The sequence below is a fragment of the Labrus bergylta genome, chromosome 24 (assembly GCF_963930695.1).
Source record: "Labrus bergylta chromosome 24, fLabBer1.1, whole genome shotgun sequence".
In the NCBI taxonomy this organism is placed as follows: Eukaryota; Metazoa; Chordata; class Actinopteri; order Labriformes; family Labridae; genus Labrus; species Labrus bergylta.
Window position 1 is genome coordinate 6,590,929 of NC_089218.1, and position 269,944 is coordinate 6,860,872.

The 269,944-nt window shown below is 41.8% G+C and overlaps 5 protein-coding genes across 10 annotated transcripts; 3 read left to right on the forward strand and 2 right to left on the reverse strand.

The window, feature by feature from the left end:
* Positions 1-56,491: 56,491 nt before the first annotated feature.
* Positions 56,492-62,038, forward strand: spry2 (sprouty RTK signaling antagonist 2). Its single transcript, XM_029277397.2, has 2 exons — positions 56,492-56,913; positions 60,072-62,038. The coding sequence occupies exon 2, from the start codon at positions 60,123-60,125 to the stop codon at positions 61,167-61,169; it is 1,047 nt and encodes a 348-aa protein (XP_029133230.2). The 5' UTR covers positions 56,492-56,913; positions 60,072-60,122; the 3' UTR covers positions 61,170-62,038.
* Positions 62,039-82,098: 20,060 nt separating this feature from the next.
* Positions 82,099-90,016, reverse strand: ndfip2 (Nedd4 family interacting protein 2). The gene is made up of 8 exons (XM_065951900.1): positions 89,810-90,016; positions 87,827-88,061; positions 87,518-87,648; positions 87,080-87,167; positions 86,009-86,133; positions 85,327-85,393; positions 85,083-85,198; positions 82,099-84,996 (listed from the first exon to the last, which is right to left on the reverse strand). Exons 1-7 carry the CDS (start codon positions 89,834-89,836, stop codon positions 85,095-85,097), a joined length of 777 nt encoding a protein of 258 aa, XP_065807972.1. The 5' UTR covers positions 89,837-90,016; the 3' UTR covers positions 82,099-84,996; positions 85,083-85,094.
* Positions 90,017-103,536: 13,520 nt separating this feature from the next.
* On the reverse strand, positions 103,537-175,411 carry LOC109984122 (gamma-aminobutyric acid receptor subunit beta-3). Of its 5 annotated transcripts, XM_065951830.1 has the most exons (11): positions 173,680-175,406; positions 149,525-149,572; positions 147,273-147,364; positions 147,091-147,158; positions 132,367-132,587; positions 128,824-128,906; positions 127,464-127,601; positions 120,579-120,731; positions 113,492-113,736; positions 110,633-110,701; positions 103,537-108,292 (listed from the first exon to the last, which is right to left on the reverse strand). In XM_065951830.1, exons 1-11 carry the CDS (start codon positions 173,829-173,831, stop codon positions 107,921-107,923), a joined length of 1,641 nt encoding a protein of 546 aa, XP_065807902.1. In that variant the 5' UTR covers positions 173,832-175,406; the 3' UTR covers positions 103,537-107,920. The 5 variants fall into 5 exon arrangements, with proteins under 5 accessions (XP_065807902.1, XP_065807903.1, XP_020489799.1 ...); XM_065951831.1 differs by lacking the exon at positions 110,633-110,701 and having other exon boundaries at positions 173,680-175,408; XM_020634143.2 differs by lacking the exons at positions 149,525-149,572; positions 173,680-175,406 and adding an exon at positions 147,471-147,981.
* On the forward strand, positions 151,675-183,933 carry LOC109984112 (gamma-aminobutyric acid receptor subunit alpha-5). Of its 2 annotated transcripts, none has more exons than XM_065951833.1 (10): positions 151,675-152,136; positions 152,645-152,711; positions 153,360-153,466; positions 155,115-155,182; positions 156,654-156,874; positions 161,508-161,590; positions 169,320-169,463; positions 175,446-175,598; positions 179,948-180,159; positions 181,300-183,933. In XM_065951833.1, exons 1-10 carry the CDS (start codon positions 152,121-152,123, stop codon positions 181,603-181,605), a joined length of 1,377 nt encoding a protein of 458 aa, XP_065807905.1. In that variant the 5' UTR covers positions 151,675-152,120; the 3' UTR covers positions 181,606-183,933. The 2 variants fall into 2 exon arrangements, with proteins under 2 accessions (XP_065807905.1, XP_020489785.1); XM_020634129.2 differs by having other exon boundaries at positions 151,679-152,136; positions 153,357-153,466.
* Positions 183,934-186,022: 2,089 nt separating this feature from the next.
* Positions 186,023-243,321, forward strand: LOC109984138 (gamma-aminobutyric acid receptor subunit gamma-3). Its single transcript, XM_020634163.3, has 10 exons — positions 186,023-186,475; positions 186,951-187,105; positions 210,504-210,571; positions 225,488-225,579; positions 225,880-226,011; positions 227,630-227,712; positions 229,887-230,024; positions 232,406-232,558; positions 236,872-237,068; positions 240,080-243,321. The coding sequence occupies exons 1-10, from the start codon at positions 186,408-186,410 to the stop codon at positions 240,359-240,361; spliced, it is 1,368 nt and encodes a 455-aa protein (XP_020489819.1). The 5' UTR covers positions 186,023-186,407; the 3' UTR covers positions 240,362-243,321.
* Positions 243,322-269,944: the final 26,623 nt, after the last annotated feature.

The following is a 269,944-nucleotide window of genomic DNA, read 5'->3' on the forward strand; positions in this document are numbered from 1 at the left end:
GGAAAAAGATCCAAGGAATACTTAAAACACATCTATGGTTCTGCTACTATTTGTACCGTTTTACACGTTTGTCTGCCTATCTATCCCCCCCAGCCTTTACCTCTCACTGTCAGCACTCAAGGTGAGTTCAGCCCTTCACAGCCCAGTGGGCTGGCAACATTTCCTACCCATTAGGATGGCTTGATATGCACACACACACTCACACACTCACACATACACAGGCAGACACTCACAAAAGCAGAGAAGAAAAGGGAATGCAGGCTAGGCCAGCTAAGGTTTTCCGGTACATGAGTCTCATCCCGCCACACGTCACCCTCAATTGTGGTTAACACTGCCGTGATCAGAGGCGCTCCGACACTCCTCTGTTGCTTTCGGCACCCAAAGGCGAAGGAGGGGTCGGGAGGAAGAGAGATCAGGAGTGCAAGAGAGAACGGTGCGCTGGATAGCAGAGGAAGAAAAAAAAAACAAGAATGAAGAAGGTGGAGGAAAAAGGGACAGAGGGGGGGAATGTGGGGTCAGGTGTGCGAGCAACAGATGAGGAGAGTAGGAGGAGGAGGAGGAGGAAGGAAATTAGGAGTGGAAGAAATAGCGTAGGCGCCCGGAGGAGGTGAGGAGTGACTGAGGTGACAAGAAGGCAGTGGGTAAACGACGGAGGAGGCGGTAAAGTGTTTGTGGTGTGTGTGTGTGTGTGTGGGGGGGGGGGATGAGCTGGGAATAGGGAGGGATAGGAGGTTGATTGAGGTGTAAAGAGAGAGAGCGAGAGAGAGAGAGAGAGTGAGAACTGGTGCCCCAACCGCTGTTATTACTGCTCTGCTCTCCTGTCGTTAGACGGTATCACTACTGCGCCAATTATCCTCACAACAGTGTGTGTGTATGTGTGTGTGTGCATAGGAGTGGGAAAATGAGGGATGAGAGAAGAGGAAAAAGAAAAGACACACACACCCACACACACATCCTTCTGGGATGCTGTTTTGTGCTCAATTCAATCAAGCTGCTAATTGTTTGACATGTCCGTTTTCTTTCTCTGTTTATTTGGATGCTTGTGTGTGTGTGAGTGTGTGTGTGTGTGTGTGTGTGTGTGTGTGTGTGTGTGTGTGTGTTTGTGTGTGTGTGTGTGTGTTTGTGTGTATGTGTGCTTCTCTAAAGCTGCATGCCTTGTGCGGGAATGGGTAATGCGATCCCTGTGTGTAAAGTACTTTGCTTTGAATGTGTCTTTTTCCTAACTCAATCTGAATGTGTGTTTGTGTGGGGGTGCCAGACCAAGTCAACTAGCCTCCCTCAGACTGATCTGATTACTCTCTCTGCATGCAGCAACTCTCTGCTCCTTCCCGTCTTACCCCTGCGATAACCGTGTGTGTGTGTTGTAGTGTTTGTGTGTGCGTATTGCAAGGATGTCCCCATAAGTGCATGAGTGCGTTTAGGTAATGGTAGACTAAGCCGAGCAGTTTTGTTGCCCCAGTGTGCCCCAGTGATTCACTTTTTCCTCCTCCAGGTTTCCACCTGGTCACTGGAGCGGTGCACTGATACGACCTGACACCTGTCTGCTTGGATGGCCAGCAACAGGCCTCACACACACACACACACACACACACATAAACCTACACATGCACCCATGCATAAACACACATTCGTGCCAGAGCCCTCATTTGTACACATTCAAATTAAGGTGCATTCACGCTTTTGCACAATCTTGAGGACAAAGGTAGATCAGTGTGCACACACACACACACACACAGGGACATATCCTGCAAAGGTAAGGGCACACATTCGCCTCCCCCTCCGTCTCATTTTCTCATCCAGAAACCTCAACAACACACAAAATCAGGACATTGTGCTTTACAAAGCCTCGAAAGCTGACACAAGTCTCCTGTGCTCCGAGAAAGGATCGCCATGATGTGTAAATATGTCAGAGTTTATCAAGTCCTGTTCTCAAAAAAAACAAAAAAACAAAGGCACACTGATTCACAGAAAGCCAACTGCACTCTGTATGTAGATATACCTCTGCTCCGGCGAAATGAGCAATCAACTCGTTGAATTTTTATGGCGTTTCAAACCACTTTAGGGTTGTGCGAGTCATAAATATTCAGAATTACCGAATCAGATTTAAGGAAATATATTTCAACTTCCTTCTGCCATGTCGTAAACTGACTATTCAGCATTTAGCTCCTCTTCAGTCAAAAGAAGAAGTCTGCCGATATGTAAATTACATTTTAAATCACTCCAAGTGCCCATAGCCATGCAAGTGGCCAGTTTCCAACATTAAAGGGAAAGGTGCGTTTTTTTGTTTTTTTTTGGAAGAGAGTTCGAATGAGGTACTTGTCAATAGTAAGTGGATCCCCCACTAGAGAGAGTGTTAGCATGGAAGCTACAGGCTTTACATAGCTGTAGACTGTACACTAATTTAAAAAAAAAACTGAGTTGATGAAGCACCATATCCAAATTGGCTAAATTTCTTGGTTTAAAAAAATGGCTGTCTGCAGCGGTGTATAGCTTAGCTTCTGTGCCGGTGTTCTGTTGAGATGTGCTACCTTGGTGAAAAATGCTACCATAGCGCAAAGCAGTGGCTATCTGTATCCCCTATATAATAATGCTAACCATGACAAAAATGACTCCTCAATCCATCATACTTTGTCAGAGTGTGGGGGTCAAGTTTTGGTACTCTATTATTGAACATTTCAGGCGAAGCGCATGTCAATGGAAAGTCATCCCCCGCCAAAATAATGCTCCCAGTACACAACACTTCTTGCTGAATTTGAACTGTAAGACAACAGAAGGCATGTGTTGATGCTTTAGAGGAAGGATATCTCGATACAGGAGTAGTCCCTATCAAATAAGCCGCATGGTAGCACATCTCGATGGGTAGCTTTATTCTACATAACACCGCCACTCCCCTCGATTTCTCAGTCAAGGGGCTGTGCTAATTGGCAGGTGTGGTGGTTACGCCCCATCTGTAATGGTTATGCTAATATATACCAATGGCAATGCTAACATGCTTATTCAACTTCTTAGCTTAGCAAGCTAACATTTGCTAGTTCAAGCTCAGCAACAAAGTCATTTTGAGTGGGCCTGCTAACTACAAGAAGGGGACTAGCTTATGAATCTTAAGCTAATGTTTCATAGCTAATTTTTTGTGGGCGGCACACACAATCATAGCCCGCTAATTAATTCATAGCATGTTGTTAATTTGTTGTCACCACAGGTGGTGTTAACCAATACCTCTATTCATCTACAACACCCTATTTGTTATTCAATGTAAGGACATGACATCTTGTTTTTTCCTCTTTCAGGTTCAGGAATCATGCCAGGCAACCCAACTTCCTGCCTTACCTTCAATTTTTCTCGAAGTTTTTTAATGTCGCAACAGGAAACGCATTAGCGCTGACGAAGTAAGACAGTGGCTTCCTCACCAACGCACTTGCTGTCACTGTGAGGGGATCAAAGCGGAAAAAGATGGGAAGAGACATACATCCTTGAGAAGTTGGCAGACTTTGCCTGGGTCAAAGTGGAGGACTTGTTTTTAAGCTTGTTCCTCCCTCCGTCCTTCCAACAGAATCTATATCCTGCATGAAATGTCGGCCTCAAGCAATCGTTGTAATAAAGGTCGATACAATTTTAGGGAGGGAAGAGAAGATCTATTTTTTTACTAGGCTTGGTAAATGGTCTTGTATAGCGCTTTTCTAGTCTTCTGACTACTCAAAATACTGTCACACCACATTCAAACACTGATGGCTGAGGTTTCTATGTCAAGTGACCATCAGAAGTAACTAATCCCATTCATACACATTCATACACCACAGAAGAAGCAGCGGGAGCAACTTGGGGTTGAGTGTCTTGACCAAGGACACATCGGACATGTGGCTGCAGGAGCTGGGGATCAAACCCCCGACTTTCCAGTTGAGAGACAACTCTACCAACTGAGACACAGCTGCTCGTGCTTCGGTACAGTACAGACCAACTGGGCCTCATGGTAGTGCGCCCTTACTTCACTCTTCCAAGGATACGAACCAGCCAATCAAATTGTGCATTAACCAGCAACAGGGAACCATCAGTATCACCACCTGCATTGCTAGAACGTCATTACATTAATAAAGAAAATATGACTACCAACTGAGTTCATTGATTCTGGGCTCAGTATTTTTGCCAAAAGAGGTTTCAACATGTTACTAAGGAAGCAGGGAAATTAACTGCAGATCATCTGATCTATCATTGGACAAAGGGGTCAAGGGGTCTACCTCCTGTACAGTAAGGAAAATTCTGTCCAAAAGGTGTCCATTCCAAACACTCAGAACCACAGATACCAGTCTCATGTTGGAGCCCAATCATAGGCATGGGTTACTTAAGAGGGGCCTCTGCAAGTCTACCCATTTTTGTTGAAATCAATACAATAGTTGGAACATCTTGATCTGCTTCTTCCACTTTGGGAAAAGTTGAATTCTAAACTTTATCTAGGCACTATGACTGTCCAACTGTCTGACAGATTTGACATTGCTATTCTCAGAGCTGTGCAATTTGCAAAGCTTAAAAAAGCAATTGTCATCAAAACGTCTCTGGCAACCTTATTAGCTCGCGACTTTAACTAAGGGCTAATACAGTGAGGAGAATGGGCGAGATGCAAGCATGTGAGCAATAAAAGCAAACGCGGCGTGCATAACTGTGCTCATCTTTTTTCTTTTTTTTTTTTTTACTACCACTCTCCTCTCAAGCTGGCATTATTATCATCGCCGAGGACAATAGCAGCAAGTGCAGTCACAACTGGGTAATAGGTCATCGCTGTGATACTTTAAATAGCACTGTCAAAGCGAATATGTCAGCGTCGGACGATTCAGAATGTGGGACGTGTCACTGTGACTGTGTTCTCGGCTTTTATCATTTTCACAGACTCTGTCAGATAAATTGTGCTGTTTTTTTTGTTTTTTTTTAAAAAGCTGCATGAAATGGTAGAAAGTAGTCTTGTATAAATGAGATGGCTGAAATGACATTCCACAGAGTTAAAGCGCTACTTCAAAGCGTGTGGGTGTTTTGTGACTTGTAAACTTGTGAAGTTGAAGGCCAGCATGACGCGTGAAGACAACAGACCATATACGTGTGTGTGTGTGTGTGTGTGTGTGTGTGACACGCTGTTAACAATCCAAAATGTAAAACCAACATCATGCATTATTTAAGATTCAACCGCTCCATGAAGGAGTTTAAGTAGGCGAGGCATCAAAAATTCACAAGATAAAAGACGCCAGTGAATGCATCATTAAACAAGCGCAAGGGTTAAATCAATTCCTCTGCGATGGTTTGCACCGTCAGTTTTTATGAATTACTTTACATTTGTAGACTTTAACATCAGTGCATAAATTCTGTGCACAACATAAGTTAAGTCATGCATAATAAATGAATGAATAACGCTGTTAACTATGGCTTATATAGCACTTTATTATCCTATCTCCTAAGATGTAAAAGCCCATTTGTTTGAGGTAAAAAGAGTTTATTTGTGGCTGTGCATTTGTTGTGTTCAGTATGTTATAGCTCTCTTTAACAAGCAGTATGTAAATTCCACCACCAGGGGGCTGTCATGCAACATTGAGGCTGACGGGGAATCACGGGAGTGCTTCTCTCCGCTACTCCACGGCCACCCCACGATGAAAACGAAGTCCGAGGTTGACCGTAGTCGAGACGATCGGGTGAAACCGACCCGAGGAAGAGGATATCTTTACAAACGATGTATTCAAGTAACATTTTTAATCACAGCTGCAACAGTACGGCAGCTTTCAGTAGCAGCTCCCACTTCCTTACACAGCGGTCGCTGATGTAACACCGGTGTTCCCACGGCAACAATAACCATGAATACGATTTATTTGTAAGTGCCTTTGCTGTGAGCAAAGTGAAAAACATGAAACCAATGGCACCCAATGGTGCTAAATTGAGCAACATGACGTCGAACTTTCAGGGTTACAGAGGAGTCGCAAAGTGCAATACCATTCCTATTTCACCATTTCCAGCCCTTGCAGCCTCATGCACTCAATAAGTCCTTCACGGCTCAGGACTGTGGCAGCTCTCTCTCTTCCTCTTTCTCTCTCTAGTAGCTCAAGGTGAAGCTGCGCTCAGCGGGCTGGCTTGATGTAAACCCAAGCTGTCAATCAAAGTTGAACGAGGGATGCTTATGTGAGCATGATGGTGTCGACAGTGACCAATCGTAAACATGATGGGGCAGAGCCCGCCTTGGTTTCCGCCTCCAAATTGTCAACTCTCTGGTCCGCCCGAGCACAACTTCACCTCGAGCGAGCAGGGCCTAACCTCGAGCGACAAGACAGAGAGAGAGAAAGAGAGAGAGAGCAGCTGCAGCCCTGCGCTCATAAAGCAGTCAGTGACATCCTTTGCCCTCACCTTTATTCCATCTTTGCATCTGCCTGTGCAGCTCTCTGTCATTGAATTTGTGCGCAGACAGTTTTAGTATGTGCTATCTGATGGGGCAAAATATTGTGGAACCAGTCTCACCTCTGACCTCTGACCCCCTCACCTCTAGCTGGAGATACAGGACATCCTAGTAAACTCTCTATCTCAGCCCTGCTCAGAACAGGCTGTTTCTGTGTCTGTGCCTTTAAATGCAAATGAGCTGTGTCTGACCACGCCCCCTCTCTCTCGAAGGGCTTGATTGGCTTGGGTTTTCTTGCACCATGCTTAATTGTGAACAGGGAAAAGGCAGACGCAGAGAGTGGAACAAACGCCTTGCTGATCGAGTGTCACCCACCTGGGGGAGGGATTACTGCCCTTTGTGATGTCACAAAGGGAAAATCTCCAAACGGAATGTTTTGAGCACACATTTTCTGAAAAGTGGAGCAGGCAAAAGACGGAGAAGATGGAATTTTCTTATAATTGGGGGGTTTCTGAACAGACTATGGACACATATTAGTGTTAAAAAAACATGGTAAAGTGTATTTTGGATAATAGGCCAGAGGCCTGTGGTCACCGACTCCCTTTGGGTCAAACACCATCTCCTCTGTATTGGCACTCAGGACAAGATGGTTGTCCTCACATCAATTCACAAACCTTTGAATCACACAAAGAATCTCCATCAGTTAGCAATATCAATGGCAATGGTTCACCGGTTGGGGGAATTTTCTAAGCCTATCGACAAATCTTATGAGTCATAGGCAATTAATTGAGTGGGTTCTTCAGTGGTCACGTCCTCCCACAAGTCGGGCCTCCGTGTACTAGCACAGCGTTTTCTTTATTTGGGACGGAGTAACACTGTAACAGCAGCGTCCATCCCCATGAATTCCATCTCCCTCACTCCCTTCGTTGCCAAGTGATTCATTTTATGATTCAGGGATCTGGCAGTGCTTTCAGTGGTTTGTGGCAGTTTGAGCACGCAGACATCAAACAGTGTGAATGGACGTGCTAATTTGCGATCTGGACGCAGTTTGTCTGCCTTCTCATGCAGGCATAAGCAAAGCAGCCCTGTCAGTGTGATAGCCCACGAACCACCCTGCCACCAGCACCGATGACAATGAATTCATGGAGGCAGCCCCACAGACAAATTCAAATGATAATGTGGTTAATGAGCATGTACGGATATACCCGGAATGAGCGCTTCACTGGGCTGGATCCAGGCTATTGCAACAGAGCAGCAGAGATTGAACAAATTCTCCCTCCTAAATTGTTTAGGTCTGTGCCCTTTACCTCCTGAATTAAGTTTTACCTCCCATTCACGGTATATTTGCTTTATCATGCCTGCAGTGCCACATCAGGGGACAAAAAAAATAATGCTTCATTATTATCACCAGCTCCTGGGGATGTAACAGCTGTAGACATATTACTTTTAACAACACAGGCTCCATGGCAACAGTGCACTAATGATGCACTGTTGCTCTATCCCCTGATTCACATTGTTTGGGTTGTCATTGTGGGCTCCTTTCAGCCTGGGAGAGTGTGAGGAATGATGAGGCACTCATCAGTCACTAAGGAGACACGGTCGCAAAGTTCCCACTCTGCGTCATTTTTTTTTTATATTTTACAAAAAGCCGTGAGAATGCAGCGCACATGCCACTTTACGATTCCGAGTCTACATTTAAGAATGCATAGCGAGCTCCAAAGACGGCCCCCAGGCCCTTGAGCTGCACTCTGAAGCAACCATCCACTGCAGCAGTGTCAGATGTGTCGCAGTCGACCTGTCCACTTATTGTGATCTGCAATGTTTTCACACGCAGTCACAGACATTGGACGGTATCCTCCTGCCCACAGGTGTTGTCGCACAAATCAGAATTCAGAGAAAAAATGCAAGGGAATGATGTCAGCAGGGAGGCATATCTGCAGTAAATTGGGATTCACTGTCATCTTTGCTTTTCTTCAACATTATTAAGGAAACAAAAAAGCCTCGGTACACTGCGGCAATGAAATGGTAACGTCTTCCAAATTGGTCTTAGATTCGCAACAACATGGAGATTCACTGTTTGCTTGTACAGTACAGAAATCCAGAATAGACAGGCTTCTTCGTGGGGCATTGATATTATCTTTTAAGTGGTGCCCTCTTGGGACCTGAAATTATGAAAGGAGCAAAGGGCCATAATTGGAAGTGGTGGGAACCAATGTTTGAAATGTCCAAACATTTTTAGATCCTGATCCTTTTGACCAGGATTGTTTCTTTGAGAGTTAACCAAGCAGAAAACCCCAATCCAATGTACATCAATAACTACCCTTCCCACCACTTTTCCCAGTACACCTAAGTTTTCATTACGGCATTAAAGACTTGCCTCCAGTACTACCAGCACTATCATATAAAGTAACAACCTACATCATGGGCTGGGGGGGCTTGTTGTATTTTTAAATGACTAAATCTTAAGATGTTTGTTTACAAATATTGCCAATGGCGCCAACATCTGGCTAGCCAAGACTCCTGGCTAGGCCCCGCCTACAGGACAACAATTTCCCAATGGTGGTTTCTGCAACATGCTGTTGAATACTTTGTCTGACACTTAAAGTCAATTCACTCCTTTTTTTCTGGAATACTTCTCCAGTTTTTAAAACTAATACAAATCATAAAAACTGCAATTGTATCTACCATGTGGCTGGTTGCCAGTTGCGGTTGACTGATCCCAGTTATTAAGCGCTTCACTGAAACGTACAGCAACGGATGGCAGTGGCGGCTGCCAGGTCTAATCACAGGCATGAAGGAGGAGCTTTGCAAATGTAATGCCAACAGCAAAAAAAATATATTGGAAATGTTTGCTCTCACTTAAGTAACAAATGCCAAAAAAAATGCTTGAATACCATTCTTGTTCCTCCATTCTAAACCTAACAGTGAATCTGTTGCCATGTACTTTTTTGAAAACAGTGTTTTGGAATTTTAAAAACACATTCCTATTCCTAATGGTCGCCAGCTTTTCAGGCATTTGAGATGAATTTGTTGTACAATATACTTTGGTATTATTATTTATAAATACATCTGGCAGATTTTCAATCTCAAGACACATTTCTAAAAGCAGGTGAAAGACCTTACTGGTATTACCTTACTGGTATGTTATCTACAAAGACCCAGTGTTAATCCGTGACCAAATCACCCGCGTCCTTCACAACCTCCACTGGCCCCCCATCCCCCAGCGTATCCACTTCAAACTCCTCATAAAAGCCTAGAAAGCCCTCCATAGCCTGGCTCCCCTCATCTGTCTAAGCTCCCTCACCGGAACACTCCCACTGAGACTCTCAGGTCAGTCGACACAAACCTCTTGTGCCCTTTTTCGTCTGATTGGCCAGCTCTCTGGAAGCCTTTCAAGGAGGCCGAACGCTGCGGGGCTGCCGGTGGAGGGGGCACTACTGCGACTGGAGCTGTCGCATGATTTGTGGGACAAGCTGTTTAGCGCCCTCTGCAGACTTATCCTGGGATTACTCCAACATACGTTCCCCATCATGATCTTATTTTTCATTTTAAAAATCGATATACAAATGAATGTTATGCAATTTTGACACTTAAATATGCTTTTTGGCAGCACATGCATGCCTTGTGCTGACCCCGCAACCAACCTTAAAAAGCAATCAGGTGCTCTTAATAAACGTACCTCGACTCCTAACACACATCAATCAGTCAGTCTCACTGAATCCATTCCTGACCCCAATCCGAGTGGCAGATCTGCAGAGGATTGCAGTTTCTCCCCTTCTCCATTCCACTTGCCCCCATGGTGCCACACGGGATCAATCCATCCCCCGCCGAGGCATCTGGGAGGAAGTGAAGTTGTGTTTGACCCTGTAGGTTTGCTGCCAGGAGATGACTGTAAGCCGAGCAGACAGGTTCAGCCTGCCTCCACTCTCCACACGGCCAACCTGGACTTGTCTGGACAGCCGGGGGAATAGAGATGAGCGGCAGCATGACAACTGTACGCGAGTGTGTGGAGGTATGTACTGTATGTGAGTGTACTCCCCGGTGTGAGTGTGCACTTGTAATTGCATGTGTTTTGTAGTGGAGTGGCTGCTGTGTGTGTGTCTTAGTGGGTTTATGTATTTGAGTGATGCAATGGTGATTGTTGGTTTTGGAAAAGGGATAACTCGTTTTTGGGGTTTTTAAATTTAAAGATTCTTTCTATGATGTGGCATTTGTCTTCTTTCTCACAAAAAATTGATATTCTCTTCTATTTTATATTATCTATATTATATTATCTATATTATCCAGAAGCAAGTCTGTCTGCGACAACCCTACATACATAAACATTGCGCATCTTTGTTCCCCTCCATCTTGATGGAACATCGTCCTCCTCGTAACAGTGGAGAGACATGCTGCCACTCATCTGAAAGGGAAATTAAATAAGGCTCAACATGGGGAAAGTGGAAAGTGCCATGAAGAACAAAGAGCATTGATTTCTTTGTTTCTGTACACAGACTCTCCACCCCCCACCCCCCATCTCTGTGGGAGGAAGACGAGTGGGTGGAAGAGGATTGTCTCCATGGGTTTATTATTGAAAAGCAGTAATTGGCAAGCTATGAGTATCTCCCATGTGTCTCTGGTGAGCTCCTCTATAACCCATATAGTGAACAGGGGATCTAATAAGGGCAATTTACTTAATTTGGTGCAAATAAAGTATAACTAGTGAAGACAATTAGGTTGAATATGGCTTTGTGGTTAAAGGAAGAATGTTTGACGTTTTGATCCAGTAGACCAAATCAAACTTGTTATTCGGTGACACCTCCGCCATGTTGAAGCCTCCGCTCTCCTCCAGCGACACACCTCCCCCTCGCCCAGTTTTTAAATGTAACGCACCATAATGAAGCACCATTTAGTGCAAGCGGCGGACAAGGTTGCCCTTGGTTCGACATGCAATCGCCTGTGGCCTGCATTGTTGTGCTAGCAGGTAAGCCAGCGTTAGCGCACTTCGGTTAGCTTGCAGCTTCACACTGCAGTTAAAAATCCAAAAAGCGCAAATGTGACTTCCAAAAACATCCTGTGACATCCTAGTTTTCGACTGAAACAGCTTGTATACGCAAGGGGAGGAATCCGTCGTCCCCGCCATGTTGTAAACACAGCTCTGGCAACAACACAGCCAGCGGTCATGACTCAGAGACACAGCATGTACTTGCACATACTTCCTGTAAGTTTTGTCAAAACACTCAATATGACCTTAAAGGTCGAGTTAGTAGAAATGTGTGTCGCAGCGACACAACATTCAAACTTGGCCACGCCCTCTGGGCTCATTCCCAACAGAGACGTACACCCCCTGCTGGACTCCGCATGTATGTTCACTGTTTGTACCTACACTGCAAGACAATCTACCTGAGAATATTTGTGGAAAAGTGGGAAAGCCAATAATCACCCTCCCGCTGTCATTGGCTGGGGGGGGAAACACAAAAGCTCCTCGCCCAGACACTACCAGAGTCAAACAAATGTCTAAGTCTATATCATCATTGCTCTTTTTAATTTCCCAAATATCCACTTCTTCTTCTTCTCACTCTGCAGCAATGATTAGCTGTTAAGGTTTATAGCTACGCGGCCCATAAAACCAGCTGCACCTGAGCCGTGACCCCGACTCTGCCAGTGGGCCTGTATGTAGTGAAGTTTATAGGCGAGAGGCTGTAAAGTGTTGCCATCCAATATGAGGTACCAACCACTTTAAAAAAATACTGACATCAACTTCTTACAAAATAATTGCTGACATGAAAGCTAAGCTCAAAGATGTACTGCTGTTGAGAGCACTCAGAATATGTGTGTGTGTGTGTGCATGCGTGTGTGTGTGTGCTTGTCAAGCGAGGGAAGGGTGGGGGGGGATTACAAGCTCTCATTGTGGCAAACATCACAGTGCAAATTAGCATTAATAACACTATTGGATTCCAAATAAAAGGTGCAAACAGCAAAGTACATGCACACCTGGCTTCACAAATTTCAGACAACAGATGGGTACACTACAGGCCAGCTATTGTGAAAAGGGGGAAAGAAATGCTAATGAGTGTTCACTGTAGGGCAAATCACAGAAAAACAGGGGGGAATAGGCTCATATTTTTTGGCTAGCATGATGTCCAAGGTGTCGGCAATGCCCAGAAATGGGAGAGCAGTAAGCGGGACAAAACATTGTTTGAGCCTTGGTGTTGGCCAGCTGCTGGCTAAACCGCCCGCTCTCTCTCTCTCTCTCTCTCTCTCTCTCTCTCTCTCTCTCTCTCTCTCTCTTTCTCGACAGCCATCACTGAAACTGCTGGCTAACATGCAAACATTGAACATTTCCACTTTGTAGCCCGATTCCTTTTTGGAGGGCCAATTTCACGACCAAATGCCATAACATGAACTTAATCCCACACTTGCCTTCTGTTGAAAATGTTCACAGCCAGTTTACTGGGGGAAAAACGTGCAGGGGAACCTTGAGACCTGTTTGGAAAATGTCATCCAGCGTTTGAAACTTGGAAAAAGAATGGTGAGGTTTGGTATATAGATCCAAGTGAGGAATGAATTTGCCTTTTTAGTGCCTAAATTAGAGCACATGGGCACCCCATTTGCAGAGTTACAGATGGTTTGAAAGTTCTGTTTTCACCTTTAAATGTACTCTTCATGCCTACAGATAGAGAAGGTCTCATCTACAGTCAACTGTTGTTTTCTACTTAAGCCCAGAATGGATAAAAAAACATATGCTTTCTAATAACTTGTTAGGTTAGCGTAAGCAACGATATGTAACTTTTCCACTTGAAAAATGTAGTTTTAAAGTCAGTCATTCTCCCAATTTCCACATACTAGCTAGCGCCGCAGTCCGTCTCCGGAGGATGCCAGCAGAGCATGCTGCAAGCTAGTGTCAAGCTGGACAGAATAGATAGACTAGGACAGGAATCAGACGCACAAAGTGTCCGGTCGAATTTCAAAATAAAACTGACTCAGCTTTGTCTTTTCCATCACTTTATCAACATTTTGTTAAAACATGCACCAAGGGGCGCTGGTTGGGCAGTGGGTAGTGCGCACGCCCCATGTATGGAGGCAGTCGCCCCGGGTTCAAATCCCACCTGTGACACATGTCATTCCCCACTCTCTCTATCCCTGATTTCCAATTCTATCCAGCGTCCTATCTCTCCATTAAAGGCAAAAAAAAAAAGAAAAAAATCAATGTCAGAAAAGACAAAGCAACACGTTTGCTCGTTTTTTCCATTTATTCCTGCATAATCTTGTAGTGCACTCTGATGCGCTCACGCTCCAGAAACGGACCCAGTGGGGCAGGGGGGCGCGGTCCAATGGAGCAAAACCGTGGCGCTGACGGAGTATCTTGAAATTGGCAGTAAATCCCCCGCTTCTTCTTCCTCCCTGAAAGTGAAAACTGAACTCAGGTGTGCAGCATTCAGAGGGCGGAGGGAGAATCAAGAAGATCGACGACAAGGACCCGCACGTAACAGCCATCCAATGGTGATTTTTTTTTTGGGCAACCATACTGTAATATCAAAGTATTGACGTCAAATCCCTTTTATGCTTATTCTTTAAAAACTAATTGAGAGCCGGGGCTTAAATGCACGAACCGTTAATTTTTGCAGATCTGTCATTTTGGATAGGTGCCATTACAAGAAATTGTCACCCGAGCAGTTTCTAAGGAACTCATTGGAAAAAAAAAAAAATGGCACCTTATAAGATTATGGTTTATCGCTGTGATGCATTGTTGCGATAATGATGGAACATTTGCAAAAGAGCATGCCCCGACCATAAAATGCATCCAGCGGAAATAACTCCAGAGATGACAGCACAAGACGATGCTGTGCTGCATTCGGAATGAGTGAGCACTACAAGTTATGACATCAGCGAAGCCGGTTTCAGGTTGGATTGGCAATGTTATGGCAGGGCGCTAATGCCGCTGGATCAGAGTCGCTCAATGTGAGGACGGTTGTACTTTCTGTGTTAATTAGGCACCTCTGTGCTACTCTCTCTCAGACAGAAGCTACGTCTGAAAACAAACCCTCTTGTCATCCTAAAAAAAAAAAAAAAAAAAAAAAAAAAAAAAAAAACATCACTGCTTTCCTCACTCTTTTCTTCTCTGCATTTGCCTCTGTTGCTTTATTACAGTGATTCCCAAAAAGGGATACATGTACCTCTGGGTATTTCTGCTGTTGTTATTGGGAACTGCCATATGCTCGGTGTTACATTGGGCGTTTGATTCCACAGCTTCTGGGTCGAGGGAACTTCCCCCACTTTGGCAGCAATCAAAAGAACTCATCGCACGGATGGGATGACAGATTCAGGCTTATCCTGACCTGATAACACTTTCAGGTAATGCTTGTTTTACACAGATGCCAGCTGAACCATTCAAAAGAGAGACTTCTGGAACTTTAAACAAAAAGCACCTCCTCATTATCCCTGCATAATAAATGATTTGTTGATGGCCAATGAGGACTTATTAGCAACCGCAAAGCTGCTGAAGCTGTCTTGATGTCTTCTATGAACTCCCCCGGGGAACTCTCCAGACGCAAAGGCCCTGCCAAGGCTCCTGGCTAACTTCAGCCAGACTATCCATCACAAAGTTTGAGACTTTCCATTTGGACTTGAGCTTGTGTAGCACTTTTTTTTCAGGTCTTCTGACTACTCAATGCGCTTTCACAAGGCATGTCACATCTACCCATTCACACATTCAATACATTGTATTTTCAACTTGTGTTAATATACTATGCTGCCTTTTTTTTTTTTTTACCTTTCCAAGTCTTAGCCTCTTGCTAATTGAATCTTGGATCTAGTTTTGTTAGGCTATGTTTCTTCCTCTTCATTAATATAGACAAGCTTAATGTGGAAGTAGTTTTGGCTCGTTTACCAAAATCCTTGGCCAATGGGGTCAAGGATCAATGAGCTGTTCATTTTCTTTGTTTTTATGTGCCTTGTTTACTTGTCGTTTCTGCTCTGACTGGGTTTCTTTGACCAAACATAGAAGAAAAACACAATGACGAGCAGATCCAGTGAAACAGGATGAAAGGAACGGTAATTATATCATTTTGGAAACGTTAACTGACAGAACGGATGGAGTCAAAGGATTAAAAGAATACCAGGAATGCGTATTTGTTCTGAGGTAGAGTTAAAGGAGCAATATGTACTTCTGACACCTAGCGTTAAAAACAGGTACTGTAGTCTGCATTCAAAACTACGTTTCCTGCCTGTAGAGCTTATTAGATAAATGCAGAGGTCAGGTAGAATCAGTTATTTCTGAACTAGTTCTTTTGCCTGCTTTCAATCTGGCTGCAACAGCTGGTTTGCCCGGCAAACTGAGGGGTGTCCAAAACGGCCGTGTGGGGGTTGCCTTAAAACCGCCTACCTTCTCTGGTCAAAACAAAAACAGAGCATTCAGGACCAGAAACTAAACTTAGAAGGAGGACATACTGGCTCTTCAACATATCAGGTCTGATGATGTAGTAAGGTCATTCTGTGATTTAATTCAAGAGTGGACCTTTTAAGAGAACCAACCCTATTTATTTTTCATACTAGGAAACTAACAAACAAACAGTCTGCTGATGCATTTCATCGTTTGTCATGAATTGAAATGAAGTTAGCATTTGAGTGGACGCCTCTCAACTGGAAGGTCAGGGTTAGGGGTTCGATCCCCAGCTCCTGCAGCCACTTGTCCGATGTGTCCTTGGGCAGGATACTTAACCACAAGTTGCTCCAACTGCTTCGTCTGCGGCACATGAAAGAGGAGATATAAAGCCATTTTCAGACAATGGGTGAGCCCACTTGTGACACCTACATGCCAATCGTTGCTAGGCTAAAAACTTGCTTTGGCACCCAAATACATTTTCACAAGCGGGAAGAATGAGTCTGACTGCCTTAATAATTGTGCATTTGTGTTCTACATTTGGAATATCTAAGCTGCAAATGAGAATAGTTAGTCATAGGACCCACTCTTGCCTCACTCTAATAGCATGAATGTGCCATTAAAAAGGGTTCAGCAGGTTTTCATGCGCTGCTTCCTTCAGTGTATAAAAACACATTGTCGTCCTTTCTTTGGAATCAGTTTAACTGCTTTCATTTTTGTGTCTCTTTTCTTCCCCCCTGTAGTGCTTTCTCTCTGTCAGCAAAAAAAAAAAGTGATGCGGGGTACCATATTGCAGAGCAATAACATTCTTATAGCACTTTGGTCGGACCCGCAGTTATTAGAAAACCCTCTCTTATAGATAGAGACGAGTGCACTCACGACGGACACGCTGCAGTGTCCGCGCAGACACGAATGCAACACACAGAGGTCTTCAATTCATACTTGCTGATGCTGTGCGTAACTCGCATGCATTGATTGCGTCTGTGCTTGTGACTGTGAGTGAGATCATGCAAGGGGGGGGGAAATAAGATGAAGATAGAAATCGATGTGGGTAAAGATTCAGCTCTGTTTGCAAGTAGACCTTGTCAAGACCTCTGAATGGTGTCTTTTGAATTATAGATGTGTGAGTGACAGATTAATGTCACTCGCTCGTCGTGTGTGGCAGACACATGCACACACTGTTATGCATTATTATGAATCAGAACTTCCTCGCTATAATCGCTTATATAATTGCCGTGATACGCTGATGCTGCTCGACTTTCACCGAGACACATACACAAAACAGCAAGAAGACGTTAATGTCAACGGCAGGTTTCAGTGACTCCGCGGGACCACGTGAGGCATTCATTGTTGTGTCGGTAGAATAATGATTGACTGGCTGGAGCCTGATCTGCGTCAGACGGAGTAAGAGACTCTGAACTGTGCTGCAGGCAATTACTTTGTTTCAGAGCAAAGGAGCAGAGGAGGAGAGAGAAAGGGATGCACATAGACGAGGGGGGGGATACCAGGCTGGGAAGGGGGAAGGGCTGCTGTGGGTTAATAGTGGCACCTGGTGGCCAACTTCAGAACTGCACCCTGACAGAATCATACCCAGTGAGGAAAAACAGACTGGTGGTGGTGGTAGATTTGCTGGCGGCTAAATTGTAATCCCACATGTTCTGCATGCACCTATGTGTATATCTGTCGGTACTGTTTAGGACGTTCCATTGATTGTATTGATTTCACCCCTCTGACTCATAGCCTCACTGGTGTTGCATCAAGCATTTGATGCATCCGGGTCTTTTTTTTACAATTACACTGAAGCCTGTGCGCCATGCTTAAATAAGACCAAAATCTTTTAAGAGCTTGGGAAAAAAAACAAGCTTCTTGAGTGTCATAAAATATTCATCATGAGGAGGAATTGTTTATCTATGTTAAGCTAGCCTGCTAATGTTAGCTTGCCGGTAAGTGTGCATTCAGAAATCTGATTTTTTTGATGAGGAGGGAGCATGTAACATGTAGCATGTTTTATTGTATGGACGTTGGAGTGCTGTGTGTGCGGTCGAGGGAGCTTATCAGAGATAACTGTTGAGATAAAAACTCTAACTTTCTCTGACTGCCGGTGAAATGTCTAACATGAGACATATGATAAAATCAGATATACGACTGGTAGACTCGGTTGTCTCAACTGGAAGGACAGGGTTTAGATTTCCAGATCCTGCAGCCACATGTGTCCTTGGGAAAGATACTTAACCCCCAAGTTGCTCCCACTGCTTCGGTGGTAGTGTATGAATATGTATGAATGGGATTAGTTACTTCTGGTGGTGGTCACAGCCATTGAGTAATCAGAAGACTAGAAAAGTGCCTACCAAGCCTACCATTTACCATTACATTGCTGGCTTGATCAAAGCAAATCTGTCAAAATAACACCTGTAATGCAATTCAGACAAAGGTGTAGTCGTCTTGCCATTAAAAGAGCTTTTACACTCCACATTCACCCACTTCCTGCCAACAAAAACACAGATTTTAACTTCAAAAACATCATATGTCCATTGATTTAGATTTGTGCTGCGTTCAAACTGTTTCTGAAAGGCAGGAAATGGGCAGATTACTGGCTCTGGCTTTGTAAGATTACCCCCCTTGGATTTCATATAGGAGTGACAGAGGCACTTGTTCAGACACGATGTGTCAAATGGTAAATGGACTATACTCGTATAGTGCTCCTCTAGTCTAACAACCACTCAAAGCGCTTTGTAATACATGACATAGTTTCAAACATGCATACACTGATGGCAGTCCCATTTTTCCCTTTCTGTAACTTGAATCACAATCTTACACATTCAAACACTGATAACTGCTGCTATGGACCCTTATCATGCCAGAAGCCCAGTAGGCCTTGTCCCAGCAGCAGAAGCCAGGCTCTCAAGTAGACGGAGCTCCACCAACCTTCAGCGAGGCAATCTGGCACTACTACCACCCGACGTCCCTGACGCCCAGTCACTAGAATCAGACCATGTCGTCCCTCAACCACCACCTGACGCCCAGTCACTAGAATCAGACCATGTCGTCCCTCAACCACCACCTGACGCCCAGTCACTACCATTGGGCCGTGTCGTCACTCAACCACCGCCAGACTCCCAGTCACTACCATCAGACCATGTCGTCCCTCAACCACCGCCTGACGCCCAGTCTCGACCATTGGACTGTGTCGTCCCTTGACCACTGCCCGATGCCCGGCCTCAACCGTCGGACTGTGTCGTCCCAACCACTGCCTGACGCCTAGTCACTACCATTGCCTCCTAAACCACCACCGTCCTCATTCATGCACGGCCTACTCCAACCCCACCTCAGCAGCAAGGAAGTGTGGTGAAGCATCTTGCGATAACAGTTGTTATGAATTAGCGCTATACAAATCATGATTGATTGATAACTGCGCCCTTTAATACCATTTTGGGTTTAATGTCTTGCCCCGTACGACCTGTTGGAGGCTGCGATCTAAATCTGAGGAAAGCACATTTTCCTGTAGTCTACAGCCAGCAAAGAACAACCCAATTTGCAGGTTTTTAAGGCAGCTTAAAACTGCACAACAATTAACTACAGTCGCACATTTCTACTGTGCTAGGTGTCAAACATTCTATTTCCAACAGAAAAATGTGGGGGAAAAAAATCTGTAATTAAGCTCAATCTTCAAAGAGCAGCCGCAAAAAAAGACAGAGAACGAGTTTCATGAGTCATAGATGGTGCAATTCACTGAAACATTGCCACCTTGATATTAGATCACTTCGATCATAGTTCAATGCCTCAATGTGTAACTGTCTCTGTATTTTTTTTGACAATATTGCACACTGTTATTAGCTGGGAAGTGTTCATAAAATGAGGAGGATTTATTGCGGAATGGGATGAGAGGGGAGGATACAGGATGGAGCGATGGACAGGATATGGAGATGATTGTCTGGGCCGGGGCAGATTGGCAGAATAAAAGACTGGCTTTTTTTTTGTTTTTTTGTCGGAGGAAGCAGGTGGTGAGTAGCAGCTAGCGGGCGAACTCGAAGGCTGGCAGGAGACGATCTGTAGTTAAACTGAGATGGGTAGAGCAATGATCTTGATGGAGGGCAGGTGTGAGTGATCATTAGTAATCAGAGAGCCGGGGAACGAGGAGTGCCCAAAAACCTGGCTGTGCTCGCAAACAAAAACAGACTCGGATAAACAGGAGAGCGCACCAGATGGGTTTATATCATACAAAGTGTGTGATAATGTGTATTTTAGATAATAACATGGAGAAAATACTGAAATTGAAACTCATGGTGGGGAACTTTCAGTTTGGGCACCATTATGTACAAATGGACAAAGCCTCAGTGACATCACCCATTGGTTTCTGTAGCAGACTTTTGAAGCCCATCGATGGTGTTTGCCATATTGAAAATGCTGTCTCAACAAACTTTCAATCAACCTATAGTAGCAGGCAAAGAGCTGCAGCTGAGTCAGGCCTCAAGCCACCTAGTCCTAGGCCCTAGCCCACCCGTCAATCAGACCAACAACGCTTATCATGAACACCTGTTGTCCTTCATACAATCAAAACAGATGAAGACATGAGCAATTCAGACCAACACCCTTTTTTGTACCAGGCTGTAAACATGTTAAATTCTGCTGTCAAAAATACTGACATTTTGTGGATCGGCCTCAAGTGGACACTCGAGGAACTGCAGTTTTATGCACTTCGGCTTTTAATTATGAAACCAAAACTGTTCAAGCATGTTCAATTCTGCAATAAAGTTGGGCATTTTGGGATAAGAACTAATGGGGATTGACGTGCTTTTGTAGCAAGCCTCAAGTGGCTACTGCAGTTCATCGCACACTGCATATTTCAATGCTGGAATTCGCTACCTGGGAAAAGTTAGAGACATGGCCATGGCAAACAGTAACTTCCCTTTTTTCCTCCTTATATATAAATCCCTCTATTTCAGCCTTGCTCAGAACAGGCTGTTTATGTGTCTGTAGCTTTAAATGCAAATTAGCTCTGACCACGCCCCTCTCTGGAAGGGGATGTGGCTTGGCTTTTCTTGCACCCTGCCCAGTTGTTAAAGGTGAGAAGGAAGACCTAGCTGTGGGAGTGTCACCCACCTGGGGGAGGGGTTACTGCCCTTTGTGATGTCACAAAGGGAAAATCTCCAAACGGCCTGTTTGAGCACACATTTGCTGAAAAGTGGAGCAGGGAAAAGACGGAGAGGATGGACTTTTCTCATTAATTGGGCTCATGTTAGTGTTAGAGAACCATGGTAAACTGTATTTTGGCACAGTATGTGACCTTTAAATTTGCTGTGTTACATATATTATCCCGATACAGCAGAGGAAATAAAGAGAGCCCATGTTTTTAAGATTTTAAGACAGAATGCCAAATAGATTTTGTGTTGTGCTTTAATGATCCTGCCAGCTCCTGAAGGATCTGACAGTGTGTTATAGTGTTGCAGACCTTCCAAACACTTGAAAGGCTTTCAGTCATTAATGAACCGCTCGAGTTCAGACTCACAGCATCAGATATAGCATTCCCTTTTCTTTCCTCCGAGGGGAAACACACTGATAGAAATGTATGCTCTTTTGTAAGATAGATCCTCAGCTGCACACATTCACACCTAAATCCTGCACAATGGAGGCGCAGTTTTTTGTGCTCCCGGCCATTCAGCTGCTCCCATCGAGGTATCAAGGGTCAATTGCCATGTCAAAGGGCGCCCACGCAGAATTTGTTGACAGACGAGTGCATTACTCATTCACTTTCTGGTCTGGATTTGCCAAAAAAATAAGTCTGCCTGAAATTTGCAGTTTACCACCCACAAACCTTCTTATTCCAGCTTATACCCTTCAAAAATCAAAGTAGTCAACATGTCTTGGCTTCCGCACTGGACACGACTCTCTCAAGACATATATTCAGATAATGCATTCAATTACTATATCACCTTGGTGTGGTTGCCAGGCAACATTACTGCAATAACTCCTGCTTCTTTTTTTTGTGTGCATTCATCTCAGAGAAAGGAAAGATTAGGACCATCACAGTGATAAGGACATAAAACACCAGCTCCTTTTACATGTATGTAGCCACCATGATGACAGCAGACACACTTTGACTAAAGATTTTGGAATTTAAGTGTCCTTTTCTATCCACCACTCCTCCTCGTTAATTTTCGTCTGCGGTGTCCTTGGCTTCCCCGTTGAGCACTTTGTAGTGTTCTGCAAAATGTTCCTCATGAATAAATTCAACATCGTCTTTCTTACACACACACACAGTTTCTGTTTATGTGATAGAGTGTACACACAGGCTGTTTAATGCTAAATGTTGTTGTCAGAGGCATTCTGAGACAGATGGAAAGGAGGAGAGTGTTTCCTGCGATTGATCCACGCAAGCAAACAACATTTAACTTAAATTAAAAAAATCACCCTTAACCACTATGAGGGGAGAAAGAAACACAAATTAAATGATATAATCAGAGGTGATGAACCCTCACGTGTATTTAAATCTTTCATTTCAGGAAAAGGACCTCAAGGGCCTCAACAAAAAGTGCTTAAAAGGAAGTGAGGAGAAATATTAAAGGAGCGATATGTAACTCTGACACCTAGTGTTTAAAACGGGTATTGCAGTCCAAATTCAAAACAAATTAAAGAGAGCTGTCTCAACCCACCCCCTCCCCCGTAGAGTCAATGTGCACCCAGGTTGCCATGTCGCAGAAGCTTCAGTGTTTAGCTGTAGCTCTGCATTGGTCTTGAAACCTCTCTCCATTCTTTCAAAAGCATCTCCAATAATTATCATAGTTTTACCATGTTTCTGCCCGTGGAGCTTATTAGAAAACTGAAGAGGTTTTTCAGGTTGGGTAGTTCGATTGCCTGCTTCCATGGCTGTGACACCTGTTGGGTTGCCGTTTGCCTGGCAAACCGAGGGGCATCCAAAACGGGCATGTCGGGGTGCCTTAAAACCCGCTACTCATCTGGTCAAAAGAAATACACTACCTTCAAGCAATAAAAAATTAAACTAAAATATTAAGCAGTGAAAATGTGCTAGAATTGCCTAAAATCTCATATCTGCCAGGCCCTATATTTCATCAGAAAATTCACTTCTTTACTTTGTTTTGGTAATAAAGTGACGCTTGAGACAATGCATATTTTACAGTTATACAAAAATGAACGTCTTATCGAAAATGTTTTCCACTGTTTTTGAGGTCAGGGAGCTCCACAGAGCTCAAACAGGAGCAGCCACATCATGAGGCGTGACTGCGAGCCGGGCAGCTCATAAACCCCAATTACACATGTCTGTCTGTCTGTCTGTCTGGATGGATGTATGGAACGGATTTCATGGACTACATGTGTGTATGCCAGCTTCCTTGTTAATGAAATGTGTAGGTGACTTTATATATATGTGCTTGAGTGATCACAGAGAAAAAAGGAAATTGCTATTATTAAACTTTATGTGTCACTGCTGGCAAACACACACATAGGTCAAAAGGTTATGTGTGTGTCTCGCTCTAAGTGGCAGCGTCGTGTGATGTATGTGCCGCTCCTTCTTTCAGGCCCCGTCACATTTCTTCCCCGCTTGAATTGGTAAACGAGTCAATTGTTGTTTTCCGAGAAACGTGGTTATTTGTCTCTCCTTTTCGATTCAGGACAACTTTATTTGCTGAGAAGAAATAAATGGGCCGAGGTCTGTCTGGGAGACAGTGATGCAGCAACTTTTAAGATTACAGTGACAGTCTGTTCTGTCACACAGTGTAGCAGGATGCCATGCATGGTGTAAAGATCACTTCTGTTGGACAGCTTGGAAGTACTTTGTGTTTCTTTTAGCGGTCTTGATCTCAGACTGTTTGGAATGGTTTCCTGTCTACCTAGCAGTTTCTAAGAGTTGTTTGTCTCCTTTTGGACTGCTTGTGTCCTCGTTATCTTCTGATGCACCTCAAATGAGTCTTCTTTGTTTTTCACACTCAAGAGTAGAAAAAATTTGGATCTCTATGTTTACGTCTGCCATTTTCCATCCAAAGATGTCTAGAACAACTTGTAGAGTCAAATTGGTTTTGATTATCTTCAAAATATCATTGGATTTTCTTCAATAAAATCCAATTCCTCCTTATATCCAACTGAGGGTTTCTACATTTGAGAAGAAGTTTTAGACAACTTAAGAGAAATATTTTAAAATAACTTTTTGTACTGAATACTTTATGACTTTGGTTTCACTGGGTCTTCACCAGTAATGTACTTTTCTTGTGCAGAAAAAGCCACTGCTTCCACGCTCTGAGCATTCTTGTGGTGTTGGAATAATTGCATTAATGGGTTTCCATCTGGTGGACTCCTTAATGTTGGAAAAACAACTTGGAATGTCGGAGAAATTAATGGTACCATACTTGCAGGATTGTCAAAACTTGACATAATTTCAAGCTAAGCCATGGCGGTTTCGAAGGAAGTGTTTGCTTTGCCAAAACTTTTTACCCATTGGTTTCTGAAGGGTAGTTTTGTTGCCCATGGTGGTCGCCATATTTGAAATGCTGTCTCAAGCTATATCTGGGCCTTTCTCAGCCAATCTCTACACACTTTATCTCCGTTAGCATTGAGCAACAGATTAGCTTAGCTTAGAGGCTGAAATCAAAAGGAAACAGCTAAAATTCAGGCCATCTTTTCACTTACTTTCTGTCTCTGCTAGGCTAAGCTAAGTGGAAAGGCCATTGGGGCTACCAATCTCTAGACATTTTTCATAGGAGTCTAGCTGTTGTTCCGCATACCAAAATGCTCATGCAACATCCTTGAACTTAATGATCACTCAAGTGTTTTGCCTATAAAATTGCATGTAAAATGATTATCCACGAAGCCAGATACATTATACAGCACAAACCTCATTGATAGATGAGCATACACTTCAATTAGGAAAAGGTTATGGCCAAGGCAAAGATTCTCTAACAGAATAATTATTAGAGAAGGGGACAAATGTCAGAGCCCTCATTAAATCCCTTTGATGCCTGTGTGTCCAGTGAATAAATCTAAATGGCCTCCATTCTAATTAAGGAGGGCACTAATGTCATAATCTACGGCAGCACTTAACTACTTCATCGCCATAAAATCAATCTGAGGTCAACAATTGAAAAGTGCCTTTCTACAGACACAGTACATTGGTAAGAAGCAGACAATATATATGGAGGAAGGAAGCTGGAAATGTCTGGTGTCTATAAATAAAACATGTACGACACTGGAGCGCTAGTGGTGCAGTGGTTAGTGTGCGCGCCCCATGTAAGGAGGCTTTCCAAGCGGGCGGACCAGGTTCGAATAGATACAGTGGACCTGGTGTCTGGGGCTTTCAAACTCAGATATAAGATATGAACTGGTTCATCACACTTAAATTGCATCTTATTTAATTTGAGGTTGTAGTCACCATATTCATTGAAATAGTCAGTAAATAGAAAACTAATCAAAATTTAGCATGGGAAAGATTGACTGGGCTCATGGTTGTGAGGTCGCCCAAAGAGGTTGCCCACCATCTTACTCTAGGATTTAATGAGCGTAAAGGACACCTTTACACAGCACCACAGGAAGTCATGGTAACAAGTGTCACAAGCTCTATAGTGCACACATTTTGCCAGATAACCTAGCTTACAGATCTATGTGTTTTTGTGGGAAAACTTCTGAATTTCCTGTCTATTCTCTCTCAGTTTGTGTGTGTGTGTGTCTCCTCTACACCTACGCAGCGGTATCCCGAAGTGAACCATGAATAAAAGGAACCTTCTTCAGCTTGCTTGCAAAAATAGAAGCTAAAGATATACTGCTGTGTCTTTATACCTTCTCAGCAGCGAAGATGACTGACAAACCGACTATGCTTAGTGCTGTTTTTAGAGCTGGATTTTCATTGAGCCTTCTGGGCTGCTACTACCTTAGTGCCTCTCTGCCTCCAACAGTTGGGAAAATTTGAGTTGTGTTTCGAGTTTTGTTACAGCCCAATGAGTTATGAATGAAGAATGAGGTTTGAGATTTGAAATTCATGATTTTTTTAGCAGTGTTCCTCACACAAGATGTGCTTCTTTTCTCAGTTGACAATGTTTCGCCGGAGAGGTTACTGCGGTTTTCCGGCGTTATGTAACCTTGTATTTGGACTTAATGCTTGACATTGGTGCATATTCTGCCTGTCTGCCTGTAGCCTGAGTGTCTGCAGTGGAGCCTTATCTAAAAATCATAGCTAACACAACAGTGTTTTTCCCCCATGACAGCTTGAGAAGTCTTTCATATTTTAGCAACACTACCAGTGTATTGCAATGGCCTGTCACTGAATCCACCACTTTAGTCATGAGGGAAATATTTATCTAATATTTATTCATTTCCTTTTGGATGATTCCCTTTCTATAAAAAGGTATTCATTGTCCCAATAAGATAAAGTCTGCAGGCTTTGCTGATCCCCCGACTTGTCCTTGACAGCTTTGAGGTTGCCATTGTTTGGTTTCAAGTCAATGTGTCTCAGCAATATTTGAATAGTTTGCATTGAAATTTGGTACAGCCATTTATTTTGCCTAGAAGATGTGTCTTGAAAACTTTAGTGAACCCCTGACTTTAGTGAACCAACATTGAAAGTTGGGTCCATCATCTGGAAACCATGATTTTACCAATTCACATGGTGGATACTGAGCTACTTAAGCCAATAAACCTTTGCTTGGTCTTGGTGCCATATTAAGGGCATGTGTCCATTTCTGGTAGCACGCGCTTTCTAAACCAATGCAGTTTAGCCTTTTCAGTGCACAGAATCCCAAGCACTAAAACACAATCATGAAAATAAAGAGGGGGTAAATGGGAAATGTACATTGAGCTTTTCTAGTCTTCTGACTAATTAAAGCTTTTACACCTAGCCATTCACACACTACCAACAAAGCAGCAGGGGAGTAACTTGGGGCTTGGGAACGAATCCCCAACCTGCCGGTTAAGAAACACCCGACTGTACCCCAAAGTCAGATCACAGGAGATCTCCAGAATAAAGCAGGAATTGCGAAATCATGCAATCGTAAATAACTATCAGTTTCCACAGGATCTAGTACAATCAGGGCCACGCACTCTCTCGTCATTGCATGCATGTTCATTGCACGCACAGTGGTTTTCACTCCAGCCAAGCCAGCAGCCAACTCAACTCCACACCAAATATGTGCACAGTCTATTTTTCGACGAAGCCCACTGCACACATATGAAAGGCTGAACAAAGCAGATCAACCTGGACAGGAAATCAGACAAGGGAACACATGGAGTATATCCAGTCACTTTCAAAACAAAACACAATTTACAGACCATCGATCGTATATCCCATCACTTCATCAACAGTAAGCCAACATCAAAACAGGCGCCAGATGAACAACAAATCATCCTCGGACACCGACTTGTACGTTCAACCACGTCACAATATTGGATTCAGTATCTTCAACTACTTCCATTAACTGTCAGCCACAGTAGATGATAGACACAAGATAGAAGAACAAGTTGTCAACATGTTACAGGGGTCAGATTAGGGTTACACACATTTTGTCCACCAATAAATTGACAGTTTTGGTGCAAACCACAGATTTTGAGGAGTTTCCCCAGGCAACAACAATAAGGACTTTTGTACTTGTGTAACAATTTCATAAGATACAATAGATTTCACTTCCCAGTCATCAGGTCCCTCGGCAGCCACCTGTTCATGACATGAGTTGAGGGAAGTCTAACATTAGTTCAAATGCATTATTTCCATGTCACTTTAAACTTGTGACTAGAGCAAATAATTAGAATCTTGGCTCATTGTGGGGAAAGAAATGTACTCCACCACCAGGTTTGTGTTCTGCTCACAGGGTTACAGCTACTTATAAGTTGGATTTGTAGAAGCTCAAGTATATTGAATTTGCAGCCAACAATAGAGATCGTGAAAAGCTGCTGTTGAATGGGCGATCAATATAGGTAGGCCTTCCATAGCCAGCCAATAGAACAAGAAATACAGAGAGGAAAGGGAGAAAACAGTGAGTGGGGAAAGAGAGTCGTGCTCATTGTGCCATTCCATGTGTGAGACCAGGCTTCTAATTTCACAATGTTTTGCTTGGTGGATTAAATATTCCATTATAGAAACTCTTTTTTTTTAAGCGGCCCAATCGAATTGCTGAAGGAGAAAGAGAGGAAATGAGGAGATAGCAAGGACGCCAGGCAGGCCGGGGAAGGCAAGAAAATGTTTCAAAAAAGATGGAGAAAAAAAAAATTAATTCATTCAATTCATATCACTCCATCCTATCAGGACTTATATTTGGGCTTCAAAAGGAAAAGTGGGGAGGGTGTGAGAGGAAGCACACAAAGGACAAGGATAAAGATGAGATCAGACAGAGGTGAGGAAGGGTTGAAGGAGGAGCGGCTGAATGAGTGGAAGCTTATCGGCATAATGCACACCTGGTCCTACGTCCTCTACCTCTTCTCATGTCTTCGAGATGAAAGCTCCTAAAGGCCAACAGCTGCCCAAAGTTCAGCGACCTCACCTTACCCACACTCCTCTGGTGTATCATCCAATCCCCCCCCCCCCCCCCCCCCCCCCCGTGGCACGATGCTCTTCAGATTCAAAGCTGTTCTTCTCTCAAGGCCACTCAGGCAGAAAATCCCATGCCAGTATAGCAGGTGTTGTAACTTTATTGAAGCAATGGTTAAATGGTTAAATGAAATCAAACCCCAACCCCAATGATTTAATCTGAATGTAAGAGGGCTGACCACTGATTGGTCCCCAGCCTCATTGGTGTACATTTTAAATTTGCAGCCTGGGTTGATGATTGCAAGTCCAAGTACTGGGTTCTTAAAAAATAGAGAAATGTGCTTTGATGACATTTTAGATCCAACAATGCAGTGCATTGTGGGGAAAAAAGTCTGTCAGCTTAATTAAATGCAATGCTTAGCTTCTTCTTGGCCCATCCAATAAAGGCAGATGGCTGTCCATCAACGAGTCTGGTTCAGTCTGATGTTTATGCCTATTTGAAGAATGCTTTCATTATACAGTTTTGCCAAAGGCATGCCCATGGTGGATGAATACTGCATCGCTTTAATATTTTAAGGATTGGGTCTGGACCTGCACTGAGAGTAAGGTGTTGCGATTTGAGGTTTTTTTTCTGATTAAGGGCTATATCATCTACAAATGATGGATTTAAGAACTATCACATTGCAAGTATTGAGGACTGTCACATGATGCATCAAATAATCTGAATTTCCTTTGTGCTTAAACCCATTGTCATGAGTCGTACCTGTTATGTCACTTGTAATCATCCATGGTTGTTTTCTTACTGTTTGGCTCTGCCCAATCGAATGAAATCATTAGCTTTCTTTCATTTTAAATCGACTTTTAATCTTTTAAAACCCAAGGACCTTCATTGGGTTTTTCCAAAATAACAAATCAGACATCTCCAGAAGCGAACATAGAGGCCCTGGAGGTTACTGTGCTGACCTTGAATTAAGCACCAACCTCTGGCGTTGACAAATGATGCTAATGTGGAAGCGCAAAATCCTGCAGTTTGTCCAGGGTCCACTTGAGGTTTGGTCAAAGAGCCCTGAAAGTCACATACACACTACAGCTAAAAAAAAAAAATTCTCATTTGTTTCGGCCATGTCATAAAACAAATCAGCAATGTCTCCCAAGGCCTACTGTGTCTTGGGTGCTTTAGATTTTTGTCAGTTTGGACCCAGGAGATTTAAGTTTCAGCCACTTCCCGTTTCATGGTTGAAAATCGATGTTGGTGAGCCGCCATGGCAACGCCTTGGGTTTTGGACACGACTTTGATGTCTTTTTGTCATTAAGGTGTCATTTCCTTGAACACCAAAATGAAAGAAGATCTTATTAACGTAGAACGAGTAAATTCAAATGTATTTATCTGAATGCCATTCATACACTGCCGCCTTAGCAGAGGGAGCAACATGAGGTAAAGTGTCTTGCCCAAGAGAGAGAGAGAGAGAGAGAGTGGGGAAAAGGAGCCACTAGGTTGGATTCTAACTTGGTCCACCAACTTGGACGACTATAGCCACTAGTCCTTCAAACTCTATTCCACCATTTTTTCTTAATTGAGTATAAGGCTAAATGATCCGCATTACCCAACCAAGGATAATCCAACTGACATCACATGACGTAGCGTCAGAGCTTAATGGGTTCTCCCTTTGCTCTTATTAAACTTTTACACCAAGTATTATGAAAATCAAGCCCCTCCATTGTCTCTAATCCTGTCGACAAACAAAACAAACCCTTCTTTGTGGAGGTATTAAGCAGCTTAAGAAGGTACTTCCAAAGCTGCTACACTAAAAAAAAAATGTCTTCTGATCATCAGTGTTGACAGTTCTGCTTGTTATCTCAGCAGGATGATTTTGAAGATGCTGTTGAAGAATATTGTGTTGCCGCTCAGACTTTTCAGAGAGCTGCCACGTTCCAGTTCGGAATCCCAAACACGGTTTGTTTACAGGAACGGTGCCGCGTCTGAAGACAGAACACATGCCTCCCATGCCCCCGAGCTCAGAGTTTTCTGCAGCTTCCATTGATCAAAGAGCAAAAAATAATGTGGCTGTGGGAACGAACAGACGGAGACATGAGTGTGACCTTGAGTTAACAATCAGAGCATTTCTCTTTTTAAAGCGTGGATGGTGGAGTTCATATTTTTACTGATGCATGATAATGGATTAAATACGAGTGGAGTCACAACAAGCGAGGGCGTTTGCAGCTGCATACATAATAATAATACAATATAATGCTAAGATTCATTGCCTATACCTTGCATAAGGCTATGATGACAGTTGATAGAGAGCTGTATATTGTTACAGTGCAGAGCATCTTGTTTTGTTTGCATGCTGCTTTTTCTTTGTCTGAATCCAACCTGATGACAGGCATTCAAAATACATTAGTACATAGAATATTTTAGCTACTGCCTGGCTTTGGTAGATAAAATTAGTTCCAGGCCCTGAATGAGGAAATACATTTCAGACCTTTTTTGTAAACTTTTTCATGTCCACTGCAGTTTTCCGCAGTTTTGCACCAATAACTACAAATTAATCTAGCGGGAATATCGTCATTGCATATGTGCATGTTTAATTAGCCACTGTAGCATCTTGCAGGATAGTGACACTTTTTTGATAAACTCCACAAAACAGACTGAGTCTTAGAGCGTTTTCACATTGGGCACCATTGCTTCCCGTGCCTGGTTGCTTTCCCCCACTCCCCTATCCCCTTGCTGATCTGCGCTCACATTAGTAACATCGTTCCATACCAAGGTACACTTATATAATGTACACAGTCCGGTACAGAAGGTTGCAGTAAGCACATAATTGGTTTGCAAATCCGCCAAAAATACAGAAAGAAGAAGAAGCAACCATAACAACCACCTTGTCCATCCTGTGACCAATGACCCTCTTCCTACTTCCACATCTATCTTGCAGCTCAGATGATAAAAAAAGGCAAGTACTGCACGGAAACTACATTTTTTTTAGTTGAGACATTTGGAATTATGTCAAATAGCGGTCCACTTCCGTGTTTGAGCATGGATGTGTTCACATCTCCCGTGGACCGTACTCGAGTACACATGAAACGGGCCCGACACTACCTCTTCAAGGGGACTCTGGCATAGTACTCGAGTACGGTACTAGTAGCAGAATTCAATTGGTCGGCCCTCCAACCAGGGTTCAGCAGGGCAATGAGAGTGCTGTCAGATCGGGTCGTCTTGGGGAGTTTACTGTCGTCGCAAAATTTGCACATTATGGGTCGCTGCTTAAGTTCAAATTTTGTCAGCCCTCTGGAGACCCCGACTGGTCGGAGGCCCCAAGCAGTGCCTCTGCGAGTATGGTAGGTTTGTGTACACTCATCAAATGAACCAGATATTGGGCAATAGGAATACCATGTTTAACTGTTTCTGCAATATAAATATACATTCTCAAAGTCTGTTGGCGAGGTGGGCTCCATTTCATCGTTCCAATCGAGACAAAGTTGTGTCTCGGTGGACCGACAGCTGTTTGGTTGCAACAACTTACTGTGCATGTGTGTCAAGACAGCTCGCTTGATGCCAGCAAGAGACTTGCCAACGGCTGAATGGATGACCCTCATTCTGCCCTTAAAAAAGTAATTATAGGAATTTGATGTACCTTGGTGACTAATTTCTCCACCTTAAAGGCCTAAGGGGGGGGGGGGGTGCTGGCACAATCATGCGACTATACAATGAACAGGAGAAGAAAAAAAAACAGTGAATACTTTGGGGATGGCGAGATGAGATGAGGAAAGGACGGGGGAGAGGAAACGAGCATACTGAGAATTAATATTTGATATCCTCGGCCTGCATTTGTCTCTCTCACTCCATTTTTCTCAGGCTTAATAATCATCAGGGACACGTGAGCGAGACAGAAAGAGAAAGGGAAGGAGGGTGGAGGGGGAGCGACTGCACATACCCATCCTATGGTGCACTCATTTCTATTTTTAGATCAGGCTCTCTAATGGCCTTTTTAACAAGCTGAACTGTTGGAATCACGCACCAGATTTTAAAGACTTCCTACTTCTTGAAATGGGGAAAATGTTACCTGATTTCACTAAGTGCATGTTATCACAATATTTTCCAATTGAGCCTATCATAAGAATAAAAGCTCATCAGCATATTGTTTAAGATTTCAGCATGGAAAGATAGGCCTGCAGGCAGGGGCGATTTTAGGAACAGGCTTTTAGTGGTGCTATGCTCCTAAAGAATTGTGACATGTGGAGTATATCCTCCTGTTAAACCACTCACTTCATCAATACAAAATAGTTGGAAATTAAGCAGACCGATTAATCAGCTCTGCCGATAATATCGGACGATATTAGCTTATCCAGTTACTATTGGTGTCGGCTAATTTTATTGTAGATAAAATATATCAGTATATCTATATGTATCTATCTCTGCAGATCGAGATAGATCTAAAAAAAAAAAACATGTCGGCCTATATATCCATTTCAAAAAATGTTCTCCCAAATCTCCATATCAGTATCGGCTCAAAAAAATCCACATCGGTCAAACGCTACTATGTGAGAAGATAAAAGATTGAATATGGTGTTTGGGATTGTAGTATTGGTAACTGGCAAATATGAGGACATGACCACTGAAGAACCCACTAAATAATAATTATTGTAAGCATCTTTTCAAATTCATAGCTAAAATATGAAATTAAGCTATATGGAAATTTTCTGCCAAACTTAAAAAATCTGGTGCTCCTCATGCCCCTGGTATTATTTTAGGGGTGCTGAGATGAATGTTAGAGGTGCCCCCTAAGGTCTAAGACTGCCTATGCATAGAGGCCATCTGACTCAGGGTGAATATATACACATCGGGGCTGTAAATTGTGGCAAATCTGTTACTTTGTATTTTGTCTTACCCGGGACTGATGAATGGAAAGAAGTTGGCAGCGCCCATGACTGGACCTGATGTAATGTTGAGGTGAGTGGGAGTCTGTTATGTTAGCACTAATGTGTTCCAGAACTCAACCACAGCTTCATCCTACAAAAGGCAAAAACAAAAACTGCCTCCTAGAACTGCGGATTAATATTTGACCCAAATGCTAAAGAGTGCTACCTTACTGTGTACTGATTCATCCAGACAGAGAGGTTTTTTCATATTTTATGTATGGATAACCTGTGGTGTCTGGAGAAGTGGGTGTACGATACAATTTTTTCCAGCAAAGGATAAACGGTCTGTGTTATAAACAGTGACATGTAAGACTACTCTTGCCTATTTAGTCCACTCTTAAAATGGGACTTCAGTATTTGCACATTCATCGTCACTTAACTTCTGCTGCTTGACTTCAGGGAGGAAGGATCATAATGCAGATGCACACAGAAAAGGAGCAGATTTTGCAATCAATACTGGCCGAAAGACAACTACAAAATAATGCTTTTTGAGGGAACTAGGCTGCTCATTATTCCTTAGCAGTGTTTGGAGTAATTGCCTCAGTTGCTCATGCTTTACTACCAATGCTGCACCAATCCAGTTTACCTCCCTTCCTGAACAAGACCCCAAGATACTTGAGCTCCTTCAGTTGGGGGCAAATACTCGTTCCCCAATCCGGAGGGACCAATCCACTTTTCCCCATGGTCTTGAAGTTGGAAGTTGCTTACTCTCATCCCAACTGTGCTGCCCTCTTTGGGCACACAATGTCATCACAACACAAGCTGTATTTATTCAGTTGTGATTTTTGAGTTTGACCCTTTCAGGCTGCCGTTGTTTAATCTGTGAGAAGCAGTGATGCAGCAAAGTAGAGGACTGAATTATCAAAGATAGCAGTTTAAGCTAATTTTCTAAGAGCGCGTTGCTAACTCTGTAAGCGTGTAAATGGGAAATTCCATTATGGGTTAGCATCAAGCTAACAGACTTTCTGTTATCATTTTATATATGGCTACAGCTATTTAGCTGGGTGTAGAGAGCGTTCTTTAGGCACATGGTACACTGCTAAGCTATTCAAAAACACTAAGTACTTTGGATGTAACAAATTGGGTTTTCTTTTGTATGTTTAGTTTGTCCGACGGGGCAAAACCGTGGCGCTGACGGAAAGCAGCTCACACAGACAATGTGGAAATCGGCTGTCAAAGAGGGCTGAATACCGACTTCACACCGGAAGATGAACAAACAAATGGATCAGAGAGTTACATAGTTCATTTGCCAAATTGAAATCTCCAAAATGCACACAAGGCACAAATTTAGTCGTTTCATTCCGACCCTGAATAGCTGAATCAGGAAGCATGAACTCCATCGCTGCAAGTTTAGAGTTGTCTGCTCGGTTCAGGGGGCACAGTAGCCTCCTGGACAGCAATTTAAAATCTGAATGCACCTCTTCAAATGTTCCAATCTTTGACATTTAGCAACTGTAGCTCACTTGGGGACCCTTAACTAGTCACCAGAGGAGGCTTTAGAGGGGCTATTGAAGTCCATGATTCAGATGTAACATCTTTTTTGCCCTTGACTGTCCTCTTAATTTGAGCATCAGCATTCATCCCGGGCTTATTTGGGAGATGTGGTTAATCGGAAATGGCGTAGAGTAAACAACATCACAAAAGGGACCGAAGAGGAAAAGGAGAGAGAGAGTGTAGGCTGGCCAAATAAAATGGAGAGGCTGGCTTTCGGTTCTTCTATCTGCCAGATGGTTTAAAAGGTTCAAAAGCAAGACACATCATCCACAAAATAAAGAGTTCCCCGCAAACACATTTTCTCCCAGCTATCTTTTATAGAAATGTTTGAGTAGGTGGAAGTACAAAATGATTGTGAAAGGCAAACATTTGCACATTGATTGGCTGGACTTGACAATCCTTTTTGGGAATCCGTAGAAAAACGTTGATTACAACACAAACAAAGCTCTACAAATGATGATGTGTACATATTTTTTGGGAGTGCAGTGTTTGCAACAGATTAACGCCGTCCTTTTGGGGATTTAAATGTCTAATTAAATAGATGCCTGGCAGTTGTCAATCATCTGAGGAACGCTAATCTTAAACTAGCTTTAAAGAGGGGTCATGACTCTACCTCCCCTTAAGTCTAATGCAGGATTTTTAAAAAATGCAGTCGGCATGCAAACGTGGGGGAAAGAGTTGCTGCGTTTGATGTATATTAATTCTGCAGGACAGAAAAAAAAGCACAATTCAGTCAAGTTTTTTTTGTTTTGCTTTAGAGACGAGACGGTAAACCAAAATTTTGGGTAGGAAAATGTATTAAAGGAGATCTATTACACTCACTTTCACTATTAATTATGTCAGTCTGGGACACCTATTGAGTTCCTGGCATTGCTGGTCTGGCTTGAACTGTTGGCTACACTGCCCCCATGACTCCTGGTGGTATCGCAACATTTGGTCTGTATCCATAAGATTCCAGAAAACGTGAAGAAATACTGATGGAATAAACTCCAAAAGGCCCCGTCCATATCTCTATGCGTGTTGGATGTAGCCCATAAATGACCCCTTCAGTCTACTTCACTTATTGCCGAGATGACCTTCAGCTAGTCGTTATCCATTAAGCAAACAGCCTCACAATTGCCTCTTGCCCATTTCAAATTAAATATCGCTAAATGGTTATTGGCGCACAGATGTGGTGTCCATCATATCTCCCTTTTTTTCCATTGAGCCACAACCCCCCCACCTCCCTCCCCCCTCCTCCCTCCCCCTCCTCTTCAAACCAGCTGGAGAGGGACAGATTGGATTCTCCCATCATCTCATGTTCGATCAAAGGGCTTAAAGTATACATCCTGAATCCACTTTAGACTGTAAAAGCATTAACAAAGGATCTGCTGTTGTATCTTTCTTTCCAAACTTCATCTCCCTCACCCACTCTTTCATCCCAGATGCTGTCAGTTCCGAGCTTTGCATGGCTTCTCAAAGGCTTCATCCAAACTAATATGGTTTGCTTTTAAAGGGATTTTTTTTAAATGACAGTTTTTACCTCAAGCTAAAAAATTCCAAACAAAAAAACCATACATTTATTTCAGGCCCAATAAGGGCCCGGGGCAGTCAGTCCCACTTTTCCTCCCACTAATACACCCATGGTTAGCAGACTTGAACTGCGCTCTGCTTTCTTTAAAGTCATAAAGACGTAGGACCTGTTGCAGGTGATTCCTATACATCTGACATTGTCGTTTTTGCTGGCATGTTTCATCAACATCCAATTGCTGCACGTGATATTTTAAAGAGTAGGCCTATCACTCTTTCTGACAAAAGATTCAGAAACTTTGGATCCAGAAAAATCTAAACTTTGGGGCAATCCTGTTTGCTTTGCCACCAATCCTTTGGAATATCTTTAAAATAACGTTTAATTTCACTTGCTGGCTGGCTATGTTTTCTCATCTTCATTGCTTGTTAGCGATCTCATTTTTCTTTTCTAAGGTGAGAGGGCAGGCTCTTGGGGGCAGAACGAACAACTGTCGCAGTGTCACCCACCTGGGGAGGAGTTACTGCCCTTTGTGATGTCACAAAGGTGAAAGTCAACCCTATCACCCATATATGGTTGTTTGTGGCTGTGAAAAACAAAAAGGTGGAATTGTAGACTTTAAAGAACGGTAGTCAGTCAACCAATGGATGACATAAAGGGGGCTATGTCCACTGTCCAAGTCTTTACTTACATCTAATTTTGGTTATTTTCCTGAAATCATGCTAATGGAATTGATGTGCATGTAAGTTAAGCTAACAGACTTTTAGCCTATGCTTGCATGACTACAATAGGCAGTCATGTGTCATCTCTTCATAAAGGAAAGAGCACTCTTGTCGATGGATGACAGTTTAAATTCGAAAGTAATGTTTTTTGGTACACTGACATTTAGAGAAAATTGCATAAAAGTTACATTTTTTTGGCAAGTAAAAGGTTTGAAAAACATGTCACCCTGTGAAGTCCCAGCTCTGTTTCTAAAGAATGTTTAGATCAAGTCTGAAGTCGCATCAGTCACAGTTTCTGTCTTTGGTTGAGGTCATAAAAAGGGCAATCAAGTCAATTTCTGAGAAAAAGACTGATGCTTGGGTTGTTTCCCCTTCTGGGAAGAGGAATTCAGCCAAGGAGCTGCATTCTAACTACGTTAGTACAACAAAAGAAGAAAAAAAAGAAGGCAAGATGATTGTGAAACAAATACAGCTGATTTGAGCGCAGAGAAGAATAAAAAGATGGACAACAGGACAAAGGATGAAGTGATGAATGAGGGTGAAAGAGAGTCGATTGAGAGAGAAGCAAATCAACGCAGGGCAAAGGGGGAAGAAACAGAAATGGAGGGAGACAAATAAATGGCAAGAGAACTAATGCAGCATAAAAAGCCAATTTCCTAAACCTCTGAAACCCCCTCCTGGCTGGAACAATTACTGTGGACGGGGAGACAGTTATGATTAAACAAGAGAGCGTCTTGACAGGGGAGATAAACTTTCGAGAGGCTGGTTTGACAGAGAGTCACATTCACTGCAGAATGTGATAGCTAATTCGCTGCTGCTGATCGGTGCCTGCAGTGAAAGCAGCGACTCGGTATCTGACAGTTCAGAGTCAGATGCGATGAAACACAACCCAGACACACACACACACTCACAAAACCCTTTTACTCACAACTGCCGGTTGTGATTGCACAAAAATCAAAAGCTGAACTTGAAATAACTTTTTGCCCTTATCATGGATCAAACTGATCGTCGGTTTCTCGTCGAAATAAATGACGCTAATTGTATTTATTTGAGTGCTGTGAAGTGCAGCGTGGGGTGCTTAAACAAAACTAAATTTCAAGGATAGGACAAGACTTTGAATGGAATCAAACTGGATGGTTTAAGAGTGCCGACGCCTTGCTGAAGATCTGCATCATAATTATCAAATTAGAAAACAAGATATTGATATGACAGAGCTTCTAAAGCTATTAAGTGGAATGAATGTGTTAAAAGTGAATAAGTGCTCTGGGGACTAAAAAGGAAAATGGTCAACCGCAAACTGCTCCTTCAAAACGACAACAGGGGGCCACTTAGTCGTCTGCTGAAAGCAAAGGACTGTCATGAATTAAATCATGTTTGGCTGGATTGCTTTGCTCTTTGAAAAACTGGCAAATTGGTTTCGCTTCTCAAAGGGAATCATAAGCAGATAATTGCTATAAAACCATACAGGGCTCTTAAATGGAAATCGGTTCTATAGTATAAGCCTAGTAGCTAATTGCATATTATACAATGACAAATCTCGGAACCCATATGCTACCATCTGACGACTACATATGCCTCTAGGAACCATCGGCTACCAAGTGACAACCTCCCATATTGAAAAATGAAGTCAATTCCATAAGGTTTAGGACCAATTGTCCACATGGGGCAAGCCTCAAAGCCAAGAAATCCCTATTATGCTGCATGTTAAAATGCCGATTTCTAGATGTTGAATGAACCTGTTATTGAAGAGGTAATGTCCACCCTGAGAATTACACCCAATGGGGACTCTTTCGGTCTGCATTCCCACCACCATGGTGCTGGGAGAGTACCTACTCTGAAGCAGGAGCTAAAAGGGGTTCCTCTAGGCAGGGTTCTAGGAACCAAAATAGTTTATAGTTCCCGGGGTGTTGAATCAAAAAAAGGGGGGGAGGGAGGGAGTGAGTTCCACAATGCCTAGAAGTATGAAAAGTTAAAGAAACATAAGAATCACTTCGACTCCACCACTTGGCTAATTGACTGTTAGTTTGGGGCGGATGTGGCTCAGTTGGTAGAGTCGAGGGTTCGATCCCCAGCTCTGGCAGCAACATGTCCGATGTGTCATTGGGCAAGAAACTTAACACCGAATTGCTCCTGCTGCTTCGTCGACAGCGCAGAATGTGTATGAAAGGTATTAGTTACTTCTGATGGTCTCACTACATAGCAAACACTACCATCAGTGTGTGAATGGGTAGGTGTGACATGCCGGGTAAAAGCGCTTTAAGTAGTAGTAGAAGAGTAGAAAAGCACTATATAAGCTCAAGTCCATTTACCATTTAGTCGGGGTGGAGTCATCGTTTCCAATATGGCAACCGCCACCGTTGACAAAAAACACATCTTCAGCAACCAATGGCTGCCATCACAGAGAAACGCTATCTAGTACAGTATGTAAATTCACAGGATTGGATGCCAATATTACGCCATCGAGGAATCAAGTAAAAAATGAAAGCGCAAACTTTGTCGGGTCAGTACTCAAGAGTAGTCTAAATCTAATTTTCAGTTTCATCAAACTCTCCCAACAAACAAACTCCGTCTTCCTCTGGAGTGACATTAAACCTGCCGGTCTCCAAAGCTAAATTGTAAATGGACTTGAGCTTGTATAGGTCTTTTTTTTAATCACATGCACACACATTTATACATGTGTGCATGGGATTAGAAAAGTGTCTTGCCCAAAGACACAACCCCCGACCTTCCAATTGAGAGACGGTCGACTCTACCAGCCACAGTCGCCTTGTACTATCATTGTCAGACACACTTAAGGTAATCAATGGTCCATTTCTTTAAGGAAACTGTCTCATTACTTTGGTGAAACCAGTTGCTATGATACAGCTCAATTCATCCTGCTTTCTATCACAAGTTTTTCTTGTACGTCGCGCTTTATAGATAGGCTTCTGCCTTGTTCTAAATATGCACCCTGGCTGTACTCGGATATAAAAATTACAAGGTGGAGTTTGGAAAGATGTTTTTTTTCAGAAGAAAGCAGATGCTGAAATGTTGCTCCTTTAAACGGCAGACTATTTGGAGCGGAGGGAGGCAGCAACTGTTTCTGGAGCAGGAATCGCAACCTTTGGCTCAGAGCTCATTACCGCTTAAATGCCGATTTCTAGATGTTGAATGAACCTGTTATTGAAGAGGTAATGTCCACCCTGAGAATTACACCCAATGGGGACTTTTTCGGTCTGCATTCCCACCACCATGGTGCTGGGAGAGTACCTACTCTGAAGCAGGAGCTAAAAGGGGTTCCTCTAGGCAGGGTTCTAGGAACCAAAATAGTTTATAGTTCCCGGGGTGTTGAATCAAAAAAAAGGGGGGGGGGGGAGGGAGAGAGGTCAACAATGCCTAGAAGTATGAAAAGTTAAAGAAACATAAGAATCACTTCGACTCCACCACTTGGCTAATTGACTGTTAGTTTGGGGCGGATGTGGCTCAGTTGGTAGAGTCGAGGGTTCGATCCCCAGCTCTGGCAGCAACATGTCCGATGTGTCATTGGGCAAGAAACTTAACACCGAATTGCTCCTGCTGCTTCGTCGACAGCGCAGAATGTGTATGAAAGGTATTAGTTACTTCTGATGGTCTCACTACATAGCAAACACTACCATCAGTGTGTGAATGGGTAGGTGTGACATGCCGGCTAAAAGCGCTTTAAGTAGTAGTAGAAGAGTAGAAAAGCGCTATATAAGCTCAAGTCCATTTACCATTTAGTCGGGGTGGAGTCATCGTTTCCAATATGGCAACCGCCACCGTTGACAAAAAACACATCTTCAGCAACCAATGGCTGCCATCACAGAGAAATGCTATCTAGTACAGTATGTAAATTCACAGGATTGGATGCCAATATTACGCCATCGAGGAATCAAGTAAAAAATGAAAGCGCAAACTTTGTCGGGTCAGTACTCAAGAGTAGTCTAAATCTAATTTTCAGTTTCACCAAACTCTCCCAACAAACAAACTCCGTCTTCCTCTGGAGTGACATTAAACCTGCCGGTCTCCAAAGCTAAATTGTAAATGGACTTGAGCTTGTATAGGTCTTTTTTTAATCACATGCACACACATTTATACATGTGTGCATGGGATTAGAAAAGTGTCTTGCCCAAAGACACAACCCCCGACCTTCCGATTGAGAGACGGTCTACTCTACCAACTGAGCCACAGTCGCCTTGTACTATCATTGTCAGACACACTTAAGGTAATCAATGGTCCATTTCTTTAAGGAAACTGTCTCATTACTTTGGTGAAACCAGTTGCTATGATACAGCTCAATTCATCCTGCTTTCTATCACAAGTTTTTCTTGTACGTCGCGCTTTATAGATAGGCTTCTGCCTTGTTCTAAATATGCACCCTGGCTGTACTCGGATATAAAAATTACAAGGTGGAGTTTGGAAAGATGTTTTTTTTTCAGAAGAAAGCAGATGCTGAAATGTTGCTCCTTTAAACGGCAGACTATTTGGAGCGGAGGGAGGCAGCAACTGTTTCTGGAGCAGGAATCGCAACCTTTGGCTCAGAGCTCATTACCGCTTAAATCAAAAAGATTCCTGTGAAAAGAGCTCGCTTCCGTCACTGAAATCTCTGCCCGGCTCTCTCCCTTTTTTTTTAGAACACAGCTTTTCCTTCCACCGCCATCATTTGCCCCCCAACTCCACCACCACCACTACCTTCCTCCCCCTTCCTTCCCTCGTCTGAACAGACTTCACACGGTCGGAGGAAACTGGGTCAATAACAAACGGAGGCTGAGATGAGTGAGAGGAGAAAAGAGAGGAGCAGGTCTGTTGCTGCTCTAGTTTTGTGATGTGAATAATAAGACAGTACAAGGAGAGTAATCATTCATATGTCATTTGTTTCAATTGTTGCTCCCTCTCTCTAGCTGAGTGTGGGTGGACACCAGAAGGGCTTCTGTAAAAAAGAAAATATGTTCTTTAGCTTCAGTATGGTAGAGAGATGTAGAGTCATGGCCTGGCTCCCTCTGCTGTCAGTTAAGGCAATTTAACTTTCTATAATCACAGTGATTGAAGCTAGCATAGCATAGCATAAACATAATAACCCTCTTAGCATAAGGCTAAAGAAGTTAATGGTTCAGTCCCGTCCTAAAGTTTGAGATTATGAAACAAAAAGGAAATAAGGAGGGAGCGTTGATAGCCTGGCGGATGTCGCACGCCCAATGTACAGAGGCTATAGTCCTCGCCGCAGCAGCCGTGGGTTCGAGTCTGACCTCTGCCCTTTCCTGCATGTCATCCCCTACTCTCTCCTCCTGACGTTTCCCTGCCTCTCTTTCGCGGTCACATCCAATAAAAGGCAAAACTCTTTACTGAGTTGCATTCCTTTAACACCTGCAGCTGCGATAATACAGAAATAATTTGAAATGAGTCACTTTCTTGTTGTACATTTCATCAGAAGTTTTGCGTGCATTTCGTGACAAAAAAAAAGGTAGGATTATGTTGTCCTGGTATATTAAAAAAAAAAAAAACACCCACGCACTTAATTGAAGCTCGCAAGCCAAATTGCTGCCTCACAAATGTGTAATTTGTGAGCATCTGAAGAGGGTGTGTGGGCGTCTTCCATGTTTACTGTTGTCTTTCGCCTGCACTCCAAATGCTCAACCTATCGGCTGCAGGTGCAGATGAACATTTTGCTTTCAGTCTGCTTCCGTGCCGTACTTGGTTCATCTAAAATCAAAGCTTGATCAGGACTCGGGGCAGTATTGGGCCATCCATTGCTTTCCTTACTCCACAACAATATCTCAAAATGTAAAAAGATCCCCTTTAACAATCAAAGGACCAAATGCAATGGCATTTAGGTCGAAATTCTCTTTACAGGGCCTTTTCATTCCTCTTAATGAAGGAATATTAAGATGAGTTATCCATGGCCAATAGGATACCCTTATGGGACTTGGAAAATGGTTTCTGGAATTGATCTTGTATAGTGCTTTTCTAGTTTTCTGACGACTCAAAGCACTTGTACACTGCTGATCACAGCTACCCATTCACACCCATGAACACACTGATGGCAAAGGATGCTATTCAAAGTGACCATCAGAAGTAACTAATCCCATTCAGACACATTTATATGCCGCCGACGAAGCAGCTGGAGCAATTTAGGGTTAAGTGTCTTGCCCAAGGACACATCAAACATGTTACTGCACGAGCTGGGGATCGAACCCCTAACCTTCCGGTTGAGAGACAACAGACTCTACCAACTGAGCCCTACTGACTTCCAATCGGGCTCTACAGCTGACATTAAAACATCCCTGCTGCAAAGAAATACCCATTGGTGACGTCCGAAATTCTGGATAGAATTTGTGTCTATACCAACAATCACTGCCTTCTTTCCTGGATCCCTGAAAACTGCATCGTCCTTGTGCCGCCTCAACAGTACCAATGGGAATATAATAATAATAATAAAGTTTATTTATATACTTTAATATAATATTAAAGCTAGCGTGTAAATATGGAGAGTCACTCGAGTAAATTCAGCTCATGGTGGTCATTCTTTATTTACTTGTTATTCATCCTAGCTTGCTTATTGGCCGTGACCCAGCAGCAAACCCTGGGGTTGATAAAGGATGCCAATGGGGATGTACTAAAAACTGCAGTTCCTCAAGTGGCCCCTAGGGGGCGATGTCTGAAATGTCTGCAATGCCCATGAGGCCCAAATGCCTTTTTAATAGTCTAGTGACTCTGCACTAGATGGAGAAGGCCGAGAAGATTTGCCAAGTTTTTCATGGGCGCAACCAACATACGCTGCTCTGCTGCTTATCCCACAAATGCATGTTTCCTACAAATGTTGCACCATTTAAAAGGAAATAAAAAGGCTTTCTAACGGTATAAGATTCATTGCCAAGACGCATTGTTACAACAACAAAATCATAAATAATCTACCAAACTTTCCTTACTTGAAGGTAAAAATAATATAAACTAACAACTTTCCATAGAACACATTCAAATTCAAAGAGACTGGTGACTCTAAATGGAAGATTTTTTCTCTTATCTTCTTTCATGAAGAACTTGCAACAAAGGCTGATCGTGGACAAAAGCTTTGAGTTCATCCACAGATAAGTCCTCCATGACCTCTGACCCCCATTAGCCTCTCACACTTGGGCCACACGGATGGCAGGTGTTCATCGAGGGGACACTGGGCTCTTAATGATGTCAGCTCCCAGCTGTTTGAACGGCCCCACTCGCACATTATCTGCCGGAATGAGTCACACAATGTTGTTTATGAATTTTTTTTTTTTTTAACTGCAAATGGATTTCAGGTCACTTCCTCCACCTCTGGCTGTCTGCAGAAATTACTCTAAACGCACAATGTATCACGTCGTACATTGGATGTCACCTCAGTAGGATGAGCTGTCACAACAAGGGAAAGATTCTCTCTGGGGGTCCTGTGCAACTCTTTTTCTTAAAACGAGGTATTGCTTTTGATTACTCCTAATGTTATTTGACACGTACCTGATTTCTGAGGCTTGTGTCATCATGTTGTTTTGTGATTGCTCAGAACAGAGTTTGTTTTGCATCTACGTTTCACTCAAGAAGAATCTCAAGAAGTTTGCTCTTTTTTTGATGCTCCTTTTTCTCATAAAGCAATCCAGTTCCTATAAAATCTTTCACTGACTGTAACACTGTCAGTTCACGGGCTTTAATGTATCAGTCATCGCAAATCTGGACACCTGCCAGTTTCCAATTTGCTCAGAAAGTACAGAATACAACAAAAAATGTTGTCATCCTTCATACTTCAATTCATCAAAAGTAGCTTACATCAGCCACACTGAAGTATGCAAACATTAAACACTTACTGCTGGAACCAGTTAGTGTCCATTGATAATGTTACATTGATAAGAACAGAAAAAAAAATATCCAATAATCTGCTAGCAAATCACAGAAAAGATCAAAATCCTAACTTGTAATAGGCTTCTGGAAGATCCACAAAAACAGACTGCTTCTTATAAACCTGTGCGATTCATATTCAGGATTTTACAGTATCATCTGCATAACTGCATAATTTATGGGTGTCTTGCCCAATGACACATTGGACTTGCCGCAGGAGCTGGGGATCGAACCCCCAACCTTCTAGTTCAGGGACAACTGACTAATTGAGCCACAGCTGCTCATGTGCACCATCTCTATTTTTAAATAGAAAAAAGTTTTTTGTGACATTTTACTTAAAAAGTTGAGTGTCACAGAGAACTTCCCAGCAATTGGCAGGAAGGCCCGCCTCCTCTCTAGATTGACAGCCATGCAATACAACCTAACAGGGACGGTGTTGCTGTAACAATGACATACCTTTTCACCTGCCCCCACATTTCGTATTCTCACCACCAGTACCGAACAACCACACTTAAAAAGGTCACATATTATGCAAAATACACTTCACCATATGTTTCTAGCACTAATATGTGTCCCTAGTTTGTCTTCAAATGTTGAGCATAAAGTTCATCCTCTCCGTCTTCTGCCTGCTCCACTTTTCAAAAAATATGTGCTCAAACAGGTAGTGAGGAGATTTTCCCTTCATGACATCACAAAGGCCCGCTTTAGCCTAATTTCTAATTCATCAATAAGTAGAAATTTCAGGCGACCCCATTTGAATTCAATGCGACCCCACATGTGGTTGCGACCAGGGGCGTTCCCAGAGGAGTGGCCAGGGGTTGGCATGGGCCCCCCTTTAAAATCTTATTGGCCACCCCATCGTGCCACCCCAAAATCCTTAACTATGATTGGCTATTTGCCTTGCCAGAGGTGGTACTTGTGTTAAAATCCACTTTTCCGGCTGTTTCTAACAGGCAGTTCATAGTTTTGAGGGTTCCGATGTTTGTTTGCAATTTTAAAAATACTCTAAATTGGGACTTTGGACATACTTGTGTTTTTGAGTCCTAGAAGAATTGAGCTTAGAAGATTTTATTAGTGATTTTATTTAGATGTTATTAGTGCAGAAAGAAGGGGTAAATAAATTCTCCTTGTTCATGTGTATGCACACAGTACCCCAGTTTGGCCACCCCAGTTGAACCACCCCAGTGCGAAATATGTGGACACGCCCCTGCTTGCGACCTCAAGGTTGGGAAGCCTGACTTGACCCATGTTGGTACCCTGAAAGCAAAAACACTACACATACTCATTGCATTTGAAAAAGAGGCAAAATAGCAAAGACCATTCATAAGAACAAGCTTAGCATCTAATGATAAGTGCAATTTTGGCCCAACTTTACCAGTCAATTATTCCCTTGGCAAATAAATTTCTCCTCTCTCTGTGTGCTGCAAAACTTCAGGTCCATTTTGGTTCACCATTTTCATAAATCATTTTCAGTTGCAACAGTGGCAAAAAAAACTGCCTGGTGTTCAAAGGGTTAAAGCCCCAACATTGGTACATTGCTCTTTCATAAGAATAACTGTGCCTCTGAGAATTCAGCTGTGCTCTTATCCAGCAGGACAGACTATTACAATATTAATCCACAAACCGGTGGGACTTGTCTAAGGGGGTCTTGGCAGACTCGTGGCTCTGCAGCCAAAGTGCGGCCATTAAACACTATCCAAGCCCGCTGATCACAAGTCTGCTCACGTTGCGTCCCCCCGGCAGATTGCCTTGCCCGCTCCTAATGCAGCGCCGCCATTGGCTCATGGCACATCGGGTATGGCTGAGGCATCATCGGCTTCCTGAAAACATTAAGAATCCTTTTCTCGGCTCAGACGGCCCCAGCTATAGACCCCTTTGTGCGGGGGAAAGAAAGAGAATGGGGGAAGGATTTAAAACGAGGGGAGGGGGGATGGCGGGAGACTGACGCATAGACGGGAGGAAGAACCAAACGGGAGCTTACATAATGCTCCCTGATAGACACATAGTCTGAGCTGGAGAGCTATTTTTGTGGGGGATTCATATGCAGCAAGCGTCTTAGGCCTCATTCACAACCAGGAAGTGAAAATCACATCTCCGCCCTCGTGACCCTGAACTAATAGTTTTTCGAGACGCGGCATAGATAGAATCGAGGGTGCATTAGGCTAAAAATCAACTTGTGTTTTCCTGTACACACACACCGCCTCGGAATAATCTCTTTTCCTGCCGTGACCTAAAAATCCTGTTTTATTTCTGCTCAGCTTTGGCAACAACTTAATCTTTTTTTTTTTCTCCACTCAGACGTATTGGGACTCTATTCAACAAAGTCGCGGCGCTTGAGAACTGATGGCTTGTCATTTAAAGTGTTGAATCGTGACCGTGTGAAAAAAAAAAAAAAAACGCCCCAAAGACAGCTGATGCACTCCATTCTAAAGTTGTTGTTTTTTTTTTTATGGGTTGAAACTTTTTGCACTTCAATCTATGGCGTTGTGATATTTGTTCAATTTGATGAATCTAAATGAGCTGGAAGAGTTTCTCCGGGGTTGCTTGGCTGAGTTTGAACGATGTACCTTGCTCACTATTACCCCCTTCCTGCCAAAAAAATCCGGACATTTTGGCTCTGGGAAATTCAACATACTTTCCTCCACCTCATCCATCAACATCTTGGTTGAAACCCACTTAACCCAATTTACCACTTTCTTGTTACCAGAACAAGCAGAGGATAACAAATACCGCCTGTTTTTTTATTTCGCTATAAGTTCATTAACTCCATACCGAGCAATATGGGAGTCTGTTTTTCTAATTTTATGCCAACACTCATAATCAAAATGCTTATTATCTCAGGAACTGAGGCCATTTATCAGCCTAAACCAAACACTCTGAAACGTCTCCATCCTTATTACGTAAATTCATTTCCTATTTCTAGGCAGCCATTCGCACACAACAGCCTTTTTATTTCCTATTTCATTATAAGATGTTGGAACCAATGGTGAAAATGTTGCTCTAGATTTTTCTCAATCACAGCAGATAGATATTATCATATTATTATTTGTATGACTTGGCAGCATGAGGAGGAGGGGGGGTTTGGCCAACATGTTGTTTTGTCTTTCTGAGGATGATTTGTTGTCTGTTTTGACCAAGCTTGAAAAATGAAGCCAATGCGGAAGTGCAGAAATCAGTGCAGTTCCTCGAATGACCACTAGAGGCTGGCTCCAGGAACACCTGAAGTCACATACACACCACAGGTAAAAGAGTCGTTTTCAGAGCAATTTTTCTTTTTTAAACGGCTCCGTTTTGATTTTGAAAACGATATATGTTATGCATAGTTAGGCGCGTAGCTGACATGATTGACAGGTGGGCGCGATGTAACGGTTCATCAAGAGGCTTAAAACCCGCCTTAACTCCAGCTCTCAGCCTGTCGTTAGGTTGACTAAAAGTTAGGCTTAGACAGGATTTCCAACATGGCGGCGGTGGATGATGAGCCTCTTGAACCCCACCCGACGTAACAGATGGCTGACGTCACTCAGACTTCTTCCATTCATTCCAAATTTAGTTTGGACACAATGTTAAAAAAAAGCGATGGAAAAAAACGATTTGTAAACCTTCTCTGACTTCCTGTCTGGCTCGATCTTTTGTACGCACCACACACAGAACTGACTTTCATTTTGACCCATATTATGAAGTTAGTTCTATTTCATGTGACCAAAAGAACCCTCCAAAGAGTAAATATGGACGTCATTGAATAATTCCTCAGATGTTGAAAAACAAAGACAAATCAGGTCCTTTTGATTTCGGGTACATTCTGAGATGTGCTTGGTCCAGCACTCAGGGTCCCGGGAGGCCTGTGATACGTTCATCTAAAGTCGAGTAAACAGAGATTTACTGAAAGAGAGAATCTGAAGCCTACATACATACACACACACAAGCAGACAGTAAGACCTGGCAAATATTCTGCTCCCCCTTCAGCTTAAAGTTCTGCAAACGGGCACCTGGAGGAGGATTATTCGGATTCTCCATCCGTCCGTTCATTCCTTCTAAACATTTCCACACCACCTGGCGTTGATCCAAATGACTCGGCGGCGGAGATGAGGTCTTCGCGGCTTCGCCCGAGGGAAAATATCTATTATCCACCCCCCCTCCCCTCTCCTTCCCCTCCCTCACTTCCTTGTTTTTCTTGCCCGGCGGAGGAATAAGCGCCCGACGATCCAGGGGCTTTCACCTCTACTCTGATAAAGGTTATCTTGGCAATTTAGTGCCGGCGATATCGCATTATGGGGAGAGTTATGAGGCGGAAATCAAATTTTGCTCCCAGTGACTCCGAGGAGAGAGAAGATGAAAGGTGTATAGGACTGCGAGGTAATGATATGTGTGTGTGTGTGTGTGTGTGTGTGTGTTTGCATGTCTGGTGTTCTATACAATCAAAGGAAAGTTAAAGCTGCAATTTCTCAATATAGTGGAAAATGCTTTTGAGTTGAAATTGACTCATCCAACTGCAGGGTCATACTGTATAACACATGAGTGTCCTCAATGGGAAGTTTCAGCCAAACTGCCTGATGGACATTCTGAATTCTGCAAATAAGTCTGCCGGCTGGATTCAGCATGTTTCCCTATGCAGCAATTGAGGCATCCAATGAGCTACTTATTCTATTGTATTCGTCTGTTTGTTTTTTCTTTAAAGAGGACATATTATCCCCCTTCTCCTTTTCAAACAGTCCCCCTGTGGTCTAAATGAAACATCTGGGCTGTGCTTTGGTCAAAATATAACATGAATCAAGCACCAGAGGAGGTTTGTGACCCTGTATAAACCAGCTCTCTCAGAACGCTCCGTTTTGGTGTGTGTGTCTCTTTAAATTCTTAAATGAGCCCGCCCCTGAGTTTTCCCAGTTGACATCACTCCTCTGTCGCAAGACTAAAAATGGCCGACCAGGCAGAATATTTGTGATTAACAAATCATCTATGGCAGTGTACTCCCTTTGGTTATTTATTGCAACATTTTGTCATTAAAGTTTTTTTGTTTTGTATGTTCATATTTGACTTGACAGAACCCTGTGGACATAGAGCCAAGGTGGACAGGGGACGGGGCCTACATTTGTCCAGGGAGTTACAGATGCATCTCCTTTTGTCTGAGGCAGGGTCACTCAGCGTCAGTAAAGCACCTTTACAGGCCTGACGCTGAGTGTCCTGAGTGCACCTGTCACAACCTCAGATGGTGAGACGTCAGCCAGTTTGAAAAGGGGCTTCTGAAAGACCGTGCACTTATGGATCTACACAGAAACATTCTTTTATCCATCCTTTTTTTCCATTTGGAGGAAGGGTATGAGAAGAAAAAAGTGCATTATGGTCCACTTTCCTTTTACTGCTGTAGATATAGATAGACATCACAAAGTACAAGCCGACAACTTGGTGTGTGTGCGTGTGGAGTAACACCTCCCCCACTTGTGTAGGAACAGGAAATTAGAGAAACACATTACTATCAGGGCAAAATGAAAGAGAACCTACAGAGCACACCATCACATCACACCTCCTGTGTTTGTCAGATGCATTATCACATTGTTACATTCACAGTTTACCCAACTCCCTGGAGAGCAAAGAAAATATGCTGTAACAAGGCTCATTCTGCCAAAAAGGGTTGCCATGACAATGAGCTTTCACTTCTTCCCCTCCCTTTTTAGTTTCAGTTTATTCAACCCTCATCCTTCATGTATTACTATTTTTGCCTAAGGATGTGCTATATATTATGTGGAACAGTTTCCAGTTTTTAAAAACAGAATTATAGAAAAAAAAGCTCAACCTGTCACACCTTTAAGGTTGTCCCTGGAAGCATTGGTTTCCCACAGTAAATTGGTTATGTGATTGTGATGGTGTTCCTCCTACTGTCGGGTGGTGGAGGGGGGTGGCGGGGATAAAAATACATTTCCAGCAAAGCTGAGGAACATTTTTTAAAACCGTGGTGAACTCACACAGCCTGAGGAGCTGCGAGGACACCGTGTAACAGGAAGACAGGAGACCAAATGGAACAGCATTCAGGTCACATGGTAACTGAAGGGAATCATATTTAATGGACTTGGGGAACAAATGCATCACGTCTAAAATGTAACTGAAGCGGGGTACACACTGCAGGATAATTGGGCTGATTGGGGCATGACCCTTGTTTTTTGATGAATTTTCTGTTAAAAGTAAACCCAAAAGTTATCGCAAATTCTTCCTGCCCGACTGAGCAGTTCTGATTTGATATGAACTATACTAAATGACCATTTAGTGTTGTTTTTTTTACTAAACAGACAGGTTCTCACCCCCCAGACGAAAAGCTTGGAAAGCCTCGCTCAGTACCCACATCACGACCCATAGCACCAACAGCAACTTATTCTGTGACTCCCTTTTCTCCTTTCCAATTCTGCTCACCGACTGAGCGTGCCATAAGCATCCACTGAGATGCTGCAGCATTGCCCTTTTGTGCTGGGACTATTTTCTGTTTCGTAATGAAAGGCAGAAGCGGCGGAGAAATCAACACAAGTTGGAATGGAGTCAGTTGAAGCCATGAACTCTTGAGGGTCATGCTTTCAAATTTGCACGCAAAGTGAAATATAGACTCAACGATAATGGATTTAAAGAATAATGTGCTGCACTGCAGAATTAGTTGGTTTCATAACTGGATTGTATCTGTTTATTGATTATTTGTTCATTTAAATGGCGGACATTCAAAGATGTCAAAAAGCTATTTTCAATTCAAAACGATTCTGGATTCAAAGTCTATTTTTGAATTCGTACAAACTTGAGGATCTACTCCCGTCATCTGTGAGACTTTCTCACTGAATGTCTGGCTGCTCATTTGGCATTCTACCGAGTTGAAGAGCTAGCCTTAGCATTTAGCAAGGAGTGACAGATTAGCCAAAAAACAATTTATGGAAGTTATGAATCTCAGAAGATAAGAATCTCAATTTTTACATAAATCTACATTTTCCCACATTTAGGTATGAGTACATTTAGTGTTAGCTAACTAACCAACTAGCCTGCTAGCGAAACTAACCATGAGCATTCTACGCAGAGGGGTGGGAAATTTACAGCATTGAGCAGCCTGGAGTGACAGATTAGCCCAATAAATTATGAATCTCAGAAGATAAGAATCTCAATTTATACATAAATCCATGTTTACCCCAACTCTAGTTATGAGTACATTTGGTGTTAGCTGACTAACTAGCTAGCCAGCTAGTGAAACTATCCATTCGCATTCTACACAGAGGGGGTGGGAAACATTGCCATGGTAACAGCTAGCTCCAAGATACTCATAGCACACTTTGGACTTCTTCTTGCCTCTGCATTAGAATCATGTCTCGGAAAATGAAGCTAAAGTTCTGAAGCTATCAGCCTTCTCAGCATGTGTGCCAGTGTTTGAGGATAGCCAATGTTCTTCTGAGACTTTGTCCGTTTACAAAGCTATTTCAGTTTGCTGCGTCTGCTTTGCAATCTAGACACAGTTCATCCCCTGCAGCAGGAGAGGTTTTAGGTTCTATTTCAATTTTCTCTTCTTTTTTTTAATGTCCAGTGTCTTTCTGTCCTGGCTCAACGGGAGATTCTCTGTTCAGGTATTCTGGGAGAAGAAGAAAAGAGAGGTCATTTCTTGTGGTGCAGGACAAAAACAAAAGAAAAACGTTGGGAATTGCCGTCAGTCAGGCATTATCAAATTTGCCGTTTTTCAAACCCTGCTGGTTCCACAGTAAATGGACAATTGTCATGCTTGATTCAGCAGCCCTTAAAAAGATAGCGGAGTGTCCAAGGCCGGGTCTCTGAGCTAAATTCAATTAAGTGGTTCTTTGTTGTCAAGGTGGATGAACACATTTTCTGGGCTCATGATGACAACCATCCCAGGCGACACACTTTTCTTTTCAGGAAGCTATACATTTGGAGGTCATACTGAGTCAAGCATGTGTTAATATTCATTTTACCTGTGCAGCAGTATTGTAATCAGACTTTCCAGCTTTAAAACTAAAGAAGACAAAAAGTGTCTACATTTCGATCTTCAAGAAGCTCTTGTAATTTCGGTTGGAGCCGGAGTACAGCAAATAAAGAGCCTTCAGTGTTAGACATCCACTCTTGATTGCACCAAGTCCCTGAAGGGGAACACAGCTCTGATTGAAAGTTCATGTCGGGCCCGAAATAGGAAGGGAAAATGGGCGGCGTCTGTCCACTTAAGAAGTGTACGTTTCCAGGCGGAGAAACGAAAGCTCAGGTGTTTACATAATCAGAAAAAGTGTTAGGGTGAGAGTGAAATCAGAGGGAAATTAGTCATCAGGCTAAATTTGCACTCCTTCACTTATGGCTGCCTGTATAGCTCATCAGCTAAAGTGCGTCTGCTCAGGATCATTCACAAATGTTCTACCATTGCATCATCAGTGGTCGCTCGGTAAAGCAAACTTGTGTTTACAGGAATCAGCTAGCTAAAGCATTGTTGATACTTTGGGTTGAACATGTGGTATCAAAAAGTATCAAAGTATTGGAAATTTGGACGACCTTTTGGCCGTAGGGTCATTGACGTCACCCATTGGTTTCTGGCCAGGCAAGACCAACAATTCAGGCAGCCATATTGGAAATCTTATCTCCACCAAAACGTTCAATCAATTTTAAAAACAGACAAAGACGAGGAGCTTTCAACAAGAATGCTAAAGCATTTTTTTGATACTTTGGGTTAAACATGCCGTATCAAAGGGTATCAAAGTATTGGAAATTTGGATGTAGTGTCATTGACGTCACCTATTGGTTTCTGGCAAGGCATGACCAACAATTCAGGCAGCCATATTGGAAAAATTATCTCCACCAAAACTTTCAATCAATTTTAAAAACAGACAAAGACGAGGAGCTCAGATGGGCCTTAGGCCTCCTTGCAAACACCCAACATCCACGTGTCGCTCCACTCAACCAAGCCACTTTTTATGTCATGTAACACTAAAGACAAGACTATGGAAATGCTCGCACACAGGGAAAAGAGAAACAAGTGGATAAGAAATGACAAAATAAAACAGGAAACACTAAAGCCTAAACTTGTAAATGCACTCAAAGGAAAAAGAGAAACACACTGGGCTTCTAACACACTCACTGTGACTGTTCTTTCCCCCCTACTTCTCTACATTTACCACCCAAAAACCAACTTGTTTCATGTTTAAGCATCAACCATCGGCATCTAGCAAGGCTGAAAAAAGGGGGTGAATTATTTAAAGACCAAGGAGATGTTTATATGTAACGATTCATCCTCAAGGTCGGTTGTATTGATTGCTCCCGGTCTTGTGCTTCTCACTGATTCTATGGGAAATTTGGTTCCTGACATAGAGGAGAGAGATGTCCAAATGCTTTTTGATAAAGGTCTCTAACTGAACACAGGATAATTGGTCTTTTGAATACTGAAAATAAAAGTTGTCTGTTGAATAAATAGGTACATTTTATCTGAAAGAGAGACTTAACTTTCCAAAAAGACCATCCTGACTTTTTTTTTTGCCTAATTACACATTTTTGGTGAATGGGCTGCTGTTTCATAGTTGCCTCAAAATATCAACTACATTACTGTCACATCCACCAGTCCGATCACGCATACATTACATGGTTGAATTTTAGGCTGCCATATAAGATGTAGACCCAACCATAAGGATCTAATTTAATCTAGCTCCTGCACACATTCATATGAAATACAAGCAATTTGGCGTTCAGTGTTTTGACCTAAATACCAGTGGACGGCCATATTTGGTCTATTCCACAGCTTTTTCACAAGTCATATGAAGTGGTGGAGTTACACTCAGGCCATCTGTATATACTAGAACTCATTCCATGTGGATGTCATAAACATTTAGAAAGACTCATCTCTGCAGCCTGTAGTACCAAATATTGTCCATATGGTGGTGCTGCTACACCATTATTCAACAGTTAAAAGTTAAGACTATAAACACTAGTGGTCTGCTCACAACAGTAGCTGTATCAGGTCCTATGAGCTGTTTTTTTTTTAACATTGTCAATAGATTCTATAGATCTAGAAAAAACATCTAGTGTCACACTCAAGGCCGTCCATAAGGGGGAAAGGGGGCCCATTAGGGTTAGTTAAAAAACCTGGTCCATGCAAGAATTTAAGCAATCAAAACCAATTAATTCAACCTAAATACTCACCAATGTGTATTTACATAAGAAAGAAACACATTGTATTCACTGTTGCATGTTTCAAAATGGTTTGAACCATTTCTTGTGATGTTTAAGTTGCTGGGGAGAGACCACTGACCTAAGCTTTCTGGTAAGCTTGGGCCGGGTATCGCCATGCACCTGCACAAAAAGCAAGGATGCCAGGAAGAAAGGAGGTTAAGGCTTGTTGCTATTGTTGAGATGCTTCCAGTGGTTGGTCAAAAGTTTGTTTCTCAAGATACAGATAAAGTTTTTTAAATATCTCTAAATCTTTGTCTTTTAGAGGTCAATCCAATTTGGAATATGTCACTTTTTCAGAAATTAAGAAAGGTTAGTATGTGGTTTTTTTCTAAAATTTAAGGAAACAACGTAATTAGTTTAAACGTGGAGCTTTTAGTGAGAAACTTAAGCTACGTTTCCAGTATTTTATTTTTTCAGTAATTCAGTATTTGTGGACAATCAGCTGTGATCACAGCAAACTGTTTTTTCAGAGGAGGCAAATCTTAGCCAGGGGGCTACAGCACTGACACTATTGATCCAACATGGAATGATATTGTTAAATGACAGCCGTTCACTTGACCTTTAAGGGGTCCAGCCATTTCTGTGGACGGGCCTGATCACACTCAGAGTAAAAAAAAAAAAGCAAGTCAGTCGCCATACACGGAAAGAAAACACTCCGAGATCCCTTAAGAAGACAACTTTCTGTCTTCCATTCCAGTTACGTTGAGGTCATATTTATGCTGTACAACAATTTTGAAATAAGCTACAATTGGAATCTTTGATAAAAAAATAAAAAAAAGCAATTCAACGAGGATGGAAACACCCTGTCACACTACAAATTATGCATTCAACTTAAGTTCAAAGTTAAACTATTCAGTATGTGTAATAACACCATTTTGTATAGTTTTTATCTCTTTGTATTATTGTTATTAATATGGACGAAATACTGAATCAGTACGACCAAACCACTCATGGTTGATTTCTGAATTATTTGGCACTACATTATTTTATTTTAAGTGTCATAAAACACATGTAAGCCGATGAGTAACCTCATATTGTGTATGTTAAGATCGGCAATGTAACCATAGCTGTCAGATTTGGGGAAATAGAAGAATAAAATCACTTTAAATGTGTATGTTTAAATAAAGTAGGCTACAAGTACCTTATAACTTTGTTATACTGCTTATGGAAAGTTTTTATCACAAGGCTTACACACATTTTAATTACTGACCTACAGAAGGCCATGTTTCATTCATTCATTCATAGATTAGCCTATTTTATGTTGAAGGTCTACTATTTGTGGAAGTTGTAGTTCATGTGAAAAGACCCCAAACTAGCCCCGATCTGCGCATTTCATTTCAGGGCAGGGTTTTTTTTTTTTCCTGGCTCACAAACAGCCCAAGGTAGCGATGAGGCGTTCACGTACGTCCACAGCAGGTTGACCAAGCAGCGTTTTTTGGCCCCTGTGGTCAAACTGATCCCGACCGGTGTGAATGGCCCGCTCTCAAAGCAGCCAATGGCTGAACACCGGATGCGAGATATCCGCTGCAACAACAAGCGCTCTGTTCCCCCCACCACCCCCCACCACCCCTTCAGCTTGACGCCATTTACAGCCCAAAGCCCGACCTCCCCTCCGGAAAGAGCAAAACACACACTCTCACACACACACACACACACACACACACACACACAAGCACACACACAAGAAAAAGTAGACTTGCAAGCCTCCCGAGCTTTAAGGAACAAACACACGGGACTGAAACAACTTCTAAACTCGGAGTTTAGCCGCTTGCGTCTCTACCTCCTCCTCCTTCTCCTTTCTTCTTCTTCTTCATCTTCTTCCATTCAGAAAAAAAAAAAAAAAGACTTTAGAGAAGAAGTCTGCGTCTGAGTGAAGTTTTAATGCCTCGTGCAAAACATGGGATTTACTCGCTAGAGGTGCTCTGAAGAAAAATGCGTCCGTGTTGGAAACTTCCTCAATGGGATGTATCGACGACTCGCCGGACTAAGCTGCTGATAAAGGGACTAAACTATCTCTCTATTTGGATTTATTTCACCTAAGCGGGAGCCAAGAGCGTCGAAAGCACGGTGTGTACATGTGCAGCTTTTCTGCAAACACTTTGCTGTGTTGGAGAAAAGTTCCACGCATTTCTGCGTTATTGACGTGCTTGTTTACACTGTTTTTTTTTGTTTGTTTTTGTTTTTTTTACACGTTTGCATCCAAATAGTTTTCAGCATAGCCCGACTCTTCCTTTGACTCAAGCTCGTAATTTTAGATTAAATGTTGTAATTAATTAATTAAGTTAATTGAAATGTTGTGAACGAGGGTGCTGTCTGACTCTCCCTGACACATTTTCACATTATTATTATTATTATTATTATTATTATTAACCCTAACTTAAAAGAGAAAATGCTTTTAATTTAATCTAAAATAAGGTAATTATGCTCAGGTGCAGTGTCATAACATTGCTTATATATTTGGTGAGGAAATGTGAAATGGTGCGTTTACGTGCACTGTTCACGTAGCTTACTCTTTTTTTTTTTATTACACATGTTTTGCCCTGTACTCATATTTGCAGTAGAATTCTGCCGCAAAGTGGGAAAAACTGACGTATCAGAAACCGGATGCGTCGTTGAATTCATTTACCTGAGCACGCGGACTTTTAATTAGACTTTTTTTTTTTTTTTTTTTTTTACCTTTCCCCCCTAACTCTAGCCTGTGATTTGTATCTGACGCCACCCGTTTGCTGCTGTGTACTTCTTTAACCCCCACTTCACCCCCACCCACTGTGGCCGACATGGCCTGCATGAAGGCCCCGTAAGTAAATGTGGAGGGGGGGGGCCTTAAAACCCCCCCACCCCCACCCCCCAAAACCACTAACATCTTTAATTTGAGCGTGCCTGCAAGCCCTTCATTTGGAGGAAGAGAGAGAGGAAAAAAAAAAAAAGCTCATAAATCCCAAAGAAACCCCCCACCCTTGAACACATCACTCACACTTAACATAGACTCTTTCATGCCCCCAACTTTTTTTTTTTTTTAATCTTGTCACTCATCTGCTTTTGAAGAGTGTCACAATGTAAAATGTGTTAGAATGGGGGGAAAGTTTGCTGCAGGCCACTTTTAATTCAACAAACAAAGCCCCTACTGTATTGTCATTGAAAGGGGGAAAGGGGGGGGCTCACAACCCCAGCAGAGGCATTTGAAAGCTAATTACCTCAAGGAAGAAGAATTAAGGGCACTGCTGTCAGTTTCTTTTCTTTGCTGTGATATGTTGGTGAAAACACGGCTGTGCATTTGAATATGTTAGCATATTGCTCTGTCATCCTGCGTTAGCCTCCATGAGATGAATCAGACTGATAATAACCGATCTGGAGATGTGAGTGCATGAAGATAAGCGGCCTCTTTTCCTTTTTTTTTGTTTTGTTAAAACTTCCATTTCACCAGTTGTTTGATATATTTTCGAATCAAACATATTTTACAAAATGCAATTCTGTAGTCGACTTTTACAGGCAATCTCACGCAAACTTTCAATGTCAGTTTCAAATGTCTTCCCTCGAGCTGTTAACAAACACAAACGGAAAGATAAATCAAAGATAATCGTGTGAATTATTCGGAATTTTACTCCTTAAACGTCTTGATTTTTTATTCTAAGTTGACTTCTTTGAATGTTTCATTAAAGTCCGACACACTGGCCTCATACGGAAGGCCAATTTTCATATTTGAGAAGCCGTAACGAGGAAATTACAAGACGCTGTTGTTTAAAAATGAAATAAGTATTCAGATAATTATCATTTAAAATTGCCGCACTAGCTGTAAAATCAATCATTGCGGCTGAAACTGGATTATTCCCTTAAATTAAGCTCGCCGTCAGTTATTCTTTTTGATTGTTTTAAGGTACTTTTGAAATTTTAAAGCTACAACGTGGAGTTTTTAGCTGGTTTTAAAAATGGACTGAAGTTAGTTCTGGTGTCTTTATACGACCTACAAAAACATAACAAAGCATCGGCCAAAAGATTTGTCATTTCTGTATTGTACTTTTTAAAGCCGGAAACTGCCGGCGGGGGTAGGGGTCGCTTTTTCCACGGCGAAGATTCTTCACGAGTGACATATTTGACAGTTAAAAGAAAGCAGGACAATATCGGCAGAGCGCTTTGTCCACAGGGGTTGCCAAAATCGACAGTAACTAAAAGTTAACGACAGGAGCTTTAAGTTGAGCCTTACAGATGCATATTAAGCAGCTGGTATACGCTGACATCGGGCCTATCAAAAGGATGCATCGCACCCGCATTTTAAGTTTCTGCACCCTCCATTGAAAAGACGGAAACAAATACTGTTAGTTATTTTTGTTACAATAGGTAAAACAGTAGCTCAGATCGTGTTTGTTACACCCATGATCTGATGGTCATGTGACCTGTCGGACATGAGGGACCCATGACACTTATGCCATTTTTCATTGCCGGTCGTTGTAGCTGCGCCCCCTTTAATCTCACATGCACCCTGAGTCATTTTGTTCCAGAACCGGGCCTGTGTATAGGTTTTCTTAGATACGACCATATGAAGCCTAGGAACCATTTTTCTATTCTCACTCGTTGGTCTCAAATTAGAGACATGACAAAAAGGAGAAAAAAAAGAGATACAATCAAAAGGTCCCAGGCCTGAGGTCGCGGTTGACAGTTGAGCGTCTTCAGCTCGCATTTCTGTCGATCAACTAATTGATACGTTTTTTTTTTTTTAGATTGGATTTCATGGCGGATATGCTGAGCAACTTGAAACACAGTTCTTTTAGTCACTATTGTGGGACAAAGGAAGTTTTTACTATCTTTTTAGCAGGGAAGCATACATCGAGGACAGCTTTTAGTTATATAATTAAAGCCTGGATTTGGATACAGCGGCAAACCTTTGTAATATGTTCAAGTAGCTGTTGGTGCAAAGGCAGAATTTAAAGTGAAAACCAGGCTCCAAAAGCTGACTTTAAAAAAAAGGCCCTAAAGGAACCCACCCCGGCTCCATGTGTTGCATCATTTGTTACATTTGTGCCGACCGTGCATGCCGCCTGTTAAAGTTGTTTTGATTCTCATTCTGATGAGCTCTACGAGTAAACACAACCCTACTCCCTGAGATGTGTCTGTCAGGCTTGCCTTGTTTCCATAGTGGTGCTTGTGCAGATATCGGTTATGATTTGCATGGCGATCATTTGCATGGCTCGTAACAGACGGGATATAAACTGTCGTTTTTCTCTTCGCAGGACTTCAGATGTGTCCCATGCCGGCCAGAGCAGCAGCCCTTCAGTCCCGAGATGGATTCCAGAAGTCAGAGCGACAGCGACGGGGGAGGAGGACACCGTGGCGGGTCGCCGTCATCAACCGGCTCGCTGAACAGGCACCGCGGCGAAGGAAGACCGCAACCCCAGCCTCCACAAACCCAAGATAGTCCGCCAGATTCCGGGCTGACCAACGGGCATCCGCCCCATACTCCGGCAGTGCTGTCTCTGGACGAGATCAGGATAACTGGGAGTAGTAATGAGTATACAGAAGGGCCAACAGTCGCCCAAAGGTCTCCAGCCTCTCTGCAGCGGCAGCAGAAGAACGATGTGGTTACTTCACCAGGTTCAAGGACCAGCGGGCTGCAGGAGACCCAGGAAGAGAGGCATAATAATCTCCTCAACCTGCATTCATTGACTCAGCATGGAAACACTTCCATCCTGCCTAGGGAAGGCGTGCTGCGATCGGCCAGTGATGACTCGCAGAGTAGCATCAGGACCAGTCAGGGGAGCGTTTCTTCAGGCCAGAGGCTCCTCAGCAGCCCGGCAGGCAGCAGCCAGATAATCAGAACGCAGCCGTCGCGCACAGAGCTGAATTCAGAAGAGCTGAAACCCTTGACCAATGAGTCCAGGGTCGTGGTTGCCGTGCCAGGCAGCAGAAGCTCTAAACATCAAGGTGTACACTCCACCAGGTGTAAAGACTGTGGTCGGTGCCTCTGCGCAGAGTGCAGGCGGGTGCTTCCTTACTGCTGGATGTGCGGCCGTCGGTGCATGTGCTCGTTGCAGAACATGGTGGAATACGGGACGTGCGTGTGCTGCGTCAAGGGCCTTTTCTACCACTGCTCCAGCGACGACGAGGACACGTGCGCCGAGAAGCCCTTCTCGTGCACGCAGCAGCACTGCTGCGCACGCTGGACAGCGGCGTCGTTCCTCGCCCTGCTCCTCCCGTGTCTCCTGTGCTACCTCCCGGCTAAAGGGTGCCTCGCTGTGTGCCAGAGCTGCTACGCCCGAGCGTCTAGACCAGGCTGTCGTTGCGAGAACCCAAACCGCATTCACTGTGAGGATTCTGGCAAGCCGGCATAGATGAGGTGGTGTTAAAAAAGAAAAAAAAAAAAGAAGGATGGAGAGACTCCATGATGACTGAAATTATGATATTTGGCCTTGTAGCTCTGAAGTCTTGTCTAGTGAGCAAATGATACTGTTGTGTTTTGAGTTTTCCGACCCGGTCAAACATGTTCTTGGACTTTCCGTTGAGGTTCATACACTCAGCCTAGCATCAAAAGAAGCGCTCCCACATGTTAAAAGAAGTATGAAGAAACATTCAACTACTGTTTTGTCCTTGAAAGAATTTCAGATATTCTATCGTTGCTATGAGAGTCCAAATGGATAGCCTTTTGTTTTAACATTTAATACAACTGATATGCTAAGAGCAGACTCCTGTTACTAACTGTATGTGCGGTAGTAAGGGGTATGTACGATAGAAACCAGTTAAAGAGATGTTTTATTTTTGTACATATAAGAATACTTCAACTGTGAAACGTTTCCGCCACACCAGAGGCGCCTGGATGACTCCACATTTCAATGAATCAGTCGTACACCCCCTGAAATGTACATCAATCATTTTAATGTCATTGACAAAGGTAAAGTCTTATCCCTTCTACTTGTAAATTGTACAGTGACCCTATATGAAAAGTTTATTTTCTAATTCTGACATTGCTTAGTGTAAAGTTAAAAAAAATATATATATTTATTTGAAGGTTTATTATTTTATAATGAAAATATTTATTTTGAGAAGGCATTGTTCATGTGTCACCTCTAATGTGGGCTTCTCTGTTGTGGCCGCAGATATTGAGGTGCCCCGTAATGAGTGTCAAAGCTGGATAGTTCACTATGAATTAGAAGACAAATATATTAACGTTTGAAATTAAACAACCTTGAAGTTTGACAGATTATTTTCCTGTTGTGGTTTTCCTTTTTGCACTGTCTTGTGTAATGGTTTCATCACTGTTTGCAAGGAAAGTCTCCTGCTGTTAGAGATGCGTGAACTAGAGCTCGACCGATTTACCGGCCAGCGGATAATATCGGCTGATATCAGCATATCCGGTGAATATTGGTTTCGGCTTATTTTATCATGTATATGTGCCGGTATTTGAGGGATCAACACAATGACTTTGTCAATTTTAATCTATATGTATGGATTTCATAGATCTAAAGAGGATATCAGCATTTTTCTCCCAAATATCGGTATCGGCCCCAAAAATATTATGTCGGTCGGACCCTAGTGTGAACGTCCAACTCAGAAGATTTCTGGGGTAGTCTGCCTGAAAATCCCTTGGAGTGCACATGTGAAATCAGCTTTTGTCTGGGATTACTATTTGGTCTTCTTCATGTGGTTTCAAACAGACATACAGCCACAACATAAAGCCACAAATGTACAGAAAGAGATTAACTAAGCCTACTATTACACTCTGGAATGACTTCAAGTTCATTCATACACATTCCTCAGGATCCTGCAGATACTTGGCCCCTTTTTTTTTTTTTTGCTCTTCTTTTTTTTCTTAAATCAAAGGTCTGTTCAGGAATTCTTTGGTTTTGAATGTCCCTGCAGGCAAAACTTCGCCTGAAACATAAGCCCCTGACACTTGTTGACAGCATACGGACGTGTTTGCGGCACGGTATGCATTCAGAGCCATGATTGACGCGCCGGGGCCCAACCTGCGCTTACTTGTTTGTTATTCAACCCAAGTCTTCACTGACAAGGGGGGGGGGGGTGGTTGCTTTCCTAAATTATCAACTTTCACCTATTTTAGAGCATCGGGTACAGGGAAACATAACGGGCGGAATCCCATTAGAGAGCAAAAAGGGAGAGTTGATCTTGTGTTTAGTTTTATTTTTCCAGTCGCAGGCCTTCCTCTACCCCCCTCCATTGTGTCAGCTGTGAATAAAGAGGGAAAGGGTGGATGCGGAGGAGGAGGAAGGGGGGGTGGGTTGTTAGGAAGAGGGAGCGCAAAGGGTTAAAAGCATCACTTTAAATGACAAAGACCTAACAGTTTACCCCCGTATTCAGCCCGGCATGCATTCATCCTGTTTTCAATAGTCAGGGGGTCATTTTGGCTCCCCAACGCTCCTCTCAGCTACCTGCTCCTACTTGGTATTCCCATAGGGAGATGGTAGGCTTTTTTGGGGGGGTTGGAAGGGCAATCAGTTGGATGTGTTGAATTAAAAATAGCCCATACAAATAAGGCAAAATAAGGTTTATCTTCCATTGTGTGATTGGAAAAGAAGTGTCTCAGGGATTACAACCTTACAGTACGCGGTTTTCCATTTTATACTCACAGGTTTGTTCACTTTTTTAAATTGGAAGTCTGTGAGAAAAATGCTCAGCAGAAAAAAAAAAAGCCCTGCAAACTGAGTCGTGTTTGGAAGCAGTTTCTCAACAACAAAAAAAAAGCCCCTTCCTGAGTTCTCACTTGTGTATTTCTTTTCTTTTTCCTTTTTTTTTTTTTAAACTAAAGGGGTTTCCTGGCCAAATGCTGAGCAGCTATATTAGGTAATTTATAAACTGTTGCAAGTATGAAGAATAACAATAAGGCCTCTAAAGCTGTTTCTTAAATGCAGCTCTTTCTCCTAGCAAAAGTACAAACCACAATAGAGCTCAAGAGCGTGGTTCCGGAAGTAAAAATCACTTCCTCCATAGACGATTTGACTATTAGCCATGATGTCATAACCATCACAGGTAGACTTACCAATGAGCTAACTGTGTGTAAAACGATGGTATATGCTCCTGTAGGAGACACAATTTTGTATATCACCCTCGTTGTAAGAAAAACATGAAGAACTACACTTCCCACGATCTTAAGAGTGTCACAGCATCGTCTCGGATTGGTGGAGCTTGCTGTTACCATGGCAATGTTTCTAGCTAGTTAGTTAGCTAACACGACATGTAACGTTATGCAGCAGTGAATGTTATTTGTATTTCAACAACACAAACTACAAGATAGTACAACACTTCTATTAACGGTATAAACACTAGAAAAACCACAAAAGTTGAATTTAAGAAGAAGTGATATCATGTGCAATGGATTGTGGGAATGGTAGTTCATTAACTGGGGATTAAAATCATGCACACAGTCTTGTACCTTTGCCTTTTTCAATGCTATTTTGGCGCCGAATCAAATGTATTACAGTCATGAGTAGTGCGGTAGCTGGTTGTCATGGTTACAGGCTTCAATCTCGATGTAAGGATACAAATCGTATGGGGAAATTTACTTCCGGAACCAGAGTTTGCCGAAAAAGTGGGCGGTCACTGTTCAGCCGTATTAACAAATGCAATTTTTAAAGGACCTCTTAAAAGGGACATGGGCTGGAAAAAATGTAGAATTACATTTCTGTTGTGCACCACAAACCCTGCCGTGCTCAAGAGAAACTTTCTTGTGCTCTCCAGAGTGCCAGAAACTGTGTCGTGCTCACAGGATAGTATCTGTTGCGCACAAGAAGGCTTCTGGTGCACACCTGAAGCTTAAATTTTAACATCTCTGCCCATGCTCCCCTCAGGGGCCTCCATGAATTTGCATTGTCCGACTTAAAGCAGTTTAATGTTCCATGCAGCCCACCTAGTGAAACACTGCAAACTCGGACGTATTCAACCAATAATGATTTAAAAAAAAAAAAGATTGCACAAAAATGATAACGACGAGACACAGAGAGAGAGAGGTTATGTATTTTCTCAGCATTCCCAGTGATTTGGCAGCAGTGAGTAAAAGGGGCAGAACAAGGAGGAGGAGGGGATGTGGAGAAAAAAAAAAAAAAGGGCCCCAGAACGGCTCCCTTTGTTGGTTTTAGCCGCTGTGGCCCCTGCGGCTCATGGCGGCTGTGGGGCAGAGCGGCCTATTCACCCTGCTCACCAAGGCAGAACGCAGCACAGGAAGACAGGAAGGAAGCGAGGCTATTCTTCATGGACGCATTGTCTGCGTGTCTGACGGCCAGGCTTAAGCAATCAAACAGCTCTGTGTGTGAGTGCGAGAGCGAGAGAGAGAGAGAGAGGAAGTGCAGGGCAGTGAGGGAAATATGGGCATCCCATAAAAACATGCTTTCAATTTGATATTTTAAGCAACTGTTAAAAATATAAATCTACTTAATATATAAAGGACAGACTTTCTATCTTTGCAAAAAAAAAATCAGAGAATCATTTGGATTTATTTTTCCTGTTTTCCCCTAATGAAAAAAAAAACCTTAATCTTTATTGAGTTTTAAAGGTGTTGCTTCACTAACTAAGACCACACCAAGAAAGATATTGAGTGAGAATAGTTTATTGGAATGTGCATGGCAGAGATCGAAAATGATGAGTGAGGTTGGATGATGGGAAGATTGAGGGTGGATGGATGAAGAAGGTGAAGTTTAGGGTGGAGGAAAGGAGGGCTGAAGGTCAGGGTGGAGGGATGAATGGATCAACGTAAGGGTCGGGGAGTGAATGGAAGAAGGATGAAGGACTTGTGTCAGCTGATGTAGGTACAACGTGAGGAAGACCAGAGGGAGCCGACTCTTTGTTGCTGTCTGTATGCACCCCCGTGGTTCCTGTATTTAGAAGAGAAGTGACCAAACACAGAGGGGAGTATGGGGGGGAAGGAATGTGTAATGAGCTTCAGAGGAATAGGTGGCTGTGGCTTAGTGGTAGAGTCAGTCGTCTCGATCCCCAGCTCCTGCAATTATATGTCCGATGTGTCCTCGGGCAATACACTTAACCCCAAGTTAACATGTTGAGGTGAGTCATTTCTAGTCTTCTATTAAAAATCGCTTTTACACAAAGCAAGTCACAGCTACCCATCTTCACCCATCCACACACTGATGGCAGAGGCTGGTATGTCAAGAATGAGTATTACTAATCCCATTCAGACCGACGACCAACTGAGTCAAGGCCGACTCTACCAACTGAGTCACGACCAACTCTACCAACTGAGTCACAGTCGCCCCAATGTTTGAGAGGAATTCTTAAATTGTAGGAATTTGTTTGCAAAGGGCACGACTGACCTCTCATAAGTGTTTATTGACACATGTGTTTGTATTTGGCGATGGGTGTGGGAGCGAGACAGGGAAAAAGTTTGGGAACAAGTGGTCCTAGTGAGTTTTAAGCCCAGCTCGACTTAACGGTGCATGTAATCGCGCTGAATGCCTTTTCTAGCAGGCCTGCCCAGGATGCAAGACAACCAGGGATGTAGATAAAACTAACACAGAAATCTATCCAAAAACAGTCTTTAAGTTTTTTCCATAAATATAACGAGGCTTCCATTTGTGTTGGAATGCTAAAACACTTTTTTTTTTAGGTTGTCCACTTTAATGTCAAACAGAGATTCAGAATCTGCTGAGTGGAAAATCTTGCTTCTGTAATTCGCAGCAGAAACTTTTTTTTTTTTTTTTTTTTTTTTTTTCACACTTCCGTTTGTCGAGAGAACGCTCATCAAATCTTCCCATCGTGGTGGATAATCTGTCTTAAAGAGGCTGGCCTTTTACACCGCGGTGAAAGACTAGACAATGTTGAAGACGACATAGACGTGCACATATTTGAAGTTACGCAACATTGAAACCACAATTTTTTTTTTTTTTTTTTTAAGAATTTTGCGATAGAGATATCATGCCTGGAATCGCTTGTTTCTGAAAAGTCCGTTCACCACATCAGCAGGGGTGTCAAAAGAGGCTACAAAAAAAAAGAAGCACACACCGTTCTTTGATCTACTGGTGAAAACGTTTTCTCAGAAGCTGAATTTTTTTTCTTCTTGTTTTTCCGATGTGGGCGGCTGAGATGAACACTCGCAGAGCTCAAACCACCCACGTGACTGGTGGTTTAACTTTCCACTTGAGTTTGTCCTCCACTACTGTCACTTATGTAGTCAGCCGAAAAACATAAAGAACGTGTAAATGCAAGAATAACGCAGCGATTTGACATATTTAAATGATACGTTGAACTGCATTTGTAGAGCTCTATAAGGTGAATTACAGGGCACACCTGAAGTTCAAAAATCTTATGCACCCCCCCCCCCCCGGTTTTAGCTCATTGACAGCTGAACTACTGTTATGCCTTGAAGGAAGAAGATTACAGCAGCCAGGAAGGTAGCAAATAAAGGGAACGAAAGAGACACTAGAGAGTGTCACAAAAGTTTAGTGGGTGTGAAGACGGTTAGCCGGTTAGCATAAGAAGCTATATGTGCATGTGGGCTAATGGTAATATATGCGTGTGTGTTCTTGCACACGTGTGTGTTTCTGTCGGCACAATCAAGTCTTTCGCCCCCCGAAAATCAAGCCTGACTGGAGGCCTAAGTCTAATAGCGGCACTTAACTTCAATCCACCACAGGAAGTTGGCTCATCTGCGCACACACACACACACACACACACACACACACACGGTCCGTTGCTGACAGCCAGTGGATATTTGTTGGCGACACCGTGGCTGCAAGGCTCTTTACAGCTTAGCGGCCAATTGTTGTTCACCCAGATATACACACACACACACACACACACACACACACACACACACACACACACACACACACACACACACACACACACACACACACACACACACACACACACACACACACACACACACACACACACACACACACACACACACACACACACACACACACACACACACACACACACACACACACACACACACACACACACACACACACACACACACACACACACACACACACACACACACACACACACACTTAGAGCTCAGAGCTTCAGTTGTTATCCTGAAAGGCAATCCTGATCCCTGCACTACACAGTGGGACAGACACACATAAAAAGAGGAATTAGTGCGGTCTGACAGCTCACTATACCACATCCCATTTACTGTGTGCTATGTGTGTGATGGTGGCAATTATGTGTGTGTGTGTGTGTGTGTTTTGGTGAGGGGTTGTGTGTGTAATCATTTACAGACTTAGGAAAGTAGAGAAAGACTTACAGCTCTGTCGGGGGGGAAAGCAGAAATGTTGTTTATTTAGCTTCAGTAAAATAGTGAAGACCTTGCCTGATAAAAAGGGGGATTGACTTGGTGATGCTCTGTGAGGTATTTACTGAAAATACATTTTCAAAACATCGGTAGTGCTGCCTTAGCTAGTGTTGTAGTACTTGAAATTGGTCTTAAGACCGGTCTCAAGTCCACTTTTTGAAGGTTTCATCTCAGAATCAAAAGCATTTATACTCTGCCCCCATCTCAGCCTGGCCGGCCGACTCCACTTTTAAATCAAGACCACCACTGAAAGGCGTTTTGTCAACTCAACATGCACATCCCTATTCTAAACCTCAGGGTTGGGGGTTATAGGATGTATCCCAGAACATTTGTGAGATGATTGTCAGGGTTCTCCTCCATGTATCACTCAAATCTATTTCCATATTTGAGCTTTTTTTAGGGGCACATTTGCAAGCCAACTTCTCCTTTTTCATTCCCCCATTCAACATAGTCACATCATACAACTCTGTACCTGAATGGTGTCATTGAAACCTGGTTTGAATTATTCAAATGACAACACAAGGACAAATGGCAAGGACATTTGCAAGTCAAATTGACATGGACACAACTCGTGCCGTGGATGGAAAAATGATACAGCAGGCATCAATTCAACACATACACGCACACAAGTCAACTCAGCCGTCAAAAACAGGAAGATGTAAAACCTGATGAGGGAATGTCCTCTTTCCTAACTGCAAACTCACCATTGTGCCAGAGTGTGCCCCTGCCAAAACAGACATACTAAGCCATGATCAACTTGCAGCTCCATAAAAAAACAAATTCATGATGCTTATGCGAAGTCTTGGCGGTTAACGGTAAGACGACTCAGGATACATTTGGACACGATTGGCCACTACCTCTCCCAGTATGGGTCACAGTATTTACTCTGTATAACCAGTCAACTTGGTGTAGGGCAGTGTTACCGCAAGTTTTCCCAATTAGTTTTTTTGTTGGTGTCACATAAGTTATAACAATATGAAGATGAACGCTTGTTTGAGGGCACCCTTGTGAATTCTTGCCTATGGGGAACCTACAGACAGCCCTGTTTCCACCAAGCTGTCCGATTCAGTATGGTACACATTTATTGGCCGTCAAATGTTGGGAATGGTAACAAAATAAGGGATCCATACAGTCATACTTTTTTGGTACCCTTCTGTTGGGGTGCCAAGGATACCGATCCGACATTAAAGGGTCCCTTAGTCAATGTGTCCCGTTCTTCTTGAACATTTAGCTTAATTAATAGCGGGCTACAATGTGTTGGGCTGCTATGATGTCACACTATGACATAGCTAACGCTGCTATCTCCGAACTGTACCAAACTGTACTGACCCAAACCGGACCCCTTGGTGGAAACGGGAGTAGAAAACGCCACTGCCCTTTCATACCTCTTGTGTTGTCCCAGCCAGATTCCCCTTTTATATAAAATGATTTTAGATACAGTAATTCTAAAGAATCCTTCAATGAAAAGAGATTGGCCTAGGTCTAGGGACTTTGATGGAGACATTTCTGAGAACGACTGAAGGAGAGTCTCCCAAGTCAGTGGGACTTTGGTTTGGCAAGTCCCCAAGCAACATTTTTAACCATCTTCCTTTTTTTGATTTCAACATAATAGAGCCCAGAAGTTCAGTTCAGGATATACCATTAAGTTTGGGAACAGGTTTTCTTATCTGTTATTTTTGTACTCATTAAAACGGAGTGTTCTTCAGAATGGTTTAATTCTGCATACTATCAGGAGCCGGCCTGTTAAATCTAAGATTTTCTACACTTAGATAATGTGTTGCTATGCGAAATCAGGTGAACCAGAAGCAATGACTTGCCTTAAAAAGTATGTTGTGGCTTTGTACTCTTGCTTTTCAAACCTCTGAATGAGGTATTATCTTGAGTTGTGAACCACAAACTGCTTGCTTGTAAAATTTGTAAAAGAAATTGGGGGAGGCATTACATGGTGACTTCCTCTTTCTTGTTGTGGACTAGTGAGCACTTGTGATTACTGCTTTCCCAATATTTGCATTGATACAAAGTTGTTTTAAAAGTATGTTACATTTCGGCTGTTTTAAGGTAAAGGTATGTTATCGTGTGCTTCTTAAGTGTAAGTTTTTGCTGCTCTCTCTGCTGAAGGAAATTGATCTCTTAAGTCTGCCAGGCGGCCATGACACCACTGCTCTTGTTACCATTCTCAGGTGCAGCTCGCCGACAAGCTGATGATGACAGCCAATCTGGGCCAGAGTATGTGTTATGCACATGTGAGTCCATGATGTGCACATGAGAGCGCGCTAATGTGTTAGTTTCCCCTGACCGAAGACAGAAATTTGTCAATGGCTGCAGAGATTGTTGGCATACCTGAGATTCCTCCAGATTCCAAACATCCAGTGACAAGGGAGGAGGGAGAGGGAAAGCATGTGAGAGAGGCTTTCAGCCAAAGGTAGCTGCTCTGAAACGGGCAGGTGCAATATTTCACAAGATAAAGACTCCTCTGTTTAGAGAAACATGCTGCTTTACATCGAGGATATGCATCGAGTATTTTAGAGGCAGCAGAAAGGTGAAACTATGGGCCGCATATCCAGTAGCTCCATCCCTGTCGTATTTAATATTTTTGTGGTTAATTTGTAACAAATGTTTCATGTCATGTACGTCTTTGTAACCTGCTACTGGATGCTTTGAATTTCCCTCGGGATCAATAAAGTATCTATCTATCTATCTATCTATCTATCTATCTATTCTGGGATTTTGTGTTTTTCATCCACATGAGCCAAAAAGACACTTTCTGCCTTTTCTCGGCCAAGAAGGCACCAACTTCAACATTTATTTCACATTTCTACTACATATATGACCCAATGTCAATACAGATTCATGTTTCAACGGGTGAAGTATCCCTTTAAATATGACTTAACAGAGTAGTTCCTGAAGTAAAAATCAACCATAATGTCATAACCATCCTAGGTACTGTAGACTTACCATAAATAACTACACTACCCCACGATCATAGAATGTCACAGCGACGTCTCTGATTGGTGGAGTTCGCTCCACATGGAACATGGACCACCCAGTGACTTGAGGCTTGGATGCCATTTCTTTTACAATGTTCAGGAAAAGTTTTTTTTTTTGAAAAATGGAAAAAACAAGCCTATCTTTAATGTTCTGATTTGAGTTCGACTAAATGTGTGAAAACCAGGTCAAATGTTTAAAATTCCCCAATGAATAAATACAGTTTTGATTAAGTGATCTATGTTTTAATAAGTCCCATTCATGCCATATTACAGAACTCACCATATGTTCCATTTCTTATGTGTTTGTAGACCACTGGACAGAGATTGCCTCATTGCAAAGGACCCCAAAGCTAGAGAAAACAAGCCGCACACTTAACATGTCATTTCTCTGCGAGGCATCTTAAGAAAGTAGCGCTGCAGCTGGCCAAAAGCCAAAACCAACAGAATTCCTCGGGGCCTGGAATGCCTGCTTGATTAATATAGAAAACAGAGTCTCACTTCAGCTCGTTTCGGTTTAGAAGTGTGGCACTTTTCCTGCTCGTTAAATTTCCTTTCAAACGAGCGAGGCATGTTGGTCGTGACATGGAGACGGACTTGACCAACTACAGCCGCAGCACAGTTTTCATATTGGAGTGATATGATTAGCAGGAAGAGCCAGAGCTGATAAAACAAACGAGAAGTGGTTTTGGTTTAAACCATGATTCTGAGATAAAAGACGCAAAATGATTGGAAAATCAGCCAACAAGAGAATTTGTCAACTTCTCAATCTTAACTGGCTTTGTCTCATATAATGGCGGAAAAGTCAAAATCAATGCTTAAGTCTCCAAAGTCTCATGAACACAGCCATTTACATTGATCCCCCCCTATAAACCATCACTGGACAAATAACAAACATGGGAAATTCTTGTCCTTTAGGAATTTTGTAAGTTCTGCAGGTGATGGTATAGGCACGTATGCATGTGTGGAACGCTGTGTTTGTGTGTGTGTGCTTGCCCAAAGGAGGAAGTTCCTGTGGTGAGACGGTCTTAAGCTGAACACACATACACATACCACTGGAAAAGCTCTGGAAAACAACTTCCTGTGGTCACCTGCGCTCAACGACCCTGAAGAAAGAGACCCTTACAAACCGAAAAATCCCTGTCTCACCCTCAAACACACACATACTACCCAGGCTGTCGACATGGTTGTAGCCAGGCCTTGGCTGTGACACACCAGGTAATGAGGATGAATGAGGCCCTCACACAACCTTCTTCAAACAAGCATTTATTTTTTCACACATTTTTTCGCTTAAACTATAAAAATATCTCTCGAGTTTGTTGCGATACCTCTACATCATCTACCAATCACAATGGCGGTACAACAGTAACTGCATTAAGTTACTTAATTTGGCCGACCACAGATTGGAATGGGATACATTTCCCTCTTGGGCGCAGGGTATGGCCAATGAAATCATCATGCCTACTTGAGTTTTGCTTATTTTAACACTGTCGGTGGACTATTAGGTGTCCACGCCTGTGGGCAGGTTGAGTGGCTGCATTTAGGACAAAGTGGTTTTGTGTAATGTTGTTTATTACATTTGGGACATTTTATACATTTCTGAAAACAATTTAATGAAAGGTTGTATGTAGAATTTTAAAAGGATTTTGACACAAAAATATCTTAATAAAAGAAAGGGTTAGGGTTTGGGTTAAACCTAGGGTTGGAGATTAAATAAACCTATGTTATATTTATTTTTTAGTTGAATACTTACATTACCTTAAACAGTTATCAGAGCCTAAGCAGCCGCCATGACAGAGCGGCCATGACAAACACGACATGTTTATTAGAGCCCGACTGATAAATCGGCCTGCCGATAATATCGGGCCGGTATTATCATATCAAAGTGCGATATTACAAGATTTATTCACCAGTCAAATAGCATTGCACTTGATCATCGTTGTATAACCCTAGCAGTTCCCTCTCTGGATGTCACCAGCAGAGGGCGCTATTTGGATTACAACAAGCATTATCACTGTCCGGAGTGAAACAGTGATGCACGTACATTTACTTTCCACAAGTGTTTGATAACCGCATTGGAGGGATCGACACGATAAATATCTTGATCAATCTATCTATACAGATTGAAGGTAGATCTAAGAAATATCGGCTAATATATCGGTATCTGATTTTTTCTCTCCTTAAAGTCAATCTCGTATCGGACCCAAAAATCGCATATCGGTCAGGCCCTAATGTTTATCGTTTCCACAGAAACACCGGATCTTACATTAAAAACCGCTGCATAAGTATGCGGGAACTGCAACTGAAAGCTGCCATAGTGTTGCTGTGATAAAAAATGTCATGTTGTCGGTTGAACGGCAGCCAAGAAATTGAGGTCTGTGAGGCCACGCCCTCTAGTGGAGTTGAGTGGAAGTTGTGTAGGAGTGTATTAGTAGTGACATGTAGTTATCTATTTTCATCAGTGGCATTTCTAGAGTCTGTTGGGGCCCTGGGCAAAGATCAATAGGGGGCCCCTCCACCCGGCGTGCACCACTGTTGTGTCCGCGAGCGTCCCGACGCTTTCTCTTTCTTTTTTCTCTCTTATAGACGGATAATTCCTCGTCATCTTTCTTTGTAAATTTTTACTGACTATCTTTGGTTTTTCACAGCAATCATGCATGCGACGCTTAGCAGGGCAACATGAGTGATTGCTGTCAGATGGGGCCCCTTTAGGGAGCTTTCCTACTGTAGGAAGGGCCGCTGCTTTGGTTTAAGTTTGTCTGAACCTCAAGGGGGCCTCCCCCTACTGGTCTGGGGCCCCAAGCAGTTGCCTGCCCTGCCTGTTCACAAGCAGTGCCTCTGATTTCCATTCATAAAGGAATCACAAATGAGCCTCATGAGCTCGACAAAATAAATTCTGACTCTTTTGAATACTTTAAGGAATACCAAGACATCCTTTGTGATGTGGCCTTAAGAGTGGTTAGGTTTCTCTTTCTGTATATTTGAAGCATTTCTGTATATCCTCTCCACAGAAGAGGAAGTTTCTTATCAAGATTCTGGTCAAGCTATGAGTAATGTTACTGCGTCTTTAACCAAAACCCTGATATCCGGGGGTGTGCTTGTGTGTTTGTTTGTGTGTTTCTTGGAAAGGAAATCGGACTAAAGCTCCTTCATGTTTGGACTCAAACAGACACGCACTGTCAGAGACACCATCCCCGCACACACACACATAATAAACACACACTCCCAGCACACGCAGACTGCAGCTCTTTGAGGCCGAGCAGCGAGAGCGGCAAATGATCCCCGAAAAAGTTTGCTGTTGCTATCGACAAAGCAGCCTCTGTTCCTCATTTTGCGCCCCCCCCCACCCCCACCCCCACCACCACTGCCGCCCACCTCACCCTCCCGCCTCCTCCTCCTCCTCCTCCCACACATTTCATGCCTCCGCCCTCCTCTAACCCTCCGTTGCTTCTCTGTTCCTTCTCTTTTTCTGTGTCTATGCCCCCTCAGCCATGCTCCATCCGCTCTCGTCTTTTTAATTCAGCTCACTTCTCTTCTCTTCTCTCCTCGCAATTTTGGATGTAGGGCAGGAAGAAGGAAACAGCGCCAAGTTCTATTTGACAGGGGAGAGCAGGGGCTAAGGCTGCAGCACTTTTAGTGTATGTGTGTGATGCTGTGTGGTAACTAGAGTGAGGTGTAAAGGGAGAGCGAGGGCAGAGAGAGGGGACGGGATGGGACTTGTTTCCACATAGACACCTTTTAAAAGACTGACCATGCAGCAGATCTTCTATATCAATTGTTGGGTTTCTGAGGGATGCTGGCAACAGTCTGATTTTACTTTGTAAACATCTAATTCTGGAATATACAGGCCAACCCCCCCGCCCCCCTCCCCAATCCCACTCTGGCCTGCACTCACATTGCTCACGGCCCAACCCGGTCTGAGAACGGTCATCACATCAAAACACTGGATAGCCGCGGGTTTTTCCAAAGACCACTGAGTTTTCGGGGGTTTTATCCAGCTGACTCTGAATATTCTGCATCTGCCCAAATTTCAAGAAGACCCTCGATATTGGCGTTCGACCATTGGGAACCCTTTGCCCACTATTGTTTAAAATAATTGTCATTTGTCAAGGTTGCATCAACGAGGCTATACGTCATACCAGCTTAAGCACTCGCTCTGTAGACCAACAAACTGGACTTGAAGGGTCAAATGTGTTTGGGCAGTGGTGGAGCTAATGAGCAATATTTTAACCTTCAGCTGCTGATGGTGACCAACACCAGTCCAGATAAAAGTCTTGACTTAACAGCATGAAATAGCCAGAAACACAGAAACAAGGGAATGCTAACATTGCAACCTTATTTGTGTGATGTGGGAAAAGGCTATTGCGTGCGAGCATGAATGCTATTTCATCATACTAAAGTGATGTAGAGTCAATGTAGTGTTTACTGCTCCAAAGTGGTGAAAGGTAAATAGACAGGAGCAACTTGCCCAATGAAACATCGGACATGTTGCTGCAGGAGCTGGGGATTGAACCCCCAACCTTCTGGTTGAGAGATGACAGACTCCACCAAATGAGCCACAGCCCCCCCAAGTGGCCAAAAAAACTGAAGGTGGATAGTTATCCGTGTTAAAACTGTGTTTCATACTGGCCTGTTTTCCTTATTATTGGTCTAATTTTGATATAGATACAGGGGTGATGGCCAGGGTTGGATGCATTAATTGCTGGGTCCAAGGGGGGGAAACGAGGGGATGAGCAGAGGGGGGAGATTGTAGGTCAGAATGTAAAGTTGGAATTAATTAGGGCCCATCGCGGGGGCAAATGAATGGTTCATTGTTATCATGGACAGACACTGGAGGAGGAACAATCTGCACTTTGTGCTCTGGGTTCACCTCTCTGTACCCCCCCTTCGTTTTTCATTGGTTGAACACAACAATGTTAATGTTTCGGGGATGCGACTAAAAGAGGATAATATTTTGAATTTTGAATTTGTTAAACCCAACACAACATGGTAGAAACAGTCATTTTGTGAATACGTTCGACGTATATAAGCTACAATCGCAATGCAGGTACTTTTGCAACATATTCATACAATGTGCCAATTTATAGATACAGCCCAACTTTTATGATTGATAACATTACATGTACAGGCTGTCTGGTAATGTATATGAGTAGTAATGAAACTAAGGGCTCTGTTTGAACTCAGCAGAGGGGAGAATGGGACAGGCAGGTGGCTCTTATCTCTGGCAGTCTGCCGCGTGGAGACACTCAGTGCATTGTATTCACCCTCACTCTCTCTCTCTCTCTGTCTCTCTCTCTCTCTCTCTCACCCTCACACACACACACATACACACTCGAGCGAAGGCTGCCTGGCTCCGTCCCAACCATCTGCTGTGGAAGGACAGGAGCCTTCCACTCAGCAGCGGTGATGTATGGTGTCTGGCTGCTACTTGCCACCTCACCCTGCAGTCACAAGTTCAACACTTCATCATATAGAGCCACGAGTGGGTCAAACTCCAGCGCTAATTGCTTTGAATGCATCGAGTGTTTGAGTGCATGACTCGGCCAGCTCACTAAGAACTACAAGAGCAAAGCTTTCATGTTGGACTGGATTGAACTTGAAAGAAAATCCATATTACAAAATGCCAGTACATGAGTTAGTCTGGAATGGCTATGTAAGTCTTTGACGTCGGGTTTGGATGGAAATTCCAGTCCATTGGTTCCTAATCCTTAAAAATTGGGGAGTCCCTCATGGAGCCCCTCATGGAGCCCTGGATTTATTCAAGAACACTTGCATACTTGGGGGAGCTACTTTTAACAGCTCAGTTGGAAGGTTGGCTGCTCTAATCTCAGCTCCTGCAGTCACATGTTCAAGTTTTTCTTTGGTAAGACACATAACCCCATATTGCTACCGCTGCTACATCACCAGCAGAATGGGAATGGAATAGTACTGATTGGGCTGTTAGGCACTTTATGCAGCAGCCACATGCAATCAGTGTCCGAATTGGTAAATATGACTCGTAGTGTAAAAATCATTTACCAAGATGGCGGAGTCTGACGCTATGATGACACATGTACACTTTCCCACAGTGTGGTACCATTGATTTTGCTCACTGAAGTAAAGGGTAATTGAACGGCTGTTGGACCAATACCTATTATATTTATAGATTCATGATCCACAGAGGATGAATCTTAATGACTTTTATCATCCCTTTCCATTCATTTCTCTAGCAGTATTCTTTTTTTCCCCAGATTACCAAAACGCTCCAATAATCATGAACATGGTTCACAGTTTAGCTGCTTAACGCTGACTCTTTATTCTAACGTGATTGAGCTATCAAGTCAAACAACCCAAACCAATTGGAAAGACAAACCATTCTCCCAACTGGGGTTCCATCAGCTCCAGATTTATTCTGTCTTGGCCTTAAGAGATTCGTCCTATTGACTGCAGTCCTGCATTCGATCGCAACTGTCCGCAAGCAAATTTACCCACTAAGTGTTATTTATGTCGTCCAGCTAACGGAGATCCATGCATCAGAGAGACTGTAGGACAACCTTTCCTCCCCATCGACATCTTGATAAGTGGAAAATTGCGCCTGGAAATGGAGCTGGAGAAGGTTTACGGAATCTCTCCCCCCCTGCATAATTGCAGCCTCGGAGTTGGCCATAATTAATCTTTGAGAAAACTTGTCAAATTATTAATAGGGCCCTTAAGTGATGGCCCTGAAAGGAGGCCACTGTTCAGAGATGGAGGAAGAGGGAGCGAGGCTGTTGGAAGGGGTTGTTTACTGTGAAAATACCGAGAAGTTGCTCTCCAGGAGTTGAGCGACTCCACGTGTCAAGACTCTCCACACATGAAGGAGTTAAAGGGAATGTAGGTCCCTCCGGAAACCAGAGAGCTTAGACTCCAAACTTCAAATGTCATCGGGTAGAAAGTGAGCTGCTCTTTAGACACTAAATGGAAGACTGACTTGTCAATGATCCAAGCAGTTTAAGACTTTTTGGGGAAGGGTAAAAAGTTAATGTACAGAAATACTTGTGAGTTATTGACATCTCTATTTTCCAGTTAATGGGCTATACCTTTTACTCTCCCTGCCTCTCACCCAACCCCCAGATCCTGCTGAACACAACAATCATTGTTCACCAACTGGCCGCCTCACACCATCCCATTCACACTTTTGAATGTTAAAAAGTTTTTATTGATCTGCATACAAGAAAGGATGGACTACAAATGGATATATTTCAGGTTCTAGTTGGGAATATGTGACATGTAGCCACAAATCTGTTGTTTAGATTGTGTTTTAGAGCAACTGTAACGACCAAATTTCCCTCCAGGATTATTTCTGGTTCTCGTTCTGATTTCTAGTAATTTGCCAACAAAAATGGACTCAACTCAACTCAACTTTATTTATATAGCACCTTTCATACATAAAAAAATGCAGCCCAAAAGAACAGAATTAAAACACAAAGAATGTCAAATACAAATAATTGAGGTTTTAGTACTGACATGAAATAAAACGAAATACAATAACTCCTAATTAAAAGCCACATTTAAAAAGGCAGGTCTTCAGTTTGCTTTTAAAAACACCCATAGAGCTTTCTGTTCTGAGGTCCAGAAAAAAGTGGCCCCGCTTTTTCCATTCTATATTGTTGAGCCTCATCCGCTCAAAGAGAGTTCTAAAATGCTAAAATAATTTCCATTTCTTAGTTTAGCATTTTTGGATGGTTAGATTTTGCAGTTAAACACGATTTACAGTACAGCTGTGGTCAATGGGGACTCTACAGGAGTGTCAGTATTTAAAGATGCTGACCCTGTCTATGTCAGAGTTATTTTAGACGGTGGTTCTTAGGAACAAGCGATAAATGGTTTTGACGCTTTTAAAAGGAGGTGTTCGGACATCCAACTATGTCATGAAGTTGGACCATCAAACTATCAATTTGAAAAGACAAAATCCCAATCTTTCGGTCCCTCTGCACCTTTGTGAAGAGTGATCTCAAACCAATTCCCACACATATCAAGGCAAAATACTAATTTAACCGGCACTCAGGAGAGAACAATGAAATAAGGCCTTCAATTCACGATTCAGCTCGTCTCTATTTGAGGGCACTTTTTACCTTTCATACATCAGACAATCATTGATTCATTCCCCATCAAAGCAATTCAATTGAAATAAATGAGTGCACCAAACACGTTACAATGACAGCCGATTTAGTGATGATACAGCATGTGTGTGCTGAATGTCTCTGAAGAATTAAGTGCTTACTGAGGTCGGGGAAATCAAATGTTTAGGTATGATTAGGTATAGTCACAAGGTTACAAGCGTACAGGTTCACTGAAAAATGAAATGAAAACCTACCCCACCATTCAGCCAACAGCCAGGCTTGAGGACTGCCTTTTCCTGGGGAATCTCCTTGTAGCAATGCCCAGTTGTCCCTGAGGTTTGCTCCTTCAGCTCACCCGACCTGTTCAGGCAAACACGTATTCAACTTCACCAGCCTGCTCAACTTGTGCTCAAGCAGCAATTCAATCGAACTCTTTCATTTCAAAGTGATATTTTTGGGATGTCTCACCAAGTGTTCAAAGTCGTAAAAACAAATCCACAGCAGCAGCAGCAGCACATCAGCTCATCAAGGGCTTGAAGTCTCTGGTGATTGAGTGCAGAGGACAGCTTGTTAGCATGAGCTTCACTTAGCATGAATGCTATTTGAAAAGGAAGATTAGACTCACCACGTAGAGGGGAAAGGTCCAGCTTTGTCTCCAGGATCCACATTAGGACGTTTTCACTTCCAGAAGTTCAGAATGAGCGTCTTACTGACAGATGCTTTCATCCAATGAGACGATGTCATCAGTGTTGCACGGGACTATGTACAGAGGTAGCGTTCCTTAATCATTCCAACAACAAAAAAAAGTATCATCACTCATGATTTGTCATCATGTGTTTGGTCTCTCACATTTTCAAAATCGTTTGAAAAATGGCCACAGTGGGGTGGCACAAGCACTCTGACATCTCTCCATTAGTGCATCCTGTTTGAGCATGTCTATGCATTTCAGCATTCAGTATTAGGTGTGTAGCATGTTCAACAACAGAGTGTAAAATTGAATTTAGAGCCAGTTGTTGTCAGTAATAGGGAAAAAAAAAGAAAAAAAGAAAAGAAAGTGGCTGAGGGGAAACAACAACATCATGTGTCTGCTCTGACACCATCAAATACCCGGTGTATAATTTACACAGGAAGCGAGGAGCGACACCTGAGCTCTTCTTGTCAAGCGGCAGGACAGATGGTAACTTCAAAGATTTCACAGTCTGTCGCACTTTACCTGTGAGGGTAGCACTAACGTCAGGAACTCGCTAAATAGGACCGATTATATGATGCACTACGTGTCTTTACTTTAATGACGCCACCACAAGATGGCGTTGTTGTTATTTCTGAGATGAAGAGGGCAAAAGGGAGTTCCATTAAACTGGATCCTTTGGTCGTCTTTTTTCCTCCATGAAGATTCATGGCACTGCTGGAGCATGAAGATAACAGACCTCGTGCTTATTTTCAATGGGCCGCACTTACCCTGCAACATTTCAGCTGGAGTAAAAGCCTCCCTTAAAACCATTGCTGAGGAGTCTGTGTTCAACTGGTGCCACCTTGTGGTCAAAAGAAGGAATGGCATCAGTCCCACAATGTGAGGAGCAGAATCCAACTACCTATGGAAAATAATACCCAAGCTACATGTGGCTGCAGGAGGTTTGGGATTAAACCCCCAAATTTTCCAGTTGAGAGACGACCGACTCTACCACTGAGCCACAGCCGCCCATGAATTATGGGACGCAGTGGGTCATCATTTCTGGATTTTGGGTGAATTTCCCAACATAGAAATGGAATTCCCAAACATTTACTCGAGTAAAACTGATTTAAAAAAAACAAAAAAACAGAAATACTGTGAAACATATTGAAGTCATGCATATAAAACACGAGTATGTTTATTTACATTTACCACTTTATGACCAACTGATTTTTTTTTCCTCCCTCTGCCCAGCACTGTCTTCTGAAATAAAAACAAACTTTTGGATGTTTGCATTGGCAGTTGAAGTTAGAGAGAGGCACTGTCTGAAGTTCATACTCATAAGAGCTATGACCCGATTAAGGAAAGTGGGGTGAACAGTGGGATTTCTCTGCATGCATTTGGCTCCATCTAGTGGACTGTACAAACAACAGCATTTAGTAATCCTCCTCACAAATGCCGTAAGTGTATTTACAGACGGTAAATAACAGATGTGCCTGTTCAAAGGCAGTTTTTCCTTTCCACTGCTTCTTTACTAAATGTTGAAGTTCTATGCATGGACAATGTTGGGTCTTTGTAAATACTATAAAAAAAGAGTAAGGTCCAGAGTCTTCTTGAACTCGAACAAAATAATGCCACTTGAAGTTTTATGCTATGTGAGAAAAAAAAAATGAAACCACGTTAAAAACATCATTGGCAGGCTTCTTTTTTTTTTTTTTTTTTTTTTTATTGTTATTTTTTTGCAAGACAATCTGTCCATTTTAATTCCAGTTACAATAAATGCATAACAACTGTTTCAGAGGATGTTACAAGGATTATCATGAACAAAACAAATTAATACTTTGGCTGCCGACTCTTTAAATGTATTTACAAACACATAAATGTACTTGATTTATCTTAGTTAGCGCCCGACCGATATGGGATTTTTGGAGCCGATACTGCTGTCGATATTTAGGGAGATAAAAAAAAATCTGATACCGATAAATGTGCCGACAAAATCAGTTGAGCATGTATGGGCATCACCGCTTGACACTCTGGAGAGTAATAATGCATCCATATAGCGCCCCCTGCTGGTAAAAGAGAATTGCTAATGTAATTCTATGATGCTCAAATTAAATGTTATTTGACTGGTGAATAAATCTAGTAATATCAGCGTATATCTGCAATAAAATTAGCCGATACCGATAGTCACTTGATATGCTGATATTATCGGCTGGACGATAAATCGGTCGGGCTCTAATCCAAGAATTATCCCACTCATTCGGGTGGACAAATCATGCAGCAGAGCTTTAATTTGTTGAAAAGATCATGATATTGCTGGAAGAGGCTTAAGAGGGATATGACCCAAGTCAGAAAAAGAAAAGCATACAAAAAAAAATAAAAAAATCAGTTGGGGAATACTCTAGCTGTCACAGTTTAGGCTCAAAGCGATGACAATGACACACGACAACAATATCATCCATTTGTAAAGCAAAAAAGTGCAAAAAGGCAAATTATCCATTTGGGAAGATTTAAGAATTCCAGTTCAAAAACTCGGGACGGCTAAGATAACACTTTTCTCTAACCCATCGCACCAAGTTAAGCAGATTCACAAATCAGACTGTACATAAATTCTTCAAAGTGCAAATATTATAAATTGGCATGAGCTGTTATATACACGTTTCATTTTATCTGATGACAACAACAAAATGAAAAAAAAAAAAAAAAAAAAAAATGCATGTCTTTCTTTGTCCAGTTAAGCCCTGAGTATACTTGCTTTTAACTAAGCGTATGCATGACGTATCCTGCGGTGGTTGTGAACGGCTGCGAGATGCAATATGCATATATAACCACTAGGGGCAGAGTATAGTTGTATTGTGAGACACCAGAGAGCCGCGACAAAAACGGTGGAAAGCGGCGAGTCAGCAACAACCCTGCACTATGATGTGTCAGTGCCGCAAACATCACCTCTACTTCTGTGTTTTACACCGTCTGATCAGTGTGGTGCTCCCTCTAGAGGAATCCTCCAGTAACACAGCGTTGCACACAGGAAAGTATGTGAACATTTACATTCACGAGGCAGCGGGTGGTCGACGCATTTGCACGGTTCAAAAGTAAGTATATTTAAGCCATTCTCAGGGCTGCACGAGCTACTCAACACTCTGTTCATGCTGGACAGTGTGTCCTCGCTTCATGGCTGTTTTAGACCATCGTCCTCAAAATAAGAAACATCTCCTCTCCACACAGAAGAAGCTTTGTTGCGGGAACCAGAAGCTTCTGGCTCCAAGAAAAAAAAAAGAAAGAAAAGAGGAAATTTTGAATCTAATCTAAATCAGAAAATCCCAGAGAGAGATACATGAGTTGGGTTCATCTAAATCATGCACAACCAGTCACATTTTAGTTGCTTTTATTGCATTTTTCTCTGATTTCCTGTTCATTCAAATGATTTTTGTTGGCAAGTGAACACAGTAAAGATTTCTGTGATCTCTCTCTGCAGCTTGTTTTCGACTTTTCTCCAAAACTGATACCGTTTTCAATTTCACCTTTAGCACGGGACTTTGCATCCGCAGCATTTACAAAATAAATTGCATACGACGATTCTATTCCGAAAGAGTATCACTTACAGTAAGCACGGCTCGTTACAGCTACTGCACTGTTATGTCAAACGCTTCCAATTCCAGAGCACTGAAGCAGGAAGTGCAGAAGAAGCCGACCTCCCGAACCGTCCTGAGCTCTGGGCCACTTATCTCTGAATAGACTGACGGATATCTTGGACTTCAAAAAAATAAAAAAACTCTGATTATCCAAGGAGCATCCACTGATAACTGCTCACCCTGGGAAGTGTTACAGTAACTGTTTAGCCAGTTGATTTGTCGACTATATGTGGGAGACGGGAAAAACCAGACAGCAGCGTGACATGTTTAAAAGGTGAAAACGGAGATGTGTTGTGATACGACAAAGCCTTAAAAAAAGGTGAGACAACCTACCTAGGAAAGCGGAGTAAAGAAAAGGCGAGGGATGAGCGGGTTAGATGAAATGACTACTGACTTGTTTTTAAAGCATTTTTTTAATTTGATCCTTATTGCAGCGATATGTTAAATCACGCCCCTTTAGTAAAGTCTCATGATAGGTAAAGACATCATCTGCATAGGTTGGAACATCAAAATTCTTATAAGCGAGAAAAGCTTTATCGAGCACATTTTCAAGGATTTTTTTTTTTTTTCAGTGACCTACTGTGACTGACTTTTATCGACTTTGTTTTCCTCTCTCTCTTTTTAGGGCAAGCAGAGCTTTTCTGATGTCTATCCAAAACACTTGTTCAAAGGCTCAGACAAACTGGGGGAAGTTCATCTGAAGTCCAGTGTTGTCGCGGCTCATTTGACCTTAAAAAACAAAAAGTTTGGATTTAAGAGATGACACTGTAAATGTTGTGTTTGGTTTACAAACACGACATGTGTCAGGGTCTGTGATATGTAAACCCACATATAGGTACCCTTTAGGCAAAATCCACCAGCTTGCTGTTTGGCGAGGAATTCTCGGGCGAAATCGCTGAGATGTAGGTCACACGCACGGTCGACCTTGTCAGGGTTGGCTGGTCGTTAAGGTAAGACTAGATGGAAAGGCAACCACTTCCTACATTTACTTTTTCTTTATATTTGACCTGCAGTCATGAGATGGTTCCACAGGGAACGCAGTTTTATAGCAAATGAGCTACACTTTGTTATATTAAAATACATTTTTTTTCTGGTTCAAAGATTTCCATTGTGCTTTCGTTTAAAGTGTCTTTGTCTCTTAGAAGTAAGGGGTTGGCCTCTTTTAACTAAGGTAATGTTTTTCTCAGGGACTGTTGAGAGACTTTTTTTTTTTCTTTCTTCTCCGGGGATCTTGGAGCAGGCAGTGAAGAGAGTTCGGCGTGAAAGAAAATGAAAAATAAAAAAGCCAGGGCTGAAAATCGAATCATCAAAGACTGGGGTTTTGGGGGCTCAGCTCAGAGGAAGCGGAGGGGTTTCAGAGCGAGTCTTTTTTTAATGAGACTGGTGAACATTTTGTCCCTACTTCTCGCCTTCATTCCTTCCCCGTCTTCCTCTCTTCGCTGCGAGGCTCCTCGGTCAGGTCATTCGAGGGGTAGGGGAAGGAACTTCACATTGGAAAGGAATGGTGATGATGATAAGGAAACCTGTGGAGGAACAAAAAATACAATCAAAGAGAGCAAGAAGCAACAGATGGTTCTTCTTACTTTGATGTGGAGGGGGTTTATCTTTACCTTTTTTTTTTGTTTAGTAGAGGAAAAAGAGGCGTGTTCTGTGAGAGGTGGCCATGTTCTCTGACATGTTGCGGACTTTAAGGTAGTTCACAAATCCCCTGAAGAACAGCAGCAGACCTGGAGAGAGAGATAGAGAGATAGAGAGAGAGAGAGAGAGAGAGAGAGAGAGAGAGAGAGGTTCATTTCAAAAAGCGGAAATCTCAAACAAAAAAAAAAACGGTGCTGGACAATCAGGTCGTACTCACCGAGCAACAGGAAGATCCACCAGAGCCAGTATTGACCGTTAAAGTAGCCGGTAAAGTAATCGGAGAACTGAGAACAGAGAAACAGAATCATTACTTTTGGTTTTGGAAACACCTCATAAGGTTTTAAGTAGGGCTCGACCGATACTTTTTTGGGGCCGATATGTGATTGTTGGGGCCGATATCGGTATTGGGGAGCAAAAAAACAGATATCGATATCAGCCGATATCTTTCTTAGAGCTATGTTCAATCTGTAGAGATAGATATAGCTTTTCATTTACTTTGTTGATATTTCAAATGCAGTTATCAAACACTTGCCGAAAAGATACGCAGTATAACTTAGACAGGATGGTCACTGCTTGACACTCTGGGTAGTGATAAAGCTTGTTGTAATCCAAATAGCACACCCTGCTGGTGACAGCCAGGAAGATAACCGCTAGTGTGGTGCAACAACACTCAAATGAAATTCTATTTGACTGGTGAATAAATCTAAATGCGGAAAAATTGGACGATACCGATAGTCACTTGATGTGCTAATATCGGCCGATAGTATCGGCTGGCTGATAAATCGGTCGAGCTGTAGTTTTCAGAAATGAAAAAACAAAATACATATCCTATATTGGCCCATGTATACAAAGAGCTCCCCCTTAATACAGCAACAACAATCTGAAATGGAAAAACACACCCTGACTATGAGAATCCACTTGATGAGAGAAAGGCCAAAGCCGCAGATGGCCCCGTAGCGTCCTGCGATGGTATTGGTCAGACAGAAGGACAAGCAGAACCCGATCCAGTTGAACAGGAAAGCCACTAGAGGGAAAAACAAACAGCATGTCACAAAAAAAATGTTTAAAAAAGGAAAGAATGTGGCCATGATGCTTTTATGGATGTTTTGTGATAAGAACATCTTCGATTGTGAAGGCAAACACCAGATTCATGAACCGTAAAGTTTGGTGTATCAGACGCACTTTATTTTTAAGGTTTCATTTTCGGCTTTTTCAGGCCGTTATTCAGAGACAGGACAGAGTCAGAAATTCAAGAGAGAAAGGGCGAGGAACGACATGTGGGAAAGAGCCCAAGGTCGGGGCCAGAACCTGGGACGCCTGCCACCAACCACTACATCAAGACGCACTTTTAGTACCTCCCCCCCGGTGGTTGGACATGAGCTCACACTGACAAACCTCCGTCTACACACCCGATGAGTCGCTAGCAACAACAGCTAAACCAGCTACACAGGGGCCAGTGTTTGTCCGATCTCCGTTCAACAAACAAAAAGTTTGTTTTCCTCTCCTCTTGAGGACACACCTGACAAAGCTGGACTTTTTCTCTTTTCCAAATCTGCATCACGCCGTGGTTTTTCCCCCCCCCCCAAGGCGTATACCGCTGAAGCGATCCAGAGCGAAGCCGCTTTATTTGGCTTACATTCTAGCGTTGAAACTTGAGACTCAACAGATGAACGGGAGCTACTCCGGGGATGTCATGAACAAATTTTTTTTTTTTTTTTTAAAGACACACAGAAAAGGAACTCTTGCCTGGAAGTCGTTTTACGCTAACCGCTTGCTTCACCTGAAATTCCCTCCCGCTCCTGGAGGCATATCTCGTCTCTGAGACGATGATTGCCACCTATGGTGACATGTCAGGAAACAAATATTGACACTGTTGTGTTTGGGAGGCAAATAAGTGGTTCCATCCTCTCATACCGGCTGGCGTGACATTTTTATTTAATGCATCGGAAGAGAAAAAAAAAAAAACTTACTGAAAAAGGCCAACATGAAGATTCCATCGTTCCCAACTCGCAGCTGATCGGCATCACTGAAATCATCTCGGGGAGGGAATTCATCATCCTAACGTGTACACACAAACAAACAAACAACCAAACAGTGAGATGAAGCGAACTGTAAATATGTACATTCAACAAAGGCAAACCTACAAGGCTTAGGCGGTATTACAACTTTCCCTGCAGGCTGAGAGCTCAACTACCGTACTGTAGCTAGTAGGATTTCTTTTTTAAAATTTATTTATATATATATATATATATATATATATATTTTTTTTTTTATTTTTATTATTATTTATATATTTATTTATTTAATACAAGACGGTATTATGAAAAAACGAATACCACCCAAGTCTAATACCTACTACAAAGAGTCAGTGTGTGTGTGTGTGTGTGTGTGTGTGTGTGTGTCCTCACCCGAGGCATCACGTCCACAGTGGAGGTAGCCAAGGCGGCTGCTTTGGCCTTCTCCGCTTCGTCATACGTGGGCAGCGAGGTCGCGACGCTGTAGGGCGGAGGCACTGGGAAGTCGGCTTGGAAGCCACTCTCTGTGAGGACGATGTAGAAGAGAGGACGACGGGTCAGAAAAGGAAAAAGAAAAAAAGAATGTGCTCACCCCATCATGGCCACAAAAAAAAAAAAAAAACTCCACAAAACCACGACTGCTGCTATTTTAAGAAACGTGCAGAAACATTTTCTGGGGCTGCACGTTTTTTTTTTTCATACCAGGCGAGGCAGCGGTTGCTCCTAGGTCGATGAAGGCGTAAGGAGGCGGAGGTGCATCAGTGTCCCCTTGAGTCGTTGATCCGCACGGCTCTTCTGCTGACGGGGCAGGAGCCGGACCGGCCTGGGCCTGGCTCTGGGCCTGGCTCTGGCTCGACGTCCCAGCCTGGGCCGCCGCGGAGGTGCACGGCTGCTGATCGCTGGTCGACGCCTCTGAGGAGTCCTCCTCATTGTGCAGCTGGGGGGAGGGGGGGGAAGAGGAAGAGATGTAGAACGGGGCAAAAGATCAGGCGAAGTAGTGCGGCCGCTCGAGGCAGGAGACTACACAGTATGTCAACACAGGAAGGCCTTTTGAAAAGTCATCTGCAACATATTTAAAGCAGGTCATTAGTGTCCCAATTCTCACTACAGCTGAAAGAGTCTGTGACAAACTTGAGTGCATTCATTTTTAAGTGCCAGAAGCGTTCTGAAATTACAGAGGGCGATGGGAACATGGTGGTTATGGAACGGCTGGCAGGGAAGTCAGAGTGGGCAAAGAGAGGAGAAGGGGAGGGGGAACGGACTCTTCCTCACTTTCTCTGGGGAAGTTAACCCAAAGCAAGGCCTCAATCCACCTTGTAATTCTGAGCTCTACATAATCAGGGGCCCCGAAACCGATAATCAGAGAAAGCTGCCGCAGACTCGAGCGGCAAATGTTACACCGCTAATGCAAAGATTACCTAAAGTAGTCTCAATGCGGTTAAGCAAGTTGAACTTGTTCGGAGCCTTGAGACACGTCCCTGATGTGTCAACAGTTGGAATAAATGTGCTTTAGCTTTGACAAGTATGTATTTATGGTACAACCCACAACAGAAAGGGGGGTGGGGGGAAATCACCCTTCCTCGCACCATTTTATGTCACACTGATAAAAGTCCCAGAATGAGAGATATCAGGTCATAATCAAGGGCTTATTCGTGCGTCACCACGGCGATAATATCCTGAGCAAAACCCTGGAATTCAAAAGCGCTTTTCCAAGACTCCACCAGCAGCGGCACCGGCGGTCGAGTTGAACGAGTGGCTGACGTCTGGCTGGGAATCAAGGACACAATTTGCTGCTGCTGCCCCCCCCCCCGACACACACACACACAAACACACACACACAAACACACACAAACACACACACAGGCCCGATTACATAAGATTGTAACACAGTAACCACAAGCCTCCTCGTGAGTCTGAACATCTCAGAAACTCAAGAAAGAAATGAAAAGGGGAGGTCCTGTACTCGAAGAACCCTGAGCGGTATCCAGATGAGAGAAGAGAACATCTGATGGCATAATGTGGAGAGGAAGTGACGACAGATGACTCTTATCTGATTGTCTCGACCTCTTGAACCTACATTTCTTTTTTTTTCTTTTTTTTTCACAGTCTAAATATTTCACTCTTGGGCCAAGGTTAAAAAGTTAAAGCACAACATTAGCTTACTTTTAAACAAACACTCTCAACTATTACAGTTCCTTTAGGTGTCTGGTGACACTTGGGTCACCATCTTTTGTGGCTTAAAAAAAAAAAAAAAAATCGCAAACATTCCCCAAATTGACCGCTGACCTCAAACACCTCACCGCCATTGAAAGCTGAACTAAATTAGAAGCCATGACTTCAGAAGTGTCACAGCAACGCAACGTGAAAATTACACTGTCAGCTTGTTTGAAACGTCAACTTCCAAGACTCACAACATTTATCTCGGCTGGCTGGTTGCTAATGTTAGCCGAGTCGATGCGGAAGTGCTTGGGTGCGTGAGGCTAGCTGTCAAAACAACACAATTTAAGACACTTGAAATAGACAAATATGTTATTTGACAGAACAGCAGAGATGTCTCAGTGGTTAAATTGTGTCTACGTCATGTAATTCACTAGTACACAGTTTTTAGTGGGGTTTTAACTCGTGTAAGGCCTTGTTTTGTCTGTGACAGGCCGAGCTATTGACGGTGTTATGATTCACACTCACCACTTGGTATCGGCTCGCTGGGTCCATCCCGAGGAGATTCAGCTGGCAACGACGCCAGCCGAGGAGACAAAGATGGGAAGTGTTTGGATCGAGGTGTTCTCCCAAAGCGTGGCTCTTCTTTTTCTAACTGGGTAACAAGCAGGACCGACGGGGGAGAGATGGCTGCGAAACCTCCGCGGCGCTCCGTCAAGTAACTAACGGAGACCAACAAAAGTAAAGTCACGCCCACATGTGGGGGCACTTCCGGTCCAGTTTTTCAAAATAAACCTGACGGGATACTTGTATAATTAATTAAATCATTAAATGTGTCATCAATTATTCTATATTGGAAATAAATCAACAAATGTATAAATAAATATATAACTGTTTGATTAATTAAATGCATGTGTGTAGTGGAACAAACAGATGTGTTTTTACATTGATTTTAATCATTATTTAAACATGTATTTCATAACTTATTTATTTATTTATATATATTATCAATTTTAAATAATTAATGACACATTGAAATAATTATTTAATTATTTAATAACACATGTATCTAATTAATTAAATAATTATATATGTGTGTATATATTTGTTGATTTATTTCCAATATTAAATAATTGATGACACATTGAAATAATTATTTAATTATTTAATAACACATGCATCTAATTAATTAAATAATTATATATGTATGTATATATTTGTTGATTTATTTCCAATATTAAATAATTGATGACACATTTAATGATTTAATTAATTATAAATTTATATATTTCATTTTGCCACTTTTAGTCCTCCATAACAAACGGCTTTTTTTTTATAATTTACCCTCTTCCCTCCAGGGGTTCACTAAAAATACACAATATTTGCTCGTGTATTAAAATACAAAACTACAATAATATTACCAGTTCAGCAAACTCATGTCTAATGTTTTTGTAGCTTTGTTACTGCTGTGTGTCTTCCACACTATTCGCCCCCAAAATAAAGGGGCCAGAGTCTCGGGGCAGTCTTTTAGATGTCCCTAGAGATGGTTAGAGCATAAAACTTTGTTGCACAGCCGAGCACACGCAATAAACCAGGCCTTTGGTAACTTGGTAATTTAAAGTAATTTCCATGTGAAGACTCTATCACTTCGTGGACTTAGAAAAACTTAATAAATAGACACACAAGTGTGAGCATCTTTGTATGAAACGAGCAGCAGACACCTACTGTATATTGTTGCTGTCGTGGTTTAACTTTAAAGTCCCCTTGAAATGAAAAAAAAAAAAAAAACATTTCCGGTTTTTAATCTAGCTTTCCTGTAGATGTTTTATTTTTTTCGACACTCTCTTGAATTCCGACTCTCCTCTGACTTCTGGCGAACTTGATACAGGCGCTGATGGTCACGCATTTCCAACCCCGCTCCGCGAAGCGTGATGACGCAATTCCATTGAAAGTGGTGTGAATAAATCTGGCCACTAGATGGAGCCAAACCCCGCTTACGTCACCGAACAAGCTCAACGTGGCATTTATGGGTTTTTTTGAATAATTATTTATTGGACACCTCTCTGCACACGTTTTGATCTTCGGAGTTATTGTAATAATAATAATGAGAAAATAAGACTGCTTACTGTGACACACATTGTTTGACTGCTTCATGCATTCAACTCATCTTGAAATATATTTTGATGACTAATTACTGTCAACATTTTCTCATGACTCCTTATGACCTTTTTCTAACTTGAGTTAAGGGTGCAGTTTGGCCGTATAGCAGATGCACTTCTTCCAGTTTAGCTGTGTTTTCATTTTAGTCTGTCTTTCACCCTCAGGACCTCAGGATCCTTGGCGGTCTGCCTTCCGGTTACCAAGCGATTTGTCCTTCTGTTTGTGTAACACCATAAAAAACAAGCAGGTCCTGCTGAAATCTCACCAACAGCCTCTTCTGCGGAGAATAACCCCCGGATGGATTTTCATGGTTTTTCTTCCTGGTTGTTTCTGTGCTGGATGATTTGCCCCATGCAATATTTTGCCCGACATTACCACCTCCATGTTAAGAAGAGAAACACCGCTGAGGCATCTCACAGTCATGTAGAAGTTGAGTCTACTTGTGTTTGCTTGTGGGTGCCAAAGAGAGTCGATTTCATACAATTTCAGCAACTAGGCCAATCCCAAAACCATTTTGTTTAAAGTAAATAACTGGGGGGGGAAAAAAGCCAAAATCCCCGTTGGACTCGCTTTAATCCCCATGTTTCTATAATATTTTTTTAATATATATTTCCCATCTAAATCAAACTTTCTGGAAATTGTTTGTGGCCTTACCTCATTCTGAAGTTCACCCCATCACATATTTTGCCTCTGTGCTAATCCTGGATCAGCCCTGCAGTGGATCAGTGCATGAAAGGCTCTTGGTACCTTTGTGAGTGCAAGAATTAGAGTTTCGAGGATAAAGCACAAAGGGGTTCAAAAGACCAGTACTGATGGAATTTTATGGGATAGTTGGGATTTTCAGGAACCCTACAGTTTAAAATGACTGTTTATATAGACAAATGGAAATGTATGTTTAACTGGGTACAGGAAATTCTGATGGAAAACATTGCGGTGATGCATTGCCAGGGGTGTGTCCAGACTTTTCTTGAACTTGGGGGGGCCCGCCTGGTGCACTGACTTATGCAGAGGTGGCCTGACGTTTGTGGACACGCAAATTCATGAAAGTGTTTTTTTTATTTTTTATTTTTTTATTAGTGATAAGGTGAACAAAATGAAACAAGAATATATAGACATGACAACCAAAGCGAGAACAAATGAAGAAAAGACAAAAATAAAACAGACAAAATAGCAAAACATAAGCAAAGAGTAAGTAACACAACTTGGCAACATATAAATCTCCTCATCTTGATTCGTTAGGAACTCAAAACAAAGACGTATGTGTAAAGTGGCAATTTTAATGTCTTAGAAAAATGCATGCAAACTCTTAAATACAGTGTAACCTGCAAAAATACATTTATTGGCAACTGAGTCCATTTCAAGTTCCACAGTATGCACATGTTTTCTCTTGGAAATTTTCATGGAAAGTTTATTTTCAACTGATAGTTTTAACCATTAGTTGATTGAAAACAGCCTGAATAGTTGATTTGTACTCAAGTCCCAGATCTGATAGCCAATTGTAGATTTAGATTTTTGGGGTAGCACCTGGGGTGGCCAAAGGGGGGGGCCCGTGCCACCGCTCGCCACCCTCCTAGACACGCCTCTGGCTTTAACCCCTCTGACCTGCTAATACTTCTTAGACAATGTTAACACCTCTTTATCTGCCCGATCATCATCCCTTTGATACACCGAAAGCTGCAAAGCCATCCTGAAATGAAATGAGGGAGAAAAAAGAAATGAACACACAGCGAGGTATCGATAAAAGGCTAATCTTGAATTAAATATTAATCCAGTTCACTAAGACGGGAATTACCGTAGTAGGCCTCCAAGTGTCAGTTAAGCAGCTCATTCACAGAGAGAGAGAGTAAGAGAGAAAAGCGGAGAGTGTTGGGGGGGTAAGAATGTGGAAAAGAAAGGTAGGTGCAACCTTGTGCATCAGCACATCATGAATTGTTTTGCCCTTTGTGAGGCAGCGGGACATTAAGGATTCCTGTAGGGGTAATATATGAGTTCACGGCTGCGGCTTTTTAAGCATCAGCCGTGCATGAGAGCGAAGATGACTTGATGTAATTTGCCCAGCTGTGTTAGATTTCCCACTTTTCCAGCACTTAAGAACATCCATCACTGACACACACACACACACACACACCCACCTGCGAACAGGCATGAGCACACCCACCCACTCGCCCACCCACACGCTCACAGTCAACCGCCCACACAAAAAAAAAACAGAATCCGGATGTTGTTACTTGGCAACATCATTTCAAGGTAAATAGGTGTTATGTAAAATGAGTCAGTGGGTGTCTCTGTCAGATGCTGCAGCTTTGCAAAGCGGCAGACTCATTCTTATGCTAGCTTTGTTATGTGACTGGAGGTGAGTGTTTTGTTAGCTTCTGATTGAATTTGTGTGTTACAGGGGGAAACACCTGTTAGGTTTGAATAAGACACAAGCAGAGATTTAATAGCCTAGCTGCGGCGTGTCTTAGATTTCTATTCTTTATGTGAGGAAAATTGCATTTGAGGAAGGTCACGCAGATGACTCAAATGCTGCAATCTTACAAATAGGATCATAATTCAGTCTCTACGGCATTAAGTTGTAAATGAAGTGATGTATTTCCTGTAAGGGATTGTGTGGAAATGGTGCAGGGTGAGGAGGGGTCAGAAAAGGAGGAGAGTTACGACTTTTTTATACTGAATGTTCTGCATTCGGATCTTTACTAAGAGGAATTACAATATTTTTTGATGGATACCGATATTGATACCAGGGATTTTAAAAATCCGATGGTGAAAGCCAAAAATTTAACTGCTACTGTAATACAATGAAACTCAAATGACTAGATCTAGTAATATCGGCGCATATCTCAAAAAAGTAGCCGATACCGGTAGTCACTTGATATGCTGATATCGACCGATATTATCGGCAGGCCGATGAATCGATCGGGCTCTAGTAAAAAACTATTACACAAAGTTGAAGAAACTTCCATATGTATATTTGGAGACACAAATATTGTGGATAGAGCTTAACTACAACTCCCGAGGTGCATTGCAGCAAGACACGCTCAATCTTGTTGCTTAAAATGAACTGAAATACGCAGTTTACAGCCATTTATGACAATGATTACCATGTAGAAAAACAGATACTATGATTTGTAACCTCTTAATCCAGTGGCTTTTTCTACATGGCAACAACTGCAGAGGCTCATGGGTATTGTAGTGCGAATAAGGCCTTGCCAAAATTAGTTGATAACTCTTTAAATTAAAGCCACTATTTTCACCATTAATTAGTTACTTATTAGCATGCTAATAATTAGCATATCGGCTGCCTATTAGTCATTATTAGGCACTTATTCTACATGACCATATTCTATAGCTGATAACCTTCAATATCCTCCGAATAAACCTTTATTGATTGTAAGTTCAGAGTTTTTCTTCATGAATCATGATCTTGATATGTTTTTGCTTAATTCTACCTTACAAGGATCATATTTATGTTCAGCCACTTCCTAACTTCCTCCATCCATCCATCCATCCATTATCTTCCACTTATCTGGAGGCATCAGCCCAAGACATCCCTCTCCCGAGCAACGTTTTCCAGCTCCACCTGGGGAATCCCAAGGTGTTCCGGCTAGAAGGGATATACAGTATCATCCCACCAGGGAGCTCTGGGTGTAAGCCCCCTGGGTCTCCTTCTGAAGCACAGAAAACCTCCAGAGGGACGCAAGCAGGAGGAAATTCTAATCGGACGCCCGAACGACCTCAGCTGGCTCCTTTTGATGCAGAGGAAGAGCGCCTCTACTCCGAGCTACCTTGGGATGACCGAGCTCCTCAACCTACCTATCTCTAAAGCTGAGCCCAGCCACCCTCCGTAGGGAACTTGAATCGGCCGCTTGTATGTGCAATCTCAATCTCACAGCTCATGACCAATGGTGAGGGTTGGGAACACAGATTGATTATTAAATCAAGAGCTTTACCTTCTGGCTCAGCTTCCGCTTTCCCATGATGGTCAGGAACAGCGCTTTTAAAAACATGGTTTCTTACTTTCTGGCTTGATTTGTGCACAACGTCCATCTTCCATGGAGCAATAAATATTCCACTAAAGAAGAGGAAAATGTCACAACACAGGATGAGGTTTGTTAAGTGCTACATTGTCGCTGGGAAGCGTGAAGAAAAAAATGTGGCAGATGAATACATTTAGCAGCTGCACCTTTCACGCTGACTGGCCTTAACTGTTGCAATATCTATTTACCGAAACCAGTTTCCATTTGTCATCTCCATAATGGGAATTTCTCTGCAGGGGAAGCCAATTTAATTTCACACACATGTTGAAGTGCGTGCTTGCCTTTCAATTGATATCTTGTTTTTATCCCTCCTTGTTGTGTGCACACATTTTTTTTAAAGATGTTTTGGGGGCCTTTTTTTGCCTGCGACAAGGGCTATAGCCTCCATACATGTCAGAATGGGTGTCAGCCCTGGCGGCCAGGGTTCAAATCCGACCTGTGACTCCTTTCCTGCATATCCTCCCCCGACTCTCTCTGTCCCTGATCGCCCCTATCCACTGTCCTATTTTTGCAGAAAACCTAGATTCAGTTATCATCCTGCCTACCATCCGTCTCCATATAAGGATAGAGCGATTGAAGCGTACACAGAAGCAATAACTCTGTTCCTGAAATTGGCCCCTGTGCAGAACAAAGTACAAACATGGAGTAATTCAACGTGTAATTATCGGCCCCGCTGTATAAAACCGTCTCTTAAATAACCATCAGCACAAGCTACAAGCGGCTTCTAATTAGCCAGGAACGTGGAAACGGAAAGCATTAATCACAAGTACACGCCTCTCTGTGTTTGCAGATGAGTGTGTGGGCGTGTGAATCTGTGATATCCCCCCCTCCCTCCCTCCCTCCTCTTTCCATGAGGGAGCATACAGTACAGTCATGCATACACTGTATGTACTGAAAGTGTCCAGCAGAGGGCACACACCACAAGGTTATACTCTGACATGGTTGATGAATTTCTTTTTCTTTCTATCATGATGTGTTTTCATGTCTGCAAGTTCTTCATATAGTACATAGTTCATACCAGTCAGTTTCATCACAACAGCTCCACATTGTTTACATTGTAAAGGAAAGAGTCTGAATGTTGATTTCTACATTTATCTGTAGTAGTATTTTAGGACTTTTGGTGCACATCGTCAAATTTGCAGGGTGGCAGGTGTGACAGAAAATGGAAAGCTTAAGCGGGGTACACAGTACAAGATAATCAGGCCAATTTTGGGCAACCAAAGTCAGCAAAAGCCCAATTATCTGATGGTTCCAAAGATGATCTTGCCAGATTCTCCCGTGGTGAAGTGAGGTGTGTTGAGAGTGATTTTAACCTCCCCCGATCTGCTCAGAAAATGATCGGGGGCCGCCCCGGTTTGAAGTCTTAAATGTTGTTCCATATTTACGATCAGTGTGGGGAGAACACCGAGGACGGCCGGCCATGCGTGGACTCTTCGAATTATCATGTGGAACGGAACAATAGCCAATCAGGAAGCAGGAAGCTGACTGAAGCAGTAAGCACATCAAACATAATAACGGCGACGAGATAAATGCAGGACCAACTAGTTGATTAGTAGGCTGTTAGTCCGAGATTAGTTAGTCCGAGAAACAAAATCTTAATTAACAAAAACAACAACAACAGGAAGTGGTTGTGGTGGTTGGCCGTGCACAGGTGGCCTTTCGTCACCACTAGTTCTTGGTGTGTCAAGGCCGTAACACTTTACAGGTAAAGCTGCCAGCGAGCCCCCCGAAAACAAAGAGCCTTTTTTTGTCTCTGCTCTCCCACTTCTCCCTGGCAGCCACGACTCACTTTGTTCTAACCATAATTAGCACAGGGAATAGAAGCGCTCCTGTCGCGGGGACGGGAGGGCAAATGGGATGACAGGCTGATTACATCGGAACAAAGGAAATGGGACTGGTGCGCTTAAAAAACTACAAGTGATTTCATCTGGTGTAACAAGTGATCACGTCTTTGAAGACGCACTAATGAAGACGTAACTCGGGGAAACATGCAGCAATTTTCTTTTTTTTGGGGGGGGGGGTCGGGAAGAGTTGCAATGAGATAGGGATGAGAGTGCAGAGGGAATATTGAAATGATTCTATCAAAGTTGGTTATACGATTAAATAACTGTTTTATAACGTGGTCTTTTTGGCTGTGAGAAGTTCACATGTTGACTGAGTGCTATGATGAAACTTGAGACACTGCTCTTTAATCAAGGATCAGAGAACTTCACAAAGACTTCAGCATGTTGAATAAATGAAGCTAGCTTAATTAAAAAGATCCAAGTTGTTTTTTCAAGACCCAAAACTATAGGGGTTTCCACCAAAAGTAAAAACAACCACATTTCATTTATTCATTCATTTTTGACCTCCTTAGAAACGACAGCACCTTTTGGCAGCGTAAAAGTGAAACACACATTGGAAACTGAGATTGTGGTCCAACAATTATACGGGAAACATGTACGCTTTCTTGAAATTACCATGAAAAGAAAGTGGCTGTAACAGGTCAGCCCAACAGAAAAACATTTAAACAGGAAATTGGTGAGTATTTTTTTTTTCTTGGTGGGCAGACAAGTCCAAAAAGAAAGTCTGTAAAGGTCCTGACACACCAAACAGACGGCAAAGAACTAGTAGTGATGATGTCCGCCTGTGGCGTCGCCTCACCTCTTGGCCAAAAAGTTGCACTTGAACACACCGCAAAGACTCCAGCCGACGGCGAACCACCACGTTCGTTCTGCGCATGCATGGGATGAAATAACTCTCCATGCCAGCAGGCGGCGGTAGTCCGTTGTTATGATACGAGAAGACCGTTTTCACACCGCTGTTGGTCACCACTCGTATTATTGGTAGCCTACTAATGGAGAATAATGTCTGATAAAAAGTAGAAAATGGCGCTTGAGTTGTCAGACTTTGGTCTATTAGTGGAATAAGAAAAGAAGAGGCAGAAGCGACAAATAAGGAGAAACCGCACTAAATGGGTGAAAGCATGGATACTACAGCGGCATGCTCAAGGGGCTTTCCTGAACCTGTGAGGAGAGCTGGAGAGAAATGAAACATCCAAACAGCCAATCAGAGAGATTCCTCTCGTCGGCCTTGATAGACTCGGACACACCGCCAACATCTCCTTGGTTTGTCAGGACCTTAAGGGGTGAGGCGATCGCCTAGTGGGACACATCAGACTTGTGGGTGCAGGAACTGGGGATGGAACCCCGACCTTCTGGCGGAGAGACGACTGACTCTACCAACTGTGCCACAGTCACTTAAACAAATAAGACACCATGTGTATTCTTTTTTTTGCCAGGTATTTGCATGCTTTTGTTCTTTGGAAAATTCCATCATCTGTTCCAACCTGGTTTTATAACCTGCTTGCGCTCAATCGTTCCAGCTTGGATATAAAGACAACGTCTTTCTGCCACAGCTGAATCGTGTTCATTAACTAAGCTTGAGCATCAAATCAATCCACAGAACGCCCTCTTCTCCCCTGACAAGACAAAACAGTGGTCAGTATTCTCTCTGATCCATCTCCAAAGTGATTGTTTTCCCTGATAATTATCGCGGTAAGCAGATGTGACTTAAGATATGAGCGAGTTGTTTCTAGGTCAAACATAATAGGACATGTTGTTCTCTGTAGTATCGAACACTCTGGGAATAGTCCTTTAAATGTTTAATGATTCAGGGATATGCAGTTCCCTCTTCAAGAAAACTTTTATCGTCGAGGGACCCAAAGGCAGGAAAGAATGAGCCATCAAAATATTGTCTTGTTCAGTGCGTCTCTGCCTGGCAGCTGATGCCAGGAAGTATGCCCTCCCAAATAGAAGACAGGTTCTAATGAGAAACAACAGAACATGTGCGCGCAACTGACGGATTAATGAGCGACAGAATGTTGAGATGAGGGAAAGAGTTCAAGCGAGACAGAGGGTGAGAAACTGTAAAAGGAAGAAGTAGGCTAATTCACTGCTGCGACTGTTGTGTGTCGTTGATTTCATAAAACAGAAAGGCATCATCAAAAAGTACATTGAAGAGTCAGTGTATTCCCCCAAGTCTCCGAGACAGCCTTTTGATGCTGAAACAGACTTTCTTTCCCGGCTCCGTCCTTCCCCTTTCTCCCTCCTACTCTCTCCCACGCTCCCCTCCATTGCTCGCCAGGCTGCCTGTGAATTAAGAGAAAGTATGTCAGTTGGCAGGCAGGCAGGGAGGGAAGGAAGAAAAAGAAAAGAAAGAAGACATCAGAAGGAATTCATTCAGTGAGTTTTTCGCAACGAGAAACACGGGCTGAATCCTCACCGCCTCATGGGGGTTATTTGGGTCGGCCATTATGGGGTTGGAGATTCCACCTGGGTCTTTGCACTCGACCCTTCAACATGGGTCGACAAAAACCTGAAGTATGTGTCGTGCTGGTTCTCATTCCCATCAGATGGACTTTGCCTCAGTCATCATGGGATGCCTTGTTTTTTACATGCAACACTCAACACATCTAATGTATGTAGGGATCCTGTCTGTGGAAGCTGCTGTTGCTATGCAACGGTTAAGGGCTTGTTTGGACCACTATGAGGCAAGGCTATGATAAAGTTGAAATTCTTCATCTTGGCACATCTGATGCACTTGTCTCAAAGTGCTCAAACAGCAATGTAAGAGATGAATACGCATGTTTAATTCCAATGAAACAAGAATATTGTTAGCATGTTAATGTTCCCAGTATGAGCGCTGCCTGTATTTGCTCTCTGCCTTGGTTTCCATAGAAATACAGAACAGGATTTAAAATTCTTCTCTAATAAAAGAATCCTTTGTGGTCAGGCATCGTTGTATCTTCTACACTGTTCTCGTAGATTGCAAACAAGCGTACAGTACCTAGAGTTTCAAAAAGAAGGCAGAGCCTTTAATTATCAGCCTCCTTACCCAGTAGAACCAGCGTACTCGTTGGGTAAGCCAATAGCAGATGACCTCTATACTTTGAAGAGTAGGTTCACAATCTGCTGTTTGAGGATCGCCTTGGGCCAACCCCCGAGTTATGCTGCTATAGGCTTTGAATGCCGAGGTACTTCATATGTCGCACTGACGTCAACTCCCTTCCTCGTTCTTTTCGTCTGTACACTTTCAAGTCCCATGACTCTGGACGTGGGCTCATAGTTCACACATCACAGAATCTGTCTCAGTTCTTAGATCATGTACCTTAATCAGTATTTACATTAATAAATAAATACCTGCCCAACAACCAAAATCCATCCACCACAGGTGCAGTTGGTATTAACTGTTAATTAGCCTTAGCATGCTAACACAATAGATTACATTTTGGCAGCTGTTGCTTCAGAGGTTGAGAGGTCATCTAATATTTACAAGATTGGCGGATTGATCCCAAGTGTCTTTTGGCAAGACATTGATTCCCAATTTCTCTCGAAGCTGCGCCTGCGGTGTGATGAGGTGAAAAGGAATTAAGATTAAGACACTTTGAAGGGTTTGGAGACTGGACGGGTGCAATAAAACCGCAGACCATTTACCAGTTTAGTTAACATTATACCTATACCCTACACCTAACCTAACCCTAACCCTAACCCATGTGTATGAATGGGATTAGTTACTTCCGATGGTCACTTTCTATAGCAACCTCTACCCTCATTGTGTGAATGTGTAGGTGTGACATGCGTTCTAGAAGACTAGAAAAGAGCTATACAATCTTAAGAGCAGCTGTGCTTTGGGTCAAACCTAATGCAACCTCTTCCAACACCCATCGACCTCCAGCCAACGGATCCAAATGCTTTACAATTACAATCAATGATATCAAGTCTAGAAGCTACACCTTTATTTCTCTACTTAACATCTGACGACTAAAATCGAACTCTGACTTAAGGATCCAGACTGAGCAAATACTATCAAATGAGTGAGAGAGCATAAACGCTGCCTGTGAAAAATGCACTGTTTCTTTAACCCTGATAACCTTTGGTTGACTTTTGCTTTACAGCCCTCTGGAGGGCTTTTTATTTGCGACTTGGCATCTTAATTCCCCCGAGGTTATCTGTCAATATCTCTGTCATTCCCTGCAACGACCACATCACTCCCTAGAAACAACAAACAGGATTGTAGCTCTGGTTTCATTTGCGGTCCCCCCAGCCCTTCTTCATTTAGAAAAATCCACCCTTGAAGAGTAGGAATGTGCTATTCCCCCCACGTAAAGGTGATGCAGAGATGCTGGCACTGGATGTGCAAGAAACTGACAAGCAGAAGAAGACTTCAAGAAGTCTGTTTTTTGCTTTCTTTTGATTGAACTGTGTGTACTGTGAGTAGGAAGTTAGGCAGGTAGGCACGCCTGGATAAACAAACATGTTGACTTGATGTGCTATTTTAAACTTCCTCCAAAGATGCTGTACCCACTTTTCCACCATTAATATCCAAGATTGTCTTCATCTTGCCTGAAAAAAATCTTCTTCTATATTTTGCCTTACGTTCCCTTTTCCCCTTTCATAATTGGCCAGGCCTTACTATCTGGAGTGAGGCGGTCCTGGAGACAGAATGTCTTCTTAACAACATCAGCATCACTCCCATGCAGCCCTTAAAACTGCTGAACAACGACATTCTTTAATGATTACTTTAATGATAAACTATACCTTGGGGTGAGAACCTCTACACACATCACAGGAGGCTCTAAAGGTAAGAGATTAAAAATACATCATGTGCACCCCAAGGGACTTGTATATTGCGGAGAGGCAGGGGGAATTGGAAAAAAGCAACGCTCAGTATTTCTTAAGTCATTATGCATAAATAGTGAGCGATAAAGCCAATCTTGATCTTCTCTACCTGAGAATGAAGGGGAGGCAATCTCAATCCTTGAGGATTCCTATGATGCAGATTCCTCACAGAGGGAGGGGCAGAGACCTGTCATTATAGGACATCATCCATTCTTATTGCAAACATGACAACTCAGATTGAAGATTTAAAGCATCTAGCAATTTGAAATGTGCATAACTGACTACTCACTACAACGGTGATGTCAACAGCGCCTTTCTGAAAAATAATTTCAACTTGAGCGCTCGGAGCAGCAAAAAAGAACAAAAAAGGCAGAGCGTTAGGGAAAAAAAAGACGCTGGGCCCTGCCCTTTTTCTCCAAGTGGCCGTCTGCTGCTGAGAACGCTCACTCCTCATTAAAACCGTTGAAAAACAGATGCTAGCGCTAAGAAAAAAACGCTAGGCCTTAGAGATATAGTCGCAAGGCAGCCTGAGTATTACTTGTGGCTAATTCATGTACCTGTTCAATTGCTTGTGTATCAAAACAAGTATTGGTATCAGATTATATTTCTCCCCAATATCTGTTAGTATCGGCCCCAAAAATCTCACATCAGTCAGGCACTACTCTTAACATTTTGAGTTGGGGAAAAAATCGAATACGATAAAGGCAGGGTTGGTAATTTTCAAAAACTAGCATGATTTTGAAAGTAGCATTCCCTCAGTGCTCCATCTGCACCCAACCCCTCCCCTCTGTGCTCCCTCTAAAGCCACGCCCCTCGCTTTGAGGGTGGGCTAGTTCACTCAAGGGGTAGAGAACAAGCAGGGAGACAGGGAGGCGATTTGATTGATTCATCAGATTGGTACCTCGTGGCAGACACTGGTCAAAGTTTTTACCGCCTTACAACTACTAAAAACTAAATACTAAAAAAATTTCTCTGTTCCTTTTTCCATGTTTCAACACCCAGTAATCACCTCCACCTCCACAGAGTCTTTTTTTTCCTCCAATCTTTATTCAACCAGGGGAACTACTGTACTCTTGTTCAACAACACGCTGGCACACATTCATGAAATTCACTTCATACAAGAAAGACATACTGGGTGTTTCCAAGTATCGTTAAAAAGTCCTTAAAGTGTCATTGAGTATAGCTGCACTGGAACAGGTCGTGATGGAACGCCTTAGGAAGAGATATCCCCAACACTTCTTGAAATATGTACATGCAACCTCTAGCATTTCAAGGTCCCCACACTTCATTATCATGTCTTTTTGTGATTTAAAAATGTCAGTTATATTAGCTCACTGTACAGTAAATGTAAAGATTATCTTCGGAGTGTCACGTAAGCTCGCAATACCAAATACACAGGTACAATGTATATAATTTATTCGATGGTTTAACATGATAATCTATTGAAAAAAAGGAAGAGAAACATACAGAGATATACAGTATAAATCTAAGCCTAAATACATTTTGTGGCAGCACAGAACATTTCACATTCCATTATGGGACCAAGGCCATACAACACCCGAAGTCTTTGATGACTTTTTTTTTGTGTGACTTTTTTTTTTTTTATCTTTTAAATGTAGGCTCACATGGCATCATGTCGTCTCTAAAAACGAGCAGTTGGCAGCTCTCGTAAGCGAGTTTGCAAAACTTTTTTTTTTTTTGGAAATCTTCCAAGTTATGAATTAAGAGTCGCATGCATGATAAGCAAGAATCTAGAGTTTGTTACAGTCAAGTGTCTCTTTCACTTTTTTTAACTACACTAATAAGATTGGTAATTTCAAAAAAAAAAGATCATACAATGACCAAACTGAAATAAAACTTGCTTTCAATCTCACCAAATGAGCGAGAAGTTGTTGTTTAAATCAAAACCAGTAAGCCATGATGTTATTTTGACTTACACTGTAAAACTGACACCTGTTCTGTCTTACTTTATCTTATGTACACAAGACTAAAGCAGCAAGAAACATCTTAGCGCATACGGGTTCCATGACTTAAACAATTCTCGATCTTGAATGCATGATATCGCAAAACATACAGTCGCTTTGTGCACCGAGACCAAAGTCAAGACATCCTCTCTTAAGGCTCAAAAATACTTGCTTTTAAACCACGCATAGACAACCTGCTATGTAAATGTTCACATACTTGAGGATTCTTCTAGAGCAGGGCTGGGCAACTGGTGACCCCCATCAACACTCAACGTGGCCCTCAGGTCAATTTTTTTTACATATCAATTAATTGGAAACCATGACAAAATCTGCCATGAAATCATGAAAACCAGAAAAATGTCCATAATAATAGTTGATCACTGTTATACATCGAGTTCAAGTTGAGACATAATTGACTCATCATTTTTGTATCCTCCAAATTGGCCCCCTGGCAGTGAGAATTAAATGAAGGTGGCCCTTGCTGTGACCAAGGTTGCCTAGTAGAGACGATCCGTCGCTAGCTGTTTTGGCACACATGTTTGTTGCGATGCAACGGCAATGACACATCATAGTGCGGGGTAGTTGCGGACTTGATCTGGTAACTTTTCTTCTTTCTTAAAAACTTTACGCCATTGTTCCAGAAGCTCTACAACAATGGCAAACGTACTGCCCTGCTAGCCTGGAAGCTAACGTATCTAGATAGCTTGCTAAAAGTAGCTGGCGTTAAAGTGTGTCTCTAGAACAGCTTGAACCGCTGTTGCGGGGGGAAAAAAAGTTAGAAAGGTTAATCCTCGTTGCACTTCCGCTGCAGTTCAATTTTGCTCGACAGTTGACTCCCGTTTAGCACTTAAAAGTTAGCCGCGTCCACAATGGAGAAACGCTCTCTAGTGACTCGGATGTCGTCATCACCATACAACTCGACACTGCCCCTAGTGGTTATATGCATACTGCATCGCACAGACAGGTAGCGATAGTTTCAGCAGGATATGCAAGGCTGTTTGTGTACGCATAGTTAAAAGCAAGTATACTCATGGCTTTAGTGTGTTCAAACAGAACGCCATGGTGCCTGTTAGCGGAGGTGGAGTTGCACAAGTCAACACAAAAATGAAAAGATGAACAAAAGTTATGGGCATCCGTTTGCTTTGTGAATATGCTTCATAAATGAACAATTGTAACAAAGACGGGGGGGGGGGATATGGGTTTTCATGTCAATTAGAAGCTGGCATGATGGCAAAACAAAAAGAAAAACACACTCAGTGCCCATTCCTAGCTAACATACCATACAATTGTTGGGTGGGGTTGTTCGGGACAGACAGCGATAACTGTATGGAAGGTGAATTTGTGCAACAGACTTCTGCTTACATTCCCTTCCTGAACACACCTTCAGCAGGATATTTTGGATGATTTTGCGTTCTTTTTTTTTTTTTTCTGTCTTGGACAACATGTCATATGTGCAGTGCGCCTCTCCCGTCTACACAGTAGAAAAAAAAAAACAGGACAAGAAACCAGCAAGAGACTTGGGGTTCACTTGAATGTGGAATTAACTTGAGCCCTGATTAATCAGGGTCGAGGTCAAATCCTGTTTCAATAAATAAAAATTGCATTTGTGCGTCGACAATCCGAGTAATATACATTCAGTTCTTAGTCATACATCGATCAATAAAACCACACAACGTGTTAATTCAATGTTAAATTGATCCCATTTCTGGCAAGTGAGTGACTCTTTTACCCCAACCAAGTTCATTCTCATTCACAACAGAGCTCAATATAATCAAGTAGGTTAGTTTTTTTTTTTACATGCACAAAAGGTGGATGTACCTCGAGTGTTTACGTCCGACCAGAAATGCTTAAAATGTACATCCATCGCCCGTGAATTGTAACTGGTTAGATTGCTCCGCGACCTTCGGTGAAATGGCACACAGTTTATCACGAGTGGAACAGGAGGGCTATTTTTATCCACAAAACTATTACGCGTTGACATTTGTCCATAGTCGGGGCAAGCAGCACGGAAAATTAATGGCCTACCCACGCCTTCCCACGCTTTATCCATTTCCCCATCTCTTTTTCTCTCTCTCTCTCACACACACACACACACACACACACAGACACACACACACACACACGCACACACTCTTAAAACATTCTCCCCTACCCCTTCTGTCTGCGTAAGAATGGACGGTTTACATTCTGATGGAGAAATGATGACCATGGCTCATTATCCTCTCCCTGAAGAATGGATCTGATACATTCAGTGCTTGTGTGTGCTTATTGGTTAATTCGACGGGCCGCTTTCATCCTGGTCCGTCTGCGGAATCGAATGAAATCCACGTCCATCGCTTGGCTTTTCCAGTACAGTATCGTTTACATTGCAGAGTGAAAATACATATATTAGAACTTTAAAAATGGTCATATGTTTGAGAAGACATGAGCCTTACAAACGCTCAAAAAATGTAAACTGATGCTTAAACTTGACCTGTTGGTTATATTGTTAAATTTTTTTCTCTCGTCTCTTTTTTTTTTGCACTAAAAAGTCTGACAGTTAAAAGCCAGTTAACAATCACAAAATGTTCAATCATTGATCATTTTCATTTTGGGTTGTACACACAGAATATATATATACATTTGGGTTTTTTTTGTATATACACACCTATGTACTTATGTACAAAAGAAAATGGTTTCCAATCCGTCATCTTTTATCACAACAAGGGAGTAAGTGTTGTGCAAAAAAAAAATCTACCAGACAAGGTAAGGGAATCAGATAAATACCCAAAGACACACAGTACAAAAATATCGCAATATTTCATAAATTGAGTTAACTGTGACGCCCAAAAGGCCCTTGGCAGTTGTTTTAAAATGAAAGTCAAACTGTTTTTTGTTTTTTTTGGAAGTTTGATATTTTTGAGTGCAATTCTATCATGCAACCACTAGGAGCGCTGTTGCAAGAAAGGTAGAGGTGAAAAATGGCAGTTTGCTTTATATTTGTGCTTTTTGTTTTCCGTATCAAATTACCAAAAAATAGGGTATTACAGTGTCACCTTTCCTCATCAGGAAAAAGATGCCGAATAGCAAGAAATTCACAACCTGAGTCGCAATCATCCTGAACTGTGAGGAGATAATCCTCACTTTAAAATTATTGTGTTTGGGTGAACCAGACCAATGCATGATATAGTTGATAGCTAGTTTACTGGGACAAAGCTATAACTAAATACAGTCTGTAAAGTTCTGAAATAACCAAAGGCAAAATAAGGAGTCGTTATTTTTTCACTACAGGTGATCATGACATGCATTAAGAGTGCATAGGGTACCAGTCAAACATACATGAAGTTGTTCAATTGACTTTAAGGAAATGCCGTCACTATCTATGTAGTATAAAGTTTACTTGATGCGTTTGTTTTGATTAGAAAATTCTTGCGTTTGTATTTGTTTTTTTTCTGCAAATACTCTATTATTCACTGAATTGCTGGCTTTGTATCTCTCTATGTACACATTACTCAAAAAGGGCAAATGTGGGGAAATGACTGTCACATATCCCAATTACAGTACATATTTTAGAAAAAAAAAACAAGATACTAAGGGTTCAAAGACTGCAAATATAAAAACAATTGTGCAGAGAACTTGGTCCGAAACCTCGATAGTCTTTTTTTTTTCAGTCATGTTTTTTTTTTTTTTTTTTTTGTCTCGTAGTGTTCCAGTCTGTAACTTGACAGATTCCATCACGTACAAAAGCAACAGAAAAACAGGAAGAAGAAAAGAAACAAAGTGATAAAAACCAGACAAACAAACAACAAACATCTCAAGAAAAAAAAAAAAAAACTCCAATCACACATAGTAGAGCCAGTAGATGAGGTTAAAGAGCGAGAAAACGGAAGGAAAAATGATCCGTGACCAACGGTCGATGGCGTTCACATCCGTCAGGTCTGGGATTTTAATTTTAAGCTGCGAGGATCGCCTCCGCAGGCGGCTGCGTTTCATCTGGGCAGAGCGGTCCAGGGAGTGGCGGCTGGCAGAGCGCAGCGCGGTCCCACCGCTCTGCTTCCGGTACTGGATATTGGTCGGCGCCGTGCTATCCAGCTGCACCATGGACTGAGAGTTCCTAATGTCTGCCACACTGGTGGTGATCTCACCTCCCGCCACTTCATTGTGGATCTCCAGGGTGGTTAAAAGGATATTCCCGTGTCCGTGTGGCTCCGCCTGATTGAGAAAACAGATGAGAAAACCATATAATAAAACGATATTTACAATAATTGGAACGACTCCTAAATACTCGAAAAACCATGAAATGTGGATGTCACGATGGAACAAATGCATCAAAGGCTTCAACGATGTTTTTGAAAATTCAAAGAAAGTGACTCAAAGTGTCTTGAGAGGACAACAAAAAGTTCAAAGAGCTGCATCAAAGAGATACAACACACAAGCAAAAGGCATTCAGAATAATAACAGAGATATAAAACGTTAACAAAGAGACATAAAATGACAACAAAGAGATGCAAAACATCAACAAAGAGAAACAGAGAGATGCAAAAAGAGATGCAAAGGCAGACAAAATGATAACAAAGATATAAAATGTAAACAAATAAACATAAAATGACGACAAAGAGATGCAAAGCATTAACAAAGAGATGCACAACATAAACAAAGAGATGCAAAACATCAGCAAAGAGATGCAAAACATCAGCAAAGCCACACAAAAGGATAACAAAGATATAAACCATAAACAAAGAGACATAAAATGGCTTCAAAGCAATGTTGAGCATAAACAAAGAGACACAAAACAACCACAGATGTAAAGACCAAACCATGGTTTCCAACCATAAATATAGATCAAATTCATGAACAGAGAGACAAACGAAAGCCTAGTATGTGCAGAGAGATGAGAACCTTCTGAAAAAAAAAAGCAAAACAACTTCATGTTCAATGAGACGCACAACTTGGACATGTCAGGGCCCTTAAGGCGCACTCACACCAGGCAATCCGTACCGCGCCTAAGTCCAGCTCATTCGACGAGTGTGAGTGTGCACGGTACACTTCCTCGGCCTTGGCACGCTTTAGGGATGGTACAGTTCTTGCAAGGGCACAAGCACACGGGTACAGAACGTCGACAGGCTTCATTATCGAGAAACCCTGGGGTGTTCTGTCTGTATCTGACTAACATGACTCAAAATAAGCCACAAAGTCAGTAACCTAGCTGTCATGTTCTCCGATGTTTGGATGCAGACTCGACCATCCCTTTTTATTTTTTTATTTCTGAATCTGCCTGTCATGTAAATGAAGCACGCTTTATAATCTCGTAAAGCCATGCACGTGTTGCATTACAACATAAGGTTCAAGAGGTAACCGTGCTCAGGCCTGGTTAGTCCTGGAGCAGTGTGAGCGCAGGCCAGTGGGGGAGAGGGGACCAATCATGCTTAAGCACGGTATGGGACAACTTTGCCTAGTGTGAGTGCACCCTTTGTCTTCCTGCCATGGATGTCGTGTCATGCAAGTGACTATTTCTGAGTATTCAATTTTTAACGGGGAAATTAGTACGCTTTTTAATTCATTAAAACATTACACAGTTTCCATTGAAATGAACAATCAAAGAAATGTCCATAAAAGAAATATTCATTTTCTTGGTTGAAGATTGAAATGAAAATTGAAACATCTATCGACATGACCCGGGCGTCAACAACCATTAGCCCTGCCTTCTTACAAGATTCTACTCAACACATAGAAGTCACATCAAACTCCATGCCTATGATGTCTGTGGCACAAAACAAAAATCAACAACAGTGCACACTATTCATGCAAATGTAGCAAGTTTGTGCAAGCGTCACATTTCCCTCCTCATAAGTGTTTTTTAAACCATTAACACGTGTTCTTTCACCTGACAGATGGCAGTGCAAATTGAGTCATGTGTACTAATTACAAATTTAAACCCTACCATACTTTGTGCAGTCCTTGTTTATCTGGAAAGTTATGCTAATGTGTTGACTTTGCAGATGTAAGCAAACTGAGCTTTGCATTCGTTCTGAACACACTTCGGTAAATATGCTGCCATACGGGACTAAAGCTAACTCTGGTGCAATGCATCAAATGGTTACATTTTTGTTTTTATTGCACATGGTCCCTTACAAATAAAGTTGAAATTGATACTTGAGCTCTTAGACATGTGCACTGTGTCATTTTGCGAGAAATGTGGCTTCAATGATGATTTCAATGGGGAGAAATTCACAGATGGCATGCATTCAGCATGAGCTCTGAAAGGAGAAACACGTTGATATCCGTCCACATCCATTTTGACAATGCAAGACAGAGCATGGGCGCCATTTTCAATGTAAGAATAAACTGCAATGAGAAGGTTCAAAGTCAAAAATGAATACTCCTGAGAATATGGTAATGTCATGAAGATGTCTGTTGGCGCTTGATTCATTCCATGGATGGGGCAATATATTGCATCAAGGCAAAAATGAAAGAAAAAAAAGACACCCATGTCGGCTGATGGCGATGGCAAAGTTGACTCGATTGAAGAGTCTCACTGAACAGACAACTCACCGAGCGTGAGTGGCGGAGACCTTTAACCTGATTGGATCGCTTTAGGGACGCGGTCCTACTACCTGCCTCCTGAGGAGATGAAAATATTCAGCCACATGTAGGTAACAAATATCTGGAAAACGGCTTCTTTTTAAAACCCAACATCGTTTGTTCTACCATGGATACAGACGTCTTTAAAAAAAATCTGACATTATAATACATTCCAAATAAGTAGAAAATTCAGCCGCCCTTTGCAATCAAAAGTGCCAAAGAAATACTTTTGCATTGTCAAAGCTTTTGAGTCGTTCATATTGGTTAGGCATTTCATAATCTGTCCACTCAGATTGTCTTTTCTCCAGGGCCTTCCTGTAGAGATCCCAAAATCTTCATAAAAGATTCATACTTGATTCAGCATTGATTCCAAAAGTCACTGGGGCCTTCCCATTGGATAAAAAAGAAGGATATTCGTACATAAAACATAAACATCAAATTCGGCATGCTCCCCTTGAACTACTAAACAATGTCTTCATTGACTTACTTCTACTTTGGATTTGAAGTATATTTTGAGTCAGGAATATTTTTTCATATTTTTCCATATTTGATTTATTTATTTGCTCAATTCAGTGTATGGTTTCAACACCATAATACACAACAAAATATATTTTCTCATCATGCTAAAACACTGTTCATGAGCAAACAGGAGCAGGAAGAAGAAAACTTACAACACCTGCCCCCTTTTCACAAGAAACAAGAAACTGTTTAACAGAATAAGATGGCTAAACTGTTGTTTTCTCTTTCTTTCACAAAAACACAAAAATAGATTAAAAAAAATATAGAAACAATCAAATACAATCAGTTAGATTAACTCAATACATTCATAATTTCCCAGAACCTTTTCTTTATACACTCTTTTAAATTGAATGATACTTGAGCAGCATTTTAAATAATTATTCCATAATTTAAATCTCCGTCTATGATCCTCCTCATTAGATGTAAACACAAACAACTTCTGTACATTTTTCGGGTAAGAATCTATTTCTAGCTTTAAACATGACTAACAATGTTTTCAAGTGAACTAGATCCTGAAATTTCAACACACGTGAGCTAATAAACAGTCTGTTAGTATGTTCTCTAACGTTCACTTTGTTTATAAGTCTGATCGCTCTTTTCTGTAAAACAAACAAAGGTTTAGTGTTGGTCACATACGTGCTGCCCCATACCTCATTGCAAAAAGTGAAATATGGAAGAATAAGCGAACAGTACAACATATGGAGAGAAGCGGAATCCAAACTGTCCTTTGCTCTGTACAAAACACCAATGCATTTACACAATTTTCTCTTTACATATTCTATGTGAGGTTTCCACGTCAGTTTTTCATCAATTATGACTCCCAAAAATGTTGCTTCAGAAACTCTTTCAATGAGAACACCGTTTACAGACATGCTGATGTGTTCCTCCTTTTTTCTATTTCCAAAAATCATAAATTTAGTTTTATTCCAGTTCAACGATAATTTATTTTCATCAAACCACAATTTCAGTTTATCCATTTCACACACTATAGTCTCTGTAACGGACTTCAAATCGTTTCCTGAACAAAAAATATTTGTGTCATCAGCAAACAAACGAAATTGCAAAATGATAGAACTTTGACAAATGTCATTAATATACAGATTAAACAATTTTGGGCCCAAAACTGATCCTTGTGGGACCCCACACATAACTTTTTTAGACTCCGAGTCAAAACCAGCAAACTGTACAAACTGCTTTCTATTTTCCAAATAACTTTTTAACCATTCATGTGCAATTCCCCTAATTCCATAATTTAGTAATTTGGATAATAACAAATCATGGTCTACGGTGTCAAAAGCATTTTTTAAATCAATAAATACGCCGACCGTGTAATTCTTGTTTTCTATGGCTGCTGTGATTTTTTCTATGAATTCTATTAATGCTCAAGAAGTATTTCTATTTGTTCTAAATCCATACTGTTTCTCACTTATTAGATTATTCTTTTCTATAAAATCATCTAATTTTCGAGCAAAACACTTTTCCAGCACTTTAGAAAACTGAGGCAGCAATGACACCGGTCTGTAATTATTAAAACAATGTTTATCACCATTTTTAAAGAGTGGGACTACTTTTGCCATTTTCAGTTTTTCAGGAAAAATACCAGTTTTAAGTGACAAATTACATATGTAGGTGAATGGAGTAATTATGCAGTCTACTGTCTTTTTTTAAATTGTCATATCAATACCATGACAGTCAGTTGATGTTTTACTCTTACTTTTCATAACAATGATAGAGATGTCATTCTCACAAATTCCTCCAAGATGCATTGACTGCAGAATTTGACTCCCTCCACCATCCCTTCTAGTTCTCTTGATTTGATCAGGACCTTGAGATTCGATGGATTTGGCAAGATTAGGTCCAATGTTTACAAAAAAGAATTAAACTCATTTACAATCTCAGTGTTGTTTTTTATAACTTTATCATCCTTAACAAAAAAATCGGAAGAATTTGTGGCCCTTGAGTCAGATCTTATGACGTTATTCAGAATCTTCCATGTGCCTCTCAAGTCACCTTTATATTCTCTCAATTTTCCATTGTAATAATCCTTTTTCGCTTGTCTCAATATCATTGTCAACTTATTTTTGTATACCATGTATTTCATTTCAGAAGTGTTTGTTCGATATTTTATATAATCTCTACATCATTTATTTTTCTTCTTACATGCCTTTTGTAATCCTTTAGTCATCCAAGGTTTTTTATCATAATTATTTTTCATCCTTCTCAACAATAAAGGACAATGCTTGTCATATAGAGATAAGTAAGTAAGTAAGAATCAATTCAAGTACTGCTAATCAACAAATTCAAACTCACCCTTGCGGCATCGTACTTGGCCCTCTCGTTGTTTGCCTTTTCCGCTTTTTCCGCAAGCTTCTTTTGCATCTGAGGGCCCCTCCCGAAGAAGATGTAGTTGACAAAGGCGTACTCCAGCAGGGCCAGGAAGACCATGACGAAGCAGCCCATCAAGTACATGTCGATGGCCTTGACGTAGGGAATCTTGGGCAGCGTCTCCCTCAAGTGAGTGTTGATGGTGGTCATTGTCAGCACCGTGGTGATCCCTAGGGTAAGGAAAAGAAACACATGGTCAACCAAATCACACCAATAACCTAGTGTCATAACTACAAGAGAGTGTAAAAACAGAGGCACAAAAACAAACCCACAATCATTATGATCAGTGATTAGCTTCTTTGTGGCTAACACTACAACACAAGTCTCCAGGCCTCCAGGTTATCATGAGTTGTAACTACAGGAGTTTAAGAAGAGACAGACTTAATGGAACAACAGGTTGATAAGGCATTAGTTTGCAACCCCAAATGAGTGACCTGAAAGCAAGGGTCACCCTTGGGAATGACAGAAGCCAAATTTACCAAAAACCTCTGAACCCTCAGTCACAAACTCAACTCCATCTATTGTTTTCTCACTAACAATCTTGCAATGAATTTGTCCTTCATTAATAGCTTATGCAACTAATTCAAGGCCTGGTCTCTCCCCTCCAAGGTAGTAAAATCAAGTAGCTTCTCATAGGTCTCCCCCTTCAGACTTCTTTTGTGTTTACTGGATATGCAGCGTTTATTTATACTTAAACTCTGGTTAAGTAGTAAGGAAGAGCTTAGTCAAGAAATCATTGGATTTGTAATTTACAAAATTGAATGCACTTGTTCATTCTCAAAAAGTAATAAAATAACATATATTCAATGTTAAAATGGCAAAAATGACTATTTGTAGAATGGAAAGTGTTGGTTTTTAACAACAAAGATGCTCAGAATCACCATCTGACTCTGCGGTTATCTCAGCCCCGCCAAGTTTTCTTTGATCAATCTTATGCAAGACTTGGTGTTTTTCCCAAATTTGCTTCCCTTCAGTCTTTCAGGGCAGTTCACTCTCACTTGCCAACACATTGAAGGCAGTCTGAGATTTACTCTTGTGCAGCCTCTTGGCACAGTTCCTTTCTTCGGTTCTCTTCTCCGGCAGTGTCTGTTTTTTCTCTGTCTTTTAGCTCTGCAATGATGTCCGTCTGAGAACCTCGGATCAGTAACAGGAGAAGTTTGCCTTCAGGGCTTTTCTCGCCAAAGAACCTTGTCATACCTTTTCCCGGGAGATTGTGCCCACTCAGGCCCAGTGACATACATTAAAGCACAAGTATCCAGGGCACAAAATGGGAATGAAAGAGCCACCATTGTTACTCTGACAAGCCAGTGTGACATCGACATGATTTTAATTGATTGGGGATAGGGAAGCAGAGAGAATCACTCCCATGATTCCCCACCAGCCTCGACATCAACTTTTGATTGAGAGCCCTCTGGCGGCGGAATTTACATACTGTGCATTTAAAGACACCGTTACGATTTCACAGCGTTTTCTTTTGCAAAGCTAAAAAACCTGCAAGCCCAAAATATTTTCATCGTGCCTGCAAAATGAGGATTACATGATTTCTTGTGAACTTCAAGAAGCATCAAGTAGAAGTACCAAAGTTTGCTTAAGTGGGATAACTAGCTTTTATCATATTTCTTGGGCGACACATATCATCTTAACACATTTAAAAATAACTCCACCATCCGTCCAACTCGTCTCTCCTTCAACTGAAGCTGTTCAAACAAACAGCATCACTTACTGTAAGGAATCAAATGTGACATGAACATTGTTTCCCCCCCCCCCTCCTCATTACTCACACTATCTGTGAAAGCATCACATTTGACGGTTAATTAATCCAAAACCTGTCTTGCAAAAAAGCCTTTCTTATTAGAGCTCACCCAACATTTCTTTAAGCAGATGCTTCTATCTTGTCAGTAACCTTAAGGTCAGGTTGGAGAAAACTCCCAGCAGATGTCATAGGTGTTACTATAGAAACGGGGATATTTTTAGAGAAAGCATGTTTTGTTGTGTGGCGTAATCTTGTGTTAGCGAGGGACTGATGCAGAAGAGGAAAAAGATAATGACGCTCTGGGATTGCCGAGGTGAAGTGTTAAAAGAGGAGTGAGGAGGAGGAAACGTTTCATGCACAGTATTTTGACTGATAACTCATACATCGTTTTTTTTTTTTTTGATCACTCATCATGCTTGATCTTATTTTCACTTGCATGAACGCACGTTCTGGCGGACGAGTGCATAACCTCTGCTTCATTGAAATTCAAAGGTCTGCTTTGAAAGCTCTCACTGCCCCCCTGGTCATCAAACAGAAATAACTCATTAGAATAGTGCTGCATGTGTCTAGCCCCCGGTGCATAGTAACCTTAACCACAAGGTGTTCAGGGCAGCGTGGTTGTAAAGGCACCTTGGCAATGTGTCTGTTTCAGAGCAACAGAGGGAAGGACGCTCGGCAAAAATTATGGACAAATTGACTGATGATCTGGGCGAGGTTTTGCATTTCTTTTGGTTATCAACCATGCTGCAAAAACATCAAATGCAACAAAACAAAGAACAAAATTGCGACAGAATTCAGAGACGCCTGGCTAATACGGAAAATGCATGCAGAAATAAAAGGCAATCAAGCCTACAAAAATGCACAACAGAAATTCAGAGATATGTTGCAAAAGAAAATGCAACCAAATTTGGAAATGCCTGACAATACAATCAAATACCAAAACCAAATATAAAAAAAAGCTACCTAAGAAAGAATTGTTCCACAAATTGTTAAACACAACCACTTCAGAATAGGAATCGTAAAAGATATAACCAAATACAAAATTGAAACACACAGCCGAAAATATGTTGAAACGTCCTGCAAAAGCCGGAAAACACTGCTTAAAGGAAGAACATGTGATTTAATCCAGTACACGTTGCCCCCTGAGCACCAGCATGAAACCAAAACAAACTGCTGAGTAATACTGAAGCCTCCGCTCTCCTCCAGCGACACACCTCCAACCCCCTTCCACATTGAGTAGTTTTGTGCAAGCGGTGGACAAAGTTGTCCTTGGTCTCGAGCTGCAAATTGCCTGCAGCCCGCATGGTTGTGTTAGCGGGCTAACGTTAGCACACAAATATGAAAAAAAAGTGCTGCGAAATAAAGCAGGGACACTCTACAAAAAAAAAAAACACAGAAAAACTACTAAATAAAGGATCAGGGTTCAACATTTTAAAAAACAAAATTAATACAAAGATGTTTTGAAAAACAGAAAAAGCAACCAGACATTGAAACTTTTTGAGTCGGCACCAAGAATCACTAGTCTGCTAGTTTTTTACCCACTGACAATTTTCAATAAATTGTGCTAATCTAAGAGTGTTTTCTTGCTTTTAGACAAGCCAGTTAAACATAATTTAGATTGATGTTTAACTGGCTATAGGAAATTAGTCGCCTGGGAACGTGCCGAACAGAAAACATCCCCTATAAAACCCTGAAACACAACTTTTAAAATCGTGTATCGACGTCCCGCAAAAAACATACAAAACAACCAAATACCAAGCAAACCAAGCAGTCGAGATATTTGCAGCAAAAACAAGGACGTACAGAAAATAATTTAGGGGTATGTTCCAAGCATTTATTGTCTGAATGTTCTCACATATATTTGCATTTGTTATCTCGACTTCTATGCAGTGCTATTAATCTTTGGCGCCAAGGTGCATTCCGTCGTTTACAGTAAATAAACACAACTCTCACTCTTACTCATGCAAACCCTGACGCCATAAACGCTAAATCTTATCTCGTTATAGATATATGGCAGCTACGTCTCTGCTACTTTATCTCCTCGCGCTGGAAATAAATGATGCCTATCAGTAGCCTCGATGCTCGTACAACACGCACAGGACAAGGCGTTTGGAGTGTGTGTGTGTGTGTGTGTGTGTGTGTGTGTGTGTGTGTGTGTGTGTGTGTGTGTGTGTGTGTGTGTGAATCATAAAGTACAGTGGAGAGACAAGGAACAGTCGGGGGGGAGGGGAGAGAGCGGGATAGCTAAGGTCAATCTTGCCCTTAGTGTGATTTATTGGCACATTACAAGGCTAACACCAGTCATGCGTGGTGTGTATGTGTGTGTGTGCATGCATGTGTGTTGTTTGTGGTGTGAGAAGCAGGTGTGAACGTCGAACGGGGCGACACGCCGTGTGTCCGCGTCTTTCTGGATGGTACAATCTCTAGCGTTTTTTTTTTTTTCGTTTCTTCTTCTGCTTAACGACAGCCTTGTTCTTTATAGGTGTTCTCTCGGCCGTGCCATAACTCTCCCTCCGTTCCTCCCCCTCCTCCTCTTCCTCTCGCTCTCTATTTTTGCGGTTCTCCCTCACTCCCCACGTTCGGACAATTTAATCAAGAGGGCCGTGCGCCCATCGGACTCCCTCCTTTTTCATCACGCCGTTAAACTCTCTGGGGAGAAATATAATTTTATAGGGTTTCTTTTCACTCTGTCTTTTTCTCCCCCAGCACACTGTCTTCTCCCTCTTTATTTATCATCTATTCCCCCCCTCAGATATCACCATCCTTCTGTGGCGGTTTCCCCTCTGGTCCCCCCACCACCACCACCCCTTGTTATATGTCCCTCAGTCTCTGTCGAACAAAAGGCACAACGCAATCAAATCTCCTCTAATCACAAGCCAATAGGCCATTAGCAACACAGCTCCACATTATGAAACGCAAAAAGGTAGCATGTAGGATTTGCAATAAAGCGTGTGAAGCGGGGAATGACTGTGAGAATGGAGGCATGGGCGGTAAATCAAAGCACCGTTAATTGAACACTTCCATCTATCACAAATTGTCAGGATCTAGTTAGCATGCACAACATCTCCAGACTTGTCATTTATGCGAGTCTGTGGTTGGTGAAAATTAGTTTTCCAAGGACTGGATCCTGATCTCAGACTTATGTCTACCATTACACTTAAAGTGCTCCTGTAGTGATTTAAGCTAATGCCCCACACCTTGACTGTCCATATGATGTGATTATGAACGAAAGGCATGACTGTGGGAAAAGGGTTGCAACCAGATTAGGGCGCAAAGCGAGTCATTTGTAACTTTGCGAGCACTGGAAAATGAGATTCTCTTTCAAAGAATTCAATTGTTTGCCTTCTGCCTCCTTGAATTGATCTCTCCCTGATCATTATGCTGCTCTTACCGGCAGGTTTGCACACGCACACACACACACACACACACACACACACACACACACACACACACACACACCCCTTTCCATCAAGATACCTGCTGAAAGCTTGTAACGATCCATCAGGAGAAGGGAATGGACCTCCGGTTTGCCTCTTAGCTGAGGAGGAGGAGGAGGAGGCGGCTAGCAGGACTTCACACGTACACACAAGTATAAAAAGCAGTCATGCACTAAGTAAGCAGTAATGACCGGATATTGCATAGATGTCTTAACAAAACCAGCTCCAGCAGAGAAATATAGACAGATGCTACACGGATACACATAAAAAACTGTGCACACACACACACACACACACGCACATGCTGATGCATTCCAGATATCCAGCCGAGCCTTCAACCAGATTTATGTGCTTTTGGATAACAGGCAGTGGATCAAAGCACCCTTTTAAAAAAAAAGATCTTTAAAGTAACAGATGCATTTTCTATTAATGTAAAAGTGATCTCATGACAACAGCAGCAATGAATCTGCATGGCCTCATAATACTGTTAGGAGGCCCTTGGGATATGATTTACAACTTGGCCCCCATTGCCCCACCCCGTCATTGTGAACAATGTGTAATTTCCACACTGCAGACAGGCTCCTTCATCATTCATTCCCATTCAAATAGTCAACCATGAAAGTGTCCTTAAAATCTAGGGCTCGACCGATATGCATTTTTGGGGCCGATACCGATGTTATGGAGAGAAAAACATCCGATTCCAATATATTGGCCGCTATCTTTTATAGATCGATGTATGATCTTAAGAGATAGATAGATATAGATTTATTGTGTTTAACCCTCAAATTATCAAACACTTGTGGAACAGACAAATAATGAAGACAAGATGGCCACTCAACTGGAAAGTAACTGTTCATGTTCATCATGTGCGTCACTGCTTGAAACTCTGGAGCCATATAGCGCCCTCAGCTGGTGAAAGAGAACTTCTAGTGTAATCAAATGATACTCAAATTAAAGGCTATTTGACTGGTGAATAAATCTAGTAATAATATTAGCAGATACCGAAAAGTCACTTGATGTGCTAATATCGGCAAATTATCGGCTGGCCGATAAATCGGTTGGGCTCTAGTTCTCAATAGGCTTTAAGGCACTAGCCAGTAAGCCCGTCTCGGTACTGTTTGATTGACTGTTTGAAGCAATAAAATGCTTCATATTATATTGTATTGTCCTCGCCTGATTCCTCATGTGTCATCTAAAGCTTTACCCGTTTCAATATTCAGCAAAGTCCAAACAGTGCTTTAACCTCCTACGAGGCAGCACAATGATTACAAACTAATGACCTGCTGTATGCACCTCTGCCTTGTTTACTGCTCACAAGAGCCCCACGGCGTGTGGGCCATATCACCCACACAAGCAGTCCTCAATAAGCAGTGAAATTATGGCCATTAGAGAGGTGATGTTTTTATAGCTCCTGGAGGACTCTCAGTGACAACAGCAACAGCAGACACAGCGCATGGCCTAGTTTGGTCAGAGTCAAGGTTGCTTTTTCATGATTTTCCCCTAACGGAGGATCTGAAAGGACAAAAAAAAGCATTTCTTCTACAAATATTTAAAGTAAACGTGTTTAATTCTATGTCCCTAGAAGACAGAGATCTCATTTCCACTATTCCACTGCTTCAAATCCGTCTCCATTTGATGGACCCATTTCCCTGCATCTCCTACTAACACCATGACAGTATGAGATATTCAGCCCCGCTCTGAGTGCATGAAAAGACTCTTGCTCTTGGGAATCCATCAAGGGAGGTTGTGGCTCACTTTGGTCTCGGAGTCTCGTCTCAGAAAGCCAAATACCCCTGCTCCTTAACGTGCCTCTGCTTCTTACCTAGAGCCACTCTGGCTGCTGATGCGTCGTAGTTTATCCAGAAGGAGACCCAGGAGAGGATGGTAATCAGGATCGATGGCATGTACGTCTGCAAGATGAAGTAGCCGATGTTCCTCTTGAGCTTGAAGCTGAGAGACAGTCGAGGGTAGGCACCTAAAGGAAAGACGAGATAAAGGTGGAAGCAGGGCATTTAAATCTTTTGGTTCAGTAATTACATTTTGAAGGGAGGGTTAAAGGTCAGGGTACTTACAGTTATGCAGCATTAAAATGTTGACAGTTTCACTTATATTATTCATAGGAGCACACAGGGACACCTTGTTTTTGTTTCAGTTTCTATGACAACTCCAGCAGCATGGGTTGGATTTATTGCCATGGTAACAAGAATTTCCTTCACTCGCGCAAACACACACACACACCAGCTCTTCAAAACACACACACCGAAAGACACACACAAGACCCTTTCCCTATTTGGTGATGATGTGACACAATATTCAGAATACTGATAAAAATTCCTCCTACATAATTCGCATAATGTTTCTGGGGGATTCAGCATTACTAGAGGAATAATAGCTTTATAAATGACTGTAGCGGAGCCTCTGATGCTTATGTCAGGAATTTAAAATAGCATTCCCTCGCTGCAATCTTTTATGAGACAGCATTTCTGCCGTTACCTCTCCATAACCTGAAAATCAAACAGAACATGTTCCTGCACATATAAGGCCGATGCATCATCAATCTCCCCACCCATGCCCCCTTATGGATTGAATCTACCAGTAGTTGCTATTTGCCCCCACTATACTTAGCCCTTTTTTCCATTTTCATTTCAAATTGGAAGAGAAGTGAGGGCCATTAGTCTGTCGTTTTCAATCCGTGGGCTTCAGCGGAAAGCTACTTGGTGGTGAGCGTGGATCCAATCTACTGCACTCGTCTGTTCATGTTTGAGCTTTACTCTGAAACATTCATCATGATCCCCGTGCCAACAGTCAGTTAGATCTCAATATGCTGTTCTAAAGGTCCAAGCTGTTCATCAAATACTCTTAACTTCTGAAACTGCTGCTCACCGACATACGTGGCATTTAAAGGGAGTAGCAATGAGTTTGTAACCAGAGCAAATACATGGACTGTACCATTTCTGTCTGGATTGATTGAAATATCTCAACAAACCTTGGATGGGTAGCCAAGAGAATTGGCAGACTCTTTATGCCAAGAGAATAAGGCTCAACAGTGTAGTTCCAGAAGTAGAAATCCCATTGATTGTCTCCATAGTGGATATCATGAGAAGCCATAATGTTATAATCATCCAAGCTAAACTTACAGTGAGCTACCTGTGTGTGAAACGATGGTATATGCTACTGTAGGATACAGAGGTTCGTATAATATCTATCTCGTTATAAGGAAAAAAATATATATTTATGATATCGGGGAAAAGAACTACACTACCAAGATCAAAGAGGAGCTCGCTGTTACCATGCATGTTACCATGTTACCTAGCAGGCCAGCAGGTAGCTAGCTCACAGGAAATGTAATTATAACCTTGTTATGCCGCAGTGAATGTATTGATTGATAATTGATTTTGATATATTGAATTGATATATTCTAACAACACAAACTACAAGATATAACAACACTTGTATGAACAGTACAAACACTTTACCAAACATAATATAATAACAATGGATAACAATGGATTGTGGGATGGGTAGTTCCTCAACTCAGGAAGAAAATTATATACACAGTTGTGTGCCTTTGCCCTTTTCTACGTTTTTCAATGCAGTTCTTGAGCCAAATCAAATGTAGCCTACAATATTCACAAGTAGTGGGGTAGCTGATTGTTTTGGTTCCAGACTTCAATCTTTTGACAGAAGGATTTTGAGAAATGTCAATGGAGGCTTTGAATGGGAAAATGTACTTTCGGAGCATGAGTCGTAGAAGAAGTGGGCAGTCACTGTCGAGCTCTATGAATCCCAAAGTTGAAGACACTAGAAAGTTAAAGTTTTCCCTTATTCTGTAAAATACTTTGTACAAACAATTGCTCGGCTCTCCATGGTGTCTAGATAATGCTGACTTTGACGATCCAGCAGCATTATCACAGCGCTTTTCATATTTTGCTGTCAACACCAAGTGGGGATAAGGTTAATGAAAAACCTGCTTTTATAAACTTTTTTAAAAAACATTGCAGAATATAGTGGTTTGGGTTTTACATTTTGATGAGTAGATTTTGTTTTGGATTAAATATAGAAAGAGCTTAGGCAGCTTGAATTAGCAGCACAGCTGACACATTGGAACAAAGACAGCAGCACTCAAAGGAAGGAGCGGGGACAGGGTAAAAAAAAATCAAGGTAAGGATTCAGGGAAAACAAATGTGCCAAACACAATACATCATTGAAGTCCTTCAGAAATAGACTGTGCCATAGCCGCCCCAAATCTTTATCAAACCCAGTGCTGTTAGACATTACCTATCCCATTTGAAAGCTTAAACACTAAACTGCTTGGCAAAGCTCAGGTAGTTCAGCTGCTAGCTCTGATAGTTCAGCTGCGAGCTCTGACAGTTCAGCTGCTAGCTCTGATAGTTCAGCTGCTAGCTCTGACAGTTCAGCTGCTAGCTCGGGTAGTTCAGCTGCTAGCTCGGGTAGTTCAGCTGCTAGCTCGGATTGTGCGAACAGACTGTGCCATAGCCGCCCCAAATCTTTATCAAACCCAATGCTGTTAGACATTACCTATCCCATTTGAAAGGTTAAACACTAAACTGCTTGGCAAAGCTCAGGTAGTTCAGCTGCTAGCTCCGGTAGTTCAGCTGCTAGCTCGGGTAGTTCAGCTGCTAGCTCTGATAGTTCAGCTGCTAGCTCCGGTAGTTCAGCTGCTAGTTCGGGTAGTTCATCTGCTAGCTCCGGTAGTTCAGCTGCTAGCTCTGACAGTTCAGCTGCTAGCTCGTGTAATTATGCTGCTAGCTCAGGTAGTTCAGTTGCTAGCTTGGGTAGTTCAGCTGCTAGGTCGTGTAATTAAGCTGCTAGCTCCGGTAGTTTAGCTGCTAGCTCGGATAGTTCAGCTGCTAGCTTGGGTAGTTCAGCTGCTAGGTCGTGTAATTAAGCTGCTAGCTCGGATAGTTCAGCTGCTAGCTTGGGTTGTTCAGCTGCTAGGTCGTGTAATTAAGCTGCTAGCTCCGGTAGTTTAGCTGCTAGCTCGGATAGTTCAGCTGCTAGCTCCGGTAGTTCAGCTGCTAGCTCTGATAGTTCAGCTGCTGGCTCGTGTAATAAAGCTGCTAGCTCGGGTAGTTCAGCTGCTAGCTCGGGTAATTAAGCTGCTCGCTCCGGTAGTTCAGCTGCTAGCTCGGGTAGTTTTTATGTTTGATTACAGACAGTAAAAAAAACAACAGAGATATTTAGGAAACTCAAAAACAACTAATTTCCAACCAAATAATAAAGCTGGTTAGCGGTAAAGCATGAATTTTATATATTCTATTCCGTATTCCTCACATTAGATGATGCGTCTATAGTTGGCTTATGGTAAACAGTCTGGCAGCAGTGAACAAAGTCAACACACTTTATACATTCACTTCATTACAGTGTGAATATGAGAACAGATTGTCTCGGGTCTTAAAATATCCCATTCACTTTATTTCGACACATCCTTTAATGGCCGCTTCTCCAGCCTAAATCCGAGCGGTGGCAAATGCAGAAGTGGTTTAAGAAAAGCGGAGGTTGAGGTTTCACTTGTGTGGGTGTCGAACTGTACTGGCTGTAACTGCTACATCAAACATGCGCGAGTGGGTGGAACACCATGTGTGAGGCCAAAGAGGAGAGGGACAAAGAAGAGAAGAGAAGAGATGGAATACAGAGATGATTATGAAAGTTGAGTAGATGCTGCCGTTCATTAGTAGAGTCCGGGAGGCCGGCTGGGGTAGACAGGAGTCGTGAAGTGTGGGAGGTGTGCTGTCTCTCTATTTGTCTGTTTTTTTTGTCAGTTTTGTCGCCCTCATGACAGGGTGTTGCAGTTGCGCTTTGTAATGCATGAGAGACTGTGCTTGTAACCACTGGCAGTTTTGAACTGCTGACAAAACTTGTCTTTGATGGAGGCACTGACCCAATGTGTGTTCGTTCTAAGGCTGTCTGGTTTAGCCACATCCAAGGTTTTTTCTGTTGTTTTTACGCTCCATGGAAACCAAAAATACAAGAAACTGTCTTTGTCAGCTCCATTATAAGCAGCTCAAGTTAGCATGGGTTGAGGTTTGAGATTAGAATCTCTTTTCTCAAGAGCAATTCCTCCATTTTCCCCACTGTGTTGTAACTCCTGGACAAAAGCTCTTCAATGAAATGTGAAGAGACATACACACCCCGTTGTGGACCAAAATATGGAAGTTGGTCTGATTGGGTTGGTAACCAGAGGGTCGTCTGCTCAAACCTAAATATGAGATGTCTCTCACTAACAGAGTGAAAACCAGAATCTACCCCCCTTAGGGATTAATAAGTATGTAATTGATACATCATGAGTTCAAGGAGAGTTCTGTTGCTGTATCACCATTCAAATAAAAGCTGAGCATTCTTCAAGGACGGGACGTTGTCATTTGTGTATGTGGTGTTATGCTAATTCAGAAAATGTGACTTTCATGGCTATTATGAAACGCTATTAACCAAGCATTTCTTGTTTTCTAAAAAGCCGCAAATGTGAAAGGAAATTTCCAAGGACGGTTTTGTCAAATTGTCGCAAAAATATGCATATAAATTGAATATTTAAAACTGTCGGCCATATCAACAAAGTCAAGTTAATCAACAGCTATATGACTGTGATGAATGCATACAATTAATGTAACCTTACACTGCAACGCTGTCTGGTCAGGCAGGACACAGATACTCTATTTACACACACAAACAGGCAGAGTTTGTTTGTATGCTTAGAGGTGAATAATTGATGGTGTGTGCCTCATTTTGCATGAATATATGATGCCCTGAATGCTGGGCTGTTTCTGTCAGAGAGCAGGGTAATTGGCATCCAGCCACACCTCTTACAAGCAAGAGGAAATGATACACTAAAGAAGAAGAGGGAGGGGGGAGTACAAGATGAAACAGTGGATGAGAGAGATACTGACAAAAAAGGAAGAGGAAATTAAAGGCTGGCTAGTGGCACATGTAATGGAGGAATGGTGGTCATTAGCGAGGCTTGCGGGGAGCCTTTTGATGCGCTTCACACATCCTGCCAGGAGCACAGAGAAGATCACTGGACACTAAACTTTAATAGCCACTACCCGCAGGGGACATGCCACTTTTCAAAAACAAGTGCACTCTGCCTGTATGCATGAATCACATGCAAGTGTTCCAGGCACACCACATGTACTGTACACTGTGCGCTGTGTGCAAAAGGTTACATTGCACCTTCATGATACATTTCTGCACACTTAATTGAATGGACGTCCATTGCTGTTGCTGGTCACTGTAGCTGCATCCCCTTGAATCTCAGATACACCCTTAGGCCCCGTGTCCACCTAGCAGAGCAGTGTTGGTCATACAGCGGCCGTTGTCAACAGGCTGTTGTCATAGAGACGGGATGGAGTGTATACCCTGCATGGCTTTAATGAGAAATTATGTTATTGATACATATCACACACTCCGGGTGTGGAGAAGTTGCCCCTCTATACGAGTCTCCACTGACCTGATTAAATGGCAGTTTGTTTAGGGAGCGTCAATAAAGTTCCATATCTAGGTCTTAACGTATAGGTAACAAATCTGTTTAATTAACGAGCCGGGTCCATGACTCATATCAAAAACAAAGTTCTCTGCATAGATCAGGATACACTAATTAATCTTCTGCACTTGTCTTAGTGAGCAACACACGTGAATACCAGCATGAAATATGATCATGTTTGACTGTGTTAACGCGTCACCATGTCGTCTTATTAACTGCCCCAAGAGATGGAAAGCTTTACAGGAAAGGTCCGTCGTGTGGCTATAATTAACACTTGATTGATGTGTTTCACAACACCAATTAATCACGATGCAGTGCACATCTTTCTTCTATTAGCATATGCTTCTCTTTTTAAAAAAAGTCCAGAGGACTAAAGCAGGGGAGGGATGATGTGCCAAATAAGACATATTATAACTGCCCATGTTTTTCTTCTTCACCGACGCGCTAATCAGGACAGAGGATCGAGAATTTTCTGATTGGCTCATAAATGGGCTAAACAGACAAAAACTAAATATGCAGACGTTTCAGGATAAAAACAGTTCATGTGCTCGTTTACATTACATCAATGCTTGCTAAAAGAAAACTCTCTGCAACCTTGCTAGTTGAGCAGCTTAGCCTGCGCTACACATGCACACTGACACAAGCGCATGACTCCAACTGAAGTGTCACTGTCACTGTTTGCAGCATATGTTGTTATCCTTTGCTGGACAGAGTATACCCACTTCTCCAGGCCCCAGTTGTATAATGGACCTCATCGTCTACTGTCCATGGTCACTTTGAATTATTGCGTTGAATGATTGCTACAGCTACATTTGGCTAATGTCTGCATGCTAGCCAAACCAATAAATCCAGGGACACCCTCGGTGTTAATCACTGTAAATCACTGCATGTTGACAGCATGTTCTGTTGAGGTATCATTGCTGCATCACTGCATCAACTGCTGTTACTTTAGGGGACGCTTCAAAGGCTTCACGTTTCCTCACATCAACCCAATTAGAACCACGGACAAACACAAGTTTGCCTCTGGATTTCAGATCAACAGATCTGACATTGGCACAAATTTGTTTTTTGTTTTTTTTACAGAAATTGACACTAGATATGAACTAAATCTAATTTGAAAGATTTTATATTTTGGTATGTCCTGTGTTTGGGAATTCTGTTGGTGGAGGGTAACGCTTAGCAAACAACACATTGCAGGAGAGTATTTACCTGTGGAAAAGACTACATTTCTGGACACCAACTTGTAGTCGACAATGGAGAACTGAGGCAACTCGATCCGCGTCACCCCCGTCACAGCCGACTCGCCTCCCTTCCAGTAGAACTCGATGTCGTCTGTGGTGTAGCCATCTGCACGAGGAGAAACACACACACATTCACCAAGGTGTAAACCATCTGTCTAGCCCATCACTGGAGACCAAGATATGCAGCGTTGCTCACCATCCAACTGGGCTGTCATTTGGAAAAGAAATTGTTTGAAGTTGCTTCCAAGAACCAGACGTTGCTTTGGAAAGCAAGTCAGTTGATCGGTCCACTTGAGTTCACAAAAATGTCAAAATAATTCCAAAATAGCCGAAATACCATCTTATCCTTGAAGGCACCTTTTTGGCTTTATTGGAAACCGTTCAAAACAGATATAATAAAGGAACTGTTTGAAAAGATTTCAGCCGAAATCCCATCATGAAACCGTGTTTTAAGAAGTGGCTAAAGATGAACTTAACCTACAAGGACACCAACAGCCGACAGGATCCTTGTGTCTCGTTATAATCCTAATCCTTGTAATCCTTTTTAGCAGAGCGATAGTGTGCCGGATGTATCAGGTGTAAATCAGTCACATATTAAAAAAGGCTCAAGTGATCCGCGAAGCCTCACTCTGGATGGGTTGTTGAGAAACTCTTTTGTTATTCACTGCTGTTAGCAGAGAAACAGATCAGCTGCAATCCTTAATAATAAATGTACCATCTTAGAAACATTCCTTAACTGTGCTTTATGTGAATGGGCCCCCTGTAATGCAAAAACTCACAAATAATTTTCAATATACAGTCGTTCCTCTTAGCTCCAGAGGGCTAATGTTATCGATTTAAATGTCTTGATATTATGAACTGCATCCTTCAAGTAGAGCCTGACCGATTTATTGGCCAGCCGATAATTTAGGCCGATATTAGCACTATTGGTCTCAGCTTATTTTATTGTCGATATACACATATAGAACTACATTTATTCACCAGACAAAAGGCATTTACGAGCAGAATGTGCTATATGGATTACAACAGGCTTACAACTGCTACAAATGACAGATTTTCTTTGTTCCTTTTTCAGAGAATATGAGTTATTAATTTATGTCAGGACCTAAAGACAATTTCAACCAAAATCTTTGGTTGAAAGTGGATCTGGAGAAAATGACTAACCCTGCCTTTAATGTTGCTGGTTTGGCACAGTGATATTGCTTAACAGTTTTAACCTTTTTTGTTTTGTAGTTAAAAGTGTAAAACTTTAACTTCCCAACCTGCCTACGCAGCGTGCTGATATTTTGTTGCACAGGCAATACGTGTTTTTTTGTTTTTTTACTTACAACTCTCTATCTCCAGAGTGCAGTTCTGTTCGTCCAGGGGATACCTCCTGAGATCCATCATACACGCTGCTGTTGTAGTTATCCTTTAAAAAAAATAGACACAAGAAAGGATGCAAGAGAGGAAATTTAGATACTTTGTGAAATTTATACAAATTGTATTCAAAGGAACATTGATCAGAAGGTAGTAAGCAAGGGTGAAGCAGACAGAAAACAACATTAGATAATGTGGAACTGCAATCCTTAAGTTGTCAACATTTGACTTTGTCTTATCATCCTTAAAGGAAACTGAAAGTCCATTTGTCTTTACACTTAACCTCCTCTGTTGGCTTCATCCTACCGGAGCCAAAAAGCATCTTGAAATACGATGATGGCAGCTCCAAGGTAAAATGCTGACAATGTTACTGTATTCATAATGATACTATAGATCACAGATAGACATGCAGTATACTCTGTTTTTTTTTTTAAATCAATTACCGTCTCCCTCAACAAAACTGGCAACCCTCCATGCAGTGATTAAGTGAAATGATTGTACATAAAAAATCATATTAAGGCAACACATTTTGGCAGAGTTTAGTGCTTGCTCATCTGAACTGGGTCATGAGGAGGTATCCCTTTGTTTATCAGATGTATGAGCTCAAAACGGATGATGCTCAGACAGTTAAAATAAACAGCGTCGAGAAATGCAAATTTAAAATGATTTAGGCTAAGTCTGGCCTGATTAAAAGCCGGCTGCTTGGCAGTTAGCCACTGAATGTTGTGATTTAGTAAAGACTCAGATGAGGCTGTGGAAACTCATTACTTGATATTATACAGCTGAAATTACAACAGCAAAACATTCAAGTCCGCAAGAAATACAAAAAATACTGTTAGAATTGCATACACCCTGGATTTCCCTTTACATGAGCAACCTTTCACATGAAGAAATTGTGTACAGAGTCCTTAAGAGGACATGGGTGAAAAAAAAGATACATTTCTGGTGGGCATGAGAAACTATCTTGTACTCATGAGGCAGTTTAACATGTACTCAGAGTATTGGGGCCAATGTTAAAGTTTTTTTTTCCAAGATTAAAGTCCTACATTTACAAGGTTAAATTAATAAATTTTTGATATTGATTTTGCATATCGATTATTATTAAAGCTAATAATGTTGGCCGATATTAGCATATCAAGTGACTATCAGTAAAGGCTAATTTTATCACAGATTTGCCCCAATCTATCTATCTATCTATACAGATCGAAGATAGATCAGGGAAAAATATCGGCCAATATATCGGTATTGGATTTTTATCTCTCCCTAATATTGGTATAGGACCCAAAAATCCCATATTGGTCAAGCCCATATTTTATATTCCTCTCTTATTCTAACAAATGTGTACACTCCTGAATAGGAAGAAACCTATTTATTTTAAGGTCTTCTCTCTAACCTTCCTAACATAGATTCAAACCAATCAAACTAGATCAGGGTTAAAATTGCACTATTAGCTCAAAGCTAGCTTACCCTTCTTTCAGTCTCTCAATAGCATCAAAATCTTTGCAAAATCAACGTTCTGTCCAACCAATGTAGTTAGCCATGTAACTTCCTTTACCCTACAGGAATACTTTAGCTTTTAAAGTCAGCACTGTCCCCACTCCATTTCTCCAACATTTTCCTCTGTGTATTGTTGTAACAGACCCAGTGTTTTGGTGAAACGGTTGACCCAGTAAACTGGCGATTTTCAGCTGAATGTCCGCTGATGTTGTAGTTGTATCAGTCAGTGACCACTGAACAAATCCTTAAATATAATTTAATGTATTTAATAAACTTACAAAATACAGCCATAAACACATTAGGCTAAAACTCGCCAGTTTCCAGGGTCACTCTTTGAAGTGTAACAGTTTTGCTGGTTTTCACATCGACTTCTAAAATGGAACTTATATGTTGCTAGCTAGTTTGACAGACATGCCAGTCATACAGATGTGGGTAATTGTGGACTTGGCATCAGCATGTCTCTAAAACGTTCTGCCAGTGTTGTCCCTGCTGCTGTGTTGACTCGTAAAAGGAGACCTGAGCACAAAGTGATGCTGTATGCAGATGACCTCCTTCTTTATATCTTGGACCTATTGCATACCTCCGTCATAACCTGTAAACTTGGCAGCCTTTTTGGTGTCAAGTTTTGAAAAGGGGCATTTTTTTGGCATATACTATAGGGCAGTTAAAATGTACTGTAAATTTTAAAAAAATGCTGTTGGCACTTCTGATGCCGATTTTATGGAATTATGCCATATTCTACAGTTTCTGATGAATCAAAAGTTTAGAAAATTGAAGGAAGCCCAATCCCTAGTATTCTAACCAGCTCAACTAAAGAAATGTGTGTTCTTTAAAACCTTCAAATGAATCCGTATTCTGCATGATATTAAGCCTTACCTGACATACATTTATGTAACAGCTCATATCACAAACAACGCGTCACATGTCTCCCTCTCCCTTTGATCTGTTGAAAGCATTGAGTATCCCATAAGTAGCCCACAAGGCTAAGTGCTATGAACTCCACTTGCATAATCAAGCATGGCTGTATGAGTGTAAAGTATGAAGACTGGTAGAAACACAAGCATGCAAGTATATGCTTGCAAACACACACCCAATTTTTCGCTTTGCACTCGTTTAATTCAAAGCATGCATCCATATTCATAGGTCGCACTTACTCTTCTAAACCACCTTGTCGAAAAGATCAATAGAAATTCATACCAAAGGGCTTTGTGGAACAAATATCAAACACCAGCTGCAGGCTCGACAAAGCATTAACGCCCCAACTAATGTGTTTGTCACTTCCCTTCAATGGTGATCTCTGACTATGCTCCCCTTCTTTAAAAAAAAAAAAATGCAAGGGTGCCCTTGAGCTTCGCACATAATCCTTTGGCTGTTCAGCGGCCAGCAGCAGACAACTGCCAAGTTCCCAGCTTGGCCGACTGTGGTGCCGTAATAGGGCTTTAAACACGTAGAATTAACTTGAAACTGCGAAACCTAGAACACATTTGACCTTTTGATTCACTCAGATGCATGGCTCGAACATTGCACTTGTCTACCGGCGGAACATAAATGAACTCAATTGAGGCGGTAAACCAGGAAACATGGTATATAAATAACACTTAGAATATATTTAGATTACATATATTTCAATGTACGAAAGCTTTAAAACATGGTAAAAATCAACAGGTTAATTGATTAAAACAAAAGTTATACATTTTTGTCTTTTTTGGGGGGTACTATTTAAAAGGTGTTGCCATGAGTATTCAAGCAAGGCAAATTTTGTCATCGGCTGCTTTTATCGCAGATATGAATCGATATTACAAGATTTAATCACCAGTCAAAACATTTGATCTTCCTAATACCGATATCGGCCAATATATCGGTCAGGCCAGAGTCAAAATTAGCTTTTTCTGACGAAAATGAGCATGAAAAACAAAGTAGCTAACAATGCTAAGGAAAATGCAGCCCACAGTACCAAAGCAAGAAGAACCTAAGAACAAACATGTTTACAAAAGACCATGCGTTTCAAAATTCACCTGAGGCCGTAGAGAACTGTTCCATCTGGATGCAGGCGGATCATTCGGTTCTTGACCGTAACTCCATGGACGAAAGACTTCTTGTCATTCAGGAAGTACGTGTCAGGAACCCAGAGCTGGTCGGCGACCCTGTTATCTAGTGTCAAGTTGAGGGGGATTCCTATATAGGCTAGACGCTTGTCCCTCCAGTACTGCTGGAAATACATGGTCAACGTGTAGTCCTATGGATACAAGCAGAAGAAAAAACACAATAAGAATAGGCAACATCCAAAACACACAACATGTATTCTAATAACATTTTCAGGCACTTCAAGTCTCCTGCAAACCTCCAAGGCAAATGTTAACAGCTCTGAAATGCTTGCTCGGCCTGATCCCCACTGTGAGTGCTCCTAATATTTATACGACATGACAGCATCCTACAAGCTGGAAGGAGTGCGGGCCAAGTGGTTCATGCTCTGCAGCCAAATTCTCCGAAGTGCTTGGTGCCACCCCTCCTGGAATACAGTAACCAATACAGTAATGTGCCATTTTACAACAAGTGTGTGGGCAGACTGACTCATGGAGCGTCAGTGAAAAGTTTCATGGAAAATGTCATCAGATATATCAACAGTAGTGTATTCCCATAATAGATGCAGTGATTCATGAAGTCAAAGTTGACCTGTGATGGCACCAAAAAGCCTTTTAAGCATGCGCTGCTTTTTCATTTAAATAAAAAAGACCGTCTCTTGAGGTTTCTACTTTACAAATGACAGTGAAATTATCTCAACTGTGTTCCAGTCGGTTTTTTATGCAGATTTCTGTGTACAAAGCTCTGTTGTTTTCTCTCCATAAGGGACTCAAATGCAATAAATGCCTTAAGTAGTTTATTTAACTATCCTCAGAGGTTATTCCCTATTCACGAGTGTAATTTGTATTTCCCTATTCCCTAAACATAATCAAAAGCTGGTTGTTAAAACAGATGGTGTCACTTTAAACCAATACTTATATTCAGGGTTTTCTTACAGCTTTACTGGTATTAAAAGAAGCTATTGGTGTTTGCTAATACTGGTAAACTCTCCTTTTATTATGTCAATCCGCTAGCTTTATGGGGCCAATTTGAACAATCCAAATTGCACGATCTGACTACATTTAGCTAGTAAAGCGGCGCATGATCTGCAGGTTAAAAGAGGTTGAAATCAGTCTCTTGGTTATTCATACTGTAGGTTTGTTTTGGGCACAACATGAATAAAACTCAGCTCCTACATGTATCAACTTTAATAGCCAACCTTCGGCCCAATTATAAAACTCAATGTATCACTAGTATTGAACGGAGCAGTGGAACATTGCTGTTGATGTAATGTGCGGAGCAGATTTGTGTTGTGAACTCTACTCTCAGGAATGCGCCTACTCAATAGCGGGGACATATTTTGCCTAAGGCAGCGTCCCAAAATGTTGTGTATGCAAGAAATACCTGGATGGATACTAGATACACCAGAGTTTTAAAGTGTGACACAGGAGACCACTGATCATACTAAACCGAACCACAATGCACTGCAGCTCTCAGACTTTCCAATCGCATAGCTCGCCAGCTATCCAACTGGCGTCTTAAAATAAAAAATCTCTGCAGAAAAACAATTAAACATTGCCAGATAATATTCAAAAAGTAATGAATGTTTGCACATTGTTGTTGCATTCTATTTATGGGCCGACGGCTGCACTAGCTTGATGCCAGCTCATTGAACTAAGCTTGGACAGGAAGTATATCGCATGTTGCTAACATACGGGTTAGAATGCAGTAGATACATTTTGAGAATGTAGTAGGCAGTATGAAGTATGTGGCTTTGGACACAGCGATAGACTTTAAAGCTTTATACTAGGTTTTGAGTGGTCACGATAGGAATGCATCACCTGAGTGCCCAACCACACCTCATTTTAAGCTCAACACATCCTGTGGCACTAACATGGGTGCAAGTTGCTTTCAAAATGTATACAACAAACTTAACAAGGAAACTAGCTATTTACAGGTTTGCTTGCTATTTTTGGGGGGTTCTTATAGTTTGACATAATGTTGCTTTTGCTTGTATGTCAAAAACATTTGTAAACCTGTGTTTTTAAAGTTGCTATATCAATAGTGTTAATATTATAATTATTAACCTGAGCGCTGGGCAAGAAAGTGACAACTGTGTTGGGTGAAAAATACCAATGACACCTAGGCGTGCAGCAGGAACCAGGAAGGGTACGGCTCACTAATGGTGGGAGCTTACATTTAATGGCAGTTTTTGCTTCAATAATGGATGCCAGATCCTGATTGGCTTTGGTAAACTCATGTTCCAGTGTCAGAGTAATGAGTGTTTTTCTTAGATGATAGGCGTGTTAAGAGAATGGCTTTGGGGAATGAAAATTTCCATCTTAGAAAACCAAATGACCATCAAACCACCGCTGTACTTTGTGCTAAGTCCTAATTAGCATATGCTGCAGGCTAAATAGTGCAATCAAAGGAGCAGAAACTGATAAATATTTATTACCTAATAAGCAATAGTATGTTAGCATTGTCACTGTGATGCTTTCTAGCATGTTAAAATGGAGCTGGAAGACTCTGTACTGTTCACTCTGCAAGCACTTTTTGGACAATCTATGGTACTTGGTCCAAGGCGCTTGGCGCACAGGCATGTGGGGCGAGGTCACGCCCACATTTTCAGGCAGTCCGATATGGTTCAGAACAGTTCGGTACAGTAAACCCTGATCTTGCTTGCGTTTTCACAGCCAACCGTAGCCTTGTTCTGTAAGCGGAGTTGAAGCCAGACGGAGGTAGCCATAGTCATAGTGTGACATCATAGCAGCCCAACACAGTGTGCATTTGCGTCATCTGACTCCACTGCTGTGTTAGCAAATACTCTGCCTAGTACACCCCTCACCATCCAGTATCTAGCCAAATAAATACTGGAAAGGAGTATTCTCTAAGTCCAGCCATGAGGATATCAAACATTTTTTTTTAAGGCCGGTTGTGTAAGTGTGAAGAAGAGGACAATAAGCAAGTTTGTTTTGCTTTAAAAAAGATGACATTTTTTGAAATCAGCCTTGGTCCTCGGAGAAGCTGTATGTCAGGAGAATGCTAACATACAGCTAAATGGGTAGCATCTTAGCATCACAACTTTGTTTTGCCCTGATTCAAGTTGTATCCGACCAAAGCAAAAACCAGAAGCAAAGATTGAGGACAGGGCCCCTCCCAGCATGCCCATGCACATTTAATAATCTACTCATTTTTTCTCATTTTGTCTGCACCTTTCAGTCATTCTCTCTCTCTCTATCCCTCTCTCTCTCTTTCTCAGGAAATGCCACGACCTGCCCTCTGCCCGCTGTGGTGATACAAATGCAACCGGCCTGCAACAAGCTGGCACCGGGAAAGGAACACATGTCCATTGGTGCTGCAGTTTTTGGTTTCACACCATATGCTTTAAATAGTTAAATTGTAGCTACATAATGCCTGACTGTTAGTATTTGAAAGCAAACATTTGAGATTTTGCATTTTTACGAGATAGAGATGGATGAAATACAATCATCTTCATCGTGTTGATTTATCATCTACTGTGTCTATTTCTACTCAGTGCGAGTGCTCGATGAATACATGTATGTTGTTCCCACTTTCGGTTAGCACACAGAGATGTGGACAGGAAGATCTTAGTCAGCACAGGATCCAGATTGGTCCCACAGCATGAACAGGAAAGATCACTGGCACTCAGCCATGACACATCTATGGTGGTGCAACCATGGCCCCAAAAAGATGGAGTTATTCTGGTTGTGCCAAAGTACCCAACACAGTGGAAAACAAAATCAGAGATATGGGGTGTTAAGGTAGTTATGACCTTTACAACCGTCATCTTTTTATGACACCTTAAAACCAATCCATTCAGCTGTTCTCGTTCATTTTTGCTTTTTATGGAGGCAAATAAAAATGTAACGATTATGATCCTCAAAAAGGTGCTGCAATGGTTTATGAGGGAAGCATGACTGTACTGTGATGACAACATCAGGGCTGGTGTCAGGCTTCACATTTCTTTTGCTCTTGTTTTGAAAAGATGACATTTTTAAATCAGCCTTGGTGTTGGAGAAGCTGTATGTCAGGATAATGCTAACATACAGCTAAATGGTTAGCATCTTAGCATCACAAAGCAAGCCATGGCTGAGAGATCCATCCATTTGTTTTTGTTTTTTGAGAAAGTTCAGATTAATAGTCAGGTCTGCTTGTTCTTGAACCTCATCATTTGTAACTAGTTTCTTGTAATTATTAATGCGAACATCCTCAGGAAGTCAAAGTGTACCCTCGTTGTTAATATTAGGCGAAGCGAACGCCCCTTAAAACCTTTAAAAGGACACCAGGTCATTTTTACCCTCTCTCTCTCTCTCTCTCTCTCTCCCTGATTTCCATCTCTATCCACTGTCCTATCTCGCCAATAAAGCCACAAAAAGCCCAAAAATTGGTGTCCTAGTCTGTTTTTGCTTTTTCAGCATTTTGGAGCTCCACATACACACACAGTCAGACATGCACACACACACAGCACTGCGCTTCCCCCCTGTAGACCAGCACCTCGGAGAAAGTAGTAAAATTACCTAAAACTCCTTGTGTCTTAAATGGAGATAAATTAAGAGATATAAATAAGCACCCTACAAGAAGTGAAATGATGTTCAAAGCCTCTATTACATGCATTCTTAGCTAGCACGTTAGCGCAAAAATGTGTTCCTGATAGGGAAGTCAGATGGCAAATGAGGAAGCAATTGGTGATTGTGAGATTATTTCTCTAAAACAATTGGTTTGGTTGATTGTTTTTTTTTTTCCAGGGTGGAAATGAATGAGGCCCAAGGTTGTATAGCTCAAAACAAACCGACTTCCCCGAGGTTAGTCAGTGATCCATCGTAATGTACACACGTCCATTTGTATTCTTCCTCGGCTTCATGATCGAAATATAGGATTAGTTAATCTATAGGCAATGTGATGAAGAAGATGTACTCTTTTTTTTTTTCCTGTGATAGCACAGAGTTAATCATTCCCCTCCTTTAACAGATGGGAAAATAAATCGCTGTCGGGATTTGGTGACAGGAAGGGCAACAAATGATATCAATCAGAGTCCCATTAAAGCAAGTCAGTGTGGATTGATCACAGCATGCGCTTTGAAAAAAAATTACATTTGCTGGTGAGAAATCAGAACTGTAGACTTAGATTCCCCCCACCCTCTCCTCCGTTGCCACGGTAACCTTACCCTCCCCTCCATCAATCCTTACAAATAACTTTGTTGTACACCGACGTGTTTTGACCCTTATCTCATCTCTCATCTCTTCTCCAACTCCCCAACCCCTCCCCCACCCACCACCTCGGTCTCTCCTGGAGCAAACTCAAGGTATGCATTTCCCGTCTCCCACCAGAGTATCAGCAGGTGGGCTCTGGAATCATAAATTAACCACGTAGCCTGTACAAACACACACGGCCAAAGGAATCATCATCATCAATATTGCATGGAGACAATCGAACTGAATTTCTGATGAGGACTGAGCTTTGCATCACCTGCCCTGGAACTTTTTTTTTTCCTCTCTCTCTGTAAAAATCCGATTTTCTATGAACTAGAACGATGGATTATGAATTATTGACTACCCTCCAATTTTCCCACAGCAAACATGAATTCCCAACACGCCCCAGCTTCAGGCTCCGCTGTTTGGTTATTAGCATATGTTTTTCAGCGGAGATAATGACACTGACCAGTGGAGATGATTTTCCAAGCAAGGCCTCAATTATTCAATTAATTCGACTGGATAATCGCCTCCATTCACAGGGTGTGTGAGGAATTCAGATAAGCAGAGTTTGGGCTGTGAACTGACCCATATTCAATTTAATCTCCCGCTCTCTCTCTCTGCAGTGCAATGCTTTGCCGTGATACCAACAGCATCTAGGAAACATCCTGCTAACGTTGTTTCTCACAAACGTCCTCCATTGCAGTTAATCTCATTTGCATGAATGAAGAATTGTGCTAAGAACTGAAGAATGAAGAATCATCATGTGACAACGTGTCAAATGACAAAGGCGACAAGAAATAAATGGCCGAGGCTCTGAAGGCTAATTTTCACAACACCGGGGATAACGAGGTTTGTAAGATATGTAATCACAGCGTACTCGATGTGAACCTCCGATCGAGTCGAGCAATTTGCGTCACCTTCAATGTAATTTCCGAGCTCTCCCCTCGGGACGGCCCTGAGGCGGTGTATCACCGCAGTGCGGGGGTGGGTGCAGGGGGGGGGAATCCCTCAGCGAGTTCCTTCTGCTGCTATAGAATGTTAAAAATAGCAGTGTCCCTTATTGAGTGCGAACGTGGGGAGGTGATTGAATTGGGTTTTTTGTCTGCAAATGACAAGCGTTCAGGCCCCTCCAATATACAGGATAATTTCCTTCCCTGTCTAATATTTTATGATGTATTGCCCCATCACAAGGAGAGAGGGGCGGGGGAAAGACAGCAAACATGCAATGTTACATTTTTCACAGCTTGTTGGACATGACAGGTAGGTATCATTAAACTCGCACCCCATATGTCGATTTTTTACACTCAAATATGAAGATCTCAGGACATTTGTTCAAGAAACCTTCACGTGTGCATATGTGAAAATGGATAAATAGACCAATCAAAGCTCCCTGAGACTCTGGGATGATAGGCAACACAACATTTACAAAAGGACTGTAAAAGGACTGCGGAGGTTTTTGGCCAGAGATTCCACAGGATCGGGGAACAGCTGAAGGGCAGCTGCTCTGCCAGCTTGACACCTCACCCTGGACATTTTATGTTCCCTCATGTTGTTCAGCTGCAGTACAGGCTTTAAAGGACCAATATGTACTGAATTCAATCATAAAATCATGTATATCATAATCCGTACGATATGATCAGACATTATATGTTCAAACACTGGCTTCTCTGTCAACAGTGCAGCAGCCAGTATGTCCTCCTTCTACGTTTCAATTCTGATGCAGAAAGGTTTTTTTTTTGGTATTGACCAGAAAGGGAAGGCAGTGTCATGGCAACCCCACATTTTGCTCCCCGTGAGGCACAACCCCCTTGACACCGCACCACATGGTGGAGAGGTGCTCAATGAACTCATTTCAAAGATATATTTGAAATATTTGCAGACCTGAATCCTCAATCTAAATGTGAATATGAGCTCAAAAGCGTTTTCTATCTGTGGTAGCGTCTGTATCATTACAGGTAACGCTAATTGTGCATGGGAGACCACAACCAGAGGTGGAGGCAACAGGCAACTGCTTGCGGCCCCCAGGCCAGTAAGGGGGGCCTCGAGTGCACTGACAAACTTTACACCACAGCAGTGGCTCAAAATGTGCAAATTTCCCAACGACAGTCGGAAACCTCCCTAAGGGGGCCCCATCTGACGCCACTCACGCTCGTCGCCCTGCTCAGCACAGCATGCATTGCTGTTTTTGAAAACCAAAAACCCAAAGAAAGAGTAACAAAAAGGAAGAGGAGTAAGCGTTGGAACGCTGGTGGTTGGAGGGCCCCCCCCCCAATGAATTTTTGCCTCGGGCCCCCAATAGACTGTGACTGCAATACATCAAATGCAGTGCATTCCCTCAGACTCAGTATGATAAATCTTTCATTACATTGGATGTGATTCATCCCGTTCATGAAGTGTCTTTGCTGAACGTGTTACACTTTGTTGTGTCATTATCCATTTTTTTGAGTGTAGCCTAGCCAAAACTTTGAATCCCCTTGATCTTCTTTGAAGAACTTTGTTGACATCGTGAGGCACAAATGAGGTAACATAACGTCAGGCACGGCAGGTTCTAGCACAAAAGGTCCATTTTTTATGGATGGCAAAATTCTCCCTGAGGTTTAATCCTGAATGATTTAGGAAAAAATGGAATCCACATGATTTAAAGGTCACATATTATATTCCTTTTCAACAAGTTTGAATAAGTCTCAGAGGTCCCCAAAACATGCCTGTGAAGTTTCTTGCCAAAAATCCACTCTGATCCTGTATTTGATCATGCCTATAAACCCCTCTATTTCAGCCCTGCTCAGAACAGGCTGTTTCTGTGTCTGTACCTTTAAATGCAAATGAGCTGTGTCTGACCACGCCCCCCCTTCTGGAAGGGCTTGGTTGACTGGCTTTCTCGCTACATGCCCTTTTTGTTCATGGTGAAAAAGCAGAATCAAGAGGGCAGAACAGACACCTAGCTGTGGGAGTGTCACCCACCTGGGGGGAGGGGCTACTGCCCTTTGTGATGTCATGAAGGGAAAACCTCCAAACAGCGTGTTTGAGCACACATTTTCTAAATTGTGGAGCAGGCAAAAGACAGAGAGGATGAACTTTTCTCATCATTGGGGGGTTTGTAGATAGACTAGGGACACATGTTAGGGTTAGAAAAACATGGTGAAGCAAATTTGCCTAACATGCCACCTTTAAATATTTTAATTGATTTCAGAAACTGGTTACTGGCTTGAAGTGGCTCTTTATCCCCAAGCCTACTTAGTATCCCTAAGATTTATCTCAGCAGGGTCCTGACCCCAGATCAGCCTGTACCATTATAGTAGAATCAAACCGTTTCCTGATGACCTTTAACGTAACCCCCTCATAAATCCAGTTCACAGTTTGCCTGCCCCCTTTATATTTGCTACATCACAACAGCTGCTTTAGCGGCACAGATAAAGGAAATGAGGCCGTCGCCTGTCAATTTTAGATTCCCCCCGTGCCAACGCATGCTGTATCTTAAAGGTGTAGGCACGTCAGAGCGAGGCTGTTATCATGACAGGGACTTCAGAGGAAGACGCAATCCCTCCTCAAATCAAGCACAGGTTGGCACTGTAAACCGGTATGTGCCTGCTCTGCTTATTTCTAAAATCTTAGTGATAATCATTTCATCCTACAGCATGCTCTCTCCTGAGGCCAATTACATTCCATCAGGCAGGAAGTCGGATGCCGGATAAAATACATGGGGGTATATTAAGCCACACTCAGCGCACACACAAAAGATATGCCCATTTTTTTTTGCATAGTTAGAAGACCTATATAAGATAATTATTTGATGCCAGGATTTAATTTATGCAGACGAGTGTGGTTACCTTGGTGAAAGGGTCAGAACAGGTTTTAGTTTTTTTAGTTTTTTTTTTACTTCACTAACTTTGTAACACCTGCAGAAATCTATGAAGGTACATGCATGCACACATTTAAAAAAAAAAAAAAAAAAAAGATATCCAAGACACACAAACATATCAAACAGCAACGAGTTCATGGGCTTGTTGTGCTCGGTGCAGCAGTATATTCTCTGCAAAAAATCCAAAATAAAACAAACCCGGCAGCGGGAACATTTGGAGAAAGAGAGATCTTTTCACCTCTCCATAATGACAGATTTTTTTTTTCCTCTCTCTCTCTCTCTCTCTCTCTTTTTGACACCCACGCTCAGTCGTGGGTGTATGGATGACTAGTTTGCTCAGTCTGTTACTGCAACCACACTCGGGAGTGCAAACCCTGACCGCTTTTACCAGTGTGTGCGCGGCGCTAGCTTTCCATTGTGCACTCATTTAATTTCACCCAAAAATGATGATGACTTTCACCAGGCACAGATAATGGCTCTTGGTGTAAAGGCCTTGATGGCCATTACTGTAGTGGAGAATCAAAGCTCGTTTTGTCCATTCCTGAAAGAGAAGTTCAGCGTGATGAAAACACCTACACATGGAGCCTTCATTCTGATCTTGAGCTTTTAAATTAAGCTATTAACAACATTTGAAATGCAGGCTGTGTTGCATTTTTGTGTTTTTATTCCCACCAAAACCAAAAAACAAGAAAGAGCTTGTCAAATGTTCTGATTGGAAACTCGACTGAAACATATTTTCTTTAAGTTTTCTGTGCCTAAGTATTCAACTAGTTTCCAAGCACATGCGTCATGTGTTTTGCCGCGCTCTGATCTCGTCCTTGTGTGTGTTTCTCATCAGCGAGAGGCCCACAAACAAACCCTCAGAGGTAATTAGCACGCCTTCTTAGACGCTACAGCATCTGCTAGTGCTGGGGAGCTCGTGCACTTTGCTAAGGCGTCGCGAGTAAACTATCTTGGACAACCTGCCCCTGCCAGGTGGATCCTTGGACGAGCCAGCTGCTACAGTCACTCGCTGTGTGTTCTGTGGGGTAGTTTTTTTTTTCCCCATCAGCCACCACCTCCTCTCTCATCCTCTTTCCAATTCCTTTTCTCTGGAATTCTCACATCTCTCACGTCCTCCCTGCTCTTTTCTGTTTCACTCAGGCACTCAATAAATCAATAGAGTTCACCGCTCGTTTTTATGTCTTCGGTGTGCTGCTCAGCGGATTGCCAGTTTCAACTCTGGTGTTGGTTGATGGAATGAAAACCTTCACTGCACATCACATAAAACAAGAGTGGAGGTATTTTCATATATGGGTCAGTGTGAGAGAGGAAGCTTATAGCAATCAAACATCCACTTACAGGTAATCATCGAAAGGAGGTCTAAGGGAGTGTTGAGAAAAAATAGTCTTTCTTTAAATTAAAATAAAAAAATGACCTGCCAATTGTTATAAATATATTTTTCTGACCCTCCCCCGTACATCTCAAAATGAATTACTGATTAAGTTACTAATTAAAGAGGACTCGGTTCAGACTGACCCCGGTGAAGCCTGATAAAAAAAATGCCTCAAGTGATGTCACTTAAGACGCTAAGTTAAAAGTGTTTTCATTCAAATGTAATTGGCAGTTATATCGTTAGGCAATATCAATAGAATATGTATAGAAAAACGTGTGCTCAAACATGCTGTTTTGGAAATTTCCCCTTTGTGACATCACAAAGGGCAGTAGCCCCTCCCCCAGGTGGGTGACACTCCCACAGCGACTGTACGTGTTTGTTCTGCCCTCTGAGTGTGCCTTCTCCCCATAAACAATAGGACATGGAGTGAGAAAGACCAAGCCTGGAAACCCTTCCAAAAAAGGAGGCGTGGTCAGAACACAGCTCATTTGCATATTTAAAGGTACAGACACAGAAACAGCCTGTTCTGAGCAGGGCTGAAATAGAGGGGCATGATCAAATACAGGATCAGAGTGGATTTAGAACAAGAAACATCACAGACATGTTTTGGGGAGCTCTGAGACTTATTTAAAATTCTTGAAAAGGCGCCTCAATTTTGTCATGATTTTCTGCTCTAAACAAATTCCTATTCTACAATTACAGTGAATTACAATTGTATTTTTTTTCCTTTTGCATGAGACAGAACGTCACAGCAGGCCTTTAAAGCTGGCAGTATTGTTTTGCAAATCTGTGCTCCTCGTAGGATACGCTGAAGAAGGATCCAGGTCTCATTTCCGCACAGCAAGCAGTATTTGGGCCTCAATAAACACTCAACTTTTTGAAAACTTGTTCCCTACAGTTATGCCTGTGGGTCATTCCACTGGGCTGATGATGTGGATTTAGGAGCTGAATTTGGATTAAAAATTAAAATTCATGAAGGATAAGGCCTAACAACTTGAAATAGATTTTTTTTTTTTGCTCCACAAAGAGAGCAGCTTTACTGTTTGGTGTTGCTCAATTGAGAAAGCCGTGCACAGCCACTAGCAGGACAAAGGCGCTCATTATCCATTCCCCACTGGAGAAATCCTCCCGTGCTTCAACTTCAGACAAACCCAGCTATTGGACGACAAAGCATCCACCAAATGTCAAATTGCTGGGCGTGAAAATAACAAACAGCTTGACTGGTCTTGTTTTGGTTTCAGCGCTGGAGAATAGCCAAGGATCGTCCCATCTAACAAGAGGAGGCACATGTGCACTTGGTGGCAATGGGAACAAGATCTAATTAATTATCAGGTTGAGTGTGATCTCGGCTGTCTGATTCCGTTGTTGATCAGCTGCCTTCATGTTCCCTCTGGAGAATAGCCTAAGTGTCCACTAGTTAATGTCTGCAGCTGAATTGTTGGCAAATAAGGCTCGTAGCAGAGATCATAAAGCCTGAGCTCTGCGGGAAAAAAAATCTTTATTTTTATCAGATTTTACTTCAATTTCCTCCTTTGTCAGTGTGTTCCATAAAGTGGCATAATGAGGAATTATAGCTGCTAAATGTATAGCTGCAACAGCTAACCTTTTACTCCATGCTATTAGTATAGATATGCAGGGGTGTGTCCAGGGTGTTGGCCAGGGGTAGCATGGGCCCCTTAGAAATCTGATTGGCCACCCCAAGAATTTTAAACTGTTATTGGATATTTGCCTTATTAGGCTTTTTTGCAAAGGCAGCACACATTTTTCTTTGCATATCAATGTAGCATCTTTTCTTAGTACTTTGTACATAAAACATTTGCATCGGAAAGGCATGCACGCTGTCGTACTTGCTATGAACTAACTGGCAACGTGTTGGGGACCAAAACATTTCCAAATCATGCATTTTTCCAAGTTAGCCTGTGCAGGAGTTTTAATGCAATTTTTAAATTACTTGTGACTTAGAAAATAAATATTTTTGTTTCATTGAAAACTTAAGCTAATGTTGAAATTATCTTGCAATTTCTTTTTTTTTTTAAGATTTATTTTTGGGCTTTTTTTTGCCTTTAATGGAGAGGTAGGACAGTAGGTAGAGTTGGAAATCAGGGAGAGAGAGAGTGGGGAATGACATGCAGGAAAGGAGCCACAGGTGGGGTTCGAACCCGGGTCTGTACGCCACTGGAGGGCCACGGCCTCCACACATGGGGCGCGCTCTAACCACTGCACCACCAACGCCCCATTATCTTCCATTTCAAAGTAGCTATTCATGAGGTCAGACAGGGTAAATAATTAACATTTATTTGTGTGTGTTTGTGCACACATCACACTTCAGGCCACCCCTGCATAAGTCAGTGGGCCACCCCAGTCAAAAAAAAGCCTGGACACACCCCTGTAGCTATGTATATACTGTATATATACAAATATATATAATCACACGGTTTCATTTGACCGATTAAATACATATTTTGAATTTCTGACTGTTACAGTATGGTGACCTTGTGGCTTCATCAACATTTTCAACCTGCCGGAAGAAGTCTCAGGATGACAATGTCTCCAAGGAGGGGTCAATGAGTGGTTTGATAAATATGGAAGCAATGACAACCATTTGGACCTTTGGCCCTTGCCGTCGCTAAGACCCACAGTTGACGTGTAAACCAGTACTCTTTACCACCATCCTCTAGAAACAGGGCGACATTTTACTCCCTCCAGTCAGAGTCAAGCAGCTGTACTGACAGCTGACAGAAGCTGGACACCATGGCCACTGCTGTAACAGACGGGGGAAATATGTTGCCTTGCTATGGAACTATTCTCTTAAAAACGTTGTGGCTTATCACACTATAATGTAAGTCTACAGTTCAGAAGATACTCAGAAAACATGAAAAAATATTGCCACTTACTCCAATCCAAGTATGAGTCCAACTCTTACAAAACACATATCACAAAAGAAATGACTACAGGTACAGTATATGAAGCTAATTTGTCTTTAAAATGCCAGCGTGCTGTTTTTGAATCACAGCATGAGAAGTAAAGTATAGCCAGGAGTCACCTGCTGAAGATTGACTCATTAGTATTGATCAGCACCAACCCACACACACAAACACACACACACAGCTCCACCTCCCACTACACAAATAGTGATCATTTACCAGTATGGTGCAGTAAAAATCTGCCCTTTTTTTTCCCCTCCTCATTCGATCTGGTCGATACAGAACAAAGATTAAAGGTGTGAAATGATGCTCTGTCTACTCTGATGATGCTTGAGTGGACACATTGAAGTATAAACTGCAGCCTCCCTGATTGACCCAAATGTGACTCCAAAAAGGGGCCTCGACGCTTAGGTGGAGCAGCCATCATCTCTGCGAAGAAGTCAGAATGGTTACACCTACACTGGCAATATGCCGTTAAAATGTGGAGGTGTTGATCTGTGGTTGTGAGTTTCAAAAGCTAATTAAGTTACAATTTCGATTTCAATCAGATTAAGTCTTAAAGTGAGCTTTTTTTTTTTGTTTGTTTCTGCTTGCAATCTGGGTCATCATCGTCCGCTTGATAATTTTAAGACACAATAGCCTGAAGTTACTCTCCTCTCCTGCATGTGGGCACACCGTGTCAACACGCGGGGATGATAACAGCCAATCCGGGCTTCACATAATGAGGAAAAAAAAATCCAATCAGAGTTTCGCTGATAGCTGTCTGCTAAAAAAAGGGGGGGGGGGGGGGCCCTCCTGGGAGGACGACGGCTGAAGAGGGCTGGAGAGGTTAACAAGCAGAGCCAAGTAAGGTTTCTTCAAAGTATTTAAAAAAAGGGGGAAAAAATGCATGTTTCTTACGCCATGTGTAACCACATGATGTTGCAGCTTTAGCTCATCCTCCTATTGAGCTGGTGCTAATGTCAGCATTGTGGCAAAACAGAAACAGGAAGTTGTTTATTTCTCACACAGCTGTATGTAAGGTAACACCGCACAGGCAACAGTACAGCAAAAATATAGATGTTTTTTTTTTTTTTATTGCTTACAGGAAACCCAGCCCATCCATCTCAGCATCACATAATGGGGACTGGATTTCCATCAGCACTTCCTTCTACTGCAAGAAAAACAGCGACGGGATCATGGTGTGTGAGTGCCAATGTGCAGCAACATGAGACAGGAGGAAGGGGCTGCGTGCATTATGCGGTGGAGTAAACACAGAGGGAGACAGAGTGGAAGGCTGTGGGATGTGAAATTCATTCTCTCACCATGTTGACTTCTGACACCATGTCTATGCTCGCCACGTCTATGCTCATCCCGACTGCAACAGGGGCCCCTGCAAAACAAACAGCACAACAATGTATATACAGGCCTAACACCTTTTGCACCTGACCACAACACTGTAAATGGCGCCAAAAATGAAGAAGCCAAAATGAACGTGGGTAAATACCTCCAAAGTCTGGCCTCAGTCGGATGTCATATCCCTTCAGCAGTTTATCCACCGTCTCCTTTACAAACGACATGTTGCCCGGTTCATTGACGCTGAAATGACAAAAAAAAAAAAAAACACACATCACCTTGACTTGTGTATCAATCAGCTCCAATAACCTTGACTTCACTGGATCGCAAAAAAAAAAAAAAAACTCACCTTTTCGCGCAGCACACAATCGAACCGACAACCAGTGCGGAAAAGACGCGAAATTGACGAACCCTGTGCAAAGCAAACATCACCCTTTCCTGTTGTTTTTTTCCCCCCTTTCTTTTCTTTTCTTTACGTTGTTTACAAGAGCAACAACGGGCAAAAAAAAAAAAAGGAGCCCCCCTCCAAAAAATGTGGAGACAGTCGAGACGGTTCCGGACGCTCTTCAAAAATCAGAGTAAATCCATTGATTGCCCCAAAAAGGAAGAAAAGTCGACTGAGGAGGAGGAGGAGGAGGAGGAGGGGGGGGAGTCAGCAGTTTGCTTTGGATGGGGTCAGATGTGAGAGATGGGCTGACATCGTCTCCGCGGCATTGAATACTCGCTTTGCCGTCTCTTGACTGTGCAAGAGGCTCATACATTCAGGAGCTGAAGCGCATATTGATGAGGAGGGGTGCGCGGTGGATGCTGCTGCTGCTGCTGCTGCTGCTGGTGGTGGCGGTGAAAGCAGTCGGCTCGTTCAAAAAACGAGAGACAAGGCTTACCCACACACTGCAAAAAAAAAGATTCCCACCAGTAGCTGCGCTGTAGTCTGCACAATCCGGGTATTTAGTTATTTCTGAAGATGAAAATATCCGAACACATACAGTAAAGTGCCAAGTTTGGTTTCCGTCATTCACGCGCAAATTAACGTCATTTAAAACCTATAACTCTTTCTTAATAATAAACCTTTCAGTCCATTTTCTTTAAAGGTATTTAGTTCAAAACAAGCATCAAAATCAAATCACCCGAGCCCGAGAAAGAACACTTCGTCTGTATAATGTGAATCAAGTTGCCAAAAAAAGTACTACAATTCCCATAATGCATCTCGGTTGCACCTTAAATGGTAAAAGTGAAACTTCTTTCAAACTTCACCTTTGCTTTATTGCAAATAATCTTGGTTTCAGACTTGAATCCTTAAAGCAAGCTCTTAAATAACCCTGATGACATCAGCAGGGTTATTTGATGACATCACCAGGGTTATTTTGCAGCCATGCAGGGATGATGCCAGATTTTTTTTTCTCCCGGTGACTGATATGTTGGGGTGCTCTTGTACTTTTTTTCTCAGACAGGCTGCCCCTGAAATCTTTCCTGAGTTGCTCGTTCACACATGCACCTTAGAGCGGAAGGCTATCCCTGTGGGACGGGTGAAGGGGGGGGGGGGGGGGGGGGTCTAAGGAGGCTTGTTTGCGACAGTGGACTTCCTCATGTGAAAAAAAGTTCCTGGATCTTCCGCATCTTGCACCGGTCGCAGGATATGAAAATCACCACAACTTACCCGAAATTTCCTGAATACTTCCTGCCACCTTCTGGTATCATCTTACCCTGACTTTACATGGAAAGTCTACTCGGAAGCTGGCGGGAACTTTGAAAAATTCACCTCTTTGCGAGCTCTTTCAGGAGTTTTGTGCATGTGTGAAAGCACCATAATGGAAACCCGTCATTACACAGTACAGATGTGTGAACAGGCGACCTGATACTCATGCCAATTTGATCAGTGAAAACTTCAGTCCAGGTTGGAATTTTGTGTCTGTATTTTTTAACAAAACATTTATTTCAAAATAAAATGCACAATCATATCATCACTCTTTAAGGCTAATATAATTCTACAAATTATCACACTAAAAACCTATTTTACCACTAAATTTACCACTAAATTTGACACCCATTAACTTGTTCAAACTGACATTTTTTACAGTGCTCCTCACACCATCTGCACCAATCCCCCTTCCCATGTGCTTCCTGTAAAAATGGCGGGACCTGAATAATATCGAGGAGGCACAGGCTGCATTTATCAACCCCCGTTAATCGATGTTTGTGACTGATTAGCCTGTTAATGTCCTCTTATCGAAAATGTACAGCTCTAGCTATAAATTATTTCAGGATGGAAAACACATTGAAGTCATCCGGAATTCTAACTGATAATTGGGACCCCCCCCCCCTTCCCTCCATCCGCGCTCACAGCTGGAGAACCTCTTGGAAGAATGTGTGTGTGTGTGTTTGTGGTGTTGTGACATTTCCTACCTCGTGTCATAGATCGCGAACAACTTCTTGTTTCCGTCAACAGCATTCCTGAAAGAAAATAAAAAAGGGGGGGGGGTGTCAAATCATCGATTATGCATGATAGTTTACAACAAATGAAAACATAAAAAAAGGCGAGCTGATTACTCAATCAGTCTGTTTTTTTGATATTTCAGGCTTTGTTCAGGCATGTTATCACCAGATTCACTTCAAAAGGATTTTCGCTTTAAAATAAGATTTATTCTGAGCTGTTCTCTTTGTTGTGAGAGTTAATTGGTCAGATTGGGTCTGCAGTGCTTCTGTTTTGTTTTGTTTTTTTACTCCGGTTGTGTAGCCTGCAGGAAAGCAGGGGGACAAAACAGTGCGATGCCTTGAAAGGGAATCGATTTCCCATCGGAGAGCCCCCTCAACCCCCCCCCCCCCCCCCCACCCCACCACCACCACCACCTTCTCATCTGCAGACACTCATATATCTTTCCTTCTTTCTCCCGTTTTCTTTCATCAACACACTTGCGCACGCAGCCATCACTCTCGGCCGGAGGAGCTGTCCGCAGACGTGGTGCTGAAATCCGGCTCTTGAGGGGACTGACGTTTTTCCACATGTTTCCTGGTCCGCAGACTGCGTCTTCAGACGGATTAAAGGACGTGGAGGGATAACAAAAAATATATCTGCCTCTAATTAGAGTCTCCGAAACGTGGAACTCGGCTACCCTCTTATGGCAAGCGTCAGGATGATAATAACTTCTGCTTGATGCTTTATTCAAAGAAGTACACTGCTGTTTACGCGGTTATCTGAAAGCATGATTTCCCTTTTTTTTTTAATCAAGACACCTTTCCGTAAAAGAAGAAAATAAAGCAGCAACCAAAGCTACTTTTTCATGTTGTTGTAGGCTATATTTTAATTCAAGACAGCCAGTTAACAGCTTACCTTGATGGCATTGAAGGTCACCTGGAAAGCCTCATCCCACACAAACTTCAGCAAAACTACAGCTTTCACAATTTAGAAGAAGTGAGCTAAATTTTAAAGTTGCATTTAAGTGATTTTTTTTTTTTTATTGATAATTCGGTTTGAGCGAACAGGACATCTTCTGAATACTGACATTAAAAACATAAATAAGTAATAGGCTACTGCTAACTAACTCCACAGACCAAACATTCAGTCGAGCGCACAGCATGATGGTATTGAGGAACGATGCACGATTGGCCGTCTCAGAATGCCTTAGCTTATGCTACATAGAAATGCTAATTGTGCCAATGCTAAACATCTGAAGAAGCAATATGACTTTGATAATGGGACTATAGCCACCTAGCCTAGCTAGCCCAGCACTATTGTCAGACGTTTTGCTTAGGACCCGACCGATTATGGATTTTTTTGAGCCAATACCGAAATCAATATTGGGGAGAAAAGAAAATCTGATACCGATATATTCGGCCGATAACTCTCTTTATTTGGTTGATCCTCAAATGTATTATCAAGCACTTGTGAAAATATACATCATAAGGAAGAGAAGATGGTCACTCAACTTGGAAAGTAACTCACCACTTGACACTGTGGAGTGATAATGCTTAATATAATCCATATAGCGCCCTCTGCTGGTGACAGAGCGCTACTAGTTAAATGCAATGAAACTCAAAATGAAATGACTCCTGAATAAATCTCGTAATATCGGCACATCTGCGATTAAAATAGCCGCTGCAGATATTCACTGGATATGCGAATATCGGCTGAAATTATCGGCCGGCAGATAAATCGGTCGAGCTCGATGACAGTGACCCATCATGGAAAACAAAAATGAACTGAGATGAGATAAAACTTTGTCTGGCAACACGAGACAACAGTAAGTGTAAAGGTTAAATGGTCTGTGTTAGCAGCGGTGAAGAAGTTTGAAAAGTTAATGTTTAAGCCATTGGAAACATTCTAAAATCGCCTTAAATGCTTTAAATATCGCGGTGGCTGCCTGAGTTCACGTCACAGGGCAAGTCAGAAAGGTTTGGAGGCACTAGTGTCCTTTTTTTAATTTAGCAAATGGGGGTAAAAAAAAAAAAAAAAATCTGCCCCACTATCCCTCAATCCCAGTTGCACTGTCAGTGCGCCTCCTCCTCGCAACCCACCAATGGGAGACCCCCTATTATAAAAACAAAATGATTAGCCTCTGTTGCAGCACTTAAAAGTCTTTCGCACCAACAGTAGGTGGCGGGGTGAAAAAAAAATGTGGTGTGAATCTGGCTCGCGGGTAAGACCGGGGAGGCAGCTCGTGTGATGCTGCTGCTGTTGCGACACCAACAAGAGACGTGGTGCAGCAGGCACTAAAAGAGGAGGAAGGCGGTGTAGGTTTATAGGAGGAGAAGGACCAGACAGACTACTACAACACCGCCTGATGGGGAACCGTTAATCGAGAGTGAGAGTGTGTGAGAGAGAGAGAGAGAGAGAGAGAGAGAGAGAGAGAGCCAGCAGCGCAGAAGAAGGAGAAGGAGGGGACGTAACAAGACACGCTCGGGTATTAGGTGATTAGGTGATAGGACCCTTGGATCGTCCGGCTTCAACACTGCACACGGAGTCCACCAGCAAAACAAAAAAAAAGAAGAAACCTCGGTGGTGATGAATCAGCATTCAGGTAGCCCCCTTTCCCAACCCCTTATTTTGTAATTAGACAGCATGGGGAAAAAAATCGGAATGGGATCCAGCTTCTTTTTTTTTTTTTTTTTTTTTGGGTGAGTGGAGAAAAGGTGACGGTTGGAGGAGAGAAGTAGAGAAGGGGGGGGGGGGGGTGGCCCATATATGAATTGCAATGGGTTTGTGGAAGCTTTAACACAATGGGGCTCTGCAAAAAAAACTGGGCAGTTCTAGTGTGTGTGAGGACTTGGTGGGTTGAATGTCTCGGGTGTTAAAGAGTGGGAGCATGCAGCCTCATTGAGCAGAGATTGCCTTGCTGTTAAATGAAGTGATTCCTGTAATGGTCTGCCTCTGCATGCAGCAGGGTGAAGAGTTTCTTTTGTGTCTCATTAAGGTACCTTTGTCACCTTTTTTTTTTTTCTGCGTTAGAGGACGGATGCCAACAGTTTTTAAAGTGTGCTATTTTCTTTTTCTGATTTGTCTCTTTTTTTGTGTGTGTGACAACAAAGTGAGCCGGACGTCAATCATGGCAAGACTCGCCTTCCCCGTCCTGCTCCTGCTTGGATTCCAAAAGAGGTAAACAAACAGAATGTGATGTTTTTTTTAAAAGTGTTGAAGTGTCTTGCTCAAAAGATCAAAAGTTACATTTTCTGTTCCAAAGTTTCATCAGACATTTGATAGATATTCAGTAAGATATGTCTGCTGCTCTGCTCTGGGAGGTCGATCACTTATCTCCGCTGCACTCTGCTACAGCACCGCCTGAGTGGATGTCCTGTAAGTGAAAAAAAATAAAAATCTTTGGCATTGCTCGTCAATAAATCAGTGGGATAGTCCACTCTCATCTCAGGAGTAGATCAACATCTAGCGGCGACTCTAGAGTCTGATGGGCCGCCCTCCCATTAGCGGTCTAGCAAGGGGCAATGAGAGTGAATGCTGTCAAGATGGGGCTCCACATTTCCGACTGTCCTTGCAAAAATTTGCACATCTTTTGGTCGCTGCTGTGGTTCAAAGTTTGACAGCCCTCTGAAGGCCCCCTTACTGGTCTGGGGCCCCAAGCAATGGCAATAATTCCCCTCTTAATTCCTTTTGCATGAACACAGTGTTCTTTGTTTTTGTTTTTTTAAGTCCTTAACATGAAAGGCTAATTCATCAAAATCATGTTTTGGCATCCTGCAGTAAAATAACAGCTCTTAACTCTTGGTTTCCATTTCTCTCCTCCAGTAGGTTCTGCCTGGCCTTGGATGCGGCGGCCAACGACAGCACCGTTTTCACCCGGATCCTGGATGGGCTGCTGGACAATTACGACTACAGGCTCCGCCCAGGGCTTGGAGGTGTGCAAGGGGGACGGTTTAATTTGTCATTTGGACTTTGCAATTAGAAAAATCTTCAGATTGGCTGTAGTCTGTAGGGAGCGGGGAGAGGGGGGGGGGGGGGGGGGGGGGGGGGTGTTAGGGAACTGAAGGGTCGCCGGTTTAAATCCAGGTACAGATTAATGAATGAGCTGGTGAGTTGCTAGTTTCTAAGCACTGCAGAATGCCAATGGAATCCCCAACGCTTGGTTCCACTCTGTGTATGTAGCATGTCTCTAAAACTGAGAGAAAAAAAGTCCAAAAGTGCGTCCTTAAACTTTCAAAATGAAGGCATCTCTTCATGCTGACATCACAAATGCCATATACAAGCCTCCTAGCATTCCAACTTAATTTACCAACCTGGACTCCCTGCTTCCCGCTGTGATCTCACACTCCAGCTCATTGGGGATATAATGGTAGACGTGCAGATACAGGGGCTGAAGTCAACTCCCCTGCCAGCTCAGGTGGAGGCACCCATGTTGTCAAGATGCTTTGTTGCAATGGCAGCGAGCGTCAATCAATGAAGCCCGTCTTTAAACACGGACTGATTGCAGTGTGCTGTGATGCTCTTTATTCACGCTCCTCACCGTGGCAACAGGAGACGACCTTGAGGAGCCATCAAAGTGAATTCAAAAAAGGTGGATGTTGTCTCTTTTCTGAGAGGCAGCTGAAAGGAAAAGCGTTTCACATTTGGTTTTTCACTGATTACCTCGTCGCATTTGCAGCAGAACACCCGTCACTTGGTTTCACGCGTACATGTAGTGCTCGTTCCATCATAGGAAGAAACCAGGCTTTTTTTTTTCATGCCGAATGCATGATGTGTCATGGCAAAAAGCCTGCTCTCGCATCCTGGTAACGGTTGCTACCCTTGACAAGAGGGCCTATAAATACATGCCAGAGACACATTCAGGGCCATCATTGAGCATTCAACAAAAGGGGCCCAGCCAATCCCAACTCTCCAAGACCAAATGGAAATGCATAGAGATGGATTTTGGGCTTTGCTAGTACACACGGCATGAATAATATGTCACCTCATCTCAGAGGGAAGCATTGTAAGAGAAACCGTAGGATTGTGGATTTGTCTCAATACGAGGATTTTTTTTTAAATTGACCAAACCGTCAATTTAAGACGTTGGATAGGATTTGTTTTGGCCCACATTCCTCACAAACCTTTTGCAGATTTTATCCACGAAATGATTCATTTTGAAAACAATCGTCGGTTGAATCAAATGTCATTTTATTTGAGACTAAGCCAAGCGGCAACGTCCGTCGTTGACAAATTAGGGCAATCACGGGAGTGCAACAAAAAAAAACTGCAGTTCCTTGAATGTCCACTTGAGGCTGGCTCCAAAAAGACCCAAAGCGAGTCACTTTCACACCCCGTAAAAGCATGTTTTTACCGCCACGTCGTTCTCATCACACTGTGAAAGTTAGTTCGAGACATCATTTCCAATTTGGCGAGCGCCATCGATGGTCTTCAAAAGTCTACTTCAGAAACCAATGGGTGACATCACTGGGACGATACGTCCATGTAAACACAGTCTATTGTCTTTACTGGTATTTCTAATGTTGGAGAAAGAGGAAGACACCGGCTCATATCTAAACCCTGATTTTTTTTTTCTCCCAACAGAAAATGTCACCGAGATCAAGACGAATATTTTTGTGACCAGCTTTGGGCCGGTATCCGACACAGAGATGGTGAGTTCACCTTCAGCAAACACCAACGATACACTAACAGAGAGATTTGTCCCTGGAAGCCCACTCAGGACCTGAATCTGTATTTAAGTGCAAATGAGACAAAACTGATGGGGATGACTTTTTACAATTTAATGGAAGGCAGCTCTTAAGGAATCCATTTCCTCATTATGCTGAAGGTTCCACCTGGGTAGTCAAATACATTAACTCTCCTCTATCATTAAATATTCTTCCATGTACCTGGCGCTCTCTGACGAAGCTGTGATCAAAACTTGCCACTTTCCTGTAATTGACTCGGAAAAAGCTCTTACATACGGAAGATGATTAGGGCCACTGGAAAAAAAATGTTTTGGTTTCTGACTTTTCTTTTAGGATTCTGACTTTAATCTCAGAATTCTGCAAAGAAAGTCTGAATTCAATTCTGGCTCCGAAAAATCTCTTACACACGGAAGATGATTAGGGCCACTTCTTGGAATTCTGAGATTAAAGTCAGAATTTAAAACAAAGTCAGAACAATCTTTTATTTTTTTTTCCAGTGGCCCTAATCCTCTTCCGTACTTACAGGAGCGCTTGATCGATTCATTAAATCATTTTAAATCTGTGTTAAAAGAGACATTACTCTGTGAACATGTGCTCCTGGTTCATTGTGGTTCATTTCCACCTTGAAGGGTAATCTATATTTCAAAAAACAAGTTCGTTCATGACACATTTTTTCACCGCAATATTTGTTCCCAATATTTAAATACTAAGTGGATATATATGAAGGCTAAGAGCTCAAATATACTCGCTTTTGAACCATGTGTAGACAACCTGCTACGTAAATGTTTACATACTTGCCTATGTACAACATGTATTACCAGAGGATTCCTCTAGAGGGAGCACCACGTTAATCAAACACCGAAGTAGAGATGTAGTAGCGATCTCGATCTGTTAACTTTTATTCTAAACTTTCGGCCACTGTTGTAGCGGCTTCCTGGTGTCTTCGATGTTGCCATTTCCGGTCTCATCACCATGACAACTCTACACTGCCCCTAGAGGTTATATGCATATTGCATCTTACCCATTTCTGAGGACGTGCACAAGCAACGCTCCAAACCAACGCAGGGTAGGCCAGGATAAATAAATTAGATTTTCTTTTCAGAATCGATTGTAAAAGTATCTTCATCTTGTATGTCAAGAAATTAAATTAGTGTCAAAACGGATTCCAGAATCAGGAAGCGAGAGCTCGCTGTGATGACACTTATGAGTGGAATAGATGTTAATCTCCTTCAAACGTAGTCAACCAAAGCATCTCTTAAAAATGCAGATCTTTTGCCTTTAGCATCCTTTTAGCATCTTTTGTGATGACGTGATCACAGAGGAGACGGATTGGTAAACATTGAATAGCTTAGAAGTTCAAATGTTTTATTCTCACTAATATTTGAGGTTCTGCCTTTTCCACTGAAAGGATATTCCATGTACTTTTTGGTCTCAGGAATACACCATAGACGTGTTCTTCCGTCAGAGCTGGAAGGACGAGCGGCTGTGCTTCAAAGGGCCGATGGAGATGCTGCCGCTGAACAACCTGCTGGCGAGCAAAATCTGGACCCCGGACACCTTCTTCCTCAACGGCAAGAAGTCGATAGCTCACAACATGACGACGCCCAACAAGCTGCTGAGGCTGCAGGACGACGGCACGTTGCTTTACACCATGAGGTAATTTTTGTGACAAATTATTGACGCAGAGTTCATGAACTTCGGGGTCAATGGTTCGCTTCTTACAAGCCGAATATTTGGTGATTCAGTCCCTGTCATTCAGAAGACGTTTCAAGGGCACAGTGTTTCAATGAGAGGCTAAAATATTTGACTGACCTCAAGTTCCAATGTGAGGTTAAGGAAAGTGCAGAGATGACAGGGCTGACACATGATACACTCCACAGCTCTGAAGTCTTCATGCGACTCAGATTGAAGGAAAACAGTGCCACCCGGTGGCTCATCAGAGGCACTTGATTTTCCACATGACAGAAAAAGCAAACTCAAGAGCAAACATTTATATTTAATTTAATGTTTAATTGATTTCCTTTAAGTTTGAATTTTTGAATTTAAACCCAATTTAAGATGCTTTTTATGAGATATGTGTGTGTCTCTTTAAGTGTAGGGTTTTTTAGAAAAAAAAAGAAAAAAAAAAGACTACAGAGGGAGATCATCTATTATGAAAAGCAGCCTCGCTGTGAACTATACATTTGGCAGGGATGGTCGTGGTAAATTAGAAATTAAGAGGAAAAAACAAGGCCGGCAACCAGATGGTGACCATTAAGAAAAAAAAAAAAACTTCTAGTGAATAATACAAAATTGTAGGAAATATCTACAAATACTTTGAAAAGAGATTGTTTCTCTGCCAGGATTTTTTTTAGTGCAAAGGCAGTGTAACCACCAGGAATCAGTGTGACCTTTGGATCAGAGAATTACAATAATGCTGTGCTTATCCTCAGGAGTTACTGTAGCTTGCAGGACTTAAGAGTGACTGTATCACGGATGAGAGCACTCTATCTGATACCAATGCCACCCACAGGAAAAAAAAAAAAAAAAAACACTGGACGGAGGACAGATTATCCATATGCAACCACACTGACGCGCATACATATCCGAAGAAAGAAGTGTTTATTTATAGTCCCCCCTTCTTTGTCACATGCACCCGACGCACACATTGAACACACATCACATGTGCACAAACCAGTTGTGACACTCAACTTTGACCTCAAGCCTTCAAGCCGAGAAGGGATTGTGTGTGTAACGTATATGTAATTTTTTATGGAAATCCACGCCTACATGTATTTATATTTTTTTTAAAAAGCTGCGCACATGTGAGTAAGGAAGAGAGATTGTGCTTCCTATAATCTCAAAAAATGGCATCGGATTGACTGCCAGTCGAGTTTCAAAGAAGCAGCAGATTGTTGGTGTACTCTGAGTTTAACTGCAGGATGCACTGATTTAAATTTCTTTTGCACACAAACACAGGGCTTTCTGGGTAATATATCTTTCTTTTTCCCGGTCAAACCCTCTGTGTTTTTGGTGATATTTGCTTGGTTGAGGATCACACAATCCACTCCTGCAGAATAACAATATCCGTTTTGGGGTCGCGGCGGGGCTGGAGCCGGTCCCAGCTGTCATTGGGCGAGAAGCTGGGTTTACACACTGGACTGGCTAATCAATCACAGGTCTGACATATAGAGACAGACAACCAGCCACACTCACATTTTAAAAGTCGGCAATTGACCTAACAAGCATGTCTATGGACTAATCAAAAACGCTGATAAAGGGGCGTCGGATAGCCTAGCGATTAATTTGCGTGCACCATGAATGGAAGCTGTAGTCGTCGCAATTTGGGTCCAATCGGACCTCGGCCCTTTTACTGCATGTCATCCCCCCCCTTCTCTCTTCTCCCAACATGTCCTGTCTCTCTTCAGCTGTCATATCTAATGAAGGGTGTATCTTTTAAAAAAATTCTGTACAAACAAATAGCATTATGTAAAAATTAGTTCCCCAAATCTACTTCCAAGATGAGGAAAACGTATCTCGTGTTCTTACTCATGGTGGCATTGCTGGTGTAAGTGCCCTGGTACAACCAAGAGATCTTTCACTCCCAGCTCAAAGTCCAATAAATGAGCTCCAAATCAGACTTCCTTGTGACTTTGATCCCAGTGGGAAAATAATTTAACATATTTGCTTCCACATGAGACCCCAGCTTTGTGCACTTGTGTGAACTTGTGTTTCATGTGGCAGACCTCTGAAACAAGGGCATAACTGTCTGAAGTCACACAGATACATGCAATCAAAACATCCTTCAACACGGCCAATGTATGACCATTTACACTGAAATCCATCCATCCGTCATCTATACTGATTTTTTCTCATTTGGGGTCGCGGATGACTGGAGACGATCCCAGCTGTCATTGGGCAAGAGGTCGGGGTTACACCCTTAACTGGTCGCCAATCAATCACAGGGCTGACATATAGAGACAGACAGCCAGCCATACTCACACTTTAAGAGTCGCCAATTAATCTAACAAGCATGTCTCTGGACTGTGGGAGAACTGGGAGCCTGGAGAACTCCACACAGAAACTCTTCAAAATCTGTCCAAACCTCGTTTCCATGTTTCCATACATCTAATGCATGCACATCCTCACACATGCATCACAAATACCACTCATAAAACATGTACAGTACACCACAGTAAGCAGAGGTAATGTAAGTGCATATTACAAACATTACATCCTCTTCCACCCACATGAAGGAAGGCTTCTCTCGCCTCTCTCCCACAGCTAAATGTGACGGCCTCATTTGGAAACCATTACCCACGAGGAAGAGCAGTTGGTTTTATCGAATGGAATTTTCTCGGGCGTTTGTCTTCATGGATAATTCACAACCCCTTTGCAAGTTTAATCCACATGAGTTCTATGGCGATGCTACTACCTGTCATGCTGTAGCTGTGTAGCTGAGAGCTTTGCAACAAATACGTCTTCCTCAGCTGGTTGAAGTGTCAATGCTTCCATTGGTTGATTGCATCTCACACCATTAACACTAGATAGACACAATAGAGATGCTGCAGTAGGTGGGCAGTTTGAAAGTCCGCCCCCATTCAATCTTATTTCCTTGTGATTTAAAAACACCAAACTTGTTGTTTTTTCACACCTTGGATTATTTTATATATATATATATATATATATATATATATATATATATATATAAAACCCTAACTCCTTTGAGGCAGATTGCGTGTGATACAAGCGATCAAAAAAAAAAAAAAAAAAAAAAAGTGCTTGTTAGTGTGAGAAGACAGATGGTGCGGCGTGGCTGTGCGGTGGCTAATACGGCATTAAGCCCCCCCTGGACTCAAGAACCCGTTTTCTGTTTTGTTGTGTCGTCCAAGTCCTCGACTTTTCTTGCAAGGTCAGGCGTATTGGAAACTTTAGATTTCCCACAGGTTTTAAGGGGCCATCTGCTGGTCTTTTTCTGGGGGTTCCCCCCCCCCCCCCCCCCTCTGTTGTACTGCTTTCAACCACATTCATAATGGCTACAGGCCAAGTGAATCATGGGAATTATATCTATTTTGCTGTTCTTCCCCTGATATTTAAATTCTAGCTGCACTTTGTTGGCTTTAAAAGGGAACTTATTTTCTCCCAACTATCATACCAGACATCCCTGATAATGGGGCAAGGCCATATGAATAATTAGAGCATGCTGTAATTGCCAACAGTCTTGTTTTTATTTATTAATCCTCGTGATACTTTATCCCCTCCGATATACAAACGTGCTCATGCAATAATGCAATTGGCTGCTGAGCACAAAATCATCATCTCTGCAGGGACCGAAGATGGTTTCCCCCCCCCTCATTGTTATGCTTCCTTTACTTTTACACAACAATTAAGAGACATCCTGCAGCAGATCTTGATACAGTACATACTGTACATGTGGGAGGTTTTGAAGCATAAAGAAAACATGGACCCGAGAGTATTTCGATGCAGATTTTTTGTTCCCCAGTTGTCTCTAAGATCATGATGTAGTTCAGTAAACAAGCGAAGAAAAAAGATGGCAGTGATCTGAGGCAGCTGTGAGGATTGATTATATGCCTGAGTGGTTGACGCAGGAAACAAATCTTGATTCAATAAATGCATGCTTTTTTCTTTTTTTTCCACAACTGGTACCATGCTGCTTTATCTAGCCTATTAACATCAGTGAATTCACACCATCATGTCAATGTTTGACTGTTTATCATCATGCAATGAGCAAGAATAACAAGATGGATGTACCCAATGAAGGGCAGATAGCGTTGAAAAAAGGGGAATTAATGTGTGTTTGCTTGATATTTATTACATTGATTATCATTGGGTCATTCAGAACACTTAGGGGTACCATTAAGAGATAACGCTGCCTCTTCAAGGATTGTTAAACAGAAGGGACATTTGACCACCAGGTGGCAGTGTTTCCAATGTAATAGTCGAGTTGTTAAGTGAGGGAAATGCTGCACTTGCACATCTCTTAGATGAAGCTGTTCTATCATAACCCTAACCCTAACCCAATGTGTGTTCATGGTATTATCCTGTTAGAGAATCTCTAATTGTTATTGCAAAGACAGGACAGTTGCTACCTCCCATCTTGTAATCTTTGAACCCTGTAATTTTAGTGACTCAGCAATCGCAGCCGTTTCTGTAATTGCGCCATGCTCTGTGTAAGACAGATATAGTTAAAGGTTGAGTGTAAACACAATACATTCAAATGCCGTCCATTTGCCTTGTGTCTCAAAATGACTCATTTAAGATGCTGATTGCTTTATGTGCTCTTTCCTAGGCTGACCATATCTGCAGAATGCCCCATGCAGCTGGAGGATTTCCCCATGGACGCACACGCCTGCCCTCTCAAGTTTGGCAGCTGTGAGTAAAAAAAAAAAAAGAAATCCCTGATGTGAATGTCTTCACTGTACTAATCCCAGTTATTATGATGTATGGTGGTGATAAAAAGAAAAGTTAATCCAGGTTGGGAATAAATAAGGGTCATTTTGAGACAATGTAATTGAAATAAATGCTGCTGCTGCTGCTGCTGCTGCTGCTGCTGTAGGGAGGTTTTTTAAAAAGATTGCTGAGTTTGCGTTTCTTTTGTCAAAGTAATGACACACAAGTACGCATTTAGAGAAAGATTTTATGACTTTAACAGCCACTGCTTTCTCTTGGCAACAATGGTGTGACTATAACGGCTGAGTTACCGGCTTCTTTTAAGTGCAAGTTCTTTTCACAACATTGACAGGGGCTCAGTTGGTAGAATCGGTCGTCTCTCAACCGGAAGGTCGGGGGTTCGATCCCCAGCTCCTGACCTGCAGCCACATGTCCGATGTGACCTTGGGCAAGATGCTTAACCCCAAGTTGCTCCCTCTGCTTTGTCGGTGGTGTGAGAATGTGTATGAATACACTTTTCAATTAAATTGGCTGGCTGATAATATCGGTCGATATTAGCATATCCAGTGACTATCAGTATTGGAACCAAAAATCCTATATTGATCGGGCCCTGGTATGAATGGGATTAGTCAATACTGATGGTCACTTTACATAGCAACCTCTGCCATCAGTGTGTGATTGGGTAGGTGTGACCTGTGGTGAAAAAAACACTTTCCAAACAACTGGACTTACTGGTGTAACGGTTCACAGGGGTCACGGTTCAATATGAATTTGGCTCAATAGGAATAAGGCAACAAAAGTGTGCAGTCACAGTTGTTATTGCCACTCGTGCATTCCAACAGGGGACAATGGACTGGCTTATGTGCACACAGGCTGGGACATGGTAACGAGGCTCGAACACTTTTAATACACATTTGAGACTGGGGTTGCATACTACTGCATAAACGCGCCCAAAAAAGTAAAAGCTTCGATAGTCGTCGACCCTCTCTGTTTTCCCATCCAGAAGCTATCGACCAACCTGTGTGCGCTCATGGGAAACATTAAGAGTTCCTTGCAAGGAAAACTGGGACATGGAGTATGTTTCCAGAGTGTGGCCTTGCTGCTAAACATGTAGCATCTTTTGTTTCACTTTCAACATTTTTTTGGCAACAATGATGAATCAAGAGTTGGCAGCACAAGTTATTGTTATTGGAAGCATGCCACAGAGAGACAATCACCCATAGTGTTTTATTGAGGAGTTAAAACATTGTGTTTACTGATTTGGAGGGTTCTCCATGTATTCTTTGTGGCAGCCTATTCACAAGGGTGTGAATTTGAATTGAATGTTGCATTGCTCATTGTAAAAGGAAGTTGTGGCAAGTAAGTCGACTAAATGCTCTTGACAGCATGGTTATCATTGTTGGAAAAAGCTTAACAGGAGAATAGATCAATGCATGTGTCGTGCATCAATTAGCTAGTCCAAGTTTTCTTCTTTTTAATTTTAATGGGCAAGGGAGCCAAACATGTCAGTGGCCTCAGGACCTTAAGTAACGTTAAGGCGATGACGGTTGTTGGCTTTATTGTAAACTGAGGATGAGCTGCTCACTAGCTACAATTCAGTTACTTCGCTGACTTGAGGCCACCTTTGTTAATTTGTTGGAGCTGTGAATGCCCACAGTGTCTCCATAAATGCCAGTATCAACTATATTTGGAAACTATATTTTAATGTATGTTTGCCTATCTGGCTGTGTTTGCTAGCATTAGCTTGTGAAAGATGAAAGCATTGCGTATCAAAAGCCACTCATGGCAAATGAAGGTAAAGAACACTGATCTGGTTTTGTATTAGTGGTGATATGGGTCAATTGGAAATGGACTTGAGCTACTGTAAGCACAGGCCTGCGTCTTAAAACTATAAAATACATGAACAAATCAAGAAGCTACAGCCTGAAAAAAGGAACAAGGTGATGGTTGGCGAAATAAAAAACACATTTTTCATTGCAAAGTCAACTGTGAACTTCAAATTGAGGAACACAGCCTCACAGCAAGCTGCCACAAACCACAGTTTTCCTCCCAGATAATGGCGGATTCTACTTTTATGCTTCACTTGGCCCCGCCCTAATTGGAGCAAACCATTACAGGAGTGAAGGGAAGCCAAACAAGAACAAAATTCCCAATGAAACAAAGACTAAACAAGTACACTAATACAAGTCACTGTATTCTGTTTATTCATCCGGGTAAAGTTTTGTTTCTTTCCCATTTCAGTTGTGTTAATTAGCTACTGCTGAAAACACCTAATTTCCTGACACATTTTCACAATAAAAGCATTCCAAGACATAACAACTGGGGACTCTTATTGTGGAGAAATTCTCGGAAATAAAAATGTGTTCATCATAGGATTGACTGAGCTACACCTGGCGGGGATTTCCGATAACACTGTAGGGAGTTACAACACTTTCCGCTCCCCTTTTGACATCGAGTCATTGCCACTGCGAGCTTATTTTTAATCCTCTTGGACTTAGGACAAGCGAGACATCATTTTAAACACACCTTTAGCGGGTAGACCTGTTGAAATGGAGATGCTAATCCGTGCCACACTGAGCTCATCGAGCCATCGAGCCAATTACAGCACATTGTGAACAGTCACTGGCACCGTCTCTCTCCGAAGACGTCGAGCCCTGTGGTCAGTGAGCGCGTAGGACCGTCTGGCTCTAGAGTCAGAGCGGAACCCGCAGCAGGATTGGATTAAATTTTCCTACCTTTCTGTCGCAAATCACTCTTTAACCTTACATTAATTACCCGCCATTATGGCCGGTAGGTTGAGCAAATTCACCTGCTTTGCTTATGGCATGTTGCTGGGAGGAGGCTACTGGCTAAGCTAACTTTAAGTTAACTTAACCTCCTGCCATCAGTGTGTAACTTTAACGATGTTTACCCTTGTGATAATTCTCCGGTTGCCTGTGATGGCCATTTGTGAATGCCGGAGGACAATATTGGACAGCACTCTGATCAGATAAGGTAAAGAAGGTTCAGCGCCTTTGGCTCTGACATTTAGCGAGTGGTACCAAAATGTTGCACCCAAATCTGTGCTGTGATTCGGACGTGTAGGTACCGGCACCATATTGGAACCAGATTTCAGTACCCATCCCTACTATTGACTAACTCTACAAGAGGATACTGTGAGAAGAAAAGAGATAACTGGATATTCAACACTTAAAATATGGCAGTGATCATGAGGGTTCTCACCAATGCTTTCTTAACAGGATGACTTGTTTGTGTGACCTAGCAGTGAGGACATGTATAGACACTTGAGTGGCCCTGGGGGTATTTAAAGACAGATCTGGCCAAAAGCCACACCTTGGAAGCCTCTTGGGCTAAAGGGATGAGGCTCTTATCCCCAGATTGCTGTGAGACGCGCTCCATCCACATTCACTATTTAAGAGAAGCACACTTGACTGCAATCCTATTACAGTGTAAGGAGCTGCTGGGCCTACCCGTGGCAAACTCTAACCTAATCACCTCAGTGTTTTGCCCTGTAGGTGAGAGGTGTAAGTGTATAATAGGAATAATGTGTTAATAGCGACACTGTATTTTACTGGCAATGTTAAAAATCTATTTTTTTCAATGTTTCTTTTAGCATGTCCTTATCCGGCCTGACCTCAATCCTGATTTAGCCTTTGTCCTCAGAAGGCATTTCACCATAGATACCTAACCCCCACATTCAATGCAATAAATGTCAATGATTTAAAGCATCGTTTCTACAGAACGAAAACGCAGTTGTCTACTATCAATCTATCCATTTGCTATATCCCTTAGGAATCTCTGATCATGAAATTTAAAAAAATGGCCAGAGACCAAAAGATTGTTTCAGCACATTACCAAAACGCTAAACAGTATTTTAAATGCATCCACTGGTTGGTCACTATGGTTATCATTGGGCAAGTGCTAAGAATGAATCCCATCTACCAGTTATATTTATGCTGAAATGAATACACATGTATCTAAAATATTTACAATCTGGGATCTTTCCACTTGCAATGTTGGTTTCAGAACTTCATTGTTTTTGGTACACAGGAAACTGAAAGCATTACCAAGATGTCGGATGATCAAAACCGCTAACCCTAATGGGAAACACACGGCTAACTCACAAGCTAGTTTCACCTTCAACTCTTTCTTCAGCTTTCCAATAGGAGGTTTCTCTGTAACAAAGACCAGTAAGTGTTATGGCGGCTTCTACATTGCCAACTTGAATTGCACTTTAAATTTCTTATATGTTAAAAGAAAACACAAAGATAAGATCACCGCTTTGACCCAATATGTAGCTTCAGCATTGTCCTTCTGTAAGGTAAAGTTGCAAGCTTAGTCCTGGGCCACATTTAGAAAGGTTATAGTAGAAAGTGAGGTTGGATAAGGTAGAGGGCAACTGATCCCTTATTCTGGCCTAAACTACCTGGTTCTAATTTACCCGCTGGCCCTAAGCCACTAGGCTACTAAAAATACACTGAGTAGTTAACACAGTTGTGTATGGTATTAACTTAATGGTTGGTCCATGGATGTGATCATGTTCAGAGAAAAGAAACATTTAAAACTTAGTGTGTTGTGCTGGACCATTGTTTTGTCTATGTTGTTGATGTATCAGAAGCAAAAAACTGTGAAACACTGATGCACAGCCTTGAAAACCATGGCAACAAGCACAACCACATGTTTTGAAAAAGGCTCTCATTCAAGAAAGTTCTTTCAGACAAGATGGAACTTGCTAAATACCAACTATTTTCTATGATAACAGCAAGATTACCATTGACGACGCTCTATAAAAAAAAAAAAAGACTAGTCGGGCCTAAAGACGAATGTTTGGGAACCGCTAGTTCTTCTACTCAGTGCATAAATTTGTAGATGATGATGTAAGGTGATCAAGGACAAAACAACAAAATATGGTCTAATGAGTCATCCCTCAGCCTTTCTCGCCTTCATCCCACAGAAATCCTGCTGAACATACTGTAAGTGGTGAATCATTTCATGATTGCCGCTCTTCTTGGAGACTTTGGGTTTCGAAGAAATGATTGAATATTTTTTAAGAAACCCGAACAACATTTACAGACTCCTGCGAAAAATCATCCCCAGAGCTTAACATCAAGATGCTTTTTCTTCTTTCATGACATCTAACATCAGTCCAGACCTTAGCATATCGCTCTCTCTCCCCCTACTTTCTGGCTTTTTCCCTCTCACTGTGTCCAAGGACAGACCCCTAAACTCTTGCAGGATACTTCAATAAGGATAAAGTTGGCTGTTTTGAGTCTCTACTTAGGGATACATTTAGTACGTTTATGCGACACAGTATCATATTCTTTTATCTTTGGAGGTTAAGTCACTCAAGGTCGAGCCCTGGGCCAAAGCGTTCACACAAACAACTCCTTCTGGCAAGTTTCCTGCGAGTTTCCTGCGAGTGTAAAAGCCCTTAAAATTATTTGAGGAAGCACCATCAACTCAAGTGTGATAGTCCAATTCTTTTTTGTATCAGCCAATATTTCAAAGCTTTATTCAAAAGTGAATTACACGAAACAAGTCTTGCGGGTAATAGGCAAAACATTTCCAAGAATCTTAACCAGTTTCCTTTTGGATTCAATTGGCAGTATCATGACGACTGTGAACCTACACAGACAACAGTCAATAATGTTTTACATGAAGGGGTACAGTATTTGTTCTTTGAACTTTCCATTCAATAAATCAAATTATTCAAGGTCAACCTGGACTTCATTTATGACTTCATGTACATTTTTTCAGGGTACTGCTGGAAAAACAAAGGTTGAAAAAAAAAAATCAAAAAGGAACCTTATTTCCTTTACAATGTTCAGACAGTTTCTGCAGATTGCGTAATAGTAGGTGACGACTTTGGCTGAGTTGTGTTCCACAAATAGGACGCGAGCAAAGCAGCAAGTGTGAAGTGTTGTGAAGTTGGCACCGGTGCATCGTCTGGTTTGCCAAACTCTTTAGCTCTAACCCTAACTCCCCCCCCACCCCGAACCAAGCGTAATGAAATTCACCAATAATCTCTTATTCTAATCTAAGTAAGGGCGTGGCCAGTGGCCTGACAACATCCACATTTAAACACTACAAGCATTGTGTACCAGTACTGAGCTGCCAAGTCAACACTGAGAATAGAAACACTCAAGTAAAGAACTTATCTGCTGACCATAAATAAACAATGCCAACCCTGTTAGGTCAAACCTTTGGTTTAACAAGTGTTTGTGACAGTCAGCAAAACAAGATGTAAGCATTTCATATTTTAATGCAGTTTTGGTTTGCAAATGTACATAATTACTCAATTTTCAATACCCAGAAAGTTTTAGTTGACAAAGCACATTTGTGGCTGCATGGGCTGCAGTTTTCTTGACCAATATTATTTTACTTTATGTCTTGCATATGATACAGTTTGATCACAAATTTCTGTTTTCTGCTGCAATCATAGACTGTAAATATTAACGGGCGAAACGCCTGAGTGACGTCAGCCATCTGTTATAGCAGGGGGTTCCAAAGGCTCAGCGGCTCATCCACCGCCATGCTGGAAATCCTGTCTCACCCTAACATTCAGTCAACCTTACGACAGGCCAACAGCTGGAGCTGAGGCGGGTTTTAAGCCTTATGACAAACTGTTACATCGCGCCTGCCTGTCAGCTACTCGCCGAACTATGGATAACACTTATCGTTCATAAAATCAGAATGGGGCATTTAAAGAGGACATATTATCCCCCCTTTTCAAACAGTCCCCTGTGGTCTAAATGAAACATCTGTGCCGTGCTTTGGTCAAAAATATAACATGAATCAAGCACTAGAGGAGGTTTGTGACCCTGTATAAACCAGCTCTCTCAGAACGCTCCGTTTTGGTGTGTGTGTCTCTTTAAATGCAATGACCCCCCCCCCTGGCTTTTTTGACTGTGGTTGTAGATGTGACTTTTGGAGCTAGCATCAAGTGGACACTCTGCGAACTGCAGGATTTTGCACTTCCGCATTGGCTTCTATTTTCAAGACCAGAGGCTGCCGCTTGAATCTTTGAAAAGTTGTATCGGGGGATGATGGGGGGAGGTAGTTAAAAACATTTTATGATGCTGTATATCAAAGCTTTGATACAAGACTGATTATAAAGAGGAATGCTGAATCAATAACATAAACTCTCACATTTTACACATTGTGCACAAGTTGGACTTCTACAGATAAAGACAGAAGACACGTCCATCATGGGGTGCAAGTTTCAATTCCATCCCCCTGCATTTCTACTTTTCACTTGACTGAGATGATTTGCTGATGGTTGCACATGATCCAACATGCGGAAATGAAATAGCAGCAGAGGCTTCAAAATCTGTGCTCCATTTTTTTTTCCTTTTTTTTTTTTTCATCACAAGTGTGATGCAACACATTCTGGTTAATCTGACTCGGTCTGGTTCCTGCCGACAGGGGAGATCACCCCTTGACCCAGAAGTGTGTGTGGTTTAAACAAAAATTACACTCAAATGTCTGTCTGCACACGCATATACAGTAAAGGCATGCAAGCCAAATTGTGTTTTTTTGGCTCTGAGCCTGCCGTCTAATCAAGAAGCGCCAGCCGGAATCTGCATGAGCGCAGACACGCATATTGGCAGCTACACATAGCATCAGCAATGACAGGGTTGGAACTAACTTTTAACTTGTAGAGAGCTCATTTACAGCCATCCTTCTCTCTCTCTCTCTCTCTCTCTCTCAGATGCCTACCCGGTGTCAGAAGTGGTCTACACTTGGACTAAGGGAGCGGCTACATCCGTGGTGGTGGCCGAGGACGGCTCCAGACTCAATCAGTACCATCTTATCGGGCAAACCGCCGGGACAGAGGACATACACACGAGCAGAGGTGGGTGTGTTTGTGTCGAAAAGAACATCCTTGTGTAATGTGCCAAGGAAGATTGTTTAGAAGCACGTCTGCAGCTAAGAGAAGAAAGGGGAAAAAAAACAATAATACTGTGATAATGATACTATACTGTAAATGTCTCTCTGAGTCATGACTGTCTACAATGAGTGAGAAGCATGAGTCCCGCCTGCTGTGTTGTTGTCTGAGATGTGTTAACATCATGTTTACATGGAGAGGATGGCCTTGCGTATAAAGCTGTTTTAAGGCCCTGACACACCATGCAGACGGCAAAGAAATAGTGGGGACGAAGGCCGTCTGTGGCGCCAAAAATTTGCACTTGAACACACCGCAAAGACTCCAGCCGACGGCCAACGACCACGTTCGTTCTGCGCATGCATGGGACGCAATAACTCTCCATGCCAGCAGGCGGCGGTAGCTCGTTGTTATGATACAAGAGGACCATTTTCACACAGTCATAGATCACAGTCATTCCATTTATATATATGTATATCCAAAATGAAGCTACGAGTTTACCAAACTGTGCTAACATTAGCCTGCTAACTTCACAATGCAGGCCACAGGCAATTGCAGCTCAAGCAGAGGACAATATTGTGCGCCACTTGCGCTTAATTATTGTACGTTATAATTGATAACTCCAACAGTCAACATCACTGCTTGACACTCTTGTTGCTTGTTGTAATCTAAATAGTGCACCCTGCTGGTAAAGGGGACTGCAAGTTTAATACAATGAAACTCAAATTAGCTGCCTGACTGGTATAAATCGATAAATATCGGCGCATGTGTGCACTAAAATTGGCCGATACCGATAGTCACTGAATAAGCTAATATCGGTCGATATTATCGGCTGGTCGATTTATCGGTCGGGCTCTTACTGTAACCAACACTACTCAGGCAATCTGATTCCTCACTTTGGTGCTGTACTACAGTGAGTTGTTTTTTTTTATTTCAAAGGAAGAAACACCAAGCAGAACGATCCACACCATGCCAAAAGGATGGTGCCACATCTTAATTCAACCCCCGTTCAATTACCCTACATCTTTGCTTTACTTGTGCACCCTTTCACAAGTAAAGTCACACTGCATGCAATGCATTATAAATATAATACCACATAAAGTGATGTAACTAATTCTAGATTAGATAAAGATAAATGCAGCGGGAGAGACGGGCATGCGAGGCAGAGTAAATGTGGGAAACATCAGGAGATCAGAGTCAATGAGTGGAGGGCAGTGGAGGAGAGTAGCCTATCCCTCACACAACCAGCTGTCTACAGGCCCGGACAGCACTGTCAAACAACACTTATCCCCGCATGAGCCCATGTGTGCACACGCACACACAACCACACACATGGAGCTAGATAGAGACCTGAGACCTAGGGTTAATCCCCCCCCCCCATCCAACCACCCATCAGCTTTTGCATAAGAAGATGACATCACAGATCAGTGAGGGATTGGTCGGTCGGCTGTCTCTGAGTGTATCTGTATTGATGGGTATGGCTTTCAGCACATTTTCTCTTTGTGAGCGTACCAACTGTCCTCACATTCATGGTAACAAAAAAAAAAACGTAAAAAGTAAGTACACTATGATGCTACACAAATGACCCAAATAACTCTGAGCTATATCCGAGCCATGGGTCAGTTTCAGGGCTGATATTACGGTGAAACATTTTTTTTTTTTTAAAGGTGATATTATGAGTGTTGGGATTGGACAGCCTCGCTCTGACAAGAGGAGGGAGGTGAGGTGGGGGAGGGGGGGCCTTTAAAGGCATCTGCTTAAAACTCTTATGTAAAAGGGAACTGTAATACACTTCCCTCCCAGCTTCTAGTAGAATCATTTTTTAAAAGGATGGATTTCCCCCTGTTTGCACAGCCTCACTAAAAATATTGTTTTCTGCTGGCTGACTCAGTTGTTGAAACAAAAGGGTTAAAGGGTTCATAGGCTGATGGAGGGAATTTTCTGTCTGGCTAGAGGACTGAATTGCTGGTTTTCTTACTGGGCGGTTGATCAGTTATCATTTCGACCACTTAGCTAGTTGTTGCTAAGTGTTGATAAAAGGCCAGAGGCTGATTGGATTGACAGGCTAAAAGTATTCTTTGATTCTGCCATCAATGATGCTGCCAATGTTAGCGTGTTGGAAATTTGATGCTGCATCGTTCTATGCTGTAGCCTCCTATGACGACTCTTTACTTTACTATCTACTTACTTACCACCTTTATATGGTGTAACTAAATTCTTAAATACCTGTCTATTGCACCAGTCTCTCGGGGAATCTTGGGAGCTGTAAGTTTCTTCATTTTATAAGAAAATGTACCTAAATCCTGGAGTATGACCGTGTAGTTCAAACAAGGGACTTTTCTCTGATACCAACAGGTAGAAGGAACAAGACTCTGCACTGACATTCAAAGAGTGGACCACGATTGCCGGTATGCTGTGCTCATGGTAGTTAAAACATTGGAACATTCATGGACTATAGACAATAAATAATCAATTCTGCAGCTTAAAGCTTTGGTCTGGGTAATTTAGTGTTGAACTGTTGGAAATCAAGTGTTGAGACTCATACAGCTATCCATATAGCGCAAACTGCTAGTTAAAGAGAACCTCTAGTGTAAAACAACGATGCTCAAATAAAATGCTGTTCAACTGTTGAACAAATTGAATAATATCAGAGATAAAATGAGCAGATACTGATAGTCACTGGTTATGCTAATATCTGATATTATCGGCTGGCTGATTAATCGGTCAGACTCTAGTTTTTTGTCCTTATCAGCCACCATAGATAAGTAATGTACAGCATTCATTGTATTAGCACGAGAAGGAATAAAGGGATAAGGACGAGAAGATAAAATTAACCGTATGCTAATATCGGCTGATATTATCGGCTGGTCGATAAATCATGTGAACGGTGTCTATGCAGTGCTAAGTCCGTTTAACTGTTGAATAAATCTTGTATTATCGGTACATATCGGAGATAAATTTAGCCGATATGATAGTCACTTGATATGCTAATATCAGTCGATATTATCGGCCTGTCGATTAATCGGTCGGGCTATAATTCAGCTGCCACTGAACAAATATGGTTTAGGACTTATTTTGACTGCCATATGTCTTTTTTTGTGCATTCATGTAACAACCTGATGCTATTATACCAACGTTAACAGAAACTTAGCAGTTGTCGTGTGTGTTGCACAACCCTGCCACAAAGTACTATATCTAATAGTAGACAACTCCACATTCAGGTGAAGTATCAAGGTTTTAAAAAAAAAACTGAAAACAAGAAGACACTCTCTGGAAGTCAAACATGGTGATCCAACATGGTAGCACACCATCAGAACTCATCAAAGTTGTATAATGTGGGAGACAAAATGTCCCAAAAATAGATGCATTTGCTGTGAAGGCCATTAGATCTCTCTCTTTGCGCTGATAAAAAAAAGGCAAGGCAAGGCAGAGGCACGCTGTCATCTGCTTGATTAAAAGAAGCCTGAAAAAGTCGCCTGCTGTGGTTTGGGGGTCTAGACAAGGTAATGAAGCCACTTGTGAACTTGGAATTCAAAGCAGCAGTCAATTAAGGATTGTCTCGACTCTCTAATGTTGTTATTGACGAAGTGAGAGTTCATTTGCATCAATCAAAAAAATCACAAATGAGACTCCTATGGTTTTAAAGTCTGTCAAAAATGTATGCAGAGTATGTGTGGAATGGTAAACACCAATGCATATTAGACTAGGAATCTACACATGGTTAGGTTAGTCAATGATTCCATTTCTGAAATTCCTGGAGATATGACAAAATAGAAATTGTAAGCTTTCGTCCCGTCCGAGTGATAATCAGCAAAGATCATGAAACCTTCATGTGTGTGTGAAGGCCCATTACCGGGGCTGTCTTGGATTGATGTGTTGTTGTGAGCCCTTTCCTTGGCAGATCTAAAATTAGACAACACTTCCAATTTCAGAGCATGAAGAAGGAGATTAGTCCAACCAATTTGTCTTTAAAGGATCTGGCTTCTCCTGTCTCAGACGGCAACATCTTTCCCCTAAAAATAACTCTCTCACTCCAAAGCTGTCTACAGTATCTATTTCAGTTTGCAGAGACCTGTAGGGCTTGTGAAGAAGACTTCTCCTTGATGTGTTTGCGCTACTTTGCCAAATGCTAATCACTTGTTTGGACTTCTCTGGTTACCTTTAAAACTGTACTTTTTTCACTCACCAGTTGACCAGCATGGCGGCATTGTTCCCCAACATAAAAGGGAGCTCCCCTCGGACGTTGTGAAATATATATCCTTGGGATAAAAGCAGTAAGATCCACCAGAGGAACATGTTCCTTCTCATTCCTCTGCCCCCAGTCCTGTTGGGATCCATGCATCAAGGGCAAAGGGGACCCTGGGGCGTCCCAGGTTGGCAGCGCCTCGGTGTGCCTGAGTGTTTCCAACAGCAGCGGCGGTCGATGGGGTAGCTGTGAGCCAAGCGGACTGGAGTCATGAGGGCGTCAGAGGGCCCGGGCGGTGGGATCACGGTAGAAAAACTAACGGTGTTGGTGATCTCCCGGCCGGGGGCATGGCCGCAGCGGTGACATGGATCTGTTTTGGTATGCAGCAGTGGGTTGTTTGCCCTCACCTTAAAGCGCCTTCCAAACAAACTAATGAAGCTCACGTTCAGGCTGCTGTCAGCTGTTTCCTCATTGTGAGTTTTTTTTGAGACTCGCTTCTTCTTTCACATGCCAACTCGTCCGATCAAGGAGGTTTTGATCATTATTCCACAAAGAGCTGTCAAATCCCAAAAAAAAAAAAAAAAAAAAAAGCAGACAAAAGATAATGAATGTCCACACGGTTAGCCCCCCTCCATCCCCACCGGTGATTAGACGCAGGTTCCTATCCGTTGCCTCGAGTGTGTTTTCTGTGCGTGTGCGGTGGCTCTTGTCAGCAGTTAGAAATCATGCTTCATGTGTGTTCCGACTGTGTATGTGTGTGTGTGTGTGTGTGTGTGTGTGTCGCTGCTGCCGGGATTGGCAGGCTGGAGTGGGCGTGGCTTAGAACTCTGTGATGATCCCAGGACAGGAAGCCTTAACCCCCCCCCCCCCCCTCCCTCCTCCAACACACACACATCCACTCCCTCTCTTTCTCTCACTGATGGCAGGATGCAGATTGTAACCGGGGATTAGGGAGGTTCAAAAATCCGATTTTGCCCAGAGAAAGCCTCGTGTATTACTCTCTGAGTGTGTGTGTGTGTGTGTGTGTGTGTGTGTGTGTGTGTGTGTGTGTGTGTGTGTGTGTGTGTGTGTGTGTGTGTGTGTGTGTGCATGTGTTTTAGTTCGGGGAGGGAGGGAGAGAGTGTGCAATATAGTCATTGGATTTTTCATAGTTTACCAGCTCCTGCAGTCACTAACTGCTGTTGTCAAGAGGATTTTTTTAAAGCCTCAAATGCAATCTTCTGTTGTTTAACTGAATCCTGCCCCCACCCCACCCCCCATTTCTTTCTCCCTCTCTACACAAACTGCCTCTAAATTTACCTGACACCATCAATGCGACATTAACAGCATAATCTATTGTCATGTACTTGAGATAACTTAAAACGGCTTGCCTTCATTTTTTTGTCTTTTTATCCCACCTCTGCTGCTTTCCATCCTCCAGTTTCCAACATTTATTATGATAATGATACTATAAGAAGAGGAGATAAACCTTTCTAGGGGGGAGGGGGACCACCTTCATTCATCTTCAAGACAATTGAAACTGTCAAGTTTTTATTGGGAAAAAAAAGTGATGCAGCCGATTATGATTATGTCGTCTAACAAGGTAATCCAGCACCTTGCGGCGCCTTAAGGAGGTCAAATCACACATTTATAATTCAACTAGGTGGTAACAAGATTTAACCAAGCGTCGCTTAGCCTAAAGCCGATATCTCCGTCATTAGCCAAGCCTTGTTTATTGTTCCTATCTAACTTTATGTCCTCTTTTTTGTTCCTTTCTGTCCCCTCAGGACAGTACACAGTGATGATGGCCCACTTCTACCTGAAGAGGAAGATTGGATATTTTGTCATCCAGACGTACATGCCCTGTTTCATGACTGTAATCCTGTCCCAGGTGTCATTCTGGCTAAACAGAGAATCTGTTCCTGCTCGGACCGTCTTTGGTGAGAGAAGCTTATTTACTCATTTCATCATTTCTTTGTATCTCGGTGATAAACCCTGTCATACCAGTCCCGCAAATGGAGAATGATAACAGTTGGCCGTTGAGCACCGCCTGGTATTTAAAGATAGAAAAGTCCCCACCTTTGTTGAGTGACAGGAGCCCGGTTCTCATTTCTATAAGCCCTGTTTCCACCAAGCGGACCGGTTCAGTTCAGTTCAGTATGGTACCCATTTATTGGCATTTCCAACTTCAAAAGTTGGGAATGGTACTAAAATAAGAGAGCCATACGTCCTACTTTTTTGGTACCCTTCTGTTGGGTTGCTAGGGTTACCGATCTGATCCTAAAGATTCACCTTGTCTACTGTTTTCCGTTATTCTTAATTAATAGCGGGCTACACTGTGTTGGGCTGTCATGATGTCACACCATTACATAGCTAACGCGGCTATCTCCGTCTGGCTAACACTCCGCTTACCAAATAAGGGCATGGTTGGCTGTACCAAACTGTACTGAACCAAACTGTACTGAACCAAACTGTACTGAACCAAACTGTACTGAACCAAACCGAACTGAACCAAACTGTACTGAACCAAACTGCATTGAACCAAACCGGACTGAACCAAACTGCATTGAACCAAAATGTACTGAACCAAACTGTACTGAACCAAACCGAACTGAACCAAACTGTACTGAACCAAACTGTACTGAACCAAACCGAACTGAACCAAACTGTACTGAACCAAACTGTACTGAACCAAACCGAACTGAACCAAACCGTATTGAACCAAACTGTACTGAACCAAACTGTACTGAACCAAACCGAACTGAACCAAACTGTACTGAACCAAACTGTACTGAACCAAACCGAACTGAACCAAACTGTACTGAACCAAACTGTACTGAACCAAACCGAACTGAACCAAACCGTATTGAACCAAACTGTACTGAACCAAACTGTACTGAACCAAACCGAACTGAACCAAACTGTACTGAACCAAACCGTACTGAACCAAACTGTACTGAACCAAACCGTACTGAACCAAACCGGACTGAACCAAACCGTATTGAACCAAACTGTATTGAACCAAACCGGACTGAACCAAACTGTACTGAACTAAACTGTACTGAACCAAACCGGACTGAACCAAACTGTACTGAACCAAACCGGACTGAACCAAACTGTATTGAACCAAACCGGACTGAACCAAACTGTACTGAACCGAACCGGACTGAACCAAACTGTATTGAACCAAACCGAACTGAACCAAACTGTACTGAACCAAACCGAACTGAACCAAACTGTACTGAACCAAACTGCATTGAACCAAACCGGACTGAACCAAACTGCATTGAACCAAACTGTACTGAACTAAACTGTACTGAACCAAACCGGACTGACCCAAACTGTACTGAACCAAACTGTACTGTACCAAACCGGACTGAACCAAACTGTATTGAACCAAACCGGACTGAACCAAACTGTACTGAACCGAACCGGACTGAACCAAACTGTACTGTACCAAACCGAACTGAACCAAACTGTACTGAACCAAACTGCATTGAACCAAACCGGACTGAACCAAACTGCATTGAACCAAAATGTACTGAACCAAACTGTACTGAACCAAACCGAACTGAACCAAACTGTACTGAACCAAACTGTACTGAACCAAACCGAACTGAACCAAACTGTACTGAACCAAACTGTACTGAACCAAACCGAACTGAACCAAACCGTATTGAACCAAACTGTATTGAACCAAACTGTACTGAACCAAACCGAACTGAACCAAACTGTACTGAACCAAACTGTACTGAACCAAACCGAACTGAACCAAACTGTACTGAACCAAACTGTACTGAACCAAACCGAACTGAACCAAACCGTATTGAACCAAACTGTACTGAACCAAACTGTACTGAACCAAACCGAACTGAACCAAACTGTACTGAACCAAACCGTACTGAACCAAACTGTACTGAACCAAACCGTACTGAACCAAACCGGACTGAACCAAACCGTATTGAACCAAACTGTATTGAACCAAACCGGACTGAACCAAACTGTACTGAACTAAACTGTACTGAACCAAACCGGACTGAACCAAACTGTACTGAACCAAACCGGACTGAACCAAACTGTATTGAACCAAACCGGACTGAACCAAACTGTACTGAACCGAACCGGACTGAACCAAACTGTATTGAACCAAACCGAACTGAACCAAACTGTACTGAACCAAACCGAACTGAACCAAACTGTACTGAACCAAACTGCATTGAACCAAACCGGACTGAACCAAACTGCATTGAACCAAACTGTACTGAACTAAACTGTACTGAACCAAACCGGACTGACCCAAACTGTACTGAACCAAACTGTACTGTACCAAACCGGACTGAACCAAACTGTATTGAACCAAACTGTACTGAACCAAACTGTAATGAACCAAACTGTACTGAACCAAACCGGACTGAACCAAACTGTATTGAACCAAACTGTACTGAACCAAACCGTACTGAACCAAACCGTACTGAACCAAACCGTACTGAACCAAACCGGACTGAACCAAACCGTATTGAACCAAACTGTATTGAACCAAACCGGACTGAACCAAACTGTACTGAACTAAACTGTACTGAACCAAACCGGACTGAACCAAACTGTACTGAACCAAACCGGACTGAACCAAACTGTATTGAACCAAACCGGACTGAACCAAACTGTACTGAACCAAACCGGACTGAACCAAACTGTATTGAACCAAACCGGACTGAACCAAACTGTACTGAACCAAACCGGACTGAACCAAACTGTACTGAACCAAACTGTACTGAACCAAACCGGACTGAACCAAACCGTACTGAGCCAAACCGTACTGAACCAAACCGGACTGAATCAAACTGTAATGAACCAAACTGTACTGAACCAAACCGGACTGAACCAAACCGGACAGAACCAAACCGGACTGAGCCAAACTGTACTGAGTCAAACTGTACTGAGTCAAACTGTACTGAACCAAACCGAACTGAACCAAACCGTATTGAACCAAACTGTACTGAACCAAACCGAACTGAACCAAACTGTACTGAACCAAACTGTACTGAACCAAACCGAACTGAACCAAACCGTATTGAACCAAACTGTACTGAACCAAACTGTACTGAACCAAACCGAACTGAACCAAACTGTACTGAACCAAACCGTACTGAACCAAACTGTACTGAACCAAACCGTACTGAACCAAACCGGACTGAACCAAACCGTATTGAACCAAACTGTATTGAACCAAACCGGACTGAACCAAACTGTACTGAACTAAACTGTACTGAACCAAACCGGACTGAACCAAACTGTACTGAACCAAACCGGACTGAACCAAACTGTATTGAACCAAACCGGACTGAACCAAACTGTACTGAACCGAACCGGACTGAACCAAACTGTATTGAACCAAACCGAACTGAACCAAACTGTACTGAACCAAACCGAACTGAACCAAACTGTACTGAACCAAACTGCATTGAACCAAACCGGACTGAACCAAACTGCATTGAACCAAACTGTACTGAACTAAACTGTACTGAACCAAACCGGACTGACCCAAACTGTACTGAACCAAACTGTACTGTACCAAACCGGACTGAACCAAACTGTATTGAACCAAACTGTACTGAACCAAACTGTAATGAACCAAACTGTACTGAACCAAACCGGACTGAACCAAACTGTATTGAACCAAACTGTACTGAACCAAACCGTACTGAACCAAACTGTACTGAACCAAACCGTACTGAACCAAACCGGACTGAACCAAACCGTATTGAACCAAACTGTATTGAACCAAACCGGACTGAACCAAACTGTACTGAACTAAACTGTACTGAACCAAACCGGACTGAACCAAACTGTACTGAACCAAACCGGACTGAACCAAACTGTATTGAACCAAACCGGACTGAACCAAACTGTACTGAACCAAACCGGACTGAACCAAACTGTATTGAACCAAACCGGACTGAACCAAACTGTACTGAACCAAACCGGACTGAACCAAACTGTACTGAACCAAACTGTACTGAACCAAACCGGACTGAACCAAACCGTACTGAGCCAAACCGGACTGAACCAAACCGGACTGAATCAAACTGTAATGAACCAAACTGTACTGAACCAAACCGGACTGAACCAAACCGGACAGAACCAAACCGGACTGAGCCAAACTGTACTGAGTCAAACTGTACTGAGTCAAACTGTACTGAACCAAACCGGACTGAACCAAACCGGACCGCTTGGTTGAAACAGGGCTCTAATGTCCTGTAATTTGTCACAACCTTTTGTTTGCTCTTAGGGGTGACCACCGTACTGACCATGACCACTCTCAGCATCAGCGCCAGGAACTCGCTCCCCAAAGTGGCCTACGCCACAGCCATGGATTGGTTCATTGCCGTCTGTTATGCATTCGTCTTTTCCGCCCTCATTGAGTTCGCAACAGTGAACTACTTCACCAAAAGGAGCTGGGCCTGGGACGGCAAGAAGGCTATGGAAGCGCAGCACCCAAAGGTACAGTTTGTTGGCACTTATCTACATGCGTAGGAATAAACAAGGGTCCGACCGATATGGAATTTTGAGGTCTGATACTGATATCGATATTATGGAGGGAAAAAAACTGGTACTGATATATCGGCCGATATCTTTCTTAGGTCTATGTTCGATCTGTAGAGATAGATAGATAGATTTATTGTGTCGATCCTTCAAATCCAGAGATAAAAAGTATAATGAAGAAATAATATAGCACCCTCTGCTGGTGAAAGAGAACTGCCAGTGTAATACAATGAATCTCAAATTAAATGCAATTCGACTGGTGAATAAATCTAGTAATATTGGCGCATATCTGCAATAAAATGGCCGATACCGATAGTCACTTGATATGCTACTATCGGCCGATATTATCGGCTGGCCAATAAATCAGTCAGGCTCTAGAATGTAAACTCCAAAATACATGTCGATGCAGTGCTAAGTTTTCTTTTAAAGCACTGATTACACGTCATCAACTAGAAAGCACAAAGTTGGCATCACTGTTGACTTTACCTTTCAGACGGGTTTGACGTGAAAGAGGCATTTTTTCTACGCCATAATGACATCAGCTCGCAGAGACGTCAGAATTCAGTTCATTAGTTGTTGACAGTACAATAGTGTACTGACTTGCTTATTGCTGGGGCAGCAGTAGCTCAGTCTGTAGGCACCTGGGTTGGGAATCGGAGGGTTGCCGGCTCAAGTCCCAGCACAACCAAGTCTGGAAATTGGCTTGGTAGCTAGTCCACGTCCCGTCACAGAATAAATAGAGTATAAATTATTATTAAATGTGTGTAGCAGGTTGTGTAACCACTGGATCGACCGAGCTAGCTTTTTTCCTGGTTCCTATCTTCATGGTCTAATAAGCAAACTGCCGCTAAGCTAACATGTTTGTAAATGATGTTAAAAAAAACTGTACTCATTTTGTGTTGAATAAAGGTATTTTTGAAGTTGAGTGGTTGTCAGTTGGCTGCAATCTTCAATCACACCACTTGTTGACACTAAATTGGTCACACTGGTTCTTAAAGAAAACCACTTAATCCATGTTATAAGACAAAGCACTCGTATAAGTAGGCTATAGGAAGTTGCTAACTATTTCAATGCTCATTGTCATCTACCCAACTGTAGAAACGAGACCCCTTGGTGCTGTCCAAGAAGCCCAACAACGTCTGCTCGGCCGGCGTCAACTACACCCCCAACCTCACCAAGGACGTGTCCGTCTCCACCATCTCCAACACGGCGTCGGTCCAACTCCGTGCCGCCGCCGAGACCAAGGTGCCAGACGCCAAGAAGACCTACAACAGCGTCAGCAAGATAGACAAGATGTCGCGGATAGTGTTCCCTGTCCTCTTTGGAACCTTCAACCTCGTCTACTGGGCCACGTACCTAAACAGAGAATCGGTGGTGGTGAAGGGAGTGGTCACCTCTACATAATTTTGTGTGTCTGTTTCTGCATTAACAAACTGCGCTTGAGGAAGAGAAACAAAACTATACCCAGCTAGCGAATTCAAGCGCTTTAAATGCAAGTTTGCAACTATATCCATTTCCTGATTTTCATTGCCCTAAAAACAAACCAAGACTTTCTTTGTCAACAAGAGAGTGAGTGCTTTGTTTCTTTCTCACCTCCCCTGCTGCAGTTTTGCATGATGCTCTCCTTAAATGGAGACAGTAGACTCCTCTTTGTCTGGAATATTGACAATATTTATTCCAATCACTGCTTCATGTATGTGAGAACACTCCATTCTTACCACTTTGGGGAGGGTTTTACATTAAAAATTCAAACAATGGAGGCATTTTGAGCGATTTCCCCCTTCATTAAAAAATGCTTAATTTCCCTTTCATGGACGCTTGAAATGCAATGAGCTTATGAGATTGTAACACTGAAGTGCAATAAGGCATGCATTTACTTAAAGAGAGAAATTGCACGGGATTCCACACTTTGAATATTGGTGCTACAATTTGGTTGTATTTCTCTCTTTAAGCCTTTGCAAGTTCTTCTGCAGAGGGTGCTATCGGTCTCTTGGTGGAGATTCAAAGCCTTCTGCTTCAGGCTTGATTTCCCCAAAATCTCTTTGGCAGTCAAAAGCATCGACGCAACCAGAAGGTTTAATATATATGTATTGAAAATAATCATTTCAGGCATCCGGGACGTTTTAATGAAGCGATGCCTCATTACTTATATAGAAAAAAAAAAAAGTCATCAAGTAGTCGTCGAGGCAGCTCGTCAGTGAGAACGTTGGGAAAACGTCTTCAGCCCACATGCACAGGACAGCTACTGTAGCTCTTTGGCAAGAATTTCAAATTCAGGATGCAATATCCTATGCTCGAACTGAATTTTGGAGCCGGAGCCACTTAGCTAATAATATAAACAGCTGAGAGACCGGGTGAAATGCAGGAGCTGGGGACCTAAAGTGTAGCTAACACAGCTACTTTAACCCCCATTCAAACTAACAATAAGAAGAGGTTTCAACAAGCTGATTCCTTGTGAATTTTGGGTACTTTAAGGGGCGTTTCCATTCATATAAGTACTGTACTCGACGATCTTTAGAGTGGTTCATCTACCGAGGACTACAATCTACTCCCTGACAATGTACTTTGTGGTTGTCCCGGCAACTGGACTCCCATCAGCGAATTCTAACCCATGGCCAAACTATCTGTGAAAAAAATTAATAAAACAACAAAAACACTCATAATGTAGGGACGAGGATTAGGGCCACTGAAAAAAATCATTTTTTTGTTCTTATTTTCTTTAGTATTCTGATTTTAATCTCAGAATTCTGGCTCCGAAAAAAAAGTCAAAATTCTGAGAAAAAAGTTAGAATTCTGAATTAATCTCAGAAATTAATTAATTAATCTGAGAATCTCAGAAATCAGAATTAATCTCATAATTCGGATTTTTTTCTCAGAATTTTGACTTTTTTTTCAGAGCCGGAATTCTGAGATTAAAGTCAGAATAAAATAAAATAAATCAGAAACAATTCTTTTTCCCCCAGTGGCCCTAATCCTCTTCCGTAACAATGTCATTTTTTCTCTGTGTTAAATACTAACAGGAAGAGTTGATGACCTACTGTAGTTAGAGAGCCAATAGTGACATTCTAAGCTTTGTGTTTTTTGTTTTCCTACAAAGTGCCGTTAGCTCATCAGGTGGCATTTGGTTTCACAGTTAAAGTCAAGATGAAATTGCATTTCAAGAGCATCTGGTGTCAAAGTTCAATGGGTCAACTCGTCTCATAACTTTCTCTTCTTGATGCTTTTTGACGTGCTTGTGATCAATCTCTTGATCTTTGAATTTGTATTTCACTTTTTTCTAAATTGACTTCATCGGAAGCAATGAGCACACATTATGGCATTTTATGGCGTTAGCCCCTCAGAGCACAGCATAATGTGACTTTGTTGGGACTATGGTGAGACATACTCAGGTACCAAAAAAGGACGCGTGCTTTGCAGCAGAAGAGAATCACTGTTTCTTCAATATCATGCATTAGAAACAGTGTGGTTTGAACCTGTCACCTGCTGCTGTAAGCGTTGTCCTTGATGACTTTTTGATGCTTAATGGATGATGGTGTACCCGCTTTGCTTTGTGAAATCAGGACCTACAGTAAGTATTATAGTTTCAAGCCTTTTCTGTGTTTGTGCCATGATACTCTCAAGTGTTTTGTGCTGGCTCCCGGTGATATTGAATCTGCATTTACTGTATTCAAAAATGTTGCTCTTTGTCAAACTGCTCTTTGGGTGAAGCTAAGACTATGTTCCCGTGCTTTTTAAGAAGAAAAAAACGACAAGGAAAAAAAGAGGTTCGATGAAATGCATTTGAAAGGCACTCTATACATCTGGTTGCCACGGTTTCCATGGCAGCAAGTCCAGATGGACAGACCAGACACCCCTTTGTCCCCTGGTAACGACATCCAACCTCTGTATATGTTCCCTTCTGTCCTCGTTTGTTTCTGAATCTGCTGCTTGTATATTTTTACCAAGAAACAAATGTGACTCCCCCCCTCCCCATAAGAACTGTACTGCTGCTTTAGTTGTGCCAATTATTCGTCGAAGCTTTACCCTGAGTTGTGTTTTCAAGGGAAATTAAACTGAAAGCATCTCGTCTCTGATCATGTGAGTGTATTTGACCTCCCTTTTTTTTTTTTTTTTTTTCTGTATGGCAGTCCGTCTAACATTGTTGATTAAATTAGTTTCAAACACATCAACGCTTTTCTTCTGGATGAATTTTAATCAGTGTCCTGACTTTGCCTCTGGCGCCTTCATCGTTTCAAAAATGTGTTTGTTTTTTTTCCCTCACAACTTTCATTACAGGCCGAGCTAAACCCTTTTTTATTTGACTGCCTTTAGCCTTTTTATGTCCTCATTTAGTGCTTGAAAGTGAATGCTAACACGATGAGCCACGGTAGTGATGATGCTAACCTGATTAGCATCCTCCTGTCTATCTAGAACACACAATCTATCTATCCATATCTATCCAAGACCAATAGGGGGGCCCAAGAGGGCTGACAAACTTTGAACCAAAGCAGCGACCCAAAATGTGCAAATTTCACAATGACAGTAAAACATCCCCTAAAGGGAACCCCATCTAACAGCATTCACTCTGACTGCACTGCTAAACACTGAGAGGGGCCCCATTAATTGACATTTGCCTAGGACCCCAACAGACTCTAGAATCGCCACTGCCAACCAACATGTATGGAGGCTGTGGTCCACTTCCTGTCTATAAATAGACGCATAAATAGCCCATAAATAAATCTTTAAAAAGAAAAAAAAAAGATAAAATCCCAGTACAGAAATAATTAGCAAGTGCAAGAGGGGAATCTACATTTCTTGTTATTTCCTTTTGTATTCCGTATTTCTCAGCCCACAATTTAGAAGTTTACACTTATCAGAGTGACTTCTGTAACTTTAAGGTTCAATTTAAACCCTTTGGAACACATTAGATCATGTCCGAAAATACATTATTGTTTTGGGGACAGATAACCTAAGAAAAGGCTGTCCCAAAATGTTTGCATCTGAAAACCTTTGTCAGTGAATCACAACCATCTTACAACCCTCAGATTGTATTGATGGGACTGACCTCTAAAGTAGGGTTATATTTAAGCAAAAGGAGTCATGAACGTCTCATTGGAGGATTTTTTAAAAAATTAATAATCAGCAAATGCAAGCTGAAGACGGTTGTTCATCAGTTGCAGTGGTTGCAGCGTTTCGGCGTGTTCAGCCACCAGGGGGCGGTGACGCCTCTGATGCCTCACGAGTTGAAAGCTGAACGAGCCGAGACTTCTTTTTTTTTAAGTTCAGAGGGAGAGTTCGCTGTGATGTTGTGGACAAGAAGCCTTGATGTGACTTCGAGTGGGGCAAACATCACAATGAAATTCAAGTACACCTCACTGAAACTGTTGTGCATGTCTGACTTCATGCGGTCTAATAAGCTGCGTGGTAATAGAATATTTGGGGAACGTGTAACTATCAGGGGAAATGGGAATTCTGGAGTTTAGTGAAGTCTTGGTTCCTTCATATTTCAAGATCTGTTTCATCATAGTTCATTTGCCTGAATTATTGAGACGGCACCAAAAAAAACATGAAAACGGAGGTTCTAAAGAGCAGAAGCGGATAAAGAGAAGAAGAAAAAATGACGTAGCCTGCGTCTACTAGTAAAGATGCATTTTTGTTTTCCACTCATGCAGTTGTGATCCAGGTATCGATGTAGCGCGTACATGGTGTATGAGTCATGAAAGATGTTCATCTTCTAAAAGGTTCAGCAGCAGCAGCAGACAGCGTCACCCCACCACTGTGGTGCCCACACAAGACGTTTGAGAGAGAGAGAGAGAGAGAGAGAGAGAGAGAGAGAGAGAGAGAGAGAGAGAGAGAGAGAGAGAGAGAGAGGAGGGTGCCACTGAATCAAGTCGCTTCGACTCCCGCGCCGCTTGGACTGATCAGACTTGATTGATCGTCGGGGTGCGTCCCGGAGGATCCCCCCCCTTCGACGAGCTCAGTGGACCGGTGGGGGCGGGGGTGTGGGAAAAGACCACTGTTTGTGTGTGTGTGCGTGTGCGTGTGTGTGTGTGTGTGTGTGGTCGCAGATGACACGCAAGAAGTAAGTGTGTGGGCGGATGAGGGAAGTTCGGCGAACGCATTGATGGTCGCACACCTACTGTACTGCCACTTAACGCAGCAGGGAAAAAGAAAAACTCCTGGATCTCCAGCCATCAATTTTTAGTGATCGGTGGGGGGGGTGATTCATGGATGGGAAAATGACAATCAAGTTTGCGATCATCTTCTTCATACTTCTTCTTGATCAAGGTGCAAGGTGAGTCTAACGTGCACCTTCTTATTTTGCATGCTCGTGACCATGAGAGGTGTTTTAAAAGTTCACAGGTGACTGATGGATGATTTTAAGGACAACTGCGCATCATTTTCTGTGAATGAGTCCGGCTGATAATGCATGGTGCTTTTTTTTTTTATTATTTATTTATTTATTTTTCCGAAAGGGGCTTTCCCCGGGCGCGCGCGTACACACACACACACACAGGCACGCACAAAAACACACGCGCTCACAGGAGCACACAGAAAAAAATAAGCGCAACCATTTACTGCTATGACTGAATACAGACTGATTATCATTTACAAGATGGATAAACCTCAAAAGAGAGTTTACGTCTAATGCTTTGCAGTGCGGCAAAAGTTACCATCACACAGTTGTTTTTTTAGGGTGATCCAGGGTGTCATTTCAGGGTAAACAACCCAACCCCCCCCCCCCCCCCCTCCTTTATTACACCTTTCAGTTGTGATCTACTGGAATATGGCGCCGACGATGAAGATCACCACCATGCCACTGTCAATCAAATGCTGGTCCCCAGGTCGCACCAGGAGGACGCCACGCTCATCCTGAACAACTTACTCAAGGAGTACGACAAGAACCTACGACCGGATATAGGGGGTAAGATGACATTTTAAAAATGAGATTGAGTGTAAAGATTGTGTGCTGTAAATGGCGTTGAAACTTTGGCAGTGGAGTTGGTGTCACTGGCGCTGTCCGTGGTTCTGATTGGCTGGGCGCGGAGCTGTCCATGGTGCTGAAACTGGCGACGCTGCATCACTGGATATGGGATGTTTCTCCAGAGGTAGCTCGTAGAGTAAATCATTTATTTGCTTGTTTTAGTTCCCATTTTTTTGGGCACAAATGTTGCATTTGATTTCAAACCAAGATTCTATCTTTTTATGGACATTCCCTAAATTCAGGCCTTTCTCAAATCACTTGCTAGTAGCTACAGTTAGAGCTCAACCAGGGCATTTAATTGGAATACTGTCCTCCGATGGGGAACTGATTTATTGACCGACTCCATTATGGTATGGTAGGTGGCAATATGCCAAAAATTAAATAAAAATCAAGTTTAGAAGTCAAGAACTATATTCCCGGAGGTCAGACCCTCCCGTTTTGCATAAGGCATAGCATCTGATGGTCAAAGCCTGAACACAGCAGTTACCAACAGCGGCTTTACTTCTGAGGTCAATGAATGAGTAAATTTAACATTAAAGTAACAAGTTAAGATCAGAAAGGAACCAATCACAGTTCGTTACTATTGGACCTTCCTCTGGTCGACCTTGATAACAACTTAGCAAGTTAGAAAATGGGAAAGGGGTGAATGCCGAGCAGTGAAAACATGGTCAACTTTACAAGTCTGAACACGGACTACTCATTACTTTTGGCACAAATGTGATAAAAGCTATCCCTCTAGGTCAGCGATGGGCAACTTTGGTCACAGCAAGGGCCGCATTCCATTAATTATCACGGCCAGGGGGCCAAATTGTAGCATACAAGTCAATTATGTCTCGGATCGAACTGCCTCTGGCGGTCATCCAGAATTCATAGAACCGTAGTTACAGATGTAACTCTCGTTTTCATGATTTCATGGCGAATTTTGTCATGTTTTCTTCATGTTTCCAATGAATTGACAACTGAATGATTCTATTGACACTCAAAATTGTCACCCTCCAAAACACATCGACCAACCCCCCCCCCCCCCCCCCCCAGAGTCCAAGCGCCTTAAGTCTTTCTGTCAAGTCACATTCCCACGTTATCCATTGTGATAAATCATTTCCTGTACTCACAAGTCTCTCCTGATTGGACGAGTCTTTAAGTTAGCTTAGTGTCGACAATGGCAGCATAGCATGTCCCCTTGAGCAGCCTATTAGATTGCCAGAAAGTTATCCCATTATCAAGACATGGAAGTAAACTAATATGTTGTAATGATGTAAAATAAAAAAAAAACAGTTTTGTTTTCCAGAGAATAACAAGAAAAATAAGTTGATCTGGAGAAAACAACCAGAATTTATTTTTTCTTCACTGGAACATTAAAATATCTGGATACATATGCGCTCATGGTTTCCATTTAAGCCAAATGTGTAGTGCACCTAATGTGCGAAACAAGCTTTTATCTGGTATTCTAAAAGAAAAAAACACCTTCCAGTCTTTATTGGTAATTGTGCGGCAGGGGACTTCCTGTAGATGTTTGATGGCCAAAAAGGGAAGAATTCAGACATAATGAGACCAATAGGCTGTAGAAAGAGAGAGTTAAAGTTGGGGAGGGAAACCAAAAAGTGGTACCAGAATATCTAAAAGTTGGTGCATGGACCTGGCTTTGTGGTTTTTTTTTTTAATCTACTGCAACACTCTAGAAAATTGGTTCATATTCACTTCTCACATCTCAGTAAGTCCATTCAGAACATGTTGATTTGACCTCGTCTTGATTAAAAAAATCTTTTTTTTTGATTTGCAACCGCCATCATTTCTGCAACACAATAGAACTCCAGCCTTGATTGCAGAGACAAGGAGTACTCTTCAGAGAGGCAGGAAGGCTGGCAGCTATTCAAATGGTAACTAGCTTGAGCCAATGAATGATTGGAAAAAGGTTCTCAGTGGTACTCATTAGCAAAAGTTCATTTTATTATCACTGCTTTTAAAGAGAATTAAAGCAGTGTGATAAACATGGAAGGTTGTTGGACTCGGGGAGCGAGAGTCAGTGGGATTCTTTACGATGCTGTACGCCTCTTTGTCTGACAGAAAGCATCAAATCAGCCCGACGCTGCCCTGACTGAGATGCAGTGTTTACAATCGGTAACATGCCATGACGCACAATCAGACGACTAGTCGACCTTTTATGTGGGAATCATTGGGGAATTGCTCTACTCCACATTTTGAATAAAAGCATGTGTGACGATTAATTTTTCAGTTGTTTTGATTGCCTGCTGTCTTGTTTCTGGCAGTGTACTGTCACATGTCGCCCCCCTCTCCCCCCATGCTGGGGTTCATGTTCATCTATTCATTGTGAGCACAAAAAAAAAAAGGCTACGAAGTTATATCTGAAAAAATGAGCCTGCAGCAGTCTTTCTTCCCCAAACTTTGGAAGATACAGAATATTTGGGAGAGTCTGTAGTTTCTCAATCACAAGGTTGGAGGATCAATCCCAGCTCCGCCCCCTCAGTATCTTGACCTTAGAGTCCCTGCACAAAACACTGAACATCCAGATTGCTCCCAAATGCATACAGAGCATCACATGAATGGGCTGCTTAATGCTGATTGGTCCTTTTTGCCTTGTCAGGTTTCAGGTTAGTTTGGTACGCTTTGGTACGGTCAACCCTGATCTTGCTTCAGTTTCCACAGCCAGCCGTACCCTTATTCTGTAAGCAGAGTGTGAGCCAGATAGCAATAACTGCGTCAGCTATGTCTAAAGCGTGACATCATACAAGCTCAACACAGTGTAGCCTGCTAATAAATTCAATGAAGAAGAAGAATGCGACTCAGTAAACAAAGGGCAACTGAGTTCTACACCTCCGACGAGGTCATCCATTGGGCAGTGCTACGATATTAGTGGAAAAAAAACACAAAAAAAAAACGCCTGAATGGCTCTTTGGAAATCCACAGGATATTTAAAAAATGGCAGGTTTTGTGTTTAGTCCTTCATTACCGCTGTAAGAACGGAATAGATGACTCATGGTTCATGATTCAGGGTCCGATTGGTACGCTCAGCACCCCAACAGAAGGGTAGCCAAAAAAAAAAAGTAGGATGGTACGGCCGGATCCTTTTTGCAAGCGTTTCAGATCACAGCCATTCTGTGAAGCTACGAGCTAACTACAGAGCGCTAACATTAGCCTGCTAACACAACAATGCAGGCCACAGGCATTTTGCGCCTTGAGCCTGTTATGTCGGCCATTTGGCGCTTAATGCTGCTTAATTATGGTGCATTCCATTTTGTAATTCCTTAGTCCAAATTGGAGGGGAAGTGGGGTTGGAGGAGTTTGGCTGGAGGAGAGCGGAGGTGTCAAAACGCCAAAGTTTGTTTTGGTTTCATGCTGGTGCTCGAGGGCGACATCTACTGGATCCATCGATGGAAGTAGAGAGTTCAAAGAATGTTTCGCTAGAGATCTGAAATGACCAATAAGGTGACAGCCAATAGCACAGTCATGGGAATAAAATGTTTGTCTGTTTTTTTTACCCCGACTAGTGCCTAGCTCGAGTTGGTTCACCTCGCTGATGTGGAAACTCCCTCCAGCCCCGCTTACACAATTAAGGATGAAAGTTTGATTTGATTTCGCCGACAAACCTCGGCATCGTCCATGAAATGTTAATGTCTGCAGGTTAGGAGAGGTAGCCAAACACACACACACACACACACACACACAGATGAACACATCCAAGAGGATGACGCTGAGTCAAAGACAGATCTGGGACATTTAAGTCGTTGTAAAATCAGCTCATCGTTTCGCACACACACACTCACATAAAAAACAAGACGACTCACATGGGCAGCCGGTGATTGAAGTCGGCGCAGTGTGGCTCTTTCATAACATACACCGAGGAGTTTGACAAAAAAAATCAAAGTCAGTCTCTTAACACACACACCTACACCTACAAAGGGGGGCGGCTGTAAACCAGTTGGAGACCAGGGGTTTTGAACCATCAGACTTTGCAAACTGTAAAAAAATTTTTAAAAAACTTTGTTTGGTCTGAAATGATTCAAAGATTTAAGAACAGAATGAACCCCGGGGTTGCATACCAGGATGGAGATAAGTCCTACAAATGGCTGCACTCAGTCGCACTCTGAGGGAGGGGTGGGCGGTGCGCTGACAGTGACATTATTTTGGTCTCAGAGACTGATATTGAAGAGGACATAAACCAGATTCAGAGCCCCCATTATACCTCCAATCTAAGCTGCTAATACCTCCAAACAGACGATTTTTTAACTACATTCTGTAACATTTTTAGAACAGTGTTTGTCCGATTATTTTTTGACGGCACATCTGCACATGCTATCCTTGTCATCTAGCAACCATCCTCTGATTAGTGACCATATTTTCTATAATTGTGCTCATCAAAAAAAAGCTTGTTCAGAATTATTTTTCTAATCCACAAAAGTTCCTTTTTCCTTTTTTCCCCCCCTGTCTCCTCCACTCGTCTTGTAGCGTCAGCAGTGAGTCTAATTTTCATATAAAGTGGGGAACTGGTCCACTTGTGAGAAAAGCGACACACATTTCCCCAGAGGATGAACAAGTGTTGAGCGTCAACCTCAACCGATAAACAAGCGGCTCGCCTCGGATGAAGATGAAATGCCTTTGTGTCCCTATTGTGTCACTTTCCTTTTGGCTGAGGAGTGTGATCACTGTCCGCGATCTGTGCAGTCCCCATGTACAGCGTGAGGACGTCCCTGTGTGTGTGTGTGTGTGTGTGTGTGTGTGTGGGGTGAGTGTATCAGCGTGCTCAACAGGGAATTGAGGACAAAACTGGCTAGAACGGAGAGCTTTGCATGCTGGGAGGTCTCTGCAGCCACGCGCATGTAGAGTTCAGATGATTTAAGGGGTTCAATTAATTGGATCTGAGCTGCGATCTAAAAATACACCAGTTCTTTCACAAATTACAAAGGACTGTAAGTGTCCAACAGCGTGGAGATAATGACTTCAGGGCGACCTTAAAAGGCATGCGGCTAAGTAACAGAGACCTCACATACTTAGCTCAATAAAGTGGATTTTTTACAAAACAAGATTTTTAAAGTTTTTGCTTTATTCCTTGTAGTTCAGCAGATATGTGAAAGAATTGTGCTTTTGATCATAAAAGCATGAAACTTGGCATAGAACATGCCCTAAGGAAGATTTTTGGCTATAGGGGCCATCGTACAGCAATTTTCAAAATAGCCGCCACCAGGTAGCTTAAGTTCGAGAACACCGAGGGTCTTGATTTTGGCTAATCCTACATTTTCAAGGATAAGGATTGCAGTGGTACTATTTACAATGTGCTAGCAACTACCTTACTAGTGGCAAACAGTCTGAGAAAATTCTTAGAATCAGGACATTTTCTAAGAATTTCCCCCTCAAAGTTAAAACGAGATCCTCGTAAAGATGAAAGTTATTCACAAAGCGTCTTAGTCCTTAAGAGAGCTCCTAATGTGTCAAACTGTGAGGAGGACTTCTAACAGGAAGAAGAGTTTCTTAAAGCTGAGGAGAAAATTAAGAAATGTTCTGCAAACACTTCATGAAGAATATTATTATAATATTATTATAATTATTGACTCATAGTCAGGCCAAACAGACTTAAACTATTAGTGCAGACATTTCAATCTGTTTTCAGTACAAAGTGAGACATGCATGTTGAGCATCTCTACATGTGGTTACCTCCAGAGGTGCATCCAATCACTAATTAAAGCTCTTCACATGCTGATATAACGATCAGCATGTGAAGAGGCTGCTGCACAAGTGAGCATGTGATTTCAAACATCTTGTAGGCTGTATACTTTTAAAGTAAGTGTAACATAGTATCACACAGATGCTAATTTCATAGTGTTCATAATTACACAATGTCCGACTAGATTCTATGTTTGACTTTTTTTTCTCCATTTTGTTGGATCAACCAATCACAGCTTCTGAAAAAATGTGTCATACGTAGCAACACAGTCCAACTGAACAACAAGGACCAAAGAGTGGTGTGGTTTCTCAACTACGCACTCTTTTCTGGCAAACTTGTTATAAAGCCCCTCAGTGTTTCCCCCAGGTTTTTTTGTTAGGGGTGGTGGCCCAATCTCCAGCTCCTTGGGGGATGGGGGGATGGGGGGGGGGGGGGGGGTTGAACAATAAGATCAAAGGCGTAAAAGACTTTCATGCTCTGCTGAAATAAAAGGAATGCACATAAATTACATAAATAAAGTATTTGGTGCCTTTCTTTTGGGGTGATGGGAGGTTACACTCACTTGGCCTGTTGCTCAGAACAGAGGATCTTTGCTGGACTGGGAAAGGGATTTGGTCTTCAATTGTCGCAGCGTCACCAGCAGATTTATTTCAATTCATAGATTTACTGGTGTTGTAGTCAGGAACATATTAACCGGGACCAGAGTGCTCAGAGACAAAGACAAGACCAAGACATTTAGGGAGCAAGACCAAGTCAAGACCAAGACCAAAGGTAGGGCGAGACTGAGACAAGACCAAGTCATTTAGGGATCGAGACCAAGACCAAGGTAGGGCGAGACTGAGACAAGACCAAGTCATTTCGGGATTGAGACCAAGACCAAGGTAGGGCGAGACTGAGACAAAGCCAAGTAATTTGGGGATCGAGACCAAGACAAGACCAAGACCAAGGTAGGGCGAGACCAAGACAAGACCAAGACATTTAGGGATCGAGACCAAGACCAAGACCAAGGTAGGGCGAGACTGAGACAAGACCAAGTCATTTCGGGATTGAGACCAAGACCAAGGTAGGGCGAGACTGAGACAAAACCAAGACCAAGGTAGGGCGAGACCGAGACAAAACCTAGTCATTTAGGGAGCGAGAACAAGTCAAGAACATGACCAAAGGCAGGGCAAGACCAAGACAAGACCAAGACCATAAATATCAGTGAAAAATCAACATCCTGTGAGTAGAGGTCTTCTTTGTTTGATATTCTAGGTCTAACCATTCCATGCTCTCCAACGATGATACTGCCTCATTAAGACTAACTTGTATGAATAGAAGTTTATTTACTAATGGTCATCACTACTGCGAGAAAGATGCTGTGGCTTTACATCGTTAGCCTCCACACACATAAAAAAAAAAACCCATGGCGAGATTGACGAGGAGACACAGCAAAGGTTTTGACATATGACAAACTGACACAGAAGGGAATGAACTCAGAGCTTAACTAGACATGGGGTGATTGAACCCAGGTGTGACAAACAAGACAGGTGAAACTGATGAGGGCAGGAGGTACAACTAGACATGAAACACTGGGTGAAGAACTATAAAATACATCAGCAAACACTGGAAATAAACTCAGGATTATTAACAGAAAATGACACACTATGACATAGAGAAACACAAGGATATGAAATGACAAAATAAAAGAGGAAACAGTAAAGGTTCAACTAGGAAACGTTAAAATAAAGAAGCACACAAGGGAAACAAGCAACGCCAGGGAAGAATGAGACAAAATCAAAAATAATGATCCAACCTTCACAACATGGCCCTAAGTCTCTAACTAGACTCTTCTCCTCTGTCGCCCCCTGGTGGTGAAATCAAACTCCATTCCATCTGCGAGGCCCTTTGCACCTTTAAGAAAAAGCTAAAGACCCAACTCTTTTATGAATACCTACACACTTTATATTATTGATGACGATAGTGATGACGATGACGATAGTTTTATCTGATAATGACGATTTCGGGATGGTTTTGACGTGGATTAGAACTTTCAAGAACAGCTGTGGATGTTGTGCTATTCTGTCTTGTCATGTATGTCGCTTTGGATGAAAGCATCTGCTATATGAATTGTAGACTTAAATACATTTTGGGGCATCTAAACAGAAAAGTCTGTCAGTTATGAAACCATTAAAGGAGATCTGGAAAGTGAATATTATCAGCAATAGACACCAAACTCTGTCCAACTGGAAGAGACAACGCTGAAAATCTTATGGAAGGATTCCCAGTGCTGATTGCAAGAGAAACTATTTCTTAGCAGCCAAGCATACAAAAACATGTCATTAAGCTATTTGAACTTAAAGAGGACATATTCTCCCCCTTTTCCACCTTTTCAAACAGTCCCCCTGTGGTCTAAATGAAACATCTGTGCTGTGCTTTGGTCAAAATATAACATGAATCAAGCACCAGAGGAGGTTTGTGACCCTGTATAAACCAGCTCCCTCAGAACGCTCCGTTTTGGTGTGTGTGTCTCTTTAAATGCAATGTCTGTAGCGACAATAAAAATGGCCGACGTGCACAGAAGTTTTGTTCTAGGCTGGGGGTGGAGTGACTTTTTTACCAGAATCCCACTGTGACATCACAAGGAGAGCACATTAGAAACGGAGCATTTTGCTCTGTGTTGTAAGACTTTTACAGACCACAAACAAAGGACTGGAATGGATTTATTTTACATTTTGTGGGTCAGTAGACACTCAGGTTACACAAATACATGTTCAAAAAGTAAAAGTGGATTTTTCATAATATGTCCCCTTTAAATACATGAAAAAAAACATGTAAAAAAAGGGATAAAAGATGTCCGATTTAAAAACAAGAACTTCTGATTTTCTTTGGAGTAATATGTCCTCAATGATGCACTCATTTTCCCTCTGATTAGAACCCTCCCCGACAGCTTTTCAATATAGCTCGGTTGCTAATCCAGCTGCAGCTCGTGTGTGTGTGATCGCAGCAAAGGACACTGACTGAACTCTGTAATTGTCCACCGCTAACACACTATTGATCTACGCTGACAGACCGGGTCGCACGCAATCATATCTACCAATATTGTCCCCTTTGTCTGGCGCCGACAATTAAGTCTGCGGAGTGAAAAAAAAAAGGAACGACTGTGTGTGCATATCAATAGGCGATGATTGTGTTGTTTGTGTGTGTGTGTTACTGTAGCCAAAACGCAGTTACTGTTTGAAGTTGTTCCCCGCATCTATATTTGTTCATCGCTTTTGTTTATTTATAAGATTTTGGGGTTTTTTTGTTTGGCTTTGCCTCACCCATGCTTAAACACACAAATGATGTGTGCATTATTAAGATGTGCGATTGTGTCGCTAAAGAGAAGACCTTTTTGATTTGATAAAAGCCAGCTGTGTGTGTCAGAAATAGAAACCTGCTCAGACATCATCGCCTTGCTCTGTCTGTCTCTCTCTCTCTCTCTCTCTCTCCCGCCTTGTTTTTCCATCTGTTTCTTTTCAACCTCTCTCATTCAGTCACCTCGCTCTTCTGTCTCTACATGATCCTTTACTTTTACCCTCTAAACCCTCCCCCCCACTTACTATGAATGGCTGGATGTTGAGTATTTGTAGTCCACATTTGGAGTACAAGTGGAAAGTCTGACCCACTTTGCATCCTATATTAAAATCCTCATATATTTTGTTTCTTGAAGTCTTGTCACATTCAATTACTCCGCTGGAAGTATGAGAGCGGAGGATGGGATTTAGGCACCGCAGCATTTGGTTTCAGTGAATTCTACTCATATCCTCGTACATTATACTTAGCAGCCCCTTGTTTGATAAAAGATTTAGACGTAAGCTTTGTTTTATTAAAGCATAAAACCAGAGGATCTCAGATTTGAGGAATCTTAGTGACAAGGCTCAGACCCAGTGCCAGAGATAGAACAAGGAAGTGTTTGCCTTGCATGTAAATGAAGAGATATAACACTCGCTCTCTTTACATATTCATGGATATTTTTTCTTGGTCTTGGTCTTGTCTTGGTCTGGATCCCTAAATGTCTTGGTTTTGTCTCAGTCTCGCCCTACCTTGGTCTTGGTCTTGGTCTCGATCCCTAAATGACTTGGTTTTGTCTCAGTCTCGCCCTACCTTGGTCTTGTCTTGGTCTCGATCCCTAAATGTCTTGGTTTTGTCTCAGTCTCGCCCTACCTTGGTCTTGTCTTGGTCTCGATCCATAAATGTCTTGGTATCGTCTCAGTCTCGCCCTACCTTGGTCTTGGTCTCGATCCCTAAATGTATTGGTCTTGTCTCGGTGCACCCTGGCCTCAGGATGTCTTGGTCTTGGTTGGTGTGGTCTTGACTACAACACTAATGTGATCTAACACCAATGTTTTCTTGAAATATTGTTTCATAAAGGACCCATACCCAAAGGTATGTTGCACTCTTTTTGTTGGATATGGCAGGAACTAAGGATTGAGTTAGTCGGCTCCTCAATTTACGACTCACAGAGAAACATGTTATTTACATCTAGAGTTGACGGAGCTCCCCAACCTTTAGCGATGTTGTCTGGCACTACTACCACCCGACGTCCCTGGATGCACGGCCTGCTAGGACCTCAGCAGCAAGAAATTGTTATCGTGTAACTATCATATTTTTTAAGCTGTAGTATGACTCTCCAAAAATAAGTATACTTACAATGTTGATATGATAACTCTTCAATTCTGATTCACGACTTCCTCCTCAAAGGGAAGACTTCACACCCACTACCAGATGGAATAGAGGATAACTTGACTCTGTGATCCACTGAGACGTAATCCTACGCCTGATGCTTTTTGTAAAAAAGAAGAAACACTGAGAGCTTTCACATTTTTTTCTTGTGGACCTCAAAAGATGCTCTTTGCTCGCCTGGCTCAAAACCTTTGTGACTTTGACGCTAACTCGCTCCCTTTGCAGGCCCACCCCTCTCCTTGAACCTCAAAGAGCTGACATTTGTGCACAGCGGCGACACCTCACACTCTCAGCTGGGCCTCCTCAATATTTCAGGTCCAGTGACATTTCATTAGATGAAGGGAAGTTTAAGTCTTGGCAAAATGCTTCTTCTCACAACTGAGCTGACCAGGTTAGGTGAGCCGACAATCACCTGTGGGACGAATATGTAGGGGCTACACACACACACACACACACAAATGGATGCAGCTGGCACTAATGGATGCACAGCCTTTGAAGCACACACAGAAGCTAGTGGATGGAGTCACCTTTTATAAGCTCGATGATGCAAATGTCTATTTTGCTGTATGTGTGGGTCTGCATCTGTGTGTATTTGTGTGTCTAAGGATTAACACTGTTTTCCTTTGTTTAACACTCCAGGTTGCTTGTATGAAATTCAAAAGATGTTTATTTAGCGTGCCCAACTAAGTCTGTTTCAGATTCAATATAGACACTAGAAATGGATGTAGCATTTAGACATAATGCAAATTGTCCCAGACGCTGAGGTCATAGGTCATACGTGTTCTGCTGTTATTAAATTAAAGCCCTTTTTTGTTTTTTGCACTGCACAGAAGGTTGTGTTGCAGTTGAACATTCGGATCAGGGTTAGATTTATTTATAGAGGATAATGTACACAAGTGCATGCAAGGGACACCACTTGAGGCTTTATCAGATTTTGCACAGTTCTAGTGCCAGAAAAAGGAATATAAAGCAGTACTTTTCAAAATCAGACTGAAGTTTATAGGAGGTGCAGTAAACCCTATTATACACCAGTTTGATTTAAACGATTACTAATTGAACAAGCACCAAGGTGCTGACCTCCAAAAGGTGTATGGATGAGATAAATGTTGACTGCAACTAGTTGTTTTCTGACCACCACAATAATGTAGTGCAATGCAAGACAACTTCCACAATTTGTTCATTTACTCATATGCAATTTGGCTCATTTGGGATGCAGTCAATGGCGATTCTAGAGTCTGTTGGTGCCCCAGGCAAAGATTAATTGGGGGCCCCTCTAACCAGCATTCATCCCCATTACGTCTACCAGTCTCCGGACGATTACTCATCTTCCTCCTCTCTTTTCTTTTTTCACTCCCAGATAGATCATTCCTCTTCATTTTCCTTCGCTGACTATTATCACTTCCTTGATAATGCATGCCACGCTTAGCCGGGCAACGAGAGGCAGTGTTGTCATATGGGGCCCCCTTTGGGAGGTGTCCTACTGTCATTGCAAAAATGTGCACATTTTGAGCCACTGCTGTGGTTTGAAGTCTGTCAACCCTTGGTGGCCCCCTACTTGCCTGCCCCCCCCAAGCAGTTGCCTGCCTTGCCTGTTGACAAGCAGCGCCCAAATATACTTCTTTACATTTTTTTAAAACAAGCTGCAAATGGTGGATTCATTCAGGGGTGGAGCAGCGATTTTTAAAAAGTGTGGGTATTCTAATGCTAGTATATTACCACCCTCTAGCAAATCAACACATTCTGTTTCATTTAATGTCCAATAACTAATGTTAGCTGACACATCATAAAACAAGACAAAGTTACAAAAGATTATAAATAGACACTAACTTTATGAACATCCATTGTGAGTAACCCAGTTAGCTCTAAAAACTGCTCTTTGTGATGCTTTTATTTTGCTTTTCTTATTGCCTTTCGCTACATCGTAAAGTTACGGGAGTAAATAAATACAGCTAAAAGAACAACCAAGAGGAGAAAATGTTACACGTTTTGTGAGGTGGATTTATCTTAAAAACATCTGTTAGGGTGACTAACTCTCTTTCAGAAGGATGCTACATGTTGCATGTATTTCATTTGTTAGCTCTGAGCTCTGACTCAGCCAGTGATGAGTGACAGGAGGATTAAACGCACGTAACTTTACCGTGCTTCAACTGCAATCGAACAGCTATGATTGGCTTAATTGTCACTTAATAAATCTTACTTGACCAATAGGTTTTCATCGATGACTCCACTGGTAAAAAGTGTGGGGGATGAAAATACATTTCAGTGAAATGGTGTCGCAACACCCACAACACCCACGGGTGAGACGCGCCTGGATTCATTGTCCATCTTGACATACCGCTCATGTAATGAGCCGTCATGGGTATTCATGTCATGTGTCATCATCTCATGTTGGACACATATCAAAAATGGAGATGCCCGCCCGTGTGTTGACAGGCAATGTGCCCACAATAACAGACTCTTATCCATAATATGACAGCATAAAAATAGCAAATTAATAGTTTGTTTTTGCAAAACAGTACCACCTCCTTAATGCTGAAAATATGGAGCTACCTGCCAAGTTCAATGCCTGCAGAAATATGTACAAGTGTAGGCAGTTTCCTGTTCCTTTTTCTATAAATATACACACATTAACCAAGGAGACAGGGAGCAGGTCCTGACCACAAACATGATTTTTAATTCTCTTTAAGTGTTTGTTTCAGCTTTCATTCCTTCTACATTCCCAAGGTAATGACAGTCCACAAAGGAATGGCCAAGCAATCATGTAGGGCTTTAGAGAGGCTGGCTGATACCAAAGTGTAGTGCAGTAGGTGGTAATAAGACCAAGCTGGGACTGGATCATGGCTGACACATTCCCCACCCCTGTGAGGTCTAACCATTTAATCGATTTCCATCTGTGTTTCCCATGACTACTCCACTCCAGTGAAAGTGTTGGTTAGCCAGGGAATCGGTTGCGTTGAAGGGTGAGGAGACTTTTTTTTTTTGCTTGGTCTCTGGTGGTAACATTGCTTTTGGATACAATGGGTATGTTTTTTGAAATTGTAAAATGTTCAAATCAAACCAAAAACACTGACATGAATAGTTACATTTTATGTTCATTTAGTGAAAAATGTTTTTTAAAACAGAAATGATGTAACCCTTTCACTGCAGTTCTCTGCACTACGCCTGGAATGACTAACCGTTTAGTCTTAAGGAATGTTTATTTACCATTAAAATATTAGATTCATGGAGTTGAATTCATTTTATACAACGACCATAAAATATTTGGCGTTAAAAAGACAGGAAAGCCTCACCAGTTCTAAATTTGAGGAAGTAGTTTAAATTCGACCAGCACCCAATGATTGAAGCTTAGGGTGTGATTAAGACCCTCAGTATTATGTCTTGTCACCCATATAGTTTCAACTTCTGTCATGGCAGACATACAGTTCAACTCACCATCATTAAATGATACAGTCCTTCATTATTCTTAGACAGTATCCTGGGATTAGCGCATCGTTAGCAGGCTTTTCATTTTCATCCATTTTGACCATAATCTTCAATAGTTTTGAACGCCCTCATTAAATCTGTGAGTCACGTTGACTTTCAATTCAGTACATTTAAAAAAAATAAAAGTACAATACGCCACTCATCTGCGAGTAAAAGCAGGAATAAGAGCTTGTGGTGGTGATTTCATTATACTGAAGCATAAAAGGAAATTGAACTGAGAGATCATTTACAAAAATGCCCTCCGCATGGTGTGCATACGTGTGTTAGTTTGGAACAACCCCAACCCCCACCCCCCCCCCTATTGTGCCGGGTTATTGCTTGGTGTAAGCTGTGTGATTGCCTGGTGGCAATTCATAAACTGTGAGACCTTTCACTTCGCTTAGTTCTCATTAAACCTCAGAGACAGGACGAACACCTTCCCCTGCCCAGATCTTTTATATTGGATTCAGAGAGCTGTATCTAATCTGGTACAGTACAGTATGTGCTCTCTCTCTCAGATACTCATACACCTACATGCACAAACACAAATGCAGAGGCAGTCAATATTTGTGTGGTGGAGAAGTCTGTTCATTGAGGCTTGCAGGTTTTATTTCATGCATTCACAAATTGCATTTTACCAAATTTATCCTTTATCTCTGTCCAATGAAATGAGTGTCAATATCATGTTTGGACTAATAAAACTGCATGATCAACAGGCGATGGTGCAAGATTCCTGGATACCAACAAACATTGCAAGACTATCTGTAGGTATTCAGAGGATTTTGGTGCAAACATGCTTTAAAAAAATCATTTCAAAAGGTAGCCAAGTATTGCTAAAGAAGAAAGGGACAAGTTAAACTATGTTGATACTATTTTTGATAATGCAACAATTTGAAATACTACGCTTTTACACTCAGTTGTGTAAGTTGTGCTGCGTATTGCAGGCTCTTCTACCTTGAACAGAACTGTTTTGGTCGATTTTAGCGGTTGTGTTCTTCTTTCTTTTTTTTTTTTTTGAAGCAGCAGGATTCTGATTCTAGTAATCAAGCACTGAAAGTCACTGTACGCCACCTGCTCGCATGCTGAAAGCAGACATTTCTCTTCCTTTCCCCGTCTTCCTGGATTGGATTGCTGTGAAAAGCTGAGAGTGTTGTGAAAGATTTTACTTAGAGAAATGACATATAAATAGGATTTCACATGAATGCCGCTTTTATACCCTGCAAACGCTTAAAGCCCACAAAAGAATGTGGACTAAACAATGATGTGCATTTATTTTAAGGAATGGTTTATTGCTGTGAAAATTGGCATTTTCTTTCTGCCTCCATTCTTAATGCTAGGCTAAGCCAATCAGCAACGGGGAGATGATTATAGGCAATTTTTGAAAAGGCAGTTGGATAAAACAACCTTTCTGGAAAGAAGAGTTCAACAGAACCCATGAAGGATTCCATGTTTCCAAAAGTTGGGCGTTTGCTGCTGATTTCCCTTTTTTATAGCTGTGCATATGGCTTGATGCAGCATGTCCTTGGAGTTAGCAGCTACTGAAATGTACAGATGTGGGTCAAACAGCATTTGAAAAATCATTTTTAGCCATTGCTCCAACTGCTTTCCAAAAACCAGATGGTGCCTGTCCCCACATGCAGTAACGCAGTTTGAGTTATTCAAACTTTTTCTGGAGGCAGAAATAGTTTTACGTGCCATGTTTTTTTTTTTTTTCCTATCTTTGTTAAAGAGGTCTTCACTTCATATGAATAGAGTTAGAAAATGTGTGATTGAGAAGTACCTTCATTTTTGCAGTTTTATCTATATCCCTATTTTTCCCTGTTACATCATTTTTTCACAAATTTGGGGCGCTGATGCCAATTGTCTTGCTGTCAGTGTCCAGTGACAGACTAATGAGAGCATGAAGCAACTCATAGACAAATACTAGTAAACAAAGATACTTGCATTTAGTATGTCTTTGTTTACATCGGTGATATTGCAGGGAAACTGGGCCAAAGGTGTTTATTTTAAACATTACACAAAATGTAAGGAAATGTGTGTTTGGTAGATTATTTATTTGTTGTAACAATGCTTCATGGCAATCAATCTTATACAGTTGGAAAGCCTGTTTATTTCCCTTTTAAATTGTGCCACATTTGTAAGGAATATGCATTTGTGGGATGAGCAGCAGAGCTGGGTATGTGGGTTGCGCCCATGAAAAACGTGCGAAATCTTCTCTGCCAGCCTATTCTGCTGTTGACTCTTGTTTGGTGTCTTTTAGTGGATTGGATGATTGAAACACAATTAATATGTGCTATATGGTGAGGACTGAAGTTAATAATAGTAACCAATGAAAAAAAACGGAAATATACATTAAAAGATCATTTTTCTATGGCAGGTGTAACACAAATCCTAGGGTTGTAGGAGGGTTTAGATGAGCTGAGTTAACATTTTTGCACGAGTAGGTTAATCATATCACAAATTAACTTGATACAATTTAATACAATGTTGCAGAGAGAGCTTCTGTAAATCAATAGAGCTCTATGTGAGTTTCCTGGAGCCTTCAACGGATGTGACATTTTTTTCTGGAATCAACAAATTGTATGGACTACACGTGTGTGGTGCAGAGCCATTGCAGTGTGGAAGTGGAGCTGCGATAATGGAGCTAATGATTAGGGGCTATTGTGCAACCCCGGATTGAAAAAGAAAAGTGTACTTAATTGCATGCATAAAGAATGGTTTGGGTATATTTGTACTCTTGATGTACTAGCTTGAAGTGTAGTCTGATTGCTGCTGAAAAGTGTCTGATTTTCGGGGGTAATACGGTCAATGTACTCCATGTGGTTTCTCAACTTGACTTCCTGACACACCTGCAGATCTCCTTACATCACTGACCCAGCAGATAAATAGACCCATAGCATGTGCATGTCTCACACAAACAAATGGAAACCCTTGAATGTCGGTCGCAGACAAACATTAGCCTACATAAAAAATTGAAGCCCCTTTATATTTGGATTAAAGTCAAGTCATGTCCCTTTATTTAACATTTAAAACAACAGGAGCTGAGCCAAAGTGCTTTCATCATTTGGAATAGATGGGTTACAAACAGTCTCACTACAGATATTGTAATGACCATAAAGCCACAAGGGATTAGACTCACACACAAAACAGTCTCTGAGTGAAGTCTATACACATATAAAAAAAAAAAAAAAAAGAAGAAGCAAAACAGAATCATTGGCAGACAAATCCAAAAAAAAAAGGGAGCAAGTTAAGTCGAAATCCAGAAACAGCAGAGATCAAATACCAAAAATTCAAAACACGAAGCCTGGAAGGTTTGACACTGGGTGTAAAGACGAACTGGCACAGAAGGAAGGGGAGACACAGACTAAATATTAAAGTGAAGGGGAGGGGGAAGGAGACACAGCTGGAGACAATCAGGGCAGGGCAGACAATCAAACATGGAGGGAAACACAGGAGGACAGGACGGGGAGGATCTGACAAGAGAGGAGAGGTAGGTAACACAGAATGAAACAGGAAACAGGAAATAAATAATGAAATCTCAAAAAGGATAACATAACCTAAAAGGCAGAGCAGGGATCTATTTCAAAAAGCTGCTTTAGTGCAAACTCTGAGGCTGCTGAGGGGAATTCTGGGTTATGTTTCATTAAGGAAGGTCACTCAGACCCGAGAAAGAGCGGTAACTTTAGCTGTGAGTCAGTTACTATGGTAACAGAGTCTGTGAAAACCAACCTGGTCGGGAGCAACTTTTTTTCGTCAATGAGCGCGGAGTTTCTCTCCGTCTCGTCCCCTCTTCACAGAGTCGGAAGCACGGTTTCATTTCCTCATTCTTTCATTCAGTCTGGGGAATAAGAGGCTACATTTACGTCGGGAGATTAGCGCTAATTAATCACTAAAGAGGATATGCCCATAAGTGAGGGGGCATAAAGCCTGGGCTATGTGTGTAAATACAGCATTATGTTGGGGCTAATTCGATTAGACGCTGAATTTAATTGACATTGTAAAATAAGGTGGGATACCACTATGAGCTTAGCTTAAAAAGTCTTTAAAAAGAGAGTTGTTTTAAAGTCGCTTTTCTGGTTTGCATCTTAGTGAAAATACATTTTAGGTTCAATACCATTCCACATATTCCCCCCCTTTTCCACCTTTTCAAACAGTGGTCTAAATGAAACATCTGTGCTGTGCTTTGGTCAAACTATAACATGAATCAAGCACCAGAGGAGGTTTGTGACCCTGTATAAACCAGCTCTCTCAGAACGCTCCGTTTTGGTGTGTGTGTCTCTTTAAATACAATGGGTGGAGCTATCAGGGGAGGGGACGGGATTTATTTTTTTTTTTTTAACCAGAATCCCACTGTGATGTCATAAGGAGAGCAAATTTGAAACGGCACATTTTTCTCTGTGTTTCTCCACAAACAAAGGACTGGATGGGTTTATTTCACATTTTGTGGGTCGGTAGACACTCAGGTTACCCAAATATGTGTCTCTGTCAAAGTGGATTTTTCATAATATGTCCCCTTTACAAATGTTCTCAGGAATGTCACCTTGCAATATGCCTTTATGTCAAACAATATGTTTCAGAGGCATTCAGCCTGAAGGCCCTCAGAGATGTGAGGCTGATATACAGGATAGCGTCTGACAGCCCACTGAGGCCTGCACTCTGTCTTGGACGTTGAGCATATGGGAGTTGAATGGTCATGTGGGATATGCCTGAGTGTGTGTGTGTGTGTGCGTGTGTGCAGGGCTGACAATGTGTAATGCATTTGTCATGCCAGCTAGGGCATAAAAGCCTTTTTCTCCTTAACAGAGGCCCAGAGGGTAATGTGGTAATACAGATGGGGCCTGTCATGCTTTTCTAAAAACCAAGGCGAGGAGGAGGAGGATGATGAGCAACATAAGGATGAGAAAGATTCATCTAGCCTCTGTGGATCGTGGCTCCTCCACAGGAAGTGGGCTACTAAATGGATGTATAGACAGAAAGGTTGGGAGATAGTTTGGTTTGCTTCACATTTAGATTCAAAGTTTTTGTTTAATTCTGTCCTTTAGGGTGAGGGTTACACACTCAGAAGTGAAAAAAACAAATCCTAAATTTTGGTTTTTTTTTTCCTTTCAGGAGGCCTATTATTACCTTTGCATCATGAATCTGCCATGTGTTGTTTGGACGCATGTCAGGTCGGCTCAGCTTCTATGGCAGCTGTGTTTCTTCAAAGACCACCCCCCCCCTTTAGTTCAAAAGACAAAAAAAAAAAAATTGAACCTAGCTTGAGTGAGTAGTGTTATTTGTTCATCTGCACAACAACCACGCTAAAAAAAAAATCTGTCAAAAATGTCATCTTTTTAAAGATGCTGTTCGTCGACGCCTGCCATGATTACGCACCGTGGTGTAAATTAAGGACAATTCCCTTCAGGATGTTACATGCTGCAGACCTGCTAAGCTGCAACGAATCAGCTTTTTTTTTTCTTTTTTTTTTTTACACACACACAGTATGCTTTCCCCTTCTGGTGGTATTTCAATTTTTGGTTTTATTGTCACGGAAGGTTTTCTTCCAGGCGTTTCTGACCCAAAATCCCAAAACATGCAGATGAGTTGGACAAGTCTACATAATTCTCAAATGAGTGGATATTGTTCATACCTGTTTTTTGTCTTTTGTTGAGAGCGCTCACTGGCTGGTTCCCCTTGTGCATGCTAGCACATACTCTATCCCCTAGTTCACACCATTGAACAATGCCTTGTCCATTTTTCTGTAATTTGAGCGATTGTCAATATCGCCCCAGTGTGCCTTCATTGCCAGATTTCCCCATATGACAACTAAAAATTTGATTATGTGCTTATTCTTGGGCTTGAATCCCCGTATTTTGTTCCAACCAATTGTGAAAATAAGGTTTCAGATGCTAGCCACTGACCAGAAGGATGCCAACAGAAAACACCATCTGGGAGTTGAAAATGTCGATATCACCAGATTTTCCCCACTTGTGAAAGAGAGGGTGGAATCAGCAATATTTAAGTCTCAATCTTCACTTGCACATAATTGCACCAATTCAAGCCACTTTGCAAAAAGCAGGTAAAAGACCTTACTCATTGTTCAAATACCGACGAAAGCCCCTTTTTCCGACCAAAGGAACCCAGAACTAAAAAGGGTTCAGGGGCTTCTCTTCAAGGAATTGGAAACGCTGCCTGGGAAGATTCTGCAAATCAGGCTGTATTGCTTTGCAAATGGTTTCTTTAGACCCGTTTTCGATTGGAGGAACTTTCCCCCAGAACTGTGGTCTTTTTTTTTGGAGGAACTTAGTGCGTTTCGACCAAATCCATCAGGGTAAAAATGTAGTTCGTTGTACCCCCCAAAAAAGACCCTGCTAAGGGGTTATGTACTCTCTAAAGGTCCAGGGACTCATGACAACAGGGCATGCAGCCCCTGCAGAGCTAAATGTCTCTGATTGGTCGGGCACAGCAGGGTGTTAGATCGCCCACTGTTTAAAAGACTGCAGCTGAAAGCCCATTATTTTCTCCCCTCACCTTTATTTATAAGTCTAGCTTTTACACGTGTAAAAAAGGTACAAAACTGTCATGGCTTCCTCTTGTTTAGTTAGTGTATTACTTGTTTTGTTACCTAGTTAGTTACCTATCCTGGTGTTGATGGTTTACTAGTTGAGTCTTCAGTGTGTCATGATGTATTTTGTAGTTGTCCTCAGTGTTTCTTGATTGCCCTCACTGTCTTCACCTGTGTCGTTAGTCTCACCTGGGTCCATCGTTAGTCATTGGTCCATGTCAGTCGTCGGTTGTTCCCTGGTCCCGTTGATTCCTCTTGGCTCCTTGTGTTTTAGAGCTTTAGTGGATTTTTCAGTTTGGACATTTTCTTGATAGTAAGTTTGATAAAGCCTTATGACACCTCTGGGACTTTTCTTTCTATTTTTGAGTTTCATCATCTGGAAGAACAGTGACATCTTGTGGCAGACTGACATTAAAGCAGCCATTGAAATGTGGAACTGAAGCACTGGCACAACACCTCGCCTCTTTGTTTAGAATAAAATAGTTTTTTGTGAGTTCTGCTCTTTGTTTTTTTCAATGTACTTGTGACAGAATGAACTGACAACAAGAAGGAAGGAACACTGAGACTAAATGGACATGGTGTAATCTGACACAGGTGAGACTAACGACACTAGGGCGATCAAGACTGGAGGGAAACACAGAGAGAGGCAGGAATGAACACAAGACAAGAAACACTGTGGACTGTATGCATGCGACCACTACGATCTCTGTGGACCGGTCACAGGATATAAACATCCCCCTCCTATTGGCTCAAGCTGAATTCTCCGGAGAATATCCTGCTGCGTTCTCACCCGAGTTTTTCAGTTTGGGTTTTCATAGGCCTAAATCTTGCAAAGATACTTGGTGTAGTTTTATCCCTTAATCTCTCACCCAATTGCCTGATCTGAATTGTAGACAAAGTCATCATTTCAGAAAAAAGAATCTGTCTTTTTGTCCCTTATTGTCTGGTTGGTGAAGCAGAACACGCTTTTTAGAAGTGAATCGACGCCTCCCAGCAGGCCTCTGCTAACAAAAGTGTTTGCATCAGTGGCCCGGCACAGCAGGGGTCCCTGGGGACAAAACATGCAGATGTGAACACAAACACACCAGCATGCTCTTCAAGTTGGCAAAATTTACATCCTCATCACAGTGAACGCTAAATAACGGGACTGGATGCATTGGCAATTCAAGAATATATAAAGTCTGAGGAGTCATTGAACCGTAAAGAACAAGTGGAAAGAAAGTAACATGGATCATTTCCGCTCTTTCTCCCAGCTTGTCACAACAAAGTTCCAACTAGTCTAGTGCTGATAGTGAAACAGTCTAAAGATTACAACAGCAAAATGGTTATTTCCCCTTCTCTGATCAGCTAGTGGTTTTTCTTCCATTACCTCATATCTTCTTTTTTTCTCACCATCCACCTGATTTAGTTCCATTTCAGTGAATATCACAACATAAGGCTTTTTGGTTTCTAAGATCGTTGGAATCTCTTTCTACATTGAGGTTGAGTTGGCGCCCAATAAGGTCAGTGAAAAAAAAAAAGCAGCAGTGTTTCAGTAGGCTATGGCATTAAGTGTAAAAACATGCAAAAGTACATTAAAGGAAAAATGTGCAACTTTTTGATCCAGAGATAACCTGCTGCGGTCCTTTTTTTTTGGACTGGACACTGCACATCCCGCAGGCACAAGAAGGCAAGGGGGGAAATGTTTTTTGAGGTGTCCAATTATTTTTTGACACATTGAAACCACATCCAAGACGCGGCACTGGCTGAGAATGCCATCATGGACGGCCGGCTGGAGGGTCTTACACAAACTGCAAGACAACACAGGTCTCCCACCCTGCTGACATTTTATTTCAGTCCAACAGGTTACATCCTCTGCCCAATGAAAACTGACTCATCTGAATCAGCAGTTAGATATGCTAGCTTTTCCAGCATTGAACTGAGGCGACACAAAAGACACACGCAGGAAGTACAACAAACATTACCATGGCGACAACAGCAAACGCGAAGCATAAAGTCATAAATTCGGGACCAACTAGTCGATTTGCGGCAACAAAAAAACACATTTCAACTGACTAGGAAAAACCAAAAGGTTTACCGTAATGGACGCACCAGCTAACAGCTAGCCACATTTAGCTTGACCATCATGTTTGTTTACTCTTTATGTTGCGTTTGACGGCGCCAGATTACACATTTTGATTCTGGTTGTTGGTGAATGAATCAATTAGATTTTTCTCTCTCTCTCTTTCTCGCCAGTCATTTTATAGATAAACCGATGAAAAGGTTTGGAAACGTGTTGGCAAACACTGAATTGGTTGGAACCAAGAATCGATTTTAAATTGAGTTGTGACCCCAACAATGGAAATCTAATCTTGAGATAATGAAATATCCACCCCCTTGTTTGAGAGTGTGTGTTTTTGTGTCTCTGTGTTGGTGTGCATTGAGTAACATTTACAGATATCAAGCAAACAAAAGACCAATCTTTGTCTCAAGGTTTGATAGTCTGTATTCCTGAAGCCCCATTTTGTGCTTCTGAGAACCAACCCCAAGTGCTGTTGCCAAGAAAAAATTAACCGACATCCTACATACTGACTGGAAATGCTATTAATTGCCATGGTAACGCAGTAACTGCTCCAAGAAACCACAGTGGAGCTTTTTTTTTTCTGATTTCAAATCTTTTCCTCTCTGCATGGATGGATGGCTCTGGCTTCACGTGAGAAGGAAAAAAAAAAACAGAAATGAAGACTTTGTTTTTTTCTGTCTCAGTGACACTGACTGATACAACCACGGTTTAAGCTTTTCATGTATTAGATTATGTGTTCGATTTCATGGCCATATCACGCATCCATCTTCAGTTAGAGGAGGAAAACACTGACAAATGACGAAACAGAAGGATTGCATGTATAAATCTCACACGTCCCACTGACAATAACTGCTGGTTAATTCACTCTCGTTTTTTTCTGCACTTCCAGTGAAACCAACAATCGTCGATGTGGGTATATACGTCAACAGCATTGGGCCTGTGTCATCCATGGATATGGTGAGTTAAAATCTCGTACACACTTGTCAAATGTACAGCATTAGCAATATCATGCATGAATTCTGCAATCCCTCACACTGGGTTTGAAGGACATTTGAGCCGCCACAGCTTGCTTTTTTTGGAGTGAGACAGCCAAGAAAGACAGGTGTGGACGCTTTGTTCATGTCCCCCGTATTTCAAATCACTCATTTGCTTAATCCATACTGATCCACTAAAGAGTCATAGAATGTATTCTGTGAAAAGCTCACAGCGCTATCAAAGCTAAAACAGCTTTATGTGTCTATGTAGAGGAGAAAAGCAGGTCTGGGCAAAGCACATCATTATTTTTCTTCCAGTGTTCCTGCTTTTCAGGAAAACTTCTAATAAAAAAATCTTCTACAAATGGCCAGGACATGGATCGGTGAATTCTTTTCACCATTAATTCCTAATCAGCTAACTTTAAACATAATACATACATAACACAATACAGAAGTAAAAGCTTTTTGGAGAGGTTATGAGACGGTAGGGACGAAAAGCATTAGCATTCTGTTAGCCTTGAATGTGACTAAAAAGGATGGAGGATTTATAATGTGTAATGCATTAGGCCTCCGCCTCTTCTGTTCAAGAGCTGACCATTCACTCAAATGTGATAGTCATTCATATTGCTTTGCATTAGATTCTCTCTCAATGTATCATAATGAAATAAAACGCTTTGAAGGTGCACTATGTGGAATTTGAAAGTTGGAGAATGGAAACAATGCTGTGCTCCATTTTCTCTGCTAAGTACACACATTTTATTAAAAGGGGAAAATGGCTCCCTGGAACACTGTTTGGAGCCAAAAAGCGAGCATTGTATCTTCAAACAGTGTTACAGGGACCAAATGTTCCTCTGAGGACAGTTTGTGTATGGAGGTATGAATATATACCACTGAATCTGTACGCTCTTCCATCTTTCAAATTTCTCTACCAAGACTCCATAGTGATCATTTAACAAGCAGTTACTTGACATTCAGTGGGTTTTCTAAATATAAAATGAATTTAAATCAAAGAAAAAAATACATATATTTTGCTTTTGATGTCAATAATAGAGCTTCAAAGACAGAAAATCGGTATCGGCAGATCAGACAAGGTAAAAATTGGAGATCAGAATTGGTGCATTCCTAATACATCTTAATCCATACTGAGGGAAACATCCATCGTATTTGCTCTGACTTCTTCTGTCGGTTTCTGTTTCTCTTGAAGATGTGTGGGTGACATTGTAGTTGTCTTGCAAAAATTTACATTTAAAAAAAAATTGAAGCTTAGTCACATGGGGGCGTTTGGAGACCATGGGAAATGCATTAAGCCTGGGGTCATTTGACAAAGATATGCCAGAGGTCAGTTATCAGCTTCACCCCTTCAGGATACTTTGGTGTTTTTGTTTTTGTTCTGCGCGTTTCTTAAATCATCCAAGTTTGCAGTTACAGGGACATTTGTTCTTCTTCCTAATGGGACCAGTACAGGCAGTTACAGCTTTTATAGCACACATTTTTGCCTTCTTTACCATTTTGGAATAACAGGACAGTTGTGGTCTTTATGGAAGAGCACAGTATTTTAGTTGGAGCATGACTTATTGATATTGTTGCTCGCTCAGACGCGCCTCTTATCCTAGCTCTCAGGCAGCTTCCACTTACTGTCTGCTCTTGTATATTATATAAAACCACCCTGTCAAAATCCCCAAATCATTAGAAGACAAGGTTTATTGTTGACCAATGAAATGATCCCTGGCTGATATCAGAAAGGTTCCATTTACTTTAGGAACATCTTGTATTTGCGGTTAAAGTGTTCATCCACTTTTGCCCTCTGAAGCTTTATTAGTTGAACTCCAATTGGTTGCACGGTGGTGCAGTGGTTAGCATTGTTGCCTTAGGTAGTAAGGAGGTTCCTGGTTGTCTCTGTATGTCAGCCATGTGACTGACTGGCAAACAGTCCAGGGTGTAACCCCGCCTCTCGCCCAATGACATCTGGGATTGGCTCCAAACCCCAAATGGGAAAAGCGGTAAAGATAATGGATGGACGGAATCCAATTGTTTTCTTTATTACTTTGGAATCAAATGACACTTCTTATATCCAAGGACCTCAATTATTATTATTTTCTTCATTTAAACAGTGCTATTCTTTTAATAAAAGCTCATCATGATCTTCTTTAATTTGGCTGAACATGCTGTTAAACTGATCGACCACACTCTTAATTAAATGACAGGGAAAACCAAACAACTGTGATTGTCGCCAATGTCAAAGGTTACAACGACTTTTATCTTCTAACTGAACCATTTTTGACTGATCATTTTTGTCCGCCACACTTTAATGATGGCAAGGAAGACAAGAATCAAACATCATCTGCTTTCTTGTGTTGTATCATGCGGTGCATCAAAATCAAGCTCATTATCACTAATAAGTCAAAATGCAGCTTGGATGTTGTTTTGAGACTTTTGTAGGCGTTTCCCATGTAGACTTATTCGCATTTGAGCTGTTTCAAAGGTGGCTCTTGCATATAATTTTACTTTCATTTGTGTCATGCTCATGAAGTGCAACTCTGGTACTATAGGGTTCAACCTATAGGCTCTGTCTAGTGGACAACCTGGCTTCTGCTACCGGGACAAGACCTCCTGGGCAGTTGATTCCATTTTCATTGAATTCTGTGACTCGGTGTGTTTTCTGTATCGGGACTATCAAAGAGCCTATGCTGAGGGAATACAGGATCTTTGTCCTATGCCTGATTTAAAATCCTCAAACTCAAGCAAACCTGTTGGGAGTTTTTGAGCTGTTTCTGGATGTCCTTGCATTCATTTATGTGACTGTACTATTGTACTACATAGGCCATCAATTAGATACTCTTTGTCTGTTGGTGGAGAGGTTGCTTCTTTAAGATAGCACCACTAACACACATATACATAGGTTAGTAATATAGTTTAGTGATCTCCGTAGTAGGTCAGTGAGGCATGGCCGGGGTCAGCTCCCTGTGGGACGCCCAAACTTTGTTTCAGCGGAGAATAGAGATACCCGCTGAGACATTCCAGTGATTTTCCTCCTGTGTAAATGCTGATTGGCTTCACCCTGTCAGGGGGGATGGATGCTGGTCAGTGGAATGTAAATCTTTGTCCACCCTCGGGGGTTAGCTGGACTGGAATTAGTGCAGAGTTACAATTCTTATCTCTTTCTCCTTCCGCCTCTTATCCAGGTCTCGGTGGAAATGTTACCATGTCAGAGAGAAAATAACCGATTTCTTCAGCATGGCCTTGCATGACTTGGTCTTGCCTTGGTTTTTTGGTTGTTTTTTTTTCAAAGCCCCATATTCACTCTGAGCTCTCTGCTTGAACCTTACCCATCATGTGACCTTTATTCTGCATGTGTGAATCTGAACTCCATTGAATTTGTATCCCTATGTATGTGAGATCTGGATGAAAAACCAGGTCAAATCCTGAAGGTGTGCTACAGTACATGCATAATCTATATTGATCGTACACACACAGCAACGGTCTCCAGAGTGACCAGACAAAACCAAGCTTCTCATTGCAAAACATGTATTTCTTTCCTTATTTTCTCCAATGGCAATGGGCAACTGCTGGGATGATGGAATGCCAAATGAAGCGCTGATAGTAATTCAGGGACATACTGTGATGAATGGTTGAGTGATCAAACGGCATTAGAGGCATTTAAGACAAGCAAAAGTGGCTGCACTTTGACATTGACACTAAGTCGACAGCCTTCTCTTGAGCCCAGAAGTGGGTGGCACCTTGAATTTGTCGCCTTGCTATCGAGCCTGCCAGTGTGTATTACCCAGGCATGGAATTTATTAGTACCACCTGCGTTGCCTGTGAACGAGACTGATTACATGAAAACCCAACGGAAACCATCATCCCCTATTAATATCACTACGACTAAACCAACCTGAGGAATGAGACTGAGGAGGGGAGTGAGAGATGTTGAAGCCTCTGTCTCTAACTGCCAATTTGGGGTCCGTTAATGATCAATATTAATCTTTAATATTTCCTGCAAAGTGATAGGCTGCTTCTCAAATCCCTGCATTACATTTCTGCATTATGTATATTTTCCACAAGTGTTTGAAAACTGCATTTGAGGGATTAACACACTACATTTGTACAACTTTATTTATCCCAGAAGGGCAATTCAGTTTCACAGCAGCAGCATTCAGACACATTCACATGTCAGTAACAACAATTCAACAGACGAACCGGTCGTCAAATGAGAAGGCAGCGCTATCAATCCAGAATTTCATAATACATCAACAATACACTAACGAACCACCACACACACACAACAAGCTAACATGTCGGCAGTGCAGACGTTAGGTGCCCATCAGCAGGGGGGAGAAAAAGTTTGACACTTTGCCATAAGGTACACAAATTTTGCATAGCTAGTGGGAAACGAATGGGAAACTAACCACTAAGTAACCAATAAGTAAGCAGTAAGTAACCACTAAGTAACCAGTAAGTAACCAATAAGTAACCAGTAAGTAACCAATAAGTAATGGGTAGATAGTAAGTGCTTCCCCATTACATGTTCTAGGGTAGCTAATGATTAGTTAGTGGGAAACCAAGGGGGAACTAACTGCTAGGTTACCATTAGATAACCATTAAGTAAAGGGTAGATAGTAAGTACTTCCTCATCATATGTTCTAGAGTAGCTAATGGTTAGTTACTGGGAAACGGATATCAAAAATCCCATATTAGTGGGGCCATATTATCTGATTTTAAAAAAAAGATGAAAATAAAAAATGTGACCAGAATTAGCATGTCCAGATATAAAATAAAACACCATGAGTTGCCCAAACACCGCCTTTGGAAATATCATTGAATCGGCCTAAATGTCCTTGTGTTGCATTGTTTCCTGCCAATTGTATTTGCTATTAAAAATTATTATTTTTAGGGGACAAGTGTGTCCTGGCACAGGCATATTATCGCAGTGTTATCTGAACAGCAGCCCACTAGCTATCCCTCGTGGTGATGGGCTTGTGAGCACATACCTCCTGTGATCATCAGTGGAGAGTCTGCGCCGCTCACATCTGTCTGAAGTGTCAAAGCTGATCATTTTCACCTATCTGGAAGTGTTGGGCTGCTATTCGTGGCCCTGTGACTGTGGTGCCACAGCTGAGTCTTTTTATCACATTCACTGTGAAAACTTGCAATTTATACGCATAAACATCCTGTCCTACTGGAAGCTCGCCAAGGGCATGATCGTCATCTTCCTACCTTCCCCTCCCCTCCTTAGCGATTCTCTCCAGCAGCAAGTTGAGGGTATAATGGTGTAAATGTGTCCTCTTCTTAGAGGTCCAATGGCTAGCAATAGGTCACAGTTCATGACCTACATAGAGAGAAAGGCGTGACAAATGGAGTATGCATGAACACACGTATTACAGCTCACCTTAATGTAAGGTGACAACCAAACTAATAATGCATGTTGTGAAACGGGTTGGCATTGGAAAGGCTTTTTTTTTTTACCATATTATCTTCATTGTAAATTGGACAAATGGAGGCCAATGAAAGACTTGAGATATTTATATTTTTATTACTAATGCTGGCTTTGCACCCAACAACATTTCAAGTGGTTTCAAAGGCACAGAAAAGATTCACAGTTGGAATAAAACGCACAGAGTCCATAGTGTTTGTCTGGGCTGCCCTGGCCTTGGTCTTGATCTCTAAATGTCTTGGTCTTGTCTCGGTCTCACCCTGACTTGGTCTAGGTCTTGGTCTTGACTTGGTCTCGATCCCCAAATGTGTTGGTCTCGCCCTGCCTTCGTGTCCTAGACTTGACTTGGTCTCGATCCCCAAATGTCTTGGTCTTGTCTTGGTCTCGCCTTGCCCTGGTCTTGTCTCAGTCTCACCTCGCCTTGCCTTGGTCTCTCTAGCTGACACTTGGGTACAGAACACAAACAATTAAAATATTTATCTATCCATCATCCAGAACACAAGAAAGACAGAGGCAGTGAGTCAGAGATAGAGAGGACAGAGTATTATTCTCCTTTGGCTGCCATCAATGTAGCACAGTCAAAAAAGATCCTGCATCCATCAGTCAGCATGTATAATTTCAAAGATATCATTACCAAAACCAAAACACAGAATGTAGGCCTCATTAACACACAGCCTTCCTTTTAATTTTCTGCGTTGAACACTGTCAATACACCATGCACAAATAATGTACACAGCAAGTGTGTTGCAGCTTTTTGTTCATACACTGAGTGAGAAATCAAAACTATAATTATTTTGACAGTCTCTTTAGTCCCCATTTTGAGTCATCAACAGCAACAGGAAACAGGAGGAAACGTTTTTTTTTTCATCTTTTGTTTTTATTTTTGTTGGTCCTAATGGTTATAAAATGTAGCCTTTATAGTCAAGGAATGCATTAAAATACCACTAGATGATTCATGTCCAACTGCCTAGGAACCAAGGAAAATGATGTAATACATTGCCAAAATTAACATATGTATTTGATCTTGGCACAAATAATCATCTAGTGATATTTTAATGCATTCCTTGACCCAGAAAATGTACATATTGACACCAAGATTGAGTTTTCAAAGTGGCTTGGAAGACATATTGGCACTTATAGACCTTACATGGCCGCCATCTTTATGAAGTGGCTACCCCCCAAAAAATTGAAAGCTATGGTGATGGAGACTATGTGGAAAAAATGTGTTACTTATGTCTAGCATGTCCCCAATCTTCCCAAATCTGGTCCTAAGCCGCCTGTTCTCAGTAGCGTAAGCTATGTTGACATTAACTTTGTAAAATGCTTTTTTCAAGGTTTTATTCCATTATCATTTGGGGCTGCAACAATGAATCGATAAAAAACGATAATTAATTGTTGGCAAAGCATTTGATTGTCGATTTGTTGTATAACGCGATTATTACGTCACACTCAGGCAGTTCAGTGTTGGACAGCATTTGGACAGCTAAAACTTTAAGTTCATTTATAACAATGATGGTAATAATTGGAGGTTTAACGCAATTGTTTGTGTATGTGTCACATGTGCTCAAAATAGGAAACAGGGTTCACTAAGATCACTAAGGAAACTAAAAGCAGGGTAGAAAAAATAAACTCAAACTACTGTCTGTGAAAATGACAGCGCCACAGTTCAATTCAATGTTCAAGCTAGCAAGGGGGAGTGTTCCACTTATTAAAAGGGGGAAGAGGAATTCCTCTTGGTCTTGATCCAGAAACTCTAATTGTGTGATTAAGGTCAAACAAGAGTTGTGTGACTGTATAAAGATGCTGAATGCATGCAAATGGTAAATCCCTTGAAACACGTGCCTACCTTTAAATGAACTGGGAGGTCTCCCTAAGCACAGAGGGATAAGAAAAAAGGGTGTGTGTCAGAGTCTTGACTCTATGACGCTCATGTCTAGTCTTGTGTTTTCCATAATCTGGTTTGCCAACAAACCACCTCGACAGGTCATGCACTTAAATCCCCACTGAATGAAAGAATGTGTGCACCTTCAATAAAACAGCAAGAGAGAATGGACGAACTGAATAATTGAGTCCACAGAGAATGAAGGACATCCTGATCCTCCACTCAAAAAAAACAGTACATGCTATTTTTGCTGTAGGTACACTTACTGGCATAACACACACACACACACACACACACAAAGACCACACACATATTCACTAACACAGATACACAATCTTGTTTGTATCTGTTTATGTATGTTTCTTTGTAATATGTGTTTATCCATGTGCACACACAAATTCACAAGCATACATCAAAGGCTCAACCCTTTTCAGGAGGCCCCTAGACTAAAAAAAGAAACCCTCTTCCTCTCCTTTCACTTGTTTTTTATATCCACTCTTTGTTTTTGCAGTATCCACTGTTGATAATCATTTTCAGCGAGAATTTTTTTTCTGTTGAAAAGATGTTTAAAAACCATCTATGGCCATTGGTAAAGACAAAGCCCCGGATTGTCAGGTGTGAATCCATAGAAATCACCCCAAAAGTTGCTTTACCATGTTTTTAAAACACTAATATGGGTCCCAAGTCTGTCCTCTGTCTTTTGCCTGCTTCACTTTTCAAAAAATGTGTGCTCAAACAGGCCGTTTGGAGATTTTCCCTTTGTGACATCACAAAGGGCAGTAACCCCTCCCCCAGGTGGGTGACACTCCCACAGCTAGGTGTTTGTTCTGCCCTCTGAATCTGACTTCTCATCGTAAAAGCGAGAAAGCCCAAGCCACATCCCCTTCCAGAGAGGGGGCGAGGTCAGACACAGCTCATTTGCATTTAAAGCTACAGGCACAGAAACAGCCTGTTCTGAGCAGGGCTGAAATAGAGGGGTTATTAGAAGTGCTAAAATACTAAGTGGTTTTTTAACAAGAAACTTCACAGACTTGGTTTGGAGAGCTCTGGGGCTTATTTAAACTTGTTGAAAAAGGTGCTGGATGAAGGAGTGTGAAAAAAAACTCGGGGGAAGAGGTTATCTGATTTTAGTGTTCAGGGTCACTGTACATCGCTTTTTGCACTTAAACAGCATGAAGACTGCCTCAAAATTAAATTCAGAAAAATGAAACCGCATCCTTTGTACTTAATCACGTTCTCTGAGGCCTGGCAACAAGGCTAATCAAATTTTCTATGATTTTTCCTTACATAACTGTTTTATGTGGGCCTCTGTGATTTGCAAGGCCACTAAAAAAGGGCTTACCTACATTTTTGTTGTCTTCTTTTAAAGTCTATGAATAACAGTAAAATGTAAGGATATGACTTTTAGATTATAATACACATGGTTTACTTCTATTTTATTTTTGTTAGACCATTTTTGACATGGACTTTTAAATTACTGGCTTCATGTATTTATAAATGTGACAGCTCTCTGTTTATGTTTTGCCTTCATTAAAGAGCCCATGCAAGCTATTTCCACATGACCAGTGGAGAAAAGTAGTTTGGTTTGAAGACTACAGTCCTCTCTCTAATATTCTCTTCTTACCTCATCCTGCGCCTTAAGTGAGGCAATGCTTGTGGTTATGTGATTTCTGGGATTGCCCCAGAGTTTATGCAGGTTGGATACTTTAAAATCTAGCTTACTGTGTCCTTTTTCCACAAAGTTGCTGATCTCCCGCTTCACACAAATTCTGCTGCTAGTTTTCAAAAGTCCTCCAATGCAAAACTTTTTGATGTAAATGCGATAAAATGGGCAACACAATTTTAGAACATCGAGTTGAAAGAATATAGAAACTATCACATTATCATTTTGGTAGCTAAAGCTGTTTTAGCTAGTTAATGGTGTAGTAACTCCAAGAAAGATTTAATATGGTTGTACACTAGATTTACATTTGAAGCTCCTCAGTTAACCCAAGCAGAATTAAGCTGTAAAAGCAATAGAGCCACTTTGAAATACAAAAATTATTCTGGGGCCCATACACTTTTGGGGGGGTTGGGGCTTCATGAAATCGACATAACTGTGCGGACTATGACATATCATCACTACAGCTGTTCTTCTTAGTGTCATTTTATCATCAAACTTGACAACAAGCTATCATGGCGATATATACACATTCAAGAAAGTCATCAACCAGTTACCTAAACATAATGGTGAAAGCAATATCCATGCAGAGACACAAAAACCTAACCGGTCACATTAAGGTAAATCATGGTTAAATCATCACTATGGGTATTAGGGCCCGACCGATATGGGATTTTTGTGTGTGATACCGATATTAGGGAGAGAAAAAAACTGGTATTGATATATTGGCTGATATCTTTGTTAGATCTATCTTCAAACTGTAGAGAAAAATATAGATACAGATATACACAAAGATGGTCACTCAACGGGAAAGTAACTGCACATGTACGCTTGACACTCTGGAGAGTAATAATGTTTGTTGTAATCAACATAGCAGACCTTTCTGGTAAAAATGAAATGTAAGTGTAACTCAAATTAATTGCTTTTTGAGTGGTAAATTAATCTAGTAATGTCAGATAATATCTGCCATAAAAGTAGCCGATACCGATAGTCACTGGGTATGCTAATATCGGCCGATATTATCGGCTGGCCCATAAATCGGTCGGGCTCTCATGGTTTTTCTCTTTTTTTCCTTTCCTTCTTGAGGCAGGCTTTCTCACAGTCCTCCTGTAGTACCCAGAGCCCACACTTTGGGAAGCACTACTCTAGATCTCAATAGACCAGAGGAGAAGATAAACAAAGAGCAACAGGCAAAATATTGTCCTTACCAAGTTTAGAAATACAGAATGTCAGAGATTAGAACAGGTGGAGATTTGTGTTGGAGATCAAATCAGTGCCTTACTGTCTTGATCAACTGTGACTGGTGATTTGATTGATTGTGATTTGAGAGTCGGCTAATATCGATTAGCTGACAGAACAGCAACTGCAAGATCACTCAATTCTGTTTGAACCGTGCCCTTCCCTCTTCAACACATTCTAAGTCTTTCCTCTTTAATCCCTCAGATGTCATTATTTGATTACCTCATTCGTTAATATCCCTCTTTTATCCAATTCTTTTTATTCAACATCTTCTCCTCCGGCTTGTTTTTTCCCCCCAACACAAGCAATTGACATAAAAATGTGGTATTTGGAGAGAGACTCTGTATATAAATAAATCATGAGTAGCATCTCTTTTATAGACTGTTCCTGAAGCCTTGTAGCGGTACATGTGGCATAAAAGCATTAAATAGTAATGGCAAATCACTTTATTTTGTCAAGGGAAGAGAAAGGAGCAGATTTAAACCTCACCTGTGGCTTTCAGAAAAAACCTAAAAACACATTATTAAATTGTAGAATTCAAATTGTATTACATTCTCATGGTTCACACCTTCTATTGAATTAAAAGAATTTTGTCAGCCAAGAAATAAATCCAACTTCTGTTACATGAATATTTTTTTTTTCTCCAAATTTTGATGGCAATCCATCCAATTTGAAACATTTCAGTGATGCTGCTTGCATAGTTTAAAAGAAGCTCCTTACACAACTATTGATATTGCTGCTCCCTTGAGCAGTGCCACTTATTACCATGCCAAGCAAACAAAGTTAATTATTTGAGTTGGACAAAGAGGGACACTCAGCGAAGCACCAGTTTGGGTCATTTTTCATTTTGTGTCTTCATTCCTCAAGCAAATAATCCAAATCTTTTTTTTTTTTTTTTTTCCAAAGGTTCTGTTTGAAATTAGCTTCACACACAGCCACAAACACATTTTTAAAATGCCACTCCTATCTGCAGGTACATCATATCTTTGTTTTATACAGAGTAAGTTCATCATCGCCCCTGAGCAACGGTTGAGCGGTCATGTCGACTGTTATTTTTGGCCCCTCGCAAACACGGAGCGTCACTGTAGGGTAGCCTGTGGGACAAAGACACAGCGATGCACTCTGGGTTGGATGTGTTTATTTGGGTAAGAGCTCTAAGAATAAACTGCATATTTAAATATCATTCCACATAATGACGCTCCACAGCAACCAGCAGAAACAGGAAACCTGTGACTTGGAGGAATCACACTCTCCATTTTCTTTCTTTTCAAGTTTTTTTCTTGAGGGATTGCAAATGTAGACCAACGACCAATTTCCCAAGGTCTGTGAGATATAAATATATCACTTATTAATATTTATAGAAACTATGCGGCATCAGTTTTGCCAGAAGAAACACATTAGTCAGTGATCTGTACTTAGGCAGGAGAGTCCCCTCTTGCAAAGCATAATATAATATTAAAGTGAAAAAACTGTATTTTAAACTGACTGGATTCTACTTAATAAGCAATGCTATCAGGGTAAAGTCCATTATGAGTTAGTCATGGTGAAATATTGATTGTGTGCTAAACTGACTTTTGATGTCTTCGTTAAAAGGGGACATGTTATGAAAAATCCACTTCTGCAGTGTTTTTGAACATTTATTTGGGTAACCTGAGCGTCTACTGACCCACAAAATGTGAAATAAACCCATCCAGTCCTTTGTTTGTGGTCTGCATAAGTCTAACAACACTGAGAAAAATGCTCTGTTTCAAATGTGCGCTCCTTGTGATGTCACAGTGGGATTCTGGTAAAAAAAAAAAATCCCCTCCCCTCCCTTGATATCTCCACCTGTGGACTCTACCTACAGCCTAGAACAAAACTTTTGCACAGGTCGGCCATTTTTATTCTCTCTACAGAGGAGTGATGTCTACTGGGAAAACTCAGAGGGGGCTCGTTGCATTTAAAGAGACACACACACACCAAAACGGAGCGTTCTGAAAGAGCTGGTTTATCAATATTGGGGGGTACATTTCTTCACTGAATAAAATGAAATAAATTGCAATTGTAGACGCTACTCACAGACGTTCTTAAAGATGGCATACCACTGATACCACACTGATAAAACCCAGGCCACTGACCTCTCCCGACCTCCAACAGGTCCCCACTGCTCTGCCAAGTACAGCAGACAAAACTCTAGACCAGTGGTTCTCAACGGGTGGGTCGCGCAGCTGTTTTCAGCGGGTTGCAAATGTGTGCCTGGGGCAGGTCCTGAGGCTCGACCAGCTGAGAACCACTGCTCGAGATCTGTTTTTGATTAGGGATTGCTCCACAGCAAATCTGCCCGTCTTTCCCTATCATCTCTCGGTTCACTTTTTTATTCAATTCACTGTCTACTTTCTACTGAGCGCACAATCCTTAATCAAGTCTCAGAATTCCTGTAAGAGCAATCTGTTTGATGCAAATCCCTCTGGCTTTAAGCGGGACCACTCGACCAAGACAACACAACTGTCGGTAACATCATCACTGTGTTTGGCTGGAGCTGCCTTCGATACAGTGAACTGTCAAATCTTTCTCTGCACATTCTCAGGGAGAAGAGTCCAAAACACACGGCTTGTCCACAGGGGGGGCCCCTCAAGGGTCATCACAACCTCACTCGGTGCATTCATTCATCCATCCACTCCCATGGATTTCATACCATTCCAGCCAGTTCCCTGTATGCAACAATAGCTTAACTAATACCCACAAAGTCCGCCCGGAGCTTTGACGACCAGGTGGCCTTTTAAGGTTGACCTCCTTTGATTGGTCTTGTTGGCATGCCCTGTATTATAAACATCATATCAAACCCGACCTGTCAGCTTTTGTGGCTCTGTAAAGATTATCCATCAAATGCGAGCAACACAAATTCAACAACAACCTCTTCTTGGGAATACTGTGTTGGAGTCACATACAAGACAAAGCATCAATTTTTGATCACGAGGGTTTTCTGCCATGACTTGTACCTATTACCCGCTGTGTGAAACCTAGTCGGCGACAGGAGGGGAATTGTTTATCCCAATCTAAATATTTCAAGGCCTAAAGTAAAGTATTTATAACCTAAGGAATGAACTTGCTTCTCCCAGTATCGGATTTATTCCAGCATTTACAGTAATATACTATTCAAGTCATCCTAGACTTTCTTATCCATAGCTATTTGATTCATTCTTTCTTGTCAGTATGAGTTATGGACTCCCTCCTAAACACCTTAATGTCAACTTTGAATTGGATTCCCAGAAGAAGAATATCAGCCGTCAATCAAATCTTGGGATACCCAGCTTCACTGTTTTTTTCATTATGCCTGTGAATAATGGACTCAGGTCACTTTCTCTTAGATGTAGACGCAAATAAAATAAAAAAAACACATTCAGGAAGCTGTTCCAGGCATATTATGGAACAATTGGTGTGGTTTGGGTTTAAATTATGGGCAGGTCAAAGCTTGCATGTCTCCCTAACATAATCTTCCAAAGGTCACGCCGAACAACAATAACAGTGATTCTAGTGACAGATGTATTATTAGAAGGTCAGTTCTCATCTCGCTGTGTTTGGAAAGGTCAGAAAGTGAGTGGCAATGTTTTTAATCCATGATTGTAGTGATGTGCTTGAATGTATGTATTTGACTTCCTGTTACCATTAATATATGTAAATGGTCAAAAGGGACGACATTTGGAGGCACTTTCAGGGTCGCCTAATTTTTTGGTTGTAGTACACACACCAGGCAACAGTAGCGGGTAAATTCAAGTAGCATTACATCGTGATTCTTCAACAAACGAGGCCTCAGATTGAGTACCTCAGTCTTCTGCATGAACGGCTTAAGACACTCAAAAGCAGAGCAAGCGGTCTCGCGAGCTCACTGACAAAATGGCTCTGCTTCTTCCTAGTGCCAGAGCAGGTGTCAGAGTTTACAATGAGAGATCATTGTGGTAAGGCAAACAGGTAAACATGCCCCACTCTCCAAGAGTCGGCAAATAACGGCAACATTATGTGGGTGTGCTTATCTGTCTGGGGCTGTAACAATTACTCCATTACAACAGGTCTACTAATGTAATTTTTATTGTACTTGTTGGCCCGACCGATATGGGATTTTTGAGACCAATTTTGAGGTTAGGGAGAAAAAAAAAAAGGATACTAATATATATTGACAGAAAGATAAATATTGATACATACATTTATTGGACATGTTGATGCAGGAGCTGGGGATCGAACCCTTGACCTTTCAGTTGGGAGACGACAATCGATTAATCATTTGTCATTAAAATCCCTCAACCATTTTAGGTGTGTTTCAGGTGTTTGTAATTTAAAAAAATGAAAATATGATACCTTTTCACCACAAAACAACAATGACTAATTACCTAAGCAAATGATTATTCTGATTCAGACTTCTTGCAATTAGAAGAGGGGTCACTGCTGAGGTGGAAAATCAAATGTACTGAAATAAGCATTTGTAAGATTACACGATTTCATTTCCATATCTAAAAGTCCTGTCCACAGAGTGTTGCAATGCTGGAGTATTTCCTTTGATGTGAACTCATTTGTCTTCAAACAAACACATTTTTAGCTCCTCCAGAAGGACTACACAGAGGCACAAGGACTTCATCCATCTCTTTCAGTCGGGATGCTACTTTAAAAGGAGGGTTTTCAGATCAGCGTATTGACTCTTGTTTTCTCTCCTCAGGAGTACCAGATCGATATTATCTTCGCCCAGACCTGGGTGGACACCCGTCTGCGGTACAACAGCAGCACCATGAAGACCCTTACCCTCAACAGGTACGAGATCTACTGAACATGTTGTTTAAATTCCAGAAATTCCCCATCAACAAGCACATGGTAACGGGGAGTGAAAATATGGATAGAGACAAGCAGACAGACAGAATACTAATCCACAGAGACAAAAATAACAGATAATACTAAAGTAGATAATACACACTAATTGTAGCAATGCCAATAATATTAGTAACCACATATTTTCCTGGGAGCTCCTGAGCTTTCTTAGGCACCTCAAAACCTTTTTTAACCTTCTGCCATTCACCCCCTCTTTGTCTCTCCGTCTGCTTTCAATTCAACCAGCAATATGGTCGGGTTGATCTGGCTGCCTGACACCATTTTTAGAAACTCCAAGAATGCCGACTCTCATTGGATAACGACGCCCAATCAGCTGCTGAGGATCAAGACCAATGGGAAAATACTTTACACACTCAGGTAACAGAAGCAAAACAGTGTGATAAAAAGACAAACCAGTATACTATATGTGTGTTTATACAGCCTACCAGGGGTTGACTTTCTTGTTGTCTGTCATTTTGATAGAGAGGGTCGTAAAATGAACATCATAATTTATAATGATCTGTCATTTTTACAGCCATCAAACTCCTGTTTTAAAATGTTTAGAGGGAACAATATGACTCTTCAGACAGCCCTGCTTCTAAATAATCGTCTCATGACATTCCTCTCCTTAGCCATAAACTTCCCATGGAATATTTGGCTTTCAATATCTAATTTCATTGCTGCTTATGCGTGTCTCAGTAATGAATTTGAAAATGATTGTTTCATTAAAAGGATATTAAGTCTGAAAAAAGGCGTTATGTTTGGGGGTGTAATTGTATTGACAGATACATCCGTCATGCTCCCTTCTCAAAATCGTGGGAGCTTCTGTTTTCTCTTTCCTCCTCAGCTCAAATTCAATCCTCCTAAATTTGGTCATTCTGGAAAGAAATGGAAATTGAGTGTGCATGAGAATCTGCAATTTGTTCGCCTACTAACAGGATGATTGAGGCAGCCGTCTTTCTGTTATTAATAAGACTTCTTTTGACACAACAAGAGGAGAAAGAAAATGCCCATCTCCATGATGATCTCTTTTTAATTGGTATTATTATTATGGAGAAAAATGATAAATAGAATGGCACATTTTAGTATCAAGCAGAGAATATCAATTGAGTCTCAATCTGTTTGATTTTTTAATGAAAACTACATCCCCTGTGTTTGTACGGTGGTTGGGAAGTGCAAAGCAAAATTACAAAGTGTTAAACACTTTTTGAGATGAATGTACATTTTGAAAACCATTTTTTCCATTTTATGAAACAAAAATTACAAGATGTGAAACACTTCTCCCAAGTGTTGACACAAAACAGTCCCCAAACAAAATTACAAGCGACAGAATCTTGATGGAAAGGGGAACGTACCAAATGCAGGAAGTGACCTGGAAGTGATTGAGTGAGGGGTTATTTTGTTTGTTTTGGCGGAAAGTAAAATTTTAATTAATTAATACATTTTTATGTTAACCATATATGTATACACGTAAGATTATATTCATTTATATAGGTTCAAGTTCTGGATGGAGGCCTCACTCGGTCACTTCCGGGTCACTTCCTGCATTTGGTACATTCCCTTTCCGCCTATATTCTGTTGTTTTGTAAATTTGTTTGGGGACTGGTAAAAGTGTTCTGCAACACTGACTTGGTCATTGATCATAGCTACATGCAGTAGCTTCTGTTTTTAGAAATGTACACACAATTTGGGGTTGACCCAGAAGATGACCTAGATAAACTATCTTTGTAAAAAAAAAAAAAAAAAAAGTTGGATGTTGTGGATTAAACAGCTCTGTTCACTGGACACATCAACCAAGAAACCAAGTGTGATTCTGTACCATCTGGTTTGGCTCCAGCTCTTCATAACAGTAGTGCAAACAGTACGTTTGAGATGAGCAATGGTACATACCATGCATTCACACAACATGTGCTTCAGAGGCCAAGAAATGGAGGATCCAAAGTATTCTAGTTCTTTGAATGTCTTTGCTAAAGTCTCTCTCTCTCTCCCTCTCCAGAATGACCATCAACGCAGAATGCCAGCTGCAGCTCCATAATTTCCCAATGGATGAACACTCCTGTCCACTCGTCTTCTCCAGCTGTGAATATTGGAATTAGCATGCACCAACACACACTAGTCAAATATGCTAACGTTTATGCATTTAGCGATACTTAGCCGCCAGTAGAATAGTTCCATTCTACACCAAAACGTGATAACCAATAGCCATTGGTTGGATGGCTGGATGTTGCTTTGCGTGTATGTTATTAGTTTATAATCCACATCATACGCACAAAGGCTTGTAATTGCTTCCCCAATGACTACCACAATGACTGCAAATGGTATTTTGCAAATGGTACAAGTGGGTGACACTCCCACAGCGAGGTGTTAGCCGCAATGCATCAGCAGGGTCTTGTGACACTATTCCAGCTTCCTCGTCGTAAATATCCTTGTGGTGTAGTCTGAATTATTCAGGATAAAACTGTGTTGTTGTTCTGGAAAGAGCACAAACAAAAAAACTTCAGATGCACCTGCTTCCTCATCTGAGGGTCATGTGTTGGAAACAGAGTATTCCTCTGCACACAAAATCTCAAAGCAATACTGAGGGTCCCTAGTTTCTGAGGTGTAATGCTTGACAATACCTGCCAATGTGCTAGCTTCGTTATTAAGCTGCTCTTTATGGCGTCATAAGCTGACACATTAACTTTTGAAGGAGAGGAAAATGGTCCTGCCTGGGCAGTAGCTGCAGTATTTGGCCAGGATGACCCTGCCCCTTAGCATGAATAGCATTAACCCTGATTGTAGCGGTGCGCTGAATAACCCGGTACAAGTACCATCACCAGTATTACATTCTGGCACGACATGGTCACCCGTTTCAACATACGTATTTGGTTATTGTTTACACGAGGCCACACCAATTGCTCAACCTACCAGCCACAGTGGTGGGTAAATAAAAGTAGCTCAAATTGAATCCCCCGGTCTTCTTCTCTGACACTCTGCCAGCACTCTCACACGCTCACTGCTCGCCTGTAGCACATCTCTTTTGATCTGTCTGGGGCTTGTAACACAAGGCTATATGCTGGGACTAATTTGCATCTGTACTGCAACAGGACTACCTTCTTAAATGTTGTTGAAAGTCTCCGCTAATTGTAGCTCTGTAAAAAGCTTAAGGAAAAGCAAAGGTGACTGGATTGTAAAAATACTAACAATGTTGACAACCTTACTCTAAATACAATCAGTCAAAACATGATAAGCTACTTTTCTATCCATCTCAGTGCCCTTGCCAAGAACATTTCTGAACATGGGCATAGACTCCAGGGCCTCTACTGTGTCTCTTCCCCGTCTGTTCCCCAGGACAGGAAAGAGGCCTTTGGGACCAGTATGGCACATTTTCTGCTGGTCACTGTGTCTCTTTGTCTCTTGGAGCTGATGGCAATGATGGGTTTGGATAGTTTGCCTGGTCCAGAGGTGGCTCCTTGGACATTTGTTATTTCACAACATTCTTGTTTTTTTCATTTTGACAACCACAATCTAAAAATGGAATTGTTAATCCTGGGGGTGTGATTTTAAAGAACAAGGGAAATAATGCTTATGGTTAAACAAAAAAAACAGCTAACACAAGATATACAGCTTCTTTTTTTTAAAGATGGCAAACAGGAATGACGATAAAGAGAAAGAGAGCTACAGTTTACCCTAGCATACATAGTTTATTATGGGGAATAATTTCAATTCATAATTTAAAACATAGTACGATTATAGCTTTCAAGAATGATTAGGATTGTTTTTTTGAGTGAGGATTTTTTAATTATATTTGAATCCTTTGTTTACATTTGAATGGGGCCCCACAGGAATGAGTCCTAAAACCTTGTTTCTTTTGAGGGTAGACAAGAACAACTTTGGAGCTAGGTGCCAAAGGAAGAGTGTAATTTATTACATTGTGTGAGAACATTTTGCTTCAGGGCTCTTTTCAAGATATGAAAAATGGTAATTGTCCAAATATACCAGGATAAATAAGATGGCAATAATGTTCCTCATCTATATTCATGTTTTAAAAAAAAGACTCATCTCTGGTTGATAGCTATTCTCTAAATTAGACTATTTAAATAATGCATCTGGATTCACTACAGGGCACAACAATGCACAATATATAACTGAATAATGTAAAAATTTCTTCAATTGTCTCAAATCCAACCTTTATTTCATACTTTTAACTTGATCTGTCTTGTCTTCCTCTCTTACTTTCACACACTAAACCCCACTCTCTGTGTGGTTTCCAGACGGCTACCCACGAGATGAAATTGTTTACAAGTGGGACCGAAACTCGGTGCAGACTTCCGACCAGAAATACTGGAGGCTTTACCAGTTCGATTTCATGGGGCTCCGAAACACTACAGATGTGCTCAGGACAACAGCAGGTGAGCACGATGCCGACCAAACAATGTTGAGAAAACTTCAAAATACTCCAGCATTTTAGTCCAGAAACGTAAAACTTATTTCATTCCCCTTCTGGGAAAACAATATTTCCCTTGCCTTGGTCAGTTTTAGATTTACACTAGCAACTGGGATGGTCTTTCTTGCTACTTTTGTTTGCCGTTTTCCGAGAAACTGACTAGAGCCCGACCGATTATCGGCCGGCCGATAATATCAACCGATATTAGCATATCAAATGACTATCTGTATCCGATAATTTTATCGCATATATTCCCCAATATAATTTTTACACAAGTCAAATAGCATTTTATTTGAGTATGTTTGTATTACACGAGCAGTTCTCTTTCACAATCAGAGTGTGCTGTATGGATTACAACGACCATCGTGTCTTTATTATCTTTTTCACAAGTGAATGACAACTGCATTTGAGGGATCGACATAATAAATGTGTATATCAATATTAATCTATCTAGATCAAAGATAGGTCCTAAGAAAGATATCGGCCAATATATCGGTTTTATTGTTTTTTTATCTCTCTGATATCGATATCAGTATCGGCCTCAAAAATTCCATATCGGTCAGGTCCTAGAATTGAAAGCTGGAGAAACATCTTTTGAACGTGCCAGTAATTATCCCCCAAACTGGCCCATGCCATTGACAACTTCCAAATACCTTGTAATGCTTTCATGTGACCCTCAAAGATAAATACATGTTGAAGAAAATAATTATGCATGAGGGGTATAGAGAGCATGACCCCTCTTGACCTTGTTTATGAGTTGGGTATTTTTGCCGACCAGTCCTTTGTCTATGGAGAGACGTGCTTGGATTTGCATAATGGGACCTCATTCAGCTTTATGAACTCTCGGTTCTGAATATTTTAATAACAGTAGGGCTTTGCATGATGAGTAACAGGGATAACAGGAAGAATAATTAAATTATTTCAGAGCTCAGAGTAAATGAGATGTATAGATCAATTATGGAAAAAACATATATTTTTCCACATTCAGCTGTCTGTTAAACCAACCACTGGGGAAACAGATTGCATACCCAAAATGACAAATAACCATGGCAGCTTTTTTCTGATCACAAAAAGGGTGACTGATGAGCACACTCGTCTCAGAACACATTGATGAGGCCTTATGAATAAAGTGTTTTCTTGGACTCCCAGTGCATTATTAAAACAGCCAAACAAATGTTCTGCTGAGATGCTCAAAACACGGTAAGCCTACACACCTCCCTCATGCTGTTCAAGATAATTAGCTAGTTTTCAAATCTATCACTTCCTCTTTTTTTTTCCTATTTCACTTGCTGAGATGCTGTCTGAACATTCATGATGATTAGATACCCAGCTAAAAATACCTATAATAAATTGAAATCATGACAATCTTCAAAATTGCTTGTGAGTCTCTTCCTCTGTTCTCTCTATATCTTGTGTTTATCCCTGTCTTGTGTTTATTATAAAGTACACAATGTTTGAGGCTGTTTTAACTAGGACTGAGCGAAAAGATCCCTGGCCACTGGGGATCTCTCCTGAAGAATCCACAATTTTGTGACACCCTCTTAACAGACCCCAATGCAGGATCCCTACATTTGCAGAGCTTTGTTCTACTATCCAATCACACATTTCTTTAAAAGCTTCTATTGTTTCCTCTTCATGTCCATAAAAGAGTATATGCTGGAAATACCTGCAAAGGTACGCCTTTTTCCCAAATGGCACCATTGCTCATTATATCTTCCAGTTGATATATACCTTCTCTACCTGATGTATGAGACCTTTCATACTTTGCTTTCTAACCAGAAGCTGACAGAAAATCCCATTCAATCCCAACTGGAATCCTTTTTTCAATGACTTAATGGGAAAGACAAATAGTAGGCATGAACACATCAAAAAAGAAAACTATGAATGAAATATTACATAACTTCAGATGTAGCTCTGGTGTGTTTTTAGGACCTTGGAAGAAAGCTACTTAGTATCTTAATTTGACATATCTTTCCATTGTGCCACCAAACCATTCTAGACAGTATGGACAAATTTAGTTTTCATGAACTAACGACAAAGTTTATAGTAGAGCCCGACCAAATTTATTGGCCAGCCAATAATATCGGCCGATAGTGATCTGGGAAAGGAGTCACAGGTCAAATCCGAACCCGGGGCCGCCCATCTGAAGGACCACAGCCTCTGAACATGGGGTATGCACACCAACCGCAAAGCCACCTGTGCCAGTCAAATAGCATTTTTTGTTTGCTCAGTTACTTAGTAATGACATGATGCAAATGCTCTGAAAGCTTTTTCTTGGATGTTATTCATATTGACCTTTATAGGTAAATTGAGTGACCATATGCTCAATCTTCTGACTCTCAACAGGTGACTATGTGGTGATGACAGTTTACTTCGATCTCAGCAGACGGATGGGCTATTTCACCATCCAGACCTACATCCCCTGTATCCTGACTGTCGTCCTCTCCTGGGTCTCCTTCTGGATCAAGAGTGATGCCACGCCTGCAAGAACAGCTCTAGGTACACGATTGCATTGCCCTAGCAGCTGGGGTTTGGAAGGGTCCACCATTGTTGTGTCACTAAATCCATCATGGGGGCAAACAAACGGGCACTTAACTCTTTCCTTTTCTATTAATGAGTATGTAAGGAGGCTATAGTCCTCATTGCACCAACCATGGGTTCAAATCTGACCTCGGCCCTTTACTGCCTGTCCCTTCTCTCTGTAGCTGCACTATCCAATAAAAGGCAACAAGGCCTAGTGAAAAAATAACTTGGGGGAAAAAAAAATACTAAATAACGCCAGTTATGTTAAACTCCCCGCCACCAAACTTTTAAACTGTAAGCTAATCAGTATATTCAGCCTTTCTTCTCCATTACGCTGCCCCTGTTTTCAGGATGGCCTGATACCTGATCCCCAGGTTGAAAGAAAGGAGTGTAACGCAAAGTGAAGCACTCACATAATAGCAGAGGGAATTGTCAGAAGGAGTGAGGAGGATCAGTCCGACAATCGTGACAACAAAAAAAAAAGAAGGTGATGCTGTTGCCCCCTTTCCTACTGTATTCCCACAGGGCAGTATACCTTGACAAGCTGCTAACATGTTCTGGGTGGGTATCCAAAGAGCTGTCACCGTCTTACACAGAAGAGTTCCCTTTGAGAGCTGTCGTTCTTACCAGTACTCGTCAGCAGAATTATAGTCAGCGTGATTGAAAGAGCTGACAATGCTGCTCATGGGAAAAGCCTATCAAGAAAGCAGCGAGTTACAGATATTTGGCAGGAACATCAGTCCCCCCCGACTGTGCTGTGAAAAGTTGGAGGAATCTTCTAGCTAACTAGAACCTGTAAAAAGGTTGAAGGAGCAAAGAAGGAGGAACATTTGGTTAAGGTCAGGTGTTCTATCCCCAGCTCCTGCAGCCACATGTTCAAGTGTCCTTGGGGAAGACACTTAATACTTAACAAAGCGACCTGATGAACACAGTACAAAGCAGTCTCTGCCATCAGTGTGTCAATGTGGTGTTATTGGTTAAGTGTGACCATCTGTGTAAAAATGGCTTTGAGATTAAGTCTATTTACTATTTACCCTCAATTCCATAGACGCATTGTCTCCCTGCAAGCTGTTCAGTCCTAGTTTCTCCTCAGTCAGAAGGTTGTGATGAGGAGACACTTGGTACGGATTACGTGCATTAAGTCAAGGCCTCTTCAGTGTGCATGAGATATCTTAAAAGGATCAAGTTGCCATGAGTTTCATTCAACCTCAATCACTTGCATATTCATCTGAAGAGTTCCAGGTATATCAACGGCTGCATGTTTATATTCCAGCCATATGATCGCCACGTAAGACCAGTGAACTAGGTGATCCTAACTCTATTACATGGCCCAATACCGATACTGATTCTGATTTCTGTTCCATTTTGACCCAGCACAACCTCTGGATCTGTCCCCCTTCCAATGCTAAATCAATCTAGACACTTCAAAGAATATAGCGTAAAACCTCACATTGGGGAAAGCCATTTCTTTAATGACCCTGGGTGACCACATTTCTTTAAATTGATCCGTGGTCTCATCTTGTCCCGTAGAAAGTCTTTGAAAAATCAGTCGCATTGCTTAGGGTTAGGGTATATGCTAACATAAATGACATGTATTGTCCCTTAAAGAGAGAGCTGTAACTTTCCCCATTTATTCATCTTGATTTTTTTTTAGAATCCTTCCTTTAAATATTTCATGCCTGAATGTACTCATCTAAAATGAAATATCGTAACATTCCCAGAGGACATGTATTTTTTTCTCTCCTAGAAAGGTAGACAATTTGCCCAAATCCAAATTTTGAGAGATAACATAAGAAACCCCCACTCCACCTGATCCAATGCCTTCTCAGCAGCAAGTGAGAAGGCCGCCACCAGTACTATGTTAGGGAGATTCACATACATAAGTTTTCACATAATATCAGCTGAAGCTGTTTATTATTTCAAACCTCCTTGATCCCCATTTATTTATATCTATCTATCTATCAGTATGTGGTGCTTCTTGTTTTCCGTAGCTGTGAGACTTTTAGTTGTTCAGACCCCCCTGGATGAACAAGAATCCCTTGGTTGCCATGGCATTGCATGGTAACGATTCCCACAGTCAGAATGAGACTATGAAATGAAAAGCCATGACCTTGATTTGAAATAACAGCACAAGCTGCTGCTAAAAAAAACAACATAATGTTAGTCTTCATTGAGATCACACAGCTTACAGTATCAGATAAAAAGAAAAAGATGGGGAGTTTTGAGGAATTAGAATTTGAAAATTGTTAATTTACCTGATTATGCGCTTAAATCTTATTGAGCGTGGGGAAACGAGTCTAGACGAGAGGAGGTAGCTTGAAATAGATGGGAGCAACTCGTCTCTATGGAAACCACAGGCGCAAGCAGTGGCACACTCTGCCAATGAAAGACATGTGGGAGATGAGGATGAAAGGGACCGAAAAGAGAGAGAAAGGGAGAGAGAGAGAGAAAGGGACAAAGAGATAGAGGAGGGGGTGAGATGTAGCATGCAGAGGAATAGGAAAGGATAAGAAAAGACGGCAAGATTAGGAGAATCACGGATGCGGGTTACAGCAGTATAGCGATGTGTCCCCAGTGGGCATTGATGACATCGCCTTTTGAAAGCATTGATTGTATTTCACCAGGAAAACAAAATATTTTCCTGAGATGCCATGGGGAGCTATTTTTCAAACAAAGTGTTGATAACACAATTAGAAACAATTAAAAAGATCTCCAATAAATGATTGATACTTCAATTACCTACAAACATGAATTCTGTGATCATGTACTAGTCGCTAACAGTCCCATAATATGGAAGCTGGTCTGGTAGTTGAGCAAGGCACCGAACCCCTAACCACTCTGGTGCGCTCCCTGCGTTGCAACCCCACTCAAAACAATCATGACTTGAAAATGACAAAATTACTTCTGAAATAAGAAAGATTTGATGGGAACCTCAATCTGAAAATGATGATCATAATCATTTTAAGTAAACACAAGATACTTGTACCCTGATGAGAGGATAAGCCCCTCGTCCTAATTATGCCCCTATGCCCTGCTCATAAAAGACTTTAACCTACCCTGTGGATTTGCCACCTTAAAACAGCATTGCAACTGATAAATCAGAGCCCTTTGATACACCTTCTTAAAAATGTGATCTCCAGGGTTGCAGTGCGTAAAAAAGCGTTGCCTCTCCAGATTGGTTTATGGATTTGAGCTTGTATGCTGCTTTTCTAGTCTTGTGACAACTCGAGTGCTTATTAGACAGCAAATCACACTTTCCCATTCACACCACATTCACACACTGACACTGATGGTAGAGGCTGTTATGTAAAGTGTTGATTAGTACTACCTAATACAAATTATACACTTTCACACGTCACTGCACCACAGGAGGAGCCATTTGAAGGTTCAGAGTATTGCCCAAGGGCACTTTGACATGTTTGCTGAAGGAGCTGGGCAAGAACATCCCACCTTCTTGTTGAGAGACGACAAAGCCCCAACCCCATTGTTCCCCTAAATTCTATCTGAATCTTTTTTTTAAATCAATTTCCCTACTTGTTTAACTTGAAGCTTGAGCCTCTGTAGCTGAATCTCACCATACGATGTAAGCATAAAAAAAAAAACGTTATGTATTGACAACTTACTTAAAGGAAGAATATGTGATTTTTCACACTTAAATGTAGCAGAAATCAAATATATCCTTTCCGAGCCGTATCTGTAGTGTGTTTACATCGCCCGGACAGCCGGCCGACTCATCCCTTTGCGTATAAAAGTTGTTTAATTGAGGGACTAGAGAAAAGAAGAATAATATACTGTACTCAGTGATTATTTGAATGTCATGTAAGCGTTTTTAGATCATGGTCATTTCCTGTTAATTTACATGCAGTGTGAAGCTACGAGCAAACTAAAGAGCACTAGCATCAGCATGCTAACACAACAATGGCGCCCGAGTTGTTTTGGTTTCATGCTGATGCTCAAGTGCGACATCTGCTGGATCAAAAAGTCTCATATTCTTCCTTTACTCAAGGTTTATATATATATATATATATATATATATATATATATATATATATATATATATATATATATATATATATCAGCCACAATGGTGGACATTAGGTTTGTCCCTGACTAAGGATTTACAAAGTCAATCCTGATTGGTCAGATTTTGCTGAACTGACCATCAACAAAAGGACAACACCAAGAAAAACCAGAGAAGGACACAAGACATGCATTGCTGCATGAGGTCTCAGTTGGAAAGGAAAGTACTGCTACTTCACTTTATAAAGTAATGCTCCTTTACTCCTCAGGTATCACCACAGTGCTGACCATGACCACCTTGAGCACGGTGGCCAGGAACTCGCTGCCTAGAGTGTCCTACGTCACCGCCATGGACCTGTTTGTCACCGTCTGCTTCCTGTTCGTCTTTGCCGCCATGATTGAATACGCCATGCTCAACTATTACTCCTACAGTATACCTAAACCGCCGGCCAAGATGCAGAAAATGGTAAGTGTGCGGTCAGAAACATAAGAGAAACATACATACAGTATGTTGGGGGGGGGGTTTTTACACAAAAATGGAATACACTTGGAACATTTTTTTTTTATAGCAATTGCTCTTGAGCTGGAGCCTAATGCTCTGCGTGGGCGCTCTCAAGGCTGCACCTGCCATGAGAGCTTTTCAAGCCGCCAGCACACGTCTACTAAGACTGAGTCAGCCGGCGCCTCTGTCTCGTCCCTCTCGCTCGCTACCTTCCCACTACTGTACTTTCTCTGAGTATAGAAGAGTTTTGCTGAATGCATCTCAGGGCTAGAGAGGCTTGTCAGCTCAGGCTGAACAATTAAGTTGTGTTGCATGCGCTCCCCTCCTCCGGCGTTTCTTCCTCTTGCTGCCTTGTCAGTAAAGGAAGCCACATATTTTACCATATTTCACAATTTCCTCACCCAATGTATGTTAGACCCACTCTCTTAACTACACAATCTTAAGCTCTTTCCCTACCAAACAGCTGAGTAGAGGAGTTGAACATTTTTTACCCATTAGGTTTTTCTGCATGGTTATATAACATCTGCGGGTGTTAATCTCTTACATATTATGTATATTTTATTAAACAGCAAAAAAAAAAAAATCAAGGGTATGGAATTCCCCAAAATTGGAAGAGAGGAATCTCACTTGGCAAGATGGCCTTTAAAGAATAAACTGAGAACATTATGTGTTTTATGTTAATTCGCCCTTGTTGACCAAGTATAGCAGTACTTAGTAGTAGTATAGTACTTTCATAGTCTTGAAAACACATTGTCACTTCTGTTACATGGAGGCTGTCAGGCAGGGCGTCAAACTGCCTAACAGGACTTCGATCAATTCATTCAAACACCAATGGTGCACCTGTATTGCCCGAGGAAAATTCAGAACCCTAACCCCTAACCCTAAAGGCCCTGACAAAGAACTAATGGGGACGAAGGCCGCCTGTGGCGCCTTTTGTCTTGGCCAAAAAGTTGCACTAGAACACACCGCAAAGACTACAGCCGACCACCACATACATTCTGCACATGCTCGAGAGGCAATAACTCTCCATGCCAGCAGGCGGCGGTAGTCTGTAATCGTCATTCCAAAAAGGGGAAAACCAGAAGATACGCGGCTAAATAAACCATTTTTGATGTGAGAAGACCATTTTCTCACCGCTGTCGCTCAATATTCGTAATATAGTTCTAATGGAGAATAATGTCTGATAAAAAGTTGAACATGGCGCTGGTGTTTTCAGTCCTGTTTCACTTAGCTGAAGCGCCAATCAGAGACATTCTTAACCCCAACTGCGCCGGTGACGGCTCCTCCGATTCAACATGTCGTCCAAAAAAGGCCAACTGGGGCCGAATGGTAGCGACAGACCCGGACACACCGCAAAAACTAGGGTGATGACCGCTCACTGACGGGCCGAAGGCCGACGGTCTCCTTGATATGACAGGGCCTTAACCCTAACCCAGGAGCTGAAGACGAATTGCAGATCTCCAAATGAGTGGACAACCTGTTCTACCTCTGAGCTACAGCTGCTACTTCCTTATCCATGGAATTGCCAGTTACTACTTAGCAAGACGTAAAAAATGCTCAGCATATTAAAAGTAATCATAAAGTACAGTATGTCTTACAGCTAATGATGCAGGTCGTTTTTGAGGACCGTTAGTAAACTTAATAGGAACAATGATGACATATCGCTAATGTTTGTTCCTAGCATCCCCGGACCTATCGCCTTGAACTGTGCCCGTCTACACTGAATCAAATCACACGCAACCACTTTCAACGTGTGGTAATGCCAAGATTGATTTATTTTTATCCACCGAAGCAATTTGACAACAGCAAATCGATAAGCATGTATCCTCACTGAGAGACACACTGAGTATCCAAACTGATTGTTTGATTCTCCAGAAGTGCCAAAAGGCAACTAATGCGCTGAAATGAAAACAGGAAAAATATCACTTATTATATCAAGGCTGTATTTGTTTTTGCATGCTAAATAGAAAATGGAATTTTGTGGGCACTGGCTTCAGGCTGTTATCTTTAAGGTTAATAATGAATTATCCTTCTGGTCACATGATTTAGTGTATGTTCTCTGTGTATACTAGAGACAATGTGGTGGCTATGAAATCGGAGCTAGAATCTCTAGGCACATGAGTGAAAATGTTAAACGACTTATTAACAATTGTTATGGTTGTTTTAGTGATGGTTTTACATTGTGTCTTATGTGTCTCTACATTTTATGGTTTCACCTGGCTGCAGAACAAATTCCCCCGCTGGGACACTAAAGTGAATTTGAAATTGGCCTCAGTTAAACTGAATGTTTTCAACATTGCAGTGAGGACAGGTTAACAGGAAACCTCTGCCTACTAATGAAGCCTTTAGGCTTATAGACAAACAACAGGCTCCAGCTCATACATAATGTAAAAGTCTAAGATTATCTTTTTAGGATCCAATCAGATTTTTTTGGGAAAACTAGCTGCTTAAGCATTCCAGCTTATGATACCCTGCTTAATAAGCTGCTTCAAATTCCAGTTTCCAACGACACTGTTTGCCTTACCCGTGACAAAAAGATTCTTCATCCAACATGTAGACACTGCCACCAAGTGGCTGCTGTCAGTATGTCACCGTGTGAAGCATCACATTACCACAGTTCAACAGGAAGTTTCAACAGCAATTTAGCACTCATGTTTTTTTATGATTCACTCTCTGAAGCTCAAAATTAAACAATGAAATGACTGGTATATGACAATTTGGTAATCAGAAGACAGAGGAAGGGACACAGCTGATATCAGAGGCTGTTTCCAATTAACGATATCAAATGTAGCAGATTCACTGTAGAGCCTTTGTAGCCATGGATTGGAGCCACTGGACCCCAGAGAAAGTTCCTCTGGGAGTCCACATGGCTTAATAACCCTTCATTCAATTCACCAACAGTCGATACTTCCATGTTGTTAAGGTCTAGCCATTTGTTAATTCCTCCAACGTATCGCATTCTGATTTCTTAACAGGCCTACTCATCTTTCAAAATTGGCCACGCCCCTCGGCCCATGATGCCCATGGGCCACTCCCTGCTGTGGCACGACTACGAAGACAACTGCATGAATGAGTGCCTGGACGGAAAAGACTGCGCCAGCTTCTTCTGCTGCTACGAGGAGTGTAAAGAAGGCGGCTGGAGGAGAGGGCGGATCCATGTCAATATAGGCGAGCTGGATACCTACTCGCGGGTTTTCTTCCCCACCTCTTTCTTGCTCTTCAATATAGTATACTGGGTCAGTTACCTTTACCTCTAGTCTGTCTCGGGAAGCGCCCAGCTGAGCAGCCAGTCTACCAACACTTTGGACTTTGGTTTCATGGTTTAACGTCAAATCTACGGAAACGATGATGACCTGTTCGATATGATGGGAATCTTAAGAGATGTGCTGCACCACCAGTGGTAAAAAAAGGACTGTGGCACACATAACGCTGTGGAGGAAGTGGGTTTCCAGGAGAACAAATGTTTGGCAGTAAATGCAAACCATGAATAGATTTCTCTTCCACTTTATGAATCTCAAAAAAACAAACTGTTTGTACTGACTTCAGAGATGTTGTAGGAAAAAGGTGTGCATTGCTTAATCTTGATTGTTGTGACGGGGAAGCACCCCAAAGTGCCTTCTTTAGAAAGGGTGCACCACCGAGAGAAGCAGCAAGGAGTTCCCCCTTTTTGTCACGTTACCTCATCGACCACATTTAGAGTAGAGCCGATAAAATCAGCTGATATTAGCATATCCAGACTATCGGCATTGGCTACTTTTTAATCGCATTAATTATTATTACGAGTAATCATTATTACTAGATTTATCCACAAGTCTAAAAGCATTGCATTTGAGCTTCATTGTATTACACTAGCCGTTCTCTTTCACCAGCAGAGGGCGCTATATGGACTACAACAAGCATATTCAACCTCCATAGTGTGAATCGATGATGCATGAACATGCGTTACTTTCCAGCTGAGTGCCCATCTTAAATAAAAAAAATTCTCTACAGTTTGAAGATGGATCTCAAAAAAGATATCAACCACTATATCGATATCAGATTTTTCTACTCTCCCTATTATCGGTATCGGACCCAAAAATCCCATATCGGTCGGGCCCTAATTTAGAGCCATTTATTAATGTAACCAACCCAGAACACCACCACTGTAGATGTTTAAAACTAATACCATTCATTTGTAGCACTAGTTATACTTTCAATTAAGAAACTTTTAATTATTATTTGTATTATTATTATATAAATTGTATTTACACAGAAAGTCAATAAGCCCATACAAACAAGATTAATTTAAATATATAAGTGTCAGGGGCTTATTTAGTCTGAGTGTTAGTCAAATCTGAGCTTTTGTACTTGATACTTCATGAGTAAGAGATGCTGTTTCAGTAGATGCCAAGAACATTCATGTGTTTTTCACAAGTTAAATTCTAAAAAAACAAAAACATACCAAGCCAATAAACATTATAATAATAATAATGGGCGAAATACACAAATGACCAGATGAAGGTCGCAGAAAGTGTCGTTGTTTTTCCTTCTGATAAGTGGAACATTTTGGGAATACAATTGCAAAAAAATAAGAAGAAATTAATAAGTAGCTATCAGGGCTGAGCACAACGACTGGCTACAGCTAGCCTAAGTCAGACCTGGGTGTTGTGTGCGGTGGACCAGTAACTTTCACTGGTTTTGTGGCCAATGGCAGTGTCAGTAACCTGTGGTTTGCATAACCTATAAAAACTATTTTGTAAAAAAACAAGTCTGTTATATTACAGTGGGGTTAGAGAGAGTGGACCATAGTTTAAATTCACTTTTATAATGTTGACTGGTACTTTTCTATTAAAGGCAGGGTTGGTAATTTTTCAAAAAACTAGCATGATTTTGAAAGTAGCATTCCCTCAGTGCTACGTCTGCACCCAACCCCCTCCCCTCTGTGCTCCCTCAAAAGCCACGCCCCCTCACTTACATGCACAAGCGCCATTGGTCCAGAAGCAGACCTCAGCTCATTGCTTTGACTGTGGGCTCGAGCATGCATGGGGTAGAGAACGAGCAGGGACACAGGGAGCTTCCTGATTGGTTCATCAGATTGGTACCTCGTGGCAGACATTGGTCAAACTTTTTACATCTTTACAACTGCTACAGATGACGGATTTTCTTCCTTCCTTTTTCAGAGCACATGAGTTATTAATGTCTGTCAGGACCTAAAGACAATTTCAAAAAAAATCTTAAAAAGTGGATCTGGAGGAAATGACCAACCCTGCCTTTAAGCTTCTTTTGTAGACATATTTTAACTGCCATTAATCACATGGTCATTTTACCCATACAAGGATAAAAATATAATTTACTGCTATGACAGCTAGAATGATGTCTCGTCGTAGTATCCTGACTTATTGCACGGGTTCAAATCCGACCATGGGGGGGGCGAGGCTCCGTTTTCCTGCATGTCATTCCCTCTATCCACTTTCAGGACAATAGAGTTTCAGCTTATATTGTTTTGGTGAAGGCTTCTGTTTTTCACACTCCTGCAATGTGCGCAACCAAAAGGCATATTTCCTTCCAAACAGATTTCTCATCTTGTGACACTCCATACACCCACCCACCCCTCCCCCTCCCCCTCCCCTCTTACAAGGAGCAGTGCTGTAAAATGGATTATCCACTGCGGTTCTTGAAGGCTCTTATGGACACACACTTTAACAAAGAGAGAGACGTGGACAGTCCTGGAAACATTTGGGGTTTTAGTAATTTATTTATTGATTGATTGTAATGTTTTTTGCTCTTGCATTTTTGCTTTGTGGAAAAAACTCAACGTCTAAAGACTCACTTTTTCCCCCCTGAATTGTATATTATGGGGGGGGGGGGAGCTTTTTATGTAGGATGTATCTTATTAATGTTTCTATTTTCATACAGTTATATATATGGAATGTAAGTTAGGACATTAGCGAGGCCGGGTCAATCTGGTTCCAGTTCAGTCAGTTCATCACTGAAACGAGGACATATTTAGGATTTCATATTTGGATCTTTTAAATTGCCACATTGACTCATTTGAGACTTAGTCATATCCTGTAGTATTTGAACAATCCACCCTATATGTGAATCTGTGAACTGACTGAAGTGAACCAGAGCTTGGCCCTCACTACAGTAAACTCTCCTCACTTCTGATATTTCTACTACACTTTATAAGTGTCTTGATCTGTTGAGATACTTCAATAAAACAAAAATCACTATTTTATACGTCTGAATGAAATCTCCTGTTTGTGTCAACTGACTGGGACCGGTATTTAGAAAAGCTGTTTTTCATCTACCAAGGACCAGAACTGAACTTGATAAAGGGCTTCTGAGAACATATCATGCTCATTCACGATTTGAAGTGCACATCCATTACTGGTAGTGCTATCTGCGTTGTGTTGGGTTTTTTTGGGGGTTTTTTTATATTGACTGAAGAAGAACCCGGACCACAAGCTGCAACTGTACAAGTCAATGAGAAAACACAAAAAGCCCTGTAACAAGGCACACAACCAGTAGGGGGCCCCAGACCAGTAAGGGGCTCCTGAGGGCTCACGTGCTTAAAAAAATGTGACCCAGAATGTGCTAATTTTGCAACGACAGTAAGAAACCTCCCTAATGGGGCGCCCATTTGACAGCAATCACTCTCGAAGCAGTGGCCGAAAACGGGCACATTTTGGAATGACTGTAGGAAACCGTTCCAAGGGGGGCCCCATCTGACAGCACTCACTCTCACACCACAGAGGGGTTTTTTGCCTAGGGGCCCCAACAGGCTCTAGAATCCGCCCCTGGTTTCTGCCACACATGGAGCTCTGCGTAAGTTCAAGCAGGAAGACTGGTTATTCAACCTAAATCCCTCCCCCTACTACTTCACTCAACCAATCATCCTGCTGCACAATCATTCTGTCTTTTCAGTTGCATGCACACTTGTTGTCGTTCATGTTGGCAGAGGTAGCATTAGCTTAGCCTCAGTCCTAAGTCAGGGCACGCTGGAGCATGAAAGACTTTGGTAATCGTCCAAGCTGACTCTCTCAAGTCTCGGCGCTCAAATGAATATCCCCGTCTCATCATCGGGCGTCCCTCCTGGATGCGGACCGGTTCATGTCCAGTTTACAAGTCGAGCCAAGCAGCTACTCCCTGATACCTTTACTTGTTACAATCGAGGCACTGACTAGTAGAATATTATTTCAAATGAACTATGGGCATTAAGATTAAAAAAATATATACTGCATATGTAATTCTTCACACTGTGTGTTCCTTAGTCGTTTAGTCACATGGTCCAGTAGGGCTTCATATTTAATATATTCAATCTGAACCATCCAGTCCATTTCTCAGCTTCACTTGTAGCGTCAATCATCAATGCATTTCCTCTCCATCGTGTGGGAACGTCTAATTTGCCCGGTATAATTATTATTATTATTATAATAAAATTAAAAGTTAAGTGGCAATAAAGAAGTAGAAATGAAATCCTGCGGTATCATATCAGGGCTGTTTTTTTATAATAATAATCAGCCAGACATTTAAATAATGTTCTTTTTTCCAGCTTGAAAGGGCTCGTTCTCTAATTCCTCGGCCGGCCGGGTGTCTTTCTCGACAAATCTGCAATTTCAATGTTTTCTCCAGACTGGAATGATGCTAGGGTTGATTAATTGTACTGTTCCTGATGTGGAGATTGTCCATAATCACATTATGAAAGTCGAAATAGATGAAGCTAAAGCCAGATCAAACTCAAACTGATTGCAAACAAGATCATCACTTAGAAATTGACTTTTTCAGGAGCAGCATCATAAAAAAAATATCACAGGTCAGCACCCTTGTGATCTTTTTTTATTGATTTGTTTTCATAGGTATTTCTTTTCTACTGATCACTCCTTCAGAGGAATGGAAAGTCACTTCAAGAGGACACAGTGCATTTTAGTACGTGATATTGTCCACTAGAGGGCAATATTGCACCATATTTGGAATATTCTCCTTCCCCTCTACCTCTCAAATTTAGGTTTTCAGAGACATCAAAACTGTCTTCTCACTGGTTGAAATGATAGTGATTCTCCACACAGGAAGAACATTTGGACACAATTAAAACGAAATCACGACTGTGGATGAAAATATTTCAGTTTGTTGAAAGTTTGAGTTGTACCTGTTTTAAATGTTGTGTAGGTAACTGTAAATGACCCAGTATGGAAAGAAAACATTCAATCATTCATTGAGACATGCAAGTTGTATTGACCAGGTACATTTCCTTTTAGTTGTACCATTAAACCAGTTCGCAAATTAGACAGATCAGTATTATCATGTAATGTATTATAATACTCAGTTGAAACTGCTAATTCATATTTACAAGTGAAGCACACAGGGGTGCCAAGTTCCTCCTTTTTTTCCAGGGATAAACAAATCCGACTGACAGCATTCATGTTTCCCTCCAGTAACACCACAGTTTCACAGTTTGGGATCAATAAAGTAAATCTATCTATCTATCTATCTATCTATCTATCTATGAAGCTTCACATACTTTTACCATTATTATTGATATTGTGGCTTTAATTCTATCTTGTTTATTGAGGTTGTTATGCTCTGTTTGTCTCTATCTCACAGTCCAGGCCCAGCGCAGTTTCAGCAGATGTCTGTTCAACTTTCTGGAGTCTGGTTTTGCTGGAGGTTTTCCCCCACTGTAACTTTGTTAAATGTTATGCTAAATATGTAGAAAGGGGGCCCTGAGTTGTTTATCTTTACTTAGTGGTAACTTCACTTAAACTGAGAAATAAAAATAATTCCATCAGTAGGCCTACCTTTTCCGATGTAAGATGTGAGGTCCACAGATTGTCCAGCATCCCCGGGTGGCTCAGAGCTCTATCTGGTTGTTGTCTCAGGTTTACAGGTTTGAAAACAATCAAAACAAAGTCGAGCTTGAGTGAAGCAGCACACCTGTCCGTCCACGAGCTGCTAATTAAGTCCTGCAGCTCCGCAAAACTTCGAGCAAAAGTCCCGTTACTGACAGACATCCTGCAGATCCCCCTGCTGATCACCACAAGACAGTTACTACGCAAGCTCTGTGCAAAACCTCCAAAAAAGAATCACAAAACTCCCTCTCTCCTCTCTCCTCTCACACGTCACGCTGTCACTGCCTGCACGTCACGTAAGCCAATTAACAAATCCAGCTACGTCACAAATCCAGCTACGCTGTAATTATTCATCAAAACAAATATTTATTCCTTTTTTATCACCGGACTACGGTGCCAATTTCAAGGACAACTTTTGTGTTAATTGTCTATAGAAATAGCCTTTTATCAGGAATTAGTCCAATAATAGAAGTGTTCTCTTTGAAAAGTGCAATATTACTATTTTTAGAAGCAATACTCCCTGACCAATTACGAGTATTTCTCTCCTCTACAATCGAAGCAATACCTCATTTGCGCCACAAGGTGGCAGCATTACACCAGAACAGATCCAAGAGTGAGCACTTCTGCTGGCTGCAGAGCCAAACGCACAGGACACAGGATGATAATATCATCAATTAGAAGTTTGAATTTAAATGTATGGCTGCAGCATTTAAATGAATGTGATGCATAAGTAAAAGGGTAAAAATGGCGATAGAGTATCCCGACGAGAACAAGTCAGGAATGTGGAAACGTCAAATTGAATAATGTGTGTTTTACCATATATCATGATAAAATGCATAAGATAATTGTAAGCACCTTCATGACCAAATTCTGAATCCTGTAGTGTAACATGCTGATACACACTAGATGTTATATGTAGACATTGTTCATATTTGTGAATATTTAGACGGTTTTTAGGGTCAAAATAGTCAAATGGATCTTGCTGTAAAACTGATTCAAGTTTCCGATTCACCATTTCATTCAGCCTCTCCCAAAGCCGAGCTCACACATCTCCCACTCATTCTCCCCTCTTTTTATCCTTTGAACAGCGTGTCAACTGACCTGACATTTCAACATCTCATGGGCTCTTTTTTTTTTTTTTTATTTTGTTTGACTGTCAGACGTTTGTACCAGAGCTGGGGAAGGATGACAGACTTTCTGAACTCTGGAATCAAGATAGTCCTAACTGGTGTCTTCACTTCCTTCCTGAGGCTTTATTCTGGATACTGGTGACATCATAGACATGCAAGAAATCCTCCATAAAACAGTCGGAAATGATCCATGTGTTATGTTGTTTAAGTGTATGAGAATCTTTTCTGCTTCAGTATTTTACTTTTTCTTTTCGGGAAGAACCAAAGGATAAAAAAAAGCACAGTAACTCAGGCAGAGGAAACATGCAGAGATTTTGTACATGAGGCTGAAATACAGACACAAACTTTTCCTTTGTCTATTTCTTCTAAGTAAAAAAAACCCCACATACAGCGTTTGTCTTTAAATGACACGATCCGCCACCGTCAAACATCAAAAAGCCCAGTCTGTCTCCTAGCTGTCACAAGCTCTGAATTAATTGGCGTCGGCCAGCATCCCACCCACATCTTATCGTCTTGCTGCCCACTTCCCTCCCTAGTCGCCGTTTATTTATTGAGCAAACTGGCGTCTGAAACGCCTCAGTGAGTTGACACCTCGGCTTCCACCCTCCAAACGATGCCCTGGTTTGTCCGCATCAAAGGCCCCGACGCAGCAGCAGCATCCAGTTGGAGGGGTGACAGAAAAAACTCCTGACAGGGTGCATTTGTTGCTGCTGCAGCCGGAAGGAGAACAGCCGGGGTTACTACTGTACATGCAGCCCGGAGGAGTTAGTCACTTTGACATGAGCTTGAAGGAGAATAATGTGTTTACATGACTCATTTTTTTCTAAAAGGACGTGCAGGACTAAGAATGTGCTCTACACACGCACAGTACTGCAGCCCAGTGACTCTGCAATCTCACATTGGGCCCTCTGGACACGCGTCACTTCCCATCAGTCTCGTCTGTCGAACGAGCTCCTGGAGCGCCGGTGTTTTTCGATATAGAAGTAATGAGCAACATTAAACTTTTATGCTTCAGTATGAGCCCCATGTGTTTGAAAAACACCGTTTTTCATGCTGGGATAGCCTATGTAAGGATTAAGAGCTAACGTAATTAGCTACCAGCAGCTAGAAAAGCTAATTGAGCTCGTACCTTATTAGCTAACTGTGAAATATGACCAGTAGTGAATATTGTTCTGTTTATGCCACAGGTTGTGTATTTAGATGGACAGACAAACAGACATCTGGGAGTGAAGCCAAATTCTTAGAGCTCCCCCTGCTGACTGGTTACAGTATAGGTCATAAACCACATCTCCTCCATGTTAACAGATGGGGAATGGGTGAAACTCTAAACTCAAAATACGCGTCAATTTTTAAACTTTTAAACCCAGATTCTTTTGTGATCATTATTTGTTTAAATGCTAATTTAAGCCCAAAGTGTTCACGTTTCCTGAGTAGTTTTGTCTATATTAGTTATTTGATGCAGAACAGAGCATATGTACGTTTGTAGTGTTGCAGCAATTGAAACTGTAAACCAGTTATGAATCCTTAAAGTAATGGGTGCTAAGGGTCCCAATTTATGTAGCGTTAATTTTTGTGTGGCAATTTCAGCTAATATGGTCCAAGTTACAAAGAAAATATTGAAATAGCTTAAAGTCGTCGTGAAAATACAGCCATGCTAACGCTTTGAGAGGCTCTACTGCAGTACAGCACTCCTTTGAGCCAGAGCCAACAAGCTGACATGCTGACATGCTGATGTCGAGCATTTACAATGTTTGCCCGAGTTCACCCTGTTTAATTAACGTGTTGGAATAGCTATCGTGCTAATACGCTCCGTACACAGAGCTCAGTGTGTTTAAGCTACACCGGTGCAGAATGCTGTATGATTTGAAAGCTATCTTCACATGAACATACTGAAAATCAAGTTAAATGTCATTTTTCATGGATGTCATTGTATGCAGATGATTATGTGATGTTACATATTTTCTGTCCACCCATTAAACCTTTTTATTAAAACAATATTGACAGAGGCATACATTGTTTCTTACATGGTACATGGTTACATGGTTTTTGTTTGATAACACCGACTTATAAGATGGTTTCTATACTGATTAGAGCTCTCAAGAACTGCCCTCAATGTTGTGCTTTGCCTCTGGTAACTTCCTGTCAGCACCTGTGTGTCCAATCAGACTCAAAGCTGATCATTTGCTCTTACTGACATTGTTCCCTTTTTTCTAGATCCTTGCTTGTGTTGTTCTTACTCTCTGATGTACGTCGCTTTGGATAAAAGCGTCTGCTAAGTGAATTGTAGAATTGTGTTATCTAACGAATTCAGTTGCTCCAGAAAGTGAAGTAAAAAGTGTTCACACATGTTGACACACCGTTCACATCCACTGGGCACACATGATGCACTCCCCTTGAGCTACTGCTGTTCCTTTGAGTTTGTAATGCAGCTATAGTCAGTCTCTCAGTAGGTAGAGGTCATGTTGTTGAAGATGATGTGTTGTTTTTCTGTCTGTACACAGGTGCCTCGGTTTTTGTAGCCTTAGGTTTTCCCCAGGTCCATGCATTGCATCATATTATATTCCACACGTGCTTTGCAGTCAGAGCAGTGTTTTGTTGTCTGTCAGAGTCACATTGCATGGGGATTTCAAGGCAGGAAATACAGGCTTGGATCAAGAGCGCACATGATGGTTTTCATACAGTATGATTGTATGGATGTGTCTTCCATTTACTAGGAGTTTAGAGAAGAAGACATGGATATAAACACTCCACAAGAACCGAATGCAATGAAATCTGGCAAGCGAGCCCTCGCTGATCTCCAGGAAATTGTCTACATGTGATATGAGCAATGCAGGGAGGACATAAAGTCATCTCTCTTTTTTCTTTATCTCCTGTTTCCAAGAATCTGTAAAAAAAAAAAAAAAAAGTCACAATTGCCAGATGGCTTGCGAGACGCTCTCAGCTGCTTCTCCAGACATTTAGCAGATATCAGTCTGAGCTATAAGTGACTGAATAGTTTTACTACAACGCACTCTCGCCTTTAACATAAGTAAGCATGCTTCTTAAATTCAACATCGATTTTTGCTCTTCCAATTAGTCAATGATTTTAAGGTCAACACGGGTTGCCAGAGAGACACCAAGATAATACCATACATCATCCTCACCAGCAGCACAGACAAGAGTGAAGTATACCAACACATAATCAGCTTGATCTATAGGTCTCCACTCCAGATGAATAATTAAGCCCTTTGCCATTTTATTTAATTAGAGCGGATATTATCATCATCTTACTTCTACATTAAGGAGAAGAAGTAGATGAGCATAATCACAATCAAGACACTCTGCGAGAAATGCATCAGAAAGGTCAGGAATGAGATTGTTTTGGCTGGTAGAGTTAATAGCATGTATTTCTTTTGTGCTGATGGTAGTATTAGAACTTCAATTCTCTATGTAGCAATTCAAAACCAGACTCAGTTGCAGAGGAAAGTCCAGGACACAAAAAGGCAGGTTGTAAGAAAAAGTTCTTCACTTAACAGTTTGTTGGTCATACACAAGAAGGTGGTCAGCGAGGGCAAATCCACAAAATCCAAAAATCCAATCAAAGGTCAAAACCGGGCAAGCAAATACAAGGAAAGTAAGGCTGGAACGCATGAAACACTCGGGAGGCGATGACAATCTGGCAGAAGGCTGGTGGAAACACAGGTCAGACTGATTGGAGATGAGACACAGGTGTGTTGGGACAAAAGGCGGGAAACAGAACAATGGCAGGAAGTCAGACTACAAATCATACACAGGCAGCAGATAACAAAATAAAACAGGAAGTGAACACAAAACACAAGAAAACAAAAATGGTAGACTAACAGAATATCACACTCTAGCTCAGTGGTTCTCAACTGGTTTGAATCAGGACCCACCACCACCACCACCTGCTTAAATCAGAAATCCTGAAATGTGTATACCACTCAGGGGACAGGGTGGAAGGACGAGGACTGAGAGTGGGTTGTTTAACGGTCTGCCTGCCTGGGGAAGAAAACGACTCATCATTCAGGTGCTCTTTGCTCTGATCGACCTCAATCTTTGTGCCTGAGGGCTGGAGTTCAAACAGGTGATGAGCCCCGATGTGATTTGGTCGCTGATGATGCTGTGTGACCGGCGAAGGCAGCAGGAGGTGTAGGTGGTGGTGATGACAGGTTGTTGTGGTGTAGGATTGCATGCGAGGTTAATATAAGCAACAAATTGTGCTCCAGTGAACATAAATGCATAGAAATAATTAAAGAGGACATATTCTCCCCCTTTTCCACCTTTTCAAACAGTCCCCCTGTGGTCATGAAACATCTGTGCTGTGCTTTGGTCAAAATATAACATGAATTAAACACCAGAGGAGGTTTGTGACCCTGTATAAACCAGCTCTCTCAGATCGCTCCATTTTGTGTGTGTGTCTCTTTAAATGCAATGAACCCCCCTGAGTTTTCCCGGTCGACATCACTCCTCTGTAGAGGGAATAAAAATGGAGGACCTGTGTAAAAGTTTTGCTCTAGTCTGGGGGTGGAGTCCATGGGTGGAAATACAAGGGAAGGGGAGGAGATTTTTTTTTTCCCAGAATCCCACTGTGACATCACAAGGAGAGCACATTTGAAACAGAGAATTTTTCTTGGTGTTGTAAGACTTATGCAGACCACAAACAAAGGACTGGATGGGTTTATTTCACATTTTGTGGGTCAGTAGACTCTCAGGTTACCCAAATATGTGTTCAAAAACACTGCAGAAGTGGATTTTTTATAATATGTCCCCTTTAATGTGGAGCGCCTAGATTTACAGCCCACATAGCTAACTCCCTGCTTTTTCTTAAAAAATCAAAACTAATGGCGCTCATGAATTTGTGATGATGTTGTGTTCCTCTGCCTGTATTTTTTTATTGTTTTCAGTGTTTTGTTTTGCTCAAGACATTTCTCAGTGTTTCCCCCCCAGCCAATGACAACGCGCATGGGAGTTTGGGAGTGGAAACAATTCAGTGATTGGACGCCGTTCAAATCAATGAATGTAGCGGCCAAGGACGAAGAAATATAAACAAGCTTGATCCAAAACTCAACAAATATGGACAGACATTGGGAAGACACCTCCTCAGAGATCATATAATTTAGAAACACAAGGATGTTTCTCAAAAATGTCAAGCATTTTTTAACAGTGTGGTGCTAGAGATAAGTATACGGTGATGAGCAAAATGTCAAGTAAGACTTCAATTAGAGTATTCTCCATTACTACACATACACACACAACAAGACCAACATTGGAAGGTTCCCCTGGTGTAAGCGGTCAAATCTGAAGGAGTTATTTCCTGAATATCTACATCGATGTCTATCATTTTGGTGAATATCAGGAGCGTGAAAATCAAAGAGAATGGTGAGAAAATGAAAAATGAGCAACATCAGTATTCCTCATCGCCCTGCATCGGTTTGAGGCATGAATTGACTTCACATCCAGATTCATCTCAATCTCATGCAAATGAGTATTGGTTATTACTAAAGGGCATATATGCAGATCCTCAGGAGGAGCTGTAGAAAAACAAGATAAAATAATAAAAATATACTTCTCAAAAAGTGGAAAAAAAGCATAAATAAGGAATAGGTCAAGATTGTGTGATTTAATTCCCTGCACAAAAACACAGAAATCGATAAGTTCCTCCCACACTGTGCGTCGAGGTGCGTGAAAGCTACCGCTCCCCGGGCGAGTCGATGCTGTCAGCTATCTGGTGGCAGAGGAGAAATTAGAGGGTGCAAACACACATTCGGACCCTTTCCCATCACCCACACACATTGATTATAATCAGAGAAGTGGAGAGAGAGAGATGGGAACAAAGCTTCAGACTGCAATGTAAAAAAAACAAAAAACAAACAGAGCTCCTTTCTGTGTCTGTGAGTCAAGTAGCTCTTGAAAATCACAGTTTGTGTGTGTGTGTGTGTGTGTGTGTGTGTGTGTGTGTGTGTGTGTGTGTGTGTGTGTGTAGAACTATTTAAAGAGGACATATTCTCCCCCTTTTCCACCTTTTCAAACAATCCCCTGTGGTCTAAATGAAACATCTGTGCTGTGCTTTCGTCAAAATATAACATGAATCAAGCACCAGAGGAGGTTTGTGACCCCGTATAAACCAGCTCTCTCAGAACGCTCCGTTTTGGTGTGTGTGTCTCTTTAAATGCAACAAGCCCCCCCTGAGTTTTCCCAGTAGACATCCCTCCTCTGTAGCGAGAATGAAAATGGCGGCCCTGCGGAAAAGTTTAGCTCTTGGCTGGGGGTGGAGTCCATGGGTGGAGATACCAGGGAAGGGGCAAGTTTTTTTTTAACAGAATCCCACTGTGACATCACAAGGAGAGCCCCCCAATGGATTTTTGCCTAGGGCCCCAACAGACTCTAGAATCAGCCTTCAGCAGCTAAAAGTTTAACCAGCTCACCCTTGAGTCCAACAGCATGTTTGACGCCATATTTAAGGGAGAACCACCTGAGGCATTCCCTCCAGGTGAGGCACTCACAAGAAGGAGGTAGACTGACAACCTAATGACACGATGCCTCCCTGCACTCGCGTTAAAGTGGACTGAATCACATCTAATTGGCTGGACTGTTCTGTCCAAAGCGTTATCTAATTAAAGCCCACCAGCACATCTTAAAGGGATAGTCAGGTATTTTTGAAGTGGGGTTGTATGAGGTTCCTTGTTCATAGAAATAGTTTTTTGCCACTACTTACTTGTGATGAATTAGGTTTTTGTGCCTTGCAGGTGCACGTAGTTAAAAATTACGCAACACTGAAGTAACTACTTTGTTGGTGTGCTGAAATGAAATGGCTTGTAAACACGTGTTTGCACAGGCGAGAATGAAAGTTCTGTTTCTTATAAAGGTCAGTCATCAACTCTCCTGCGTGCTCATCGGCTATTTTGGTTCTGTGGGCTTCCAAAGAGACGACAAATACAGAAGTGCTCGAATCATCAGGCTTGCTAGCGGGCTCATTATCTGGAATACAAGACCAACATGTAATACGACAAGTGTCGTTCAGGATGTCCCTGTTGGTCCTATCATTAATCTAAACTAAACGCCATCAGCTCCAACTTGACCTCTACTGATTAGACAGTATAGCAAACGCCACTTCAGATCTTGAAGAAAGTGATTACCAACAGCTTGGGAATTTTAAGCACCTTATAGAAAGTTCTCCTGAATTGAAAGTGGCCAAGTAGCTCTCTCAGGTCCAAAAGCTCTTCCAGGAGGAGGATCTCTTTGCAGGCAAGGCTGGATTTGATTGCTCTTGCATTTAGTGTACAGCTCAAGAGGTTGAAAGAAGGGTGGGTAACTGAGGGAAAAAGCAGGCTTGTTTTGTGTTTCCTCATCCTAACCCTAACCCTGATGTGTTTCACAGTTACCTTTAAAATATTTTCCAGTAAAGAGACCAGTGGGAAGAAAGCGGCAGTCTGTGTCATCCGAGGTAGGATTCCCTGAAAAAGAAAAACATCAAAAAAATAAAAAACAGAAAGGAGTTAGATTGAATCATTCAACAGTGCCATAGTGTCGGAGGATTGTGTGAATTCTCCAAAGAAAATCCCTGGAGAATAAGACCCCATTAAACAGCTTCATGAAAACAGGAGCACTTTGTAGAAAGACAATCTGCAGGATGAATAAAATGTATTTTAAAACTATGTCAGTAAAACATTTACATTCTGTTTCCGTCTATGAAAGACGAGTAAAGTAAACAGGGGAACAAAGTTGATAGAGTTGTGAGGCTTAAGACATGTTGAGTTGAATGCATTAACTTCGAGACAGGAATAATTCATTCAGGCTCCACTCCCAGACTAGAATATTTCACGGTTAGCTGATGTGATGGAGCAAAAAAAAAAAACGAATTTCCATAAACAGGCTATTCTTTGGAGCCAAGCAGTGAGAATACATTTTGGAAAAAGCCACTTCCTTCTCGAATGATTGAACTTCTGTTGTGTCAGGGTTGAAGCTAAGAAATAATTTCCTTTAAAACACCGTTAAGTGCCAAAGAGCATTCACTGCAACGACATGCATGAAAATAAACAGACGCTACAGAGGTCGAGACAAAGACAATGAGAGACCATCAGTGTGATTCTTCAACCTGGAAAAAAGACCAGTCTCTGATGAACAGACTCTTCTGATAATGGAGATGAAATTGCAGGTGAAATGGGGCCTGACCCGTCTGCCATTACGATGATGGTTGTGCTGTTTGAAGAGAATTAACTTTATGACAAACCGGCAGCTCTTTGTGAAAAGTTGCATATGTTTGTGGGTGCAAGGATTAGAGTATGCCTCTTTCTTTTCATGCTTGTACATCATTGCTTTACTGCAGGTACTGCAACATAAGCCTGACGTAAACCTGACTGATGTGGTCTGTGGGTAACCTTGTGGAATGTCAGCAGTTTTATTTAGCGTTTGAGAGTAAATTAAAGTGGAATTGGTTTAATTATTTTGATCCTTCATTTTTTTTTTGGTTGTCCAGTGATGGGGCAACATAACTCTCGGTATGGCTGTAGCCCAACGCTGGTATGAGGCCCCTCTGTATGTGCAGTAGTGAACAAAGTTAGCTGGGTTATGCAGATCTAGGAGGCGTGGGGGGTGGGTGGCCAGAGCCCAAATTGAAATCTGATGGGCCACCTCAAAAATATTTTGCGCTGTGTTGCAAGCAGGAGCGCTGCTTGTCAACAGGCAAGGCAGGCAACTGCTTGGGCACCCCAGACCAGTAGGGGGGGACCCAGAGGGCTGACAAACTTTGGACCAAAGCAGCGACTCAAAATGTGCAAATTTTGCAACGACAGTAGAAAACCTCCCCAAGGGGGCCCAATCTGACAGCATTCACTCTCACTGGCCTGCTGGGTGCTGGTGGGAGGGCCCCCAGAATAACTATTGACTAGGGCCCCAACAGACCCAAGAATCGCCAACGGTTGCAAGAGTCTGCTATAGCAGCTTTGTTGCATATCAATGTGGCCCCATTTCAAGAAATTAAACATTTAAAAAAGCAAATAATAACTTGCAAACAAGTAAAACATAATAAAAACATTCCAATACCGGTACTTTCAAAACCCATGTTAGACATATCTGCTTGGAACTCAATAGGAAACAAACAAAAATTGGTAGCTAGCTAGGAAATAAATCAAATATTTGTTTCAATAAGGACTTGAGGGAGAACACTCGCGTACAATGACATGGCAGTGTTCTGTTTCAGCCTCTCTCTGCTGCCCAAAAGTGGCAAATCATCATAACTTAAACTAATTGCCAAATAGTGAAATTCACCTGCGTTTGAAAAGTGTTAAAAAAAGAGAAATCCATCCCACAAACACTTGAACATTCTTTGCATACACAACTCACTGCCTAAGAGTAGAACCAAAAATGTAGGAATAAATTAAAAACATTTGGGGCAGCTATGTAATTATGTGCATGATGGCACAAACGGCATTAAGTGTAATTACACCCGACATCTTTGTATGTTTTTGTCACAGAAATCCTTTTTGTGTTTTCACAGCCTGATGATTAGAAGGTAAATGTAAGGTGTTAGAATTAGAACAAAGGATGCCTCCACCTGCAAAGTTTCGCAAGCTAAAAGTAAAAGCAGTTGTTTAATTCCATTGCCTTTAATGCTGTGTAAATGTATTACCAAGCCAAAGGGAATTTGGTGCTTTAAGCTACCTAATCAAAATGGTTAATCATATTTCAGGGATATCAAATATAGCACATTTATTGGGATTATTTTAACTGTTAACTCAACTGAGGTGTGAAAACTGAGCAGAATAGCAGAACTCTAGGCCAGAGTATGAAAGTAAAAGTTAGACGACTTCAAGTTTTGGACAGCCGTCGTGCCTGATAAGAAACTCACTAGTGTTGGGTTCCTCTGTCTATCAGTCACATTCTCCCTCTCTTCTGTCAGACTCTTTGAAGCATCCAGATTGGATTTCTCTCCGGCATTTACACTTCTCAGACTTCTCTCACAGTGTTGACTATGGGGTTGGGTTGTTGCTAGCACATAACTGGTTGATGTGAAGGGAGATTCGCCTCATTGGAAAAGGAAAATGTATAGTTTATCTGGGACGGCCACATTTGAAGGCGAGGCAAAGGGTTGGTGACACACTTTTGTATACTGAAGGGCATTCATAGTGTTCAACAGTCCCATACAAAGTGGCAAAATAACTTTGTAACAGACTGTGAGTTGCCAGCTTTCTTATTTTGGAGCAGTGTACCATATTTGGGCAACAAGGTGGATACACATCGCTATGGCTAAATCCCAATCTCCACCGCACAGCCTTAGCACTGATAACATATGGTGTGAGTATGTAATGGTAAGTATAAGTCCTATGATATTATACCACCTGCACTTTTTCAAAATACTCCATTTCACATTGTGTAGATGTGTGATTAAGTTAGCTATGTAGGCTATGACTCACTCAGTTCCCTGCACTGCTTGATGTCCACAGTTGTCTCATTCTTGCCTGAAGTCTTCTCAGTGAAATACTGCTGTGAGAAAGCCAGCTCTTGGGAAATGTTCCCTGAAGGAAGAGAGAGAGAAGAAGTTGAACACTGAATGAGTTATAATGGCAGTTACTACAATTGTGACTTCTGAGATTAATTCACAATAAAAAAAAATGATACATCTCTTGACCATTTTCGTCTTTATTTCAGCTCACTGAGTGATTACAATCCATTTCATCAAAGGCAACCAAGAAAACGAGTCAAGCTGACAATGAGATACCGTACAGTGGGGGAAAAAGAATGAAGCAGCTCTATTTCTTTTTCAGGCGACTTCTGTTGAAGAGCATTTAAAGTGTGAATGCTCCTTTCTAAGGCTGTCAGAAGTCCCATACAGTCTGCCTATCTCGTCGCCTTTTCTCCAAGAAAAACGGAGTAAACATTTCAACCGGAGCCATTGTGTGTTCTCTTTGAAATACCAGGAAATTATCATATTTCTTTGAACTTTGAAAAGGAATGAGTCACTTACCGCTTTTCTACCTCTGCAGTGGTGGAAATTGGGGTTGTAGTTTTTTGTAGTCTGTGCTTGGCTGGGAAAAAAAAAAAAACGCACATACAAAGTAGTTCCTGTACATATGGTGTGTCCATCTGGAGGATTGATCTTGTGAGCAGCTTTTTCACAGACAGTTTGCAAATTTGGACATTATCTACATATAAAATGGAGAGGCCAAACATGCATGTATAGCCCCAAGATGCCTGTTTTTCATGCTGCTCCAAAAACACATTTTCACCCCTTCTTTTCTGTATCTCATTTGTATCTTTGTGTTCTTTATCTTTTACAGCTTTAACACACACAACGTCCCTACTTTGCCTTTTCTTTATCATTTATTTCTTTTTTTCCCGCTGAATTCTATCAACGAAAGCCCAATTTTCCTCCGGAGAACATTGAGCCTTGTGCATGAATCATGCCGACCTCACTCTAAAAGTAACATTATATAACCATTCTACCTTAAAAGTTACAGCTTCAAGGTACACTGACTTGTATTTGTGATAATGATGCCTCCTCCTTTTACACTCTGTGCACAAAATGCATGAAATGTTCTCTGTAACTTTGATTGATGGGGAACAATCATCCAGGGTCAGGGTTTTATTTAGTAAAAAGCCTCAGATGCATATTTCTCAAAAATGTCCAGTCTTGCATTGTATTCTCAGTGCGAGAATAATGACAGAGAAGAAGAAATCTGAGGAGGGAAATGACTGAAAAGAAAAAAGTTACATAGTTGATGGAGCGTCCGTTGCCCTACAAGCATGTAGGGGCCCCAAATCCAAACTGCCAAGTTGGCTGCCATGATGCTGGTTATAATTCAGCCAAAAGTTACAAAATTTGGACAAGACGGCGAAGCTGGAGATGAGTGAGGGGTTTGAAAACGCCAAGTTATCAAAGCTAAACAGTCCGCGCCCACAGCTAATTCATTAGCTTGCGAATTAGCTAGTTACCAGAATGAACATCTATATGTGGTGATGCTACAGCGTAGATTCAACACAGACATACAAATCAGGCTTTCGAGTATACTCATTGATTCCATTTGTCCACCTAGTGGGACCTTCCAGAGAAAGACTGGTGAAACCTCTGCTGATATAACCAGAATCTGACTCACACTTCCTCAGTGGAGGAGCTCCCCATTGGTACACTGAAAGGCTGGTGTCTGAGTGTAACACTACCTGTCAAATGTCAGTGGCTTGTTGGATTGTGTTTTGCACACAGCCCTTCAGCCATTCTGCCCTGCCGCTGTCTGCTTTAGTCTAGTTTAAAAATAAGACTCTTTGTTTTCAGTGCGGTTTTCAATAATCCCATGCAGGGTTTTCTATGTTCGCTTTTGTCGCTTTGTGCGGGAACCAAAGAGTCATTCATGAGGTATAATGAGCTTTTTTTTTTTTTTTTTTATTAGAATCAGCCTTATTGGCCAGGTATGCATAAAAGTGCAAACCGAAAAGTTCCACACAAAAAAGTATTAGAACTCTTATTACATGCTAGGTTATTGCCCAATTGAGCTCCCAGCCTGAATCTGTGAAGCTGTCGGACCATAATTCATTCAAAACTACTAAAAAGCTCATTATAAACGCGTGGGCTCATTTTAACTGTGACCCTAACTGCACTGGAAACCTTTGGTGTTACCCAATGGTATGAAAGGAAATTGTGGTGTATTCATCAAAGACAGCAGCGTATTTGGAGCTGGGAGGTTCAAGAGTCGGTATTTACCATTGTGGCTTCATCTTTTTGGATAAGGAATCCAAAGTACGCTGTTAGAAAAGATCGACTTTCGCTTACTTTTCTCAACAGCAATCAAAATGTCCATGTGTCAGGTATGGACACATTGCAACCTGCCATGCTTGTTCTAGAAAAAAACACATGGTATAGGCAAACCGCACAACAAAGACAACCTGTAGAAGCAAATCCCTTAAGCAAACCAGGATTATTGATTTAAGACATTTGCATACCGTGTGACTTGTCGAGTAAGTCAAATGTTTGTAGGTTCACACCTCAACCTGTGGCATGATATGTCTTGAAGTTTAAAAAAGCCACAAAAATATTTGCACTCTGAAGCAAGACTCTGACATGTGACTCCTTAGGTGCTGAAAGCCGATACCGCTGATTCACATGTTGAAAAGTCTTTCAGAGAAACACACTAATCCAGTGGAGTGACAGTAGTGAAAGGTTAATTTTTTTGTAAGGAGAAAATTTGAGATTTTGAGAAATATGCTTAGGGTTAGGTCAACACAGAGAGTGGCTAACGTAAGCAGTGCTAGCACACTTCGGTTGAGTTGTTATGATCCACTTTTAACGACAGCCTACATGCATCTTTCTAGATCAAAATACTACAAAACCGCGTTGCTCCTTGTAGATGCCCTTGGTCCACTGTGCTAGTTTACATCCGGGCAGTCGAGCGACGAGAGAAGGCCTATTAACCGGAAATCCAGCTACCTCTAGTGGCAGCTGGTTGCATTACAGCTTATACACAACATCAAATGGCATTGTGGGCCTACATTAATAAACATGATATAATTAAGTTTAACCAACTAATAATTGGTCTGGTGCCATCTAGTGAGTATGGTAAATGGACTTGAGCTTGTATAGCGCTGACTACTCAAAGCGCTTTTACACCGGGTCGAACCCTCGGCCTTCCGGCTGAGAGACGACGACCTGGGGTATAAAGACTTTAAATCATTTAGTCAACGAATAGCGCACTTTCCTCTTGATGGAAGGGGGCACCACTACTAAGAAAAGCAGATTTCTATGGAAGATATTCTGACCAATCAGGCCTTTGGTACGGTGGCTGGGAGGTGTCAGACAAAAGCATATCCAAAATGCTTTGCAAAAGGGATTAACACAGCTACATTCACAAATAAGACAGACCCAACACCCCAACAAGGATGCAAAATCCATAGTACTAATGCAACAAGCCAGTGGATGAATGCTTGAATAGAAAATCCACTGTGCATAACATATTGCATATTTAACAGGAATAAATGAGAGCAGTGTCACTTGTTTCATTTAACCCAAAGTAAGATCAGAAGAAAGAGATTTTCTACTTAATGGTTGAAGTGTATCTCAATAGAGCTGCTGTTTCAGTTAAACCTCAGGACCCTCGAAATCTCTGGCCTTTGTTTGATGATGAGGTTTTCAGCCTTCAGCTGCTGGGCTTTGTTGAACCTCCGAGGATGTTTTCCAGACTGTTGCCAAAACTGAGTTTTAGCTGCCCTGTGCTGATTGACTCCCACCCACGATAAATAAACTCCTGTGTCATTTTCAAACCGACTCTCTCTCTCTCTCTCTCTCTCTCTCTCTGTGGGTGGGCGATGACCGCTTATTTCACTGGAAAGAACAAAAAAAGGAACTAGAGGGATATTGAGCATTTTGCTGAGGGATTATTCAACTGAATTCTATTTGTTTAGCTATGAAAAGGAGGTGGATAAAAATCCAACGGTGATGGGGGGAAAGCAGCCTCTTTTGCATATTGATATTTTAGGTGCGATGAACCCAGTTAAGACTCAAGTAACTCCTCCTTCCCATCAGTCCCTCAGGGTACGGTGCCCGTCAAGATGATTGACGGCATCCCGCAAGGTAACTCAAATCTAAACCTCTCTACTGGTTCAGTCACAATATTATCTTTCTTCTTGGTGTATTGAATTACGTTTCAGGTATCAAGTGTCATTCTTAAGACGATGAAAAATGTCTTACTCCATCCGACGGACGGACATATTTATGACACTTCACTAAAGCAGTGCGGTGGGAAAACGTTCTGGGTTACTTCAACAGGCTTTGTCTCATATTGAACCATGTCTGAAAATAAAGAGAGGAACATAGCTACAGTTGTTTGTTTTTGCAGGTTGGCACCAAGTTGACATTGGTGCCAAATTTGAGGAAATTAAGTCTCTAATTTAAGCTAGCAGATAAATACTTCTTTTTTAAATGGTACCCAACAAACTATTCAAGCTTTTCTAGAGGCTTTAGGTTGACACACCACACAACATATATTGCTGCAGCTGCCAATTTCAGGCTTATCAAGTGTTTGTGAGGTGGTGGACTTGTAAATGAGACACCTGTTACACCAGCTGGTGCCCAAAAGAGCTACGTGCTAAAGGCAATAAATGTCATTAGCTGTAGCTCTTCAAAAGACCAACTGCTGCCAGAAAAACTCAATCAGATTCCTTTCATTTATCACACAGAACTGCACTGTTTCAATTCACTCCTGTACGGGTTTTTTAGGGTGTTGTTTGGTGTCATTTATCAAAGTATTTGAAGGGTGCTTCATTGACTGAAACATTGATCCAAGGTCATTAGTCATTGTCTTATACTTGACTGTTTGGATCAGCAAAAGTACAGAGGACATTCACAGAGTTTAAAGTATTTAGAGCAATATCCTAACAGTTAAAGGTAGGGTTGGTAATTTTTTGCAGATCCACTTTTTAAGAATTTGGTTGAAATTGTTTTTAGGTCCAATCTGATGAACGAATCACACGCCTCCCTGTCTCCCTGCTCATTATGAACGATTATTATCACTTAGATATTTGTTTGAGCTTAGTAAGGCTGTCAATCAGTATTAACTAATCACATTCCTACACGTGTAGGAGCTACCTGGGGTTAAGTATCTTGACCAAGGTCACATCGGACATGTGACATCGGACATACCGAACCCCCAAAATTCTGCTTGAAAGACGATCGGCTCTACCTTATTTTGGCGTACCTTGTGGACAAAGCAGTACCTTTTTTATGTGCGGATCTTGTCCTGTACATGTCTAAGTAGCGTTTTATGACAAGACTCTTACCCTTCTGTCTTTGAATAGTCAAATGTATCACTCACAATGAATCTTTTCTCCAATCTTTTCTTGAAATGTGGGTCGTTTTGGTGGAAAGATGTTAATCTCCTGACTGATACCTACCCAGTGTTTACAGGCATTCTAAATATATATTAATAGCTATTTTATTAGCTTGCTTATGCAGGTCAGATCGAGGCATTAGCATTACTTCCAGTCCGTTTTAATACCGGTTAAAAACTCCTCAGGGGCGCTTTAAGTGACATTTCACTTTGAAAGATTATGTTTCATCTCTTTGCATTTATCATTAAATAGTGAGGTGTAAGAGAAGGTAAGATGTACTCACAGTGTGGTCTTTTTCTGTGTTTATGTCGGCTTTAATCAACACCTAATCTGTCAAGTGGAGATGTCACACTAAAGGGCATCTTCATTTCCGTGAAAGACGACGCTATCAGGACCCTAGGGGATGCAAAAGTCTTGATCTGAAAAATCCTCCTGGAAGCTGAGAGAGATGTGTGATATTTTCTACCACTGTTCTGTCTGTATGAGTTTATAGGTAGCAACAAAAACAGCAAAAATATCAGTTGGATTTATAGCTTGAAAGTGTTTTCTCCTTTTAGTGTTCTATCTTTCTTCTGGTCGTCATCACACACATTCCCACATGTCACTGAGGCAGCATCCTCTGACCGCCCCTGCTGGCTTTACGGATTCTCAGTCGGCCATCTGAGCCAGCAACAGGCGGCCTGATGCCACGCTGCCATGTGGCAGGGCTTTGGAGATCACCATTTTCATAATGAGGTGTCAGCAAGGATGACGGATGATGCCTCTCCTCCTCGGTTTGGACTCTAAGGTGCAAGCGAGTTGGCGAACGGGGGCCAGAAGGAAGTCAGAGAGCAGAGGAAATGTGGGAGATGTGGGCGGAGTGACTGTGTCGCACGTTTTCCACTGTGACGCAAGTGACTGGATAAGTGCCACAGTTCCCAGATATCACAGCCAGGATTAGTCTGATCTCCTTTCTTGCTTTCATTGTTATTGATTATGTGATTCCCCCTGAGTCACCAGAGTTAATCAATTCCTTTGTGCTGCGGGCCAATGACATTACATTTATTGCCGCTTGTTATCTTGGTTTTAGCTAGGTGCTAACAGACAGGTAATTTTGAGTGGACAATCTTGATTTAGTAGTTTTTATCACCAGTTAAAATGTGTGGGGAAATTACTTAAAGGGGAAAAGTGTTTGAAAAGAAAGCAAAGCAAATCACAGCTTTGTCATTTTGAAGGATTTTCACCACTGGACTGAGGTGAAGGCGCTGATACTTTGGCCCAAGTAGCCAGGATGCCAGCCATATGAACATTGCTAGCTAGCTCGCTAACTAAAGAACATACTGTGTGCAAGTGTTTTATGTTCAGCTTAATCCGTCTTAAAGTGACAGAAAGTCAAGATCTTATCTGAGTTCTGCGTCTTCTTTCAAGTCATAGTCCGAACAGCCAGATGCTAAGCTAACATTGACAATACAATGACCTAGCTCGCAAAGGCTACTTAAGTATGGCAGCTAGCTCACGATTATTATCTTCAAATTCAAAATGGGCCACTGGGTATGTTGGTACTGTTGAATTTGAAACACATTGACCATATCAATAATCAGCTAAAGCTACACCTCCTTCACATGTGGGTCAAAAACCACAACATCATTAAAACAAATATAACTTAAATGTCTGCGTTTACATGGCCACATAAATTAAGAGTAATGATCCCAGCTTTGCCCCCCAAACTCTAATTTTGACCTTATTTTCGTCGCGAAAATCAAAAATGCGACTAGACGAAATCAAATTAGCAACCAATTAGCAGTGTGCATGTAAAGCAGAGGTGTTCGTAGTGTGAACTGTGCCTGAATGTTGTTGTTTGAAGCTCACTCATTCTCTCAGGCAGACTTGTAATAGAGTTTGGTGTGCAGCTGTGCTCGGTAATTATTTTATCCATTCGGGTATTCCTAATTAGAAAATCATCCTGATGTCAGGATGGGGATGAAATTAAATTCTGTTTCACTAATAACAGTGTAAAAAAGGCTTCATTTCGTTTCCTGAGCCACGTCGATGTCACGTCTGTACCTTACGCATGGAGTATTCTTATCAGCAAATTAGTCAGAAGATCATTTTAAACACGAGGCCCCTGAGTGCTCCCTGTTGTCACTGGAAAGATAACCGGAGCTGTAATGATCATGTAAATGAAGGCCCTGAAGAAAGCTCTCATTACCGAGTCAGTTATTGGGAAAATAACCCAGTAATGTGGTGCCGTTGCTTTTAGATACTACGAGTTTATGGCTCATCATGGATATTGATTTATTGGTCAAAGCTTGAAAGATTTTCCTCGAGGGTTGTTCATGATGCACTGTGAGATTTCTCTCCTCTTGCTTTATATGTTCTCATTTTATTTACTCTGTCCCCAGTGAGTGTGGTTTGCATTAAAAATAAATTGCATTTGGCCAACATACACATTTTTCATTACTGAGTAGTAACAGGGTTGGTGATAAAGTAGCCTACATACCAATCTTTCACTGTGTAAGACAGATGTTGATGGATATTATCTAAGTAATGATATTAGGAACACTTTTAGAGAGGCTAGAGGCTAGTTTTCAGGCTTTATATCATTTCTCACAGCAAGAAGATGAAGTACAATGAAAGCTACCTGTTGGAACAGTCTCAGAAAAAGTGATTTCATTCAAAAAGTATGATTTGTGATTTAAAACTAAATCAGATTTGAAAAAACAATTTTTTTCAGAAGACAAAAGGCTAGCAAAAATTCTGAGAGCGTCGCACCAGCTAGATTTTTTAAAAGTTTTGTTTGGGAAATGTTTGCCTTTGTTGGATAGTACAGCTAAAGAGGGAGAGGAAACACTGGTAAGAAAGAGTGGGGGATGACATGCAGCAAAGGGCAGAGGTTGGATTCGAACCTGTGACCGCTGTGGCTACATAACCGCTAGGCCACCCGGCACCATGGCCATATAGATTTTAAACCATTGCATTGCTATGATTTTTTCCGTTGAAATTGCCAACAAAGCCTGTTTCTAGTGCTTTTAATCACTTATGTGTATGGAGGCAAGTCAATACAAAGTCCATATACGCCTATGGGATACTCTGTGATATCCAATGAGCCTGCAAATTCCTCCCCTTCATTTCATTTCGTTCAGAATTTGCATAAAGTACATTTTGAAAAACTACTTAAGTGGCGGATTTTGGATAGACCGTTTGACAGAGTGCTGGCTTAGCTAACATTCTGCTGACTAGCTAACAGGCTATTTCCTTCGACTCAGTTGTGATTTTGTATGTTTAAAAAGAACAGGTTTATCTAATTTAAACACATTTTGAATCTTAATGTTAATCTGCTAAATTATGGTTATACATCATACAGCCAGACTGTCACAGTTATCAGTATAATGTGAAATACAGTCAGATTTAGCACGCTAAATTAGCCTCTCCCCACTGGCTACAGGTAGCTAGTTTCTATAAGGTTTCTTTCCATCCGGGATGTGGAACATTTCTTGATGTGGTTGAGTGCTTCACTAGTTAATGAACTGACATAGTTTGCAAGCCTAAGTGGACATGAATCTGTTTTCTCCTTGTGACATTTTCAGATGCTAAGTCGATATCCATCCAGAGCTTTGGACATGTTTCTATGTTTGCATTTAATACGCCCATGCTTTGTTGCTGTAGACTCACCAACTGCTGCTAATTTACAGCCAACATATTGAGACATTAAAAATAGCCTAACAGCCTCCTCTTTGGATCCATTTTTGCCATATTGCAATAAGAAAAGTTTTTTTTCTCACTGCTTGTAGATCATAAACACGCAATGTGTCCTGGGTATAAAGAGCCATTTTAATCAGACAGCAGAATGATTTTTCTTATAGCAAAGTCAGACTGACAGCAGGGGGGATATTACACACCCTTAGCACTTCTCACATGAAGTATTTTATATCTTTAATACCTTATTTTGCCCCACAGTGAGGTGCTTGAATCCATTTTCCCTCTGAGTAAAATTTCCTTTTGAGGCTGCATTATGCTAAACGTGTGATAGCATCTTACATGGGAAATACTAAATGTTCTTGTGAGAAACAGTCAAGTGCTTAAAAAAATATATGAGTTAAGACAGGTATTTCCCCTAATATTGAAATAAAAAATGCTGGTTCCCATGCCTGCAACGGATTCAAGACCCAAGCTGGAAGCATCAATCTCAGAAACAGATTTTCTCAGGAGGAATCCCCTCCATCTGTTCGGCTCGGATTGATTGTGATTATAGTGAGATCCTCAAAGAAACAGTGAAAGGTTGAACTTGTCTTTTGCTGCTCGGCTCGAATCGTCTTAAACAAACAGCATCTTGAACCAACACAGAAATGAGAAAACATTTGCCAAAGATTGGGGAATTAAACTGTAATACTTCACACTTCTTCACACTACTTGCGGAAATGAATGCACAACACTTGCCAAGCACAGTAAGCTAATGGGACTGGATTGGGGATGGCCAGGACAAGACGTCACCAACGCCAAATAAGGAAGTTGAAATCCAAACCCATTTCTGTTTGCTCCCTCGGCGGAGGCTGAGCGATTACTTCCTGCAATAAATTACAACTGTGTGCCAATCCCATCAGCAAGCAGAAAATCGCTGGGAGAGGACATTCCCACAAATTGTCACATTTGAAGTTCTCAGATTGTCCAGAGGCCATGTCACGGGAAATTTAGGGAGATATATTTATATGTATGCATACCATTACTTGCAATGCAGGGTCTCATTCCCCTGCACTCTCAAGACCATATGCTCTGAATTTAAACTTGAAATGTGACCACCCTTACTGCACCCATATGTCAGATTTTCTACCCTGTAGGCTGTTCTTTAAACTTCAATTTCATAGCAACTCAATGACACGTGTCCAAAATAAAAACCTGAACCCTGAATGGAGAGAAAATATTGAGACACACAAGGAAATTGTGATGGTTGCAATAAATCTGTTTCCTTCCGTTAACACTGGCTCGAGGTTTTCCTCATAATGGAGCCTCATGGCGGTTAGCACATTCTAATCTATTAATGGGAGTCATTAAAGACGTCAAAGCTCTGAACGGCAGGACAAGAAGGACATCTTGGTCATAATAGCTTCAATTTAATCTTTGAATGCCATTCATCAAGCCGCATGTTTTGTGTCAGCGAAAGCCTGACTCGCTGAAGGTTAATTCAGTCAACTGGAGTCAAGGAAAGGTTGGTTTCCCTGTTACAAATCCCCATGGGCTGTGTTTGATATCTCTCACACTGGGAACACGTTACAAAGATTGGCAGGTTTCTAAAAACAGTTGAGGGAATGCATTAGCTGTTATCAAATTTGGGAACCCATTGCCAGTAATCGAAACCAAAGTGTAGCTTTCATTAAGTCTATGAAGTGACATCTTTGTGCGACTTCACAAACTGTCCACTCTTACAACCTGACCCTCCAACATCTGAGTGCGCAGCATTCTTTCCATTCCACTCACCCAGTTTTTAATGGATGGTGCCCATTCTAGTCAGTGTTCATGTTTCCAGAAACACCTCTCCACTTGAGATACACGCCGAGCCTATTTTGGACATCACTGCTTCTAGCAAGCGTCCGAAAGCAGATCAAGGCGAACAGGAAGTCAGAGCACCTGGTCAATTTCAAAATAAAACACCATGTAAGCTATATCCTGTCACAAAAGTATATCAATATCACGTCAAAAACAGGCGCAACATGGACAGCGAATCAACCTCTCAAAGGCACAATAACCTGTTGTTTGTGTGTTGTTCCTGCGGCCCTCTCAGATGCTGTACTATCTTGGAGCTAGATTTGATCAACTCTGACTTCAAAGTACATTGATGCCAACCACTGGCCATGCCTGAAGTCTGAAAAAGTTGGCTTCCAGAGGCTATAATGTTGGCAGACAAGGCCAAAAGATTCCAGGATTGGCCATGATTGAGCCACAAATTACAACATAGAATCCACAAATCAACAAATTTTGCAACGACTGTACTGTACTATTGTACTATTATATTATATTATTATACTATTATACTACTATTGTACGATTGTACTATTAACAACCATAGTGAGGGTTGACAGCTGTGAGGATTTTTTCTTTTGGAGTCCACAGATGTTAAGTATCAACCGCAAATCTTTACAGTCTTCTGTGGGTGGTTTCAGTAGTTTAGTCATTCAAGATTTCAGTCACAGTTTAATGGACAAATATTAAGTCTTATGTTGCAAACTGGTCACACTGATATGGATGGAATCAGAGGTGCTGCTTGTCAACAGGCAAGGCAGGCAACTGCTTGGGGCCCTAGACCAGTAGGGGTCCCCCAATGGCCTACAAACTTAAACCAAAGCAGTGGAAATATGCAAATTTTGCAATTATAGTAAGGGCGAAAAAAACTTCCATAGAAGGCTGACCTGACAGCACTCACTCTTGTTGCCTTGCTAAGCATTTCATGCATCATTGCTGTAAAAACCAAAGTTTGTAAGTGAAAGTCAACCATGGAAAATTAAGAGGATATCCGTCTATAGGAGAGAAAAAAGAAACAAGGAAGTTTCAGTACACTGGCAGACATGACGGGGATGAACGCTGGTTGGATGGCACCCAATTGGATTTTTGCCTAGGGGCCCCAACAGACTCTGGAATCACCTCTGGATATAATAGTGTTGTGTAAACCCAACATTGACGAGAACACTTTCAGATGGCAGAGCTTCTGCTACCTCCTCATATTCTGTCTCCGGCGACTCAAACATTTTAAGTCGCAGTGGATTATCACAGGCTTTGTTATTTGTACGGAGCCAGGGAGCTGTCAATCAAATGTGATCTGCTACATTCAGCGTTGGGAAATGGTTCCAAACTGCAAAATGATGTTTTAAAGTAGGATTGCTTGCAGTCTTAAACCTTAAGAGTTAATATGTGACTTCTGTACAATGTTGTAGAGTTCAGAACTCATTGAGAGATTTGTCACTAACAGCGCCAATTTTTAGCACATTTTGTAGGACACCAAAAAAAAAAAAAAGATGTGGGATTTTTGTGGTGGATATTTTAAGCCAACCAGGGTTGAATGTTTCTCCACCCAAAAGTCTCCCCTTTCCCTTTCTCTCTG

Coding starts and splice junctions, on each gene's coding strand:
- ndfip2 (XM_065951900.1), bottom strand. CDS start 89,836: ATGGACCCAGCGAGCCGATACCAAGTG. Junction 87,649..87,826: donor AGCAACCGCTGCCTCGCCTG/GTATGAAAAAAA, acceptor TCGTCCTCACAG/AGAGTGGCTTCCAAGCCGAC. Junction 86,134..87,079: donor CTTCATGTTGGCCTTTTTCA/GTAAGTTTTTTT, acceptor TTTTCCCTCTAG/TGGCTTTCCTGTTCAACTGG.
- LOC109984138 (XM_020634163.3), top strand. CDS start 186,408: ATGGATGGGAAAATGACAATCAAGTTTGCGATCATCTTCTTCATACTT. Junction 227,713..229,886: donor TCCACTCGTCTTCTCCAGCT/GTGAATATTGGA, acceptor TGTGGTTTCCAG/ACGGCTACCCACGAGATGAA. Junction 237,069..240,079: donor CGGCCAAGATGCAGAAAATG/GTAAGTGTGCGG, acceptor ATTTCTTAACAG/GCCTACTCATCTTTCAAAAT.
- LOC109984122 (XM_065951830.1), bottom strand. CDS start 173,831: ATGGATCCCAACAGGACTGGGGGCAGAGGAATGAGAAGGAACATGTTC. Junction 147,159..147,272: donor ACTGAGGCCAGACTTTGGAG/GTATTTACCCAC, acceptor TTTGTTTTGCAG/GGGCCCCTGTTGCAGTCGGG. Junction 127,602..128,823: donor CACTCTGGAGATAGAGAGTT/GTAAGTAAAAAA, acceptor CTCCTCGTGCAG/ATGGCTACACCACAGACGAC.
- spry2 (XM_029277397.2), top strand. CDS start 60,123: ATGGATTCCAGAAGTCAGAGCGACAGCGACGGGGGAGGAGGACACCGT.
- LOC109984112 (XM_020634129.2), top strand. Junction 153,467..155,114: donor GCTCCGCCCAGGGCTTGGAG/GTGTGCAAGGGG, acceptor TTCTCCCAACAG/AAAATGTCACCGAGATCAAG. Junction 156,875..161,507: donor ACGTTGCTTTACACCATGAG/GTAATTTTTGTG, acceptor GCTCTTTCCTAG/GCTGACCATATCTGCAGAAT.